General features: G+C 35.5%; 5 protein-coding genes across 6 annotated transcripts in view; 3 read left to right on the forward strand and 2 right to left on the reverse strand.

Annotated features, from left to right (window-relative positions):
* Nucleotides 1-20,109: 20,109 nt before the first annotated feature.
* On the forward strand, nucleotides 20,110-171,153 carry Camta (Calmodulin-binding transcription activator). Of its 2 annotated transcripts, XM_089090148.1 has the most exons (18): nucleotides 20,110-20,241; nucleotides 24,158-24,229; nucleotides 61,301-61,442; nucleotides 65,433-65,479; nucleotides 86,794-87,036; nucleotides 99,216-99,941; nucleotides 103,343-103,469; nucleotides 118,455-118,659; nucleotides 122,573-122,764; nucleotides 126,849-127,000; nucleotides 127,812-127,889; nucleotides 133,214-133,356; nucleotides 136,185-136,360; nucleotides 139,955-140,136; nucleotides 148,400-148,545; nucleotides 151,147-151,346; nucleotides 163,536-163,610; nucleotides 169,226-171,153. In XM_089090148.1, the coding sequence occupies exons 1-18, from the start codon at nucleotides 20,122-20,124 to the stop codon at nucleotides 169,329-169,331; spliced, it is 3,132 nt and encodes a 1,043-aa protein (XP_088946274.1). In that variant the 5' UTR covers nucleotides 20,110-20,121; the 3' UTR covers nucleotides 169,332-171,153. The 2 variants fall into 2 exon arrangements, with proteins under 2 accessions (XP_088946274.1, XP_088946276.1); XM_089090150.1 differs by lacking the exon at nucleotides 127,812-127,889.
* An 8,117-nt stretch (nucleotides 171,154-179,270) lies between these two features.
* LOC148951113 (CDK-activating kinase assembly factor MAT1-like) lies at nucleotides 179,271-207,496 on the forward strand. The gene is made up of 3 exons (XM_089090151.1): nucleotides 179,271-179,307; nucleotides 194,566-194,700; nucleotides 206,578-207,496. Exons 1-3 carry the CDS (start codon nucleotides 179,301-179,303, stop codon nucleotides 207,402-207,404), a joined length of 969 nt encoding a protein of 322 aa, XP_088946277.1. The 5' UTR covers nucleotides 179,271-179,300; the 3' UTR covers nucleotides 207,405-207,496.
* Nucleotides 207,497-217,400: 9,904 nt separating this feature from the next.
* The window catches only part of LOC148951114 (alpha-tocopherol transfer protein-like), a 105,498-nt gene continuing 34,540 nt past the window's right edge, over nucleotides 217,401-288,358 (forward strand). Inside the window, exons 1-2 of the mRNA XM_089090644.1 lie at nucleotides 217,401-217,538; nucleotides 232,803-232,967. Coding sequence (XP_088946770.1) covers nucleotides 232,817-232,967 — 151 coding nt within the window. The 5' untranslated portion in view covers nucleotides 217,401-217,538; nucleotides 232,803-232,816. The remainder of the gene's footprint in view (nucleotides 217,539-232,802; nucleotides 232,968-288,358) is intronic.
* Nucleotides 239,588-253,402, reverse strand: LOC148951115 (uncharacterized). The gene is made up of 3 exons (XM_089090338.1): nucleotides 253,305-253,402; nucleotides 249,556-249,682; nucleotides 239,588-239,893 (listed from the first exon to the last, which is right to left on the reverse strand). Exons 1-3 carry the CDS (start codon nucleotides 253,325-253,327, stop codon nucleotides 239,588-239,590), a joined length of 456 nt encoding a protein of 151 aa, XP_088946464.1. The 5' UTR covers nucleotides 253,328-253,402.
* LOC148951116 (uncharacterized) lies at nucleotides 253,557-262,531 on the reverse strand. The gene is made up of 3 exons (XM_089090340.1): nucleotides 262,508-262,531; nucleotides 260,928-261,056; nucleotides 253,557-253,706 (listed from the first exon to the last, which is right to left on the reverse strand). Exons 1-3 carry the CDS (start codon nucleotides 262,529-262,531, stop codon nucleotides 253,557-253,559), a joined length of 303 nt encoding a protein of 100 aa, XP_088946466.1.

The raw sequence follows: 288,358 nt of genomic DNA on the forward strand, positions 1-288,358 counted from the left end.
TATCCCAAATCATAGGTTTCAGACAACACTCACCTATGAACGGCTAAGAAACCTAGCTCAGAAAAGTCAAAAATAGCAAACTAGTCATCCCAAACTATAGGTTTTAGACAACACACACCTATGAAAGGCTAAGAAATCCAGCTCAGAAAAGTCAAAAGTAGCAATCCACCCATCCCAAATCATAGGTTTCAGACAACACACACCTATGAAAGACTAAGAAATCCCACTCAGAAAAGCCAGAAATAGTAATTTAAATATTCCCAAATCATAGGTTTCAGACATCATTCACCTATGAAAGACTAAGAAACCTTAGCTCAGAAAAGTCAAAAATAGCAAACTACTCATCCCAAACTATTGGTTTCAGACAACATTCACCTACGAAATACTAGAAAACCTTAGCTCAGAAAAGCCTGAAATAGCAAACTACACATCCCATATCATAATGTTCTGACAATACATACCTATGAAAGGCTAAGAAACCTAGCTCAGAAAAATCTAAAATATCAAACTACATATCCCAAATCATACGTTTCAGTCAACATACACCTATGAAAGACTAAGAAATCCAACTCAGAAAAGTCAAAAATAGCAAACTACAAACCCCAAATCATAGGTTTCAGACACCACACACCAACGAAAGACTAAGAAACCCAGCTCATAAAAGTCAAAAATAGCAAACTACTCATCCCAAACAATTGGTTTCAGACAACATTCATCTACGAAATACTATAAAACCTTAGCTCAGAAAAGCCTGAAATAGCAAACTACACATCCCAAATCATAATTTTCAGACAACACAAACCTAAGGAAGTCTAAGAAAACTATCTCAGAAAAGTCAAAAATCGCAAACTACACATCCCAAATCATAGGTTTCAGACATCACACACCGATGAAATACTAAGAAATCCAACTCAAAAAAGACATACATAGTAATTTACATATCCCTAATTATAAGTTTCAGACAGCATTCACCTACGAAATACTACTAAACCTAGCTCAGAAAAGCCTGAAATAGCAAACTATACCTCTCAAATCATAGGTTTCAGCAACCACACACATACGAAAGACTAAGAAATACTGCTAAGAAAAGTCAGAAATATCAAATTACATATTCCAAATCATAGGTTTCAGACAACACTCACCTATGAACGGCTAAGAAACCTAGCTCAGAAAAGTCAAAAATAGCAAACTAGTCATCCCAAAATATAGGTTTCAGACAACACACACCTATGAAATTCTAAGAAATCCAGCTCATAAAAGACAAAACTAGCAATCAACACACCCCAAATCATAGGTTTCAGACAACACACACCTATGAAAGGCTAAGAAATTCAGCACAGAAAAGTCAAAAATAGCAAACTACATATCCCAAATCATTGGTTTCAGACAACACACACCTACAAAAGACTAAGAAACCTAGCTCAGAAAAGTCAAAAATCGAAAACTACTCATCCCAAACTATAGCTTTCAGACAAAAGTCACCTACGAAATACTAGGAAACATTATCTCAGAAAAGTCGGAAATAGCCAACTACTCATCCCAAAAAAGAATTTTCAAACAACACAAACCTATGAAAGGCTAAGAAACCTAGCTAAGAAAAGTCCAAAATAGCAAATTACACATCCCAAATCATAGGTTTCAGACATCACACGCCTATTAAAGACTAAGAAATCCAACTCCGAAAAGCCCGAAATAGTAATTTACATATCCCAAACTATTTGTTTCAGACAGCATTCAAATTAGAAATACTAATAAAACTTATCTCATAAAAGTCTTAAATATCACACTACTCATCCCAAACTCGAAGTTTCAGACAACAAAAACCTATGAGTGACTAAGAATCCTAGCTATGAAAAGTCCAAAAGGCAAATTACACATCCCAAATCATAGGTTTCAGTCAACACACACCTACGAATGGCTAAGAAATCCAGCTCAGAAAAGTCAAAAATAGCATATTAACCATCCCAAATCATAGGTTTTATTCAACACACACCTACGAAAGACTAAGAAATCCAGCTCAGAAAAGTCAAAAAATAGCAACCCACACATCCCAAATCATAGGTTTCAGACACCCCACACCTACGAAAGACTAAGAAACCCGGTTATGAAAAGTCGGAAATAGTAATTTACATATCCCAAATCATAGGTTTCAGACAACACTCACCTATGAACGGCTAAGAAAACTAGCTCAGAAAAATCAAAAATAGCAAATTAGTCATTCCAAACTATAGGTTTCAGACAACAACACCTATGAAAGGCTAAGAAATGCAGCTCAGAAAAGTCAAAAGTAGCAATCCACCCATCCCAAATCATAGGTTTCAGACAACACACACCTATGAAAGACTAAGAAATCCAGCTCAGAAAAGTCAAAAATAGCAAACTACATAACCCAAATCATCGGTTTCAGTCAACACACACCAACGAAAGACTAAGAAACCTAGCTCAGAAAAGTCAAAAATAGCAAACTACATATCCCAAACCATTGGTTGCAGACAACATTCACCTAAGAAATACTAGAAAACCTTAGCTCAGAAAAGCCTGAAATAGCAAACTATTCATCCCAAATAATAATTTTCTGACAACACATACCTATGAAAGGCTAAGAAACCTAGCTCAGAAAAGTCAAAAGTAGCAATCCACCCATCCCAAATCATAGGTTTCAGACACCACACACCTATGAAAGACTAAGAAATCCAACTCAGAAAAGTCAAAAATAGCAAACTACATATCCCAAATCATAAGTTTCAGTCAACACACACCAACGAAAGGCTAAGAAACCTAGCTCATAAAAGCCTGAAATAGCAAACTACTCACCCCAAACTATGGGCTTCAGACAACATTCACCTAGGACATACTAGGAAACCTTAGCTCAGAAAAGTCTTAAGTAGCAAACTACACATCCCAAATCATCGGTTTCAGACAACTCACATCAATGAAAGACGGGGGCTCGGGGAGAGCCTTTGAGGGTCTGTGGGTCCCTTGAGGGCCGAGTGGTCCTTTGGGAGCTTGGGGGACCTTTGAGGACCAGGAGAGGGCCTTTGGGGGTCTGAGGAGGGCGTTTGGGGGATACCATTTCGAAATTTTTACTTTTTAGTTTACTTTTTGCGGCGCATCCTGTGGTACTTTCCTGGCCCCGTGACGCATCCGTGCGGCGCATCCCATCGGCGCTTCCCCCGACCCGCGGCGAATCCCCTTCGGCGCATCCCCTTGCGGCGCTTTCCTGGCCCGCGACGCTTTCTCGGGCCCGGGGACCGTTGGGGACCGGGGGAGGGCCTTTGGGGCACCGGGAGGGCCGTTGAGGGTCTGGGGGGAGCACTTGAGGGCCGATTGGTCCTTTGGACGCCCGGTGGACCTTGGGGGACCGGGTGCGAGCCTCGGGGGTCCGGGGGGCCCTTTGGGAGTCCGGGGGCCCTTTGAGGACCAGGGGAGGGCCTTTGGGGGTCTGAGGAGGGCGTTTGGGGGACTGGGGCTCTTTGGGAGCTTGGGGGGACCTTTGAGTACCGGGGGCTTCCTTCGGGGTTGGGTAGGGGGATTGGAACCCTTTGGATCGGGGTAGGGCGATTGGGGCTCTTTGGGGTTGTGGTAGGGGACCTCACAACACTGTTCAATGGAACTTGTGTATTATAACGACCACACTCAAAAATCATCTTTTAAATCATCTTTTAAATCAACGTCTCTAACGGTTTCGCCGAAATAATTCCATAAGCTGTCTAAAACTGTTTCGCCCAAATAATCCCTAAAAGTAATTTCATCGTGTTCCTTTTGTTTGGCATCTCTGTGCTTTCACATTTCAAATTTCTAGGAAACCCTTTCCTACTTTAATCTCTTCATCTCATAAATGTTCCTAGCTAAACTATTATGGTTTCGTTAGCATATAAATTTATCTCTCCGACTTAAAGCTCCGTGAAGTCGTATTTAAAAATAGAATTTCTATCTCTTTAGACTTCCACATAATTCCAAGATAACAAGTGATGTCATTTATAATTCCTGACACTATAGATTAATGAAGCCCTATTTAAAAATAGAATATTAATTTTTTTCTCTGTCCTACTGAACTTTTATCCCACAGGCGTAAGATTAAATAATACTTAATTTTTCTTAATTCCCCCTTCGTGAAGCCCTATATAAAAATAGTCTATTGATCTTTCTATATGTCATAAATAACGATTATCCCTAATACCTAAGATTAAAGAAGCCTTAATGTTTCATAATTCCCCTTCGTAAATCAATAATTCCCCCATCGATTATGTAAATCACCCCTCCTGTCATTACACGTGGCCAAACAACAACAGATCGATTGACCTTGACACACCCCCATTAGACTCAATCGATAATCCTTGAATAAATTATGTCCCGTCAGCATTAAACTAAATTGTAGATGGCAGCACATGTGTTCGTACCGGGTCAATAGGGGCGTTGTTGTTGTTGACACACTTTGATTACGCAATCAAGTTCTCGGAAATCCACTTCCCCTTCGATTACGCAATCAAGTTCTCGGAAATCCACTTCCCCCTCGAGTCCTAGATCAATAACATTGTTCCCGTTAGAATTCAATGCGCATGTGCAACCTTCGTCCCGGAGCTATTACACATAGAAACATCAAATAAATCGACCTTGGAAAAAGAGGTCATTGACCCCATTACGTAATCATTCTCCCTAATGACTCTATGCCCATATTTGGTGTACTCGTGGGAGTTTTTAAAAAAAGTGTCCGGATCGGGATTCGAAGGGGTATTGTACTCGTGGGAGTAGCACCCCCTCCTCTACTAACATGCCATCTGTATGCAGGTTGTTAAAAGGGCATATCAGCAATATCTTAGGAACAGTTTCGTATATGAAATTAAAAGTTACAACGCTTGTTGTAGTGGATGTTGAACTAACCAAAAGACAATATTTGCATCATAATACTACTGGTTCTACTCCTACAACTACTACTACTGCTACTATTATTATTATTGCTACTACTACTACTGCTACTAAAGCTAAGATTACTGCTATTAACTTTACTCCTACTGCTACTGCTATAACTACTGGTGCTACTAATACTGCTAATAAATCTAAGGGTATAAAGGCGAAATTTTTGGGCAATATTGTAGCTGTATTGAATAAATCGAAATACACTATGATCACGTAGGTTGTCAAGAGGACGTATTAGCAATGCTTCAGGACTGCTTGATGATGTTGAGTTAAAAATTTCATCGTGTATTGAAGGGGATTTTGAAAAAAAGGTGCTATGTGCATACTGCTACTAATGCTACTACTGTTACTAATGCTACTACTGCTACTACTGCTACTACACAAGCTAACGGTACTAAGGTGAAGCTTTCAAGGAATATTTAGGGATGATGAACTAAATCAAAACGAACTATGATCAGGTAGATTGTCAATAGGGTGACAAAGAAATATCACAATAACAGCTTACATTATTAAGTTAAACTTTTCAGGGTAAGTTGTGACAGATTTTGAACTAGCCAGAAGACACTATGTGTATACTTTTGATACTACTTCTACAGTTACTGTGACTAATGACACTAAGGGCATTAAGTTGAAACATTTAGGGGAAGTTTCATTTAAACGAAAAAACTATACCCATTTAAGCATTAAAATGGCATATAAGCAATATCATAGGCAGCGCTGATCTATCATAGCAAGTAATATCATTGATATTTAAAGGAGCCAATTTGGTGGGAAATTCAAAGCTGTAGTCCTTTTTAAGAGTCAAAAGCGATTAGAGGGTAATTAGCCCTCCTCTTTAGCTCATAATTTTCTAAACATTTCCAATCAAACTTTAAGATATCTATTTTGTTCAGCATAGCTGAACGGTCTTGTAACTGTATCTCTTGAGCTATTCCGTTGGTCAACTCCCCACAGCTATGCAATTTGCCCATTATGTTTGAAAACTAAATGTTGCCTTAAGCTTAAATAAAAATGCACTGTGTTAATGCCAATTCCCAATTAGGCATCTCAGCAGTATCCCAAGAACAATTGAGGGTATTATGTTCAAACTTTCGGGGCTACTTCTATTACTACTTCTGCCCTTAAAATTTAACCAAATCAAAATAGTGTAAGTGTATCCAAGCTGTCAAAGAGCGTAGACAGATTTTTTTTGCAAATGGTATCAAGTTTCCTATTTTAATTAAAATTTCAAGTAGAGGAGGTATAAAACTAAATTAAACACTTCTATTCATGTCCAGATTTTAAAAGGGTGTATGTTGTTAAAAATTCCTGAAAAATTTTCTTCAGCATACAAATAGCAGGGCAAACTATAAAGTCTCAAAAAACGAAAAGATTTAAACTGTAATTTCTTTTTCCCTAAAAAGACTATGTCAACATAAAACGAACAGAAATTAAGTAAAAAAAACTTTTTCCGCAAAATGTGTTTTCAAAGAAAAGTAAAGAACTCGATTAAACCAAAAATGAGCAAAAATAAAATCAAATAATCTACCAAGCGTAAAACTACCACAAGTCATGTTCGATAATTAAATGAAACCCAAAACGAACAGAAATTACAATAAATAACAGTCAAACTCATAACGGCCAGAAATTAACATGAGTAGGGCTCAAAACCCCTATGCCTTCCCAAAGCCAGAACATAAATTGCACTTTACTGGAAAAAAATACAAATGAATGTGCATTGTCAGTTTAATATACATATACTGATATTTATTAATCGAAACGTTAGTAATATTTAATTTATTAAAATTATAAAAGTAAAAACATTTGAATTTTTTTCGGTAAAGTGCAAATTATGTTCTGGTCTTGGGAAGGCACAGGGGTTTTGAGCCCTACTCATGTTAAAATCTGCTCGTTTTGAGTTTGACTCAGCTAATTTAGTTTTACCTCCTCTAATTGACCTTAAAATAAAACTTGATACCATTCGCAAAAAAATCAATGTAGCTCTTTACTTTTCCTTGAAAAACTTATTTCGTGAATTTTTTTTTTTTTTTTAATTGATAATAAGAAAGGAGTATCCATGCCGTAAATGGAGCTTGGGTTCATAACCAAGGAAGGTTCAGAATTTCGTTTTGGTGTGATGCAGTTCTAGCGTTTCCAGCAGTTGAGGAGCGGTTGAAGGAAAAGGCATAGACGACTTGTGGATTTGATTTTAGCCCCTGCTTTCGATAGATTTCAGTTAATAGTTTTGAGTCAGAATTGAATAAAATTAAGCGATCATATTCAAATTTGATAATCTTAGTGTTTCTGCTTCATTGTACAGCAGATGCTGGAGATGACACCAATTTAGTTCTGTGCATTTTTTGAGCTATTTGTCAATGACTGTCTTTACAAGTGACTGGGGGGGGGGGGCTAACTTAGAGATATCTTGACTCTCTCATCAGAGAGGAGCTTTGAAGAGCGTCGAGTAGTTCAAGGATCTTGGTAAAGCTGAACCATCGTCAAGATGGTGGAAATGAAGGAGGTATCTCTGTCCGCATAGCAAAGGATTTGAGAGTATTCGCTGTTGGAAAAAGTCAATGCAAGCGACGAGAGCTTTCAACCAAAACGAAACTCGAAAAAAAGTACGTTAAAGTCTGTGTTGTAACTGTTCAAGTCGTATGACTGTACGCTCGTAAGGCTTGACAGATCAACGGATACGAGGCAAGAGCATAGGCCGTGTATGAACCATCCCTGCCTTTGTTATATTCTCCACAATAGGAGTTACATGAGTAACACTTTGTTTCGTCTCTGAGGCACGATGTATCGAGACTTCTTGTCTGTGAGCCAGCCTTCTTTTAGGAAAGACAATCAGAAGGACAGACGAATAAAATTGGACCTTCAAGGAGGGCTTGGAGTTACGAAGAGGATTTCAAAAACTCTTTTCGCTTTAATTGGTGTGTAGAGCATTGTTCTAATTTTCCTCAAGTTTGAATAATTTCTTAGACCACACTGCTTTTCCATTTACAAAAAATTAAGAGAGTCTCAAAAAATTTTCTCTCATATTTTTTTTTTTTTTTTTTTGCTCAAGTTTGAAGCTATTCCTCACGTCATGCCAAGAGTTGTAAACGTAATTTTCTTCAATGGAATCCACGTTTTATTCTGATTTAAAATGTTAAAAACTAGTTAATTTCAAATTACACGTCAATTGTTTATAGCATAAGAAAATTATTATGACTTAAAGAAAGAAAGAGCGTATCTCAAAAAAGAATGCTATCCAAATCAAAATAAAACTCCTCACTTTCAAGCACTTCTTAATGCTTGAAAAACCTGGTTGTTTCAATCCCCAATGTACAAAATACTAAATTTTGCATTTTTCTTAAGAATGGTGATAAAGGTTGTTCAATTTTTTTTCCTATTTGCCCCAATATGCTACTAAGTATTCGTTTGATTGTTTCAATCAAATGAAATCTCCAGTTGATTCTTTTGTTTCATTCGACAGTTCACTTGTTCATTTGCAGCATTACAAATTTGTGTTTGTGCACCAGCAATTATCCAGAAAGTCAGTGGATTTATCTGTGTGTGTGTGTGTGCTCGTTATGTAATACAACTAGATTCAATTATTACTAAACTCAAAATTCGTTATGTAATAACAACTAATTCAACCTCAATAAAAAGAAGGGTGGTTTGAGGAGTTTCGGTTTGGGGGGAGGGAGGCGAAAAAGCTTGTCTTTATAATTTAACCAATTACAAATAAGATGGGGTGTTACTACCCAAAATGTTTGGGGGGGGGGCGAGGGATATTGCCGACTGGTTGGTCATTTTTACCGATTGTTTTTTTTTTATCAATAATTAACATAATATCCGTTTCGAATACGAAACTTGAGAGCACAGTGGTTCCCTTCGAAGACGAAACTTAAGACATGTGGTTCCCTTGCATGGGCGTCCACCTAGAGCTCTTGATCTACTAACCATCTAACCTGTTATAAAACGTAACTGCGACCATTTATGCCTTGCACGTTACTGGTACTAGTTTCTACCGAATGAGGTTTTCGCCCATTTTTCCCAGTCAGGAAAATCAGTGCATTTACTGACTGGTAGGAATTTTGGACGATGTCATGTCAGTATTTTGATGTTCTTCATTTAACCGAATGAAGAATTGTGGCGCCATCTGTAAGTTCAAAGCATGCGTTGATAAAACCGCTGCATTTAACGACCGAGATTCAGATTTTGGTAGATGTCATGTCATTTTTATGTTCTTTATTTAACCGATTTGAAAATACTAGTGCAGTCCGTAAAGTCACTGCACAAGTCGGTACAACCGTTACATTTACTGACCGAGATCGAGATTACAGTACAGGTCATGTCAGTATTTTCATTTACTTTATTTAACCTAATGAAAAATTTTGGCACCGTCTGTAAAGTCACGACACAAGTTGGTAAAAGAGCTGAATTTACCGACCTAGATTGAGATTTCATTAGATGTGATATTAGTATTTCCGTTTTCTTTATTAAACCAAATGGAAAACTGTGGTGCTAACAGCAAAATTACTGGACGAGTCAGTAAAACTGCTGCGTTTACCGACCAAGTTCGAGACTTCTGTAGATGACATTTCAATATTTTTGTGGTCATTATTTAACCGAACAAAAATTTTTGGCGGCGTTGGAAAAATCTTGATGTTTCGCGTCACGATTTTACCGATACAGAGTGGCCAAAAACATTAGGGGGTCCCCCACACCTGACGGCCCTGCAAATAAGTGAGAGGTATGCAATGCTTCTGACCTAAAATTTGAATAAACGTAACTGGCAAAATAAGGTCGAACCCAGTTGGTTTTTTCTTCCATAACTTTTCCATTAATGCTCGTTCTATCCCTGTTGGACAAATTCTTTGATTCTTTGCTCGATAATATGCATAAATCAATGAATTGGACATAAAAGATGGAAATGGGTCTAGAAAAATCAAAATGAATATTTTCAATTACCTTACCACTTTTTTCTTTTTTATGGGCATCGTATTTTCTTTTCGAAGTTTTCATGCCCGAAGAATGAATTCTTGTTTTAAAACCCAGTCATAATCATACTAGTCCTGCAGGGATGTGATAGAGGCTTTCAAGCAAAGCTTGTTGAGCAACTGGCATACACACAACTTAATTGATGGACAAGTACTTTTACATTACCGTGTATATCTTTTTCTTTAGATCCATAATTTTATCAGATTCAGGGTTTAAATCATATTTTCCTTTATAAACTGCTTAATTTCTTCTTGTGCATGCCTGAAACCTCGTTTCACCTTTGATGTGAAAGTTTTTATCTTTCCCTTTAGAAGTTGCCAACATATTAAGCTAGCCTTTAGAAAGTTTCCAGATTTAAAGTGTCATTTACCACGAGGAAGAACCGGCTATCAGGGACATGTTCAATTTTTTGTGGATCTAAGTTACTTTTTAGCGTGTCTGTAATGTTGGCTCTAATTTTGAAAGTGTGTTAATAATAAGAGCAGTGATAATAGTAATAATAATTTATTTTTACTCACTGTTTTACGACAGCTGAGTAATAAAAAGAAAGCAAAAATGATCAAAAGACACAAAAATCATCAAAGACTAAAAAATCTTCAAAAACCACCAAAAAACAGTAAAATACGATAAAATAAATCTATTAACGAAAAAAGGCGGATAAAACAGTGGATCGGACCAATACTCAACGGTACATCAAATAATAATTTAGAACTTAGTACTTAAAATATTTTAATGATATTCATCGCTGAATAGGTAATTAGTATAGAACAATGGAAAGATTGTGATAGGTAAAGCAAAAATTTAAGATACCGGTAGCATATATTCAGTCTTGACTCGTGCTAAATCATTATTGTTAAAAAAAATAGTGCTAATACCAGCATAAAAAAGCACAGAATAGTTACAAAACATGGAGTATAGTGTAGATAAAGCTCGTCTTCTTCAATGACTCGTTTCCAATAAATTTTTAGGATACTCTAGCTTAATGTTTGTTTTAACATCCCTAAGAACCTGAGGTAGGAAAAAGCTAAGGGATCTACCAATAGCGAGACCTAGCCAGCAAAAGGAACCTATTTGTGGAATAAGAAAAAGGTTGCAATCCAAGGGATCAGATCCTACAACACCATTTAACTGCAAATCATCTACATGGTCTAAATTCGAACTGTCAAACAGGTGCTTTAAATCCCTGACAGTACACTGGTAATACAGATAGGAACGATAGAGGGTGAAATTAAACCTCCTTGCCTGACCCTAGTGCATCCACCAATATGCCTAATAAATTCCCCGCTCCCCGACTTCAGCCAAAAAATAAGAATGCGAACAAAAACTTTCAAAACCAAAATCACCGAAGTGGTAACCCCAAGTTGATGCAAAGCGAATCACATTTGGATATGACAAACGGTGTCGAATGCTTTAGAAAATAGAGACTATACCCAGTTTGACTAACCTCTTTCAAAATGTGAACAAGAGCCCGATAAGCATGTTGGCAGCAATGCTTTTCCCTGAACCGAAATTGACTGCTATGATTTTTAAGTAAATCAGGAATTCTTGGGAGCAATATGTACTTAAAAAGCTTGCTGAGAGTACAAGCCATAATAACAGGCATGTAAGGATTGCAAGAATTAGGATATTTCCCTTTTTTCAAAGTAGATGTAACACTACCACATCAAAAAGACTCAAAACAAGGGACTTCGTAATGCCAATTTTAAACCCACTCTTAGAATGACTAGTACTGCTACAATCAATGCGAGTTCATTCCCAAGTACTACTGCTTGTCATGATAGTGCTCCTATCACGACTGTTGTCACTACTGTTACTGTTAGTGGTATAACCACCAGTAATACTCTACCGTGACTAGTCTTATCGCAGTTACTTGTAGGCTACCACAACTACACAAATTTCTACACAATGCGATCTTCTACTGATGCACTCTTACGGATCCCCTCTTTCGTGGCTCGCATATTTTTTAGCGCAATCTTCCGTAAGTACTATTCTTTTGGTCACATATCCTAGTCAATTCTAATTTATGACCAATGAAACGCTCAAAAGATATTAAATTACTTTAAAATGTAAAATTACTAGGCCTATTCCTTTAATTTTTGTCGCATTCCTTTTTAATGTTTGCCTATTCCTCTATTCCGACAAATTTGTCAAAAAAAAGCGTCCCTCCCGAGTAGAATCCTGGTTTTAACCATGTCCTACTACTCTGACTTTTCGTTCGGTCCGAGAATGTGCATAACACAGCGATCTGTTCTCCAAGCCTTTTCAACTGTTTTCTTTTGCTACGCTATGAAAAATATTTTCGATACAGATCTTAAAAATATAAATTTCACCGGAACTGGATTTTATTAGCCACTGATGGAAGGATTGTTTCCTCTTCTGCGTCATATAAGATCTTGAGAGTACCGGCGATATTAAAATAAAAATGTTGTTGCCACCTGTAGGCCTACTCAGTTTAGTTTTATTCATACTGGATAACCACGATTTGCTATGCTTTTGGTTGTTTCAAAGTTATGAAGTTCTTTGGGTAGTATCACATTTTAGTCAGTTTTGCCACACGTAACCACTTAAATAAATAAGCAAAAGAAATAAGTTAGATTCAGTAGTGATTTTCGTCGGTAAAAACATCAAACGCTATTAGATTTCTAAAGACATCTACACATTCTATGGAAAGCTGAATCTTCTTAAGCTGTTAGGGGACATGTTTTAGTTTTTTTTTTCTTTCAATCATGCTTTCTCTTTTTAATTTTGCGTCTGCTAATACCAAAACCTGCATAATTGTGCATGGATATTGGATCCTTTTTAATTTGGTGCCTCTTTTTAATCCTTTTTAATTTAATTTTTTAATCTGGTGTCCGCTACTACCAAAAACTGCATAATTGTAAATGGATATTGAATCCTTTTTAATTTGGTGTCTCTTTTTAATCCTTTTTAATTTAATTTTTTAATTTGGTGCCCGCTACTACCAAAACCTGCATTGTTGTGCATGGGTATTGAATCCTTTTTAATTTGGTGCCTCTCTTTAATCCTTTTTAATTTAATTTTTTAATTTGGTGCACGCTATTAGCAAAAACTGCATAATTATGTATGGATGTCTTTCTCATTACTGGAATCCAGTTTTTTCTTTTATTAATTGTGTAAATTTCCTCTTCAAAACCTTCAACCAATCCAAACAATCAGTTTTTATTTTCCCGGTCTTTGGTATTAGTAAGTAAGTAGGTAAGTAAATTTATTGCCCGGAAATTCAAATGGAACTAAACCGTAGTAGAACTAAGGAAAAAGAAAAGAAAAGTCACACTAGGGAACATCATCAAACATATTAAAACATTATGTACATTAGCAAAACTATTGGCACAGGATGGCTAGCCACGGGTTCGCTCTTGCCTTGGCGTTTTTCAGAAAATTTTCGGCGACATGGTTAACACAGACTGTTGGATCGGATACACCATAATTACGCATGATATAGGAGATACTCGTCCATGGTGTCTCGGAAGGAACTTCGCAAATCGAGAAAACAGAACTCTTACTTTTGGACACTGAGCGGACAACAGGTATTTCCAAAAAGGTGCTATATACAGTACATTTATATATATATATATATATATATATATATATATATATATATATATATATATATGTGTATTATGGCAGAACCGATGTCTGGTACCAATATTTGACCCGTACGCAATCCGAGTTTTCACTTCTACGTGGCGTACAAGCAGCGTCCCGGTGGAGTGAAGGCTTCGACCGATTGGTAAAACAAGGTAAGTAATATTCTCAAATGGTCTCGGAACTGAATTGCCGAGATGGATTTCTTCTTTGCAGTGCTCCGTATTGAAAAACAAGATGGCAGATTTTGACACATTAAACGACAAATCTACCTTATTGTAATCCCTATTCAATACATGCAATTCTTCGATAGTCGATCAGGGGACCTGTTCAGATTAAGCAAGTTGTCAGCATACTTCATGAATGAAACAGCTATCCCTTTTGAAACAGAAGACGTAGGTACTTGGCCTTGCGTCGGAAAAACACTATTGTTTTACAAACTTGGAGACACAACTGAACCTTGCCTGACCCCTTTACGGACCGGTACAACTGCGGATTCGACCGGATTTGAGGGTATTTTGATTAGCGCTTTGAGGGTATTTTGATTGGCGCTTTGAGGCTATTGTACATATAATATAATACTCTGACAATGCACAAATTTAGCCCTTGTTTACACGCTCCTAGAAAGATCTAGGCGTGCACCGACGAGTCAAAAGCCCGGCTTATATCAAAAGAGCCAATAACTAGTGTATAACCCGTTGCCTCAGAATCAGACAAAATAACAGCAAGGGCGAACAGAGCATTAGCGCAACCGAGCCCTACCGTAAAACCAAACTGGTGGTTTGGCATTTGACAACGGTGTCTAACATTTGACAATATAAGCATTTCTAAAAGCTTGCATAAACTAGCGACACAGTAATTGGGCGACAGGAGGACCATATGTTAGCTGGCTTCCCTTTTTTTCAGGATGGGCGTAAGTTGCCCTCTACAGGAAACATCGGGAACAAAACCGACTACGAATATTATCTGGTACAACAATGTTAACATGTCATACAAAAGACGAGTACCATTCACAAGGTGAAGTAAGCACAAACCGTCAACTCACGCGATTTTTTTTCTTTTTGAGCCTAAAGGCATTTGCAGTTACATCCGTAACAGATACGATAAAGTCAGGAAAACTCGAGTTTGATAGCACAGATTCAAGTTGTTCGATATATGGTCTAGCTCTAGCTGTACTGCGGGCACTAAATTCGCTCGTAAAGTAAGCTCGCCAGTCATTTGGATCACTAGGCATGGACTTAGGCGTGTTTGGGCGATATTTAATGCGGTCTTTCCATAAACGACTTGGATCATTAATTACTCTCTCTGTGTAGTCATTTCTCACATTCGTGCGCTGCTGCTTGAATGCTTTCTCAAATTGACGTTTTGTGTACACGGAGACAATTCAACACAACGGATTTAGAACGGCCACTTTCCCTCCACACTGAGAATCAGAACTTAGCATCCTGACATGCTGTCAGTAGCTCTTGGTTCTTTGAGAACCTCAGGATTTCAGCACCTTATACGAATTTTCCTAATGGGAATAACATTATTTTCTGCGGTTAATAGTGCGTGGGTGGTTTCAGCGCAGAAGGCATTAACCTGTATTTTAGTTTCCTGGATATTCCTCATCACGTTGGCTTGTAGTAGACGAAATTGCACGTTGATCTTCTGAAGCATCGTGTCAAGCACTGTCTGATAAAGCGGGAAGTCGGCCTTCGACCAATTTTTTCATTTTATACCACTGAACTACTTTTGGCCTTTGGGATGCACACATTAACACACGCTTCGATTGGGATTTGGTCGGCGGAGTGACCTCCTATTAGCACACTCACTGCCACTCACGTTTGGTGTGCATGCCACATTGTCTGTATTTGAGACTGAACCACTAGTATGTACAAACATGAAATCTTTGTCTTTTGGGAGCACAGGATACCGACTTTCAAGGGCACTTAGGATCAGCTGGGACCGAGGAGACGAGTCGTCGACTAGATTACAGTGGTAATCTCCGATTATAATCCATTCCAGTTTAGACAACATAGCAGTCTTGAGGCACTTTGCAAGAGCTCCTACTGCTTTCGAGAATCGGTTATCTGATTCTTCGTCACTGTAGTTTGTAGGAAGGTAGAAATTGACAATACCAGGTTCCCAACCCTTATAGCCGTAAAGTTTTCAGCTGCATGAAGACTCTCAGAATCAACGGCAGAACTGCATACGATTGCTAGTCCACCAGAGGGCCTCTCGCGTTGACTAGACTTGGCTGGTACAATGATTGTCTGAAAACTTGAGTAGGCCGAGGCTATCATTTTTCAGCAAATGTTCTTGGATGCACAGAATATCGCTACGCTGACATAGTTCTTCAATTACAGGGATTCTGTGAGACAACTCCATTCATATTCCAAGACGCAATCCTAGTATTCTCTTCATTCATCGGAACATTTTTGTTTTCCGATTTGCTTTTTCATCTCAGGGCATTGGAATGACTGACATGTATGTTTTATGTTTTGTCGACTTACATGCTGCACATCCAATTTGTTTCGTGCATGGGGTACTAGCATTCGACGTATGGCCTTGGACACCGCAACGTGGACACGCCGCTGAAACGTGACCAAATTTCTGGCAATTATAGCACTGTTTTGGGAGGTACACAAGTTTTTCAATCGGAAAACATTCAAAATATAATTTTGGATGGCATTTCATAGCCAGATCTAGCTGATAACGGGAGGAAAAGTACAATTTATAGGCTCGACTAGCACCACATTGCTCTTTCCTTTCTCAACCTGAAACGCAGGCTTTCACCGTGTCAGCATCATATGTGATTGGAATTTTTTTGATCACGTCTATAAAAACTGGGGATTTCACCTTAGCTTCTACACTTTGTAATTTCTTGTTGATAGAATAAGTAATGCTGCCTGCCTTGTCCTTCGTTTTAACAACAAACCGCCATTCAGATTGGTTTCTTTTCAGTTCAGCTTCATCGACCAGTAGGTCTTCTCCGCATATGCTCGTAAGAAATTGTTTTCGTTCTTCTGGCGTGTTAGTGGGGGGCGGGTTCTTCAGAACCACGGAATAGGGTAGTGGAGAAAGTCTATTTGGAGCGGGATTAGGTTGGCTTCCGTCACTTGTAGAATTGCCGGGCGGCCATGGGAGTGGAACTTGGTTGTAACGCTCGAGAAAATCCTTGAACTGCCGTCGCATTTAATTCACCGACGATATAGCACATGCGCCTACTTCTGCTCCATTGGTCGGTACTTCTTGGGGATCAAATATAACGAATTTTGGGAGTTTTATCCTTTCTTTAGTGCATCGTGCAAGCAGCTTAATAATATGCACTAAATTATCCTCATCTTGCATGCATTTCGTAAATCGATCATCAGTTTTAGCCTCCTTAGTTAACAGTTCTTTTGCCATTAAAATCGAGTATCTATAAAAAAAAAAAAAAAAAAAAATCCACAGCTCGTTTTAAAAACACTTCCTTCTTTATTCCGACAGCCATTGATCGCGATATATAGTTTGACATGGTATTTAGCATTATAGTCTCTCTCATGCTCGAAACCGGTTTAACCCCAATAAACAAGGGAAGCGTAAGCCCCCGTTCAACCTAATCCCCGCAGTTTAAGGGAGACTTTCCCGCAGGTACAACGGCATTTGCCACAAGTTTACTCAGTGTTTCCACTTCTCCCGATTTTTCGGGAGATCTACCGAATTTCTAATCCATCTCCCGACAAAAACAGAAGATACCGAATCTCCCGAAAATCTCCAGAAAACTTAATCCCCGGAAATAAAAAGTATTCTTTCCCCGTAAAAATAAACGATTTCCGGTAATTCTGTTGACAAACATTCGTGTAACAGGAAGTAACGCATAACATACTAGCTAGCATCTTCATTTATGGAGTTTTCTCTTGTCTAGTGATGCTGAAGACGCTCATTTCAATTAAATTAATACATTACAGGACAGGTTAAAGATAAACAGGCCAGACGCCAGACAGTATTTAGATCTATATAGTATATTCAGTTTTAGTCATAAGAAGAATAATCCAACAGATAGACCAAACATAGGTAAATATTATTTGAAAAGTTATAAAGATTATAAAAAGGCTATAAAGATTATAATAAATTATCTTAAAATAAGATATTATAACATAGGTAATTCATTATTTAAATATTGGGGGGGGGGTACTCTCTTCCTGAAATCCTTGACTATAAAGACCTGATGTTCGTAATTCGTCCAGATTTTCTGCCATCGTCCTGAACTTAGCGGGCTGTCTTGTGGAGCCCGAAAGGGTGAGAAAAGTTGGGGTCGATGATGAAAAATGTCTTAATTAAACAGCTTTAGAGTCTGAATGAAATATAACTGTACTTGGTTTCAAATTAAATACATTTTTAGCTTCTAGCTGCTTCCTTTTGTTATTTTGACAAAATTGATCGACGAATTTTTTTTCCGGAATCGCAGCTGGCTCCTGTAAACCTGCGCTCTGAACTTTTAGAATATGGTACCTTATTTGCAAATCACTCGAACACCTTCAAAAACTTAATACAAAATAAAAGAATTCTTACTGAAAATTTTACCGAATCCTGAGGGCCATCTCCCGATTTTCTCCCGAATCCTGGGAACCATCTCCCGATTTTCTCCCGAAAATCGTCAAGATTTCACAGATTGTTTGAAAAGAAAAGTGGAAACACTGAGTTTACTGCCCCTCTTCTGCTTGTCAATTATGGTTACGTAAAAAACGGCTTGATACACTATAGATAGATAGATAGATAGATATTTATTGCAATAAAAGCCACTTTGGGACATGGCAAAAAAAGGAAAATCACACAAAATAATAGCACATGATTATAACACTCATAGCAAAGTATGGTAGCCTACATAACAATAACAACGCAAAATTACAAAACATTACAAAAACATAATAAAGCACACAATACCATTAAACTAACATAAATAGATAGATGTGTTACATCTATCAAGGGCCATGACTACAAAAATAACAAACAAGAAAACAACTTACACACATACAACAATACTTTCCACACTCACCCCACCCCCTTTACAAAAATCTATCTCTACGTGACATACCCAATTTTATATATTTTGCTATCATTCTTATTGTCCCATTATTTTTTTATCCAGTTACTGAAACCAACCACTCACTTGTCCCCACATTGTCAAAAAACAATTCATTCCTTAAATCCTGTAATTCGGGACAAAGGGCCATGAAGTGAAGCAGATCCTCACCATTTTCTCCGCACATAGGGCATGAGTAAGGACCCTCCTTTACCCTTACCCTCCCTAAATATTTCCTCCTTTCTCCAAGTGCTAGAAAATTAAATATATATCAGAAATTAGGTCAGTAGATCAGTAGACACATATGTAGGTCAATAAAAATATATGGGGATTATACGTCACTAAGCCCTATTGGGAAATATTGTTTTCTTCACTACAGCTTACTAGGGGTATGTTTGGATTTAGGTGAAAGAAGGAAATTTTTGGTATAGTTTTTTTTGCCCTATGTGTGGATGTGTGAATGAGAACTTATTTCATATTGTTTCCGAGTATGAAGAGCTATCTGAGTTACGGAATGAATGTTTTGGACGAGTTTTTGAGAGTGAATGCTGGTTAATTGAGCAGATGGCTGAGAGGAACGCATGTGCTATTAAACAGTTGTGTAAGTTTCTTCGTTTAGGGATTAAACATAGAGAATCATGTTTGAGGGGATAGCTTGTTGCAGGTTTTTAGGATTTGAATTTTATTATGATTGGTGTTTGTTGGTTCAAATGCTGAACCTTGGTGTGTTTCTTTTTTTCATTTTTATTATCTAAAGTTACATTTTGTTCCTGAGCTTTGTTTTTTGACTGTATTCTGTGTTGCAATGGCCCACAGGTATTTTGCAATAAATCTTATCTTATCTTACTGAATTATTAATGTCCATACAATATCCAATTTTGATGTTGATACTTTGAACTCTGAAAACCAACTGGGAGGTACTTGAAGAGTAAGATGTTCCCAACCTATAAAATGAAGGGCTTATCAAATGTAGCGTTGTCTTTTAGCTTTTGGCAGCATACTCGTGTGAAGAATAAGCTGCCTTTTGTGGAGAAAAGGCAGTGTTTTCTTGAAAGTACTTGAAATTCGTAAAACATGAAAAGTCAAAGAAGAACATGTACTGAACCAGCCATTAATAAGCACATAAGGTGATATTGAATGAGTGTATACCTCTTTAGCTGAAAGTTTTACAAATGCCGGGTTAGGAATGGTAAGTTTTATTGAATCAAACTCAAAATTAAACAAGACAACGTGAACAACCTTTGAAATGAACTTCAATCTAGGGTAAATCTTTAAGCTTGTTTGTGTGTTTTTTTGTTGTTTTTTTTTTGTATTGAATACTGAATACTGAAAAATACTAGGTCTGACCATTCCCTGTTAATATAGTTTAAAGTAAATACTATTAACATTTTTAATTATGAGTATTCAAGGGGGTCTTTTTTTAAATTTTGTTGCAAAAATTTCGAGTTTTAGTTTTAATCATATATAACACCTGGAATTCACGTAGTGACGTCGCTTTGTCGTTTTGCTGGACAGAGTATACCTTATTCTGTCAAAATTCAGCTTATCATCACATCTTATCTTTTAGGCCAAAAAGTGGTTCAATGCATCTTTATTCAAGGAAGAAAGTTCGATATAGGAGAGATGGTTACTGTTGGAAAAAGCGGAAGGATGGGAAAACGACTCGGGAAGATCATATGAAACTGAAAGTTCAAGGCACTGAGGTAATTTGGACGTAATCATGTAGAAAACGCGAAAGTTAGAATCAGGGTCACATTCCCATAACCGATTCGTTTTCTACAAAAACTATCAAATCCTTATCTACCTCTTCCAGGTTTCTGTGTGTACTTACTCTAAAATACAAAAGAGCTGATCTTAATTTGGTAGAATGTATTTTATTTTTGCTGCTACACTCTTTGGTAATCCAGCTTGGACCTGTTGGAAAGCCAGACATCCTTGAATAGCGAATCTCAACAAAAGACTTGATCAAAGCTGTAACTTCATGGGAGGTCCTGAAGAGGGAAATAAGTGCTTGATTCACTGCGTTGACCTTTACCGGCCTAGGGCTGTGATGTTTTGCTAATGGTAGTTGTAGCATCTTTAAGCTTTATTGTTGTACTCCACCGGCAGTATGGGGTGAATGCTTTTGAACGGTTTTTTTTCTACTAATTCGGTGGCTTTTCATCTTCTTAATTAGTTTCTTAAATGTATTCTTATTAATTCATTTTAAATTCTCAAATTGAGAATCTTGGCTCCGAGCAAAATTACATGACAAATCCAAAAACTTACGAAGCTGTTACGAAGCTTTTGAATGTGTAAACATAGTCTATAAATAAGTAGAAAAACCGTTAGATTTTAAATTAAATTCAATTAGTCAATGCGCAGATCATTGTTTAAGAAACTGACCTGTTTTTTATTTTGACTACGGTATAGTATGGCGCTGGATAATAATGGTAGTCTAGATTATTTACGCTTTAAATTTATTATTGACGATCAAAAATATACAATACACAGCTGGAGAGTGGATGTTTAGAAGATGGATTTCCACCCCCGTCGTGTATTGGTTTAAAAGGTTCACCCTTGGAAAGACATGACATTTTGGGCTAACTTTTTATGTTTTGATGCTTTAACCTCCTACCCTCCCAAATAAACCCTTTGACGACCTCTTTCAGTTTCCAGTATGTGTATCTATTGTCCCACAACCTGAAGCAGTACTCTGAATATTAACTGATAAAGGCCATCTAACTTATGCCTTCATGTGTCTGAAATAGTTGTCAGAAAGGAAACTCACTATTGTCAGTGATAAAGGTCTTCTAACCTCTCTCACAACCCGAAGCAGTACTCTGAATATTAAGTGATAAAGACCTTCTAACATATGGCTTAATGTTTCTGAAATAGTTGTCAGAAAGAAAGCTATTGTCAGTGATGAAGGTCTTATAACCTCTACCTGTCAGGGATAACGTGTATGGTAACATCTGGTTTTAAACATCCTTTGGAAAATGGTGAGACAACTTTTTATGTCGGCTCCTAAATAAAATAAATTTTTTCAATAAGATAAGTTGATTATTTAATTAACAGTGGAAATAGTAACAACTACTGAAACGTTGAGATTGTCTTTAAGCCTGAATAATTCAACTGATTCAGTCCCTTCAAGATTTGCGGCATTCGTAAATAAGCGTTCACGCAATTGGATCCCTAAATTGCTTACCCACTCACAATGTTACTTCAACGCAGTGCAAACGAACTCCCATAAGACCTAATTAGCATTGACTCTCTAACAAGACCATGTTTGCATGCAAGTTTCTAACGTTTTTTTTTTAGGTTGGATGGCGTTGTCGGCATTTGTGTCTTTAACCTGGACCTTCTCAGTTCGTTGATAGAGAGAGTGGAATGTTTCTTTGCATAGTTTCGTCCAATGTTTTTCTTAATCAATTGTTTTTATGATTTTTAGTTTTGTTTTCAATCAATTTTTTTCTAAAGTTATCAAATAAACATCCTTGTCACCGAGAAAGCCTGCTCGACACAATAAACAACTTGCTGTAAAAAAAAAAAAAAAAAAAAAAACAGATTTATAAAATAATACCATGTGTTGGCTACATAATGGAAAATCTTTCTATCATTTTTATATTTTAAAGAATTATATGTAAGAAAAATTGCTGATGCCATTAAAATTGCGTTTTAAAACAAGGCTGTGTAACGGTTGTATTTCAAAACAGGGAAAAAAAAAGGATAAAAGATACTTCAAATTGCATCCCAAAATTTGCTGATTTTTTGAGGATTTTGAAGATTTTCGAAGTCTCATAGATTTCGCTTACTATTATTGCTTTACATTGTTTTATTTAAGGAAGAACTCATTAAAAAAAAGTACTAATTACAATAATAATGGCTACAGTCTCCTAGAAAGGCTTCTTGGCCTGTTACCAGTCAATTTAATAATCTATTCGGCCCAACCAAATGAAATGGAAGTTAGAGTCAGCCTTAGATATAATTTAAGTTAAAGCAAAAAGCGTTGTCAACTGCCAGATTTTTGATGTGCTCGTAGTTACGGAAAAAAAAAACAAGAGGAAAGAAAGTTAGCTTTACTTTAGGGCTTCTTTTTTCTACTTAATTATATTTTCCCTCTTATTATTTTCCTTTTACCTTTGTTCTCGTGAAAAAGATTTAGGTTAAATATCCATAGGTGTAAAAAAAGGAAAAGGAAGTAGCACTTGAAAAATAGAAAAAGAAAGGTTCAATCTTAGGGCTTCTTATCTGTATTTAATTGTATTTTATTTGATGTTCTATTGTTGTTACTTTTGGTTTGTCAAACGTATTTATTTTCAATTCTTTATCACAGTATTATTCATTCAAATTACATTTAGATATTTTCCTTTTGATGCCTGGAATTTTACATAAAATTTTATCTTTAAGCTTTCGATAGTCTACGTTGTAATACTAGTGCCCTCAATTTAACAAAATTTAAGGTTAAGTTTAAACCCAAGTTAGCAACCATTTAATTTAAAGTCAACAATTCTGTCACAAGTGATTTAAAGTTTTCAGTTAGATTTTCTGTTTTTATTCCCCATTGCAAACTCTGAGATCCATAATTAAGCTTGGGGATACAAAATTGGAAAGTAGGTTCGGTCTTTGAGGGATGTGAACTGATTTGGAACGTTACTCGAATTTACGGAAAGGTTTATCTGAATATAAAATGAAGCCTTTTGTTGTATTTTCAACCTTTTTACTCCATTTAGATTGAAGTATATCCTTTCTTTTTGGACAATTGTTCAACTTTTTACTAAATTGCAAGATTTCAGTTTGCAGGCAGATCTTCGCCTAGAGATTTACATTTTAAAGGAATTGTCATAAAAAAAAAAAAACACAGTCTTTTTCAGTATAGTTCACATTACTATAGTATACCTGCACAAGGCAGGAGACCCTCGAGGGTGCCAATTCATAAAAATGTAGGGGGAGGTAAGGTTTTTTTCAGTTTCAAAATAATTAAAATACAGAAAATCTATTTCAAATGCTAGGAGGGTAATTTCCCTTACCTGCCCTCCACACTTCCCAAGGGGTGACCGTATGAGCCCTCCTCAAAGATTGGTTTAAATTCCCCTCCAAAGAAATTTGGAAATTTGCAACCTAAACTCAGCGCAGGGAATATGCTACAGCAGGTCAGATTTGGGTTGAGAATTGTCAAACTCCTCGGGAGTCGCACTTACAAATACATTTTCAGGCTAGGAAGGTTTTAAATACATCATTTCACGAAACCTGGTAGGTATATAACCTGGTAGGTTAGTATGTATTCCATGATTTGAAAGCATCCCATTCTTCCCCGATAAAGGGGCTGTTTTGCAAAGATTTCCTGTAACTCATTGAATAATTGGGTAGGTTGAGTATAGGGAGATGGTTACTCACAATCCCAACCATGCCCTTAAATCAAATCGTTGTCTTGTTTAAACAAACCTTTTGACGGAAAATTTCTTTTGAACTACTCTGGAGAAATATATTTATGCGTGCTAAAACAGTGTCTTAAAAAACTGTTGGTAGAGGTGAAATGCGTCTCTCTAAAAGACCGAGATGGAGGAATTGTTGCATTCGGATAGTATCATACTTGTTAGCTATTTCGTATTTTTATGGCTATTCTCATTTATTTTTCAGTGCATATATGGATGCTACGTGCACTCGGCTATTTTGCCAACTTTTCATCGGCGGTGCTATTGGCTACTTCAGGTTAGTAACTAATCACCCGATGCGTTTTTTTCTAAAGTAAGTTCAGGAGTTTGCCAATTATGGTTTCTCCATTTACCTGTATACTTAACATTTCGTATTTATTTTTTATGTATATTTAGCTACAGTTATTGTGTATATTTCTATGTGAAAGAATAAGTAAACTTGTTTAAACACTTTAAGGTGTTCTTGAATACTGACTAAATGGCGTTTTTATTTGCCATTTTGTAGATTATCTTTTTGTAGATTAATTCTATAATCCCGAAAGTATTGAATTGTACGAAAAGTGTAGGAAAAGAGTTAAAATCCTGCTAATTTGTAGAATCGGTATCACCTCTAAGGCCTCATCAAACAGTTCGTGGTAACGAGCTGTAAGTAAGGAGCAACCCGGCTCAATAGTAACCGAAACTCTAAAAACCGGAATTTTGATACCCATAGATACATCAATAGAATCAGTTTTTATGCTGATTTCAAATATATAATATATTTCATTGTGTTTAGTTTTAACCATCAAAAGTTACGCGCCTGAGAACATTTACCTTATTTTCGAAAAAAGGGGGAAACACCCCCAAAAAATCCTATAACTTTAATGAAAATCATACCATCGGATTCAGCGTATTAGAAAACCCTACTGCGGAAGTTTCAAGCTCCTATCTGCAAAAATGTGGAATTGTGTATTTTTTGTCAGAAGAAAAATCACGGATGCGTGTTTATTTGTTTTTTTTTTTGTTTTTTGTTTTTTTATATTTCCCCAGGGGTGATCATACCGATCCAGTAGTCCTAGAATATCAAAAGAGGGCTCATTTGAACGGAAATTAAAAGTTCTAGTGCCCTTTTTAAGTGACCAAAAAAATTGGAGGGCAACTTGGCCCCCTCCCACGCTCATTTCTTTCCCAAAGTATCCCAATCAAAATTTTGAGATAGCCATTTTGTTCAGCATAGTCAAAAATCTAATAACTATGTCTTTGAGGATGACTTAACCCCCCACAGTGCCGGAGGGAAGGGCTGGAAGCTATGAACTTTGCCCATTGTTTACATATAGTATTGGTATAAAGACGTTTCAGGAGAGATTTTTTTCTGATGGGGGGGGGGTTGTGGGAGGAGGGGGTTGGAGGGGAGGATCGTTCCATGGAGGATTTTTCCTTGGGGGAAGTGACATTTCTATGAAGGGGGTGCCGGATTTCCAAGAATTATTTAAAAAACGATCAGAAATTAAATAAAAAAACTAGTTTTTTTTCAACTGAAAGTAAGGAGCAACATTTAAACTTAAAACAAACAGAAATTATTACGTATATGAGGGGGTTTGCCCCTAGTCAATGCCTCGCCCTTGTTGCTAAAGTTTTTTTGTAGTTTCATCAGAGCTATTTATTCTAATTAACGGCCTTTGTGATTAAGGGGTCATTCTTAAAGAATTGGAACAAAATTTGAAGTTTAGCGTAAAGAGCGAGGTATTGACTAGTGGGTGAACCCCCTAATATACGTAATAAAACATATACGAATATAGAAGTTCGTTACGTAAGTTAATTCGTAAGTTAAAGTTATGCTAAAATAATTTGGCGAAAGTGGTGAGGTTTCCTAGGCTTGGTGTTTTGAAAACTTCTTCTTTTATACAGTAGATACTATATTATTTTGAAGTTTCATTCTAATATATTCTAAATTTGATTAAATTTTACTTCATTTTAATGTATAATGCGGAAGGACTTAGAGTTTTTCGATTCGTGTTTTGTTTTTTCCTGGAAGTTTTCTTTGAAAGCGAGCATTTTATATTAAATTACTTAATTCTTTTTTATTGGTTATTATTGGTTCCCAGGTGTTTCAGTTCTTAGGCTGTTACGTTATAAAATCGCAAAAAAAGGAAAAAAAGATTACAAGTTATTATAGGAGAAATTTCGTTGGGTTTTTATGCTGATATTAACAACTAAATTGGCTTCCAATTTGGTGGGATGACTGAAAATTGGTAAACAGATTTGCAAAAGGTAAATAATATTGAATAACGTTTAAATATTTTGAAATAGCTGTACAATTTTTTTTTTAACTATGAAGAGTGAGAAAGAATTTGTAGATTGCAAGAATGGAGGTACTTTTCCCATCATATGGGCCTTTACAAGGAACCAGTCACGAAAAACCCGTTTTTGACGGGTTAATTCAAGAGACAGCTATAGAGTAATGCAATTCATAGCGTGGTTTTCATTGCATATACGATATTTAAACTGTTGTTTTATGGGGTTTAGGGGGGGAAGGTACCTAGGTTAGGTTGCGTATTTAATATATGCAATGCTTTCGCACCAATAAAAGAGATTTTCTTTGAAAGGATTCCAATCACCCGAATCTATTTCTGGAAAGTTACAGAAACCTTTAGAAACTTTACAATAAACACATGGAATGAAAGTTAAATAGGAGTGGGAAGTTGACTCATTTATCATTTATTTTTTTGTGACAATTTCTCCCAGCTTATATGATACTAGGGATAGCTGATATGATGAATGCATTTAAACTATGTGAATGATTAAATCTGAAAATGATTCAGAACGAATCGTAATTATTAGAACTAGTGGGGATTAAGACTTAAATTAAACTTTTACATCTAGTATGAACAGCCGATAAACGAAAGGTTAAGATTTGAAATTTCTCCTGCAATTAGGATGATAAAAAAAAATCTCTAAACTCTGAAGCTTGCAACCATCTAAATATAATTCCCATTCACACACTTGTTCGCTATTACAGCATATTTAAAAGTTGCGTCCAGTCTTTTGCCATGGCTAGGGATGGCTTCGAGTCTAGGGAGTTCTAGCAACGTTCGAATTCTGGTTACTAGATATTTAGAAAATGTGTTGAAATAAGAAATCTAACTTGAATCGTGTTAGTAATTTGGTAGCAAAGAAAAAACAAATAATAACTAGCAATAATGTAGCTCGGTTAGCAATTGCAAAGATTCCCGCTTCTCTAATTTCTGCGTTTGCATTCGTCTGTCGCAATACATTTTGGTCAAAACTATTTTCTAGATTTTGCAAAAAAAAACCTTTTAATTCTCAAAAATTAAGAACGGTTTCTTTCTTATATTTTACTTTATAGAAGACGATAAAAATTTATTAAACGTTAAAAATGGAAATAATTCAGCTTAAACACATGGTTTTCCTTAGCATCCAACACCACAGACGCCTCACATCCTTCCTAAACAGTTGAAAATTTGCGTCTATGATCCCAGAGACAGTTGCTCGACATCAAAATTACTTTGAAAAAGAAGAAAGCTGAAACTGCTCGCTTGTTCCTAAACTTGTTATCCTGATTCCTAGGAGCGTGCTTGAAGACTATTACGGAATGTCTGTCTCCTATTTGTGAGAAATAAAGAACAGAAAAACAATTATACTGTAAATTGGTGTACCGTATCCTTGGCGTTAAGTAAAAACTGGCTTCATATATCCTATGCTATCTTGATTTTAATGATAGGGTATAGGTTGATACGCAAGAAGGAGGGTGTTCTCCCCATTACAAATTTCTAAGTAACATTAAAAACGTCTTTAATGCACAAAAGCTGGGATATTTGGATCTGGAGCATTAATTAACAGATATTATACATATGCATATGTGCAAAATTGTGTTAGGTGGGAAAAGGCCGGCAAATTCGTCCAAGGAAGCTCCATTTCCCCTCAGGCGTAGATACGGTATTTGGTTTGACCTTTGCAAAAATTAGTCGCCGTTAGGTCTTTTACTATGAACCTCTGTGAAGTGCTACGAATTTCTTCACGACATAGGGCATTTATGGCGCTGCTATAGAACTGGGATTGCTTTTGGTGCAGGTTAGATAGCTGGTGAAACGTTTACGTTGTAATTTGTTTTCTTTTGGTTGTCCTCTATTTTGGTGGCAGGCATTTACCCCCCCCCCCCGGCGAATAACACCCCCCGGAAAATACCCTCCCTGAAAATACCCCCTCCCCCGGAAAATACCCCCGCGGAAAATACCCCCCGAGGAAAAAGTAAATGTTTTTACTTTTATAACCTTAATAAATCCAATAATATTAACATTGTGATTACTAAATATCAGTATATGTATATTAAACTGACAATGCACATTCATTTGTATTTTTTTAGTAAAATGCAAATTTTGTTCTGGCCTTGGGAAGGCATAGGGGTTTTGAGCCTAACTTATGATAATCTCTGCTCTTTTTTAGTTTGACTCGGTTAATTATTGTAATTTCTGTTAGTTTTGGGTTTCATTTATTTATCGATACTAACTTGTGGTAGTTTCACGCTTGGTAGATTATTTTATTTTAGTTTTGTTCATTTTTGGTTTAATGGAGTTCTTTACTCTTCTTTGAATAACTTATTTTGTGGAATTTTTTTTTAATTAATTTCTGTTCGTTTTATATTGACATAGTCTTTTCAGGGAAAAAGAAAATAATACTTTAAATCTTTTCGTTTTTAAGACTTTATAGTTTGGCCCGCTATTTGTATGACGGAGAAAAATTTTCAGCAATTTTTAACAACATACACCCTTTTAAAAATCTGGACACAAATAGTACTGTTTAATTTAGTTTCATAACTCCTCTAGTTGACCTGTAATGGAAAACTTGATACCATTCGTAAAAAAGTCTGTTTACTTTCTTTGATAGCTTGGATACACTTCCGCTATTTGGATTTGGTTGAATTTTAAGAGCAGAAGTGGCCCCGAACGTTTGAACATAATACCCTCAGTCGTTCTTGGGATACTGCTGAGATGCCTTATGGGAATTAGCATTATCACAGTGCATTTTAATTTAATCTTAAGTCAAAATTTAGTTTTTAAACATATAAAAATTGGATTTGAGGAAGACTAAAATCTATTCTATAAATCATATAAAACAACTTTCTATATAAACCTTATATGTCCCCAGGGCGTAACTTACAACCCTTACACTGAGGGCTCTGATGGGGCTATCATCCTAAATGCCCTAATTTCTAGAATGTTCAACTACGTTGAACACCATGGATATCTCATAATTTTGATTGGATGTGCTTTGGGAAATGGTGGGCGTGAGAGAGGCGTTAGTCGCTATAAAAACACTGTGAACTATTAAAAAAGGCATTAGCCCTTTCAATTTCCAGTTGAATGAGCCCTTTTGAAGTTTCTACGACAACGCTTTCAATAAAAACTTTATATTCCCCCAGGGCATAACTTACAACCCCTGCCCTTAGGGCTGTGGGGGGAGGGCTTGTCATCCTTAAAGATCTAATTTCCAAAACTTTTAAATACATTGAATAAAATGGCTATCTAAAAATTTTTATTGGATGTGTTTTGGGAAAAGGTGGGCGAGAGAGGGGGGTTAGTTGCCCTCAAATCACTTTTGACTATTAAAAATGGTACTAGTCCTTTGAAAAATGGTCAAATCGAATGAGTCCTTTTTCAAGTTTCTACGACACAGATTTTAATAAAAACCTTATATGCCCCCAGGGCATAACTTATAATCCTTGCCCTGAGGGTTGTGGGTGAGTGTCCTCCTAAAAAGTATGTTTTCTATCTGGAAATCAACTACCCTGAACAAAATGGTTATTTCTAAATTTTTATTAAATGTGTTTGGGGGAATAATGGGTGTGGGGGGGGGGGCTAGTTGCCCTCCAATTACTTACGAACATTAAAAAGGGCACTAGCCCTTTGAATTTCCAGTCGAATGAGCTTTTATTGAAGTTTCTACGACAACGCGTTCTATAAAGACCCTATATGCCCCTAGGGCATAACTTAAAGACCATGCCCTGAGGGATCTGCGGGAATGTACTCCTCCAAAACATATTGTCGATCTTGTAGTCTACTACACTGAACAAAATAGCTATCTCACAATGTTTATTTGATGTGTTTGGGAGGATGAAGGGCGTTAGGGGGGGGGGCTAGTTGCACTCCAATCACTTTCAACTATTAAAAAGGGCACTCGACCTTTGAATTTCCATTCGGATGAGCCTGTTTTTAAGTTTCTACGACAACGCCTTCTATAAAAAACCTTATGTGCCCCCAGGGCATAACTTAAAACCTTTGCCCTGAGGGTTGTGGGGGAGTTTCCTCCTCAAAAACATATCTTCTACCTGGAAATTAACTACGCTGAACAAAATGGCTTTCTCAAAATTTTGATGGGATGTGTGTGGAGGAATTATGGGCGTGGGGGAGGGGCTAGTTGCCCTCCAATCACTTTCGACTATTAAAAAGGGTACAAGCGCTTTGAATTTCCAATTGAATGAGCCTGTTTTGAAGTATCTACGACAACGCCTTCTATAAAAACCTTATATGCCCCCAGGGCGTAGCTTAAAACCTTTTCCCTGAAGGTTGCGGGGGAGTGTCCTCCTCAAAAACATATTTTCTATCTAGAAATCAACTACGCTGAACAAAATGGCTATCTCAAAATTTTGATTGCATGTATTTGGAGGAATGACGGGCGGAGGGAGGGAGCTAGTTCCCCTCCAATCACTTTCGACTATTAAAAAGGGCACTAGCCCTTTGAATTTTCAATCGAATGATCCTGTATTGAAGTTTCTACGACAACGTCTTCTGTAAAAACCTTACATGCCCCTAGGGCATAACTTAAAACCCCTGCCCTGAGGGTTGTGGGGGAGTGTCCTCCTCAAAAACATATTTTCTATCGGGAAACCAAGTACGCTGAACAAAATGGCTATCTCAAAATTTTGATTGGATGTGTTTGGGGGAATAACGGGCGTGGAGGTGGCTAGTTGCCCTCTAATCACTTTCGACTATTAGAAAAGGGTACTAGCCCTTTGAATTTTCAATCGAATGAGCCTTTCTTGAAGTTTCTACGACAACGCCTTCTATAAAAACCTTATATACCCCCAGGGCATAACTTAAAACCCTTGCCCCGAGACTTGTAGGGAAGTGTCCTCCTCAAAAACATATTTTGTATCTGGAAATCAACTACGCTGGACAAAATGGATATCTCGAAATTTTGATTGTATGTATTTGGAGGAACGATGGGCGCGGGGGGGGGGGGCTAGTTGCCCTCCAATCACTTTCAACTATTAAAATGGGTACTATCCCTTTGAATTTTCAATCGAATGAGCCTTTTTTGAAGTTTCTACGACAACGCCTTCTATAAAAACCGTATATGCCCCCAGGGCATAACTTAAAACCCTTGCCCCGAGGGTTGCGGGGGAGTGTCCTCCTCAAAAAGATATCTTCCATCTGAAAATCAACTGCGCTGAACAAAACGGCTATCTTAAAATTTTTATTGTATGTATTTGGGAGAACGATGGGCGTGGGGGGGGGCTAGTTGCTCTCCAATCACTTTTGACTGTTAAAATGGGAATCAGGCCTTTGAATCTTCAATCGAATGAGCTTTTTTTGAAGTTTCTACGAAAACGGCTTCTATAAAAACCTTTACTTGCCCCCAGGGCATAACTTACAACCATTGCCCTGAGGGTTGTGGGGGAGTGTCCTCCTCAAAAAGATATTTTCTATCTGGAAATCAACTACGCTGAACAAAATGGCTATTTAAAAATTTTGATTGGGTGTATTTGGGAGAATGATGGGCTTGGGGGGGCTAGTTGCCCTCCAATCATTTTCGACTATTAAAAAGGGACTATCCCTTTGAATTTTGAATCGAATGAGCCTTTTTTGAAGTTTCTACGACAACGCCTTCTATAAAAACCTTATATGCCCCCAGGGCATAACTTAAAACCCTTGCCCCGAGGGTTATGGGGGAGTGTCCTCCACAAAAAGATATTTTCTATCTGGAAATCAACTACGCTGAACAAAATGGCTATCTCAAAATTTTGATTGGATGTATTTGGGAGAATGATGGGCCTGGGGGGGCTAGTTGCCCTCCAATCACTTTCGACTATTCAAAAGGGCGCTAGCCCTTTGAATTTCCAATCGAATGAGCCTTTTTTGAAGTTTTTACGACAAATCCTTCGATACGAAGTGCCCGGGTGGAGAAAAAAAAAACACATTGTGCCCACATCGTTCTTTACTTAGGCAGCGCTAGCGCACTGCCTATGATAGTTGATTGTGGTTACTTCTCTTGTTGCTATTTCAGGTTTACTAAAGAATGTAATTCAATTGACTTCTGAACGGCCATTTTGATCAAAATTTAAAATTCATCAGAAAGCAAAGCGAGGAAAAAATCATTAAAATAATCAAATGAAAACAATATTAGAATTGACGTTATCTTATAAATAATGTTATATGTCACAAAAGAAAGCGTTTTAATATATTCCTCCATATTATTCTCCCTCCTTCATCACATTATCATTAATCACAAAATACAAAAAGAAAGATTGATTTCTTATGCCTTAAACGTTCAACTTGTCTCTGCTATCATAAACTAATTAGAAAAGTTGTTTAACACCGAGGACGCTAAGGAAAGTGAGACGAGTGTTTTTTTTTTCAAACTATGCCGTAGAACCTTTCACACTAGCATAACTTAAGCCGGAGGAAGTCATGTGGAGTAAATTTGTCCGTAAGGTAGGCAGTGACAACTAGATTCGAGCTCTTCATCGAATTTTACGCTGCTTAAGGTTATGTTACATAGCGAATATAGTAGCAATGAAATGGAGTTTCTGCATGATATATCAATACATTTTGAAAATAAACTAATGAGCTTTTCCCATGGAGTGTTTCACGCTTGATTAGAGCTTGAATCTCCATTCCACGTTTTTAGTTTTTGAATAGTTTGCTCATGATCAGTGTGATGATTTTTACGTTACCTCAGTGCGAAAGGACCTGTTTAAGTGTGAAAGGTTGTGCTTAACATAACGTAACCTAACTATTTAGCGTAGAAAATTGTGTACGTATTTTGAAAGCCGCTACCAGTAAATGTAGTAAATGTAAGTAAATGTAGTCAAAAAGAAGATGAAGGTAATGCCTATTATCTAGTGACCAAACTTTCTAGTTCTATGTTTTGTGAAGGTTTTCTTCAATGTAGTTGCTTCTTTTTGTGTAATTTGAGATTTATTGCCGTTCCCTTAGATGAGAATTAAATCCAGAAATTCTGATAAAGGTTAAATTTCTTGACTGATCTTGAGAAATGGAGTGTAATGGAAGTTCAAAGATATATTGTTTTTGTATTTTATCAGCAAAATAAAGTCTATTGTTGGATAAAGAACCTTTATCTGATAAATTGTGCAGACGTCCGTACATTTGACAGCGAACTTTTAAAGCCAGTGAATAGGAAAATTGAGAGGAATTGAAGAATTGTTTTTTTTCTGTTTTTTTGTTTTATAACTGAAGCAGCTGTTGAGGAAAAGTTGCTCTTCTTTCTCTTTTCTAGCATTTCCGATTGCTTTGCTCGAGCAATTGCTCGCTGAGAAATGGTTGATTTGTTTCCGGAAATCCCGATTGCTGAGTATTGCATTTCTTTTTGTTTGTTGTGGCTATCGCACTGGTAACAACAGATAGACAGATATAGTGACTGAACAGGAAACCTGGCACGGTATTCTATATCTACAGTAAATAAGAACTCGAACAACACAAAAAGAAAATTAACCTAGGAAAATATAGCTGGCTCTCGATAACTCGATAATTTGATTCTCTCAATAATTTGATTTTTTGCGGTTCCTTGAAAAAAACTTCATAAATTGAAAAAGAAACACTTCGATAACTTGAATTTGTAACGAGGGCATCTTGCTTGGCCATAACCTATGAAAATATATAAGCTATACTGGATAACATTGATAAAAGTGAGAATGTGAAAATAACAGTTTTGACCTTTATAATTATGATTGATAAGGCGTGGGAAAATGTCAGTTCTACAATTCTACATAACCGCTAAAAGAAGTGGGTTTGCTAAGGAAACAGAATACCCCGCACGGTTATCAGAGTTACGATATTTAACGGGATGCATGATTGTATACCCCTAGACACAGAGTCGTTATTTCTACCAAACTGTGATAATTTTACATGTGAGAATTTCGTTTACATGGATGAAGAAATTGCTGTCCATGATTCTTTAACTGATGCATAATTGTTGACTTTTCAAGATGAGGGGGAGGAGGGTAGAAAAGCTCTCGTCATCATTGAAAATGTGTAAGATGGAAGTCGATCCATCAAAAAAAAAAAAAAAAAAAAAAAAAAAAAAAAAAAAACTACTTTGCGAAATGATTCTTTCGCCCGAATGGTTTTAACATACTCCATATAAATATGTGACTAAGAAGTAAAATAAGAGTTTATATTTATGTAAGCACAAATATATGTTATATATTTTCAATAATGCACTTGTTTATTGGAGATTCTTCTTTGTTCTTTCTTGATTATTTGAACTCTTGTTATTTTTAACATCTCGGTAAATGGAACTTTTCCTCTGGTCCCTTGAGTTTCAAGTTATCGAGTCGGCTGTGCGCAAAAAGGAAACACTGCATATAAAGGAAAAAATAACAACTAAATTATAAGTCCATCGCTTTATAAGCGCATTTATTAATTGAATGGTTCGTATTAATGAGAATACGAACCATTCAATCTTTTTGACCAGTTACAAATTGATTTAAGCAAAGGGATGGTTTAAATTCTTTAGGAGAATTAAGGTCATCCTTATTGCGAAAAACGTTCACTGTCCAGCATATAATTTTTCAGATTACTATATCAGTTTAATAAAACGACAATTTTTTTCTACTGAAAGTAAGGAACAACATTAGAACTTTAAAAGAACAGAAATATTCCTTATATGAGGAAGCTACCCTGTCCTCAATACCCCTCTCTTCATGCCAAAGTTTTTAAGTACTTTTTACAAAGGCTCTGATTCTAATTAAACGGCTTTTGTGATTAAGGAATCGTTCTTAAAGGATTGGGACAAGAGGTTGAAAAAGAGCGGGTTACTTAGAATTGGGTAGCCCCCTCATATATGCAATAATTTTTTGTTCGTTTTAAGTTTAAATGTTGCTCCTAACTTTCAGTAGAAAAAATCGCTTTTTTTTATTTAATTTCTGATTGTTTTTTAAATACTCCCAGGAAATCCACCTCCCTCTCCATGGAAGATTCGTCTTTCCTCACGAAAAGTCATCCATAGAAATAAAAAAAACAGAACAATAAAGAACAAAATCATCAAATAAACAATAAATAAAACAACAAAAACGACATATAGGAAAAGGAAAGACAAGGCAAGAAAAGAAATATCGGACGAGCAGTGCACGAAAGGTAACCCTGGTATGAAAAAAAACTTAATAATATAGGGTACGATTGTGCTCCATCATCAAAGCTCGATCAATAATGCTTAAGATTTCATTTTTCAAAATATAAGATAAGATTTATTTCTGAAAAACAGCTATCACCTGCCCAAATGTGCCGAATTCGCACTTTAGCGTCAATAAAACAAAGAAAAATGAAAACAAACAACAACGAAAAGATTATAAAAAGGTCAATGTAAAATAATTAAAAATGTCAAAAACAATTAAAAATCAAAAATAAAAGATCAATGCCGAATCAGCAAAATGTCAAAACAAAGAAAACTCATAAATTAAAAAGGAAATAAAATAATTTAAACAAAAACAATTCAGTTATGCTACCAAAAAATAGAAAGCTTGAAATTTGCAAATCGAAACATTTAAAATATAAGGTGAAAAGGGAGATAAAGAGGGGGGGGGGAGATTCACTGATTGAATATGTCAACTATGTAAGGGATGAAAGTTTTTCTATATCTTTCATTAGAAACTTTTATTGGGGCAAGAAAGGGGATTTTTGTTGAACCAGAACGTGGGAGGTGGGTTCAAAGGGGTAAATATTGACTAGGGAAAAGGGTAGTTGTCTGAGGGTTACGAAGGGCTTTGTTAGCGAAACGCAAGGGAATTTTCGCTTTCCTTTCCTTAAGGTTAACTAGATTGGCTCTCCGAAGAAGGGAAATGTAAGGCACTTTACCCTCATTAAAGATAATTCTTAGACACCTTTTTTGGACTGCTTCTATTCTGTCCGACAATTCAATGGAGATGCCAGGATGCTAAACAGGACAGGCGTACTTGACGGTTGGGCGTACAAATGAGAGGAAAATCCTCATACAATGTGATTTAGGACGTTTAAATTTTTTTAAGGAGTTTAAGGAAGCAAAATGCAGCATTTGCACGTTTTAAAATATCATTAATATGGCAATCCCATTTTAAGTCGCTTGAGATGGTAATACCCAGTAATTGGATATTGGTGACAGACATTACAGGGGGATTGGGCAGGAGAAAGAACGAGGAGTTTTAAGGAAATTAATAGTTAAAACCCTTGACTTTAAGGGGTCGACTCTCATATCAATAGTAATAGCTAATGTCGATTCCAAGATTCCAAGCTGATATGAATTCCAAGATGCCCATTGGGCTACTTTTTAAATTTTTGAAACGTGTCTCTAAGACAGTCAGATCATCAACAAATTTCCATCTATCCGGGAAATCGACACGGATGTTTATCATTGCAAGAAATAAAATTGGGCCTAAGAGAGTTTCCTAGGACACGCCATTATAGATTGGGAGGAGATCAGAATAGACATTCAGGTATTTGACGACTTGCGTTCCACTAGAAAGGAAAGACGCAATTGTTCTAATAAAGTATGGGTCAACATGAAAGTCATGGCATAGTTTTTCTACCTATGTATTGTGGTTGAATAGATCAAAAGCTTTTTGCAAGTCCACTGTGATAGCATTGAGCCAGGTATTCGGTTTTTACTGGTAACGTGGTAAACTGGTTACGTGGTAACAAACTGTAAGTAAGGAGCGACCCGGCTCAATAGTAACCAAAACTCTAAGAAACGGAATTTTTATACCAGTAGATACATCAAAAGAATCGGATTTTTATGCTGATTTCAAATATTAAAGTTTCATCAAGTGTTAATCTTACCAATCAAAAGTTATGAGCCTGAAAAAACTGCCTTATTTTTGAAAAAAGGGGAAAATCCCCCTAAAAGTGATAGAATCTTAATGAAATCAAATCATCATATTCAGCATATCACAGAACCCTACTGTAGAGTTTACTCGCTCCCACCTGCAAAAATGTGGAATTTTGTATTTTTTGCCCGAAGAAAGATCACGGATACTTGTTTATTTGTTTTTTTTTCCAGGGGTGATCGTATCGATCCAGTGGTCATAACATATCGCGAGAGGGCTCATTCAAACAGAAACTAAAAGTTGTAGTGCCCTTTTTAAGTGACCAAAAAAATTGGAGGGCAACTAGGCCCTCTCCCACGCTCATTTTTTTCCAAAGTCACCCGATCAAAATTTTTAGACAGCCATTTTGTTCAGCATTGGCGAAAACCTGATAAATATGTCTTTGAAGATGACTTAATCTTCCACAGTCCCCGGGGAAAGGGCTCCAAGTTGTGAACTTTGCCCATTGTTTACATGTAGTATTTGTTACTTGGAAGTATGCAGACGTTTTCAGGAGGGATTTCTTCTCGTGGGGAGGAGGGGGGGTCAGGGGAGGGGGCTACGTGGGAGGATATTTCCATGGAGGATATTGTCATGGGTAAAGGGACATTTCTATGACGGTGGCCGCCGGATTTCCCAGCATTATTTAAAAAAAACGTTCTGAAATTAAATAAAAAAAAAAAAAAGTTTTTTTAACTGGAAAGTAAGGAGCGACATTAAAACTTAAAACGAACAGAAATTATTTCGTATATGAAAGGGGCTGTCCCGTCCTCAACGCCTCGCTCTTTACGCTAAAGTTTTTTACTGTTTTAAGAAATAAATTTGTGAGACAGAGTCAATCTTTAGCGTAAAGATTGAGGCGTTGAGGAGGGGACAGCCCCTTTCATATACGGAATAATTTCTGTTCGTTTTCAGTTATAATATCGCTCCTTACTTTCAGTTAATTTTTTTTCTATTATTATTTAATTGTGTTCATAAGGTGAACAAGATAGTAGGTGTTAGATGTAGAGTGTAAATTTCCGAATTATCGTGCAAAGTGCAAGTACTGCACTTTTTAATGTTCTTATTTTTGTCGCCACATCTGAGGTTGAAATAACGGGGAAATTGAGAGAGCACAAGTCATAAGGAGTATCGAAAGAGAGTGGAGGGAGGCTCTGAGCTATGGAGAAAAGAAATTTGTTCAGATCGTTGGCTGTAACCAAGGGCTCTTCTTGGAAATGAAAATCTGTATTATTATGTGTTTTTCCGCAAATTTAATTTATTATATTATGCCATTGTTTTGGCTTCGTAGAAAATAAATCTCTGACTTAACATTTATGATATGAAGAAGCAGATTTACGAATTTCTTTTTTGAAGTGTTTACGCAGTGTTTACCACTCTTAAGTAGATTCATTTTAACTCTAATTAGCTTTTTCAATTGGCTAGTAATGTACGGTTTGTCATTAGAACATGTTTTTTTTCTCTCAGGGAAGGAATCTATGTATTTTGATTTGGTCAGGTTTTGGAAGTAAGAGACTTTAACATCATTGTCATTGTTCCCCTTGAGAGCCAGCTGATCTTCATTTGTAATCCAAGATCCAAATTCAAAGAGGCCATCATTGGAAATTGGGTGATAAGAGAATTCAGTAACAGAAAAAGTATGGTTAAAGCTGGAGAGAGGCCTCATTAATAAACAAAAATGGTAGCTTCCCCCTAACGGGAGCAAAGGGACAGGTAAGCTGTAAAACGCGTACATATTCGTGCAAATCAAATCAAGGGTAGAATTTCCTTTGGTTTTTGGTATTTTTACTATCTGTTTTAAGTCGAGGGAAATACAAAGGAAATTTAACTTTTGATCATTAGCATCACCTACTAGGAAATACCGGCGTTCGGGAACTTGCAGAGGACAAAGTTGGCACTACTATGCAGTTGCTGGTAGAATCGCTGTCGTTGTTCCGCCTTTTGATGTGGAAAATAATACAAGCAGCAAAACACAATCAAATTAAAGGGACATGAGTAGTAATAGTGTTAAAGGTTTCACCAGTGATTGCGTAATTTGTCTTACCTCTTGCCTGAGGCATGAATATACAGTGCAGTCTAACCGGTACATTGACTTACCAAGGACAGTGATATAAAGATTTCACCAGTGATTGCGTAATTTGTCTTATCTCTAGCATGTACAAGAATATATAGTACAGTTTGATGTGCACATTGCAAAAAGCGACCAAACCTATAAAGTGAACAAACACGTTTTCAACCAGATGGGTTTTTGAAGCAAATTCAGCATGGCGTGTTTTGTTTTTTTTTAGTTTTTTTTGGCAATTGACATTTTTGCCGATAACAAGTACCATTCATTGCGATCGTAGCTCTAAAAAAAGGGTTTAGCATTTGCGAATTGGACTCTATGAACGATATTAATTAATGTTTGAATAATAGGAGCGTGAATGATTCTAATTAGTGATTGGATCGTATGAAGATGGAGAAAAAGGCTTAAACTGATGAGCAGTTAAGGTAACCCCGAAGAGCATGCTAACTCATAGCTTATTTATTATAAATTTGGAACAATATCAATCTATGGAAATGGTTAACGATGATAAAATGGTCTTATTATATCAATCTAATTTCTCGGCGTCCAGGAATGGACTGAGTATTTTGATTATGTGTGATTTATTATTTTCATGTGTTAATAAACCCATTGAACTTGTTAATAAACCCATTGAACTTATGAGTTGACCTAGCTTTACTTCTTCGATGTGTTTTGTATAATACGCAAGTGACGTTTGACCAGTGTTGTCAATTTAAAATAGAGTTCAACGTTATAGTATACTAAAAAGTTGATACTAAGAGAGATGTAGATGGCAAGAAAAAAATTTTTAATAACAGATAGCTTTACTTCTTCGATGTGTTCTGTATAATACACAATTGGAGGGGTGAAGGCAGCGGGGTGTCTTAGAGTACTTATAGTGCTTTACTGTGGGTCGATTTGCTTGCGAAAAAACCCGAATGAATGAGTTGAAATAAAGTTTTTAACTAGAAATGGCTGAAAATTGTTTTGGGGGAGATGGGCGATGACAGAGGGTGTCTTAGCGTAGTTATAGTGGGATAGTGGGGGGTGCATTACTAGCGAAAAACCCAAATGAATGAGTTGAAATAACGTTTTTAACTAGAAATCTCGGAACAAATAGTGGGGGGGCGCGAGCGTGCGCGGGCAGCCGGCTGTCATAGAGTAGTTATAGTGTGATAGTTTGGGGGCATATTGCTTACAAAAAACCCGAGTGGATGACTTGAAAATAAAATTTTTTAACAAAAATCTCTGAAAAAATATTTTTGGTGAGATGGGGTGATGTCAGCGGGGTGTCTTAGAGTAGCTATAGTGCTCTACTGTGGGTCGAATTGCTTGCGAAAAACCCGAATGAATGAGTTGAAATAAAATTTTTAACGAAAAATGTCTGAAAGTCACCCGAGTGGATGACTTGAAAATAAAAATTTTTAACAAGAAATCTCTGAAAAAATATTTTTGGGGGGATGGGTTAATGCCAGGGGGTGTCTTGGAGTAGCTACAGTGCTGTGTTTTGGGTCAAATTGCTTGCGAAAAACCCGAATGGATCACTTGAAACAAATTTTTAACTAAAAATGTCTGAAGCGTGTTCTGGGGGGAATGGGGCGATGGTAGAAGGATGTCTTAGAGTTGTTATAGTGCTATACTGTTGCACGAATTGCTTCCGAAAAACCCAAATGAATGACTTGAAATAAAAATTTTTAACAAAAAAAATTGTCTGAAAAATTATTTTGGGGGGATGGGGTGATGGTAGCGCGGCGTCTTAGAGTACTTATAATGCTGTACTGTGGGCCGAATTACTTGCAAAAAAATCCGAATGAATGAGTTGAAATAAAAATTTTAACTAGAAATGGCTGAAAAATGTTTTGGGGGAATGGGGTGATGACAGAAGGGTGTCTTAGCGTAGTTATAGTGTGATAGTGGGGGGCGAATTGCTAGCCTAAAATCTGAGCTAATAAGGGTTTATGACCGTAAACTCTAGTTTTTTGTAAGAAAATTATGGAAAATACAATTGTATGGTTCAAATGTGAAACTTAAGTCTATTTTGGATCGAAAAATAAAACTATTTCCGTAAAATCTGAGCTAATAAGGGTTTTTGACCATAAACTCTAGTTTTTTGCAAGAAAATTATGGAAAATACAATTTGTTGGTTCAAATGTGAAACTTAAGTCCATTTTTGGATCGAAAAATAAAACTATTTCCGTAAAATCTGAGCTAATAAGGGTTTTTGACCGTAAAATCTAGTTTTTTTGTAAGAAAATTATGGAAAATACAATTTTCTGGTTCAAATGTGAACTTAAGTCCATTTTGGATCAAAAAATAAAACTATTTCCGTAAAATCTGAGCTAATAAGGGTTTTTGACCGTAAACTCTAGTTTTTTGTAAGAAAATTATGGAAAATACAATTCGTTGGCTCATAGGTGAAACTTAAGTCCAGTTATGGATCGAAAAATAAACTGTTTCTCTAAAATCTGAGCTAATAAGCGTTTTTGACCGTAAACTCTAGTTTTTTGTAAGAAAATTATGGAAAATACAATTCTCTGGTTCAAATGTGAAACTTAAGTCTATTTTTGCATCGAAAAATAAACTATTTCTGTAAAATCTGAGCTAATAAGGGCTTTTGACCGTAAACTCTAGTTTTTTGAAAGAACATTATGTAAAATACAGTTCTCTGGTCCAATTTTTAAACTTAGCTCCATTTTTCGATCGAAAAATCAAACTATTTCCGTAAAATATGAGCTAATCAGAGTTTTTGACCATAAACTATAGTTTGTTGAAAGAAAATTGTAGGAAATACAATTCTCTAGTTCAAATGTGAAACTTAAGTCCATTTTTGATCGAAAAATAAAACTATTTCCGTAAAATCTGAGCTAATAGGGGTTTTTGACCGTAAATTCTAGTTTTTTGTAAGAAAATTATGGAAAATACAATTCTTTGGCTCATAGGTGAAACTTAAGTCCATTTTTGGATCAAAAAATAAACTATTTCCGTAAAATCTGAGCTAATAAGGGTTTTTGACCGTAAACTCTAGTTTTTTGTTAGAAAATTATGGAAAACACAATTCTCTGATTCAAATGTGAAACTTAAGTCCATTTTTGGATTGAAAAATAAAACTATTTCCGTAAAATATGAGCTAATAAGGGTTTTTGACCGTAAACTCTAGTTTTTTGAAAGAAAATTATGGAAAATACAATTCTCTGGTTCAAATGTGAAAATTAAGTCCATTTTGGATCGAAAAATAAAACTATTTCCGTAAAATCTGAGCTAATAAGGGTTTTTGACCATAAACTCTAGTTTTTTGTAAGAAAATTATGGAAAATACAATTCGTTAGCTCATAGGTGAAACTTAAGTCCAGTTATGGATCGAAAAATAAACTATTTCGGTAAAATCCGAGCTAATAAGGGTTTTTGGCTGTAAACTCTAGTTTTTTTGTAAGGAAATTATGGAAAATACAATTTTCTGGTTCAAATGTGAAACTTAAGTCCATTTTTGGATCGAAAAATTAAACTTTCTCCGTAAAATCTGAGCTAATAAGGGGTTTTTGACCGTAAACTCTAGTTTTTTGTCAGAAAATTATGGAAAATACAATTCGTTCGTTCAAATGTGAAACTTGAGTCCATTTTTGGATCGAAAAATAAATCTATTTCTGTAAATATAAACTAATAAGGATTTTTGCCCTTAAAGTACAGTTTATTGTAAGAATACTATATAAAATACAATTTTCTAGTTAAAATTAGAAAATTAAGTCCATTTTTGGATACTCATAATGATGAGGACTGATGGTTCTAATTCAATATTTTTTTAATAAAAACAAACTATTTTTTTTTAAACTTCGAAATTATTCAACTTTATTTATTTTTTTATTTATTTTTTTTGTACGTATTTTAAAATGATAAAATATGCTTACAGCTCTAACAATTGTACTCTATGATTGCTCCGAGACACGATGTGGTTTTCCCACTGGTATTCTATGTCCGGCTGTTGACACTACCTAGTTTATTGCATGTATTAAATCAATATTTTTTACGCAGTGGAACGATAAACACAAGTCATATCTTAAAAAAAAGTGAAGATGGAGCATTTTAATAAAGTGTGTTCACATGACAATGTTACTGTAGCATTGAATGCCGACAAGGAGAAGTATTTAAACTATGAAACAAGTACAAGTGGTAGCACTATTGGAAATGTATGCATGCATTGTCATGGCAGTAAGGAATTAAATTTCTTTGGAATACCGAAAAAATTCAACTCTTATGTTGGTGGTTATGCGAGATTGAGATCTCCAGAGATGATTGCACTCAAAGAGAATGCCAACATAAAAATAATCGTTGATGATAGAGGACAACTCCTTGCTACTGTTGCAGGTAAAACATTACCTACTGATACATCCAATCGTCAGATTTCAGGTATTAGCATTCAACGGAAGGTCAAAAAAAGAAAGGCTTACTCTTCTACTAATATCATAAGCCATATCTTGTCTACGTGCCGAAACTGTTACCTGTGTAAAAATAATGTGATAATAGACAGTGAAATTGCCAGAAAAATAAAAAGGGCATTGGCAGAAAATATCACTATGGAATATAAAGATGAATCGATGAAAAACAAAGCACCAGCAAACTTTACTGCCATTGATCAAACAGTAAATGAACCAAATAATACCAAAGACGAAAAGCATAATAATAATAATAATAATTTATTATAAGCCAAAAAACAGGCAATACAGAACAGTATTCTTAATTACACTCCACAATAAAAATTACATAAATATCAAGTTTCACTCATTGATGTCAACGCTTCATTTACATAATTACAAAACTGCCTGATTGTCCTTTTTACAGTCGTTTTCAGGATCCCCGGGAACTCCAAGTTAACACCCTCCAAATACATTTCCCCTAAGTGAGAAAGTTGCTGGCACTCTGTGGGAATATGGGCCACATCCTCAATACCTAGGTTACATCTGGGGCAAGAGTAATCCGCATCTGCATCTGAGCATCTGCATATTGAGCCTGTTGATGACACACCAGTAAAAATTGTGTATGACTCAAAATGGAATAATGATTATTCTCCTGATTACGAACTAAGAGAAGACAATAGCTACAATATCAAGACAGAACATGGTGAACTATTTTATGGAATAGATTCAAAATGTCCAAAGTTAATCATTCATATTAATAATGTATCATAATATATTTTTGTATTAATATTCTACATAGGATTATTTCATTAAAAATATATTATGATTACATTGTTATGTGTTCATTATTTTTAGAGTAAGCTAGCATATCAAACGTTTAGAATGTCTATTAAAACATCGGAGATGAAAGAAAAGGAATTTGCATACATCTATTGTCAGACATATGGGGTAACATTGACAAAATCTTTGTATTAGAATGAATAAATTACTTATAATCATCCGTTGTTGATTTTGTCATAATAGCATAATGAATACAGTGTAAGTAAGTAAGTAAGTACAAACTCTTTCATGAATTAACCTCTTGCATTCACAATTTTAATTCAGGAAATTATGAAAAAATTGAACAAATTATTTATTAACATTCATTATCGATTGAAGTCGCTTCCTAGACAGACAATACAGCAATTTCACAAAATCTAAGTATAAGAATGATTAAATTCTATACCAACATCCATTTCTGGGATCCATAGGAAAAAGTTTACAAAATCTAAGTGTTAGAGTGAATAAATTTTATTTATCAACATCTTTTGTCAGATACGTCGGATAAAATTGACAGAATCTAAGTGTCAGAGTGAATAAATTTTTTTATCAGCATCCTTTGTCAGATACATTAAATAAAATTGACAAAATTTAAATTTCAGAATGAATAAATGCTTTAACAACATCCTTTATTGGATATGTCGGATAAAATTGACAAAATCTAAGTATCAGAGTGACTAAATTCTATATCAGCATTCTTTTCTCGAATACATAGGATAAAATATCGGATAAAATTGACAAAATCTAAGTAACAGATTTTATTAAATTCTATATCAACATCCCTTTCTCAGGTATATGGGATAAAATTGACAAAATCTAAGTATCAGATTGATTAAATTCTATATCAACATCCCTTTCTCGGGTACATGGGATAAAATTGACAAAATCTAAGTACCAGAGTGAAATCTTTATTTTTTATCAACATCTTTTATCAGTTACAACAATTATAATTAACAAAATTTAAATATCAGAGTGAATAAATGCTTTTTCAGCATCCTTTTTCGGATATGTTGAATAAAATTGACAAAAATCTAAATATCAAAATGAATAAATGTTTTAACAACATCCTTTGTTGGATATGTTGGATAAAATTGACAGAATCTAAGTATCAGAATTTTAAAATTCTATATCAACATCCATTTTTCGGATACAAGGGGTAAAATTGAGAAAATCTAAGTATCAGAACTTATAAATTCATTATCAACATCTTTTTTCGTATATAGCGGATCAAACTGACAGAATCTAAGTATCAGAGTAATTAAATTCCATATCCATATCCCTTTCTCGGATACAAGGGATAAAATTGACAAAATCTAAGTATCAGAGTGAATAAATGCTTTATCAACATCCTTGAAATGCATTATCAACATAATTTGTCGGCTATATCGGATAAAATTGACAAAATCTAACTATCAGATCGATTAAATTCTGTACCAACATCCCTTTCTCGAATACTTGAGATAAACTTGACAAAATCTAAGTATCAGATTTATTAAATTCTATATCAAAATCCCTTTATCAGATACATGGGATAAAATTGACACAATCTAAGTATTAGAGTGAATAAATGCTTTATCAATATTCCTTAAATGCATTATCAACATCAAATGTCAGATACATCGGATAAAATTGACAAAATCTAAGTACCGGAAAGAATAAATTCGTTTTCAAAGTTTTTATCGGATACATCAGATAACAGTCATAAAATCCAAGTTCTATTCATTTTGACTTCATGCGTCCTTACGTTGAATTTAGGTTAGACCGGTTATAGATGGCACTACACCCGCTCAGACACACACAGCCATAGTGAGAGAGCTATTTAAAAAGTTGAGTTAATTTAAGTTCACTTAGAGCGGCCAGACATGCATTGGAATAAGCAAACACCCACCCAGACACACAGGCAAAAAAGGGTGAGATAGATAAAAACACATACAAATACGTAGATTTAGACACGAAAACCAAGAAAAACATGGAGTGTACCCCACGACGGCGCATCGACTGTGATAGAGACATGCAAAGTCGACATAGCTTTATATCATTTTTTAAGGTTAATTTAGACAAAGTTACGTGCTCGCACATAACCTCGTCTAAATTAACCTTAAAAAATAAAATAAAGCAGTCCTCATCATTATGAGTATCCAAAACTGGACTTAAGTTTTACATTTGAACCAGATAATTGTATTTTACATAATTTTCTTACAAAAAACTAGAGTTTACGGTCAAAAACCCTTATTAGCTTAGATTTTACAGGAATAGTTTTATTTTTCGATCCAAAAATGGACTTAATTTTCTCATTTGAACCAGAGAATTGTATTTTTGATAATTTTCTTAAAAAAACCAAGAGTATATGGACATAAACCTTTATTATCTCATATTTTAAAGAAACACAAAAACTAGAGTTTACGGTCAAAAACCTTTATTAAGTCAGATTTTACCGAAATAGTTTATTTGTCGATCCAAAAATGGACTTAAGTTTCACCTATGAGTGAACGAAATTTATTTTCCATAATTTTCTTACAAAAAACTAGAGTTTACGGTCAATAACCCTTATTAGCACATATTTTACAGAAATAGTTTAATTTTTCGATCCAAAACTGGACTTAAGTTTCACATTAGAACCATTACCATAATTTTCTTACAAAAAACTAGATTTTACGGTCAAAAACCCTTATTAGCTCAGATTTTACGGAAAAAGACAATTTTTCGATCCAAAAATGGACCTAAGTTTCACATTTGAACCAGAGAATTGTATTTTCCATAATTTTCTTACAAAAAACTAGAGTTTACGGTCAAAAACCCTAATTAGCTAAGATTTTACGGAAATAGTTTATTTTCGATTCAAAAATGGACTTAAGTTTCACATTTGAATAAGAGAACTGCATTTTCCATAATTTTCTTACAAAAACCTAGAGTTTACGGTCATAAACTCCGTATTTGCTCAGATTTTAGGCTAGCAATTTGCCCCCCACTATCACACTATAAGTACGCTAAGACACCCTTCTGTCATCACCCCATTCCCCCAAAACACTTTTCAGCCATTTCTAGTTAAAATTTTTATTTCAACTCATTCATTTGGATTTGTTTGCAAGTAATTCGGCCCACAGTACAGCATTATAAGTACTCTAAGACACCCCTCTGCCATCACCCCATCCCCCCAAAAACATTTTTGAGATTTCTTGTTAAAAATTTTTATTTCAAGTCATTCATTTGGGTTTTTCGGAAGCAATTCCTGCAACAGTATAGCACTATCACAACGCTAAGACACCCTTCTGCCATCTCCCCATCCTCCCAAAACACTTCAGACATTTCTTGTTAAAAATTTTATTTCAACTCATTCATTCGGGTTTTTCGCAAACAATTTGACCCACAGTAGAGCACTATAGCTACTCTAAGACACCCCGCTGACATCACCCCATCCCCCAAAAAATATTTTTTCAGAGATTTTTTGTTAAAAATTTTTATTTCAAGTCATCCACTCGGGTTTTTCACTAGCAATTCGCCCCCCACTATCACGCTATAATTACTCTAAGACCTCCTTCTGCCATCGACCCATCTCCCCAAGAACACTTTTCAGACATTTCTCGTTAAAAATTTTATTTCCACTCATTCATTTGGGTTTTTCGCTAGCAGTTCGCCCCCCACTATCACACTATAACTACATTAAGACATCCTTCTTCCATCAACCCATCTCCCCCAAAACACTTTTCAGCCATTTCTCGTTAAAAATTTTATTTTAAAGTCATCCACTCGGGTTTTTTGTAAGCAATACGCCCCCAAACTATCACACTATAACTACTCTATGGCAGCCGGCTGCCATCGCACTATCTCCCCCAAAAAATATTTTTTCAGAGATTTATAGTTAAAAATGCTATTTAAACTCATTCATTTGGGTTTTTCACTAGCAATTTGCCCCCCACTATCACATTATAACTATGCAAAGACACCCCTCTGTCATCGACCCATCTCCCCCAAAACACTTTTCAGCCATTTCTCGTTAAAATTTTTATTTCAACTCATTCATTCGGGTTTTTTTCGCAAGCAATTCGGCCCATAGTACAGCACTATAAGTACTCTAAGACACCCCGCTGTCATCACCCCACCACTTGTGTATTATACAGAGCAAATCGAAGAAGTAAAGCTAGGTCAACTTATAAGACCATTTTATCATCGTTAACCATTTCCATAGATTGATATTGTTCCAAATTTATAATAAATAAGTTATGAGTTAGCATGCTCTTCGGGGTTACCTTAACTGCTAATCAGTTTAAGCCCTTTTCTCTATCTTCTTACGATCCAATCACTAATTAGAATTATTCACGCTCCTATTATAAAACATTAATTAATATCGTTCATAGAATCCAATTCGCAAATGCTAAACCCTTTTTTTTAGAGCTACGATCGCAATGAATGGTACTTGTTATCAGAAAAAAATATCAATTGCCAAAAAAAAGAAAAAAAAATAAAACACGCCATGCAGAATGTGCTTCAAAAACCCATCTGGTTGAAAACGTGTTTGTTCACTTTATAGGTTAGGTCGCTTTTTGCAATGTGCAGGCAAACTGTACTGTATATTCTTGTACATGCTAGAGATAAGACAAATTACGCAATCACTGGTGAAACCTTTATATCACTATCCTTGGTAAGTCAATGAACCGGTTAGACTGCACTGTATATTCATGCCTCAGGCGAGAGGTAAGACAAATTACGCAATCACTGGTGAAACCTTTAACACTATTACTACTGACATGGTAAAACTTCGGGTCTTACACTTACCGAAATGATTTTATGATGATCTGAAAGGTTAGGAGTATGAATTAATTTAGGGAAAAGATAATTACCTACAAATAATAATATTCCATCTCCCTTTTTATCCTGGGGGTGGCTATGAGGACGAAGTTTTATGAATTGGGAATGGTTACTAATTTTCAGTAAGTCAAGGTTCTGTGATTTGGCCCCTGTTACTGCCATTACATTAATTTTGTGCACTTGAGAGAGGGCCTCTAGTTCGATCAATTTGTCGAAATTCAGGCTTTCGTAACGAGGAACTTTGGGAAAGTAAAACGGTTACTAAAGCGAGCAGTTTTTTGTGTGTTAATTTTGGGAGCCAGAAGGGAGTGGGAGGAACGTGGATCTGAGGGAGGAGAGCCATTTTTTTGGGATGATGTTGGTTTGGGAAGCAGGATTAAAAAGGGGATTGGAGCGGACCTGAGAGAAAAGGAGAACAGCGGATAATTTATGGGAATACTATTTACATCGCAGGGAACTACAGTGGAATGGAGATAATCTGTTAAACGGCTGTTACCTTGTGATTGCCATGGTGCGAATGGTCATTCCCGTCTGTCGAATAATCGTTGGTTTGTGGGAGAGAGGGGAGGGTATAAGGCCACATTCTGTCTGTGGGGGGGAAATACGGCTTCTCTATGAGGGGGGATGTAGCAAATGGATGTTGTCTGGAAAAATAGGACAAAGAGGAATGGGTACTGGCGTCTTTAAAAGGCTGGGTATAGTATCGCAACGAGGAAGATATATCTTGTTCAAGGGTTCGGGACGGGAGTTGTTTAAAAGAGGAGAGGGGGTTAGTAATCGGGAAGGGTTTTTTATTTGTTGAGCTGTGTTCAACGAACTTAGATGGGGGATTTGTGCTTGGGTGCGGTGCACTAAAAAAGGACGGCTAAAGAGAGAGAAGTGACTCTTACAATTTTTATCTTTTATAAACTGGTGCAATTTTCTTCCTAGGGATAGATACAAAGAAGGGGGGAACCTTTACATGAGCTTTAGTGCAACCAGAACAGCGACCACTTGAAAAAATCGTAAAAAATATCAACATGCTTAAAATTAAATTCAAGCATACTACATTTGCCTAAAAGGTAGAATTTACATTAATGCAACAGATTGCAATGACTAACTCTACAATTACCACTTAAGAATTGTTTACAAATGTTTGATGAAATATCACTTTCGGTAAGGCTAGGGTTTTTACGTTGATTTTTTTTTCTCGAGGTTGCAAGCAGCTGTTATAGCTATATGTTTATGGGAACACTTTTGGTCAAGTTTGCAATTTCTATGCTTGAAAAACTTGCAATTTTCTTTAGCACTGCTATCATGATTATTTTTTTGTAGAAACTTGCTTGAAGCACGATCGTGTCTAAAACTAAAGTCATCTCCTTTTTTGCATGAATCAGCCCAAATCATATTCTTATATGAGACAAAGGGACTTTCTTATTCATCAGATTATTCACTTCACTTTTTTCAAACAATTTTGGATTTCTGTAATAGGGTTAACGAGGTCAGTCCACTGATTAGTGATGATAGATGATATAATTGTCCAGGGATGAGACAAGGTCAGAGAGATTAGCTAGATCATGAATAATTGATGAATCTTCAGTATTTTAACCTGATAAATCCGGTCACTAACATTATTTTCTGGATTTTTGACCTCTACTTTATTGGTGTAATTATTTTTTGTATTCATCTTCATCTTTTTGAGTAGAAAAAAGGGGGTTTAAGAATATCCATTTGGGGAGGAATATCATTACATTGTATTGTAGACAGGGAGTGAGAAATAATTACGCTAAATTTGTTTTAAAGCCTCTTCTAGCTTGTTTTTTAGGTCCAACAATGCAAACTCTGGTTTGAGGCAGTCGGGTTTCATAGAGGAAATTTTGATTTGACACCCATGATCTCTAACTAGCGCATTCTGATACGTTGATTCATTACTTGGGCAGGGTTGCCACCCGATGAAAAAAAAATCACTAGATTCTTTAAAAACAAATCTCTAGATCAGCTCATAAATCACTAGATTATTGACTAGAAATCACTAGATATCACTTATCAGTGCAATTATAATACTCTTTATCAGTGTAATTAACAATTGGTTTGTTTCTTTATCATGTTCTATATAGGTGCACATATAGTAAAGGGGTAAAATTACCCCCCTAGGTCTGTAAAAATCATTTTATATGTTGTTTCTCAAGCGAAAAATACCCTTGAAAAATGTCTTTTCGCATCTTTATGCAGAGAATAGAATAAAATCCTTGCTTCCTCCATGTATTTCCCCAAAATGGCTCCCTTGACTATTAACCCCATCACTGAAAATTTTTTATCGGTGATGTAATCAAAATAATTACTTTTTCTTTTTATTTTTTTTCCCTTGACGATTCAAAACCCTAATTTTTTCTCAAAAACAACCTAAACCTAAGGTATAGTTTTGGAACCTTTCAACTATACTAAGCGAAATGCCTGTCTTAAACTTTTGATCGAGCAATTTTAGGGAAAAGATGGACGTGAGAGGGGGGCTAGTAGTCCTGTGATCTTTTTGGTCAAATAAAAGGGGCACTAGAAATGTTGGTTTCCGTTAAATCAGCCCTCTCCCGGTGTTCTGGGACTGTTGGTTCTATATAATCATCCCTGGGCAAAAGAATGACACGCATCTTTGATTTTTCTTCTGGCAAAAAAACAAAAACAAATTTAGAGTTTTTGCAGACAGGAGCTTCAAACCTGTACAATAGGGTTATTTGTTACGCGGTTTCTCATGGTGTGTTTTTCTTGTAAATGATATTAGATTCAGGGGTATCTCCTCCCTCTTAAGAATATCAGGCAAATTTTTGCAGGTTCGTAGCTTTTTATAGATAACACTTAGCTTAATGAATCTTGTATATTTGGAATCAGCATAATAATCCGATGATATATCGATTGATATCAAAATTCTGTTTTTTAGAGTTTCGGCTACTATTGAGCTGTGTCCCCCCATTCATATACTTGGTTGCCTCCAATTATTTGATATGTTAGCACATGAGTCCAAAAATTTAAAGAATAGGACGTTATCTGCGCTTATTAGGTGTTACAGTTACAAATAAGAGAATTTAAAGAATTACTGGAGTTTCAATTATATATTAGAAGCAAAAATAAAAACATTAAACAACTCTCGGATTAGATACCCTCCTTTAACTCCCAACCGCGTTCAATCATCAAACTACAATCGATTTAAACTATCTATTTATGTTACAAATTTTATTACAAAAAGCACTGAGTCCTATTTTCTTTTTCAATAATTTCTTTTTCATTCAAAAAATTATATTTAATGTATACCTACCTTCTTATTTTTCCATGACTCCATTTCTGGTCTATCTGTAGATATAGAGGGTGTGTTCATATCCACTCCACTGTCAGAGGTTTTAACAAATGAAAATCTAATTTTGAACTGAAAGATTTGGGAGAGTAGAAAATCATAAATTTGAAGAGCAAATTTGACCTGAGCAATTGTTGTGAAATAGGAATTATAGAACAGTTTTGCAATTTTCAGATTAAATAAGTTCGCGTATCATCTTGCTGATAGCGTTCTGGCGTCTAGCTGTCTAAATCTGATATGGATATATGGTGGGAAATCGGAAGTTTCAAAGGCGGTATATTTGCATGAATGCTAATCTGGAATATATAAGGAACTGTAGTGAATATCTATTTTGAGTTTTATTTTATTAATTACTTCTTGTATGATTCATTCGATTGAATCATGAATCTATGCGCTATAAGGTGAAAAATCACTAGATTTAGAATAAAATCACTAGTTTTAGAACAAAAATCACTATAATCACTATCTAGAAAAAAATCACTAGGCAACATACAAATCACTAGAACTAGTGATAAATCACTATGGATGGCAACCCTGCACTTGGGGAGACGGGAGAAAGGTTCGGTCTGGACTGATACCTCACGTGACCCTTCGTGTAAATTACTAGTAGTGGTACAAAGAATAGTAGAAGGGTCAACAAAAATAGTAGTGTTTCTCTCCGTGTGACTGGAGGCTTCCAGAGGGGGCAATTCATGACGGAGGCATTGGGAAGATGGGATCTTCTTCTGTGACAGGAGGGGCAATGGTAATTCAACATTAAGCTCTTTGAGGATAGTAAGCATCCTAGCTCTTGAATTGGGAGAACCAGGGGTGCGAGGGGAAGGTAGAACAGGTGAATTTGAACGATTTACCTGTAAGATTGAAGTATTCTTTGAGGAACAATCAGGACCCAACCATCTATCAGTCCAATTAGCTGCATCAATTTTTGCACACCCTGCATTAAATGAACAATTGTACCCTCCACATTTAACTGGGTTGGAAAACACTCTTAGTCTGCATTAAGGACAGACTAGTCTTTGTCTAATCATAACCATTTCTTCTATTTTTGATATACTGTTTATGTCCAAATGACTTATTTAAGAATATTTGGATCTTTCGTTATAAACAGCAGTTCGATACGCTGTAGAGCGCCTAAGAACTGAAGGAAGTCATACAAAAGATTCCTGTTGTAGAAGTAATTACTTCGATTTTGCATTTTAAAATGCCATACTGTAACATTTACATCTCCTTTTTGTTTCAGGTCAAATTATTTGTTGCATGTTTAGGTTTTAGCGGTCGATGTAAAAAGTTCCAAGTAGTGTCACTGCTTCATTTTGAAGTATCTTTAGTGGTTTTATATGAGTCTGGAAAGTAATTAGATATATGATTGTACAGTAATTTAAATAAAATGTGACCAAAGAGTGATACATTATTGTTAAAACGAAAAATGGAAAAAATGTGTTTTTCAAGAAATATAGACCCAATATTTTATGTAAATTTTACAGTTAAATTTCAGTATGAATTTGAAATCATAGAAGTATTCCAGAAAACCCAGCCCCCCAATATTTCATGAATAGGCGCCACTGGATCGGTTCGGATCCTTCTCATTAATTACAGAACTCAGGTCAACATCACCAAGCTTGAAATTTTGTAAATTTTCGCGTGGAAAGTTTCACGCCTTGTTGGGTTTTTGCCGTTGAGTCATCGGAATTAACATACATAGTAACTACAAGGTGATTTTTTTTTTGCCAACTTTTCTAGTTGGCACAAAACATACTGTGTAAAAGAAGGCATTTTCAAATTATAAAATGCCATACTGCAACATTTACGTTCACAAAATTATAGACACCTCTACGGTTCCAATAAGCTTTGTCGGGAAATGTTCTATTTAATCGACATTAAAATCGTTCATCAATAAGAATGGACCAGTGTGACTTGCTAGTTTATCCAAGTATTCATTGCTATAGAGGAGAATGGAAAGGAGTCTACTGTTGAACAGCCTAATTTTCAGTTTTAAAGAATACTTTTTCGGCAGCCAAACTCATTTTAGTCGATTAAAAGCTTCAATGGCTTGTACAATCCTAGACTGCGCATTGTCACTAGACTATCCTCATCTTTGAATCTTAATATTTGCAAAGAAATTATGAAGGTATACCTCATTTTTCTTGCTTAATGACAACTATGAACATTTTCTTATAGAGAACTTGACTTACCTATTTATTTAATTTTTTTTTGCAGTTTAGGGCAATATCTCCCGTTTTTTCCCCCGACATTTCCAAGTTTATTATAGCATGGCATATATTTTTGTAATATCAGCACCGTTTTAATATTTTTGTTTTATTCATTTCATTTGTTATTCATAGTTTCATTGAGAAGTCTTCTTTTTCTCCGGGAAATTATACCTGTTCCACTGCTTTTTCAAATTAAGTCCTCTATTCTTATTTTTAATTTACATAATGTGCTCAGAATGTAATGCTGTCTATGTTGCAAAATTAGGATCTGTCCAGTCATGACATAAGATATGCCGGTTCTATTGCCATGGGGTAAGGATGCAAAAGGCAAATCTGGCAAAATGAAATTTAGAATATTAAAAGTAGAAGTATTAATAGTTTACTTATGTTAAATTGAATGCGTTCTTGAATCAGGCTTTCGCCTCCAAGTCAGGTTAATTTCTCTTTCATGATTGCAGTAATAGCTGTAGCTCAGTAAAGCGTGAACCGTAGCCCATAGTAACCTAAAATTTAGAAATGCCCTTTGAAACCCCTCAATAATGGTGGGTTATCAAAATGAAAAGTGCACCGTTGAAATCACTGGTCCAAAACTATCGGCTGGAGGTTTTGAGCAGCCGTCATGTATAACAAGGGTAATCGCTTTTTGTATGGGTAGCAGTAATATGTATACTTTATTCTTTATCTTCCCATCAGGGCTTCTTCTAAGGCAACGTACTTTTAACGCGTATCTGGTATGTCTGACATTGGTGTGCATGTTCTGTTATGTAGTTATCCCAATTATCGCTATCTACCTTTCTTCGGTCTTCTCCATTTGTTTCCATCGTTAGATCCAAGCTTTTTATTACAAGGAAGCCTTTGTGCCATTTTTTGGAGGCAGTTGAGTTTTGGGCCTAACAATAATCGAGAAATGGGTACGTACGTATTATGGCGACCACACCAAAGAAGTGAAGTTAGGTCAATCCTAATGAAAAATACCAAAATGTGATGAAAATATAATACTTTAATAACAAAATTATGGAAAATACAACAGAGAACTATGGAAAGCATGCCGCCCAGAATGCAATATATTAAATACCTACCCTAACCACTTCTATATATTAAATATTTAACTGAAATATACCTGCATAGTACTTTATCTTATTCAGGCTAAGCTGAATATCTCCGAGTGGACACAGAAAACCGGTTTCATTACAGATCAAGAAAAAAGTGTGGTCGCTATAACACGTAAGTACCGAGAAACGTTGTGCAGCGTTTGCTCAACATGTATAAGAGTTGCATCAAGAACACCCAATCAATTCCAAAATTTGTCTAGAAACAACTCCAGATATAACACCTAGATAACAATTTACTGTTTAGTATCTCGTTTTGTGAGTGATGGCTATTTAGTAATTCGTGTATTTCCCTATCACCTACCTGCTATTTGAGCCTTCTGCCATCTCTAACCCTTGTTCAAAATATCAGTTTCAGTTTTAATATCATTTATTTAAAAAAAAATCACAAACCACATTCCCTTCAAATACCAGGGCATGGTATCGAAAGACACAGTACTCCAATCGTCGAATATATATTTGTTTCTGTTGCTTTATGTGGAGAAGCATCAGTATGCCAACTCTTAAATTGAGTTTTGGTGATGATTTGAGCTAAGAAATATATGAAGTCACTGACTTATCAACGGCAAGGTAAATAACTAGTGGCTGATAAGTGTTATATTTCATTAAAAGTATTTCAAAGCAAATTGGTCTAATTAAAAAAAAAAAAAAAAATGGAAAAATTGAATTGAACACATTTAATTAGGTATGATTTGATTGATGTCTAAGAGTTTAGCCCAACGAAACTGAATGTTCTTAATTCTGAATTTGTATAAATGCGGGCCATAGATGTTTGAACGTATCCGATTCCTTTATAATGTTCAAAATGGCTTGGAATAACACGTTTTGTTTTCTTTGAGCTTTGGTGTCCTTAAAAATTACCTGTATTTTGAAGAAAATATTGAACTTTCGCGAAGATCAACCTGCCGTTCTATTGTGTACTTTCTTGAAACACAAAAAAGACTCTGCGCTTAGTGGGAAGGTCTCAAGATACAATACCATCTACATAATGTAGATCCAAAGCTTTCCTTTAAGGTAGAATTAGGCCCGACCAATTTATCTGATAAAGTGATCAAAATTCTCTCGGAGCTAGACTGTCTGCTAAATAAACTATGGTATTTTTTGGTCACCTTGTTGAAAAATCTTTAAAGGTTTGACCGTTGGAAGAGAAATATTCCCAAGTTTTGCGATCATTAATCTTAAAGTATCAACCTTGCTCCGGAAAACGAAATTGTCCAAAGTACAATCCAGATAGTTAAAGATCGGTCTTAATAGCTGCTGGAACAATCTTTCATGAATTTTGAAGGTGGAAATTTGATTAATCTAGTTAATCCAGACACAAGTATTCATCATCAAGATTTTGAGTTTCGGAATCCAGATAGTGACTGGGAAACAACTCTAACGTTCAAGGATGGTACAGGTGTTGTTTACAAATTCACATTTCTGCTGGCTGCCAGAGAAGTTGACGATGATTTGACAATTGGAAAATCGTTCTGACGGAAATTCTTTAAATAAGAGGGTTCAATACCTAACTAGGGTCTGGCCTAGAAGGCTTACAAAATCTAATTTAGCGGTCTTCATCACGATTAATTTTTATATTCTAGCTTTGAAATATCCACCATCATCATAGCTATCTACAAAAAGCGAAAATTTGTCGATATATCTGACGGCCACAATCTAGTTCAGCACTTCTAAACCGGACTTGTTGTTCCAAGAATCTAAAGATATAGTGTGTAATTTTATAACAATGTAAAAATGTATAAATTTTTTAGAGTGTTGTTGATTCAGTTTAGGTTTTAAATTTAATTTTTCTTTTTTGAAGTTTCTTTTTGTTTTTAATTTGTATTTCTTTAATCTTTATTTACTTTTGTGTACTGAGGAATCTCGAGCGGAGGTCTCAACTGAAATATCTGCGTATTTATTTTTCCTTTCTTCTCTGGCTGAAAATGTCCTTGTTTGTTCTTCTTCGCAATTTTGTTTTTAATTTTTGGAAATAATATCTATTTTTTTGGACAAAAACGTATTGTAATACTGGCTTAAAATTGATTTTCTCGCATTAATTGATGTGAGGTTTGTGCTTAAAAAAAAGTGAACGTAAAGAGGTCAGTTTGACTAAGTCTTAAAAAAGTGACTCCAATTCGAAACCAAGATTAATTAAATAGCACCAATTATCTTATGAAAGAAAATGTCCAGCGTTGCTTCATTTGCTAATGTGCTTCGCTGTAGAGCATCCTTATCCTATATAAAATTAAATAAAAAAACAAGTTTTTTTAACTGAAAGTAAGTAGCGCTGTTAAAAACTTGAAAAGAACGGAAACTAGCCCGTGTATGAACGAGACTGTCCCCTCCTCCGTGCCTCGGTCTTTTCTGTAAAGTTTTTCATTGTTTAAAAAAAATAGAGCCGTGAGAAATTCGAAAGTAAGTGCAAAAAGTGAGATTTTTAGGAGGGGACGGCCCCTGTCATATACGGAATAATTTCTGTTCGTTTTAAGTTTTAACGGCGTTCCTTATACTTTCAGTTAAAAAAACTTGTTCTTTTTATTTAATTTTTGAACGTTTTTGAATTAATGCAGGTTTTGATTTTGGCTCACCGTACATGAATAATTAAAACAAAATTTGAATGTTAATTTTACTTTTATTTGGTTAAATGGCTTTCTCGAAACATGTTTAATTTTATTTACGAACGTTTTTATTAGTAATAAATATACGTAACTTACGAATTAAATTACGTAACGAACCTCTATATTCTTATATTTTTAATACGTATATTAGAGGGTTCGCCCCTAGTCAATACCTTGCTCTTTATGCTAAAGTTTGAATTTTGTTCCAATTCTTCAGAAATTACCCCTTAATCACAAATGCCGTTAATTAGAATAAATAGCTCTTATGAAAGTACTTAATAATCTTTGACTTAAAGAGTGAGGTATTGACTAGGGGGTGAACCCAATTATATAAATAATGTTTTCTGTCGTTTTAAGTTTAGATGTTGTTCCTTACTTTCAGTTGAAAAACTTGTTTTTTTATATATAATTTCTGATCTTTTTTTAAACAATGCTGGGAAATCCGGCGCCCCCTCATAGCTATGTCCCTTCCTCCCACATAACCCCCGACCCCCCCCCCCTCCCCCACCCCACTACCAGAAACCCCCCCCCCTGAAAACGTCTGTATACTTCCCAATAACCAATACTATAGGTTAACATTGGGTAAAGTTCATAACTTTTAGCCCTCCCCCCAGGGACTTCGGGGTATTAAGTCATCCTAAAAGACAAAGTTATCATATTTTCGACCATGCTAAACAAGCCGACAGGGCTATCTCAAAATTTTGATCGGGTGACTTTGGGAAAAAAATGAGCGTGGTAAGGGACCTAGTTGCCCTCCATTTTTTGTGTCACTTAAAAAGGGCACTAGAACTTTTAATTTTCATTTGAATGAACCCTCCCGTGATATTATAGGACCACTAGGTCGATACGATCACCCCTGGGAAAAAAATAAAATAAACACGCATCCGTGATCTTTCTTCTGGCAAAAAATGCAAAATTCCACATTTTTGTAGATAGGAGCTTGAAACCTCTACAGTAGGGTTCTCTGATACGCTGAATATGATGGTGTGATTTTCATTAAGGTTCTATAATTTTTAGGGGGTCTTTCCCCCTTTTTTCGAAAATCAGCCAAATTTTCTCATGCAGGACTAAAGTTGATAGGTAGGACTAAAGTTGATGAAACTTATATATTTGAAATCAGCATTAAAATCTGATTCTTTTGATGTATCTATTGGTATCAAAATTCCGTTTTCTACAGTTTCGGTTACCATTGAGCCGGGTCACTCCTTACTTACAGTTTGTTACCACGAACTGTTTGATGCAATATAACCTCTTTGGTTGTATTGTATTTAAATTGACTTGATCAGATTGACTTCTAAATCCATAATTAATTTTTAATGGGAAAGGAAAATGGGAGATTAATCCATATTCTTATGCCAACTCTTAAGACTGTGTTAAGTTTTTAATTAATCACATATTGAAGCTTCAACAAAGTCAAAGATCAGAGGTATTGAGATTAGATTCTGAAATGCTCAAATCTAGTTTGATTGTTTAATTACAGGGGTTTGATAGCCAAAATAAAAATTATACTAGAAAACTCTAAGTATCTAGAAAAAAAATGCATCTAATTACACAAAACACTTGACTACTCGACGTTTTGCAGATTGAACAAAAAGGTTGACGTCAATCAAACCGTTCGAAATCAAGTTTGATTAAAGCCACTTTGGAACACAGAGGAGGCAATTGAAAGGGGACACTTACTGGCTTTGATTCTATTTTATGAGTTATTTTGTTCTCTTATTATTCTTTTTGTTTTTGAGTTTGAATAATGTGGAATCAAATGGGGAGGAAAAAGTCTCCTGGACTTAGATTATGCTTAGGATTTAAGCATCCTAGATGAAAATGTGAGCAAAACGGATGAACTTTCAGAGGTTCTACGAATTCAGGGTGCTAGAAAAGGTTTGAAAATAAATGTTAAGAGGACTATGGCTATGAATAAGTGAAGATGAAAATGACGTTGGGTAACGAAAAGATTGATCAGGCGGGAAGCTTCACTTACCTTGGTAGTATTATTAGTAAAGATGGTGGGAGCATTGAAGATGTTAAAAGTAGAATAGCCATGGCTCAGGGTGTTATTTCACAGTCAAAAAAAAGTTTGGACAAATAGGAAGATAAGTCTGCAAACCAAGGTTAGAATATTAGAAGCTACAGTGATGACAGTGGTCAAATATGGCTCTGAAGCATGGGCGCTCCGAAAAGTGGATGAAGATTTCGTAGATGTTTTCCAGAGAAATTGCCTACGGATTGTTCTGGGTACCCGGCTGACTGACCGTATTTCAAACAGTAGGCTCTACGAAAAATGCGGTTCAATACGGCTTTCTAGGGCTATAATGAAAGAAAGGTTGAGATGGCTAGGGCACGTTGTGTGGATGAAGAATGACAGATTGCCGAAGATTGTCCTTTTCGATCGTCCTCGTTTTGGGTGAGAGGATGTCATAAATAAAGATTTAAAGGAAATGGGAACATCCTGGGAGGGTGTAAAAAGGAGGCTTTGAATAGATTGAAATGGGGGAGGAGCGTGCGTAGCTGTGTTGGCCTCAGGCGGCTTGGTGCTGGGGTTAGTTGTTAGTTGTAGCAGTAGTAGTTTTCGCACATTTCAATATGGACTAAGTAAAACTGGCTTTTAAAAGACTGATTGTGTAATAGGTATTTTTTTTTTCATTTGTCACCTTTTTATTAAGAAACCTCGTCATTATTAAAGTTAAGGATTGATCAGTTACTTTGAAGCCAAAACTTCAGAAAATATAAAACGTTTGAATTTATCAATTTGGTTTATAACGGCTCAATTGTGGCTCAGATTGCTATAAAACTTTTCCATTGGGGAATCCAACCTGCTCTAAAACTGTTTCAATTTAAAAGAAAACGAAGCTTCATGTTATTCAGATTTCTTTGTTTTCTCTTTTGTACTGACGTTGACTTACGTGTTTTTGCAAGAATGTTGCAAATTAGGATTTTTAGCTGATTTTGTTTTCTAGAACCCCGACATCGTCCTTGTCCACTACCTTAACGTTCCATACCCTGATGATAGTAAGCTTGTTGTAGTGTCGAGTGTGGCACTCTGGGGTGAACACAAGGAATGGACGAAAGAAGAACTAATCATGCAGCTGAAACCTATGTGTAAGTGTCATATTTTTTTCCCCCTGCCATCTTGTGAAATTTTTTATTAATATATAGAAAAATAACATGAAAATAAATTGCAAGGTTTAAAACCGAAAAAGATATTGATCGTGTAGTAATTGCAGTAGGCTGCCCTACAGTAACTTGATGGCAAGAATCCAAGGTTCCGGCTTACCTTATATCTTTTGGATACATGATTGTCTAATCATAACGAAATAGCATGTCCCTAGTACATGCCCCTCTTGTGAAACCAAAAATGGGAAACCATTTTTTACTCAGGGTGGGGGGGGGGGGCTCGGGCATACTTTTAAACCCATGACAAGCGATGCTCGAGAACATATGATGTCTTTATTCAGAGAAAACGTGGGTTCTCCGGAGAATCCTAGGGTACAAGAAGTACTAATGAAATGAAACATCTAGGAGGGAATACATCTTAACTGTACGAGTCACTCATTTCTTCGGAAGAGCTTTGACTTTTGTTCATTTGGCATAGCATAAAAATTAAAGGGTAGCAAATATGTATTTTGAATGGGAAGGTGAACTTAAAGCTAACTTCTTAATGATGGCGAAAGCTGCTGAATGTTTGGTCACAGCGCTATAATTTGACTGTTTACGCGATAAAATCAATTAAAAAAGCAAAGTTTTTCTGATGGAAGTAAAAAAACGAAGATGAAACTTCAAAGGAACAAAAATATTGCTTTGTAGTTAATGCAACATACGTCGTTTGTTCAAATAAACTGACTCGTTATATTTTACTAAAATTGTAGAATTGTGAAATACTAGCGTTTTATTGAAAATACAAAATCGACGCACCAAAACGTGATTAGGAGAAGAAAACAAGTATCCTGCAAAAAATAAAAGACTAATTTAGAAGGTTTTCAATAGTCTTTCACCAGCCGTGAAATGAGTAAAATTTAGTATACAATTTTTATTGCCTTAAAACACCAAGTAAGATCTGTTTTCAGTAAAGCGCTAGTTTTCCAGAATTATACAAATTTAGAGAAATGTTACGAGTCGTTTTATTTGAACCAATGTTCCCGATATAAGTTGCACAAACCGCAAAGCAATAATTTAGTTCATTTTAAGTTTTATATTCGCTTCTTACTTCTGTCGGATTTTTTTTTTATTATTATTATTAATATCTGTTCGTTTTTAGGTTTTATAAATATATACATAAAATGCATCTTATCATAAAGACTTTTGTTTCGAGGTTATATAACTAAAGAAGTCACTTGAGGTTTTGTTAAAATAGGGCATTATACATAATACAGTTTTTTTTACTTTGTATCCCTTTTAAACTTTTTCTACAAAAATCTGGAATTTTGTTAAACAAAAAATCCATGGGGTATATTATTCTAGGTACCTTTGGAAAGTTGAAGATAAAAACATCATCTTTTTTTTATGAAATATTATCCTATATGAAATATATCGATATTTTAGAAAAATTAAGGACATCGATCGAGTATCAGATACGTAATTAATATAATTTACAAAAATTTATGCCATCACTTTTTCAATTTTTGGCTGCATGGTTGGGGAAAATTTGAAGCCTCTTATAAGAAAGTATGCTTTTGTTATTGTTGCCTCTTCAACTTCAACATTTTAGGAGAACTAAAATTATTAAAAAATAGTGTAAAAAACAAAACACAAAACAGCAGAAGTGAGCCGATTCAATTGTTCAAACAAGATTCAATTGTTGTAAGCTACAACTTGAAGCCTTAATTCTCTAGCTGAAGAGTGAAGTCCAAAGAAGATATAAAGTTTTCTGATCTTTGAGCTATCGAATCAATTCAAATTTTTACCCTAATTGAGTGTGTGGATTATTTGAACCAGAGAAAAAGAAGAGAAGGCAGTTGCGAGTGCTTAAATTACAAGCATTTTCGAGGGGTTTCAGGTTCTTCTTTGAAATTGTTATAACTATCTTTTCGTTATAACTTTTACTATTGAGATTAATCGTAATAGTATTTACTATTTCTGAATCAACTTCAAACGTCATTTTTCTGATTTTTTATTTTTATTTTCGGTTACTATGGGCTGTGGTTTGCTCTTTAATAGGAGGCTAAAGGTCCTGACAGGAGTAGCACCATGAAGGAGGGACTGTAAACCTCTGGTTATTGGTCTTCGACCATGTAGGTTTACATGGTACCCTTTTCATGCTTCGCAGTATGTCGGCCCCAGAAAACACCAACAAATATTTGTTGTAGTCCAGCTGTCTGTAGTCAATTTAAACGCTGATTACGCTTAGCCAAGTATGCTGAGAATTGGCAATTGAAGACCAGTGGTGGTTCTGGTCTCTCTCTCCCGGGGCAAAATCTTGTTTTGCGCATCCTGTCCTTTTCCCACAAAATGTTTGCCGGGACAAAATCTTGATTAGCGCTCCTAGTTCTATCTCCCACGAAATGTTCAGGCAGAACTTCAACAAAATATGTATTTATTAACAAATGATTTTCAATTTATTAATTAATTAATAATTTGTTTTTAATATTTTTTAATATATTATTTGCGTCATTGATTGTTTTAATTTAATTATTTTAACTATTATTAGTTAATTATTTTCTATTTTCAAATTAGTTTTATTTCATTAATTAATTAATAATTTAGTAAATATTTTCATTTATTAACTGCACCTTCTATTTTATATTAATAATATTGAAATTTCAAAAATTACAAAATGATTATAACCGTAGATAATTTTGGAGGCCACATTGCCTTTCCATGACGATAAATAAAAGTTCAAATAGGGATAAAATCCTTTCAATAGAGTGATAAATTTCACAAAAATACTAGATATTTCGGTCACATATGCAGTGACCGTCATCAGTAGTTATACTAAACTAAAGCACTTAAAGACAATAATTTATGTACAAAATAAAACAAAACTACACATTTAGTTGTTTTAGTTTAGTATAACTACTGATGACGGTCACTGTATATGTGACCGAAATATCTAGTATTTTCGTGAAATTTATCACTGTCTATTAAAAGGATTTTATCCATATTTCAAATTTTATTTATCGATCATAACTGTTAGATTATTTGTTTGAAATTTTGCGCTTTTAGAATTTTTGTGCCTGGGGCAGGTGCCCCTCTGTCTGTCTCCTAAAACCGCCTTTGTTTAAGACGTAACTACAGTTAGACAAGGCGTGCTTGAGTTCGTATGAATACTTTCTGATTTTTCTACAATGCCATAATTTGGGATGCCAAATTAAACTCTGTTTTATTTAAGTAGGATCAGTATTAGCTGATTCAATAAGTAATGCAACTCTTCTCCCTCCTATATTTTTTTTGTTCCCTATCACTAGATTTTGTATAAGACTTATTTGGGTATTTTCATTTAAAAAAAAGTGGAAACAAATAAAATTGCCCAGCCCCTTCCTAAATTTTGGAAAATACATTTTGAAATCATTTTGTTATTACTGAAGTCGTTTTAAAAAATTTAAAGAAAGAGCCAGAAACCAATCATAATTGACGTCAAACCGAAATAAAAAGTTAACCATTGAAATCCCCACTGTTGAAAACCAGGGCAATATCAACAATTTTGTTTGTGGGGAATTGAAAATGCCCTTCTGGTGTTTTTGTTGAAAAATAATTGCCACCGCTCTAGATTTTTAATAATTCATCTGAAGTTCTTCAAGTTCTTAAATCAACAAATACTTATTGACCTCTTGGAATAATAACGACTAGCAACATTAATTGCTTACAAAAATGTCTAGTCCTTTGCTTTAACGGTCAGTCATATAAAAAACAATTATTTTTATTGCCCACTCATAACAGTTTTTATTTGTTTTTGTGTTTTATTCTTTTATTTGTTTTTTCTTTATATCTATCTACTCACACCTCCTTTTTCTAGTGCTTGAAAATATCCCAGGTTATCCCAAGTTATGAACTTTCATGGTTCTTAACTTCAGAAATAATAATATCATTTCCCTCTTTGGCAATCCAGTTGAAACTTGCTACGATTAACTTTTTTCTCTTTCTCTTTGACTTTAGTTTTCAATGAAGAAGAACCAAGTGGAGGCAGCGAACTGGAAGTTTCGGTAAGGCATTTTTTAGACATTTTAATGCTTCTCATTCTTTTATTTCTTCATAAAAAGGAAAGTTTAATTTAGTTGCCCGGAACGGTTGCTAACTGGGGATGGCTTCGTTATAAATCCTACTGGTTTGAAGGTAAGTGGTCTTTTGGAAAGTAAAATAGACGGGTGAATTTTGGAAGGCATATTTGACAGACTTAATTGATAATCTATTACATTTAAGACTTCACCTAATGACAGGACAACAAAACTAAGTACAATAATATACAAACAGCATGAATATATTTACCGTATCCATATTCATCGATTTTTTTTATGTCTTTTCTTATCATAGGAATTGGGATGGAAAATAAATTACTACCAGATTCAGTTGCTAACCATTGATGGTTTTGTAATCAGTTCTGCCGTCTGAAATACTACTGGATTAGAGAACAAACAATTTTATATTAAGAAATTAATATATATATATATATATATATATATATATATATATATATATATATATATATATATATATATATATATATATATATATATATATATATATATATATATATATATATATATATTTTATATATATATATATATATATATATATATATATATATATATATATATATATATACTGAGAATTAAAATAGCGACGAAGACCACACTGCCTTTCCATAAAAAACAACAAAAGTGCGAAGAACAATAGGGAAATCTTTTTGCAAGACAGTGGAGATAATTTGAATGAATATTTCGGCCCTATGTCCAAGGGCCGTCATCAGCAAGACAAAAATATATGAAGTTAAAAAGACTCACAATAACATTCAACCAATAAAACCAAAAATTAAAAATTTCTCGAAGCAGTCCTAGCATCCTTACTTCAGCGAAGTTCAACCAGGACTGATAAAAAGTAAGTTAAAATAAGGCGATTCAATGGGATGAAAGAAAAATAATTTAAAAACACGTTCTTATTGCTAATCCAGCTTTTTTGGCAGCTAACCTCAAAGGTCTTTTTGTGACCGGTTCTGTGTTAATATCTATTGGATTTTTAAAATAATTTGTAAGATCATTTTAATTAAATTTGTGTATAGAGCATTTAGTGTATATTCCCCCAAGTCCCAATATAAGGAAATATTATAATTAATCTTAATTCTGATTTCAATTGATTCTCGGACTACCTGATTTATGCCTAGGTTATTGCTAATAAGGGCAGATTCATCATTAAGTATATTGTGGCTAGGATTTTCAAAAATATGGGCGCCTAATGCAAAATCAGATGAAACAACGGAAATACTAGAATTTAGAGCTTGGACTATATCATCTTTACGCTGTTTTATGCGCTTTTCTAAATTCTGGTGTGTTCTACCTACATAATATTTGCCACAATCACATGGTATTTGATAGACCCCTTTTTGGCGAGTAACTGGGGTTTTATCTTTACCAGAATTTAGAAAATTTATGATTCTAAAATTATTTGTGAATACTACATACAGATTATTTTGTGTGCAAACTTTTTTAAGATTTGTAGTGATTTTTGGGATGTAGGGGAGGTAAATTATGTTTAAGGGCATGTCAGAAATATCACATGATGAACTATCATTAATTTTACGGGAATGTCTCTTCAGTCTACAATTAATTACACTATTTATAAATAAAATAGGATACCCATTTCCAAAAAGTATGTCCTTGATAAAGTTTAATTCTGTTGTTATGTGGGAATCAGAACAAATGTTTAGGGCTCGATCGACGAGGGATATTACGACTGCTCTTTTAACTTGTGGGGGTGGTTTGATTTAAAATGCAAATATCTATTATTTTGTGTTGGTTTTCTATAAATATCTATTTACTATTAAATAAACAAGTTTTAAACAATTGAAATTTTTTGGTTGTATATTAAGTAATAGAAAATAGCATTTTTTTCAAACGATAATAAATGAATAGCAGAATTCTGATTATTCTGCAGACGTCACCAATCTATTAAGGAGGAATGAACAGCTTAAATGATAGATTTGGCTTGAAACCTGTTATTTGCAGGGAATACAGTTTGGATTTAATCAACCGAGCGCTGATGAGACTTTTTTTTAATAATAGAAAAGTCATTTATTGCTCAAACAGTTCGAGGATTAATTGTATAAAATATACATAAATCACAGATACTATTCTCTGCTAATTTCAAAGCTTATGTTCCTTTCGAAACTTGCGGTTTTTCAAATAGCTAACAGCTGTAATTGTGTCATTGATGGATGTGAGGTTGTCAATAACTTTAGATTTTCTCTCGCTTACGCCCGCCGTAGGCATTTTGTCTTCTGTGTGTATCCTAACTCATGTAACAGAGAGTAGAGGTCCTTAATGGACAACACCATCGTATGGCAATTTTGATCCAAAATTATGTCTTAGTGACATTTCTGATTATTTTACTCTTGCTGCTACTTTGATAATATGACTATGAAGAGGACTTATGGGTTTAACTGAATATCCTTTAGATTTTGCAAGGCTGAATTGACTCGTCTTATGTAAAGACTGGTAGAAAGCTCAGGGGCGATTTGGAAGCCGACTCTCATTTTTGTGATTTGTTTGATACTTTTTATGAGTATTGAAGAGGCTGTTGTTGACATTTATTCTTTTTCTACTCTGAATCAAAGATGATGATGTTTCGTCTAAATCTCTGACCCCTGTCCTCTTACGAGTTTGAGGATAAGAAATAAAATCTGGAGGGCTTCTAAGTCTGCTAGCCTCTCAAAGAGTGCTATTTGCCTTCACAGTTCCAATTTCACAGGCATATCTATTATTCTCTGTGTCGAAGAATGATGTCCCAATATCTTTTTAAGTGCTCTACTGACTCAGGTAAAGATATTTGAAAATTTTGGGAGGTGATACATCCGGTCCTTAGTTCCTTCTCTCAGTCTGCTTTAGTTCTTTCTTGTCTGACTGTCAATAGTAAACTTACCGAGGGTGAGGTAGAGGTTCAAGAAGTATTTACTTCGTATAAAAACCGCTTCTGCTACTAGCATTTAATTATATTTGTGGTGTTTTATCATCGAATTTTTCGTACCATTCTTATGATACAAGGAATTTCGCGGACCTAGTACACGAGAGACGATACACTGCTAAGTATATTTTTTGTATTTAGGCATGTGGGTGTTTCGGTTTGGAACAGTCTTCCGGAAAGCACTAGGATGGCTGAGAGTGTATCCTCTTTTAAAAATAAGATACAAAATCTCTTGATGAGTAGGGATGGGAGAGGGGGGGCTGTCTTCTGTCTTCTGTGAGTATTGGTTTGCGGTTCCCACGAGTTTTTTTTTACTTATTTATAAAATTGCATGTCTTCTTCTTCTTTTTTTTTTCAATATATATGTAGTAAGTGAGTAAAATATTGAGTCCTGCCACAAACAAATCTGTATATATTTTCACGTGGTAGGTCTGTTTGATATGTTTTTTTTGTGAATATTGGTCTTACCTCGGATCACCTCAGTTTTTCTAGAACGAGTGACTGGATATATAAACCTCTAGAATTATTAAGGGATTGTATTATTCCTCGTCATGTGGTCCTGATAGTATTCCTTCTAAGGAAATCAAGTTCATACTTCCTCACACTATTCCTCCCTTAACAAAATTTAGTCAACCTTTCTTTTAATCTGGATCTTTTCCCGGAACTGCTAAGGATTCTTCAATGATCATGCTATATGGGTGGGCCTTGAAATGATTCCAGCTATTTATCAGACAGTATATTTGTTGTCTTGGTTTAGCCACATTTTTGAAAAGGCGACGCTCTCTCGTCTTGATAGGTTTTCAGCTTCTAAAGATCTAGCTTCATGATTCTCAATTTGATTCTCCAATAAATCTTTCAACTGAACATGTTTGTTCATTTCTTTTGAACTTTCCTAATTCTGTTCTAGACTGTCTTATGATTTCAGCTTTCATAAAGCTTTACATCTTTACCCCGCAAGACTCTTCTCTGTAAACTTTCTCCTCTTGGCAAAAGAGATAGTGTGTTTTCTTTGTTTAAGTCTGGGTGTTTTTGTTCTTGTTTGACAATGGTGTCCCTTAAGGGTCAATCCTGAGGTCAGTAGTGTTTCTAATTTGTGTTGGTGACTTACTTTTCGCAGTTAGAAATCAAAATCCCTTATGTTGTTGTCGTGTATGCTATCCTACATTTTCCTGTGCCCATAACCAAAGGTTGTCTTCTTTAGATTCTCTTTTTGCTTTTGCTGATATTAGATCCCTTTTAATTTCTGAGAGAAAGGAGATTGAGGCTCAATCAAAGCTAATGGACCTCTTCGAGAAAGCCCTACTTTGGTTTGGTGCTACTTCTCTTGCCTTGAATGTATCTAAAGCTTGTTTTGTAGTATTTGCACGTGAATCTCAGGTTTATTCTCAACAATCTGAAATTTATCTATCCAAAAATTTTATTAATTACCCAAAGAACGGCAATGCTCATTTATTAGGCATAGCTGCTGATGATATTTTATCTTTTCAGCTCCATGTTAATTTGATTAAAACGAAGGTAGAAAGAAACCATGGTATTCTAAGAAAGATCAAATACGTTTGTTCCAGTGCTAATTCTAAGAATCCTTTTTCACAGTTTAATTCGTCGGTTGTTTCTTATTTTCCAGTTTTGGGGATGTGTGCTTTTCGTTCTTTTTTCAAACCACTTCCTAGCAGTTCAATAAAGCCATAAATCTAATCAGGGAAGAATTGGAAGGACTAGGAAACTAACTGGAAGGACTGACTGAATGTATTTTAAACAGTTGGCTGCACGAAATGTGTGGTTCAATCCCATTTTCTGGGGTTATAATGAGAGAAAGGTTGAGATGCCTAGGGCACGTTCTGCGGATGAAGTACGACAGTTTGCGAACGATTTTCCTTTTTGGCCAACCGTCTAGGGCTAAACGGAAAGCAGTTGGAGTGGAACGATGTCGTAAAGAAAGATTTAAGGTTAATGGGAACTTGTGGGGAGGGTGTAAAGAGGGAGGCTTTGAATAGATTGGAATGGAGGCGGAGCGATCGTAGCTATGTTGGCCTCAGGTGGCTTGGAGCTACGGTGAGATATTGTTAGTAGTAGTAGTTGCTTGATCTTGTAGAAACTTTATATCATTTTTATTTCTTTTCCTTTTTCCTCCCTTCCGTGGTGATCTTTGCAGGTTCCCCTTCGATTTCCTTAATCTTTTGTATTTGGTCGGTCAAATTAACCCCTCCGCAGCTAACAGAATATTAAAATTCCGCTTATTCTAACAGTAACTTGTGATTTTAATCCTTTAGTGCATGTCATGTTATATGGAATCCCCTTTCTGACTCAGTGGATTCTGGTTTTGGTTTTGTTGGTACCTTTGTTCAGTTCCAGCGGAGTTGCCGCTTTGCTGATTAGCAGTCATACCAGTCATTTGAGTTCTTTCACGGGTTGGGTTATTCGCAGACACAGTGTTGGTGTTAATTTTACCCGAATTTTTATTTCCTATGTCTTTCCAGTCAGTGGATCCATAGTGGCCCTTTAGAACTTTATAGGACACTCAATACGGTTTGACAAAAATAAAACAAAAAGAAATTGACTTTGGTAAAAGATATTAAATATAAAATATTAAATATTATTTAAATATAATATTAAACCTGTTTTTATCTGACTCTCTAACTTCATGAAATAAATTACAACTTATAAAACATGTAAAGGTCTTTGAATATTCTTACATTTATGGAATTCAGGTTTATGGCCTTTTTTCTCGGTGGTCATTTATCCATTTTTTGTAATTTAATGCCCTGTGATTTTAACTTGTGATTTTAATCCTTTAGTGCATGTCATCCCATTTCTGATTCGGCTCGAGAATGCCGCTTCGTTGGCACCTTCAGAAGACTTGTAAAAACAATTGTTGTTACGTGTAGTTTTTTTGTCTATTATCATTTTAAGTTTTCTCTATTGCTATTATTCATTGTTTGGGCTCTAATGGAGCTTATCTTCTTTTCGCTGGGTGTTCAGAATAAATTCTTATAAATTGCTGAAACCTTCTTTTTCTCTCTCCCCCTCTCTATTATTATCCGTTGTTTATGAGTTAGTGTTTGAATAGTATGAGCGTCCCCCCCTCCTTTACAGGCCACGGAGCCTTTTTGGGGATTAATAACTTTTGTATGTCTGCTTTGTTTTTAACAATCTCTTATCTTATTGGATTTAGTAGCTTCAGATTTATCCATTCACTGAGCCAGAAGTATGATATTCCTTATGTCTTTTCTTAGAGAATTAATTTAAAAAAAAAATTTCCACAAAATAGGTTTTTCAAAGAAAAGTAAAGAACTCCATTAAACCAAAAATGAGCAAAAATAAAATCAAATAATCTGCCAAGCGTGAAACTACCACAAATCAGCACCGACAGAAACCCAAAACGAACAGAAATTACAATAAATCCGAGTAATACTCAAAACAAGCAGAAATTAACATAGGTTAGGCTCAAAACCCTATGCCTTCCCAAGGCCAGAATATAATTTGCACTTTACTGAAAAATGCAAATGAATGTGCATTGTCAGTTTAATATACATATACTGATATTTAGTAATCAAAATGCTAATATTATTTGATTTATTAAAGTTATAAAAATAAAAACATTTATTTTTTTTTCAGTAAAGTGCAAATTATGTTCTGGCCTTGGGAAGGGATAGGGGTTTTGAGCCCTACTTATGTTAATTTCTGCTCGTTTTGAGTTTGAATTGGATTTATTGTAATTTCTGTTCGTTTTGGCTTTCATTTATTTATCGATGCTGATTTGTGGTAGTTTCACGCTTGGTAGATTATTTGATTTTATTTTTGCTCATTTTTGTTTAATGGAGTTCTTAAGTTTTCGTTGAAAAACTTATTTTGAGAAAAAAGTTTTTTATTTAATTTCTGTTTGTTTTATATCGACATAGTCTTTTCAGGGAAAAAGAAAATAACACTTTAAATCTTTTCGTTTTTTAAGACTTCATAGTTTGGCCTGCTATTTGTATACTGGAGAAAAATTTTCAGTAATTTTAACAACATACGCCCATTTAAAAATCTAAAAAATAACTCAATCTCAGATATCGAATGATGGTAAAATCGTTGGATTACTTTTGAATTTCAAACCCGTAAGAATTTTGAAAAATAACATACTAAAAATTTGAAGATGAGAGTAAAACTTTGAGCTTCTAATTTTGGATGGCTAACTTGCTCCATCTTTGAGAATATCTGCTTTTATGTCCTTCTTTTGTAGACTCTACTAAAATAAGACCGTTATCTCGAGAATGATTTTATTCATTTGTCTCTCACTTACAAAACTGTCGGTTTTTTCACCACTTTTCTCGGCTTTTACAGCTCAGCAAAGTACATATGTTATATAATTCGATTAAATTGCGCTTAAGTAAACTAGAGTGATTGATCACACCACTGATCATTTAACTAATTAAATTGCTTTTTTAATGCCCCTGTGACATTAAACGATTTTCTGCCATCTATCTATCCTATTTAGTATTATATTTTTTTTTTTTTTTTTTTCGTTAGTCTAACATATTATATTCTAAGAAAATGTTTTATCAGGGTATTTAATTAAGAGGTTTTTACATTAAATGAGGTTTTAATGGATTTTATCATTGATAAAATCATAATTTTACGCAGGAATGTAAATTGCAGAAGTACATTTTAGCTGTATAAATTTCCTTGAGTTAGTAATATTGTTAGTTTGAATATTGTACGTTCAGTAATGTGTGTACTAGGAAACCCTGTATAAAATATATAGATAGATAGATAGATAGATATTTATTGCAACAAAAGCCTTTTCGGGCCATGGCAAAATAACAAAACAAAAATAAATACAAAAAAACACACAATAAATTACTCACAATTCATCAAAAAAGTTTCTCTATGTGCCATACCCACTCTTGCAAATTTACCCAACCTTCTAGAATCATCAAAATTTCTACTTTTTAAAATTTTTTCAAACCAATCCACCCCTCCAAAATCTGTTGAAAACACTTCCCTCCTCAAATTTCTTAACTCCTGGCATGTACCCATAAAATGGATGAGATCTGCCTCCTCTCCACACATAGGACACTGGTAAGGACCATTTTTAATCCTATAATTCCCAATATATTTCCTCCTTTCTCCAATACCCAAAAAATTACCACGAACCGAAATTACCCATCTAAAATCCTCACTACTCATCCCCGCTTTAAAGTAAACTTCCTCTTTATATATAAGAACATTGTAACCTGAAGTCAAAATTATAAAAAAAGGAAAGGATGATTTGCCATGTGCTTTCTGCTGATAGATTTGATCTAAGTGGGTGTACTAGGAAACTAGATATAAGAGCATAGAATAAACAATTTATTCTATTGTTTATTCTATACAATGTTTATTCTAAACAATTTAAAGTCAAATATTCTTTGACAAACACTTGTAGTTACTTTTCGCAATGCATAGATGTGTATCATCTCACTTATGATGGATTTCAGCTTTAAAATTTGGATATTAAGTTTGCGAATGCTGAAAGTAATGGAAGCTACAGTGATGACAGTGGTCAAATATGGCTCTGAAGCATGGGCAAATCGAAAAGCGGATGAAGATTTCCTAGGCGTTTTCCAGAGAAATTGCCTACGGATTGTTCTAGGTACCCGGATAACTGACCGTATTTCAAACAGTAGGCTGTACGAAAAAAGTGGTTCAATCTCGCTTTCTAGGGCTATAATGAAAGAAAGGTTGAGATGGCTAGGGCACGTTCTGCGGATGAAGGATGACAGATTGCCGAAAATTGTCCTTCTCGGCCAACCGTCTAGGGCTAAAAGAAAAGCAGGTCGTCCTCATCTGGGGTGGGAGGATGTTATAAGGAAAATTTTGAGAGAAATGGGAACTGTCTATGAGAGTTCAAAGTGGGATGATTTGAACATATTCGGCTGGAGGAGGAGCGTGCTTAACTGTGTTAACCTTAGGAGGCTTGGTACATCAATGAGTTTTCAGTAGTATTAGCAGCAGTAATAGTAGAAGAATGCTGAAACGTAAAGAAAACAATGTCTCCCAGGATAATAAGGTCAGTTTTGGGATCTCCCATTTCCAAATGAAAATTATTGAATAAATTCTGACACTAAAATAACTAAAGTAGATTTTTCGGTACCAGGGTAGGACCTCTTTGGATCTAAAGTCGGGTTTGGAGCTTGTTAGTCTCAGCACCCAAGAAACTAAAAGATATCTAATAAAAGGAATTCCGGTAACTAAATTTGGAAAATCAATAAAATAAAGTAGATGAAAATAATGATGTTTCCCAGTAAACAAGGTACCAATGGGATCGTCAATTGTTAAAACCGTTACACTAAGGAAGCATAAATCAATTATAGACCAAAGAAAATAGGGAACATATATATTGCTTCCGTACCCCCCCCCCCTTGTCCGAGAACCACAAACTTGAAATCATGAGTTAAACATTTATATTTGCTAGAAAGTATCCAATTCCGCTCAACCTTATACACTGGGAATAATGCCATATCATCTTTTTCGTCTATTAGTTTTAAAAAGGGTACCAGATTTAGCCAGCTTTTATCCTGAATTAAGATGCCATTGGGTCCCGAAATTAGCATGTTGCTGTCCCGAGCATACATCCAACAGAGCAACGGCCAGGATACCAAAAGTCCAATTTTAGTGTAAACCCACTTTGTGTTAGTGTTATCAATTGCCCCATAGCAAAGGTTTTGCAATGAGCAAAATATATTAGTAATATTGGCAAAAGAGTCCTTAAATCTCCATCGCTTTTTTTTTTTTTTTTTTTTTCATTGAGGTATAAGGATTTACTCAGCTAAACGCATTTAAACTTTGCCCTGTGTCCTTTCTGCTATTGTGTATTTTTGCAGCGAAAACAGTTACTGCGCAAATAATGATGTAATTTGCAAATACCGAGTGAGAGTAATGTGAAAGTTATATTAACGGAATAAAAAAAAGCAGGAAAAATTAACAATAAAAAACATTCTGTCAGAGCTAAAATGGTATTTTAGAAAATAATATGAAATCTTTTTGTCGAATTTCTTGAATTCATGGCGGAAGTTCAAACATTGACACTGTCACCTCTTCATTAACTTTCGTTTTTGCTTAGCCATTCTAGCATTTAACCTTTCTTGTTTTATTGCTGGCACGTATATAGGAATTTACTTCTGCATGCATGCACTGGAGGCAAATATGAGAAAATACCAAAAAGCACAAAGAGTTGATGAACAATACGAGAAGTTATGAGAAAAATAGAAATTTTGATATTTCTGGGAGAAGTGCTATGGACTCACCATCTTGAGTACGTACATACGTACTTAAAACAGTTATCCTATAGTACCTCAAAATCCTGTTTGTCAACGATATTTTGCGAGTACTAATATTTTAAGCCTACACTTTTGATGTAGAATATGGGCCGAGTCTTCTTGATTTTTCTTTTCCCATAGGAATACTTGTGCGCATATGTCGTTGTTATCTCAAGGGAAAGGCGTCACCCTTCTGAATCTTGAGATTTGTGCGTTTTATCTTATAATTTATCATATTTTCCATATAAGTCGCCATTTTTTTGGAATTGTGCTTCGTGTCACACGAGCTTCTACGTATTTGTCTAATTTGCTATCATTTTCCTCATCTGATTTATTATCTCAATCGTTTCAAATGAATAATTGCATAATAGTTACCGCATATCGAGTGTGTTCTTGAACTTAAAAAAGCATTTGATTCTCTAAACCATGATGTTCCTTATAATAAAATGGAAAATGCAGATGTGTGTGAGAAAGGAATATAAATAGTAAAATCCTATCTTTATGATCTTCAGATCGTGGCGGATTTTGGTGGTCATTTATAAAGAATGGTTAACCTGGAAGAATGGTTAGTCTAGATATCCTACAAGGATCTATATTGGGTCTGTTTGAAAATCCACATATTGGGTCTACTCTTAAAGTATTAATGATCTTCCCGATGTAAAGGGTCCTGCAATTCTATTTGCAGATGACATAGCTGTCTCTGTTACCAGGGTTACCACCTGTAGCACGAAAGTGCTATTTTAGCACTATTTTATTATGCGTAGCACTGTAGCACGTAATTAAGGTTGATAAAATAGTGCTAAAATAGCACAAAAGTGTTCTAATTAGCACTATTAAAGTCAATTTTTTTTACAATAGCACCGAAAATCGGCGTAAGCGCAAATTTGGGCAATTGTAGCACTTTGGGAACTGACCGTGGTGGCAACCCTGTCTGTTACAGGAAAAGAATCGCCCACGCTTATTCAATATTTTATTTCAACTGTAAGTTTAGCTAATCGATTATTTGGTTCCTATTACTTAGTACAAAGTTTTACAAAAACTGAGTTTACGGTATTCGATCGTAAAAACGTGGCACTAAACAAATTGACGCCGGGAGCGCCAAGTTTATGAGCATAAGGTGTGTAGGATCAAATCATAACGCTACTTGTTTTTTCTACTCATTTATATATCATTTCGACTATTTGTGTGTAGAATATACACAATCTATTGCATCTATGCATTTTGAAAAACGCATTTTCTATTTTTTTTCTTCTGGTTTAATAAAAGTTTATCTGCCGAAGACGGTCACTGTACATGTGACCGAAATATATAGAGATTTTTTGTTTGCTTTACTGTCAAAAAAAAAGAATTTATCCCTATTGAACTATTATTTGTGTTATTTAGATTGCTATCTATCTCTACGTTTATTGGACGCAAATAAAACCACTACAGACACATCAAAATAAATCAGTGAAAATCCTTGAACATTTTTTACATCGACAAATATATCTTAAAATGTATTGGAGACATAAATTGTATGTTTTAGGCGTATTATTGCAAAACGTAAACATTGCAATATGACATTTTAAAATACGAAACCCATTATTTCCACGAGAGGTCTCTATTGATTCGGCTCTCTGTCATTCTTGAGCATATCGCCTTGTTTTTGTCAATTCCAAAAGATCTTGGTTCTCAATTAGACACCAAGTATGGTTGATCTCAAAGAAACAGTGATTAAAAGACAAAGTTCTGGCTTAGTCACTTAGACATAATCCTTATAATTTAATTATTCTAATGTATAGCAGTTTGCGAAGTAGGAGAAGACGTCTTAGAGAGGGAAGTTAAGAACGAAGCTAGGAACATTTTAACACGCTTTAGGCTTGGTAGAAAAGATAAGTGATTTGTTCAAGAAGCTTCTGAGGGATACATATTACAAGAATAAAAGAAAACTAAAGGAAGTAGAGAAGACATTAAAGTGTGAAGTAAGGAAATATGAAATGGACGGCATGGATAAAGTTGCTGAGGATCTGAAAGATGCAGCCAGACGGCGTACTAGCAGTCTTTCATATTAGCATTGTTAAGAAACTGAGAGGAAGTTGTCAGTCTGGACTTATTCCAGTTAAAGATAAGAACGAGACCTCAATTGTGATAAAGAAATTGGGCAGAACCTTTGAGTATGTGCAAAACTGTGATAAATTTGTAGGTAATGATATCGAAAAGGTTTACAATTTTTTGGACAGTTTGGGAGTGAATGAAGATTTATTTTGCGGAGAGGAGTTGGGGACAGTACTATAAGAAATGAAAATGATAGCGTGGTAAACAAGTTTCTGCAACAGGTTGGTTGTAGAGCTGCAGATGACTAACTGCAGATTATGAATATGCCTTTGAAATATGAGAAGTGCCCAATAATTTTAGTAAAATTTAAAAGAGGTGATACGAGTGAGTGAAATTACTGAGGAAATATCTTAATTTCTGTTGGAACTAAATTACATAGCATGATGATGTTTTTAGACTAAGTAATGCTGTAGATAAAGTTTTAAGAGTAGGACAGTTAAGTGGTTCTAGGAAAGAGAGGGAATGTGTTGATCACATTTTCACTCTTATATTAATAATCAAGAAGCATATGAGTTATTACATACCTTTGGTCCTCAGTTTTTTATATTATGAGCCGGCATTTGATACAGCTAATAGAAAAGCTTTTTTGAAGGCCCTGTCCTTGTGTGATATTAAATAAAAAAAACAAGTTTTTTTAACCGAAAGTAGGGAACGACGTTAAGACTTAAAACGAACAGAAAGTATTCCTTATATGAAAGGGGCTGTCCCCTGCTTATCGCCTCGCTCTTTACGCTAAAGTTTTTTATTGTTTAAAAAAATAGAGTTGTGAGAAAGTCAAACTTTCGCGTAAAGAGCGAGGTATTAAATCATCCTAAAAGACATAATTATCATATTTTCGAGCCGGCTGAACAAAATGGCTATCTCAAAATTTTGATCGGGTGACTTTGGGGAAAAAATGAGCGTGGGAGGGGGCCTAGTGGCCCTCCATTTTTTGGTCACTTAAAAAGGCCACTAGAACTTTTAATGTCCGTTCCAATGAGCCCTCCCACGATATTCTAGGACCACTGGGTCGATGCGATCACCCATGGGGAAAATAAAAACAAAACAACACGCACCCCTGATCTTTCTTCTGGCAAAAAATGCAAAATTCCACATTTTTGTAGATAAGAGCTTGAAACCTCTACAGTAGGGTTCTCTGATACGCTGAATATGATGGTGTGATTTTCATTTAAGTTTTATAGCTCTTAGGGGGTCTTTCCCCCTCTTTTCGAAAATCAGCCAAATTTTTCTCAGGCGCATAACTTTGGATGGGTAGGACTAAACTTGATGAAACTTATATATTTGAAATAAGCATTAAAATCTAATTCTTTTGATGTATCTATTTGTATCAAAATACCGTTTTTTAGACTTTCGGTTACCATTGAGCCGAGTCGCTCCTTACTTACAGTTCGTTACCACGAACTGTTTGATGCCAAATACTTACATTGAACTGATTAATGCTGTGTAAGTGAATAATATTGCTGCGGCTATACAGGAATTGAGGTTACAATACAAATCCTGAAGAGAACAGATAACTGTGGGATTTACTCCGCGTTTAGCTACTTTCAAAAGCATGGCTGCGTAGACAAGATGGCCATGCGTAGACATGGCTGCGTAGACAAGGTGCGTTTAATATCGTTTCTGGCAAGGACAAGGCTTTTTCTAAAAGAATCAGCATCGATCAAAGTGCTAGGTATTACAGCTAGGACATCGGTGCATCCTGATCCTCGATTAAAACCAAACTAATATGGAGGGGTATAACACACGTCTGCGAGTTCCCTTAAAAACAGCTGCTCAAAAAGCTTGCAGGTGGATGTAGTGCCGGGGATCGGATGAAAAGATGGGCATTTGATTCTGCATCTTTTGTTGCGCCCTTCGTTACTGTTTTTCTTGTCAAATCTTCATAGTTTTAATCAAACAGTTCGTTAGTAAGGAGCGACTCGGCTCAATAGTAACCGAAACTCTAAAAACCGGAATTTTGATACCCATAGATACATCAATCGAATCATGCTAATTTCAAATATATAAGTTTCATTTAGTTTAGTTTTACCCATCAAAAGTTACGCGCCTGAGAAAATTTGCCTTATTTTCGAAAAAAAGGGGGATACACCCCCAAAAAGCCATAGAACTTTAATGAAAATCACACCATCGAATTCAGCGTATCAGAAAATTTTACTGCGGAAGTTTCAAGCTCCTATCTTCAAAAATGTGGAATTTTGTATTTTTTGTCAGAAGAAAGATCACGGATGTGTGTTTATTTGTTTTTTTTTGTTTGTTTGTTTGTTTTTTTTTGTTATTTCCACAGGAGTAATTGTATCGATCCAGTAGTCCTAGAATATCATGATAGGTCTCATCCGAACGGAAATTAAGAGTTATAGTGTCTTTTTAAGTGACCAAAAAAATTGGAGGGCAACTTAGCCCCCTCCCACGCTCATTTTTTTCCCGAAGTCACCAAATCAAAATTTTGAGATAGCCATTTTGTTCAGCATAGTCGAAACTCTAATAAATGTGTCTTTGAGGATGAATTAATCCCCCACAGTTCCCGGGGGAAGGGGTGGAAGTTATTGAACTTTGCCCATTGTTTACATATAGTATTGGTTAATGGGAAGTATAAACATGTTTCAGGAGGGATTTTTTTTCTGATGGGAGGGGTGTTGGAGGAGGGGGTTTCGGGGGAGGATACTTCCATGGAGGATGTTTCCTTGGGGGAAGGGATATTTCTATGAAGGGGGCGCCGGAGTTCCCAGCATTATTTAAAAAACGATCAGAAATTAAATGAAAAAAACTATTTTTTTCAACTAGTAAGGAGCAACATTAAAACTTAAAACAAACAGAAATTATTACGTATATGAGGGGGTTCGCCCCCAAGTCAATACCTTGCCCTTTGTGCTAAAGTTTTTCTTAGTAGCTTCAGAAAAGCTATCTATTCTAACTAACCGGCCTTTGTGATTCAGGGGTTTGTGATTCGAAAAAATTCGAACTATAGCGTAAAGAGCAAGGTATCGACTAGGGGGAAAACTCCCTAATATACGTAATAAAACATACGAATATGGAAGTTTGTTACGTAAATTAATTCGTAAGTTACGTCAGAAGAAAATTTCGAGAAAGCCATTTAGCCAAAAAAGTAAAATTAATTTCGTTTTAATTATTCATGTATTGTGAGGCAAAATCAAAGCTGCATTAATTCAAAAACGTTCAGAAATTAAATAAGAAAAACAAGTTTTTTTAAGTGAAAGTAAGGAGCGACAGTAAAACTTAAAACGAACAGAAATTATTCCGTATATAAAAGGGGCTGTCCCCTCCTCAATATCTCGCTCTTTACGCTAAAGTTTTAATCTGTCACACAACTTCATTTTTCAAAACAATTAAAAAACTTTAGCGTAAAGAGCGAGGTATTGAGGAGGGGACAGCCCCTTTCGTATACGGAATAATTTCTGTTCGTTTTAAGTTTTAATGTCGCTCCTTACTTTCAGTTAAAAAAAAACTTGTTTTTCTTATTTAATAAAGCCAAGGATCGACTTATCACTCTGCAGTATTGTTTCTGATTTTATTTCTGTCTCTTTTCTTATCTTTTTGTAAAGCACTTTAAAAGATAATAGTCGCCTCATTTTATACTGTACTAAACTGGCTGCGCAGACATTGTTAAAATGACAAACAATTTCCGGGCTGAGTCTTAAGGTTTATGTTTCCTAGGATGCCTCTAGGTTCCACAGTAAGTCTACTGCTATAACCTGCACTGAGAGGGAAAAAAAAAATCTCAATCGATGTATGTATTGGTTTCAGATCTATCCATTCGCCGAGCCAGGATTTTGGAAATTGCTTTGATTTTTTCTAAGAATTAATTTAAAAAACTGTTTCCCCCTAAACAAGTTTTTCAAAGAAAAAAAAGAGCTCCATTAAACCAAACAAGGAAAAATAAAATCAAATAATTTATCGAAGTGTAAAACTAGTTCAAATAACCAATAATAAATAGATAAAATCTAAAACGAATAGAAATTACTATTAATAACCAAGTCAAACTCAAAACGAACAAAAATTAACTTGAGTAGGGTTGATAACCCCCATGCCTTCTCGTGACCAGAACATAATTTGCACTTAACTGAAAAAAATACATAAAAAATGTTTCCATATTTTCGACTTTAACAAATCAAAAATTATTAAGACTTTAAGGAATAAAAATAAGTATATGTATATCAATTTGACAATCCACTGTCTATTTTTTCAGTTTTTCAGTTTTACTTCTGTTCGTTTTGGGTTTCATTTATTTATTGATGTTGACTTGTTGTCGTTTTACACTTGGAAGATTATTTGATTTTATTTCTGCTTGGTTGGTTTAATGGAGCTCTTTTTTTTCTTTGAAAAACTTGTTTAGTGAGAAAAAGTTTTTTTTAATTAATTTTTGTTCGTTTTTATTGACATAGTCTTTTTCGTGGATTTTTTTTTATTTCTTTTCAGTTTCGTCTATAAGAACTCATAGTTTAGTTTGCTATTTGTATGTATGTCGGTGAAACCTCTTCAACGATTTTTAATCCTACCCCAAATAGTACTGTTTAATTTAGTTTTATAACTCCTTAAGCTGACCTGAAAAATAAAACTTAGTACCATTCCCCCAAAAATATATCTATGCACTTTGACAACCCGGATACATTTACACTCTTTTTATTTGTTTAAATTGTAAGAGCAAATGTAGCAATAGCAGTAGCCCTGAAAGTGTTAACTTTAATACCCCCAGTCATTCTCAAGATATTGGCAACCATAAAAACAGTGCTTTTTGATTTAGTTTTAAAGTATAATGGGCAAGTTGAATTACTGTGGGGGGCTGATCTACCTTGTATCCCTAGAGACATAGTCATAAACTGGTTTACTATGCTGAACAAAGTGGCTGTCTCAAAATTTTTCTTGGATGGGTTTGGAAAAGGAATGGGCTAGGGAGGAGAGCTGCTTGCCCGAGATTCACTTTTGATTCTTAAAAAGGGCACTAGAACTTTTAATTTCCAATCGAATTAGCTCCTTTAAAACTTGAAATGATTTTGCTAGCTATTATAGAGCTGCGCTTTACCCTAAACATTCCCTAAAAGTTTCACCTTAATAACCTTAGCATCATTAGTTACAGTATCATAGTGGTAGTATTAATAGTATGCGCTTAGTGCCTTCTGGCTAGTTCAAAATCTGCCACAATTTACCCTAAAATGCCTAAGTTAATAATGCAAGCCGTTCTTGAGATATTACTTTGTCACATTTTTGAAAAGCTTTAAATGGGTACCTGGAGAAATCTGGGGAAGGTAAACAGAAAGGGTGTGCGAAAGCACAGGTTGGTTTGCCCCCAACCGCCCATTGCACTTCCTGGCTGAAGGGCCAAGAAACGGAGATCAGCACCACCGGTAGGAACTGTAAAGTCCAATGCCGTAATCTTTACCTTTACCTTACATTTTTGAAAATCCACACGCTCATAGTACGTTTTGATATAGTTCAACATCCGCCTAAATATTCCTTTAAAATCCACCTTAATATCCTTAGCTTAAGTAATAGCAACAGACGTAGTAGCATTTGTAGCAGTTGTAGTAGCATTTGTAGCAGTATGCGCATAATACCTTTAGTTTCTTCAACATTCCCTTCAACACACGCTGAAAGTTTCAATTTAATAACATCAACCATTCCTGAATTATTGCTAATATTTTCCTTTGACAACCTGTGAGGGCATAGTGTGTTCCGATTTAGTTCAATACAATTTCTATATTACCCAATTTTTCGCCTTAATACACTTAGCTTTAGTAGCAGCAGTAGTAGTACCAGCAGTAATAGTAGCCTAGCTTTAGTGGCAGTAGTAGCAGTAGAAGTAGTAATAATTATAGCAGTAGTATGAGTAGAAGCAGTAGCAATAGGATGCAAATATAGTATTTTGGCTAGTTCAACATACCCCACAACAAGCACTGTAAGTTAATGGCCCTGTGGATGCCCATATTGTATTTTGATTTGGCTCAAATTTTTCCTCAATATTGTAAATACAGTAGTGTGGGATTAGTAGTTATAGTAGTGGTTGCAGTTTTAGTGGTGGCAATTGTAGTCGTAGTATTAGGGTGCAAGTATTGCCTTTTTGATCAATTGATTATCTCCCTTATCATTTCCTGTAAATTCTAAATTGATATGCTCAGTTATTTTCAAAGTTACGCCTTTTAACAGTCCTTATACACATAACGTGTTTTGATTTAGTTCAACACTCCCCTCAGCATTATTTGAAAGACTCAGCTGATTGCCCTTAGTCTTTTTGGGAAGTAAAGGATTCTACATTTTTCTGCCATTGTAATCTCCAGCTGACACCTAGAAATTGGCCACTATTTCTTTTTCTTCAGATCAATTTGGAAGATGTTATAACTCATGTAACACGTGCCTAATGTCTTTTCCTAAATTACAATCTATTTCCCTTTTTTGTCTCATAAAGAGTGTATTGGATTTAGGATTCGCTAAAAATATGTTTAAAAATTAGTTTTCTTTTCATACTGACCGAATTTATCGACATAAAAAACACTCTAATTCGGTAGATAGCCACCTTTTTAACCAGCTTCAGCAAAGTTTGAATATTAGGGCAGATATAGTTTAAGTATCCCAACAAACATTGCACAAATGTATTGTGTTTTTAATGGTAGTGCCGAGGTGACACTAGTCTATTTGAATCTTCAGAGTCGGTGACTAAAGGTTTGTAAGCTAATTCACCGCCTTCTGTGTGGTTGCAAAAATGAACCCTTGCATTTTTGTAATCGGCTTGCAGTCACTCAAAAACCGCTCTTTTTTTGGCATTGGGTCTAGACTAGAAGCTTAGCATGCCGGTTTTTCTCGCAAGAAGTAGTCGCGTGTGCTGCTCCATGGCTATGACCTATAGATGACATTTGGCCTATAAGTGACACCGGTGGTCCATTTAGTTTAGTATTGTTTTGTGCATTTTTTTCATTAAAAAAAAACTTTTACCTAATTTCAAAAGTATCGTTGAAGTCTTGAGGTAAACTAGAAATTTTAAAAAGTAAGTTTAGCTAAAGATTACTCCACCTCCCTGGTAACTTATCCACCCCTGAATCATCCCCAGGGCAACAGTTCTTTTGCAAAATTGCTTGATCCATTTTATATTTTTCTTTTTTCAAGTCTACATTTTCAGGTAGATCTATTGGAGTTCATATATTATATTATTTCATATTTTTTTGGTTTTCACTTATTCCTAGGTCCACTTTAGTGAGAAAAATATCGTTGAAGCCTCTGAAGGATGATGGTTTTATTTGTTACAGTGGCAGAAATAGGAACCCAAATAGCTTGCCCGCGTCTGAATATTCTAAAGATAGAAAATAAAAATATATTTTACTATGCTAATCGATTTTAATGAAAGTATCGTCTTGTAAATTATATACTAGCCTACTTTACAATCACAATCATAAGTCTTGTTAAAAGTCAAATAACCTTAAAAAGGAGTAGTCTTTGATTTTCTTAATTTAATAAGTATTTTCTTTGTTTTTAAGTTCAAGGTTGAACTGATGGACAAATTAATACACTCTTTTATTTGAATACCGAGATTCCTGGGAAGATGATTGCTTTTATATTATAAGTGTGAAGAAAAAGATTAAATAATAATATTTGTTTTAGCTAGACTGATGTGTTACCGTTGGCTCAGGTATATATATTGGAGTTTATTTTGTGGAGTTAGGTGGAGCTATGAGAAATTCGAAACAAAACGAAACACCAAGAGATTTTTATGAAAGATTTACCAAATTAGGGAAATCATAAAAACAATGGGAATTTTTTAGAGGGTTGTGGGTCTTCCCTGATTACGCGCCTTTAATGCCTCTATCCAATAATATTCAGAAATTTAGAGTGCTATTTCTAAATTGGGAAAATTCTCCAAACACCAACGAACAAGCAAGTTCTTTTAATGCGCATGTGCTACAATAATTAGCCTCCTGTCAAATTCGTAATCTTTGTTACTTTGTAAACTTTTAAAATACTCTCCACTAAGTATAAGCATTTTCCTAAACGTCTTCCATGATAGGAATCTTTTGTAGCTACGTACTATCCCCGTTACTTATTAGTTTCCTTTCGAGTAATATGTATTAATTTTTGCCATATGAAAATCTTCATGGAAAGCTAAACCAGATTTTTATATATATAATTTCTTTTTTTACATAGTAAAATCAGACTTGAATTAATTTAAAGTTAAATTGATTTTTCTTTAGTTTATTATTTTTGGAACAGCCGGGGTTCCTAGCGAGTGCTAGGACACACGCTTTCTGTTTCCACAAGTCTCAAAAGCATGAATCTTCGAAAGACCTCCTCTGTATTCCCCAGGTGAGATCAAAACAGGGTACACTTAAGGCCCATTCACAATGAGATTTTTCTAACACTGAGATCCAACTAACGGTAATTTGAGCCAGTCAAAGTTTTTCATAAAATTTTTTATTTAATCAGAAGATTCAACGAAAAATCTGATTTCCTCAGATTAACGCAAGCTAATTATCAGTATTAGTAAAATCTCATCATCAGTGGGTATTTACCAAGCTATGTGTAATATTTGATTCTCAGCTGCCTCTTCAAACTCCGCGAAATACTCACCAGCCATCTGGCCACAGGTATTAAAAAGAATATATATTGCCCCTTTACTATCGGAAATATAATGACGCCCCATCTTAGGTCTTCGCCTCCTCAGAGTATGACGTCACCCCTATTGTTTTAAACTAGTTGTTGATTGGGAATTATTGACACTATTAATTATATTAAGTAAGGTAGGATTCTCTATATTGAATTTTACTTTTGATTTGTAGCAGGTTTGATTTGATTTGTAGCATTACCCATATTGAACAATAAAATATACCATATGTATTAAAACAAAAAAAACCTAATACACCTGTAAGTCTCGAGCATAGTAGTAGAAAATAGATTAATATTTTATCTGGAAACATGGAGGTCTAAAAAAAGGATATGTTTTACTAATCATTCTTTTTTTCTCTTTACAGACAAGTGAAACGGTTGAGTCCATTGTTAGTCAGCTATTAGAAAAGCAGAGGACAGCCCGTTCTTATTCAGTAAGCAGTTCTGCTTCCCCATGCTCAGCACAAAATAAAGCACGTGACCTGCTCTCTGCAGACACTACTTGGAGTAGCGAAGACAAGAAACAAGTTTTAAGAAAAGCTAGCAGTGGGAACTTTCAGAAAATTGAACAGAGAGCTAGAAATCTTCCTGAAAGTGGGGAAACGCTGGTTAGTGAACTTCTTTAGTTTCAAGTCACTTAAAAATAAATTAGTATATTGTCTCGTTCTTAATTTCAGTTGGAAAAATTTTGCGGTAACGAACTGTGGCTAAAGAGGGACCCTTAATGTTTGTAACCAAGACAGAAATAATGAAAACAAAAAAAAGCGGAATTTCGGAAGTATAAAAATATATTTCCAAATATATAAACATATAAAAATAATTTATAAAAAGAATTTTATAACATATATAAAAAGAATTTTTCTTTTTTTATGGCTAATCAAAATATGCAAAATTCAATCAGTTTTAATTTACCCGTCAAAAGTAAAAATAAAAAAAACATAATTTTAGAACCAAAAGGGAGACACCTTTCCTCCCCCAAGGAAAGTGACCTTAATGAAAATTATCCCAACCAATTCAATTTTCTTTGTGAAGAATATCAGCAGAAGGCTCATTTGAAGAGACATTCAAAGACCTAATGCCCTTTTCAAATAAAAAAAGACATTGTGCCATAGAGAATGTGTGATTAGATATCTTAGATTATATAATTAAAATTACAGCCCGACAATGGTCAAAATTTTACTGGTGAAAATTATGAGATAGATAATTGATTTAGGACTATCAAAAAACTAATACATAGGCTACCAGCATTACCGGTATATAGTCCCACAGAGAAATAGACAATCGGTTTATAGCTATCAAAAATATATATATATACATAGCCACCCAGTTTCAGAAGCCATTATGGTCGACGTTTGTGCCTTTGTTGTGTCTAATAAAAAGTTTTCCAAAAAATTGAAGAGCAATATTAAAACTCGTTTCACTCAGGCGAGCGCTAGAGCATTCAGTCTTCGTGTGCTAACCCGAGCAAAGTGAGGGCCAATTGCGAGGACGAAGGATGGGGTACCAGTCCGAGTGAAGTGAGAGCAATGTGCAGGAATAAAACGCTCGAGCACCGGCTTGAGCGAAGTGAGCACCAAGTCAGCTACGGGGTGGAAAACAAGAGGTGGGAATTTACGCAAAAAGTTGTTCTGGTCCTGCTCCTTCATCACCCCCTTCCTCTGGAGGTAAGGGGGCCATCTGTTTGCATTATGCCTCTATCACCAATTTATCTAAAATGGAATAAGTTTGAAACGGATCCTTTTTCTAAGAACTAAGTCGCCCAATGAGGATAAAGCTGTGTTCTAATTCATGATTTTACAGAGGGTCTTGATGATGTTTTTAAACGTGATTGCGATCCAATGGAAAAACGCAGGATTGCTTGCGTTTATGCAATTATTCAGTTTAAGTATAACCCTGGTACAATCTGCATTGCATATAAGCTGGATGTCAAGGTTTAACGAATGGTAAAATCTCCTTGATTCTGACGATAGCATAAAGATATATTTCTTAGAAATGTGCTGAGTTTATTCTTCGCAATTATCACAGCGTAAAATAGAGTAGACAATGGTCGTTTTTAAATATTTTGTCTTTCCTATGTATGATTTCTGTTTGTGTCAATTCACTTTCTAAGCTTGTTGTTCATTCTATTTTTGGTTCATGGGTCTATTTCTGTTCTATTTCATGGTTCTTGGCGTATTCCGTCCTTCCCAGAAAATTATCTCCCGGTGGAAAATTTCCCCTGCGGAAGACCCCCCCCCTTCCCGTGGAAAATTCCCTCCCGAAAATCCTCCCACGTGGGAAATTCCCTTATATGCAAAATTGAGCAGCCAAAGAGAAAGTGTGGTACATGAAAATACTATTTTTACTGTATTTGGTTTAATTTGTTATATTTTTGCTTTAATGGCATTGTTAAATAATTCAGTAGCAACCAAGAATGTTCCATTGCCTTTGTCCTCTGAATAGCTAAATTGTGTGTTGGAAATCTGGCGTGAATGCAATTCATCCTTCCTGTTTATCCTTTGCAGAAGCTGAAATAACACACACCTTATTCCATTTTAATTTATGAAATATCTAAATTACGCAATAGCAGAACTATCATGTTATTCATTAGTATTAAGTCATTTTTGTTTGTTTGCAATTCAATGCGATTTTTGTGGTTTCTTGAAGCATGCCTTTTTCTTTTGTTGTTCAGTATCATTTGTCATCTTGTTTAATTTTGCACGTGTCATAAATACTAGAAATTAATTCCCCCTTCCTTTTTATTCTTCACAGATTCACACACACTAAACGAACACGTTCCTTTATTCCATTGTCATTTTGCCTTGTCGTCTAACCATAGATTTTCGTTGTGCAAAATTTTCGTTTGCAATTCAATGTGATTTTTTGCTGTTTCTTATTCCATGCCTTTTTCTTTAGCTGTTCGGAGTCGTTTGTCATCTTTTGTAATTGTGCATGCGTCATAAATACAAAAAGGATACGACCACCCATGGGGGTGGTCGTTGACACCAAATAGTGGTTGACATCATTGGTGTCATTGACCCCAAGTTAACTTCATTCCGTTCCAGGGTGGCTAATAAATTCAGGTGTCATATATAAAAAAAGCGGTTAAAATTGCTTGGGGATTCTTTCACTCTACTAACGACAAAGGTTTACCAAGACTCAACCTTAGTTCACCGGAAAGTAGACGTTACATTTAGTTTAAACCAGTTTAACTCAATCTCTATTCGAATCTCAACTTTCATTCAACTCAATCCCCGTGCAATCTCATCTAACTCAACCCCATGTAACTCAACCCGCGTGCAGCTCAACCCCCGTTTAGCTGAACCCTTTTTAACTTAATCTCCATTTAGTTCAACCCCGTTCAACTCAACCTCCATTCAACTCCATTGCAGCAACTGTTAAATTCAACTTTGTTTGGGCCTGTGGATAGAAGATTTTGCTGATTTCAAATATGTCAGACAGAAGGATAAATTATTGTTGTTTTTTTTTTAAATAGGAGGGAGGAGAAATAATTTTGCTTTAAAGCAGAATAAAAACACTTTCGTAAGAATCAACCAAATAATAAAACTCAAGTCAACTTTGATCACTTCCAATAAAGTGGACTGAATTACATTTTCTAGGATTATTTTTGATTTAAGGAGAGTTGAGCTGAATGGTGTTTATTTGAATGAGGGATGGATCAAATAAGGTTGATTTGCATAGGGAGTTGAGATGCACAGGGAGTTGAGATGTACAGGGGTTGAGTTAAACGGGGTTTTGTTAAGCTTTGGTTGACTTGCACGAGGGTTGAGTTAAATGGCTCAGTTGCACGGGTCTCAGTTAAAAGACTGTTCACTTGCACTGGAACCGTTATTTTGAAATATGTACCGTTATTTTGAAATACGGGCTGTAAAGTCCGTTTGAATACGTATCAATTTGTCAGTAAAAACATTGAAGTGTAGGTGTGCATGAAATATACTTGATTATTTATTCGGTGAAGTATATTCTATTTGAGGCAAAGCAAAAGAGAGAACATACGATTTTATTCTTAATGAAATACTACTACTACTGCTACGAACAACTCAATGCAGCGCCAAGCCGTCTGAGGCCAACACAGCTAAGCACGCTCCTCCTGAATCCCAATATAATTATCCATTAATCAGAATCTCGTGCCAATGCTGTGTCGTTTACTAGGCTATAATTTTCTTGAGGGGTGCCACTCCTCAAGTGGGAATAGAGTTGACCTCAAGGTCCCCAGTCTTGCAGGCACGTTGAAAGGGTCGAGGCAGCCCTTTGCAGAGGCTGTTGTCCATAGGTCTGGATCTTACACCCTGCCGCAGTTGTCCTCCTTTAGAGGATCCTCCCGCATTAGTGTTCTGCGTCACCATGCAATTTAACCCATTGCTGCGAGAAGGTTTGTAACCCACAGAGCGTGTCAAAAAAAAAATTCAAATGAATTTACTGAAAACAATTTGCATGGTCAGTTTAATATACATATGCTGATATTTATTCCTTAAAGTCTTAATTAATTTTTGATTCCTTAAAGTTATAAAAGTGAAAACATTTAAGAGAACTTTTTTCAGTAAAGTACAAATTATATTCTGGCTTTTAGAAAGCATAGGGTTTAGAACCCTATTTGAGCATAGTTTCTGCTCCTTTTGAGTCTGACGTAATTTAATTTATGTTTGTTTTGGGTCCCATTTATTTACTTATATTGATTAGTGATAGGTGTATGCTTGGTAAATTATTAGAGTCTATCTGTATTCATTTTTGGTTTAATGGAGTTCTTTACTTTTTTTTGAAATACTTATTTTGTGCAAAAAGTTTTTTTGATTCATTTCTGTTCGTTTTATATTGACATAGTCTTTTTCAGGGAGATATTATTTTTTTTATAAGTTAATCCAAGTGACTTTTGCGTGTCGTCCTCATTCTTGGAAACTTCTTATTTCTCATTTCCTCGTGTCGTTCCTTTCGTGTTGTTGACTTTGGTATCTGATAATCCTTTCCTACCTAACTCTGCCTTTGCATGACTAAATTTTACCACTTGTTTTTCATTGGCCTTGTCTTAAAATCTTATAAGTTTAGAGACCATTAGAAAGTATTGTCATCCGTCACTGTCGTCATGAACAATCTTCAGAATAGCTACGTATTTATAGAACATTTTTTGTAAATATCTTTAATTTTTTTCTCTCCTCTGAATGGTTGCAATATAGGATATATTTAAACGAATAACTATCGTGAAACTGTGAGAATACCTAGAAACAAAATGCCTAGAAGAATGTTCCAATGTTAATACAATCTCTTAAATTTGAGCCAGATATTTATTTTATTTACCGTTAAAAAAGAGAAAAAGGCCAAAGTATCAGCATCCTTTTCCCTCTCCAATTCTCCTTTAAAAAAGGTTTTTGTTTATTTTTCCACAAAGCTTTGATTGTTATTTTGAGAGTGTTTACTGCTGCTGACATTTCGTCGCAGCACTAAGCCACCCGAGGCTAACACAGCCACGTACCGTTCTCCCCAGCCCTTCTGCTCAGAATGTCACTCTTGGATCCCTCTTTTTAAGTTCCCACTTGCGTTAAGTATTATTGCATTGACAACTTCCACCTTATATGAGAACATTCTGCTCTTTATGTAGCCCCAATTGGATTGGCAAAGTTTTAGCAACCCACCATTTGTAAAATGTGACCTTACTGTCTTAGCCTTCTTCTCATTATAGCCCTAGTCATTTCGTCGAACTGTATTTTTTGTGCAGCTTATTTTTACAGTCGTTATTGTTGCTATACAGATCAGTCGCAGAAACGGGTCGAAATTCACATAACAAAAATGTTTATTGTGGATTTATCCTGTGGTAACCACTTGTAGTTTTAGTTTTAATAAAGCAGTAATTCTCATCAACATTTCATTTATTTTGAACTTGATCATTTCAAGTGAAAAACTGTTTTAATATCTTAATAAAACTTCCAAAAACGTCATTTGGTAATATTTGAAGAAATAAATGGCGACACCACTCTTAAGGTTCATCTTCTTTCTGCAAGTTTTTGCTATATTATTTTTTCTGTTGTCCTACGGTTTTAATGTTCAGACATTGGACAAAAAATTTGGCTATCATTCGATAGCTAATATTCAGCTTTATCCAGATGAAAATTTTGAAATTTGCTCTTTATCTTTTTATCTTGAAAAATTTGCTGCAAACACGTCAGAATCACGCAAAATAGGAAACTTCCTATTTTCAAAGCAAGTTTAGATCATTCCCCCGAAGAAAGTCAAAGTATATCATTATTCTGTCTCGATGAAAGGATATAAAGAAACTAATTGGTTCAGTTATATAGGTATTGTGTCCTGCTGGTGCAGGTTACAGGTGTAGTCTTGTCGCAAAATCGTAAGTTTCACAGAGAACATAAACCGCGTAGTGATCTTCAGTTTAGTTTAAGTTTGGCTTCATCTTCATTGTAATGTATGTTTGTTCTAGGGTTAATTTGCTCGTTCATAATAATTTATGTTCTTTGATATCTTATAGAAGCTAATTTATGCTAGTTTTTGTTTTGAAATAGTATAGGCCAGAAGTTTTTTTCAAACGAATAAAGGAATAAATTATTTTTGTACTTTTGAGCAGTTTGGTTTAATTTTTATCGGGATTCTTTCTTGAGCAGAAATGATATACTTAAAAAAAAGAAGTTTTGCTGGTTTTTAAGTTTCAGGGGTTTATGGGCTGGGGAAAAGCCTCTCAGGGTTTAATTTAACTGCAAATAAGGTAGCACAGTATGATTTCAAGTAGATAGGCTGACTGATGCTGAATATTTTACTGCTAAAGTGAATATGTAGCTGTCACGGATTCCACGAGTATCTAATTACATTTATAGGTGTATTGCATGATGTGCTTTATTTTTCACATTGAAACAAATTGTTGTACGGAGGTACAACATGCACAAAAACTGAGATGGAAGTGATAAGGATTGTAAACTCAGGAATTACGACCAGCGTAATTGATTAGATTATGACCTGGTCTTTTCTGGTCTTAACTTTTGATATTCTATCATGATAAAGTGGATCAGTGTCCCATATATTGACTTAAACCACGTTGTCTTTACATTGTCGTGCCGATAATCGAAGGGTGCATCTCTCAATTTCTGAAAATGTAGTATTGTATGCCTAAGAGGGTTTGAACATTAGATGTCTACATCTGTGACTGGGGCAAAAATTCATCTTTTCCAGCTAAGTGGCTACATCTATAATGAAGAAATGTAAGGTATAAAATATAAAGAATGAAATAATAAAATGAAAATGTATAATAATAAAATATCTTCCTATATAAATTGCTTATGTTCGTAGTTCCTGCGTATGGAGGTAACGGGCTTTTGTGGCTTGAGCCTCGAGTTAGTTTTGTAAGGTCTTCAATAATAATGATAATAGTAAACCCTCGTGTCATCATTAATCTTCAGCTGTCAAAAAAATTTAATCACGCTCTACATCTGGTACCTGGATCTGGAACGAGTGTTTCTCTTTGTACTATCAGAGTCAGTAGGTTCCCTATCTTCACAAGAGAGTTTACGCTACGGGTTTTTGTACATTTTTATGCCTGTCGGCTAGCAGGCTCTGGTGCTAGTTAAGTTTAAAATGTAAAACTAAAAAAGCCCTGGAGTTTTTTTTTATTTTATTCCAAAGATTTTAGGCTATTGGAATTGAGCAAACTTTCTGTAGGGCAAAATGGCGCTGGTCCAGGTCGTAATTGATCATGGACTTAGAAACCTAGATTATCGTCAATTTCAAGGGAAGATTACTTGATTCAAATGTTGAAATGTTGAGGGTTGTGTCATGTTTGTTAAATGTTGATGTATTTTGGATATGGATATATCCAAATCATGTCAATTGCCAAACCGTTCCTGATAACTAATGGCAAGCAAAAAGCAACCTTCGTCAATGTTAATCAGAACTTTTGAAACTAAGGAAGTCTGAAAACAACATTGTGCTTTCCAATTGGGATAAAGGCTTGAAAGGGAATTTTGAGAGTGTTTTTAATGCCTTTAACGTTTAATGAGAGGTACCTCAGATCAATCTAGACGGAGGGAAAGAGGAAATTTACCTCTTGACTTTCCATTCATTCACTTGAACAGCAGTTACTTTAAACTAGCCGCCAGGTATGTGCTGTGTGACTGGCTGCTTCTGAGAAAGATTTTGCTTGCAAAAAGATTATATTCACAAAATTAAATCTCCGGTGACAAGGGCGTCTGAAATCTGGTAGCAACTCTGACCTATGGTTCACCGTTACGGGGCAACACAATGGACAATGCATACTTGACGGAATTAAAACCCGCTAAAGGCTCACACGAAGTTTCTGGATTTTTATTAATGTCAAATTTGATCGAGATCCAACAGGCCCCTCTTATTATTGTGGATGGCAAGATTTTTGTCTTTTCTTCACAAAGGGCCGATCGAGTATGAACTCTGATCATAAATCGTAGCTGCTGACCAGGTCTCCAGGGCGATTGCTGTGTACACGACCTTCAAAATTTTATCTTAAGAAAACAAGTGCCTCCTATACATTTGGTGTATCACAGTCATCTAAATTGTTGGAGTATTTTTTTTTCGAGGATGGTATATTTTACTTTGACGCTTCCAAGAAGCTAGGTGTTGGGGATTCTGATTTGGCTGGTGATACCAATACTCCATCATAGTGATTTTGTTTCAAAAACAGGGAAGTGGTACTGCCATCTGTTTTAAAGTCTAAGTTTAACAGGCACAAATGACGATATATATGATCAGCAAGTTGAATAGCCCCTCTTTATGCGTTGTTGTTTAGTTCTTATTTCTCCAGATAGGCGTCCAAGTTTTGAAGCTAGAATTCTTAAGTGTCTTGCGTATTTACTTGAGCAGCACGTTGCTTTACTTTCCGGGTATTGATGGTCATCTTAAAAAGTTTAGTGATTGTTTAGACACTGGCGGTTTGAGATTGGAAATCACTCTGGGAAATAGTGATTAGGTCTGTATTATCGGCTTAAGCTACTTTGTCTATCCCTACTCCTTCTACGAGGGTACCAGACGGGCTGTCCGTGAGTGAAAGGATTGCAATTAACAAGATATTGGAAGAGCTTGCAGAACGCCAATAATGTTCCAAAGCTTTCGTAAAGGTCATCTCCAGTCATAACATAGCTTCTTTACCTTGTGTACATGCCTCTATCAGGAAAGCAAAGTTGAGTGGGTTGCGAAAATGAAGAAGGATGTGCTATAGATCTTCTCTCCAGATGTGGTAAAAGGTCTGTTTCAAATCAATCTAGAAGTGGTAGATACTGTGGTCGAGTTCAAGATGTTTTTCTGCTATCTGACGGGCTGTGAAAATCTGGTCAATTGTGGACCTATTTGGTTGGAAACCCGCTTGGTATTCTGGGATTACTTCTGAGAATATGTCTCATGGCGAGGAGAAATGGCCTACTTCTTCTTAGGCAACTTTGGGGATTTCGGGATATAGATCAACGAGGGGTCTGTACTTGACTTTCGGTAATTCTGGCTGTATTCCATTAAGGTCAGCAGCTTTGTTTGTATTAATGTCTGATTGTTGCTTTTATTTCCGAGTAAAGAGAGGATGGACTTTGGTCTGTAATGATTACGGGGAAACTACATAGGATGGGGAGTCAGGGAGGGTTATTGAGTTCAGGTTATTTTCAATGATCTCTTTTTTATATCAAGAGCGAATTCCATCTCTGGATTGTGTCCGATTGCCTTGTTCGTCAAGGAGGAAGCAACCCTTGAGATCCCTATTTTAGCTAATTCCCTCACTCTTCTGTACATGGATCGTGAGTTGTCTTTCTTGAAAGCCCTTTCGCACTGTTCACATTTTTACTTAATAAAGGCATCTTGAGTACGGTACATGACTTTCTCTATAGCCCGTTTAAGTTGTTTATATCGGTCTCTACTTTCCCTGTCTTGCTTGCTTGTTCTCGAGACTGTGCTTTTCATCGCGCGGGTGAATGATATCGTCGGTAATCCATGGCTTCTGGTCAGCCTTTTTGGCCACCCAGTTCGGACACAGATGCTACTGTCTACTAGGTAGACAATTTCACTCTTCGATCGAGTTAACGAGGATCTTGACGCAAGTCCCCAGATCTTGTTGGATAAGGTGGTAGTGCAGTCTGTTCGGGTCGGTTGGTCACTCAGGAGGTCTAATGGAAATTTGGAGAGATCTATAGACTGCTTTGAAGCTATTTTAAGTCTCGTTCTAAAATTAGACATTGATTATGAAGAGAAAGCATATTATATCATTGATATCAATTAAAACCAAACTGATATTTGACAATGATATTTGAGCAGTTTGATTTTAAAGCGGAATACATTAAGTCTGATTTTGCTTCTATTGTACAGTCTTATTCATCACTACATCCTGTAAAACCTTATTCATTTTCAACTGAAGCACAATCTCCAAATTCACAAGAAAATTCAATTGTAGACTAATTTAATGCCCAAAATCTCAATATCAGATATTAGAAATAAACCTGCTTTGTTAAAAAGAATATCAATGACGCCCTTTGCTGTTCCAGTAGCCGTTACTAAAAAAAACTTGCGAAAGAATCATCGTTCCCCCTTCATATTATTTACAAAAATAACACTGGTGGCCCCTGGCCCACATTGCTTATCAGATAAATGTCCTTTTCTTTTTTTTATAATTTAGTCTTTGAGCTCATTTTTTCCTTTTCCCCTTTTTCCCCGATAATCTTTTCACTTCTTTTATTGACTCAGCAAGCTAATTAAGGTTCAAAGAATTCCCATCCAGACTAGGATTCGTCGGCCAGCTAAACAGCCCTTACTTATCGTTTTGGGTGATTTGAAAACGGTTAATTCATTACTGAAACCAACTGTTCAACGCGTAGCACGCCGGACCTTGGGGTTGATCAGAATGGCAAAAGGCGACACAAGCTCAGAGGCTATACGATATTTTGCCTTATCAATTTAATTCATTTCATTTTATACTTTTGAGAAAATAGCAAGTCTTCCCAATTTTTTTTACGTCTATATGTTTCTTTCATAGTCTAGATCCAGGTTATGAGAGTATAGCCGTAATTCTTGCTTTAAGAAAATTAATTTCATACTTTTAGACGGGTATATTTTATTCAGAGGAAATATCCCAAAGTACGGCTTTTTAGATTAAGCCGGCTTTTGAGCATAGATACAAGTTACCCGTTCGGTTGTACCTGTAGGGTACCCCTCCCCAGCCCAGCTCCAAGTTTGGTAGCCTGAGGTGGCGATTGAGTAATATCGGCTCTGGGAGATTCCATGTGTGAAGTTTCTCCGGGACGGTTTTCTTTAGGCTACAAGAAGATAGCCTACAAGTCTTAATCATTATAGGTTATTTCATATTAGGAGTGGAGTGAAAGCTCCTGCATTACTGTTTGCCCTCTTTGGATTTATGAGCTGAATTTATGAGAGTTTTGTCTGCCAATTTCCATGGCGAAACCTTTATGGCCAATTAAAAGGCCACTAGAACTATTAATTTAGTTTTAATGAGCCCTCTCCCGATCTTCTATCATGAACAAAAGAGTAAGGAAATAGAAAACCGCAGTAGATGATTTGTAGTGATGTCTTCTTAATACGTTCAATTTTGTCACTTTCTTCTTTTGTCAGACTGAAATGCCAAACAGGATATGCATATTCTTATAGTGGGAGGACGAACATACAAAAAATTAATTTAAGTTTATCCTTTAGAACCTGCAATTTCTTTAGAGTTTCAAACATTTGGATAGCAATCCAAATACTGTTTACAATCATGCTGTTTACAATGCTGTTTACAAATGATTACATTCAATTTTGTATTTTCATGCCAATATATCAGAGGAGATGACAACCTTAGCAGGCTAGTGCTATTGCTGAGAAGGCTTGGGTTTTATAGGTGGTTCGAATTCAGGTATGCTTTTCGTAAGGTATGAAAATGTCGTTACTGAGCACCTTTATTATCCACCATATTTAATTATTCCGCTCCAGATATTACCTCAGCTATAGAAAGATCATCTGTATACTTCAATCTTTCGTCTATCCTGATAGCTATTTCATTGATCAAGAAGAGAAAGCATAAAGGACCGATTACAGTTCCTTGCGGTACACCGCAGAAAACCAGGAAAGAAAAAAAAATATTTTGTATTTTACTATCTGTTCCCTGTTGCTAGATAAATTTTAGAATATTAATATGATGTTCAGGAACATTTTTTCTCCGCCATCTTTTCCAGCAAGAAGTCTGCAAAACCTCCCTTCTTTTCAAAAAGAAAAAAAAATCCTTCAAAACACGAAACCGTGAAATAGTAATTATTAATTCGGTGGGAATTTCGACACAAAATTTACTCACCAAGTCGTATCAAAATCAGAATGGAATACAACCATTAAGTAACTATTTAGTCAGTTGGGCAATAAAAAAGAAAAAAAGTACCTACACTGCATAAGAGCCCAGAAAATTCCGCTATTTCTTGTCATTGTTGCGTCACTAGAGCAGAGAGTCAAATAGTTGCCTTGGCCTGTCCAAATGACTGCAATGCCAAAGCCAAGAATGTCAGATGTTAGGTACAGCAGCCATGTCGTCGGTACGAGAAATGAACCCACAAATAACCTAGAATATGAGTTACAGGTTTAGTATATAGTATTATAAAATAGGTTTAGTATATAGTATTTTTTTTTCGATAATTTTTTCCCCTCTTCTTTCCAGGTCATTAAGCCTTACGGGGGAGGCTGTATTGAAGTTGATAATTTTTAGTTATGAGCTTTTAATTATTATTATTGATTTATGTTATGTTTATGTTTCAGTAAATCTTGTCTCACCTGATTTTTTAGTGCTTTGTATTTTTGTTTATCTTAGGTTTCTTCAACAACTGGTTGCAGGACTACTGGACAACGAGCTACGAAACAGGACAATATCAACGCTTCTAGGGCTTTCTCCGAAAACTCTGGCCAATCGACGCAATTTCTTTTTAATCTTTCAAATCTCCATTCGGGGACAGGTCTACTAATATTCAAAGGAAATAATGGATTAAACTCAGAATCAGAGAAAGAAACAGAAAACTTGGACGGCCGTGAATTGAAGGCACAGAGTGAACTTCATTATAAACAACGTGAAACTGTGCCTAGACTGCAATATAATGAAGTAATTAAATCAGAAGTTCAGAATTCATTAAATCAGAATTCAGAAGATTTACACCGGTCCAACGATACTAGTCATTTACAAGCTTGTCACCTTAATATTAACAGACATACCTATGGTTGTGAATATGATACTATGAATTCTCCCTTGAAAACAGAAGAATTTGACGCACTAACGAGCCTCACGGCCGAAGACGTTCAAAGGACGTTAAATTCCTCAGATACTACCTTTTCTCCTTTTACAAATTTTATGGTTAATGATGATATTTTAGTAAACATTGACCCGTTAGATGTTCTTAGTGATTTTGACCTTGATTCGGTCAACTGTGATCTCAAACGAGTGGAAACTAAGTATGATGTACGGAAGCCAAATGATACTCAATGTAGTGATGCCACCAGTAATGTCTATATTACAGACTATTCGCCAGAATGGGCTCCAACGGAGGTATGATTTCTTCCGTTAATTTTTAATACTACATATTTACACATATATGTAATTCAAAAAGATATCCTTACTAATGCACATAAGTTCAAGCCTTTTTTTAGAGCGGGGCTGGTCAGAAAATTATCAATTGAAAGGAGTCTCTAAATTTTAAATTTAGTTTAAAGCCCAAATATCCATGTGTTTGTGTGTAGAAGTCTATGCAGGGTGGGTCTATCGGGTGTTCAGATCAGAATGTTATTAGAAAACAAATTAATAAAAATAAATAATTAGACTAAGAGAAATTTTTAAAGAGAAACTGATAAAAGTTAGTAATGTTTTGAAAACTCTGATACTTATAGTATGTCAAAGAAGAACTCAGTGTTCAGACCTTAAAACTAATAAGTTTATTCCTGAAAATAGGACTGCAATAGAACCCATAATCGATTGATATTTGTAAAGCTAGATCTTGGAAGCTATGTCACCTTTCATGATGTCATGATTATTGCATCTTATGTTATCTAATAGCAAGTGCCAAAACTAGAATATTGCTTCAAAAATCAAAACCTGAGTCATCCCCCTTTAGAAAAAAAAGGGGTGAAACATCATCAAAAAGTCAAGTGATCTTAACGAAAATCACTTCATCAGATTCAATATATTAGAGAACCCAACAATAGAGATTTCAAGCTCCTCTATTCAAAAATATGGAATTTTGCATATTTTTTTTCCCAGACGAAATATCACGGATACGTTTTTTTTTTTTTTTTTTTTTTTTTTTTTTTTTTTTTTTTTTTTTCAGGGTTCGCTGTATCAAACCAGTGATCCTAGAAGGTGGGGAGAAGGCTCATTTGATTAGAAATCAAAAGTTTTATTACCCTTTTCAAGTGACCAAACAGATTGGAGGGTAGCTAGCCCCCCTCCCACGTCCCTTTTCGTTCAAAGAAATCCGATCAAAATTTTTAGATAGCTATTTGATTCAGCATAGTTGAAAGGTCCAATAACTATGGCTTTGGCGATGGCATGACCCCTCATAGTCCTTGGGAAAAGGGCTGCAAGTTGCGCAATTCGCCCATTATTTACATATAGTATTTGCTATAGGGAAATGTACAGACATTTTTGGGGGTTACTTTCAACGGGGAAACTTTTCCGGGGGTAATTTTACCCGGGGGGAGGGAAAGGAATTTCCTAGCGTGATTCGAAAATCGGTAAGAAATTAAATTAAAAAAAAAACAAGTTTTTTTTAACTGGAAGTAAGGACAAAAACGAGCAGAAATTTTTTAGTAAATAAGGGGAACTGCCCCTTCCTCAACCCTCACTCTTTACGCCAAAGTTTGACTTTTTGTCATAGTTCTTTAAGACACGATCTGAAAAGGAAGTATTTTTAAAGAACTTACGACCCTAGCATAAAGAGCGAGGGTTGAGGAAGGGCCAGCCCTATTCATATACAGAATATTTTCTGCTCGTTTTAGCTTTTAATGCTGCTGTTTACTTTCAGTTGATTTTTTTTTTAATTCAATTCATTCAAAGAAATGCAGTGTCAACTAAACTTAACAGGTGAATATATGGGTGAAACAGGTGAATATATGAACTCGGAAGAACTCCAAATAAGAAAGAAAAAGTGGAATTTGTAATATTAATCAAAAAAGATATTAAGACAATCAAATAATAATCATTCACTTGCACAAAGGAGCAACCCCAGATTGTCTCAGGAACTAAATATCTCGATTCTATTCAAGGGAATTGGCAGTGAGAGAAATGAGAAGAGACATGCCAATCTAACTGTAACGTGGGAAAGCAACAGCATTTTCTATTTTTAGCAATAAAAGCCTAACGAGTCTCAGTATTCATAAGCAAATTTGAATGCAAAATATTACCATTACTTTACTATATTTACGAGCTATGAAACACGGAAGTAGCAAAGCATTTTGAACCAGCTCAACTAAACTACTACAAAAAAGCTTTATGACATTCACTAGTTCACACTACGACCCCTTCCTAAAAGGATGGTCCGGGAGTTCTTCCATTAGAATTAAAAAGAAGATACAAGTGATAAGTTGCTTATTGGAACTTCAACGCATTAGGGACGACTGATTCGAAAAACAATCTTGTAGAGAAATGCTTCGGTAGGGTAGGAGAATATTGTGAAACATAAAGTCCCACATATCTTGGAAGAGCTGGATTTACCTAAGTCCTCACGGACCGTACTGATGAATATTCTTAGTTACTGTCGGATATGGCAATAACAATCTGTTGTGTGGTTACTTGACTTACGCCATATCATAGGAACTCCAAATGCCAGATGATTGGTCTTCTTCGCCTTCCTTATCCAAGTCTCTCAGTTGCATGTACATGTCAAACACTTGAACTGTTGTGCCCACGACTTACCACTGTCAACTTTCGAAACAAAGTAGGCCTATAATGCATGCGCTCTCTTCAGAAATGGTTTGAATGACTTCTGATTGGCTTGTTTGGTGAAAAATTATAATTTTGTGCCACAAAATGGTAGAAAATGACACCTTCTCATGGTGCAATCTTTTTGGCCACTTAAAAAGGCCACTGGAACTATTAACTTAGTTCTAATGAGTCCTTACTCGATTTTCTGTGTCCATTATTTCGATACGATCGCCCCTGGGGAAAAAGAGCAGAAAAACATACAAATAAACACGCATCTGTGATCTTTCTTCTGGGAAAAAAAAATGCAAAGGTCCATATTTTTGTAGATAGAAGCTTCAAACCACTAGAGAAAGATATGCTGGAGTCATCATATTAACAAGAATAGGTTGAATAGACCAGATTTTCCAGAAAGACCCAATGCAAATATTAACAGCTTGATTATAGAAACAAACCCTTCAGAATAAAAACTGAGAAAAGGTCAGAAGCTTTTCCACGGGGTAGGAATTGGGGATGCTTACTTCAGGGACAAGTTACCCATTCTAAAGTGCATTTTCACGGGTCGTTATATGTTTCTCCGAGATGGAGGGAGGTTTCGGAGACTTCTTGAAGAAGTAGATGGGGTAACCTTAAAGGGGCTATGCGAAAGTTTCGTCAAAGGCGTTTCTGTGACGCATCCCATTAAAAAAAAATGCACTCAATTAACTGGTTCTTAGTTATCAAGGACTGTAAATTTCTCTTTTGTATTTAAAATCAAGCCCTTGAAGAACTGACCCTTTGTGGATCTTAGCCCCCCCCCCCACCCACGGATGCTGGGGGGAAACCTGTTGACTTGGATACAATTTCTTTTGCTCCGTTTTGAATTACAGTTTTTACGGATATATCAACTAACTGGGCCTCTCCCTCCAAATCCTGGATTCGCAGCTGCTCCTTCCCGGAATGAATTTCGGGGTCCACCACTGTCTCGATAAAAAAAAAAAAAAAGTGCGCCATGTTACACAAGAAAATCTTTTAAAATTGTGTTTTATTTATAGGGTGGGTGCAAAGTATTAGTTGCTGGTCCTTGGCTGAAAACTGATTCTTCGTATGGCATCATGATTGACGGTCAGTCACTGGCAACTACTGTTGTACAACCAGGGGTCCTCAGATGCTATACTATGCGTAAGTACTATTGATTAGATCAAATTAATAGCAGAGTAAAATAACGGCATAGACTAAATTGAAGTAGTTGGAACAAAAATTGGTCTTTCCCAAAGCTGTAGACTGGGTAATTTCTGGTTGCTGACGCTGACTCCTAGAATTCTAGTATTTCCACTAAGACTCCTAGTTTCTTTTAATTTTATTTTTGCTTTCGCTTCTGAAACTGTTGGCTCCAAACTAGGGATCCTGCTTTTAAATAATAGTTTGTTGTTCTCTCTCAATTGGAGTCTCAGTGGTTATAGTTATTAAGTTGTGACTATTGTCTTAAACTAATAAAGCTAACTATAATAGGAAAAATAAAAGTGTCTTCTAGCTTAACCATGTATAAGCTTCAACTGATTGTAACTTCTTGCAAAGGAAAAGGTATAATTTTCTGCGGTTTTCAAGATTCTGATTTTAACAATGTGTATTGTGAGTCAAAACTATAAAGGAGTTGCCACAGGAGATTGTGAGTCGTACTGATTGAATAAATTTCATGGTAACGAGATGAACTCGAACTGCATAGAAGTTTGCAAAATTATGCTACCGAAGTTACGTATATACTGCTTTACGTCAAACTGCTTTTTTTTAAGATTAGGGGTACTCGAGTATTTACCAAGTGGGACATTGATAATTTTTCAGAGCAACGAAGGTTTGAAACGTCAAGTATGCATTTTTTTAAGTGATTAGGGGTACTAGAATATTTACCAAGTGGGTCACTTGAAAGTTTTTCAGAGGGATGGGGGAAATTCTTAAATGACCCACTTGGTAAATACTCTAGTAGCCCTAATCGCTTAAAAAAAAAAAATGCAGTTTTGACGTTTTAAACCTCCATCCCTCTGAAACGGAGACGGCATGGTTAGCAATTAGAGTTTTTCGTTCAGTTATGCATATATATATATATATATATATATATATATATATATATATATATATATATATATATATATATATATATATATATATATATATATATATATATATATATATATATATATATATATATATATATATATATATATATATATATATATATATATATATATATATATATATATATATATATATATATATATATATATATATATAGAAACGTCTAAGACTTAATAAACTATTAATGATAGACATTTACCACCATCCATGATAACAACTGGAAAGTGCTGATTTTTCTCCGAAGAGGGAAAATGCTCACGTTCGCCAGAAAAAACCAGCCCTGATTCACCTCTCTAGGACTGGCGAATCTGGGCCTGGTGAACCTGTAAAGTTATATATTTGGAAAATACTTCATTGATATTTGCTTCATATTTCTTCAGATACACTCGATAAAGAAACGACAATCCCATATACTTTAGCCTGGAAAATTCTGTATGGTTGGATCAAACCATATATCGAGTTTCACACAGTTCAAATACAGATAGCTTCAGACATAGCGTAGTCGAAAAATGAAGCTGATGGACTCGAAACATTTTCCTACAAAGCAGCAAATTCTCCAATTTAGAAAATTTTCCAAACAAATGCAGACAAGGCATTTGTTATTTATCCAAATACTTATGTATTTATGAGATAAATTAAAATCACAAACTTAATTTTCTATGAAAACAGAAGAATCACGTTTTTTGCAGAAAAATCATGGGTCTATGCACGGTTATAACACCAGTTTAACCTGTACTGACATGGAAAGAGGCAAAATCAAACCAAATGACATTACATGTATCCAGGTTATCAAATTAGCATGTCTGCCATATCTTAGCCATATATATCTTAGCCTGGAAAATTCTGTATGGTTGGATCAAACCTTGCTCGGCCCAGAGCAATAGCTTGGTGAGGAAACTAAAAATAAACTTAAATTAAAAATAAAACAGCTGGTCAGAGCTGTTGTAATCAAAGCTATTGTACAGAACAAGAAAACGGCTGCAAAAAAACATGGAATACCGCGGACAACTCTGAGCGGAGCAAACAGAACAACAATATATATATATATATATATATATATATATATATATATATATATATATATATATATATATATATATATATATATATATATATATATATATATATATATATATATATATATATATATATATATATATATATATATAATGAAAAACTGTAATTGCTAACCATGCTAACCATTGCTAACCAACTGAATGAAAAACTGTAATTGCTAACCATGCCGTCTCCGTTTCAAAGGGATGGAGGCTTGAAACGTCAAAACTGCATTTTTTTTTTTTTTTTTATCGATTAGGGGTCCTAGAGGAACGGAGGTTTGAAACGTCAAAACTGCCTTTTTTAGACGATTAAGGGTACTAGAGTATTTGCCAAGTGGTTCATTTGAGAATATTTCAGAGGGATTGAGGTTTGAAACCTCAAAACTGTAATTTTTTTTAAAGGGATTAGGGGTACTAGAGTATTTACCAAGTGGTTCATTTGAGAATTTTTTAGAGGAACGGATGTTTGAAACTTCAAAACTGCATATTCTTTTAAGCGATTGGGGATACTAGAGTATTTACCAAGTGGGTAATTTGGGAATTTTTCAGAGGGATTGAGGTCTGAAACGTCAAAACTGCATTTTTTTTTTTTTTAAGCGATTAGGGGTCCTAGAGAAACGGAGGTTTGAAACGTCAAAACTGCGTTCTTTTAGACGATTAAGGGTGCTAGAGTATTTGCCAAGTGGGTCATTTGAGAATTTTTCATAGGAATGGAGTTTTAAAACGTCAAAACTGCTTCTTTTTTTAGCGATTAGGGGTACTCGAGTATTTACTAAGTGGCTCATTTGATAATTTTTCAGAGCAACGGAGGTTTGAGAAGTCAAAAATGCATTTTTTTTTTTTTTTTTAAGCGATTAGGGGCACTAGAATATTTTCCAAGTGGGTCACTTGAGAGTTTTTTAGAGGGATGGAGGTTTGAAACGTCCAAACTGCATTTTTGGCCTAATTTTTTTTAAATGGGTCCTTTGAAATAATTTCCGTACCATATTACCTTCCTTAGACCCATCTTTTATACTAGAACGTAAAGTCACCTTTTAGAAAATTAATTTAAAAAAAGTTTCAGTAAAAAAAGTTTTTCAAAGAAAAGTAAAGGCCATTTTAAACTTAAGATGAACAGATACAAATAACTATTAAAATTCAAACCCAAAATGACCAGAAATTACTATTAAAGGATAAATGAAACCGAAAACAAATAGAAATTAAATAAACAATCATAGCAAAAAAACATACAGCAAACAATAATATAAATGAATTAATAAATCTTAAAGTAATTTGTGATTAAATTGAATATACAAATCAAGCTCTGAACGAAAATAATTATTTTGCTATTGAAGTATAAATGAAACCCAAAACGAACAGAAATTAAATAAACAATCAATAAACAATCCCGGGGTTGGGGGCGGGGGTTCAACCCCGGAAGCATAGTTATTTGTCCTTTGAACATTTTGAACAAAATGCCAACTTCAAAATTTTGACCGAATGCCCTTTGAAAAAGTGGAGCGTGGGCTAGTTGTCTATTGATCACTTTTGACTCTTATAAAAGAACTAAAAGCTTCAATTCCGATTTAAATGAGCCCCTCCAAAGTTAATACGACCACCCCTTACATTCTAATAGTAGGCAAAAACCTTACATTCTAATAGTAGGCAACTTACATAAGTTACAATCCTTGCCCCGGGGGCTATGGAGGATTTCTCAACCCCTAAGTTATAGTAATTTGAATTTAGGACTATTTTGAACAAAACGGCCATTTCAAAATTTTGATAAGATGCATTTGGGAGAAAACGGCGCACGGGGGGGGGATTATTACTTTTTGATCACTTTCGATTCTGAAAAGTGGCATAATAAATTCGATTTCTGGTTGAATGAACTTCCTTCAAAGTTTATACGACCACACTTCCCATAGAAGCTTTACATGTTAACGATGGGCTGCTAGTATAATGTACAGCCCTTTCCCCCAGGGACGGGGAGGGATTCAAACCGGAACCGTAGCTGTTTGACATTTGGACGATTTTGAACAAAATGGGTAACTCAAAATTTTGACTGAAAGCATTTAGAAAAAATGGCGTGGGGGGGGGGGCGGTTGCTTACTGTCCGATTATTATTGACTTTTAAAAACGGAGCAAGAACTTTCGATTTAAATGGAATGAGCGTTTTCCAAAGTCTATACGATTACCCCTTTGATTTTTATCTGATGGATTTTGGGGGAGGAGGCGTGGGGGGTAGGCTTGCTGCCCTCCGATCACTATTGACTTAAAAAGTAAACTACAGCTTACAATTTCCAATCAAATGAGCCCTCTCTGAAGTTTATATGAGTATCCCTGCCAAAAGAAACATATATGCCCCCAGGGCATAACTTACAACGCCTGTCCCCGGGCCCTGGGGTATGTGTCGACACCGGAGTTTTTGTTATCTGATATTTGAACTATTTTTTTTTTTATTGCTATCTCGAAATTTTTATTGGATGGGTTTGGGGGAAAGGGCGTGGGGGGGGGCTAACTGCCCTTGGATCTCTTGAATTTTTTAAAAGTGAACTAGAACTTTCAATTTCCAATCAAATGAGCCCTCTCTGAAGTTTATACGAGCATCCCGTCCATAAGAGCCATTATGCTCCCATGGCATAACTTACAACGCCTGCCCCCGGTCGCTGGGGGCTTGTGTCAACCTCGGAGTTTTTGTTATCTGACCTTTTCAACTATTTTTAACAAAATATCTATCTCGAAATTTTATACCTGATGCATTTGCGAAAAAAGGGGCGTGGGGAGGGGGCTCGTTGCCCTACAATCTCTTTTGACTCTTAAAAAGTGAACAAGAACTATCACTTTCCAAACAAATTAGCCGTCTGTGAAGTATATACGAGTATCCCTTCCATAAGAACCATAGATGCCCCCAGTGTATAACTAACAACGCCTGCCCCTGGGCCGTGTTGGGTTTTGTCGACACTAGAGTTTTTTGTTATCTAACCTTTTAACTATTTTTAACAAAATGGCTATCTCAAAATTTTGTTTGATGCATTTGGGAAAATAGGCGTGCAGGGGGAAGGCTAGTCGCCCTCCGATCTCTTTTGACTCTTAAAAAGTAAACTAGAACTTCCACTTTCCAAACAAATGAGCCCTCTCTGAAGTGAGCATCCCTTCCGTAAGAACCATATATACCCCCAGGGCATAAATTACAACGCCTGTCCCCGGACTCAGGAGGGTTGTGTCGACACAGGAAATTTTGTTATCTGATCCTTGAACTATTATTAACAAAATGGTTATCTCAAAATTTTTATCTTATGCATTTGGGGGGGGGGGGAAGGGCGCGAGGGGGGAGGGGGCTAGCTGCGCTTTTATCACTTTTGACTCTTATAAAGTGAACAGCTTTCAATTTCCAATCAAATGAGCCCTTTATGAAGTTTATATGACCAACCATATATGCCCCCAGGGCGTAACTTACAACGCCTGCCCCCGGGCCCTGTGGGGCTATGTTGACACTAGGTTTTTTTTTATCTGAACTTTGAACTATTTTTAACAAAAAGTTTATCTCAAAATTTTTATCTCATGCATTTGTGGTAAAATGGCGGAGGGGGGGGGTGGATAGCTGCCCTCCAATCCCTTTTGAATTACAAAAATTGGACTATAAATTTAAATTTCCAATAAAATGACCCCTCTTTGAACATTATACGAGCATCCCTTCCATAAGAACCTTATGTGCTTGAACCTTATGTGCTATAACTTACAAGGCTTGCCCCCGGGCCCTGTGGGGCTGTGTCGACGCCGGAGTTTTTGTTATCTGAACTTTGAACTATTTTTAACAGAATGTCCATCTCAAAATTTTTGTCTGGTGCATTGGGCGAAAAAGGGCGGGGGGGGGGGGGCTAGCCCCTTTCGATCACTTTTGACTTATAAAAAGTGAACTAGAACTTTCAATTTCCAATCAAATGAGCCCTCTTTGAAATTTATACTAGCCTCCCTATCTATAAGAACCTTTTGTGTCCTCAGGGCATAACTTACAACGTCTGCCCCCGGGCTCTGGGTGGGTTGTGTCGACATCGGAGTTTTGTTATCTGACCTTTGAATTATTTTTAACGAAATGGCTATCTCAAAATTTTTATCTGATACAATTTGGGAAAAAAGAGCGTGAGGGCTAATTGCCCTTCGATTTCTTTTGACTCTAAAAAAGTGAACTAGAAATTTCAATTTCCAATCAAATGAGCCCTGTCTGAAGTTGTTACGAACATCCCTTCTATAAGAACCATATTTCCTCCCAGGGTATAACTTACAACGCCTACCCCCGGTCCCTGGGGGCTTGTGTCGACCCCGGAGTTTTTGTTGTATGATTTTTGAACTAATTTTAACAAAATGGCTACCTCAAAGTTTTTATCGGATGTATTTGGGGGAAAAAGGGCGTGGGGCGCTAGTTGTCCTCCGATCACTTTCGACTCTTAAAAAGGGCACTAGAACTCTCGATTTCCGATCGAATTAGTCCCCTTTGAAGTTTATACGACGATCTCATCCATATGAAGTGCCTATAGCGTTGTCTATGATAAATTAATTAATCAAGCATATTTTACTAAATTACCTGTTAAATGTGTATCAAGAGAAGGGAAATGTAATTTCCATCTGAAATGAATAAAATTGGGTGTATAGTTAGAGCTAGTTATATAATAAAAATCCTTCCATGTACCACGATGAATAGGTTGCCTTCCAATTAGCTTAAGCATAATAAATGAATTAGAGAAACATGACATGAAATGTCTCCATTTTCCTGATTTGAAAGTAAACAACCGTCAGTTCCATAGAATATTGAACAATTTTCATATTCTAAGCAGGAGAATGGAAAAATGAAAATAAATTTCTTTGCTTATTGATATTATAGTAAGGAATCTAGCTATGTTAAACGTGGCGAAATTTAAGCAGAGACGAAGGTACAAGGTTTAACACCTAAAGGAAGAGCGTTGTGTAAACGGGACAGCGCAACCTGGGCCTTTTTTGACAATGAAGGGATGGACACACGTAGCTTTTTCAGCGCCAATTTACCTAATCGGTGCCAACTTGCAATGAAAACGGCGTCGATTCGACCTTGAAAAATAATCTAGTTTTCGGTGCCGATTTACAAAAAAGGCGCCGAATTTCATCGTGGTCATAAAAAAAGAAATCCTCAGTTCTTTCCTTTTCTTCGGCTGGAAAATCAAAAGGACTAAATAATAATAATAATAATTAAATATTTAATAATAAAAGAACTGCACAATTTAATAATGAAAGAATTTAAAATCTCATTAAATTTTATTAATGAAATAAAACTTAAAAATATTAAAAAATTTAATAATAAAAAACTAAATTATAAGTAAATTATGGAACACACAGCATGGTGTCTTCGTCACAAGGTTCTGTCCCAGTACTTGAACCGTATGATTTTAGTGACATTTTAACTTCTTAAAAGCTATGGAAGGTCAGTCACGAGCAGAAAATTTTCTATTCAAACGAACAGTTCGTGGTAATGAACTGTAAGTAAGGAGTCGCCCAGCTTAGTAGAAACGAAAACACTAAAAAACGAAGTTTGGATATCAAAAGATACATCAGAAGAATTGGCTTTTTGTGCTGATTCCAAATATATAAGATTAAGTTTACTGTTACGGTCCATTGAGTTTACTATTACCCAGTAAAAGCTATGGACCTGAGCAAATTTGCTTTATTTTTGAAAAAAGGGGGGAACACCCACAAAAAGTAATGAAATCTTAATGAAAATTGCATCTTAATTGTTTTTTCCGGAGGTTGATCATGTCGAACCAATGGTCCTAGAATATCGGAGAAGGCTCATTCTAAACAAAATTAAAAGTTCTAGTTCCCTTTTTAAGTGACCAAAAGATTTGAGGGCACCTAGCTTCCCTCCCGGGCCTCGTTTTTCCCAAAATAATCCGATCAAAATTTTGCGATAGTCATTTTGTTCAGCATAGTTAAAAGGTCTAATAACTATGCCTTTGGGGATAATATGACCCCCCCCCCCTCCCAGTCCCTGGGGGAAGGACTTTAAGTTATGAAACTTGTCCATCTGTACATATAGTATTTGTTACTGGGAAGTATACAGAAATTTTTGGCGGCGGGGGGGGGGGGGGTTCTACCTGGAGAATTTTTAATGGGGAAGGAAGTTTACAGTGCTGAATTTCTGGGGACAGTTTTACACTTGGAAATTTGCCAGAATTCAAATACGAAATTGTTTTTATTCGTCTTATTTTTCTCTTTGCCGACTCAGTTTTACATGTGGAGATGTTCCAGGGAAATTTTTGTGGGGAAATTCTTAGCGAGGATGGAATTGTCCAGAGGGAATTTTCCAGTGAGGGGGATTTTGCGTGGTAGGAACTCTCCATGGCAGATTTTTGTGGGGAGGGAATTTTCCATGGAGGGGAAGCCGGATTTTGCGGTATTATTTGAAAAACGATTAAAAATTTAAATAAAAAAAAGGTTTTTCAACTGAAAATAAGGGGCAAAATTAAACTGAAAACAAACAGAAATAATTCCGTATATACCTCCATATATAGGGTAGGAACTCCCCTCACATACAGAATAGTTCATGTTCGTTTTAAGTTTCAATGTTGCTTCTTGCTTGCAATTGAAAAACTTTTTTTTTATTTGCGTTTTGAGTCTCTGGTAAAACTAAAATCGTGACCATATTTTGAATATATCATTTTGGATATTTTCAAGAACGTATAATTTTGCCCCTTTTCAAGAGGTGGGTTTGACAGTCTTCATAAAATTTTCTCACCAGCAGTTGTAAAAAGATAGTGAAGCATGTGTTTTTGTATGAATCGTGACTGAAAAAACATGATTTTGACAGGAAACGACAAATTCGCGGGGGGGGGGGGAATTTTTCGTATGAGTCTTAACCCAAAAAATATGCTTTTGATTAAGAAAATATGTTTTCGTTCATTATTCCCACTTTCTTAATGCCAACACATCGAACCGTTAATTCATCAGAGCAAATCATCTTCAAGGGTGAAGGGGGTGGGGCAAAGAAAGAAAAATATAATTTTAATACCAAAGTTTCCAGGGGGCTCATTCAGGTCAGTCTTGGGAGGGGTCAGTCTAAAGAGTACATATACAATCATGCACATACAACTGCTTGTCTATGAAGCCAAACTTTTCTTGTGCTTATCATTACAGTCAAGGACCCGCGATTAAGAAAGATTGCTAGAAAATAGTTGCCAGGCTTCAACGAGCTAAAGAAGGTTTGAATATGGAATCTAGGGCAGAAACAAGCGCTGAAAACGAATATCTGGTGGCGCATTCAAAATTCCTTGCACCAATGGGAAAAAGGCCGTATCTGCAGAAATAGAAAAAAAAACAAAGATTGGGTACATTTTTAGTCTGGAGAGCTTTTTTGAGCATTTTTTCTGGTGGAATATTTCTCCATGAGTGCAATTTCAGATCGTCATATGTATAGAGAGGCATTATTATCTCCCCACTCTACTTTTCACGTTTACCTTGCCTTAATTCGCAATTGCAAGTATTAACAATTGACGAGTTCTCCAACTGATCGACTTTAGGTGAAAAAGCTATACTCTGTGCAATAGTAAGTATTTTTGCAAGTTCTCTCCCTTCCCTCACCCTAACTCCCCTGTTGTGACCCAGATCTTTCTACGCTCAGACATCCCCTATGTGTTACACTTATGCGCCTAGCGCAAATTTTACGGGAGCGCTACCTAACAATGTGATCTCATTGCACGAACGTCAATGTCATCTCTGTGTTGATAATCGAAGGTTTTAAAGCCAACAAAAGACTGCCTAACTGTCACAGACAAGAAGTATGTAATACAGACGTCCATACTGGAATACCAACTGAAATAATTTTATGGTCCCAAGAATTTAGTGCTTGTCTATCCTCAATTTCTTTCCAAAAATGCTAAAGGTTGTCAAGTTAAATCAGTGTTATTTAAATATTTATTATTGCATGAAGAAGTTCAAAGAATTAGTTTTAATCTATATTATTTGAGTAAATATTGAAATTTTTGTGGTAAGTGTCGGACAAATCGCAGTTTTTTCAGAGCTTATGACAGTGAAGAGAACCCTGTTTGGGATAGCTTCCAGCACTAACAGTGGACTGAAGTAGCTTAAAAATATTTTGAGCTTTGAACTCGTTTTATATGCTCCTTCGATTTTTGAGTTCAGGATTCTACGTTGGCGCTTCGAAGCCATGTTAAGTCTACCGTGCTAGACTTTCTGAGAGAGGCTACTGGCTTGCGTGAATGGCCTGAAAACCTGAACTTCGACGAGGAACGTTGCTTGTATGAGTTGTTATTTTCTTCATGTCACTGGCTCTCCAAAAGCCACCAGCTAAATATGAAACCGTCGAAATCTATGCCATGTGGCTGCTTAAAGCCGTGTTGAAAGGGATACCTGAAACAGCAAGTAAAATGCATGTCGTGGGTGACACGTATGACGGACTGTTTGGTCACACTGATCCAGATGGTGGCAGCATATCTTTGAAGGACTGCAGTGGGTGTCACCAGTTACGTGGCCGCTGCTCGACAGTCTACTCCTTGTCGACGAGCTCAAAAATTGGAAACTAGACAAAGATTGTTGCAAAGACAAAGAGCAAAGCAAATTTGATGAAAGCAGTTTATGAAACATGGGAAGCAAATGGACTTGACTATATAAGGAGCTTAAGTACTGCCGACACCTTGCGTGTATGGCTATCTGGAGGATTTGAAGACAGGATGAGAGCTGTATTTTTAAGTCATGATGTTGATTCGCTCAGTTTTGAGGAATTTCTGGGTAGCACACATGAGGAAGCGGACACCAGAATGGTTCTGCACGCTGCCTTTTGCTTCCGAAACGGCTTTGAAAGAGTGACTGTTTGTGTTAATGATACTGATGTAGTTGTGATATTAGTGGACTAATTCCCTCATCTCCTTAAAAATTTTTCCTGGGAGAGTGTTTGCCTCAGCTTCTCGTGAAGTTTCCAAATTATTATGTCCCCATTGATCTTTTATTCCAGAGAACGGAGAAGCAAATGTTGAACTCCCTGGCGTTCATTCACTGCATTTGGGGGTTTGACACAACGAGTTACTTTTTCTCCAAAGGTAAACAAACATTCTTAGCGTCCGCCTAGAAAAGCGGTCTGTGCATAGAGATTCAGTGTGAAGTACAGAAGTTGAGAGATGAAACCTTCACAGAAGCCAGTATGTTCTCCTTCCAAGAAGTTGCAAGAAAGCTGATCATCAGCGCTTATGGAAGGGATTCTAATCAGTTTTCCCTCAGTGATTTATGAGTACACTTGCACCCTCTAAGAAGAAGCTGAAAGTGTTGCCTCCTACAGAGGGAGCGTTTGTGTAACATTGTAAGCGTTCTTACTATCAGCTTGCTATCTGGAATGCCTAATTGATTGCAAGACCCTGTCTACCAAGCCCTTTGAGTTATGGATGGCAATATTCTGGACAAGATGTGGTTCCTGTTGTTTCGAGTGCTTCCGTCGGGATATTCACAACTCTTTTGTGAGTGTAGCAAAAAGTACACCAAGAACTGTAAGTGCCTTCCTCGATTTTGTTATGTTTTGTGTGCTTGTGCCGGAAAGTGTGACTATTTCTGCAGCTAATTTTGTATTTTGGACGAACTTCTATCGAGGCTAGGATTCAATATCTGTGCACTTTAATTTATTCCAAATGGCTTCTGTTTTGATGCCATTAACGGAAGGAAGTTGCAAAGGTGTTGTCACCTTCCTGTGCAGCCCCAATTGCTCTGTTCCTCCCCCTTTGAACATAACTCTAATGCAAGTAGAACAAAGCTAGTTTGTGGTGTCACCACTTAGGTACGTTTTAATAATGTGCAGTTAGGAAGATAGATCTGATTGTGATCATCATTTTTTCTTTTCTCTCTCGGTACATTATTCTGTTTCACATTGTAAGTTCAAACCTCTCATCTAGGTAAAAAAACAGAAAATATTCGATTATGCAAATTAGGTGATATCTCCTTTGGCGCACCACATTTTCGTTGGGTCCGCCTATATTCGTTTTCAGCAACCAATTCTGCCTCAGGTAGATTCCCCAAACCATCTTTAGCTCGTTGAAGCCTCTGATGTTAGAATTTTGTTGGTTGGGTCCCTGACTATTAAGTGTTGAATTGAATTTAAATGTCGAATATTTATAGTCCTAAGGCAGTGAAGGATTTACTGTATTTTCCGTTTTTGTTTGCCCGTTGCTTCGTAAATACAAGTGTTAACAACACCTGACCCATTAAAAGTGACAAAATTGTGTCAACGGATCAAAGAATAAAAAAATGAGACTGGATAAGAAGTCGAAGTAGTTAGTGTTTTTTTCCTGGCATAAAATTAAATACTAACTAACAACTGTTCGGCGGCTAATTTTCAGTTAATTTTTTTTTCTTTTTTTTATCTTTCTGTCTGCTACGTTTTGTAAACTCTGTAGAAATGCCTCTGTTCACCTGACATGTACCAATGATCCAGAAATATGCGTCATTTGTAATAAAAAATTTACTACATTTTGTTAAAATGCGTATCTGTGCCACACACTAGCTGATCCGGGAGGCACCCCCCAAGATTTTCTGGCACCGTCATTCCTTGTTTTTTTTTCTGTTTTTCACTCTTTTTTTTAAATAAATTTGTTAATTTGTTCAGTTATTGGTGGCCTTCTCACATTGGCCCCCTTACTCATAGTTTTGCTTATTGGGGCTCTTGCCACATTGTCACCTCCCCCAAGATTTCGCTCTAGATCCGTCTCTGGTGCCACAGCCTACAGTAAGGTAAAACAAACTTTTATTCCTAATCTAAATTTGGTTACACTTTCAGTTTTAACACCAGGCGTTACTGAAAAAAATGTATTAACAGTTTCGTCTTTTGACATTGCGACAATCATATACCTTTCTTTTTTTTTTTACTTCCTTCCTACCATAGATTTTTTTTTTTTTTGGTTTCCGTTAAATAAAATTTTAAAGCTATTTAAATATCATGCCGTCACTGGCTATCAACATAAGTGATTCTCTTTTTTGCTCTGCTGCTTTATAATGTAACCGAATAGCAATAACAATTAATAATTGGCTGTTTACATGATTATAAGCAATATTATCTTTCATTTCATAAATTTTTATATTCTTTTTTGGTTTAGTCATTAAAATAATTGATTAAGCACCGTCATATCAGTTTTTGTTTTCATTGAGTTGAATTAAGAGTGGCTCTTAAATAGTTAGATTCACTAAAGTCATGAATAACTTCTCTGTTACTGAGGTGGTCATTACCTATATGAGCTCTAAGAGTCTTTGTTTTGTTTTATGCTAATGAGCTGGCAAAGACGTACCGTAGCATAAAAACACACATGCTGCTTTTAGTATGTATACATACTGAGATCATACGTAGATCTTTGAATGTATGTTTGTTTTGACGTGAACTCACATTTATACTGAAACTCGTACATGCACATATTCTTACTCACATATTTAACACACAAATTCTTTAAGCTTTTAACATGGGATTCTCAAATAATATCTACTGGTCAATCCAGAGGTTGTCGATCTTTTTTGGGTTACGACTCCCTAAAAACATCTGGTTTTTTCGTGGCTCCCTTCATACATCAAATTTTTTCGAAATTTTTTAACTTCTTGAAAAATTGGAAAACTTATTTTTCTAAAATCTGTTAGTCGTTTAACAGCGAAAAAATTAAAACATGTGCATTTTCCTAAGAATAATATAAAATATAAAATTTCAACTATTTCGTTAATATTATGTTGAGTTAGACAGTCACCATAGTCGTCAGTGGCTGGCCGTTGTGCGAATTCATTCAATAAGAGTTTGACATGTAATTGAAGTGTATTTTATTGGGATTAGTCTAGTTTAGAAATAAATTAAGCCCAAGTTTTAAATGCAGAATCATTATATTGAACATGCAGGGTGGGATACTCCATCGTGAATTTGATAGTAATGGTATTGGTGAGGAATATTTGAATGCCCGTTATAAGTTCCTTCAGGATTTGAATAATGATTATGACCCGAGTGATTTATCGGTTTTCACTTAAATTGCCAGAAGCTGTTGCTTCTGACTAATTCGTTTGAGGTTCAACTACTTCTTATGGTAGATACCCTGATGACATTAATTTAAGCATCTCTTCACAATTTAAGTATCCCAACTTAAGGGAATCCTTCTCTCATCTTTCCCTTGCCCAAAGAATTCTGATCAGGTCTCGATTCCGAAAAAGATACAACTAGGATGCTAGCTGTTACTCACCATTAAATTGTCTCGAGATCTGACAGGCCTTTTCCGTAGATATCCCAATTACAGACATTTTGAGATCCCTTCCCCACAAAGGACTCGCAATGCTTACAGGCATCCAAAAGGCGCAGCTTGCAAACCATGTCTCACTTCCTGTCAAGTTAGATTGAGATGTGACAACTCTTTCTGGTAGGTTTGAATAGGACGACATTCTAGAACTCCCTCCCTCCTTCTCATCTATAGAAAAATTTTCCGTTGAAATTCTTTAAGTTTTAAATCGGGTTTTATTTAAATGTTTATGTGTCCATACAAATTCAGAAGATTGGGTCAGTGTAAGGAATTTCATTTTATGAAAGTTAAGTCAGGATTACCCGATTGACTTTTCCAAAATTTTATTTCAGAAATCTAGAATAAAAATAAAAAAAATTATGTCATGTCTCGAAGGGTTTCTCCGTTGTATCTGAGTCCTACATCATAGGATCCCATAGAAGTTTACAATTGCTGCTAGAATAGTTTCTGTTTTGTTCGTATTTATGCTATTTAATTTGTTAGGAAAAAAGATTGTTTTTTTTTATTTGTAACATTACTTCAAATTTGTAAACTTTAAAGGAACGTTTCTTCTTCGTTTCATAATCTCCACAGAAGAATCAAGAAAAACTTTAGAAAGGAGTTTTTGTCTCTTACCGTTTCCTGGTAGTAGTGTTACTTCACAACTGTTGAAACGTTTTCCTACTTGTTTTTAGTGTATTTATTATGGTTACTGAAATTTTGTTTATCTTTAGCACATCGTTCCGGTACAGTTACTCTTCAAGTAACGTGTGATTCAGAAGTGATCTCAAACACATTAGTATTTGAATTCCGAGAAGTGAGAATTTCACCATCGGTGCCGTCTGAAATGCAGTATCAACCTACAGCCACCCTTCATCATCATCCAGATTTGATGATATCAAGAAGTCCTACTAAAACCCCTGAAGCTACTATAGAGAAGTATAAATTATATCAGTATTTATAATCAATCTTTTAGAGGGAAGGGGTATAGATGCATTGCATGAAAACAACTTTTCGGAGTGGAATATCCCTCGACCGTTAAATAAAAAACATTTATCACAGTCGAAGTAACATACAGTAGCGAAAAGTCCTATACTCTCCATTGAAGATTTTTGAAACACATCTAAAACCACACAAGCCAAACCACTCTTCCTGACCTCGCCTTACCACATCCCGCCTTCGCGCATGCGCATTGACAAATGTTTCCGATGGTAGAACCAAGTAGCAGCTGAAAATATGGCTCTGACGGTCTGGGAACTTCCCAAATTGCGTGCTATGAAATGTGTGTCATTTTTGCAGAAACATTTCGCTACTGGTATATACTTATACTGTGCTATTTATTTATGCGCTATTTAATCATAAATGACCCCCTATAAAGATCTTTCCTAGCTAAAACACCCCAACGTGAATTCGAATTGTTCCAACTTCAAATCCTTGGTCCATCCTTGGAAGGGATTACTGCTCTAATGAAAGAAAGTTCTTTTTTGATAATTTGGTGAATATTATTTTTCGTGCTTTTTCATCTGGAAAGAGAGAGAAAGCATTGCATCCTGTTATGTGCATAGAGGTGTATAACGTAGAAAATTAGAGTTTACCAAAAAATAACGTTTATAAGGATTGGGAGTAGTTGATGTTTCAAATCAAACCCTTTTTTCACCCCACTATAAAGATTCTCATGCTTTGTCGCTTGTTTTGATGAAAAATGGTTATTGTAGGGTCATGTGTCAATTCCTAGGACTAAATTATATTATTTGCTGCGTATTTTTTCGCTGTTTGCTGTTCCCCACCTTCTCAAAATCATACAGGATATGTAAATTGCAACTTTTAATAAATAGGCTTTTAACGTTTAATCAACATAGTTTATGTTCAATTGCTGACTAGATACTTCCTTTAAAAAAAGTTGCTGACAAAATTGTTAAACAAAATAAAGAATTTAAGAAACGTCCCTGACATTAACCATCTTTATGTTTGACCCATGAACCGTCCTCTATGGGAATTCGCCCATCCTCTTAAACTGTTCAGTACCTCAAGTTTTAGTTGCAAATCTGTCATCTAGTCTACGACAGTCATTTGTTATTTACACATGTACATGATGTATCTTATTATACACACATAAAGGTAAGAAAAATGTGTCAAAGCAGCTTTGAGACAAAAGTGAAATAATCAGATACTATTTGCACGGTATAGAAAGTTTTTTTTTCTTGTATTATCGGATTTCCTCTGCTTATCTTAGGACACATATTGTATCGTATTCTATGGGCTTCATCTTTTCTGGACATTTTTTGAGGCGTTCTTCAACAGATCCATGACAAACTGGTAAGCAGATTACCAGTAAGCAGGATTATGCTCTTCTTTTATTAGAAAAACTTACGTTGTTTTGCAGTCTCCAGGCTGTTTGAAAGTTATTGGAAATTCATTATATTCCTTTGCAGCTTGACCGTGTAGAACGGTCATTTTAAACCTAGGTTAAATCTTAAATTCATTTATTCCGAAACTATTTTCCTAAGTTAGTATCTAGTCAGGAGCACTTGGCATAAAGTTTGCCTTTGAGTCTCTCATTTGTTCTCACTTTTCTAAAATAATTGATGACCTCTCAACTAAGGACAAAGGTTCCCGAAAATAGAATATTGGGACTAGAAAAAATTTTGCTTCCGCTCAAATCGTCAAAGCAGCTTCACGACAAAAGTGAAATAATCAGATGCTATTTGCACGGTATAGAAAGTTTTTTTTGCTTATATTATCTGATTTCTTCTGCTTATCTTGGGACACGTATTGTATCGTATTCTATGGGCTTCATATTTTCTGAACATTTTTTGAGGCGATCTTCAACAGATCCATGACAAACTGGTAAGCAGATTACCAGTAAGCAGGATTATGCTCTTCTTTTATTAGAAAAATTTACGTTGTTTTGCAGTTTCCAGGCTGTTTGAAACATTTTGGAAATGCATTATATTCCTTTGCAGCTTGACCGTATAGAAATTGTAAATATCTTTAGGTCAGTAAACCCCAAACCACAGTTAAGGGTCATATATAATTTAAAATAATTGCTAATTCCGTTGGTGAAACCACTTAAAGATTTCCAAAACTAATGCTATATTTTGCGACATTTCCCTTACTTTTCTTGTAATCTGTCACAGTGTTCAGTTTATTTTAAACCTAGGTTAAATCTTAAATTCATTTATTCCGAAACTATTTTCCCAAGTCTAGTCAGGAGCACTTAGCATATAGTTTGCCTTTGAGCCTCCCATTTGTTCTCACTTTTCTAAAATAATTAATGACCTCTCAACTAAGGACAAAGGTTCACGAATATAGAACACTGGGACTAGAAAAAATTTCGCTTCCGCTCAATTCTTTGCTACAGCTTACTAAAAAAAATCATCACCTGCGCAACAAATCAAAGCATGAAGATTCTCCACGCTTTGTTCCAGCTTGTTTTGACTGCTTATTTGCTAACCAAAATTAGTTATCCATTGAGTTTGACACATGATTTCAACTTCACACACTACAGGGATTCGTAACATGAAATCCCTTGTACTAATGCCGTTGCCATTACTTACGCTTGTTGCCTTGAAAATTCAGGATTGCCCTAGAAAGTACGGGAATCCCCCATCTTCTACTGTCGAGTTTAAATCAGAGTGATACTATCATTATCAGTTATCGGCAGAGGTGTTGTCACATTTCTCAGCACCGGGGGAAGTTAGGGTTAGTTGCATAAGCAACCCGTATGGTGCTGAAACACACTCTTGGCTATCTACTCTTGCTTACCTAGCTACTTACATCCTGAGGGGACATCTTTGGGTCCTACCTTTGGGTAGAGAATGAACATGGAGTCGGCATGAGGATGTGTTGTGTGCAGTTCGCATAGAATGATGTACCGTCTTTCAAGGTTTCAATCCGTGTCTTTAGCGGTCTTCTTTGTGGTCGGAGTGATCCATCAGTCCTAAGTTTGGAATTTTGTGAAGATCATCTAGTTACTTCAAATGAATTTTTTTTTTACGTAAATTTTGGGGCTTTCGATGGTTTTTATACTATTGGGGAAAATCTCTCCAGTTACTTTTTGGCTCTGACTAACAAACATACCTTTTGCAGTACTTCATTGTGGTTGTTGTACAAGCAGTATTTCTATTTTTTTTTTTATTCCTGTAAAATTGTTATTCAAAGCTGTTAAATTATCCATCGAATGTTGGTGTTTTCTTTATGTGTTGTTTTTTGTTTAATTTTTTACTTTTTTTTCGATCATCTTTCTCAGGGATTGTTTCATTTCAGTTCATGAAATGTGGCCTAATAGTATACTTTTTTAATTTTTTTACCCATACCCCGAAAAGATCACTTAGTTATTGCACCTATCATGATCAATTAAAAGATCAGTTATTGCACCTATTAGCAATGGTGCATACACTCAAATTTATTTTATGGACCGAAAGGCAAATTTTTAAAACGGAAAAATAGGTGAATTACACAAAAATATAGCAAATTGTCAGAAAATCGTATTGAAATCAGGGAGAGATCTTCAGGAGAGAAAAGTTAATAATAGTGGGGCATATGATACTAAAGCACCTCCAAAAGGATCTTTGTCACCAATAAAACATGAAATTTTGTTATGAACCAACAATCCCACGTCATGCTGCTCACACTTCTCAAGGGTGACCTAGGATTGGTAGTCTTAGACCGAAACACACGAATTTGTAAATGAGAAAATTTTCTTAGCAGTCATCTTTAATAGTTCATTGGTTGTTCTAAAAATATCTTCTTCTTCTTCTAGTATTTCTCTTGTATTTTTTCCTTATGCCGAGTTCTTTCTTCTTTCTTTCTTTAAATATTCCGTATTTCAATTTTTTTTTATCATTTTCAGCAATAGTTTCATATTGGATTGCTCACACTATTCTAGTATGACAAATGATTTGTCGTCCGAGACGGAAGTACAAAGTCACGAGAGTGGAAAGTTCTTTAAGAGGTCGTCTTTTGATTCTGTAAGTCCAGCTAGCAACTCATTGGCTGACAAATGGAAACGTCCTTTCGATAATCGCTTTCCTAAATTGACAAGGTAAGAATTATTGGACAGGAAGTTATAAATGTTAGTTTGAAATGGAAAGAAGAAAAGAAGCTAGAGCATAACTTTTTGGTGTTAATAACAGAAGCTTTCCTATTGCACAACTGAATGGTGATAGCTGAAATGCTTATCAAAAAAATTGTTTTTTTCTTTTCCCGTAGAGGTCACTTTTATATCATTTCCGACAATTTGTTACAGTGAATCTGTCTATTCTGACAAATAAAAAAAAAAAAAAAAAAATTCTGGATAAAGATTTAGAGGGTCGATTCTGATAATTAAGAGAAGATAATAGATTTTTCGGTGAACGTTGATGATCTATTTTCAGCACTGAAAAGACGGGAAGACAAAAACAAAAAGTCGAAAAAACCTTGACCATAAAAAAAAAAGGAAATATACGATTGAGCTAAGAACTGGAAACTGAAAACGGAAGAATTAAGAATACGGGTGAATAAAAACCAAGAAGATGGACATGGAATTTTAAAATTTCATTGTCAGGTCGTCCGCGGTTGGGGTGGGAGGACCTCATAAAGAAATATTCAAGGGAAATGGGAACGTCCTGGGAAGGCACAAAGAGGGGTGCTTTGAATAATTTGGGATGGAGGAGGAGCGCGAGTATCTGTGTTGGCCTCACACGTTTTGGGGCTTCGGTGTGTTGTTAGTAGTACTAGTAGTATCATCTAACTCTGGAAAAGAATAGTCAGCAATTTTACTTGCATCTGATCTTTTGCAAAAATTTAGTGAGCACGAGAGGAGGTTGACAGTAGAAAGCACTGACATCATTTTTTCTTGCCACATTTTAGGCACTACCATAGAAAGATTTACAAAAAAAAAAAAAAAAAAAAAAAACTCGAAGAAATAGACTAAGGATTGGATTTCAAACATTCCATTAGGCCTTGGATTTATGTTACCCTTCAAAGTTATAATGCAGTGAAAAGCCTACAGATCTTACTTGCATCAAGTGAATAAGACATAGTCAGTCTGTTTTTTTTCTAATTTTTCGGTTCTTAATCTTAATTTCTAAGTACGACCGCTTTTATCTTGTTTTTCTATATTGATAATTAGACTTTTCGCCGTTTTCGTCTTCCCTGATCTGCACTGATAAAGTACTATAAATGGCAATTACAATGTCCGCTTGTTTTTTGTTTTATTTGCTTTTGTTGGCTTTATCGCTTTTTCTTGGAAAGCTTTGATTTTTCTTTCATTTCCATCAGCGCCATCTAGTGTTGTAACCGGGAATTTCGCTTGTCAAGAACGATACTGGGAGGCTAACCTTGTCGCTGGAGTTTAAACATTAAGAATTATTGGAAAATTACAAGTATTTATCGTGATTTGGATTATAAAAAAACATTATATGGATCATTATTTCTGTTTTTAAAAATATAAAGATGAATTTTAGACGCATTTGGATAGAAGACATGGATAGGGAGGAATTATCCATTTAAAATTGGCCCGATTGCCCGTCATTCGGAAAGCAATGTTGTAGCCAAGAAGGATCTAAAGAGCTTGCAAAAATCTAGCTAAATGATAGGTTTGCTAGGTAATAGTAACTACCGCGCCATCTACTCTTCTTGTTTATTTCTGTCTACAGTATGAGATAGCAATGTATGCATTTGGCCTTAAAAAAAAACTTAGCTGTAAAACCTGGATTGAGATCGTTGTAGATGAAAATATTCATCTTTTTAATTAATAGTGAAAACAAAATTATGATACTTTATGTCGCTTAATTTAGTCGTTGAACGATTTCTATTAGCTGAACTATTTTGCAATAAGTTTGCGGCAACATTCTCTTCTTGTTTTTATTTTCTTTTCCTTTTTCCTGTTATTTTTGTATCATTCTAAATATAAGTTATAATTTAATTCTCTGTTTTCATTTCTCCTGTATTTAGTTGTTTACTCATTATTTTTTACTATGTTTATCTTTTAAAAGAACAGTGTTAAACCAAAAACGAGGTCTGAGTCCAAAAGAACCTGTTCAATCAAAAATGAGGACGTAGGAAAAAAATAAATAAAAAATTCGACACATGGTAAGCAATGGTGAATTTTTCTCTTGTATGAAAGATATGAAATCTCCTGTACAATAGGAAATATTCACCTGTTTTGTTCATGTACTCATCGTCTGTGAATCCCCTATTCTTATTTTCAGTTTCCATTAAAGACAGAAAACTAATGTGTATATTTGAACTTAAAGCTGCAAATAGAATGATGCCACATCCGAAACAAGATCTCAATCATTGCATTCCCTTCTTCCTCATATAAATACACACCTAATCCTGTCTGATGTTGAGCTACCATATACGTTCTACCATACTCGAACGCATTGTCTTTTAATACTACGGCTACTATTACTATCTACTGGCTGCAACACAAGCCGCCTTAGCAGCTGCGCAAGCCCCTCCTCTATCCGAATTTATTTTAAGCTTCCCTCTTTAGACCCTCCCAATGTTTGTGGTATTTTCGTTTTATATTTTTGCTTAGTTATACAAACGCTTAGGCACGAAGTGAAACTTGCTGTTCAGTAGTTGATGAAAAATAAGCTATTTCGTCGATAAGGCAAATGAAATGACAATATATAATTATATGAATAACGGGTAAAGCTGATTCAATAAAAATTGTACCCTTTGTTTATATATCTGTTTTTTTTCGTATTATTTATTAATATAAAGGCAGTGTTTTCAAAGAGATTACTTATTTCGATAAGACAACTTGCTTGGTAAACAGCAATTCAAGAGGCTCAAAACATTTTCCTTGAGGTTATTTTTCCCTATGAACATTTTAAAGCATAAAGATGAGTTTTATTGAAGGTCCAGATATGCTGGTAACACTATGTGCTGGATTAAACCCTACTGAAAACACTGTTGAAATATTTTCCGAAGGGAATAATTTGACTCTAAACAATTTGAAGCATGAACAAATAGTCCAAATAAATGACTAAAAACCATTAATGCAATAGTCGAAGTGATTTAGATCTTCCGTCTTTTTATTTTTATATTAATTAAAAAAAAATTCCACGAAACAAGATTTTCAAAGAAAAGTAAAGAGCTCCAGTAAACCAAAAATGAACAGAAATAACTTCCGCTCGTTAAACTACCACACATCGCCATCAATAAATAAATGAAACCCGAAACGAACAGAAACTACAATAAACAACCGAGGCAAGCTCATAACGAGCAAAAATCAAACACGAGCAGGGTTGACAACCCCCCCCCCCCATGCCTTCTCAAGACCAGAGCATAATTTGCACTTTATTGAAAACAAAATATATAAAAATGTTTTCACTTTTTTGACTTTAATAAATGAAAAACTATTAAGACTTTAAGGAATAAACATCAGTATATGCATATTAAAATGAAAATCCACGTTTGTTTTTTTTCTATAAAGTGCAAATTATGTAAAAAAAAACTTTTTGCCCACATCGCTCTTTACTTAGGCAGCGTTTTTGCGCTGCCTGATTTATCGAATAAAAATATATTATTATTCAATTGTCTTCTATAAGACTTAAAAATCAATCAAAAACAGAAAAAAAAAATTTCACTTCCTAATATTAGTCCTTAATAAAACTAAAAGATTTGTTGTATAATATTAAATATTCAACAATTTTTATGACATATTCTAGTTGCCTTTTGTCTCTCAACTTCGATTAATTTTTGAATGTACATGTGAAATTATTTTAATCCGCTGAAAACGTTCTCCCTTTAGTTAATGTGAAAGTGACAAATTCCTGAATTAGGATTCATATCTTTTTCGCAGCAAATAAGGTGTAATTGAATAGTACATTCAAAAATGTGAATAGCCAATCTCTTTTAAACAAGGAATGAACAGACTTTTTTTTGTGTCGTGATTCCAGAATGCCGAGATAGCCCTCAATATTCTTACTACAAGCTTGCTGTTATTTGTAAAAAGTTGTATTATATACTAATTAGGTGGCTGTCAATTTAAGCATAGCGCCCTGTCGGCTCTTTGTGCTTTTGTTTCTCTTTTAAACATAAAAAAAAGAATTTAATCACTAATATTTCATATTAATATTACTTGGTTTGTTCATTTTCTGCTCCCATGTAATTTATTGTTTTCTTTCTTTAAGGAATGACCGAAGTTTATCCCTACCAATATCTTCACTGCCCTCTAGTCCATGTGGTAACAGTCTTTCTGTCCCTAGTCCTTCAGTCGGAGTCCGCTCATCTACTCCTAAAGATGCTGATAAGATGCAGCCACAGCCATTGCAGATTTCTCCTTGTAAGAAAGTCTTTTTGAATTCAGATTCTTTTTATTTGTTTTTAGTTACATGTTATACTTTTTCTTTTTTTTAGTTTCTCAATACTTTGGTTCGCTTTGCCTCTTTTAGTCCTAATTTTTACCCATTACTAAATAAGCATATTTGATATAGGCAGAACAATAAGCCACTTTTTTTTGCCGTAGACAATTCCTTTGAGAAAAAAAACCGATAAAAAAGGAAAGGGTAAGGAAAATTGTATCTGGAGATAGTTTGATATATCAAATAGATCATATGACAATATCCTAGATATACTTCTTCAACTCTGATGGTTTATTCTTTAAAAAAATTTCAATTTTTTCTATGAAATGCTATATCCATTCATTAGGTGCGCGGACACTATTTTTCGGATACTGGCTGATTTTAGATCTGTTTTAATAATTTCTTCTCCATGTAGTTTTTGGTAAATTTTGTTTTTATTTCTTTCTTTTGTGATCTTGTAGGAAAAAATACCAAAACTTTTCTAAAATATTCAGCAAATGGTGGGAGGGGAAAGAATCGTAAATATATCGATGTATGGATAAAGGGCATGGCCCTAGGGCTCTCTTTCTTCTCTCTCTCTCTCTCTCTCTCTCTTTCTCTCTCTTTCTCTCTTATTTTAATGAAAGAAAACAAAAGGTACATAATAGCACCCTTTTGACACGCCTTTTATAAAACATTTCTTACTATTTCTTTCAGACACCCTCCTCCCTGAGAAGTAAAAGTCCATCTAATACCTTGAACTTTTACCCTAATTTCTTTGTTTATGACTTTTATTTTTGTTTTGCAATTAAGCCTATTGTGAAGCTGGTGAAAAGGAATTGAATGCTGACCCTCTGGAGCAAGAAGATTCAAGTCGATCGGACTTTTTTGGTAAGATTGTGTTATTGACGGTGTTGGTCGAGCACGGTGTTATAATTTTTGTCCTTAGTTTAGTCTGTTCACATGTGGTCTTTTTGCCTCTAAGCTTTCTAAAAAGGGAAAATACCTTCCTATGACGAAGTCAACTTTATGTAACAATCTAAAAAAAAAACAAGAAAAAAAATGCTTCAGAAACATTTTGATTTGGCAACACTGTACGGATTCGATTGTATATCTTATAAATAATTTAAATTTCTTTTCAGGCTAAAATAGTTGAAAGACTTTAGTATATTCTTTAATAAAATTTATCATACTTAATTTGTTTCAATTAATTCAACATCCTTAATTAACTGTAAGCGAAGGGCAAGAGAAAGATATCGACAAGTGTACTATAGTGTCCCCCGAAGCAGGGATGAGGGATACAATGAAAATTGTATGCAATCAGACGTTTGCGATCCGATTTTTTTTAGCAAGGTCATATTATTGACATTGTTGGACGAGCCCAGCATTATGATTTTGTCCTTAGTTTGATATTTTACTTAAGTTTGATACTTTATTACCAGACTCCAAATGTCGGTAAGACTAGATTGAGACACCTGAGATAATTTATGTTTTGAATGGGTAGAATATTGGAAGATGGTTCCTATCCTCGAAATTTAACGTCTAACTTTAAACAAGTAGCCGCGAATCAATTTAAAATATAATGGTATTACCGACTTTTTACTGACTATATACCGGTATTAGGGTATTATTGACTATGTACTGTATCAGTCAAAAGGGGCTATGAAAGGGTAGCAATGAACATAAGAATAGTGTCCATCGGTCTTGTAGTCATACAATTGAAGAAGACACGCATGGAGATAGCTTGAAACTAGTTACTTTGTGTCTGCAGTATCCTAAGATCTTAGACCTTACTTTTATTGAAACAGAATTCTTTCTTCATTCTTCATGAAGAAAGAATTCTTTCTTCGTTTGAATTTAAAAAAAAGATGTGATGTTGTGGCAGGTATTTGCTTTACTCTGCAGGCATGAATAAATAAATACATATAACTTTATTCTATCGTTTTAGGTTAAAGTAATCGTGGAATGAAGTTGGATGCATCAACTTATTTATACCTGAAGTGTAGAGCAAAATGCTTGTCAAAACTCCGTTCATCATTTTTTTTTTTTTTTTTTTTTTTAATTCAAAAAAAAACATTTAATAGGTTTCGACACACCAGGAATCGATTGAGCAGAACTAATCACCGTTGGTGGAATATCTAGCCAAATATGGTGAAATATTTTATCTGAGATATTCGGTTAATTCTATCTTTTAGGGGGTTGAACAGACGTAGAGTTTTTAGTTCTATTTTTGATGTTTTTAGGGGTGAGAATATAGAGATGGTGAGTTTAAATAGTAAAAAAAAAAAGTTTGAAGTTAGATTTTGAAAGAAAAGGTGATGAAAAGAGGCAGAAAGGAACGTCATTGATTGTGATATGGGCATGTACACATTTTTGGAAAATGAGGAAAAAGAAAAAGAGAATTGAGTTAGAAAAATGTAAAGGAGTAGTTAGGGGGAAAGTAGAGCTTTTGAGAAGGAGGAGAAAATGGTAAGAAAGACTTGATCGGGAGGGGATAGAGAGTTTGGTAAATAGTCCATTTTTTTTTTTTTTTAAGGCAATCAAGTAAATTTTGAATTTTATTTGGAAATTTAAAGTTTATTGGTAATTTTTTAGAATTTTTGAAACCTTATTCCTAAATAAGTATGTTGTTGTTTAAGTATATGTTTTATTGTTTGTTGAGGTTTTTGTAAGGGAAGAATGGTTCAAATTGTATTTATTTATTTTTTTTTATGGAAGCTTGAAGGGGTAATATAAAATTTGGAATGTAGTTGAAGCCACCGCCAAAGGATTCTCCTAAGGAGGGGGAGCATCCTACAAGCGGGACGTGCGTTGTATTTTGTTTTGTTTTTATTTGATTTGTAGTATGCCCCGGAGAGTAACCTTTTGTATTTGATTGCCTTAATTCATTTTTAGTTGGTATAAAAGGGGGATTTTTTTTTCTGTTTTGAAAAGGGAGTCTATAGTTAGGATGATGAAAATGTTATATTGGTTGAATTTAGTTTTTTAAATTTCAGAGATATAAAGGCGGAGAAAATAGAGGAAGAGAATTGTTTTTGGTTGGTTTTAGTTTGGTTGAAGTTTGTAATTTTGTTGAATTTATTTTTTAATAGGAGAAAAATGTAGATGAAGGGTAAAAAGGAAAAAATGGAAAAAGGGAAGGAAAAAAAATGAAAATATAGGATAAAAATACAGAAAATTATAATGAAGGCTAATAATCCTTTTTAAAATTTTGATCATGTTAATTATGTATAGTAGCAGAGTGTGTTTTTATCAATATTGTCTGGATAAAAAAATAAAAAAAATAAATGTCGTTTTTAAATTAGTGTTGGTGACATTAAAGTTTTGAAATTATGTGAAAAAGATTATTATATCACCGAGACGAGAGGAGGTGGGATTTAAAAAAAAAGAAAAAGAAAAAAAACAGACGTAGAGACTCTAAGCAAAATCAAACAAATTTCTCATGAATAAGGGGGCATTCTACACCGTCTTGCGGCCTAAAAAATTTTTCAAAGTGATTCTTATTTGTCTGGTTTTCAACGCAGGACAAAGCTCTTTTCTGGGTTTTTTGTCCGAAAAGAAATGAAAAGAATAAATAAGCTTGCGGTCATACACATACGCTCTTGAAGCTCTATGAGAAATCTTTACCTCTGTCTAGTCCTTTATAGGCGAGATTTAAAAGTAGTGAAGCTATTGAAAGAGACCTTCTTTTAGCTCATAAGAATGTTCTCTTTTAAGGAGGTTATTAAGCCAGATTCTAGTTTTGGTTAACTATACAAATTCTCTACAAGTAAAGTAGCTAGGCATTTCGAATGTTCGTGTAGATGAACAAAAGTGCCGCTAAAAGTAGATAGTAATGGGTAATGGTTACTCATATTCGACTATTGTTGGATTTATGTTTGACTTTTGACCATGTATATAAACGTGTTGTTTTTCTCGTCATTATTGTCATACTCGTACTATAAAAAAGGGATTGCCAGTCCATTTTAACACTTTAGTGATTTAGAAAAATGAAAAAAATGTGCGAAATTGTTGAAGATTTATACCGCTTTTTGTAAACCTTAAAAAGAAACAGGACTTAGAGGAAGTGAGTAAATGTGAAAGCTATTAAATCTTGAATAGCGTTCTTAAAAAGTATACTCAGGTTCTACGCATAGTCTTTGGTCCTCTGAATATTTGGCCCTTTTTGTAGTTCCGGTTCTGCAAGTGAGTAGATGAGTTTAAGACTAACCTTTGTAGTCTGCATATAGTTAATGCTTTATTTTGTGAGATATAGCCAAATTTAGCTTATTCTTTGTAAGGAAAGCTTGACCTGCACCTAGTCGAGATTATTTGTTACTAGTTAGTTTTAGTTTTGCTTAATGTTATTGCTTATTAATCAGTGGTTTTCATTTTGCTTCGCATTTTTAAATACTTGCTTCGCAAAATAATTTGCCCAAAAGGAACACTTGAAGTGGAAAAGAAAGAAAGCGACACAGCGGATCTTCAAACATATAGTGAAACACTTCATGACGAAATCTTCAATATTTGCGAAGTTCAAGACAAGGATTGCCTTTCGTTGCTATCGTTGAAATACACTCTTTCTGGAATTCTCTGCGTTTTCAGTTTTTACTCTTATAAATTTTGTAGCCTTTTAAACTAAGGCACTTTAAGCCAAATCTATGGTTGTAAAGTCAACGTTTCAATGAACTTATATCCCTTCTTTCGTTGCTTGGTAACGTGAATTTAGCCTCTGCAATTCCATATGGAACAGACGAAGATTTGCAACAAACGGTAGGCCACACATTTACGAAAAAATTAGGGGTTGGTCTATCTAAGAAAAAATGTTTATGATTACCTTTCACTTAATCTTAGAAAATAAGGTCATGAGATTCAGAAATATCGAGCCAGTAGCTTATAACATCTATCAAGGTTGAGTTCTGTCGGCAGGGCCACCGATCTTCGGGAATCTTTGTTTTACTTAGCAGCATAGACAATTGGTCGGACGTGTTTCAAAGCTAAAAATATAAAAAATAAAGTAGCAAAGGTAATAGTTGTCTTTTGCGTTTCCTGTCCAACTTTATCTCTTCTTTTCTTTTTTTGTAAGTTTATGTGATATGGTGGCTCAGCGGCTGTGCCGAAATATTTCAACCAAGCCGACGAAAAAACGTTTCCGTTGTAAAAAAAAACGAAACTGTTTTTCACCCTGTCTAATATTTTTAGTTCACCTTTTTGTGTCCTAATGAAAAAAATGAACTGATTTTTATTGTTTCCGCTACGCGAAGAGTGCATGAGCCTTTTCGTGTCAAAAATAAACGTAGCTGTCTAGTTTCATTTATTATTTGGACTTATAAAATACTGGGTGTCCAATATGAACCACCTGCATAATTAACTACAAAGGGACTTCTTAGACTCAAAAATATTTATTGCAATGGTGATAAACATGTAGGACCGATATATACATACTGGGAGGGAGGGGCTTAAGCGTAACTGGGAAGAGTTTTACCCTATAAAGTACGTTGGTGGCGGGATATCCCGTCCGAGAAGAACCTTATATGTTTGGTTTGTTTATATTCAGTAAGCTTAACTGTAGTTTTATGTCGAAAAGTTAAATGTATAATTTTGAAAATCTAAGTGTACAGATTGTTCCTGTTTTTGAGCCAAAACTAAAAGATGGAAAGAAAACTGTTTTATATTGTTCCATGGGCTACTGGTTGGATAGTTTATATCATCTATTAGTTTGTAAATTGACAAGAAAAAAGACGAATGGGAGGGAAAACCAAAATGACTTTGATATCTGTTTGAAAAAATTGAAAAACCTAGCTCTTTTCTTACCAACAAAATAGAATTGAGTTCAGTACAAGTTAGCAAATGATTAGTAATTTCCCAAATCTCTGGTATTATGATTAAATATATGAAGGACGACGAAATTGTCGAAAAAAAAATATAGATGTCAGATTGTCAGTATAGAAAATTTAACTTACTAGTATCTCTCCAAGCTATGATCCCTTACTTTTAAATTATTTCAAATGTGTGTATAATGATTTTTATTGTATTTTTCGCTTTATTTGTTAATTGTTTTTGTTAATGCTGATATATATATCTTGACTTTTAATATTAATATTTATTTTTTTTCATCATTTGTTATTATCACATACTTTTTTATCGCAAATAAAAACAATTCCTATCCAAGACCAATCTAACAGAAATATGAATGGGGGGGACGTGTTTTATTTATTCATTATTTTGTTTTGTAGATAGCAGTCAATGCACTAGTCAGAATCGTCGTGAGAGTGTCAGCTCATGTGATTTTAATCTTGTTCAGCTGACTGGTGAGCAGGACTCCCGAGTATTGACCTTAGCTGAACAAATAATTGCCGCTATTCCCAATAGGATTAAGGTATGTCTTCTCCTCTTTTATGTATATTCTGCTTAGATTATTGACGTAGTTTGTTTTACTATCCAGTTCAAACTATTAGGAAATTAGCTAGTGATGCTGTGATAGGCTTCTTAAAATTAGGTTGATAACTAAATAGACTAGAATTTACAGGACTTAGTCTCATCTTTTCTTACTCAAAAGGATTTGGTGATTGATGTAGATTTGTTTTATAAAAATAAGTTTTATCGGTTTTTGAGAATCTTTTGATGTCAGGAAAGACGAAATCGTGTCTAGGCCAAATAATGAATAACTATCAGCATAAGGTAGTTCAGACCGTTGGTCTGACGGGCGGAGCAAGTGCTCAGGAGCTGAAAATCTAAAAAATTAAAGAAAAGTAAAGTTAGTCGAGTTGACTTCTTAACTGCTCGCGTCTCGCTAAATTAATCATGAACTCATATTGCTGTGTTTATATCCAAAAATGATTTTTTTTTTTTTTTTTTTTTTTTTTTAAATAAACTTCACCATTTTTTGTTACAAGTTTGTGCATTCCACGGCTTCGCAGAAACATTGTATGAGTCGCTTTGTGCCAAAAATAAATGCAGCGCTGTGAACCCACTTATTATTTGAGCCTACTTATGACATGTATAAGTATTTATTTTATAACTGTTATAAAACGAAACGCATAATGAAGGATAAATAAAAGGGAAATAAAGAGAATTAAGGTAAAAGAAAAATTAAGAAGCAAAAGAACAAATTAGAACGTCTGCTCAGTTTCGAAAAACAAACTTCTTAGCAAGGAAAAATCATCCCTTACACATTCTGCTACTTTCATCCCATTAATTTGAAGCTAGAAAAAAAAGTTTTAGGTGATTGTGTGAGTAATATTTCGTTTTGGCCAAAAGTTGTGAAAAGTTCTTTCAAATTATAACTACTGGTTGTCTTCATGCTTTGAGATCTTTTCAAGTTCTTGAATATATAGGCTACTGGCGTTTTTGTAGAAATGAACATCAGTTGCACCGATATGATTTAAATCTGGGAGTAAAATTCTACTAATTTCTGTGCTCTTTCCAGTTATTAGCCTGGAAATTCACACTTTTTCACACGTTCACACGTATAAAATGACTTCAATGATTTCATTGGCTCAATATGCGTACGAAACATTAACTTTTCCTAAATTCAAATATGTTTAATGAAGAACATAATATAGACATCGCCAAAGAGTCACCAATTCTATTTAGTGAAGAATCCACACTATGTCAAAGAATCATTAATCTAAATTCAAGGATAGTGATTTTACTATTGATGCCTAAAATCAGTGAAAACATTTCTAATTTTCAATTGGTTCTTGTCAATGCAGTTATAGCATACATTTGAATAATATTAGGAAGTGGAGATCAAGAGATGATAAAAAAAAGTATCAATAGTAAGAGTAGTTGAATATGTTTAACATTAATGAAAAATCTTTTGTTTTTAATTGGTGCTTATGGACGCATTCATCGCATGCATTTGGTTGTGAATATCAGTTAAGAAGTGAAAATTTACACAAATTCATTTGACACAAAAAAGTATCCATAGTAAAAAGGGAAAAACAGAAAAGAAAGAAGGGAAAAATCTGGTAGGCAAAATATTTTCTCGTTAAAAAATAATTCAAAAGGTAAGAAACGCATTCTATATTGATACTGTAATAAAGGGGGGGGGGGTATATTAGCTCTCATAAATTTATTCCCACTCCCCTCCGTTGATTCTTAAAAATATCTTAATTTTCATTAAAAAAAAATACCTAGATGTTGAAAGATACAATTTTGTTTTCATTAAAGAATATTTTTAATGGGGATATTCTGATCGAAAAAAAAATTGGGAAAATATAAATTTTCTTCTCTAGACTTTAGACCCTTCCCCCTCTCCCCACCTACATTATAATGATTTGACGCCCCTGGCTGCGGTAATTTTACCTGGTATTCGGTTATTTACTTTCCATGTTTTGCTTCTTTTTTTTTGTCTGCTGGCGTGATTTGCTCTTTTGGCATTTTTTAAAAGATCTAATGATGTTCAGATATATAAAGTTACTTGCTCGTACAGAAGAATATCCCATGAGAAAATTGTATATAATAATAATAAAATACTGATATTACGTTATCGGTGAGGGCTCATGAGATGGATCCCACTAACCTTTGTGGGTCTTGTCACTTAGGACTGATAAAATTCAATACAATTGTTTCATTTTGGACTTGTAATATGTATATTTAGAATGTCTGTGCTACAATTATAAACGTTTTGCATTCCTGTATGCTTTTAATAAATCATACTTTCAATAAAGGAAAAAATATAACCAGTTTGATCAAATCCTAAGTAGTTTCAGTTTTTCTTCCAAAAGGAAACATCTTTCTTTGCTTTTGAATTTCCATTTATATTTATGTTTTATTTTTTACCTTTGTTTTGATAGAAAATTACTAAAACTGAGTTGTAACCAATTTTAAATCACTAGTTCCTGCTTTTTTTCTCATACCAACCTTTGACACTGTTAGGATTTTTAAAAACCTAGGTGAATCCTGTTATCAACTGAGCAACGCTATTCAGGCTCTTAAAAAATGGCCTCCTTGGCATGGCAGCGGGGCTCCCAGATTCGGCTGTCATTCTCTATAAATAATTTAGTTGATGCATCTATTCATTAACGTGAGCAAATACATTTTTTCGGCATTTTTGGGAATAAATATTGCAAAACCATTGCTGTTAGAAAATCTCCGTTACATATTGAAATGTTACAATGTTTAAAACTTGTGCTCAGAAGCATGCTCTCATCATTAAAACCACTAAATAAAAGCTAGCCTAAAAATAATTTCCTTGCTTAGATGGAAATGGATGACATGTCTAACGACTCAGGGTATGGCTTATCGGTTGAGAATCCATTGTCAAATTGTAATGAAGGACGGAGTACGCGAAATGAATCAACCATCGAATCAATGAACGACTCAGCACTGTTTGACCCATTGGATTACACCTTTGAATTCAGTGATCACTCTTACAGGTATGTCGTGTTGACGTCAGCTTAAGTATGTTTGAAAGGCGCAGTACTTCAGTAAACCAAGTCCATCTTTTGTTATAAAAGGCTCTTCTATAACAAAATTATTATTCGCTAAATTTTTTTAAAACAACTGCCATACGTTTAAGTTTTGAGGTGCATTTTTTGGCTTCGACGGTGAATTTTTACGGTTTTGATTGTAAACTTTATGTAACTTTGCTTACTTTAATGCTGGATTATCCTTTTTTTTAATCTGTTAAAGTTTTTTTTCTTGTTTAATTTGAAGCATTCTATTTTTTGTTGGGTGTCTTGAAGCACACAGTTATGTCTGTGTCTTATTTTGTTTTTAAAGGAGCGTACTTCGTACTTTGATTAGAGATTGAAACATCTCACGGTAAATTTAATTTCACTTGGATTGCTTCGAGTCAGTGCAACGGTTTCACAGCTTAATAATTTCGGTTAGGTTCTCGTCAAATCTTTACTTGAGGAAAATAACATATGTGCAACTATTTCTTGTAAAGGAAAACAAAATTAAAAAAGAAAAAAAACTAAATATATTATACAAAAAAATATCGGAATATTTATTAAAGTTACAGAAAATTTGGTACTTCTCAATAAAGCATTGGGCCCTTTCCGTTGGATACGTGCCTGATAAGGAAGAATGATTATGACTAGTGTAAATTTTTATATTTGCTTTAGTTCTTAACGAAGAACATATCTTAAAAGCTACCGTAAGCTCCTGTTAGGAAATTAAGAGGAAGGAGGAAGCTTCCTCCGCTTTTCCTTTAGAGGAGGGAGAAAGTATCCCCAAGTCCCAGACTGCCCGAATTATGAAAAGCCCTTTTGACGTTAAAATATGATTGATTAAGCATAAAGTATTGAATTCTGAAGGATAGAGAAAATGTCAAATCAAATAGGTCCCTTAGGAAGATAACTAAAATAAAAGATAGGAGGGGATTCTCCGTGTACGACGCAGACTTAAATCCCTTAAAACCCGTTTGAAAGAGTAAGCAACCCGTCTAAGAAAATACTAGTTGCTTGGAGCTTGTATGCCATTTATTTTGAAGCTTTTAACTAAATTGGTTTAAATTTCTAGTGACCAAGTTAAAGAGAAAATGAAGGGCTATGACACTTATTATAAGAGTCAAAGTTATAAGAGGGCTAATAAGCAATTGAAAGGTTGTCAAAGAAAGCACTAGTTAATGATCATTTGCCTTTAACTTGTGAAATTGAGTCGCATGCTCTACTGGCTTATAACCGTTTTCTTACCATAATAAATGGTTTGATAAGCCAAATTGGAAACAAGTAAATTCTGAAGTTTGTTTGTATGTTCTTTGCTCGTTATTATCAAGCCCGAAAGTGCCTTTTCACCTTTTACAAACCTATAAGGTCGCCGACAGCTAAGATTGATTTAAATTGTTACTATTACCAGATTGTACATTGTTTGAAGTCAGCTGCTTCAGTTTCAGTTCCTGTTGAACGTGTTAGATTTGGCACCAGAAAACCGTTATGGAATGTGTGCCCAGAAGTGAAAAAAGCTAAACAACGCGCGAAGTTTTTGCTTTCCCTTTGGATTCCTTGTGATCGGCCCAAGTCTGGTGAAGTATTTAAAATTAAGCAAAATTCGAAACTTTAGTTTAGATTTTCTTTGCGTCAAGCCCGTCTGAATGGTTTGGATGGCCCCTCGGATCGGAAGTCTTGGTCCAATGTAATTAATAGCAGCAAAGTGTGCCTGCTACCGTTTCGATTATCAAAATTAGTGATTTTGTTGCTCGTTTTACTCGTGTTTTTTCTACATTAATCATGTTTTCTTCCTTATTGCATAATACTGTTACTCAAATTCTTCAGCAAGTCCATATATTGTCAATATCTGGTGGTGATATCTATCGGGCTTTTAAGAGTGTTAAAAAATCAAGTGCTCCTGATATGGATGGTCTGTATTACAATCACTTCACCATTAAGTGTTCATTATTCTTAACACACATTCAGCTCCTATTCAAGATGTGTTTAGCCCAGTCGTTAGTTCCAGATAGTTTTCTTTCGGGAATCGTAACATTAGTTTTGAAAAAGGGAAAGGACGCAGATCAGTGTTCCAGTTATGGACCAATTACAGTGTCCTGCTTCATGACCAAGCTGTTCGAGTATGCCGTATTACCTGAAATTTTGACTAAGTGTTATTTTTCTGATTATCAAGTTGGGTTCAGAGCCAGTTTTGGTTGTTCTCAAGCCCATCATATACTTGGTCAGTTGCTAGTCTCGGCAAAAATGCAAAAAAGGCCACTTTATTTTTGCTCGGTTGATATCTCGGGCGCTTTTGACAACATTGTTCATTCGCAAGGGCTTAACTGCTTAGTTAAAGCAGGAGTTAATTCTTCCGTATTAAAAGTTCTTCAATATTGGTATTCCAATTCGTTGGTTTGGTTAAAATGGATGTCTGATATATCCGAGTCCATCTCAGTAAAGAAGGGAGTCAGGCAAGGTGGTGTGCTGTCTCCATATATTTTTAAAACTGTGCTTGCGGACTATTTTGCGAATTCTGTCTCTTACTGTGTTTTTAGAAAATACTGCTGTTAGTCACATTGCTTATACTGATGATGTTCTGCTAGTTAGTCATACTAGGTCAGGCCTCACAAAGAATCAAAATGTTCTGATTAATGCTTTGAGTAGGATTGGGCTTTCTGTAAATGCTTCAAAATGCGAGTTTCTGTGTTTTAATATCTCTAAACGAGCTCCTCCTTTACATGTGGGTACAATGCTACTCAAGTGTGTCTCAAAGTTGAAATGGCTTGGGATTACTTTTTCTGATACACTTTCGACTACATGCCCGTCTCTGGTTGCTAGTGCTCTGCAGTGTATTCGCTTCTCATATGGTAAAATCTCGCCTAATACAGCCGCCGAGGCTACTTTACCATAGTTTTTGTTCTCCTACAATTCTTTTTCTTTCCGGTTTGCAGCCTCTAATGCGCAAAAAAGACCGTCTTCAGCTAAGGAGAGGCTATTTTGAATATTGTAAAGTCCTGCTATGTTTACCCAAGGTGGTACAGAAATCACAAGATTATTTCTCATTTTGGACTTATCGACCCTCTAGTGCTGCTTGACAACATCACTAAGGACCTGAGGACCAATACTCCAAGGAAGATGTGCGCCAGTGACCCCCTCGTTTATTTTTTTCCCGATTAGTGATTCTATTGGATATTGTTACGTTATTTATGTTGTGTTTTCCTTATTATTTCCTTGTGGATTATATTATTTTCTTTCTTTCTTTTTTTTACTCCGTATTTATTTTATATTGCGGGTTACAAGTAAACTTACTTACTTACTTACTTACTTACTTGTGAACTTGCAGTAATTTTAAAGGAGTTAAATATAAATCTGACACAAAAGTACAGCCAAACATTAATGTTATTTTACTGTAATCTGCCTGATGTTTTGAACTGTTGTTTTATGTTCTTATATATTGATTACATAAACTAATTTTGATTCCTTTTTTTGCTAAAAATAAAAAAAAGGCTTGGAAACAAAGTATAAGCTGTAACAATTTTATAGCTTACATAGTAAATTGCCAACTTTTTGCGTTTCTTGACGTTATGCTTATTTTAGGTACTGTGATCCAGGGACTCCAAACTCCAGCCTATCTCCAGGAAGTTCCAGCTGTTTACAATCTCCGTGCTCATACTCCATGGGTAGTCCATCACCTCCACCAACGACTGCGGATTTCACTGAGTTCTTTCAAGCGTCTAATTCAATCTTTATTAATGATTTTTCAAACCTCACCCTATCAGGTAAAATTTTTTTTAATATTCAATACAAGTGACTTAAACCCTGGTTTACCTGTGACTTAAAAACTGTTGCATGCTGGTGTATAGCTAATCTAAGGTGCCCCTCAAAATTCAGTCATGGAAAAGGGGTTAACATGAAATATGTGGGGTTATCATTACTTTTGTAAAAAAAAACGCAGTAATTACACGAACATGCAATTTAAAAGAGCCTTTCCGCAACTATTGAAGTTTTTTCTAAAAACGGTATAATGTATTAAGATTTTAAAATCACAAAGCTTTACTGTAGCACCTAGGATATTTTTTACAGCAGCCAAGTCCTTTAGAGCGGGAAAGGGCTTTAACTAATTCCCCTCTCCCCCTTTTGTACCCCCCCTTTAGATAATCGTCCGGGTCTAATACAGTGACTGTTGCTTGTAAATATATAATATATTACTCCTTGCAAAACGTCCGTTCATTGCAATGTCAGAAAAGCAAAACTAAAAATGAAACTAAATTATAGAGCATTAACGACTGTTGTAGTAGCTTGAATGTGTGATTCTGTTTTTTTTTTTTTTTTTTTTCAAATGTTGCCCAATGTCTTTGCGAATTTTGCATTTTTCTGACTAAAGTATGCTTTCGCTTCAAATTTTTCCACTTAATATTGTTGAGTGTATTGTATAGTATAGCTTATTGTATAGTATTATTATATTGTATAGTATTATTATATTGTATAATATTGTGTAGTATTGATTTCTTTTTTTTTTATCACGAACATTAAGCATACTCATACGAAGGAAGGAATTATTTTATCAATTGTTTCTGTTTAATCAGTAAGATTGGAGATATCCTGTCTACGTTAGGTTTTAATATATTTGGTACCCCTGTGAATCGTTGCTAATTTGGGCTGTGTGAATTTTTTTTTTTGAGCATTTAGATAAGATAAGATATTTATTTTTTAAAAATCTCTATCACAAGCCCACGAAGGGCCAAATTCAGACTTCGGAGTCGACAATAATAATGGTTGCACTAAAACTGGCAAAAGATGCAAAAAACAACAACAAAAAAGAAAAATCATAATGAACAATCATTTAAATGTCAATAATTACACTGTAAAAAGTCAATTAACAAAAGTTAAAAAATACAAACTGGTCAAACTAAACTTATACAAATCAGAAAAAGAATTAAAAGGGACATAAGAAAAAGGGGGAGGGCAAATAAGCGAATAAATACAAACAATAACAAGACATAAATACATATAAATTAAAAGGGGCAATAAAAAAGTGTCAATAATTCAACTAGGCTACACGAAGTCAATAAAAGAGTCGAAAAAATAAAAAATTTATCAAGAAAGAGGGGGGGGACAAAATAAATAAATAAGCGACAAAAAAAGAGAACGAAATATAATATATATAAGAATTACATGGGGAAAAACAAAAAAAAAGAGAAGGGACAAGCAAATGAGTGCAAGAATATGGGCGGCATCATCAGCTAATAAAAATGAGAAAAAAAGAGAAACTAGTGGGACATTTTATTCATTTTTTTCTGTAATTAATTTTAAAAAAAATTCCGAAAAATAAGTTTTTCAAAGAAAAGTAAAGGCCATTTTAAACTTAAGCTCAGGAGATACAAATACATTTTAAATTTCAAATTCAACACGACCAGAAATTACAATTAAAGAATAAATGAACGCAAAACGAACAGAAATTAAATAAACAATCGTTGCAAAAAACATACAATAAGTAATAATATAAATGAATAAATAGATCTTAAAGCGAGTAATGCTTAGATTGAATATGAAAATCAAGTTTAAAACGAAAACAAATATTCTGCTATTAAAGTATAAATGAAACTTAAAACGAACAGAAATTAAATAAACAATCAATACGAACAAACATACAATATATATTAATGTAAATGAATAAATAATTCTTAAAACGAGTGAAACTGAAATTGAATATGCAAATCAAGTTTGAATCGAATAAAAATAACTACAAACAAAAGTTTGGGTATCGTCTCATTGCAGAAGCCTAAAACCTACTGCGTCATTGGCGCTTTACTGAAAACAATTCTTTGAAATATTTTCACTTTTGTAACTTTAAGAAATAAAAAATTAATTAATATTTTAGGGAATAAATATCAGCATATGTATATTAAATTGACAATGCACATTTTTTTTTCAGTAAACTCATTTGAATTTTTTTTCAGTAAAGTAAAAATTATATTCTTGCTTTTAGAAAGCATAGGGGTTTTGAAACCTGCTCACATTAATTTATTATTGTTTTGAGTTTGACTCTAATATTTATTTTAATTTTGTTCGTTTTGGTTTTCATTTATTTATTGATACTGATTTGGGGTAGTTGTATGCTTGGTAGATTATATGATAGTCCGGACGCCAGGTGTTGAAAATGTGAACCATACCACGACGGAATGGGCTGCTACGAGAATTAGCCTACCCTCTATCCCCTAAATTGACCATGCGAATTAACAAATACCAATGGTACTTGCTTGCAATTAGTGGAACACTCCAAAACTTGACATTTTATTATATTTTGGTGTTTCATGCAAGAAAATGCATGTTCCACAAAGTTTGAGGTGCAGTTTTCTGCTCAAATAGAAATGCCTAGAAGCCATAGAATGTTTTCATAACAAACTAACTCGATTAGTTACAAAAAATGACAGAGTTAAAAAAAAATGGCAAAACTATATGAGTCTTGAACAGTCTTGGAAAGTATAAACAAAATCAAATTGAATATTAAATATATGATCATACTAATTGCTGAACGATCCATCAGTTCAAGATCTTTTTTTTACTGTAATTTTTATTTTTATTTTAAATGCTTTAAGAACTGGAAAAGGATTAATTTGTAATATACGAGTAATTCGTTTTCAGTGAAGCACCAATGACGCAGAAAGCTATAGGTTTTTACAGTTAAAGAAGGGGGCAGTATCCACATTTTGTTTGTAGTAAAACTTTATTTGTCTTGACCAATCTTGAAAAGAACTAAAAAATTAAACTGAATATTTGATGCATAATGATATTAATTGCTAAAAGCTCATCAGTTCAAAATTTTACTGTAATTTTAATACTTATTTTCTATATTAAGTACAAAAGAAAACATTTGTAATATAATTCGTTTTCAGTAAAGCGCCAATGACGCAGTAGGTTTTAGGCTTCCGCAGTGAGACGATACCCAAACTCTTGTTTGTAGTTATTTTTATTCGATTCAAACTTGATTTGCATATTCAATTTCAGTTTCACTCGTTTTAAGATTTATTTATTCCTTTACATTAATATATATTGTATGTTTGTTCGCATTGATTGTTTATTTAATTTCTGTTCGTTTTAAGTTTCATTTATACTTTAATAGCAGAATTTTGTTTTGGTTTTAAGCTTGATTTTCATATTCAATCTAAGCATTACTCGCTTTAAGATCTATTTATTCATTTATATTATTACTTTTTGTATGTTTTTTGCTCTGATTGTTTATTTAATTTAGGTTCGTTTTTTGTTTAATTCATTCTTTTATAATAGTTTCTGGTCGATTTGAGCCTGAATTTAAAAAGGTATTATTATATGCTAAGCTTAAGTTTAAAATGGCCTTTATTTTTTTTTGAAAAACTTATTTTTAGGAAAGTTTTTAATTAATTTTTGTTCGTTTTTGATTGCAAAAAGTTTCAAGTTTTTATGGCATGGGGGGGGGGGCCTACTGTCCGATTATTCTTGACTTTAAAAAAGGGATCTAGAACTTTGAATTTAAATCGAATGAGGCTTTTTTTAAAGTCTATACGATTACATCTTTGATAAAACCTTATATATGAACAATAGACAGCTTGCATAACTTGTGGACAGCGATTGACAACAATGAATGGACTGAAAAAATAGCTCAAGTTTCACTTCCTGAAGCAACGGGATCCAAGCTGTTTGGAATTGACCTTAATAGGAATTTGTGTGCCAAAGCAATTTTGCATATATCACAGAGTATGTATGTTAACCATATAGTTAGAGAATTTTAATAGATTTCCTATGTGTTTTTCCCATAGAAAACCCCTTCCCATAATTTATTAACCCCCCTTTATAAGTTATGCTCCAGGACATAACTTACAACGCCTACCCCTGGGCCCTGGTGGCCTGTGTCGACACCGGAGTTTTTTGTTATCAGAACTTTGAACTATTTTAGCAAAATTTCTATCTCAAAATTTTTATCTGATGCACTGAGGGCGTGGAGGAGGGAGAGGGGCTAGTTGCACTTCAATCTCTTTTGAATCTTAAAAAGTGAACAAGAACTTTCAATTTTCAATAAAATGAGCCCTCTCTAAAATTTATACGAGAATCCTTTCATAAGAAATAATATGAAGGATTCGTAGAATCCTTAAATTACAACCCTTGCCCTGAGGGCTTTGAGGGAGTTGTAATCCTCAAAGACCTAATTTCCAGAACTTAAAACTACGTTTAATAAAATGGATGTCTTAAAATTTTGATTGGATGTGTTTGGGGAAAAAGTGGGCATGAGAGGGGGTTATTTGCCCTCAAATCACTTTCGACTATTACAAAGGGCACTAGCCCTCGGAATTTCCAATCGAATGAGTCTTTTTTGAAGTTTCTACGACACCACCTTCTATAAAAACCTTGTATGCCCTCAGGGCATAACTTAAAACCCTTGCCCTGAGGGTTGTGGGGGATTGTCCTCCTCAAAAACATATTTTCTATCTGGAACTCAACTACGCTGAACAAAATGGCTATCTCAAAATTTTGATTGGATGTGTTTGGGGGAATGATGGGCGTGGGGGGGGGCTGTTGCCCTCCAATCGCTTTCGACTATTAAAAAGGGCACTAGCCCTTTGAATTTCCAATTGAATGTGCCTGTTTTGAAGTTTCTGCGACAACGCCTTCTATAAAAACCTTATATGCCCCCAGGGCATAACTTAAAACTCTTGCCCTGAGGGTTGTGGGGGAGTGTCCTCCACAGAAACATATTTTCTATCTGGAAATAAACTACACTGAACAAAATGGCTATCTCAAAAGTTTGAGTGGATGTGTTTGGGGAAATGATGGGCGTGGGGGGGGGGGCAAGTTGCCCTCCAATCACTTTCGACTATTAAAAAGGGCACTAGCCCTTTAATTTCCAATCGAATGAGCCTGTTTTGAAAATTCTACGACAACGCCTTCTATAAAAACCTTATATTCCCCCAGGGCATAACTTAAAACCCCTTCCCTGGGGGCTGTGGGGGATTGTTCTCATTAAAAACATGTTTTATATCAGAAAAAAAACAACCCTTAACAAAATAGCTATCTCAAAATTTTGTTTGGTTGTGTTTGGGGTATTGTTGGGCGTGGGGGGGGGGGGCGAGTGGGCCTCCAGCCATTTTTAACTATTAAAAAGGGCACTAGCCCTTTGGATTTCAAATCAAATGAGCCTGTTTTTAAGTTTCTACGACAACACCTTCTATAAAAACCTCATATGCCCCCAGGGCATAACTTGTCCTCCTCAAAAACATATTTTCTATCTGGAAATCAACTACGCTGAACAAAATGGCTATCTCAAAATTTTGATTGGATGTGTTTGGGGGAATGATGGGCGTGGGGGGGGGGTGCTAGTTACCCTCCAATCACTTTCGACTATTAAAAAGGGCACTAGCCCTTTGATTTCCAATCGAATTAGCCTGTTTTGAAGTTTCTACGACAACTCCTTCAATAAAAACCTTAAATGCCCCTGGGCATAACTTAAACCCCTTGCCCTGAGGGTTGTGGGGGAGTGTCCTCATCAAAAATATATTTTCTATGTGGAAATCAACTACGCTTAAAAAAATGGCTATCTCAAAATTTTGATTGGATGTGTTTGGGAAATTGTTGGGCGTTGGGGGGGGGCTAGTTGCCCTCCAATCACTTTCGATTATTAAAAAGGGCACTAGCTCTTTAATTTCCAATCGAATGATCCCCCTTTGAAGTTTCTATGACGACCCCTTCCATATGAAGTGCCTCTGGGAAAAAAAAAAATAATAAATAATAAAACATTGGAGCCGCATGGCCTTTACTATAGGCAACGCTACAACGTTGCCTCTGATGAAGGGGACAAAAGTTCTTTCGTATCTGGAAGTAACGCAGCGAATGGGGGACTAAACAGGGATGGGCTCAGAAACAGCTCGAGGCGGCCGTAATCTGGATGGGGAGTGACGTTTGGGGAAAATACTTGCCGTCCGAGGGTTGGTTATTGCATTTTTTGCAAAACAGAGGCACAACGAAACCCTCCTTCGGTCAAGGGTCTCCAGACTAGCTTTTTTCAGGAGCAGAGAGTATGGCTCTTTGCCTTCTTTGAAAATTATTTGCAAAGCTCTTTTTTGAATTGATTCGATTTTTCCGATTGTTCGCGAGAGATACCAGGGTGCCAAACTGATGAAGTATATTCTAGATACGGGCGGACAAACGACGTGTAAATACTTAAGGAGTGGGAAGGGGGACGCTGAATTTATTTAGGAGCTTAAGGAGGGCGATAGACACAATAGCTCTATGGATGATGTCTTTAACATGGATATCCCACTTTAAATTTGAAGAAATTGTGAGGCCAAGTAGTTTAAATGAGGACACAGAAATTGGAGGAGGGATAGGATTAAGAAAAGAGGGCGAGGATTTGAGGAAACAAATGGGCATTATCATGGACTTAGAAGGGTGAGATAAAGGGGTGAGATGGTATGAACATATGACAAAACATATATTAGCACTTCTCATAAGCTATGAATACTGGGTTTAAAGTCTATTTGTTGGAATTAAGCTCAATTATAAATGGTTTCCTCTCGCTAGGATCGCAGCTGTTTTTTCCTCTCTTGCACCCGGTGCAAAATTTTGATTAGGCCTAAATTTAACAAAATTTTCATTCAGTAACAAAATTTTTTCAATTTATTAATTGATTGAAAGTTTATTTTTTAATTATTTTTATTTTTTAAGTTATGTTATTAATTAATTAATGATTTATTGATTGTTTTCATTTATTAACTGCGCCCTCTACTTTATTTTAATAAAAAATTCAAAAGTTATGAAGTGACCAGTTTCAGTATCTAATTAAAAACTTTGGGTCAAATATGGCTCTTGCAATTAAAAAGCTCGTTTATTAAGTCAAAGTTTAACTTGTTAAACTATTGTCCAACAAAAATTTTACTTTTCTACTGACACTATACGAAGCCCAGTAATTGTCATTTAAAACTATATGAGCAAGACGTTACTCCCTGTAACTATCGATATAAACTACAGATTGATTTTAGTATAGCATTATAGCCTGCGTTATAGACTGCATTGTCGATGTAGCGCCTAAAGGACGTATCTGACAATTTCAAACATCTGATTTAATTGCTAAAAAACTTTAACTGAGCTGTTCTGAAACGGAGGACTAGCAGAATAATACAGATCAGGAAGATCGAAGTGTGATTAAATATACATTGCCGTGCTGATTGAATGCAGTTCAGCAGATGATTTTTCCCAGTTCAGCAGACTATTTCCCAAGTTCTAAACGTCATAACCAGAAGGGACCTGTAGGCGTAATAGCGACGGTATTGACAAAGCATACCTCTATCCTTTGCCTTTTAAAACCTGTTGTACCTTTAAAACACAGTTTATAGAATTAGCAGTATGATCATACCCTATCTCACCCATTATAAAAACCCGGACCAGGGTGCGAGTGCTCCAGAGAACGTTTTTGCAGATATAAACATAAGCGGCATTAGATCTTTTCACGGGTAGACAAGTCAGATTTCTCTAGGACATGAAACAAGTGAAAACCCCCTATACGAATAATGCATTTTGTAACAATTTCTCATTGATTGACGGAAACAGACTAACCCGCTAATGTAGAAATAAGTGGGAGGAGCTTTTTGTTCGTACCGAGAATGAAGACTAGAAATGATCTGCGATAAACTTACTGGATAATTCTATAAACTGTGCTTTAAAAGTAGCACACCTATATTGTATTCTCTAACGGTGAAGTCGCTGTGTTTAAATTAATTAGGTTAATCATACAGAAACATAGCCAAGATTGAGACAATGTCATAAGTTGTAACACAGATTGTTGGAATTTTCAAAATTGTTGATCAGCACTCCTACTCCTTTGCATTTGCATCGCTTAGAGGTCTAGTGTCTTTTCAAAGTTAATTTTTGAAAAATTAAATCATCTCCCTCATAAGAAAAATCTTGATAGTCCTTAATTTTTTGAAGTGACAATAACTATAACAATCTACCTATAGAAATAATCTAATTGTTGCAATTCGCCAGTAACAATCTGTGCATTACCTTTTGTTTTAGATCGAGAGCAGAAGGAATTGTATGAAGCAGCCAAGATGATTCAGAAAGCATACCGGTCCTACAAGGGCAGAAAAAAGGCTGAAGAGCAGGATCGTGAAAAACAAGCTGCTAGTCTTATACAGAACTATTATAGGCGTTATAAACAAGTGAGTCAGGTTTTTCCTGCTATGATATTGGATCGTTTTCAAAATATTTCCCCCTTAAGATATCAATATGAACGCTCCACTGTAATCATATATACATATACATATATATATATATATATATATATATATATATATATATATATATATATATATATATATATATATATATATATATATATATATATATATATATTATATATTATATATATATATATATATATATATATATATATATATATATATATATATATATATATATATATATATAAAGATTAAACTGTACCTGGGACAAAATCTGACTGTTCAGCTTAAAGTCAAAAATAAGACTAAATAAATACATTCCGTTTACTGAATTTATAAAATCTAATATTTAGATTTTCTCTTGGAATCTCTCTATTGATGAAAAACATAAGATATTAAAGATAATTACCATACAAAAAGAATAGCTTGAAGTGGACTTTGTCTAATAATTTAAGAAAAAATTAAAGTACCAACCCCAGCACACAACTATAAATATTTTTAAAAAATGTAAAAAATGGAGAACTCGGTTTTTAATGAAAAGACCACCACCTTATGCAGTTGTTTAGATTTTAGTAGCAGCGGTTGCCAAATTAACGAAAGAATCGAAAATGAGCCATTTGTCAAATTAGCAAAAGTAAGCTAAAACATGTGACAACAAACACCCTAAGAAGGTTCAGTTGTGCTTAAGAATCAAAATATTGTTAGTTAATACAACTGTCGGATAATTAGTTTTGCTTATTTATTTCCACGGTTCAGCGTGGCAACACCGAAGAAAATATCATGCTGCCCTGAAAACTTTATATTTTTGAAACATCCATAAGTAAAATCTTAGAAAATTCTAGTTTTCAGGTTTGGGGAAACAAAATAAGAAACAAATAGTACGTTAAGCTTGATCTTGTACCTTCACAACATTATTCCGTCCCTTTTTGAAATTTGATTGAAAAATCATCCACCCCAACAATAAACTCTTTTTACTTGAGGTGATGTTCTATGCATAGCTCTTGAAGTTATGCGCCAATATAACTCTTAGTGTATCGTTTTAGTATATTAAAGAAAGGAGAGAAAAGAAAAAGAAAGAAAGAAAGAAAAACAACTGCCTTTCATTTAATAGGCTTATTGGTTAATTTTTTATTGGTCTTATGTTATTTTTGAATAGCCAGTGGTCTATTTTGCAGAGAAAGTGGAATATGTAAAAAAAAAAGAATCGACTGTAACTTTTTTTTATTTGTATCTACCAAAAATTAAACCTATTCCTTTGCTTTTATAAAAGGTCCTAGCTGAAGAAAGAAAGTAGATCCACTCAAGAGTAATAAATTAAGCGTAAATATACCTTATATGCAAACGTTCTATGTTAAACGTTTGCAAAGGCCTTAGGGTACTAAAGACGAAAATAATGCTATTTTATGCGATAATCGATATTTTACGATTTTGCAAATACTCTTTTTTTCAAAATAAAGTAGTTTTTTTTAGAGATCAGGTGTCTGGAAATAAAGTTAAGCATTCGGTATCAAAGATGCAAATTTATGAATTCCAGCTAGGTAAATGTACGAATTAGCCTATTTTAAAAAGCGATCTGCGCCACTTTAAGCTGTTTACGATTTCTTCATTTAAGAAATAACTATATTTAAAGGATTTTAATGAATCATTTTTTGTGGTTAACACAAGTCTAACCTATTCAACTATAGTTTGATAAATAGATAAGATAAGATTTATTGCAAAAAGTCTGCGGGCCTTAGCAACTCAAAATACAGTCTACAAACAAAGCTCAGGAACAAAATACAACTTTAAATAGTATAGACCAAAAAAAAAAAGAAGAAAAATGACAAAAAGACAAAAATGAAACACACCAAGGTCCAACATTTTAACCGACAAGTACCAGCCATAATAAAATTAAATTCCTAAAAACATAACAAGCTATCCCCTCAAACATTATTCCCTATGTTTAATCCCTAAACGGACAAACTTACACAAATGTTTAATGGTACATGCTATCCTCTCAGCCATGACATGTGATATGATATGTGCTAAATAGGCAAAAATCTTAGATAACTAACTTAGTCCTGAACAGATATCAATGCTTTTTATTCTATATTTAATTATCTCAATCTGAACTCACAATCGAAGTAATGTAAAGAACATAATCTTTGCTGCTTATTTTAATATAAGATTTAATTTAAAATCAAATGTTAAAATTTTTTATGAAATTATAAAGAAAAAGTTTTAAAGAAACAATTTTAACTTTCAGTATACAATTAAAATTATCTTAAAAACATAAGCTTAAAATTAAATATATTTTTTAATAACCACGAAGTACTAACAAAATACCTAAACTTAACTAACAAAATAATAACTACTATTAATAAATGAATAAGATGTCACCATCAAAACAAATTACAAATAAAGCTTAGCCTATAATACACTACAATTTTGAATGTGATCCACACTTGCCTAAGGAATCTTCATAGCAGCCTAATATTGCATAATATTCACTTGTCACTGCACGTAATAGCTATTTTTTTTATAAAATTTTGGACATCCTATATTATTGACACACGTACGTAATATGAACAACTCTTCCAGTACGTTTATGCTAAACAAATGAACAAAGCTGCAGCGGTGATACAAAATCAGTTTCGATCCTATTATGAAACCAAACGCTTTAAGAAGCAGGAAGGAGAACTGTGTCTTCCCCCGCCGTCACATCCCTATTACAGACAGTGCAGAGATGTGTCTATCAATGGAAGGCAGAGTCGGGAAGGAACACCAAGCTCGGGGCTAAAGTAAGTCAATCTATTCTAATGTAATTCCGGACTATCTTTGCCAAACTTTTTTCTGTATTCCTTCTTTGTAAACATAAACTAAGTATAAGTAAAGAGTGACCTTTGTCCATTGAAAGTGGAACTAAACAGTATGTTTTAAAACAATATCCAAGGGCCTACATTCGAGGAAACAGTAAAGAATGATATGGCTTTTATGTATCCTTTTTTTATCATCACAGAATCTATATTTAATGCAAATTCCAAATGTACGTATCGTTTTTTTTTTTACGTTTAAGCAACAGCATTTTTTTACACGCTTTTTACCGTTTAAACTTTTTTTTTACGTTTAACCTTTTTTTTACGCTTATCTAGAGATACGAGAATTTAAGAGAAAAACGGGTTTAATTTAAATCAATCAGTGACAAACATACTAAAAACAAAAACAACAACAAAACATTAATTCATAAAAAAAAATCCGAATAATTTGAATATTTTGTCTTTTGTTCTTTTTCTCCATCTCTTTTGTTGTGCTGTTTTTGTCTTTTAATGTAAATGATTTAACTTATTTTTGTTTTCTATCTTGTTTTGTTTCTTTCTTTTTGTTTTCTGTTGATAAAGGCTCCCGGATGTGGAGTCGAAATATTCGGAGTTTTTCTTATTAATTAATGTTTTATTGTTATTTTTGTTTTAGTACGTTTTTGGTACGTTTGTCACTGCTTTATTTGAATTAAACCCGCCTTTCTCTCTGAAAATTTTTTTAAATTCTCGTAAATGGAAAAGCAGTGTGGTCTAAGAAATTATTTATGTAAAGATACGAATATTTACATTATGAGGGTTGAAACGCCCCACAAAAGTAATATGACCTGGATGAGAATTATACCATACACTACAAAATATATAATAACTCTTGAGTAGATGCTGAAGACCCTAATTTAGCCAAAAGAAAAAAGAAAATTTTGTTACTTCTTTGAGAAGAAAGTAACGTTAAGGATGCATATTTCATTCTTTAAGGGGTGATCGTATTGAAACATGGATTGTCGCAAAATGGCGAAGGGCTCTTTTAAAGAGGAAAGGTGAATTCTATGGCCCTTTTTAAGCAGCAGATGAGATCGCTCACTAACTGAGTATTCAGTCAGTGAATTATTCTGTGCAGCCAAAAGTAACACGTAGGAACATGGTAAGTAGAGAAAAATAGCAAAGGGCTTCTTTGAGCAGAAAAAGCGTATTTATAGCCCTTTTTGAACACCAGAAGAGCAATAGAAGTAGACTAAGATAGTGCTCAATTACTATGTGTCGGTTTTTTTTTATTCTGTGCTGCCGAAAGCCAATATTAACTTGAACCCATCGAATAGATTATCAGTCGAAAATCATGAATGATTCTAAAACCGTCTAAATGTATACCACGGATGTACTCGCAGACCGTGACAACCCTTCACGATGAAGCTTAACTTGGAATTTACTGATCAACATCTATTTTTCAAACGGCTATTGTTTTACCAGAATGATCCCAGAATGATCGTATTTTAATTGGGGTTTCTAGCGTAGTAGCCGTAAGACTGAAAGGGGTAAATTCTAGTTCTTTTTTCTTTTTTCGTTTAGTAGCAAAAGGTAAATACAAAAAAAAAACTTGGAATGACCAGCTAGCTATAGTTGTTGTATTCTAATAAATTTCCTGGGAAGTGCGAAGTTGTCAGGAATTGATTCTGATATATACTACTAAAGCTTTTTCAAAAACACTCTTTATATGAAGCACAGATTTTGATTGGGCTGTACGCTTCACTGGTAGCTGAGTGTTGTTGGAAGGGGTTTTAGTGTCAGTAGTATATGGGTAGCTTAGTATTTACATAATGGAATGGAGGACAGTCGGCTATTAAAGGGGAGGGGGATAAGTTTGTGTTCTTTTGTCAATACATTTCGCAATAAGCTGTTACTTTTAATATCAGGTGAAATAATGGCTAACATTCCCGAATCAGCTTTAAATGACGAGTCTTCCTCTTCGCTAAAAACAAACAAACTTGCCAGTTTTTTTTTTTTTTTTTTTTTTTCAAAACACGGTTACTATGGTTTATTCATTACTATGGGTTGGAGTGCGTTCTTTACTAGGTTACAGCTAATGCTGTAATCATGATAGCCTTACACATACTCATGAGGGTTTTTAGGGGGTAGTAAGTGTTCTATCTCGGTGGAGGCTGAAATTTTGTTTAAAATTTTTATGCTGCTTTGAATCAATGGATTCCCCCCCATTATAAGCCAAATACAAAACAAAACCCTTTTCTGGTCCTCTGCCCAAAACAATAGTCTCCTATCCAGTATACAGCATCAACCAACAAGGCTATTTAAAATCATGAACATTATTCCTCCTTCATTCCCAATAGATGGTTGATATATTATCATCATCTAAATTATATTCTTTCAATTTTTTTTTTTTTTTTTTTTTATTAATGACTTCTCTTTCTTTCTTATTAACTTAACTAATGGAAAAATGGTAAAATCACATAAATCCTTTTGTTGGTTGTCAGTACGATTTTTGAATGTATTCCTTGTGTTAATTCCGGGTGTTTAGAGCTTTAGAGCTTGATTTGAAGTAATTGTTACAAGTGAAGTGAATAATTGGCAAACAAAATTATCAAAATTCTAGATAGTTATAAGACCGAACCTTATCAAGTACCCATTTACAGTTTAAATCATCAAAAATCACTGTCATGATAAATCGGCTTTCACTAGCAAGCCCCCATACGATCATACGTTTCGTTCTTAAGCATATTATTAGGCTATTTTATACTTGTTATAAAATAATTAACAACTGACGAAAAAAAAACTCGTATGAAAGTAAAAGAGTAACGTTTCGAGTAACGTTTTCGAGTAACATTGCGAACGGAAGAATAGCTTTAGCAAAGGTTTTATCCTTGTATGGTATGGTTCCATTGTAACTGAACCACCGTACAACTGAACCACCGTGCAATTGAACCACTGTGCAACTGAACCACCATGCAACTGAACCACCGTCCAACTGAACCACCGTGTGACTGAACCATTGTGCATCTCAACCACCGTGCAATTGAACTACCATGTAACTGAACCACCTTGCAACTGAACCCCCGTGCAACTGAACAACCGTGCAATCGAACCACCCTGCAATTGAACCACCGTGCAACTGAACCCTCGTGCTAGTGAACCTTCATGCAACTGAACCCCCTTTAACTGAACCCCCGCGCAACTCAATCCTCGTGCAACTCAACCCCATTTAACTAAACCCCCGTGTAACTGAACCACTATGTAACTTAACCACCGTGCAACTGAACCACCGTACAACTGAACCACCGTGCAACTCAACCACCGTATTTTCATTGGGTAAAACACAAGTTAGAATCTTTACTTGTTCAACCTTGTTGGAATTGTTTGCTTTTTTAAGTCCTTATATAAATTACTGTCAAGATGATTTATAAAAATTCTCTGTTTTGCTGTCACAAAAACAAAGAAATTCGGACGTCATAAACTCTTAAATCAAGATTTATTTCTCTTTTTTATGTCTGTTAATGGGGGTTCCCTTCACCCTGTCACTTTAAAGGTTAAATAACTATGCCATAATAACTATGGTTCACAACCCTTAACCTCTGGTGCAAGGGCTGGAAGTTATACAAGTTTCTTATTGTTCAGGTATAAGTATGTTATCAAGAAAAGGTGGCATGTTTGATCTTATAAATAAAAAAAAGCATGCAGCATTAAGGTCAAACCTTAGGGAAATGTCAAAAAGAATGCCAAACACAATCAAAAAGCATTTATTCCTTTATTGGTTGTGAAAAGAAAATGCCAGAAACATTTACAATGGCTGATGGTATCAGCCGTCACATTGTTCAGAAAATATTTAAGAACATCTTCAACTAAATCAAGAGGTACTATGTGCATCCAGTTTTAAAATACGCTGTATCTGCAATGTGTCGAGAACAGCTAAGGGTATAAACCTGAGGGTATGAAGTTAAAACTTTCAGGGCAAGGTGCAACCAGTCCCCCCTTCATGTTATTTGAATCTGCAATCTTCTTAAAGACATCTAACTAAAATTTGCCATTTCGATTCACAAAGGTCAAATATATTCCACGTATTTTTATATTACTTAACATCTACAAAGGTTTGACTCATCTGAAAAAAAAGAGAAATAAATCAGCTTTAATGATTTGTGACATCGGATATTCTTTTTCTTTTGCAAAAATAAAACAAAGCTTTTTAATGAATACTTTTGACAGGCGTTTATATCATGAATTTAAGAAACAACCAATTTCAACAAGGTTGAACATGTAAAAATTCTAACTTGTGTTTTACCCAATGATATTGCCTAATATTTTTAGAGAACTGAAAATCTGAGTTCAGTGGTTCAGCTGCACGATGGTTCTGTTACACGAGGGTTCAGTTACACGAGGGTTCATTTGCACGGTGGCTCAGTTGCACGATGGTTCAATTACACGGTGGTTCAGTTGCACAGTGGTTCATTTGCACGGTGGTTCAATTGCACGGTGGTTCAGTTGTACGGTGGTTCAATTGCAAGAGGGTTTAGTTAAATGGGGTTAAGTTGCCCGGTGGTTTAGTTACACGAGGGTTCAGTTGCACGGTGGTTCCGTTACAGGGGTTCAGTTGCACGGTGGTTCCGTTACACGGTGGTTGAGTTACACGCACACCGTATGGTATACCAGTCAAATACATCAAAGTGATTAGTGCTGTGTACGAGAATAGCACTGCTGCGGTTAAGGTAGGAAATTAGCTTAGCAGCTGGTTTTGTATTAGATTAATTTAAAAAACTTTCCGAAAACGAAGTTTTCCGAAGAAAAGTAATGGCCATATTCAACTTAAGATCAGAAAAAATAAACACCTACAATAACTCAAACTCAAAACGGCCAGAAATTGCTACTGGGGGATAAATGAAATCAGACATGAACTGAAATTAAATAAACAATCCTAGTAAAAAAAATACAACAGGTAATAATATAAATTAATAAATTAATCTCTAAAAGATTAAAGCACAATTTGGATATGCAAATCAAGCTTAAAACTAACAAAAATATTTTGCTATTGAGGCATAAATGAAACCCAACACGAACAGAAATTAAATAATCATAGGAAACAACTAAACAATAGTTACTAATATAAATGAGTAAATAATTCTTAAAACGAGTGAAACTTAAATTAAATATGCAAATCCTGCTTGAAACAAACAACAAATTCTAGAAAGAAGAGTTAGGGTTTTGCCTCCTTCTTTCACTGTAAAAGTCTAAAACCTACCGCGTCATTGTCGCTTTACTCAAAACTGTATGTGTTTTGAAAAGTCTTGAAAAGTACAAATAAAATCAAACTCTGTTTGATTTTGTTTGAATGTTTGATATATAATGCTATTAATTGTTGAAAGTTCATCAGTTCCAGATTTTATTTCACTGTAATTTTATTTTCATTTTCAATGAAGCACCAATGACGTAGTAGGCTTTAGAATATTACAGTTAGGGAAGGGAGCAGTATCCAAACTCTTGTTTGAAGTGAAGCTGTATTTGTCTCAAACAGTCTTGGAAAGAACTAGTAAAATTAAACTAAATATTTTTATATATAATGATATTAATTGCTGAAAGCTCATCAGTTCAAAATTTAATTTTACTGTAATTTTGTGTTTATTTTTAATGTTATAATAAGTGCAAACGAAAATATTTTGTGATATTTTCCGTTTTCAGTAAAGCGCCAATGATGCAGTAGGTTTTAGACTTGCAGTGTAAGAAGGAGGCAGAACCCAAACTCTTCTTTGTAGAGATTTTTGTTCGTTTCAAGCTAGATTTGCATATTCAGTTTAAGTTTCACTCGTTTTAAGATTTATTTACTCATTTATATTAGTAACTATTGTTTTGTTTGTTTGCTATGATTGTTTATTTAATTTCTGTTCGTTTTGGGTTTCATTTATGCCTCAATAACAACATTTTTTTGTTCGTTTTAAGCTTGATTCCCCTATTTTATAGTAATTTGAATTTTGGACAAAATGGCTATCTCGAAATTTCTGTCGGACGTATTTGGGGAAAAAGGCGTGGGGGGGGGGGGTATATACCCTCCGATCACCTTTGATGAATCTTATAAAGGTAACTAGAACTTTCATTTTCCAATAAAACGAGCCACTTCTGAAGTTGAATACGACCACCCCTTACATATAACCCTATATCCCCTCGGGGCATAGCTTACAACTCTTGTCCCTGGGTTCTGGGGGGATGTGTCCACCCCGGATTTTTTGTTGTTTGATCTTTAAATTATTTTGAACAAAACAGCTATATCAAAATTTTGATTGGATGCGTTTGGGAAAAAGGGCGTTGGGGGGGGGGGGCTATTTGCCCTCTGACGACCTTTGACTCTAAAGAAGGGCACTGGAAATTCCGATCTACAATCGAATAAACCCCTTCCAAAGTGTATATGGCCATCCTATCCATAAAAACCTTACATACCCTCAGGGCACATTTTACAACACTTGCCCCCAGATTCTGGGGGGGGGCTGTTTTATCCCTAGAGTTTTTGTTATATTATCTTTGGTCTATTCTGAACAAAATGGCTATATAAAAAATTTGATTAGACAGATTAGGGGAAAGAAGATTAGGAGGGAGGGGGGAGGGCTAGTCGCCATCGGATCATTTTTTACTCTTAAAAGATGAATTAGAACTTGCAATTTCTAATCATTTGAACCCCTCCAAAGTTTATACGACCACCTCTTTCATTAAAACCTGATATGCCCCCGCGGCATAAGTTACAACCCTTCCCCTGGTTCGGGGGGGGGGGGGGTGTATGTTGACAACAAAAATTTTTTATCTTATCGTTGGGCTATTGTCTCAAATTTTTCATTTGCTGCATTTGGGGAAGAAAGGGTGTTTCTGTCGGAGGGGGGGATAGATTCCCTCCGTTAACTTTTAACTCATTAAAAGGCAACTAGAACTTTCAATTCCTAATCAAATCAGCCACCTTCGATGTTTATACGAACATGTCTTACATAAGAACCCTCTACGCCTCCGGGGTATAACTTAAAACACTTGCCCCCAGACTTTGGGGGATGTGTCAAGCCCGGAGTTTTTGTTATCTGATGTTTGAACTTTTTTTAAAAATATGCTCATCTTAAAATTTGTACCGAATGGATTTGGCGAAAAAAGGGCTGGGGGAGGGGGGGGGGCTTTGAAATATTTTGACTCTTAAAAAGTGAACTAGGGGGGAGGGCTAGTCGCCATTGGATCACTTTTGACTCTTAAAAGATGAATTAGAACTTGCAATTTCTAATCATTTGAACCCCTCCAAAGTTTATACGACCACCTCTTTCATAAAAACCTGATATGCCCCCGCGGCATAAGTTACAACCCTTCCCCTGGTTCGGGGGGGGGGTTATGTTGACAACAAAATTTTGTTATCTTATCGTTGGACTATTATCTCAAATTTTTCATTTGCTGCATTTGGGGAAAAAAAGGTGTTTGTGTCGGAGGGGGGGGGATAGATGCCCTCCGTTAACTTTTGACTCATAAGAAGGTAACTAAAACTTTCAATTTCCAATCAAATGAGCCATCTTCGAAGTTTATACGACCACCCCTTACATATAGAACCTTATACGCCTCCGGGACATAACTTAAAACACTTGATCCCGGGCTCTGGGGGTTGTGTCGACCCCGGGGCTTTTGTTATCTGATGTTTGAACTATTTTAAAAAAATAGCTATTTCAAAATTTGTAAGAACCATATATGCCCCCAGAGCATAACTTACAACGCCTACCCCCGGGCCCTGGGGCGTTGCTTTGACACCGAAGTTTTTCTTATCTGACCTTTGAACTATTTTTAACAAAATGGCTATCTCAAAAGTTGGATGGGTTTTGGGAAAAAAGGCCGTGGAGTTTATACGAGCATCCCTTTAATAGGAACTATACATGCCCCATGGACATAACTTACAACGCCTGCCCCCGGGCCCTGGGGGGGGGGTGAGTCGACACCAGAGTTTTTGTTATCTGACCTTTGAAATATTTTTTTTTAATACTTATCTCAAAATTTGGATCAAATGGGTTCGGGGAAAAGGGGCGTGGGGGACTAGTTGCCCTCCGACCTCTTTTGACTCTTAAAAAGTGAACTAGAACTTTCAATTTCCATTCAAATGAGCCCTTTCTAAAGTTTATACGAGCATCCCCTCCATAAGAGGCATATATGCCCCCAGGGTATAACTTACAACGCCCCAGGCCCTGGGGGGTTTTGTCGACCCAGTAGTTTTTGTTATATGATCTTTAAACTATTTAACTAAAACTCAATTTCAAATCAAATGAGCTCTCTCTGAAGTCTGTACGAGCATCCTTTCCATAAGAACTATATATGCTCCCAGGGCAAAACTTACAACGCCTACCCTCGGGCCCTAGGAGCCCCCGGGGGTCCCAGTTTTTCTTATCTGACCTTTGGACAATTTTTAACAAAATGGCTATCTCCATTTTTATCGAATGGGTTTGGGGGGAAAAGGCTAGAAGAGGGGGGGGGGTAGTTGCCCTCGGATCTCTTTTGACTCTTGAAAAGTGAACTAGAACTTGCAATATCCAATCAAATGAGCCCTCTCTGAAGTTTATATGAGCACTCCTTTCATAAGAACCATATATGCCCGCAGGGCATAACTTACAAAGCCTGCCCCCGTGCCCTGGGGGGCTGTGTTGACACCTGAGTTTTGTTATCTGACCTTTGAACCATTTTTTACAAAATGGCTATCTCAAAATTTTTATCGGATGCATTTTAAAAGAAATGGCTATCTCAAAATTCTTTTCGGATGGGTTTGAGGAAAATAGGGCGTGGAGGGGGGAGGGCTAGTTGCCCTCCGATCTCTTTTGACTCTTAAAAAGTGAACTAGAACTACAATTTACAATCAAATGAGCCCTTTCTAAAGTTTATACGAGTATTCCTTCCATAAGAACCATATATGCCCCCGGAGCATAACTAACAACGCCCGCCCCTGGGCCCTGGTGGGTTGCGTCGACATAGGAGTTTTTCTTATCTGACCTTTGAACTATTTTTAACAAAGTGTTTATCTAAAAATGTTTGTCGGATGTGTTTGGGGGAAAAGGGTATGGGGGCTAGCTGCCCTCCGATCACTTTTAAGTCTTAAAAAGTGAATTACAACTTTTAATTTTCAATCAAATGAGCCCTCTATGAAGTCCATACGAGCATCCCTTAGAACGCCTGCCCCGGGCCCTGGGGTTGTATCGACACAGGAGTTTTTCTTATCTGACCTTTGAACTATTTTTAACAAAATGGCTATCTCAAATTTTATATCAAATGGGTTTGGGGGGAAAAGGGCTAGAAGGGGGGGGGGGATAGTTGCCCTCGGATCTCTTTTGACTCTTAAAAAGTGAACTAGAAATTTCAATTTCCAATCAAATGAGATCTCTCTGAAGTTTATATGAGCATTCCTTTCATAAGAACCATATTTGTCCCCAGGGCATAACTTACAACACCTGCCCCCAGGCCCTCAGGGTTGTGTTGACACCCGAGTTTTTGTTATCTGACCTTTGAACTATTTTTAACAAATGGCTATCTCAAAGTTTTTATCTGATGCATTTTGGGAAAAAGGCGCGCGTGGGGGCTAGTTGCCCTCAAATCTCTTTTGACTCTCAAAAACTGAACTAGACTGTCAATTTCAAATCAAATTAGCCCTCTGAAGTTTATGCAAGCATCCCCTCCATAAGAACTATATATGCCCCCAGGGACTAAATTACAAAGCCTGTCCCTGGGCCCTGGGGGGTTTTGTTGATCCTAGAGTTTTCGTTTTCGTTATATGATCTTTGAATTATTTTTTTTTTAAATTGGCTGGCTCAAAGTTTTTAGCGGATGGATTTGAGGAAAAAAGGGCGTGGAGGGGGGGGGGGCTAGTTTCCCACTGCTCTGTTTTTACTCTTAAAAAATGAAATTTAACTTCCAATTTCCATTCAAATTAGCCCTCTCTGAAGTTTTTACGAGCATCACCATCCATAACCAAATATGCCCCTAGTGCATAACTTATATCTGCCCCGGGACCTGGAGGGTTATGTTGACCAGAGAATTTTGTTATATGATCTTTGAACTAGTTTTTTTTTTTTTAATGGCTATCTCAAAGTTCTTATAGGATGAGTTTGAGGAAAAAAGGGCGTGGATCGGGGGGGGGGGGTAGTTGCCCTCCGATCTCTTTTGATTCTTAAAAACTATAACTTTCAATTTCCAATAAATTCAGCCCTCTCTGAAGTTTATAGGAGCATCCCTTCCATAAGAACCATATATGCCCCCAGGGTATAATTTACGAAGCCTACCCCCAGGCCCTGGGGGGGCTGTCTCGACACCGGAGTTTTTGTTACATGATCTTTGAGCTATTTTCAACAAAATGGTTACCTCAAAATTTTTATCAGATGCATTGGGGGAAAAGGGCGTGGGGGGGGGCTAGTTGCCCTCCGATCACTTTTTACTCTTAGAAAGGGCACTAGAATTTCCGATTTCCAATCGACTGAGCCCCTTCCAAAGTTTATGCGACGACTGTTTCCATATGAAGTGAGTCTGGGAAAAAAAAACATTAGAGCCGTATGGCCTTTACTATAGGCAACGCTATAGCGTTGCCTCTGATCAGGAGTTAAGCAGGGTTGTATTCTATCCCCCTTTATATGGATCATTCTGATAGAATTTGTCTTAAGGTGTGCAGAACAGGCTATGAGAGACCACGGAATCAAATGGGGAGGACAAACTCTCCTGGACTTAGATCATGCTGATGATCTAATCATCCTAGATGAAAGTGTGAGCAAAATAAATGAACTTTTTAGAGGTTTTGCGAGTTGAGGGTACTGGAATAGGTTTGAAAATTAATTTTAAGAAAACTAAGTCACTAAGAATAGTTGAAGATGAAAAGGTGACGTTGGGTAACGAAAAGATTGGTCAGACGAGCAGCTTCACTTACCTTGGTAGTATTATTACTAAAAACGGTGGACGCAGCGAAGATGTTAAAAGTAGAATAGCCAAGGCTCAGAGTGTTCTCTCACAGTTAAAAGAAAGTTTTGAAGAATAGGAAGATAAGTCTGCAAACCAAGATTAGAATATTGGAAGCTACAGTGATGACAGTGGTCAAATATGGCTCTGAAGCATGGGCGCTCCGAAAAATGGATGAAGATTTGCTAGGTGTTTTCCAGAGAAATTGCCTATGGATTTTTCTGGGTACCATGCTAACTGATCGTATTTCAAAGAGTAGGCTATATGAAAAATGTGGTTTAATCCCGCTTTCTAGGGCTATAATGAAAGAAAGGTTGAGATGGCCTGGGAACGTTCTGTGGATGAAGGATGACAGATTGCCGAAGATTGTCCTTTTTTGCCAACCGTCTAGGGCTAAACGGAAAGCAGGTCGTCCTCGTCTGGGGTGTAAAGATGTCATGAAGAAAGTTTAAAGTAAATAGGAACTTCGTGCGAGGGTGTAAAGAGGGATTTTTGGATAGATTGGAATGAAGGAGGAGAGTGCGAAGCTGTGTTGACCTCGGGTGGCTTGGTGCTGTGGTAAGTTGTTAGTAGTTAGAAGTAGTAATATTCATTTCTTTTTACGACATTCATAAAAGAAAGGGAATCGAATCCTTTAGAAATGCCTACGAATTTCATCTTCCCACGATAAAATAGTGATCTCTATTTCTGAGGGAGGATGAAGGTATGAGTAAGAAATATGAATGTCTGCTCTTGAGTTTAATCTACTTTTTCCCTTTGTGTAACGGATTAATGCAGTTCTCGGGATAAGGGCGCCAAATTATGAAAATAGTTGATGTTAGAGGCCTTTTAAATAAAAAAAGAAGGTGAGCTTCTTCACCAAAGACTGGGTTGTATTTTGTAACAAAATGACATATTTTCCATGTTTGAGGGTCTAATGAAATGGAAGGATGAAACCATTCATTTTAAGTATCGTGAAACGCTGACCGATTTTTACTTATGTAGAAATAGTAGCATAAATGCATAATGTGCTACTTTTAATGCATATATATAGCACTGAAAGTATGTTTTTAGAGATCTGGTAGAGTGCACATGCTGATGGGTACAATGCTGAACATCAATAATCGATTTTCTGTTACTGATGAAACCAAATGTATTTACAATGCACTATTGTGCAAAACCAGTTTTTGGTAATAAGTTATAGTTAATATTTAGTAGCATACTAAACATAGCATAACAACGTACTGAATTAATTTAATTTGTTTTAAGGAGGACATACTCGCAGAGAAGACAACATCAAGCTGCTCGGAAAATTCAACAATTCATGCGGCAGTCAAAAAACAAGTAAGTATTACGAAAACGGACGCATAAAACCAGCCTATTTGAGGCAAAACTGAAGTTTCTAATGATATTGAGCTGTAACTCTTTTTTAATAATACCAAAACGATATCAAATAAAACAAAACAATACCAAAAAGCATCTTAAAACAGATAGCAAATTTTCTTTATTTTATAGTTAAAACAAACAAAAAATGAAGCAAAAGATTATGTCAACTTAAAAAAACGTTAGGTTTAACCTAAAAAAAACGGAGAACTTCAAATAAATTCCAAATATTAACTATAAATAACTAAAAATTAACCAATATTAATTATAAGTAAGTTCAATGTGAGGGTGTTTTGAGCATTTCCAGTTCTGCTGGGTAAGGAAAATTCGAAGTCGAAAAATAAGCAAATACCTACAAATGCAAAAAATGGACAAAGAAAAACTAACCTATTGATATCTTCGAAGCGGAACTCATGTTTCTAATGATCTTATACTAAAGAAAAAACGCTTTAAAAGGAGATTGAAAAGTTAAAACAAAAATATCTTAAAGAAAATTATGACTTTGTTCGGTGAAATGAATAAGCAACACGTGGCTTTTCTTTTACTTTCAATGTATTTACGTCTCGTATTTGCTAATTTCGAGCGTCAAAAGCGAATAGAAAAAATAACGCCATTGAGTGTTACTGAGCAAAATCATGAAGCTAATTATGAAAAAAAAAGAACTTTTATTCACATCTATATTATTTTTTTTTTTTACTTTTAATCTGTCGTGCGCCAAATTATATAAGACCCACCTTTACCAATAGGAAATAATGTGTACATATTTTTTTCTCTCTCTTTTTTTTGAAACTATTCATTTTCTGCAGACCTTCCAACCTCTATCTATTTTAGATTTTTTTTTTCTTTTAATGAGTTTTAAACGAAAGAACCTGCTTACTTTCCAAAATGTTCAGGTTTGGCACACAAGAAACTTATAGCTTTAATTGACTTACTAATCTCAATAAATAATTTTCAGTATAACGTTGTTTTCAGTTTTTTCCAGTTTTTATGGGTAAGTCAGTAGTGCTCATCTGTTTTAATTCCAGTCATACGCATGTTAAGGATTCTGTAATTTGCTTTCTCTTAGTTTCCTGTTTTGTTTTGAATAGCCTATATCGTTTGGAGTAATAATCGCTTATCCTAGGTCCTAGTGAGACTCTGGTAAAAAAAAAAAAAAAAGGAAAGATGAGAAAAACTAAATATAAAATTTAAAAATTTAAATCCGGTATAAATAAAACAAGAATAAAATGAGAATAATTTCAATATTAAAAAAGTATAATCAAATATTAAAATAAAATATAATCAAATATTAAAATTAGTATAATTTATTTTAGACATCTAGAAATGTAAGAAATTTGTGCTCTAATACCTTGTAATCACTTCATCTGTTTCAGAGCTCTCATTTTGATTAATAGTTATGTCAAAGTTTAAGATTTAGATGGTGTTGTAATCCTTTCATTTATTTGATTTATTTCTTTTCATGTCATATTGATCTGAAAGCATAAAATTTAGTGACCTTGTAATCAATTCATTTATTGGCTTTCCTTCATTCCAATTGACGGTGATTGGAAAGCATAATATTTAAATGTAATTTGAACCGTTTCGTTTCTGTCTCAAGTTTTCTGAAACCCGAGTCGTTCTCTGAAATACTTGGATGTCGTATTCATTTCATTTCATTCAACGGCGATTTGAAAGTATAAAATTTAGACGGCTTTGGCATCGTTTCATTCGTTTAACTTTCTTTTTTAATATTCATGTTGCTACTATTCACTGTATAATAAAGTGTTCTTACTGGCAGTTAGGTTTTTTTTTCTATAGGGAGTACGGTAAGCCATTGCAAAAAAGAAAAAAATATCGAATAAGGAATTGACTAATAATGTATAAATCGATGCTAGGCTTATCCCCCCGAAAATTTCCTCCTCGTAGATCCCCCCGGAAAATTTCTCCCATGTGAAAATTTGAGTAGCCAAACAGAAAATACGACAAATCAAAATAATGAAGAAGAAAAAAAGGAATTTTGGAATGTTATACCTTTATCTCAAATATAAGTAGAATGTGTGGTGTAGAATACCCTATAGTATTTATTTTTACATTTAATTTTTTTGTGTGTGTGTTTTTTTTTTGGGGGGGGGGCTGAGTTATCACAGCAGGGTAAAATAAGGGTTAAAGGAAGTTATTTGAAAACACGAAATTCATGGCAACTGTAGAAGAGTTGCTCTGCGATGAAAGTGTACAGAGATAACAGGTTGTAACTTAATATGTACGAGTAATTACTTCTCGCAGACTTCGTCTGGTACTGACCAAAGGTTCTCTAGCCTAAGATTGTTTTTTTTTTGGGGGGGGGGAATCGACTGGCTGGTCATTTTTACCGACTGGTTGATATTGCAATTAACTCATTTAATTTTTTTTTTTTTACCGACTGATCTTCTTTCATTGATTTGACGACATACATTTCCATCGTACCATTGCTCTAGCACCATTATTTTACCTATCAAATTTTTTATCCGACTCGGTGAAAATATTTGGAGAGGTCGTCTCCCCTCCACCATAGATCTAGATGGCTATAGGAAGTTGAAGTTATTTCCATGTATTATTCCATGAAAAATGGCATAATATAATTTAAAAAAGAGTCACGTAAACCTAATGAAAATTTTGTTACTGGCAGTACGTTTTTAAGAAACTTTCAACCTCTCTGACTGCGAGACTGGTTCCTGCCAAACTTTTAACTGCTCATATTTGGACAGTGATATAATTTTTCATGTTTTTATTTTTTCGTCTCCATGGCTAAGGGCAGAATAATTGGTGAACTAAAAAAAAGTTCAATTTATAAAGAGTGTGTAAAGAAAAGGGAGGGAGGTTTTGAACTAGGGAGGAAATGAATTTGTCCGGATCATTGGTTGTATTTAAGGGGCCTTCTTGGAGATGGAAATCAATATTATTCCGTTTTTTCTACAAATTTTTCTAGTTTATTATGCCTTTGCTTTAGTTCAGTGAAAAACAAATTGTTCACTAGTACGACAGCGTCGTTCTTTTAAACTAAATTTACATAATAACAGAGAAAGCCTTTATCAATGGGAAAAAAGTAAATTTAATTTAAATTAAACTTAACATACAGAAAAAACGCACAAAAAAACATGTAAATAAAACCTACATCTTAATAACCTGCCAAATACTGCAACTACTGTAAATAGCCTGAATAATCACACAGAAATCTGTGCTATCTACAGTAAGTCCAGTATTTAGGAAGTTATTAAGATGTGATTTTTATTTGTTGTTTTTTTCTTCTTTTTTTTGTATGTTGCGTTTAATTTAATTTAACTTCATTTTTTTCCGTTGATAAAGGCTCCTGGACGTAAAGTCGAAAAACCTCGGATTCTTATTATTTAAAGATGTTTTTTTTTTGTTCCACTATTTTATTTAAATTAAACCCGTTTTTCTCTCTCAAATATTTTATGTTTGAGCGTACCAAAACTCGTTGCCCCGTTGCTCGAGCTACTACATGGCTATAGTGACATCGAACATGTGCATAGATTGCAAAATTTAATTGAACCTATTTACTAAATGTTTTTTTAAATAAAAGAATGAAGGTCATTGAAACACTTTGATTTACCAAAATATTTATTTTACTTTTCTCTGTTCTTATACAAACTTGGTGTAAAAGAACGCCGCTGTCGTTCTACCGACAATAGAAAAATTTATTTCCCAATGAACAAAACCAAACGCATAATAAACTAGGAAAATTTTGTAGAAGAAAAAAACGGAATAATATTGATTTCCATCTCTAAGAAGGCCCTTAAATACAACAAATTCCTTTCCTCCATATATCAAACCCTCCCTCCCGTTTTATTCCAGTGCCGATTGTATTTGTTCGCCATTGTCTTTGCAGAAGTGGTTTTGCTTGTACTAGCCTATAAGCTGTTTTGTTTTGATAAAAATACTATTTTATGCGTCCAGGATAGCACTGCTCGTTTCTTCTCTCTTAAATTCCGTAAATGGAAAAGCGGTGTGATCTAAGAAATTAGTTTCAAACATAAAGAAACAGTAGAAAATGAATTCAGTTCGTGATTCTCAATTGTTTCAATAAGACTGATTTGAGCAATATTGAAACTGTATACTTGTACATTTCTGATAGAAAGTAATTGCATTTTTTGGAAAATCTTTATCTGACAAATTATCGGCACTTCAAAACCGATTTTGTTTTTGGCATCGTAGCAAAGAAATGTATGACTAATCCTTAGCTTGTCAAACTAATTCTATTTTTTCTTCTTTTTTTCCTGCCTTCAAAAGTTTATCAGATATGGTAAGTTTAAGAAATTTATATTTACCATCATTACTTTTTGCCTTTCTTTTAAAGGTTTTCCCAAAGAAGGTAAAGGAAATGGTGTTTTTTTGTAGCATTTTTTTTAGAATATTTTATTGATTAACAACACTTCTTAACTGCACAGGTCCTTGCTTCAGCTGGAATCCTACCCTGCTTCGCAAATCCCCAAGCAAAATTCCACTGATCGGCCACACGACTCCTTTTGAGGTTCTCTAATGCCTAGGAATGACGATTTTAAAAAGTATCGTCCCTGCAGTAATCTTGTGTAAAAAACCTCGAGTATTTTACGAATTTTCAACCTCGGGTTTCAAATATTTGCCTTTCATTTTAACTGGCTCGAACCCCCCCCCCCCCTCCCTGAAATGTTGGTCTGACCCGTAAAAACGTAACAAAAATGGATATAAACAAATTTTGTAAGCGTTTTTGAGGGTTTTTTGTGTAGAAGCCCCCCCCCTCCCTCGAAATGAAATGCAATATTTGCATTTCATTTTCACTGGCTCGACCCCCCCCCCCGAAATGTTTGTCTGACTCGTAAAAACATAACAAAAATGGATATAAAAAAATTTTGTACGCGTATTTTGAGTATTTTTTATTTAGAACCCCCCCCCCCCGAAATGCTTGTCTGACTCGTAAAAATGTAACAAAAATGGATATAAACATTTTGTAAGCGTTTTTTGAGGTTTTTTTTGTGAAGAACCCCCCCCCCCTGGAAATGAAATGCAGTATTTGCATTTTATTTTCACTGGCTGTAAATTTCCCCGTTTTTTCTGCTTCTCGAGTTTTTTTTATCTTGTCATGTTTAGCCAGTGTGGTTTCGGAAAATTCTTACAATCCCAGGCAAATTTGACTGTCTCAAGCACAGTTCAATTTTTAGTTGGTAAAAACTTACTGCTTAGATTAGAATGGAAATAAGACTTGGTAAAGATATTCAGCTTAGAAGACTGACTGTTTTAATTAGCACAGTATAAAATGTTCCGAAGTACAAAATCAATTATCTTTTCTGACTTTCCAGGAAACAAATTGACTTTTTCCAGGGAAAAATATTTAAGGGATTTTAGAGTATTGACCTTACTGTCATGCCTAAATTTTCTAAGGGCCTCTATGACCATTTTATTCTTTCTTTTTAACGGTTCGGTAAGAACACTATGCAGGATTATCAGAAGTTCAGTAAATTCGGATAGTTGGTTTGATTTAGTGGAAGAGAATTGGGAGGAATGTCTTATGTTTAATATAGTTGTTTAATATAGTTTCTACTTATTTATAATTTTTTTTTCAGATTGCAGAGGGAGAGAGCATTGGCTGCACAGAGCATGAAGCAATCAGAAGGAGCCTATTCCTCACACCTCCTTCCGGGAATGCCTTCTTCTAGTAAGAAACAGTAGTCTGATTTCACTGCACTTGTGCACAACTCTAGTGAAATCAGCTGTGCTATCTTAATTAATTTTGTGAAAAAGTGTAGCTCAAGTTGGAAATACTTCTTTAGATGCATTTTTCATCTTGTGCAGTCTTTTACAAATCACCTGATAATTCAGGGAAATTTTGACACTTTGAATTTGTTATGCAACATTATCATTCTGCTTTAGGAAAAGATTTTTTTTTTTTGCATCATTTTTCATCCTATTTCATTGCAAAATGATGTGCCGTTGAATTCAAATGAACTGTTTGTTTTTAGTTTTTTAGTTAAATGATTTAAATAAAAAAAAATAAGGGGCACTATTATTTTAGTGCCCCAGTTTAAAAGGTTGTTAAATCTTTGAATTCTCGGCTATTAACAATTAAGAGCCTCCCCTCCCCCCAAAAAAAAATCAAATTACACATTTTTCTAATCAGTTCGGAACGGTAAAATTCTAAGGGTATCACCACATACATGTTTACTCTGATCCCACTGCACCTTGACCCTACAGAATGATAGCTTTCTTTTTCAAACTGAAAGTATAAGATTTTGACATCTTTAATTTAAGGTCCTAAAGATTTAGGGCTTGAACTGCCATTACAGTTGCATTGAACATGTTGAAAATTGAACAGTTTCAAGAACAAATTTGTTTATTAATTGCAGCAATCAAGTACAATGTAGATTAGGTCTTTATGGACTCTTAAGGGAAAAGTAATATACTTTTGATAAGAATCTGTCTTTTTAACTAAACAAATCGTGAAGTGACAATCTGGGTGTGTTTGAAAAACAAACAAAGTGAATAGATGCTAGAGTTTGTGTTTGGTTTTTCTGATGCCAAATCCTTTAACTGTAAGCTGGTACTGATTCTACATTCTCCTCTTAATTCTACATATTAATATTCATTCTTAACCTAAATCAGTGAGCGATTTTATTCTTCAAATTATAAATATTGACTCTAGCTCCGAATCCTAGAACCGTAGCACTCTCGATTCTGACTCTCACTCCTGATGTCTTAGCCTTGAGAGAATCGAGATCAAACTCCTAAAATTATAGGAACTATGAAAATTTGGGGGTAAAAATGCGATGCAACCCCTAAAACTGAACGTGCTAAAATCATTATCTTGCTCTTTAATGAGACTCATTAGGAAGCTCGGAATTTCCCACTATCTAATGAAAATTTTTGATCAGTTTGGCCAGAAAATATCATGGGAATAACCGCAAGTCTTTAACTTTGAAAATTCAACTATAGTTTGGCCACGTGATCTCATGTAACCAAATAATAAATGTGAACTCCAGCTCCAAATCTTTGGATTTTACGTTCTCAATTGCCACTATAGATGCCAAATTCACGCCTTTATTATATATGATATTCCACAGCTACTTTGGTATTTTGCCACTACCTACTTGAATCACTTTGATTGGGCAAATGTCAACGAAACAACCCCAGAATGTTAAAACTAAAAGTTTCGACAGTAAATATAGTTTTGAGTTTATTTATTCTTTTATTTTTTTAGTCTACTGTTATGCTGCCGTCCCAGACCCTACGCTTTACTTTAAAGACCATTTTTCAGAAAAGTAACCATTGGATCTTATATATCCGTCTTTAGCTTAATTCAGTAAATGGTTGTCGACATTGAATTTGTTAAATGTTGCATTAAAATGTTCCCTTGTAAAGTTTGATTGGAATTTTGATGTTAAATTTGGTGCAAATGCCTTCATGAAGCATAAGATGTTGAATTTTGTATTTTATAATTTGTTAATTCAATCTTTCCCGTTTAAGTTTTATTGGAATTTGATTTTGTATATATATATATATATATATATATATATATATATATATATATATATATATATATATATATATATATATATATATATATATAAACTCGTCATATTTTTTTGGCTTGAGAAGCGAGATGTGGTGATTCTGTTGTTTTTGCGTCTTTTTTCAGGTTTTTGTAGGGTTTTTTTTTTTTTTTCAAAAAAAGCTAAAAACCTCCTATGATCTTCTAATACTAAATGATTAAATCACAATATTAATATGAAACATCAATTCTACTACCTATTCCTAAATTCGTTGTAAAGGACATAGAAAAAATAAAGAGAATTTAAACAATTTTTTTTCTATCGCTTTCTAAGTTTTTGTACTATAGACTTTCAAGCATTCTAACTTTTTTTGCGGAGATGCTTTCGGTTTCATCCCTTCTCGCCTTTCCCATCTACTTCCTTGACTTGTTTTTTAAAGTTGAATTGATTAGCAATGACAAATATTGCAATTTATACTTATGTTTCTATCTGTTGCTCTTTCAATTGAATACACTAGTTGGATTTCTAATGAAAAACTTGGATCCCAATGAATCACCTTTCCCCAGTATGAATACCCTCGTTTTACCTGCCTTTGTCTCCAGTACAATTTTTTCTTTCATTTTACAACTTGACTTATTTTGTTGTTGTGTCTTGTATTTGTTTTTTTAATTGTTTTTTTTTTTCAGTTTCTAGTTTTGTGCAAATTTGTGAATTCTTGAGGGAAAAAAAAATCAAAATGAAAGCGGTCGTAGCTAGAGTTTTTGTTCGAAGGAGGGAGCTAGACATTTAAGAGGGGTTAGGATATAACTAAGGAAAAAGTTATTTTTAAATTGTAATCAAATAACTGAAGACGATGTAATATTTAAAGAATTTTTGCATTTTGATTGGGGAGGACCGGAGGAGGGTCAAACTGGGAACTAATTCTACCTAATTCTACCAAATATAACTGTATTTCCTAGATCCTTTTTAATTTTTAATTGTCTACTATGTTTAGAGGCTGCATGCTGCTCTAGATGCTGCTATGTTTGCATAGTCTACATGCTGCTATGTTTAGAGGCTGTAAAGTTTTTTTTTTTTTTTTTTTTTTTTTTTTTTTTTTTTTTTTTTTTTTTTTTTTTTTTGTCCAATTACAAAAAATCTAAAAGGCAGTTTTTAAGAAATTAAAGACAACTTCATATATTCTGCAAGTATTCTAAATCAACCTTGGAAATAATGCAAAAAGTATTTATTAACAGTTGTTTTATAGTATCTAACAGTATTTCAGTAGTTTAGACTTCCAGCCGCCTATAGTATTCTGAAGTTATTTGCCGATTTATAGACTACTTAATCTTGAGCTGTCCTTCAAGTTATTGTGATGCATTTTTAACCGTAAACCTGCTTTTTAAATTAATTGTTAACCTTCACAAGCTGCCCTACGTTCTTTTTATATTTTAAAAGTTGCTTGTTTGCCAAAGTTTATATTGATTCTTTGCATTATTTTGTATTTTATTCCCTTTCATAGTACTATGTAGTTTAAGCAAAGTTAGCAATATAAAAAGTTTTCCTTTTAAAATTATGTTTTCATGTTTGTACTGCTGCAATTACAGAATAATAGTACAGAATAATAATAGTACAGAATAAGAGTTGAGAGTTGACCAATTTTTTTGGAAATAATATTGGGTTTCAATATAAGAAAAGGAAAGGTGTTTCAATCCAGGCTCGTATGGGGACGTGTGAGGGCTGAAGGTTTTTGTATTTAGTTATAAAACTAAAGTGTTTTCAATGAAAACTTTCTACGGTTTGACACTACCGCAGACACTACTCGACCAATTTTTATTGAAAATAATATTGTGTTTCATTATAAGAAAAGAAAAAGTGTCTCAATCCAGGCTCCCCAATCTAAAGTGTTTTCATGAAAACTTTCTGCGGTTTGACACTCCTGTCGCCAAAATAAACAGCTTCAAAGAAATTCCCATGTTTTGCTATTTAACTTGGTTTGGTAGCACCTTATATAATTATTGGCCATGTCCAAAAACTTTCTTAAAACTCTGTTTGTAGGAAACCTGTTTATTCTCACATATAAATTCGTTTAAGCAAGCCCTGCTACCTCAGTTTTTAGTGCGTGTTACCAAGCTCTTAATTGCCGGATTGTGGACTCGAGCCCCACTTTTGACGTTTTTTTCCGTCGGTGAAGGTCAAAAATGTTTAGAGTATATTTCTTTTTGATTGACAGTCGGGTTTGTGGAAGAAAACTAATCTGAGACTATTTTACATGTGCAGATGTGTAAAAACTTTGGTGAAAACTTTGGTTTTTCTACTAGTTTTAGTACCAAACTGTAAGCTTACGGAACAGATTTAATTACAAGAACAAAATGACAGTTATATTTGTTAATATTTATTTATCTTAATCTACCGTCATTACATCTCTCTTGAATTATTTAAATTTCTTGATAAAATTTAAAGTTTTCTTAATCTTCAATATCAAGCAAAATATTCCGATTTCGGCGACATATCGGAATTATTCGCTGTTTACTTCCAGCATTTTCTGCAAAATTTTTCTGTTGTTAAAAATAAATAAAGTGAAATTAAATGCTAAAAGTTAATTGAAACCATAATTGATAACAGTTGGTCGACAGAAATATGTCACTTAATAGTCGTCTTTGCATGAATCTAATAAAACGACTAGATTTCTTGTCTTGTCAACGGACTTTTCCAATCGAACGAAGCTTCAAAAACGTTTCCCTGTCAAATTGTTTATTTGACAATGCTGATGAATTTATGCATTGCCATGATAGCTACCAACACTAGAGGTAAATACTTGTAAAGTAAAAATACTGCATTTCAAACAATATTTAACGTAAGGGATGAATGCTACGAAAAAACAAGATGCTTTCCATCTTACAGTTTGACAAAAGCGTGAGTATATCTACACCAATCTAGTTAAGAGAAAGCACTTTTTTCTGAAGCAAAGTATTTAAAATAAATTTATAGTTTATAATATTTAAAGGAATATATAAGAGCTGATGAATGTAAAAAAGTGAAATCAGACGTTTCGGAAACCTTATTGTTGTACTTTATTTTCAGGTCAGGCTAAATGCGCCATTGGAAGCGCTCGCTATTTTGGAAACCTCGTTGCTCTGTATTATTAAATCACTCCCCTATTGATTTCGTCTTCCTTCTACTTTGCGTGTTTTTTTTTGTTTTGTTTTTTTATATTTACAAGCTTTTATAGTTTACAACAACAAAGTCAGTCATTAGGGAAATTATTGCCTTAGGTCTTGGCGAAATGTGCACACATAATAATGACACACTTCACTGACGGAAAACAGCATGATAGGAAAATGTTTAGCTAACAATTTTGTTTGGACGACGGACAATGCGTTAAGGCTGCCCACTACAACACAGAGTGCCACTCGAACAGGATTAATGGTACTAGCCAGAACCACCCAAAAGTACTAATTAAAAAAAATATCACTTTCCGACATTTTTATAACGTGTTGTGCAACACGCACACGCAGTTTTTTTTTCAAACAAAATGAGTCAATTTTTTTATCTTGCTCACGAATGTGCTAGTTTCAGATCTTCTTTGTTGTTGCAAAACGGTCAATTTCCATTGAGGCGTTGCTTGAAAATGGCCAGCCGATTTAGTTTCTAAATTGCATCAATTTAGAAACAAATGTTGCGACCTAACAAAAATAACGGTACCTCCGCTTTGGGTATTATAATATTTACAATAACACAATTCCTCAAAATAATACTTAGCCAATAGAAAGGAGTTGTCTTTAAAACTTTTATTGCGGAAAAGGCTTTTTTGTTTTCTATTCAGAATGCCAGGGTATCTGTGCGGCCGATAAGACCATAAAGCGTCGATTACAGAACTAATCAAGGGCAACGCTATAATGCCGCCTATAATAAAGAGCTATAAAGTTTCAATGTTTTACTTTTGTTTTTATTTTTTTATAAACCTCGGCGGGGGCTCCTTCGATTGGAAATCGGAATTTCTAGTGCCCCCTTAAAGAGTCAAAAGTGACCGCTGGGCAACCAGTCCCCCCCCCCCACATGCCCTTTTTCCCCAAATGCTTCCGATCAAAGTTTTAAGATAGTCATTTTGTTCAAAATAGTTTGAAGGTCAAATAACTATGGTAACAGGTTTGATAACCGCCCAGCCCCCTGTTAAAAGCTCAAACAATTATGCCTATGGGGATGACATACACCCCCACGGCTTTGGTGAGGAATGCTGAAAAAATAAAACACACTGTGTGCGTGCTGATTGTCAGAGGGCCGTATTATTAATATCTAAGGAACGGCTGTGGGTATTAAGTAGAAAGTTTCAGAGGATCTTAGAGAGCTATCGGAGGGTCACTAGCCTTTCTTGCCCTTTTTGGATGCTCCATCCCCTCATCACTGATCAAAATTTGGAAAATTGCTTTTGTTCAAAACAGTCAAAAGGCATTGTAACTATGTGTCCGGGGATACAATGCCCCCCATAGCCTTCAGTATAAGGACTGAATTATTCTTTTTGCCCTTTTTTACATGCAGGATTATAGGTATGTTCGAAAATGCTAAGGGTATTAATGTGAAACTTTGGGGAATATTGAGAGGCATGTTAAGCTAAATCTAAATATAACATGTGTCTCCTGATCATCAAAAAGGTGTATCTACAACATCGCAAAAACAGTTGAGGGTATTAAGTTTAAGCTTTCAGAGATTGTTAAGGAAGATGTTAAAAAGTGGTCAGAGGGCAACCAATCCCCCTCTATTCCCTTTCAGCCACCCTCCTTCCAAAGATACCTCATCAAAATTTTGGAATAGCTATCTTGTTCAAATTAGTCGAAAAGTCAAATAACCATACCTCTGGGCATGGCTTAACCCCTATAACCCCCGGGGCAAGTTTTGCAAGCTATATAAGTTGCCCATTTCTTTTATACAAGGTTGGTCATTGGGGAAAGGTGACTTGTTTGATCCTGAGTCTCCAAAAGGTAAACTTTTAGAAAATGTTGCGGGCGATAACAATAAAATCAAAGCACACTATATGCAGGAGATGACACAACAGAAATATCTAAGGAACAGCTAAGGGTGTTAAGTTGAAACTTTAAGGGCATGTTGAAAAGGGAATGAAGGGCAGCCGCCCCTCCCCCTTTAGCCTTTTTAGATTCTCTCCTTAATGCTGATATAGGTCTAAATTCAACTAAAAATTTTAGTTGAAATAGTCACAATCTCTAATAGCTAAGTCTCTGGGGATGTCATGTCCCTACAATCCTGGGGCAAGACATGCAGAGTTTATCATTAGGAAATTGGAGAATGTGTGATCCTGGATGTGTGCAAAAAGGCTAAGGGTAGGCTGTTTAGGCAAAATTTCTGTAAATGTTCAAGGTTATATTGAGCTAAATCAAATGAAAACATATGTATTCAAGTTATCAAAAAGGCCTATCTGCAATATCTTAGGAACAGGTAAGGGTATTAACTTGAAACTTGCAGGGCCAATTCTGCTACTATAGTGGCTGCAAATAAGACTGGTTGTGACTGCAAATGTGACTACTTTCAACTGTGACAACTTGCCACTCTTGACTGTGACTGCTTGCAGCTACTACTACATCTATTTGTGACTACTTTCAGAGAATTTTTGAGGAGGATGTGGAAATTTAAAACTTTAGTGTTTAAAAAAACATTACTTTGATGTTTTGATGCTTTGATGAAATTTTTATATTGAAGAAAAAAAATCGATGCTGAAATGGGAAATATTGAAAAACTTGAAACTTTGGCAATCAAAACGAACCTAAATTAGTTTAAAAAAAAAAAACGTTCCGAAAAGAGTTTTTCAGAGAAAAGTAAAAAGCCATATCGAACTTAAGATAAGCAGAAATAGATTCCTATAATTATTCAAACTCAAAACGACCATAAATTGCTTTTAAAGAATAAATGAAATCAAAAGCGAACAGAAATAAACAATCATAGTGAACAAACATACAACAGGCACTAATATAAATGACTTAACTAAATCTTAAATCAACTAAATTTAAATTTAACGTTCAAATCAAACGGATTATACTACAAATATTTTCTTTTGTGCTTACGACATTGAAAATAAGCATCATACTGAAAAATTCTTGAACTGCTGGTCTTTCAGCAATTAATATAATTATATATCAAATATACATTTTAATTTTATTAGTTCTTTCCAGGGACTGTTCAAGACACATATAGTTTTCAATAAGACTCAAATGACACAGTAGGCTTTAGATTTTTACAGTTAGGGAAGAGGACAGTAGTCGAACTCTTTTTTCAACGTTTATTTATTCACTTATGTTATTAACTGTTGTATATTCGTTTGCAATGATTTTTTCTTCAATTTCTGTTCGTTTTGGGTTTCATTTATTCTTTAATAGTAATTTCTTGTTGTTTTCAGTTTGAATCACAATAGGAATTTATTTCTGCTGATCTTTAGTTTAATATGGCTCTTCACTTTTCTTTGAAAAACTTCTTTAACGGAAAACTTTTTTAATTGATTTCAAGTAAAAAGAAAATGTATTGATACAGTTCACAGTACTATAAGACCTTACATTTGTTAAATTGATGGTAAGAGAGTCATAGAAAAAGATTTGGGAGTCATAAAACAATACAGTTAGCTCAAACGATTTAGCATTTCATTTTATTGCATCCCTCATCAGCTCAGCAGAAATAGTCCTAGTTTGTGAATCAGGAATTTTTTGTTTCATATGCATAATATCGGAAATTGTTTCTTGACTTAAAGCTCCTGCTGGTGGTCCAGCGTAAAGAGAGACGTGACTCTTCGCCTCCATTCTGAACAGTCCTTCGCAAGCGTGACTGCTTCTTGGATTTCAGTACCGATCATGGAGAGGTACTGGGTAAAGCTGTCACTTCATTTGAGCCGGGGTCATCCAAGGGGTGCTTCCAATCATATTCAGGGGGGTGAAAATTGAAAAGTGTGCTGGCGGGTGCTTCTGCTGGCATACGAACTAAGTGACCAAGCCACCGTTGGGTTCTTAAGGCGAGCTGACGAGAGTTGGAGCCTGATCCGTTAGTGTCAGCAGTCAGGTGTTCGAGACGAAGTCGTTCCACTTGTTCCCTTCGATTCATCTAAAGAAGTTTGTTTGGGCCACACCTATGGCATCACCAACAGAAGCAGCAGCCGGTCAAGTTTCAACACCGTAGAGAAGGTCTTGCGTTACGGTGGTGTTTTAGATCTACATTTTTGTTTTTCAGCTGATGTTGGGCTTTGACCACACGGAACGGCATAATTGAGCCATAATAGACGCGGCTTTGGCGATGCGTGACTTCATTTGAGCCGTTATCCGAGACGGCAGATCCAAGTTAAGTAATTGACAACTTCAATAGTATGCCCTAATACACTGAATGCTAGTGAATTGGTACAATTACCTGCCAGGTCGATGTTCATTATTTTTGTTTTCTGCCAGCTAATATGTAGTCCCACTTTCAGGGCTTCTTCCGACAGTGTATTGAGGGCTGCCTCGATTTCAGCTGCATAAATACATAATAGGCCAATATTATCTGCGAAGTCGCAATCGACTAGGAATCTATCGCCATATTTCACTCCGAATCCGAGCCGATTCGTCATTCGATCAATGACATAATCAATTACCGCACTGAAGAGTTCTGGAGCAACAACAAAGTTTTGCTTTACACCAGTATCTATTTTGAATAGTGGGCTTCGGTGACCAATAACCTGGATATCATTGTTTTGGTAATACAAGTGTTTTTACGTGACGAAAATCGATTCGCTGAAATGTAACACCGCGAGCGACGCGAGAAGCAAATTTTTGTTCCCTTTGACAATACACTTGCAATGGACCACAGACAAAATATATGTAATACAGAACGATGTCCCACTGAAATTAATTTATAGTACCGATCGATTTTGTGCCTGCGCTCGTCTAGTTTTAGTTTTTTAGGTTTCCAGCATTCATGAACGTCATCATTCATAGCCTAAAGGCACCCAGATACCAGACCCGTTTTTTTTTTTTACATTGCAAGATAGGAAACATAGACATCAGTCTGTATCATATACTATTTGCCTGTGCCATGGATTTTTTTTTTCTTCGCTTGCCATGGATTTTTTTTCTGGAGCTGAAGGCAACCTGCATCAGTGGCGACAATGCTTTAGTGCATTAGTGGCAAATAATTGAAATAAATAATGGATGGTTTGTGTTTCTTTATAATTTGTAAATATTTGGAATAGGCTACATGACAGCCTATTCCAATTGCCTATTTCAATGGTCTATACCCATTGAAATTTTGACAAGACAACATTTTACCTTAATTTTCATTTATCAGTTTCTTTGGTCAATATCTACGAAATCATATTATTGAGTTAGGAATAAAGTGAATACACCATTCGATGCCTTTTTTTAGGCTGATTACGAATATAATAAGCATTTCTATCGGAAATGAATTTCAGCCCCCACTATATAGGCTATACCTAACCCTGAATTGGCCTATATAGGGGGGGGGGGGGCTGAAACTCATTTCCGATAGAAATGCTTGTTATATTAGTAATCAGCATAAAAAAAGGCATAAAATAGTGTATTCAATTTATTCCTAACTAAATAGCCTAATATGATTTTGTAGATATTGACCATTTCTTTTTCTCTGGCTTTAGGCCTAGGCTAGCTCTGAAAATTCAATTTCAGTTATTTGAGCAGAATTTTAAGCCATATCAATGTTTTATTTCTAAAATTTAGGAAATGTATTTCCATATCTTTAAAACCATATAAATTGGGATTGAGCAAAGTTGTGAAGCTGGAAACAATTTTATTATACTTCATTTAAGCAGGCCATCTATTTTGCAAGGTTTCACTTCTATAACTCACAGATTTTTAAAGGTCCCCTCATCTCTAACTTGGCAATCAAAGGTTCACATTGATTAATGGATGTTGTGGTTTAAGGAGTTAGAGGTAAATACCCTGACAAGCATAGGCTGCATATAAAAGGCTAGAATTGTTCTGCTATCTAGGTATGAATATACAATGAGTTGGAAACAATTAAGTTGAAATTGCTTATACAGGGAGTTGATTCCTGTTGATAGTAAGTTTGAGCAAATGTAAAAACTTTGTACTGACAAAGATGTGGCCATGCTTGCACAAAGCTATCATTAAACAAGGGGCTTTAGGCCATCTTGCTGTGTGGCTCTAAGCTAGATTAAGGGCTTGGTGTAGAATTGAAATAAAAAACTATATGTCCCTGACCTTGTCTGGTATGACCTATGGTTTCTTTTTTTTCTGAGAGAGGGGGAGGGAGGAGGAGGTATAGCAATCTCAATGCCTTAAACAATAAAATGATATGGCATGTTTTAACATTAAAAAATGAGTATTTTATTGATATTTGGAGTGGTAAGTTTATATGTCTTGAGCTAGAATTGTTAAGAGTTTCAGAAAATAATTCCTAGCACTGGGAAATATGGTATCAGGTGATATAGAATTTACTTAGTCAGATTGGAATGATGGAATACATAGGGTTGGAGTTGGGCTCCAGATGAGAACAGATGTGTCTAAGTTTTACTTAGGTTAGGATGAAACTACAATTCTATCATTAATACCTTTCCATTGGGAATGTATTGATAATTGAATTGTAGTTACTGAGTTTATTACCAAAATCTTCAAGTAAGTGCCACAGCAGTTGATTTTTGGTGGTAGTTTTGATTCAGAAGAATCTTACTTACAGTTACAATAACAAATACACACTATCCCATGTAGTAATATACATAACTTAATTAGGGATTTTAATGCCCAGGCTGGCACAAATGAGAGTAGATGGTATCTTAACTTGGGTAATTTTTTTAGGGAAGGAAAATAGCAATGGTATTGGGCTGCTACAATATCTGTCAGTATAATAATATAGTCAGAACCAATATGCCCACAGAGTTTGGTCATAAAATGGTCCATGAGTTAATGTGGTACTCATATGAGGGTAAGACAGCCAACCTCATAGATTAGTGAGGTTGCAGGATCAACACAAAACACTAGGGTATATGGGTGCCATTATCAATGTTGAAAGTACCATCTAGTTTCATCAAGAGCTTATTTAAAACTGAAATTTAGAAAGGGTAACCAACTTCTGAGTACAGTATCTTTAATGTTGATAAATTCCAGGATTAGAGTTTGAAAGGTACTTTTCCAGAACAGTTGGATATGAAACTGAAGAGTTTAGAATTTTACATTGCAAAGCAATTATAAAAAAGCTTAAGAATAGAGCTTGTGAAGTTGCAGAAGATGCCTTAGGGAGAAAATATGAAAACACAGCTAAGAATGTTAACAATAACAGCTCAAGCTTAGTAGACAAGGAAAGCATGGGTGCCCATAAGCTGAATTCCAGGTGGGGGGGGGCAAACCTCGTCTAATTGGCACTTTTAATGCTATATAATAGAAGTCTCAGAACAAAAATATAAAAATAAGGCAACATCATTCAGCCAGGAGGGGGGGGCGGGTCCCCTGCCCCCCTAATGGGCGCCCATGAAGGAAAGGGGTTTGTGCAAAATATTTCCAAGTGGTAGATCTTACAAGAATCAAGGCTAGATTGACTAGGTGCAGGGCCCAATTGGAATTTTTGGCAGGGTCCCCTTTATATATTAAATTTTTAAGCAAAAATTCAAATCCAGCACATAAAGAAATAAATAAACATATATACATATATATATATATATATATATATATATATATATATATATATATATATATATATATATATATATATATATATATATATATATATATATATATATATATATATATATATATATATATAGTATATATATATATATATATATATATGATATTGCATTTTCATGTAACTCTTTAGCATAGCTGTCTGTGTCTCACAAACATTTCTTCCCAGAGATCTGTAGGGTTAAGTGACTGATTGAATAATTTAAAAAATGTGAGCAAAAATTCAAATCCAGCACATAAAGAAATAAATAAACATATATACATATATATATATATATATATATATATATATATATATATATATATATATATATATATATATATATATATATATATATATATATATATATATATATATATATATATATATATATATATGTATGTATATATATATAAATATACATATGTGTACATATTGCATTTACATTTAACCTATAGCATAGTTGTTGGTGTCTCAAAACAGTTCTTTATTCATATCTTGTGTGTTCCAACTGATATAACACTGTAAATGAATTTACAGGTGTTATTAAACATATACAATGTGGTCTAAAAGGTAGTGTTGGACATATTACTATGGTTAACAATCAAATTCAAGGGTCTCCGATTGGTGTGCTGGTCAACTGAGTTTGTGACAAATTTGTCCAGCTATTTTGAACTGCTACTACTACTAATACTACTCACAACTCACCATATCACCAAATCTTTCTTTATGACATCCTCCCACTACAGACAATGACAACTTATTTACGTATAGCCCTATTTTTACGCTGAAATTTTTACAACTATTTTTGTTCAATCATTGCTTACATTGAATGAAGCTAAAGCAAAACATGAGTTTCAGTTTAGTATTTGTTTAGTGAATTCTTGAAAGAGCAGATTATATCAGCCACAAGTACACACAAAGTCAGAAGGAACTTTCTGATGAATTACTTAAATTCAACTAATCAGTCAGAATACCTGATTCACTAATCGTTATGTTCTCCTTTTAATAGGGAAGAATAGCGGGCTTAACAGTGAAAACAAACAGATTAGATAGGTACCAGCGACGAGAAAAAAATACGTTCAGATTTTATTGCATCTTTTTATGTTTTTACTATGTTCTATGCCTCAATTTTTGTCATAAAATATTGTGATTGTTTTGCTCTTATAAGATAATCTTTATGTCGGTACTTGGAACAGCTTGGGCAAAAATAAAGAAGTGAAGTTATGACAAAACTAAGGACATAGATACAAATATAGAGAAAACATAATAAATTAGACAAACTTTTCTGAACAAGTGTATAAAATTAGGGAGGGGGGGTTTCATCATTTGTGGGATAAATGTCCATTTATCTTTCACAACATATAATTGATAGTAAACACTTATCATTTTTTTATAAATTAAGGCTGTCCAAATACTTTACCCTCACCCCCCTAATTTACAAATATACAGCCCAAATTATAGAAGTCCAATGTCCTCTGTCACCCATCACTTATTTTCCACTGAGCATAAGCTAACTGTCTCTTAAAACTGACAGATAAAACCAGTTTTTTTTTCTTGAGTGTGTACCATTATTTACTTAAGTACATTTTTTTCTTCTCCACTTTAATTTTTAAATCATTCTGACTCTTGCTGTCCTTTGACAGCAAAGTTCTGTATTCTTTGCTGTCATGTTTGAAACTCATGAAACTTGATTTAGTGTGTATGCTAACATTACAATTCTTCACTTTCAACATTGGCAAGTTCTGATTCCTGCTGTTGCTTGTAATTCTCACTGCTGATTATCTTCTAATTGCATATTTCTTTGTTCTCAGGGTTGTATATTTTCTAACATTGTGACCCCACATTTCTCTGTTCTTCATTTTCATCTGTTCTGATCCTGACTGTCACACGTCTAGTAACTGCAAATTTTTTTTTGTTCGTCAATTTCGTTTTTGAGTTGCTGTGACTCTTGCTGCCACTTATCTTTTAACAGCATAGTTATATAATCTTCAATGTCGTTTTTTAATTTTTATAAGTGTTAGTGTTTATAAAATTTTAACTTAATATTTCTTTTATCTGTATGTTTGTTTATAATTGTTTCAGACAATATTTAACTAAATTCTTCCTTAGGTGCTTGGATTGGTATTGTTACTTTTGATAGTCTAGGTTGTTCATTATCACCTGTCATACATTTTTATTTCTCAGTTGGTTCTCTTGATCTTATCTCATTTGATGGTCCAGTTTGTTCATTTTGAGCTCCCAGTTTTGTCCTCTTCTGTTATTTTTTGTCTTCATTTTGAGCAAATGTTAATTTACATTTGTGTCCCCTAGATATTATGAAACCGTTTAAAATGCCTTTTAAAATTCACATCACCAAATATGGTTTTGTATCCCACATACATGTGGATATCTCAAAATTTTTGTTCGGCAAACGGTGCTGAAATGGCTTTGAAATGAATTTTCTTTGTTTATTCACTTTCAGTCAAGATAATTGGTAAACTTTTACGTATCTAAGGAGGTCGGGTTGATATGAAATAGTTATTTTTTATTGGTTTTAGCCTGGAAAATGATCTCTATCCAGAAGCAATACTTACTGGAATTGTTAAGAACATTTCACAATTTCTGAAAATCAATATTTCATTTCGATGGCAGCATGGGGTCCTTTCAAACGCGGGGTCCGATTGGACCCAATTGTTTGAATTGCCCTTTTCCCGGGCCTGTCAAGAATGAGAGAAAAGCAAGGGAAGTAGAGAAGGCATTAATTTGTAAATTAAGGAGGTATTTAATGGAATCCGTCTATAAAATTACTAAGGATCTGGAAGATACAGCCAGGCACCACAATGGTAAAATATCTTATTTGCTTGTTAAGTCACTGAGGGGATGTAGTGAATTTTTGTTTTTGACAATTTGAAAGTTACAGAACTATTATTTGTGTAAGGAGGAGTTAGAAATAGTGCTAAATGATTGACAAAATTTATTGATCAAAGGACTTGTTAGAGTAAAAATTCCTGTTGCAGAATTGCTTAGGAAAAAATGTTAGCAATTAACAACAAGTCCAGATCTCAACTAAATCTGCAGACCATGATTTCAAAACGCTTTTCATCATAACTAAAGTATCTAATAAATGACTCTTGAATAAGAAATGATTCACCAACTAGGTAAATAGTAAGAACATAAACAAGTAAAAGATACCAAGCCTTTATTAGTTATGTTGACCACAGTATAATTGCCAACTATCACCTACAAGCCCCTGCAGGCATGTAGTCATAGGCAGTGCAATAGCGCTGCCTAAGTTAAGAACAATGTTTGCATAATGTACTATTTATTTATCTTTTTTTAGACCAGGGCACTTTGTATAGAAGGAGTTGTCAATTGCCTAATTTCTACAAAGTTTCTAAACTTTGTAGAAATTAAGCAATTGCAGAAATTAATAATATTGCTACTGCTATTCTTGTTACTGCTACTAACACAACACTACTACTGCTCCTACTACTACCACTACTACTATGATAATAGTTCTATTAATGCTAAGGGTATGAATCCAAAATTTGATAGAATATCAAGGGGAAATATGAACTAAATCAAAACAAACTACGCATGTGCAGATTGTCAAAAAGGCATATCTCAAAATGGATTTGGGTATTAAGTTGGAACTTTCAGGGAATGCTTAAAGGGGAAGATGAATTTACCAAAAGGCAATATTTGTATGCTAATACTAATACTGATACTACTGCTAATACCACTACTCCAATTGCTACTTCTTTTGCAACTACTAGTAATTCTAAGAGTATTAAGATGAAATTTCAGGAAGTGCTGAAAGGAAAGTTGAACTAAATTAAAACACATTCTGAGCATAAAGGTTATCAAAAGGGGCATGTCAGCACTATCATAGCAAGGGCTCATTCGATTGGAAATTCAAAGGGCTAATGCCCTTTTTAATAGTCGAAAGTGATTGGAGGGCAACTAACCCCCCTCACACGCCCACCATTTCCCAAAACACATCTAATCAAAATTTTGGGATAGCCATTTTGTTTAGCATAGCTGAAAGATTTGGTAATTAGGTCATTGAGGATGACAAACCCCACAAAGCCCTCAGGCAAGGGTTATAAGTAATGTCTTAAGGGCATATAAGGTTTTTATAGAAAGCGTTGTCGTAAAAACTTCAAAAACGACTGATTCAATTGTAAATTCAAAGAACTAGTGCCCTTTTTGATAGTAGAAAGTGATGGGAGGGCAACTAACCCCCTCTCATTCTCACCATTTCCCCAAACACATCCAATCAAAATTATGAGATAGCCATTTTTTCAACGTAGTTGAGAGTTGAAGAAATTTGGTCTTTAAGGATGACAACCCCCCCACGGGCCTCAGGGTAAGGCTTGTAAATTATGCACAGGGGGCATATAAAGTTTTTACAGGAAGCAGTGTTGTAGAAACTTAAAAAAGGGCTCATTCGATTGGAAATTGAGAATGCTAGTGCTCTTTTTAACAGTCGAAAATGATTGAAGAGCAACAAACCCCCCTCTCACGCCCACCAGAGTTGTTGTTTGAGGGAAGGAGCTAGACATTTAAGAGGGGTTAGTATATAACTAAGGAAAAAGTTATTTTTAAATTGCAATCAAATAACCGAAGACCATGTAATATTTAAAGAATTTTAGCAATTTGATTGAGAAGGAGGGTCAAACCGGGAACTAATTCTACCTTATATAACTGTATTTCCTAGATCCTTTTTAATTTTTAATTGTCTACTATGTTTAGAGGCTGCATGCTGCTCTAGATGCTGCTATGTTTACATAGTACAGAAAGCAGTGTTGTAGAAACTTAAAAAAGGGCTCATTTGATTGGAAATTGAGAGAGCTAGTGCTCTTTTTAATAGTCAAAAATGATTGAAGAGCAACAAACCCCCCTCTCACCCCCCCCCCCCACATCCAATCATAATTTTGAGATAGCTATTTTGTTCAACGTAGTTTAAAGTTCTGGAAATTATGTCTTTGAGGATGACAACCCCCCACAACCCTCAGGGCAGGGGTTGTAAGTTATGCCCTGAGCCCATATAAGGTTTTTACAGAAAGTATTATCATAGAAACTTCAAAAGGGCTCATTTGATTGGAAATTGAAAGGGCTAGTGCCCTTTTGAACGGTCAAAAGTGATTGCAGGGAAACTAACCCCCTCTCACGCCCACCATTTTCCTGAACACATTCAATAAAAATCTTGAGATAGCCATTTTGTTCGACGTAGTTCAAAAGTCCAGAAAGTATGTCTTTGAGCATGACAAACTCCCCACAGCCCCCAGGGCAAAGGTTTTAAGATATGTCCTGGGGGCATATAATGTTTTTATAGAAAGCACTGTTCTAGAAATTTCAAAAAGGTTTAATTCAATTGGGAATTGAGTGGGATAGAGCTCTTATTAATAGTCAAAATTGATTGGAGGGCGAATGTCCCCCCCCCCACGCCCATCATTTCCTCAAACGCTTCCAATCAGCATGTTGATATAACCATTTTGTTGAACGTAGTTGAAGAGTCCAGAAATTATGTTTTTGAGTATAAACCCCCCTTCCCCCACAGCCCTCTGGGCTAAGGTTGTAAGTTATGCCCTGGGGGCATATAAAGTTTTTATAGAATGCGTTGTCGTAGAAACTTCAAAAAGGGCTCATTTAATTGGGAATTGAGATGGCTAATGCCCTTATTAATAGTTTAAAGCCATCGGAGGGCGAATTGAAAGGTCCGGAAAGTATGTCTTTGAGGATGAAAACCCTCCCCCAATAGCCCTCATGACAAGGGTCCTAAGTTATGCCCTTAGGTCATATAATGTTTTTATAGAAAGTTTTGTCGTAGAAGCTTCAAAAAGGGCTCATTCGATTGGAAATTGAGAGGGCTAATGCCTTTTTTATCACCCGAAAGTGATCAGAGGGCAAATGCCCCCCTCCATGCCCATCATTTCCCCAAACACTTACAGTCAAAATTTCGAGATAGCCATTTTGTTCAGCATATCAGAAAGGTCTGGAAATTATGTTTTTGAGGATAATAAATCCTCCCAACCCTCAGGGCAAGGTTTGTAAGTTATGCCCTGGGGACATATAAGATTTTTATAGAAAGCGCGGTCATATAAACTTCGAAGGGGGCTCATTGAATTGGTAATCAGACGCTCTAGTGCTCTTTTTAAGAGTCAAAGTGATCGGAGGGCAGCTAACCCCTCCCCTCCCCCGGCCACACGTCGTATTGTCCTGAATTGCATCTAATAGAAATTTTGAGATAGCCATTCTATTAAAAATATTCTGAATATCATATAACAAGGCTTTTGGGGTTGAAACAAACCCCAGAGATTAGGGGTAAGGATTATAAGTTATGCCCAGGGGTATTTAAGGTTTTTATGGAAGGGATGGTTGTTTAACTTTAGAAGAGGCTCAGTCTTTTTCCCTGAAAAAGACTATGTCAATATAAAAGCAAACATAAATTTATTAAAATAACTTTTTCCACAAAATAAGTTTTTCAAAAAAAAAGTAAAGAACTCCATTAAACCAAAAATGAACAAAAATAGAATCAAATAATCTGCCAAGCATATAACTACCACTAATCAGTATCAGTAAATAAACGAAACCCAAAACAACCAGAAATTAAAATAAATAACAGAGTAAGACTCAAAACGAGCAGAAACTAATATGAGTAGGGTTCTAAGTTCTAAACCCTATGCTTTCTAAAAGCCAGAATATAATTTGTACTTTAATGAAAAAATTCTTTTAAATTTTTTCCATTTTTATAACTTCAAGAAATAAAAAATTAATTAAGATTATGAGGAATAAATATCAGCATATGTATATTAGCTGACAATGCACATTTTTTTTTAGTAAATTCATTTGAATTTTTCCTCTAAAGTACAAATTATATTCTGGCTTTTAGAAAGCATGGGCTTTAGAACCATACTCATATTAATTTCTGCTCATTTTGAGTTTGACTTAACTTTAATTTCTGTTTGTTTTGGGTTTAATTTATTTATTGATAGTGATCTGTGGTAGTTGCATGCTTGGTGTATAATTTGATTCTATTTTTGTTCATTTTTGGTTTAATGGAGTTCTTTACTTTTTTTGAAAAAGTTATTTTGTGGAAAAAGTTTTTTTTTTAATTAATAAAAAAAAGCCAATGGTGGATGACTGAAAGCCCTTGTAAAGTGGGTTATTATCATGGTGGCTCTTATTCAAATCCACCAACTACCTTTTTCGAGAGTTACAACAGAAATAAAACCAAAAATGATTTTTTTTTTTGCAGAAAAGTGCATTTTACTTAATTGCTATCAAGGTCGGCTTATAAAAATCTCGTACATACAAGCATTGGCTCTCAGATGAACCCAAAAACTGCTTCAAATGATGTTCCAGAGCCTTGCTAGAAGGAAAGGAAACAGGACATATCAGGATACACTGACTAAAATATAATTTTCAGGGATTTTTAAGGATAGAGGGGGGGGGGACTGAACGCCTCTGGTTTAGGGTTTTTAACATGGGATTTTAATGATATACATTTTAGGCTATTTGGAATTGTAACACTTTTTAATGGTTTTGAAGATCCTTTTTAAAATTCGTATAAATTCGTTTTGGCCAATGCTCTTTACATTTAAGCCTAAGATGGATAGAAGTTACCACTCCTGAATCTGTGTCTAAGGATGATTTTTTTTTACGATAGAATTTTTTTTTACGATAGAATTTTTTTACGATAGAATTTTTTTAAATCGTGGGTTTTAATTTCTGATAGAACTTTTGGACAGAACCTCTTGCTCAAATGTGATCTCTAAAGGTTGTATTTTAGTCTATACATCCTCTTTCCCCAGAATTATGTAAATAACGTATCAAAGAATTTACAAAAATAGGTCCCATATTAAAAAAAAAAAATTCACTTTGCCTTAGAACTCAGTGAAAATGCTGAATATTGCCTCGCCAAGATTTAAAGTCGAAGAGAAGCAGGGTCAAAGCGAGACTAAAAAAAATTTAGCTTACTTGACTTACTTGACTTAACGCTCTTGCTCAGCAGGGTCGCCAACATAGAGGGAACTGGTTGACAGAGCTGTCAGTCTTCTCCAAGCAGCCCTGTACAGGGCTAAGAATGGGACCTTGTTAGGGTCGATGTTGCGGTTGAAGAGGCGTTGATTTATAACATCAGCCCATCTGGTGCGTGGCCTCCCTCGAGGACGTTTCCAGACAATTGAGGAATTGAAGTCCGAAATGATCCTTGCAAGTGTAGTTGGCGGGAGACGGAATAATTGGCCGTACCATCTTAGAGAACGAGCTTCTATTTGGGTGGAGAGGTTTGCTAACTTGGAGGTCTTCAGGATCTCAGTATTGCGGATCCTGTCATACCATTTGAAGCCTTCAACTCGACGCAGGTGTCTAGTTTGGATGGCATCGGCCTTTCATAGCTTTGTCTGGGCTATCGGCTATATATCTGAAGAGTATAGCATGATGCTTGAGACTGTGGTGTTGTAAATTCGGGCTTTTGTAAGGCGACTAATTTGCGGTTTGTGGAAGACTGCTCTCAGGAACCGTCCGAATACAGTTTGCCTAGGCTGATCTGGCTGGGATTTCGGCGTCACGTGTGCCATTTGATGATATAATTGATCCGAGATCCTTACCACGTCAACAACTTGACCGTTGTTCGCAACAGTTAAGGGTGATGCTGATGCAGTCTTTTCTATTGGAGTGATCTTCGTTTTCTTCCAGTTGATTTGCAGCCCAACTCCAGAGGCAGTGGGGGAGAGTGTCTCGAGTGCAGTCTTAAGTTGGTTGAGATTTTTCGTAAGGATGGCTACATCGTCGGCAAAGTCAACGTCAGGCACACTCCTTCCAGCATAACTTATGCCAAAAGGGTTGGCACGGTGTATTAAGCTGTATATCCAGTTCCTTCCATAGCAAGTAATTTCAGGAGGAGGGTTGCTAGCCCAACTCCCTAGGTGCATTTAGTTCTCCGGTGGCTAGTCGGATATCCAGAGGCACGTGAAGTAAACTCTCCATGCACCACAAATGCATGAGCGCAGACTTCGGACTAGCACCATTGCCTGCAATGGTGCTATAAATGGTTAAATGGTTTAAAATTTAAATGAAGTGTCTCAGTATCCACATAATTCTTATAGTCTTTTAAGTAAGGAAAGAGTGAAAAGACGAAAAAAAAACAAAACACTTTTCTGAACTATTATCTAGACTCTAGATCAACTGAAAGCTTCGTTGATCTAGCTAAAAAATTACGTGGTAGCATAAAGCTCATGAACTGCAATTCTACAAAAAAATCGGGTAATATCCAGAAGGCTCTCCTGTTAAAAGAAGAGAAGAAGGCTATAGCAGCTTATTGGATATTTTTGAGAGTTATTGAACTATGTGAATGAAATTCTCATAAATGCATTTACAGTCTGAATTAAAGCCGGGGAGGTAATTTTAAGCTCTCCTCATCGCCCCGTCACAAAGAATTTACATGGACATAAAAACATTTTTGCTTTGTGAATACAATTTTTAGAAACTAGTCAATAGCCTAGATAATATCTGGGAAGCAGATAATATTCCACGACTGCTGGTTTTTGTTATTTTTGAAACTTCTAAACTATGTTGCATGACGCTTCCAGTAACGAGTTTGTAATCCTAAGTAAGGTCCAGGTATTTTCAAGCTCTTACTTCCACCCAATTAAACGGCCACCCAAGATTTAACTGAATTTAAGATTTAAGCTTTAACTGAAAGTTTATTTTGTTAAAAAAATCTTCTGGAATAGGTTACAGTCCAGATAAGCTATTAGCGTGTAAAGGCGTTTTCAATGCTCTATCTTCTCTTATTTCTTATTTCTAAGGTTTGAAAGAGTTTTCAAATCTTGGCTTACAATCTAGCTCAACTCATGGGAGCTACCTTTCCAAGGTGTACCATAGTACACTTTAAACTGAATTTGAATAAAAGGTTTACAACTAAAACACATCTTAAAATAGTATTTATTTCTGATGGTCTTAAGTTTATTATGGCTCTTTACTTTTCTTTGAAAAACTTCTGTTTCAGAAAGATTTAAAAAGAATTAATTTGATTAAAAAACAAACCTATTTTGATATAACCTTATAGCATTAAAAGTAGAAGGAGTTCAGTTAGGAGGTTTGGGCTGTGGGCCCAACCCTGAAAATTTCATTCACCTTACTCAGTATTTCTTTTGGACTTAGATTACACAGGTGTTAGGACAAGAAAATTAAACTTTATGGATAGTTTTATTTACCTAGGTATTATTATTAGTAAGGGTGATGGATTCAATGGATATCTAAGAAGTAGCCTACACTAACCAAGATGCTGTCTGTTTTTGCAGTTTAAATGAATTTGGAAGAAAGTATTAGAATAAATATTAGGACGCTAAAAGCTATGGTAAAAACAGTTGATAAGCATGGATCTGAAATGTGGGAATATACAAAGGTCGAGGAAGATATGGTAGACATATTTCAGAGGAATTTTTTGTAATCTGTTCAAAAAAGGGTCAGTCCTACGTACTATGGCTGTAATGAACGAAAAACTAAGATAGTTCTCTCAGTTTTGTAATAGATGATAGCCAAGAATTCTGACTGCCAAGAATTCAGTTTTTTTGGTAATTTATATTTATTATTTATTTTATTTATAACCCACATACAATGGAAAAACTAGTGGAGTAATAAGAAAAGAAAGAAAGAAAGAAAAATTCACTACAAAAATGACGAATAAATAACTAAGCAAAAATATCAAACAGCACTAAACAACCGGATGAGGCGATGATGAGGGCCCAGCTTTAGGCACGCATAAGAAGTTATTACATGTTGATAATGGTGCTGAATACACATAATATCAGTAGCACCAAACCGAGGGATTATTTTTCTATTAGGGTAGGAACGTTGCAAATAAAGAAGAAACTTGCAGTACCGGAAATAATAAATGCGGATTAGATTCAGATCGCTTTCTCGAAACAGAGGGTAAAGTCCAGGCACAAAAAGTATAGCATGATCACAAAAAGTGGAGTAAAATTTCGCGAGACCATGCCTTTTATAACGACCCCGATTAGCAACAATCTTAGCATAACCCATTTTTAATTTATCTTTAATATCAGATACAGTTTTTTGCCAGAGAGCTGAAACTGAATCACATACCGAAATCCCAAGCCACCTGAGACTAGAAACACGGGGAATAACAAAAAGACGGTAGTTTAAATCACCCGTAACAAACCTATCATTAAACGACAATTCTTCATATTTGGCAATATTTAGGGATAAACCCATTTTTTGCAAGAGAAGAAGGGACTTTATTAACACTCTGTGCTAACCCAACTTTCGACCGACTAAATAAAGAGCAAGGTGTTCTCAAATTAGGTGGGAAAGGTTCAGAAAATATAATTTTAAAGAAGTAGGTATATTATAGAGGAGAGGAAAAAATGAGGTGGAATTTGGAGGAATTTGTGTTGCTGTGCTGGCCTCACCTGACTTTGTGCTGTAATCGGTTGGCACCAGTATTATTTATAGTAGTTAGTGACTCAACAGGTATCCTAGGTAGCAAATGGTAGATATAATTTGAATTTTATCAAGAAATACCATAATATTAAACAACAGAAAAAAAATGTAAAGTCTGTGATACGGTATAGGATTTTTTTCTTGCCTAACTAGGAAAGTTGTTAAAACATTCATTAATTGATCTTTAGCTCAAATTATGCCAGAGGAACGTGTTTTCTAGCTTCAATCTCTACTGCTTTCTATATGTCTTAATTTTGAATAGAATTTTTCCTTTTTTGGCCTTAAGTCTAAATTTCTGGGTGTGTCGGCTTTGTCCAGGGGGTTCCCAGGATTTGAGCTGAATTTCAAGCCAAACTCGATTTTTTTTAAACCAAGGACATATTTTCCTCGAATTTGTTTTTTCTACAAGCAGGTGAGGATTGGATATATTAGGCTGACAGAACAACTTAAAAAATTTGTATTTATAAATGAATCTTCACTAATTATTATATTATGATTATATAGTGTGTTTTTTCTTGAAATGCTAAAAGGGGGTCATTACTTTTTTTAAGCATTAAGTACAAAAGTCACTAAAATAAAGCCAGTTTCCACGCACCTAAAAATACAACTATATAAATGCATGTGAAAAATATCATCTCAGTAGGTCCTAGCTTAACTTTAGGCTAGGGCCTACCTAATCACCCTAGGGAAGCACTAAAACCAATCTAGCTAACAGGAAAAGTAAGGGCTGCTCTGTGTATCCCAAAAAGTTGACACTTCGCAAGCAAAGTTTTAAGGCCTAAAGTATTAAAAATATTAATATTTGAGACAATAGCTAGTTTTTTTTGGTGATGATCAGGAACTGAGTTTACGATATTTGATAAATAAATTATAAATTGCTTGTTCAAGATGCTGATATAACTTCACAGCAAAACATTTTTTGTTACTCTGGACATAGCAGACAACATAATAGGTCGATATTTTTCTAACCCATTACATCTACCTAACTTGAAGGTAGTAGTAACCAGAATTTGAAAGGTAAGAATTTTAAAGGTAAAGGGTTCAGAATTTGAAGTGGAACTAAGTCGAAACAGATAGTAGCAATGAGATGAAATGAAATAGAAGATAGAATAAATTCAAAGATGAAATTGGTGTAATATAGCCTACATATTCGTCTAGTGGACCAAGTTAAAACCATTTTTGAAAAATACTGATCATTTTAGAAATTAGATTTTCTGATCTAATGTTACATATTGTACAACAATTTTAAGATGTTTTGTGTAGTGCTGCATGTTTCTTGAAATAATTTCATATTCTTTTTTTAGACTTTGCTATTTCGGAGGAAGTTTGCCCAGTATGTAAAACTAACAAATCTGCAAATCCCAATCTTGTTCTTATGGTCAATGTCTGTGTACATCCAATTTGTGAGAACTGTGTCGCAACGCTATTTCGAGTTGGTGGTAAGAAAATTACAGTATTTAAGCAGTTTCGCTGTTCTCAGATAAATTCATGTGTATTTAAGTCAATTATTTAAAAACACATTTGAAAGGACTTCATAAAGTATCCCTGGAAAAGACTAGACGTGAACTTTTTTCTATAGTAAGTTTTTTTTTTGTGCTTATGTTGCATAAAAAAGAGTAGATTCCAGATTCTACAAAATGTCGTGGCCACTCTTTAACCTAAACACTCTTTATAATTAGAATGAGGTTTTGGTATGAAAAAATGGAACCTTATGCTTTTTTTTAAACCCTTATGATTTGCCTTTTTTTCTTATGGGTCTGAAGGGTTTGGATAGCTGCAGCTAAAGTTATGCCAGTTAAATGTAGATTTCAACTAAACCTAGCTCTAGATTCTAGTTAAATCTTGATGGATTCAGCTGTTTCTAAAAAAAAAAAAAAAAAAAAAAAAATGCCAGGGCATTTGTGTTAGTAAGCTCTTACTAGGAAATAACCTTTTTTCATGCGCTAATTTTTTGTATTCTTTGTCGTTTATGCTTTTAAATTTGATTTTTTACCCCCTCTGAATTGTTCTGGAAAATTTGAGCAATTCAGTTTTAATTTCTTGTGGAGGTATGTTTGAACGGTCACACTAGAAGAGATAAGTCATTGATTCAAAATCTGTCTTGTTTTTAATCATTGGATTTTCCATATTCAGCTAGTATATAATTGGTTTAATTTTGATTACTTAGTAGACTAGATGTTAGAAGGTTTGCAATAAAAGAAGGAAGTTCAGGATTCGAATAGTACCTCAAAACTACATTTAATACAATTTTTTCCTTGGCTTTAGTTTGAAGTCGTATTTTAAAACTTTGGCACCAGGAATCTTGACCTCATCTCACCTAGTGAGATAGGCAGGTTGTTGAAGGGGTGTACCTACCTCCTCCCTCTAATCTGGGGTGAAGAAAATAAACTTATTGTTAAAGCTTGCCCAGTAACGAAGGAAAGGTGAACAAAAAACGTAATTGTAAAGGCACACAAGATAGAGATGAACACCCTCGACAAGGATGGTCTAAAGAAAGACCCCCCCCCACGCTTATCAACCATCCTAATGAAAACCCGTCAAAAAAGCTTAAAAACCCGAAACCGTCAAAATACACTTTTTTAAAGAAGAAGAAAAATGAGCCCAATGCACAAATAAAAAGAAAAAAATTATTCAAACAAGGAGAAAATGAATAAAATGAGCACATTCCTCTACAAACAAACTAACCTTTCTTCTCTTCTGAGGCGCAAAGTAACCCTTCTTTTAAAGCCCAAAGTAACCAAAATATTTCAAATGATTACACTAGACAATATAATATTTAGCCTACAGACTTTTACAACTTGAAGTTTTAGTATTTTGCATTGAGTATGATTTCAACATGATTTAGGATTTATGCGACAAATAGGGGATTATCATTTATAAAATAGACATGAAGATAGAAAAAAGTATACTGGTTTTTCAAAAAAAAAACTTGCTAAGAAGGGAAAGTTAGCTGTTGGGGATATCGAATACGGCAAACTTTAAGCAAACGAGTACTTGTTGGACAAGGTCGTATGAGGCAGAGACTTCATCACTTATTCGTGCTAGGCTGAGTAAAATGTGGAACATGAACAGTTTTTCTACTGATTATGCTAGACAACACCATATTCATATCTGACTTAACAACATGGGATGTTAGCATTTTGTGCTGTATCTAACCTGGGGTATACCGCCACATTTTTCACGCCAAAATTTACTCAAAATTTAAAATTAAAAAGTTATAAACCTCTATCACCTCTATTAAGGTGATAGAGGATTAAGGGCCGAAAACAGCCCTTAATACTGCACAAATAGGAATTTTTTGAATTTATCAAAATAGGAACCTCGTAATTATAGGGCTTAGTAATCTTGGTACAAGATGCTTGTTCTGAGCTAACAACAAAAGAGTAGTACCATTAAATTCCTCAGTCTTTCCAGAGATCAATAGGATTGTTCTCCAAACAAACTTATTAGGAAAAAAACACCAGCCTTATACCTGTGGTTCCTACGGTATGCACCTGGTTCAATCTCTGTGGAAGGTGGTATAAAAAAAAATTTGTTTCAGTCAGTTTAACTAATAGGTAGGCTGGTGAAATTCTTTTAACAAAACCTGGTCAGCTGCTAAAGCTATAACCGGTCAATTTCTCTCCTCAATTAGACTTGTGTGAGGTATAGGTCAGACTTTTATCATGTGTATTGGTCAGAAGAGCCTATTCAGTTAAATTTTGTAGAAATGAGCAGCTGGGAGTTCGGTTGCTCTTTTGAAGGTACAAGTGTCATCCGATTGACAATTTAGGTAGTTATACTGTGTAATTCCATTGGCTGCAGTTCTGGAGCATCAAACTTTATAATAAATGTCACCATACTTCTCATTCAAATACTTCTTATTCAAATTCAACGGCCCCTGTGCTTGAGCAATCTTTCTTAATAAATTTTGACAAAAATTCAAGCTTTAGTGTAAAGAGCGAAAGTTGAAGCCGTGGCAGACTTCATATAGGGAATAATTTTAGTTGGTTTGGTAGTTTCAATGTTACTCCTTACTTTCAGTTGAAAAAGACTTGTGTTTTTTCTGACCATTTTTCAAATCATGCTGGGAAATCCCATATATTTTATATATGGGATTCCATATATTTCAATATATGGGATTCAATATATGCTCCGCAAATATTTTAGCATAAAAAAAATAACCTCAGTTTTGAGTCAACGTATTGTACCTTGAAGTCTTACTGCAAATTGGTTTTTTCGTTTTGATTTCCCATTGTCTGCTAAATACACCCGTTGGGTGTTAAAAGGCTCTTATATTTATCTTTTCTTTAAAGACGTGTTTATCTATATAGCTGATTTTATCTTACAAATCTGTAATTTAATGGCAGAGGAATAATAAAAAACCTCTTATCATTAAAGAACCAACCATCCAGTGGCGGATCCAGGATTCTTTTTAAGGGGGGGGGCGCAAATTAGGTTGATCCGATAAACTTGCGTTAAGAGCAAGTTTAATTAACGCAAATTTACGTTAATTAAGTAAATTATACTACTTTAGACTATCTTAGGGGGTGCGCGCCCCCTCGCCCCACTGGATACGCTACTGAAACCATCATTAGAAAGACATATAAGGTTATCAATAAGCATAGAAAGTCTAATGAAATGATAAGTTGTAATTGACTAAAAAGACAAAACTAAAAGTTTTTGGTTTTCTCTTCAAAAAGTTATGCTTTTAATGAATAAAGAACCATCAGTTTTGTATAATTTTGTAATCGACAGTCTTTATCTTTAAGTGTCGTTAAGTTTATTAAAGCTGGTCATAAGTTGTTTTTGGAGCTTTGTTTATAGTGTTTTATTTCACAGGATCATACAATTTACAATTGCTAGGCAGACAATTGGGGAGGGTGGCTGGTTTTGAGCTTACAAGGATCAAGAAAGTGTCAGATTCCTTATCCACATTGATGGGAAGGACCAATTAAATCTCAATTAAATTTTGCAGGATTGAACAGCGTGTTTAAATCCTTATCCATGCGGAAATGAACAATGAGGATTTATGCACGAAATATGGAGCTTGACAATGATCTTTTACGTAAAGGCTTCAATAAATTGGCACAGGAACAGAATAATTTTTTTCATAGATAACCGTTACACCTGTCTGAAATGACAATACTGAACTCGGATTCCTTAGATTGGACAATAAAAGGGAATGGTTCGTCAGAGATAGGAATGGTCCGTCAGGAACAAATCTGGCACCATAGACAAACATAAACAGAAGTGAAAAAATAGCTGGAGCTGAGTGACTACTGCCAGACAATCACAACATAAATGATGAGCGCTATTCTCCTCAAGATCACTGGATTTAGACTTAAGTTTAAGCATACTATCAACAATGCTTTTAGTTGACAGAGGAATAGCATGACATTGCAAAACTTTTGGTGGCAAAATTTTAGAAACTAAACACTAAGAATGATAGTAAACACTATAGAATAGAATAGAATTTATTTGCGCGAAAAGCCCATAGGCCATGGCAAAAAATATAAACAAAGAACCATTACAAAGAAATTGCACATAACCTAGCATAATCCTACAGAAATCTACTTCTATGATTCATCGCGAGACGAAGGAATCGTGCCAAGCTTCTGATGCCCATAAAACACTCATCCGCACACACATTCACCAACCACTCAAAATCATAAGCCCCCCTACCAAACACTTTCAGTCTCCAATGACCCAGCTCCTCACATTCACACATCAAGTGATACACGCTCTCATCTAAACCTCCACTCATAGGACAAAAATAAGGACCAGCCTTTAACTTCTCACTCTCCACAAATATTCCTCTTTGGCCCAGCGGCAATCTATCTGTCTTCATTTCAATTATAACTTTATATCATGTTTTAATCAAACCCATCTTAAAAAATAAAACATCACCCCAAATCTCCGTTGACCAACAATAAAGATCCAGTGAATTTGAAATTGAACGCTGGGCCTGCCATGCCTGTATTTCTTGGTCGTGTAAAATCCTCTCAACTACTCTACTTACTTGATCCCCCATATCCTCGAGCCCTAAGCCATCCCCCCACATATGGCTTAGTCCACACTGATCTAATACACTCTCAATTTGGCACGGCCATCCACTACCTGAGCGGCCCTTCAGCATTTCTAAGTAAGCCGCCTTCATCAATCGCACCCTAGGCATCACTAAAGTTTTTTTCCCAAAGCCTAACCATGTTAACTAGCCTACGACTTCTTAAAGAAAACAAGCCTAAGTCTCCTCTAACTACTAAACTATTTGTGTGCTTACTTAACCCTAGCCACCTCTTATAATATCCTAATTGCACTGTTTCTAGCCTATCTCCCTTCACATACCCCCAAACCTCAGAACCCCTGAAAACCTCTTTAACTACTTGGATCTTTTAATATCCCTCAGCTGGCTTCTTAATACCATATTACAACATGCCTTACCGTTTTCGATCCTACTTTCTATATGGCTACTAAATAAATTTCCTTTCGCCTTAAACTTAACACCTAAATATGACCATTCCTTCTCTAATCTAAGCGTTTTACCCTTAAAACTAAAATTAACATCCTCCTCAAGTCTACCACATTTACGGAATACTAACACTACAGTTTTATCCACATTAAGTTCTAACTTTTTCCTGTCCAAATAATCACCTAAAGTATCAAGTAAAATCTGAAGGTTCCTTTCTGAATCAGCAACCAAAACAATATCATCTGCGAACAACATCATACAAATGGAAACAATATCTAAACTCACCATTGGCGCCTCCTTCTTTTCTATAAACGCCACTACAGAATTTATAAACAGGGCGAATTTAGGAGACAATTTATTTATTTAGGAGACTAAAAATTTATTTAATTTAGGAGACAATGTGCAACCCTGTTTAACACCTTTATATCTTCTAACTACCCTTGAAACTTGCCTACAACTTGCCAAACAGCTACTCTCACAACCGCTCTAGTAAACCTATACGTTTGAACTAAAACTAACACAAATGGGATTGCGAGACCTATATCTAACAAACTTTCCATTAATAGAAACCTACAAACGTTATCAAAAGCTCCTTTAATATCTATAAATGCCGTGTATAACCTTCCTTTTTTAACACTAGTATATTTATTGACTAAGGCCTGCAGAATAAATATATTGTCAATCGTCCCAAAACCTTCTCTAAAACCCGCTTGAACCTTGTCCAAAACCTCCCTATTTTCTATCCAACTTCTTAGTCTAAGGTCTAATACCTTACAAAATAACTTCGGTAAAATATTCCCTTAATGAATTCCTCGATAATTCTTATGATGATACCATTCCCTCTTATTAAGTAATGGCTTTATAATTGACATATTTCACTATTCAGGAGCGTTGCACGAACTTTCCAAAGCTCAAAATGAGCTAATCAAAATTGCAGTAAAATATGATTTTCCCCACATTTAAATTTTCATCGGGATACCATCTGTCCCCGGTGCAGATCCCGCCTTCATAGACTTCAGAGCTTTACCAATCTCTTCGTGCGTAATTGGTGAGATAAGTTTGTAATCCCTCTCTCTGAGAGGGTAGCAGGCCTGTTGGCTTAAACTCTGTGATAAATCCCCCAGTCCGCCATCCTTTGTATTATCCAGTGATTCAAGGTAAGCGGGCCAGGAATCAGCACCCAGTATTTGCTCTGTAGTAGTAGAATTTTTTTTTGTTCCTTTGTTACAAAATATGTCTCAATTTCTAAGTTCCTGACTTTATCTTGTTCCCTCTTCTTACTACGAAGTGTCTGTTTGTATTCCCTCCGCTTCTGTCGATATACCAGGAGAGCAGATTCCTCGTTATTCTTTTTCAGCTTTCTTAGAGCTTCCACCACTTCCATTTTTTTTTCTGCACAATCATCATCAAAAAATCCCTTCTTATTATTTTTTGTTATTCCTCTATTTGCTACATTATAAGTCTCTAAACTCTCAATTATCTGACATAATTGTCCTAGGCCTTTATCTACTTGACCATTGTCTATGATTCTTTGGGTTTCCTCCAAATTCCTCTCCACTACACTCTCCTAGCCATTTAACCACCTTATCTTCCCCTATTTTATCCATCTCGATATTTTTATAATGAAATTAGATCTAATACTAACAGAAATATTCCCGTCATTCCTATTTATAGCCCTATCCACCCATATATCTGCTACAATAGGCTGATGGTCAGATCCCACGGCTCCCAGAACACGAAAATCCCCACATAACTACCTAAGGCTTACATCAACTAAAATATAATCAATAACAGTGGGACTACCAACCCCAAAACATGTAAAATCCCCCTTTCTTTATCTTTTGCCAACCTCCCGTTTAAAATAACTAACTTCTCAATTCCACAAAAATCTAAAAGTTTAGTTCCCCGATTATTTTTCCTCCGTGACCGGTCCTTACTTGTCCTTTTTCCACACATCTTCCAATCTCCTTGCATATTCTCATCATTCATACCATTATCTTCTCCTACAACCTGCAAACGATCAATCCACTTCTCCAAAATCTCGCTTGTGTATGCATTGAAGTCACCTAAAAATATACACTTGTAATCTTTATACAGCTTCTTATACTTAAACGCCTCTGAATACAAAATATCCCACGTATCCTCCTGCGAACTATAACTACTTGATTCTGGAGGGATATACACCGCACAAATCATAAACTTAACACTTCCTATAAAAATCTTAAACCAAATCATTTTAACCTATCACATGTACTAAATATATTTTCTTAGTCAACAGTGTTATACCACCACTAATTCGATTATTCTTACTTCTCTTTCTTGATACATGGAAACTTATAAAAACCTTTTCTGAATGCTGGCACATTTTGCCATGTCTCAACTAAGCTGATAAGTAAGTAACAATGGGTTTATTTAAAAAAAAAATATATACATCATTTATTCCCTGAAGCAATGCTTGTGCGGGAGAAAACCCTCCTAATAAATCAAAAAACCAAGAAACCAAAAAAAAAAAAAAAAACATAATTAGAGCACAACTTACCGGACCCGAAAACCAACGAACCTCCAAACAACATCCAATAAAATTATAATAATTATAATCATATTCAGCTGCAACTAAACCCTCCTCAAAAACAAAACTTAAGTGGCGTGGAATAATCCATTCAAAATATACACATCAAAACAATGGTTCTTTAGCGACTTACGAAAGTCCTGCAAACCCCCGACGTTCCTCAAATCCTCTGGCAAACTCTCCCAAACTAACGGAACAACATGGCGAATTGAAAACCTAGACCTAGACGTGACCATAGCTGGTTTTCGCACCAACTGAGAAGATCGTGCCAAATGATCGTGAGTAGTAGACGCAAGACTAAACATTCCTGAAAAACATGATGGTAACTCCGAAGCTAAATATTTAAACATAAACAGAGCATTATAGAATACACATATTCCTGCTAACGGTAGAATTTTATACTCGCGGTAAAGATGACTCACCGATACAAATAGGTCAATTTGATTACCATAAAGAACTCTAATTGCCATATTCTGTGTTACGCAGAGCGGATGGAGGTGAGTTACGAATGTTTTCGACCAAACCATGCAACAGTAAATGAGATATGGGTGAACCATAGAAAAATACAACATTCTCAGAATTTCACACTGAAAAAGATACCTAAGTTTACGCATAATACCAATATTACGAGACAATCTGCTGTTAACAGATGCAATATGGTCTTTAAAACTAAAGCTTTCATCAATTATAACACCAAGGTATCTAGTACTAGTAGATCTTACAATAGTATGGTGCCCTACTTCTATACTATTAATCCATGGATAATGTCCAGTAATTCTACCATAAATCAAAAAATTCGACTTATTATGATTCAGTTTCAATTTATTTACTCGCATCCACTTTTCAATCGAAGAAATACCTTGTTTCAATATAGTCATCAACTCATTTTCTGTTCTAGCAGCTACAGTGAAATGGGCATCATCAGCAAAACATGGTAGAATTCCTTTAGTACTGTAAGTATCAAGGTCTAAAGAACAAGACACATTACTTGAAGCTCTACAAAGGTCATTAATATAAACCAAAAACAACAAAGGGCCCAAAACGGAACCCTGGGGTACTCCAATCGAAATATATTCAATTTTAGATGTAACTCCATCCATCACGACACACTGAGTCCTTCCAGTAAGAAAACTAACTATCACATTTAAAAAATCACCACGTATACCACTACTATATAGCTTTTGAACTAGTATATCATGATCAACAGAGTCAAATGCTTTAGTAATACCCAAAAATATCGAAGCTATCTTCAGACCCTTGTCTAAAGCATCATTAATAAAAGTTGTTAAAAACAAAACTGCATGCTCTGTAGAATGATGACTCCTAAACCCGAACTGACTAGAACTAAAAAATTGTCTTTTTTCGAAAAAACTTACCATCCTACTATGAATCAACTTTTCAAACACTCTAGAAATAAATGGCAGTAAAGAAATCGGTCTATAATCACTAAAACAATTTTTATCCCCTCCTTTAAATATCGGTATTACATTCGCGCACTTTAGACACTCGGGAAATATTCCAGCTTTTAAAAAATTGTCTACCAGTTCTTAAAAATTACTAGACATAACAGGTAATATTTACCTCAAAGCCTTAAACGAAATAAAATCGCCTCCTGATGCACCAATTTTTCATATTATTTATAACATCAAATAATTAATCAAAAGTTACAGATTTAAGGTACGCAGACACATCACAATATTCAGGTAGGAACTGACGAAAATCTCCATCTTGATCAAATACTGGCACCGATGATGACACACGCTGCCCAATAGTAGCGATAACATCATAATTGTCTAGCCTAAACAAATCATTCATTTTATCATCATTATGACCTTGGATATTCCACTGCAACAACTTAATGCACGTGTACTACTTTACCCATGGGCCAGCTCCCGCTATTGACTATTTTTAGCACTGAAATTACCCTCAAAATGTCCACAAGAGAAACTTCGATCAACGAAACACCGTCCAAGATCGGGGCCCCAGTCTCCTAACTGCATCCCACGACGGCCGCTCGTCCGCCCTCTGACATCATAACCCACACGAATACCAACTCTCCTTTTATCTCCCCCACTATTCTGTCGAATATATGCTGCACTAGGTTGATGATCCTGGTCATTTGGGCTCACCACCATCTCACTGCTTCTTTTCATCGTGGATTTAGGTGTGATAGTAGAATCAGATTCCTGGGAGGATATTGATTCGTTTGTTTCTCTGTCCACTATGCTAACAACACTTCTACTCTCCTCCGAATTCACTGACTCACGGACTATAGCTTCCTCACTCTTTTTTATTTCTTTCACTTTGTCGTTTATCTTATCGTACACAAATAAACGATTTCCAAGAAAAGGTTTTACACCCCTCAACTTAACATTTGACTGACCTTCTTCTTTAGCTTGTATCATAACCGGTATAAGCTTCCCTCGGGCTAGCCGTTCGCTAGCTGAATAATCGGGAGCTACAGTAAGGTCATGTCTTTGAAAATTCTGAAATGATTTCAGGATCGCGAATTTAAGATCTATAGATGAGAATCTAATCACAATAGGTCGGATGTTTTTTTGTGATGGTAAACGAAATGCATCAATAATATCGTGTTCAGTTATACTTATGAGAGCCATGGGATTAAGAGATTTTCAACTTTTCTTCCACACTTTCCAACTTCACCAATATTAATTGGGTTGTCTATAATAGCTCGTTCATAATTTTATTTCAGCTTGCCTACTGAAATTGCAAAGTCCTGCCTTAGAATGTGCCAGTCATATGCTCCAGCACTAGAGTTATCAAGTGGGTTCTGATTTAGACAAATCAATGCTCAGGACGGAGCGTGTATACACAAGTGATGGTATGAAGTGAGCAATCCCTCGTAATTAAATCAGCTGGATTTTTTCACGAAAAGTTAATTGTGCAATATAACACATTACAATAGATAATCCGAAAAACTTGTTCTTTATCGTTCAGAGACTAAACTCAGACTGTTGTTTTCGTTCTGCACAGTTTAGGGAACTAAGCACCATTATAACGAATCAAACGAAGATACTGCTTAATTTCTGCTTTCGCCTTACTTTTTATATCAAACACTTGGCCTCACAAGGAATCCAGATGCGGAGCCAGAGTTTAGTATGATTCTTGACGACTTTAAGACCGGGTCTTCTTTCCAAATCGAGCTTCGAGTTTGACCCAGTTGGGAGGACAACCACACTCTGAGCTTGTTTCATGCATTCAACAAAGCAAAGGTAATAAACACTCAGCTACACTCTGGCTTGTGGCAAAAAAAACACTCGTGTACAGTAGATTAAAAGAATGCAAGAAAACAGAATCTTGATGCAAGAAAACAGCAGCTAGGGTAAAATTATAAAAAGGCCAATTGTCTTTGCTCCACTCACGTTTCATACACCATTTTTTATTAGTAGCAACATAACGATTATTAGATGGACCTGTGGTTAATGTAACAGTAAGAAATAGGTAAAGGTGGTCAAAATCACGTTCGTCTTCGTTGATATGAACGACAGAACAAGGGACATCGGTGAAGCAAATACAATTGTCAATATTGGTCACGGTACCATTTTTATTAATCTAGATGTGATTCAAAGCTTTAGGTGCTATACGGCAACCAGTTGGCAACGAGTCTAAAGCCATGCTGGCACGAGTAGAGGAGCTGACGATATGGGTTTTCCCCCTAATCTAAAGTGTAGAACTTTCATGAGAAAAGCCTTAAACTTTCCAGTGAGCCAACTCGAGTTCTTGGAAACCATAGCTCAACTTAAGCTAGCCAGATTGTTTTTTTCTTTAAGTGAAGTACCACGTGATGCGGGTGGTTCTAAATGTGAAACAGAAGTAATAACTCAATGACTGTAACCAGAACCACAAGGTAAAAGCGCATACTCAGCTTTCATAATGATGTCCTAACCCACTGACCTGTTTTGAGTCTTTTGTTCTGTGCCTTTGTAGCATCCAGCTCTTGTTTAGAGTACTCTGGTGCTAACCCTGGGCCGGCCCATGCCAATAACTGAGAAAAACATAGTATTAGTCGTTGCAAAAGTCGGTTGGCAAACTTAACAAGCAGGGCCCATGCCCCTCTAGAGCACTTTAGCCTAATGACATTTTTAGCATCATGGATCCGTAGCTGGATATCAAGAATCCCTTTAATTAAGTCTTGATTTGCTAGGCCTTTGTTCGCTGGTGCAAAATTGTAAATTACAAAGTTCGTCTTCTCAACTGCGCTTCAAAACTACAAATACTCTTCTGTGGTTCCACAAGATCCTCACGCATACGTAAGTAATGTATTTTTTTTTATAGGTGCTGGAAAGTGTCCGGTTTGCAAGAATGCTGTCAAAACCAAGAACTATCGTGTAAAGCTGTTCAAAAGCTCATACGTTGAAAAAGATGTTGACATAAGGAAGCGTATCAAGAGAGACTTCAACAAACATCGTGAAGATTTTGGATCGCTTAGGGAGTATAATGACTATCTGGAAATGGTAGAAGATATTATTTGTAATTTAGTAAACGGAGTAGACATTATCGAAACCAACAAGAAAATTGAAAACTACAAGAAGGAAAATAAAGATCTAATTACGAAGAATCGAAACCGTCCTAGTGAAGAAGAACTAGAACTTGAAGCTCTCGTCGAGGAAGAAAGAAAGAAAACAACAGATGAGAGTTACGCAAAAGAAGAAATTGAAGAAAAACGAAGGAAAAGGATAGCCGCAGAAGCATTAATTGATGAACTCATAGTTTCTAACATAGATGGGAAAAAAATCTTTGAATCACATGTTGCTGCAGCGCAAAAGAGCAAAGAAGAGGAAGTCAGACCATCGTCTCCCAAAATTACGCGATTCTCCAGTGGTGCAACACTTGGAACGTCTCATAGGGGAATGTTCCTACCGTTGCCTAAACCTAGACAACATCAGTTATTTGTTTTCCAGCCCCCAGTGTTAGATTTGAATGGGCCTTTACCGCCTAGTGCAGAAGACATTAAGAAAAAAGGTTTTTTGAAGCACATTAGAAGTGCCACGACCGCTGAAAGAGCTGGTGGCTATTCTGAAGTCACTTCGTGTATGAGAGCATTGCAAGAAGCTATGTCTGGCTTGTTTTATGTGCCGCGGTCCCGATTAGAGGTTGAATAAATACTCAGAGCATTATTCTTTCCTTTTTTTCGTTTCTAAATTTGCAAGTATTAAACATTTATATGAGCCATTGAAAAGCTTGCATTGAAATCTATACAGAAAAGAAAGCAATAGGAGAGTGATATATAAATGAAGAGTAAGGGAAGGTTTGAAAAATAAGGTTTGCTTCTAGTAGACGTAATTAACTTTGCTTTGAAATATCGCGCAAAAAAGGATATTTCAGAAATAGCTAAAGTCTAATTCACTTTTCAATATTCAATGAATTTCTAGATTATTGTTTCAAATATTTAAAGAAGACTACGAATAAGTAATTTTAAAAGAGTCATCCTTGACCATGAAATATCGCTGGGGACTCGTTTTGACGAGGATGGAAGTTGTAGTCATGTTACCTCCTATCCTCGTGGAAATTTGTTCAACAAAAGATATATTTCTCCATCCAGTTCTACTCTGGTCTCAAAGCAGAGTTGAACTGCAGCTCTTCGTCAAGTTCAACAAGGGACGTGTTAGAGGAGGAAGGATGTAACACTAAACACATGTTTTCGTTGAATTAATCCAGCATGAAAACACAAGTTCATGTAGATTGATGATCTTCATTAAGCTCTCATCTTCATGAAAATGAGCCATAGGATTGCAATCTTACATCTTGACTTGTGGTATTATCTAACCAAGACCACAGTGCCTTTTTTATGACAAGATAAACAAGAGTTCCAAATAGGGACAGGTCCTTTTATTAGACAGTGAAACAATAGGCTCTAGATATTTCGATGACACAGTCGGTCATCATCATCAGTAGAGTTACTAGCGTATCAAAATTAAAACAATCTATATTTATACTAAACAAAATAATCACTTCAGGGTCAAAGCAAGTTACCGGTCCATTGACTTATAAAGTTCACTTGCTGTTCTTAAATTTTGTAATACTGCGTTGAATAAAGATGGTACAATTTTCTTCAAAATTGTAGGTCAAAGCAAGTTACCGGTCCATTGACTTAAAAAGTTCAATCAATGTTCTTGAATTCTTTAATACTTCGCTGAATATTCCTCTAATTAAAAATGAAATGCTGCCGAGTTTATAAGTGCTAGAGCCTTTGTATATATTTTTGTTTCACTGTCCAATAAAAGGACCTGCACCTATTTGGAATTCTTATTTGTTTCATCTTGACTTCTGGCGCCTCTAACATCTTACGGGCACCTCTAGTGCTTCTAGCTAATGTTACTACTACTACTACTACTAACAACTCACCGCAGCACCAGGCCACCTGAGGCCAACACAGCTACGCACGTTCCTCCTCCATCCCAATCTATTCAAAGCATCTCTTTTTAAACCCTCCCAGGAAGCTCCCATTTCCTTTAAATCTTTCTTTATGACATCCTCCCACCCCAGACGAGGACAACCTGCTTTCTGTTTAACCCTAAACGGTTGACCAAAAAGAACAATCTGTCATCCTTCATCCGCAGAACGTGCCCTAGCCATTTCAATCTTTCTTTCATTATAGCCCTAGAGAGCGGTCTTGAACCACTTTTTTTGTACAGCCTATTGTTTGAAATACGGTCAGTCTCTAGCTAATGTTGCTATAAATAAATTCGTCAGCATTGTCATACAGAGAATTTGGCGAGGAAAACTTTTTGCAACTATCGGTTTTTCGTTTGGCTGCATATAGGTTGGTAGAAAATGTCAAATTTGGCATAGTTTATATTTCTGATTTGTTAGCGTTAATCCAGTTTTCTATGGATTTGCACGCATAATATAATTTAAAATAGAGGTTCCGTCCACAAATACAACTTCTGCAAAAAATTATTTCAAATTTTTTTACACTTACCTACGAAAAAAATCCACAACCCTATGGTGAAGAGCCTTATTGATACTATAGGCTCTAACGACTGAACTTGCGGGGCTTGCTTAAATGTACCTAAGTGTAGAAACGAACAAGGTTTTGCTTGATTTTAGGGATGTGAAAACATATCTTTCGATTTGTCTTTCTCTGTTGATGAAAAACCTGAAAATAAAATGGAAGCTTTTTTACTTCCAGGTTAGTGCCAAATCGAATAAAGCTGTCGTTCAAAATCTTAGGTTTTAACTGCCGAAAAGCCTCTACCCTCCCTCCCTCCCTCTCACTCCGAACATGTGCCTGAATAACACAGTCCTCTTCTCAATAAAAATTAGCAGAGGCTCAACTCTTCCTTTGCTTTGGGTACGTAATAAAATACAAAATAATGCAAAGGACCAATATTAACTTTAGCAGACAAGCAATAAGAACGTAGGGCAGCTCCTGAAGGTTTACAATTGATTTTAAACAGATATAACGGTTAAAATTACGACGCAACAGCAACTAAAATGGCGGTTATATATTATAAAACGATGCAATAATCAATATATAATACGTAAATGTGCATGATAGTAAATCCATTATACTTAAACTGTTTTGGATTATTTCCATATTGATTAAGAATGTCTACATCAAATATGAAGAAAGTTTTTCTAATGCAAAAATAACTTTTTTTTAGCTCATATTTGGTTGGACTAAAAATCAACAAACTTTTACGAAAAATAATCTGTGAAAAACAGAAATACCAAAAACGAAAATCGTGAGTAAAGCAAGTATAAATCCGAAATCAGCAGAAATAATACAAATTAATGTAGCCGTAGATAAACAAGAGGAATTGAAATAGCCGTAAGCCGAAACTAAAAGAAGGCAGAGAATGAAAAACAAATCGGAAAGATTTTTGATGTAATACCATCAATGAGCTATTTTTTCCAAGACAACGCTGCCTATCTATGACGAATAAATAAAAGCTCAAATAAGGATAAGTCCTTTTATTAGACAGTGAAAACAGATACAAAAAATCTGAGATTTTTTCAGATTTCTTGTATCTGTTTACACGGTCTAATAAAAGGACTTATCCCCATTTCAACTCTTATTTATTCAAAATTGAAATAGTCACCTTTTCACACAAAATATAAAATTTAGTAAAAAGCTTGCTGGGTCCTAGGGGTGATCCCGTAATGTATTTTTGTTCCAGGGGTATTCTTATCGAACAAATGGTCCTGGAATATCGAAAAAGGGATCATTCAAACATAAAACTTAGTTGCTGTTTTTGCGTCGCAAAAGTGCAAATTCAAGTTTAACCTTTTCTGACATGATAAGTTTCCTTACCTGCAAATACAGAAATTAAATTTCTGGCTGCAAAGTTTAAAATTTTTAGTTTTCTAAGCTTTCTTAGAAATTTTCTAGTTTTCTAAGCTGATGTACAGACTTTTAGATGTATATGTGTAATTTTTTTACATTATAAATTTAATAATATCTGGAACAAACTTATTTTGAGCATTTTTGTGATGGAAGAGTATAACAATAACTCAAATTGTTCTTTATTCCTTATTGATAAAAAAAAAAGTTTGTCTGAGGGAAGTAAAGAGCGAAGTTGAAACTTAAAACGAACAAAATTTATTGCTTCACGGTCTATCTCCCTGATTTTCAGGAGACCATGTGCCCCCCACCCTGTGGCCGCCCATATTTGGTGGTTTTGCAGAAGGAAACGTGTTAATAAAACAGAAGTAGTACCATTATATTCATTATTATGCTTCTTTTCAATATATCTTAATGGCTATTGCCTCAACAATACACTCCTTCACCTCATGGTTCTGCGCAAAATCCTGAATAAACCTGTTACTTGGCTGGCTAAGTGTGTTAAAATCAGTTTGTCGTGGTGGCATCAGAGTGCTAGAGTTGACATTTTCAGTTTCCGTAGCCTTTTACTGTTTGGTAGGATAAAGAGAACAGTTATGCAGTCAGTTACATGCTGTAAACAGTGTGTTTAAGTAGACCAAAACTAGAGTTAGCATTTGATACCACATGTTGCTTGTGCTCATGGAATTTTAATTGTTTGTCAACTATGAACTTATAGGTCCCTTTCATCTGAGCTGTTTTTCTACTACCACTATTAACAACTCGTTGCAGTACCAAGTTGTCTGAAGCCAACACAACTACGCACACTCCTCCATCCCAATATATCCAAAGCATCCCTCTTGACAACCTCCCAAAGTAGTTCCCATTTTCCTTAAATATTTCCTTGCGGCGTCCTCCTACCCCATTTTGGGACGACCCCAAGATTCTAATCTTGGTTTGCAGACTTATCTTCCTATTCTTTCAAACTTTTTGAAGTGTGGAAAAACACCCTAGGCCATGGCTATTCTATTTTTAACATCTTTAATGCACCTACCATCTTTACTAATTATGGTCCCTAGGTAAGTGAAGCTGTCCACTTGATCAATCTTCTCATTACCCAATATCCCCTCTTCACCTTTACTTACTCCTAGTTATAGCAACTTAGTCTTCTTGACATTAATTTTTAAACCAATTCTTGTACTCTGAACTCACAAAACCTCTAGAATTTTATTCATTTTGCTAATATTTTCATCTAGGATGCTTAAATCATCAGCATAATCTAAGTTTAAGCGAATTTTACCTCCCCATCTGATTCCGTGTTCTCTTATTGCCTTTCCCGTTCTCTTTAGGAGGAAGTCTATCAAAATGATGCATATACGTATGGATATAATGCAATCCTGCATAACTCACGATTTAATATGAATCCAGCTGCTAACTGCACTTTCCACCTTAACCATAGCAATGTTATTCTCGTGCATAGCACTAATAATTTTAACGTTTTTATCTGGTATCATAGGTAAAGAGCTAAGTAAAGAGCGATGTTGGCACAATGTATTATTTATATATTTTTTGGTTTCAGACCAGGACACTTCGTATAGAAGGAGTTGTCGTAGAAATTTCGAAAGGGGCTCATTTGATTTTAAATTTAAAGTTCTTAGTGTCCTTTTTAAGAGTCAAAAGTGATTACATGCAATAAAAATTTTGAGACAACGATTTTGTTAAACATAGTTGAAAAATCCGTTAATTATGTCTTTGGGGATGACAACCCCCCCTAAAGCCCGTAGGGAAAGGGCTATAAGTTATGCTAGTTGCCTATAATTAACATTTAAGGTTTTTTAATGGAAGAGGTGGTCGTATAACCTATGGAGAAGGCTCATTTGATTGGAAATTGACATTTTTTGTCTCCTTTTAAGAGGCAAAAGTGCTGGAGGGCAACTAACCCCCTCCCCCCCCCAAAGTTCTCTTCTCCCCAAACGCATCTGATTGAAATTGTGAGATAGCCATTTTGTTAAAGATAGTCCAAGGAACATATTACAATGCCTCCAGCGTTGACGAAATCCCCCAGGACCTAGGGGCAAGGGTTGTAACTTATGCTCCGGGGGCATGTAAGGTTTTTATGGAATAGGTAGTCGTAAATTCTTCGGATGGGGTTCATTTGATTGGAAAAATCAGAAGTTCTAGTGCCCTTTTTAAGAGTCAAAAGTGATTGGAAGGCAACTAGCCCCCTTCCCCGCGCTCATCATTTCCCAAAACGTATCCAATCAAATTTTGAGACCACTGTTTTGTTCAACATTGTTGAAAGGTCCAGTAATTATGTCTTTGTGGATGTCAAATTTCCTACAGCAATCAGGGCGAGGGATTTAAGTTAAACAGAGAGTTCGTTCATTGTTTACATATGGTACATGTTATTGAGAAAGGTAGGTGTGTTCGACCTTTAATTTCCAAAAAGACGAAGGGCATTCAGGTGATCCTTTCAGAGAATGTTGAGGGGAGTGTTGAACTAAATCAATACCCGTTATGTGCATATGGGTTGTCAAAAAGGCGTAATTCAGGAATTACTAAGTATATTAATTTGGAACTTTCAGGAAACGATAAGCGAGATGATTAGTTGACCAAAAAGGCAATATTTGCACGCTACTAATACTACTATAACTACTGCTACTACAACTACTACTGCTACCACAATTATTTCTACTACTACCAATGAAACTACTGCCTCTGTATTGAATACTACCAAGGTTGTAGATATTGAAATAAACATCTGAGGAAACGCTAAAGGAAAAATTGAACTGAATCAAAACACACTATGTGCACACAGATTGCTTATACGGGCATATCAGCAATGTTTTTAGAACAGCTTATCGTATCAAGGGGAAACTACAAGGGGCATCATGAGTGGGATGTTCAACTAACCGAAAGGCAACATGTACCTGCTGCTACCGTTATTAATACTATTGCTGCTACTGTTGCTACTACTACTAATACAACACTATTACTGCTACTACTGTTCATACTGCTACCACTACTACTATGATACTAGTACAATCAAGTCTACGTGGATGAAGGTGAAAATTTGACGGAATATTGAGCTTGAATTTGAAATACAAAAAAAAACACCATGTGTGTGCAGATTATAAAAAGGGCGTATCTCAAGAATGGATTTGGGTATCAAGTTGGAACTTCCAAAGAATTCTTCAAGGGGACCGCCTAAATAGTCCTTGAAAGCTTCACCTTTATGCTCTTAGCGTGTAGTTATCTTTTGTATCTGGGAAGCTATGATTGCCAAACGAGTTAATGTCTTTTCACTTAATTTAAGATCAAGTGTGGAATGAAATCACCCCCATCCACCCGCTGACCACTCTTACGAAAAGATTACTATCATTTATAGATTTTAAAGTGGCAGAAACACTTATGCGTTGAATTTTAACTCAAAAGATGGGCAACCCCTTTAAAAGTGTCTCAATGATTTTCCCATTTTAGCAATATCTAAATCCAACTTAATAACAAAATCAATTCTTGAGATGCGCTCTTTTGACAATGTACATGCACATAGCGTCTTTTGATTTAGTTCAAATTTTCCTTCAATATTATAAATGGAGTAGTGTGGAAGTAGTAGTGGTAGTAGTGATAGTAGTAGTAGTAGAGGTAGTTGTAGCAGTAGTGGTAGCATGTAAATATTCCCTTTTTATTCATGTCCTTTATTATTTAATGAAAGTTCTAAATTAATATACCCAGTCGTTCATGGGTTAGGCCGTTTTTACAATCTGTATACACATAACGTGTTTTGATTTAGTTCAGCATTCCCCTCAAAATTCTCTGAAAGGCTCACCTGAATTCCCTTCATATTTTTTGAAAATAAAGTTCAAACATACACACCTTTCTCAATATGCATACCTTTCTCAATAACATACACTATTTGTATACACTGAACGAATTGCCTAACTTCAGGACTCTGGAGATGGTGACATCCCCAAAGACATGCTTACTGGACCTTTCAACAATACTGAACCAAATAGTTCTTTTAGATTTGTGATCAGATGTGTTTTGGGGAGTAATTGGCTTGTGGGGAAGAGGTTTATTACCATCTATTCACTATTGAATCTTAAGAAAGGAATGCTAGAGCTTCCGACTACCAATCAAATGAACCCCATCTGATCCGAAATCTATGCGACCATTCGTTTGATAAAAACCTTGTGGGCCCGGGGCATAATTTACAACCCTTGCCCCTGGTCTCTGGAGGGTTGTGTTCATCCTGAAGGCATTTGTATATGCTCTTTGGAATGGACTATTTTGAACAAAATGGCTATCTTAGAATTTTGATCAGATACGTTTGGAGAAGAGGGTGTCAGGAAGGGGGGCTACTTACCCTCCCATCACTTTTGAATCTTAAAAGGAAACTAGAACTTTAAATTTCTAATCAAATGAGCCTCTTCTAAAGTTCACACAACCACTCCTTCATAAAAAGCTATATGCCCCCAGGGCACAAATTACAACCCTTTCCCCCAGACTCTGGGGGTTGTGTCATTGGGTTGGATGTCATTGGGGAAAAAGGGGTGTGGGGTTTGGCTAGTTGTCTTCCATTGTTTTTGGTCACTTAAGAAGGGCACTAGAACTTTTGATTTCAGTTCAAATTAGCCTTCTACCAATCTTCTAGGACCACTGGTTCGATACGGTTACCTCTGAAAAAAATAAACACGTACCCGTGATCTCTCTTCTAGCAAAAATTACAAAATTCCTCTTTTTTGTATAGAGGAGATTGAAACCTCTGCGATAGGATTTTCTTATATCCTGAATCTGATGGTGCTATTTTTATTAAGGCTAGGGGTCGTATTTATTCTTTACTATGTTGCAGATACCGCTGCAACCACGATAGCTTGATTTTGTGGGGCTGTTTCTCGCTTTCTCGAAAATCCAACAAATTCTCTCACACCCGTAGCTTCTTTGGTCCACAAATTGTTGAAACCACACATTGTTTGATCCTGAGAGTTTTCGGTTTACAGAAATATAATCAACAAGGTTAGCTGTCCTTGTTAACTTATGGTCCATGCTATGACCAAAAGCCGTATGGGCTGTAACAATCTTATTATTCCTATGAAATTGCGTGAGTTTATGCCCTTTATTGCATGCCTTCCCGGCTCGTTGTGATTCTTGGTGTCGCTTGCCTTTTAACCACATATTTCTTTATGCACCATTTTGTTTACGATGTCTTTTTCTGATTCACAGCAATACTCGATGTTGCATATCTTCTAACCGTAGATTTTGCCGTGTATCATTTCCGTTGATCATTACCTCCCACACTTTCCCCATGCCCTTTGCCTTAGAGGTTCGGATTCATTTGTCATATTGTATAATTTTGCATGTTGTCTTAGATACCAAAAAACGATAAAATCACACCGGAGAAAAATAATGATGTAAGTTGCTCTTTAAATGCATATGAATGTGATATCATTCATAAGAAAAATGTTCCGCCCCCTCTCCTCCAAATTGACACTCTAAACGAATTTTCCCAAAATTGGGACCTATCTAGATCATTTTTTCTGACCAGAAAGTTTTAGTGTACGAATTTTCAGAAAAAAAATTTATCGAGACATTTTCAAGACGAAAACAGCGATACAATTATTAGATGTTACTTCTTGTTCTGATTGTTTTTCTTTTATTCTTTTTGGGTGTTCTTTAAATAAGATGACGAATCAAACAGTTCGTGGTAACGAACTGTAAGTAAGGAGCGACTCGGCTCAATAGTAAGCGAAGCTCTAAAAACCAAAATGTTGATATCAATAGCTATATCAGAAGAATCAGCTTGTTATTGTTATTCCAAATATACAAGATTCATCAAGTTCAGTTTTACCCATCAAAAATTACGAGCCTGAGAAATTCACCTGATTTTTAAAATAGGGGGAATATCCCTTAAAATTCAAGAGATCTTGATGAAAATGACACCATCAGGTTCAGCGTACCCGAAAACCCTATTGTAGAATTTTCAAGCTCCTATATACAAAAATGTGGAATTTTGCTATTTTGTCAGAAGACAGATCACGGATGCTTGTTTATTTGTTTTTATTTCCAAGAGATTATCGTGTTGAAATAACGGTCCTAGAAGATCGGGAGAGGGCGCATTCGAACGAAAATTAAAAGTTCTAGTGGCCTTTTTAAATGACGCAAAGATTGGAGGGCAACTGGCCCCCTTCCCCAACCATTTATTGTGAAAGTATGCTAAGGATAATTTTTAAGGCTGAAGTTTTACGGCTAGGGGGTGATTTTCAGCGAGGATGGAACCGTCTGGAGGGAAGTTGACGGGGGGGGGGGTCGGTGTACTTTACGTTGGATGAAATTATCACGGAGGAGTTTCCTGTGAGGGGGAGGGTATATTTCATGGAGAGTGAGCCAGATTTACCTGTATTATTTGAAAAATGAACTGAAATTAAATAAAAAAGACAAGTTTATTAACTTAAAGTAAGGAGCAACATTGAAACTCAAAACGAACCGAAATTATTCTGTATATGAAGGATTCCCCCCTCCTTGGTCCTACGCTAAAGTTTGACTGTTTGTCCCAATTTTTTAAAAACGGCTGCTGAAACACAGTTTAATTAGTATAGGAAGCTTTTTTTAAAAGTGCTAACAGCTTTAGCGTAAAAAGCAAGGTATTGAGGAGGGGGAAACCCTTTATATACGGAATAATTTCTGTTCGTTTTGAGTTTCAATGTTGCTCCTTACTTTCAGTTAAAAAACTTGTTTTTTTATTTAGTTCGTGTAAGAATCGACTCTACCACTTGTTCGACTAGATATATACGAAAAATCGTTAGCAAACATGAGTTGCTAAACATGAAAGATAAGACAATCGATTTCTCTTATCTGGACCAAAGGCAATCATTTTTGGCACTTGGGCTAAAATTGTTTCTTCTTTGGATATTATATTTGCTGTTTGAACCGTATTTTTTTCAAGTTGCTTTGACGTTTTTTCGTCTACTCGGTAAGTAACCGTTTTTCAGTATTTAAATCTCTGAAAACTTTGGTTAATGTAAAATTTAAAAGTATGAGGTGCAAAAATCAACATTGTCTCCTGGCGCTGAAAGCCTTGGCCGTGTCTCTGTGGTATTTTTTTAATAAAAGATTATGCAGCTTAAAAACACACAAACAAGAAATCCATGCCAAAAAAGTGATTTTCCTTGTTGTTCAAGCCAGGGGACTGTATATCTCCTCTATTTGGTTTCGGCCGATGGTGATTCCAGTGGTGTACTTTTTGTTTCGATATGACGCCATTTTTTGGGTTTTAATAAGGCCGCATCCAGGGCTGCTAGGGGATTTGACCACCCTCCACCAAAAATTTTGTTCGACTCGCAAAAACGTAACAAAAATGCATATGAACAAATTGTTCATGTGTATTGTAAAGTTTTGTTGTACCCCCCCCCCACCCCGAACAAAAATCCTGGATGTGCCCTAAGGTTTCAGACTATTTTTTGACATTTCCATAAATTTGCTTTCAAAACAACATTTTACAGCTAAGAATAATTGAGATGATAGTTACCATTCCTAAGTCAACTACAAATGGTAATTTTGTCTCACTAGTCAGTTTTAATAAAACGATTTTTTTTTTGGTGACTATGAGCCGTGGCTCGTTCTTTCCTAGGTGCTATATATCTAGATCTTGTATCTTCTAGATACAATATGTTTAAAAAACACTCTACCTCAACTTGAAAAAAAACAACAACAACAGAAACCTTAGCTTGGAGTAATCTTGTACGAAGTGAAGCAATATTTACAGTGATTGCTCTCTGAATGTATTAAATATTTTTTTTTACCTGAAAGTAAGGAGTAACCTTAAAACTTAAAACAAATAGAAATCATTACGTATATGAGGGAGGTTACCCCCTTCTCAATACCTCGTTCTTAACGCTAAAGTTCGACTTTTTGCTCCAATTATTTAAGAATGACTCCTGAAACACAAGGGCCGTTTCATTCGAATACTACTACTACTACTACTACTAAAAACTCACCGCAGCACCAAACCACCTGAGGCTAACACAGCTACGCACGCTCCTCCTCCACCCTAATCTATTCAAAGCCTCCCTTTTTACAACCGCCCACGAAGTTCCCATTTCCTTTAAATCTTTCTTTATGGCGTCCTCCCACCCCAGACGGGGACGACCTGCTTTCCGTTTCGCCCTAGAAGGTTGCCCAAAAAGAACAATGTGTGGCAATCTGTCATCCTTTATCCGCACAACGTGCCCTAGCCACCTCAACCTTTCTTTCATTATAGCCCTAGAGAGCGGTGTTGAACCACATTTTTCGTATAGCCTATTGTTTGAAATACGGTCAGTCAGCCGGATACCCAGAACAATCCTTAATCAATTTCTCTGGAAAACATCTAGTAAATCTTCATCCGCTTTTCGGAGCGTCCATGCTTCAGAGCCATATTTGACCACTGTCATCACTGTTGCTTCTAATATTCTTATCTTGATTTGCAGACCTATTCTTGTGTTCTTCCAAACTTTTCTTTTACTGTGTAAAAACACCCTTAGCCTTGGCTATTCTACTTTTAACGTCTTCACTACTCCCACCATCTTTACTAATAGTACTATCAAGATAAGGGAAGCTGCCCACCTGATAAAGGTTTTCATCACCTAATGTCGCCTTTTCATCTTCACTTATTCCTATCCTTAGTGACTTAGTCTTCCTAATACTCGTTGTCAAAACTATATTAGTACCCTTAACTTACAAAACCTCTAAAACATCACTCATTGTGCTCACAATTTCCTCTAGGATGCTTAAATCATCAGCATAATCTAAGTTCAGGAGACTTTTTCTTCCCCATTTGATTCCGTGAGTAGTAATGCATCTATATATTTGAGCAGTGATTGCAGTGCAGTTTAACCGGTACATTGACTTGCCAGGGTCAATCACCTATTACTACGAACGGTACTTGTCCTACCAAACGGGTTTTCTAATGTGACACTCATTTTTTATTGAGGTCAGTCGGTTAGAGAGAGTTGGTGGTTACTCCATATGGTAAGTTGATTAGTTGGTTTTTTAAAAAACTTGGCAAGGTAGCAATTTCAACGTTATTCTATAGAAGCTTTGCATAACGTGTTATGAAGGACAAGTGCAATCTGACTGGTTTCGTTTCACGGGTTCATTAATAGAACGACTAATGTTTTTGAAAAGGGTAATTACTTCTAAGTTCAATAACCAAATTAAACTTCCGATGGTTAAGAAAGCGTAACGGGTAATTAAAGTATGAGGAATGGGATGCTATAATTAGAATGGTTTTAAGTTGAAAATTGTGACGTAAAAATAACTATTTGCGAATTTTTTGCGAAAAGGTATTTGCGTAAAGGTATTGCGTTGGTTAAGAAAGCGTAAGGGGTAATTAAAGTATGAGGAATGGGATGCTATAATTAGAATGGTTTTAAGTTGAAAATTGTGACGTAAAAATAACTGTATTTGCGAATTTTTTGCGAAAAGGTTTTGTGTCATTTTGATCTGTGTGTCTTTCTTTTGGATGTTTGTGTCTCTTAGGGACCGTGTGTGTCTCTTTGGGCTATGTGTGTCTCTTTGGGGCGTTTGAATCGTTTGGTCTGTATGTGTCTGTATGGGCGTGTTTTGTCTCTTTGGGCGGTGTGTGTGTCTCTTTGGGGTTTGTGTGTCTCGTCGGGCTGTGTGTCTCTCTTTAGCATGGGTGTGTGTCTCTTTGGGCTGTGTGTGTCTCTTTAGGCTGTGTGTCTCTTTGGGCAGTTTGAATCTTTTTGGTCTGTGTGTGTCTCTTTTGGCTTTGTGTGTCGTTTTGGGCTTTGTGTGTCTCTGTCGGATGTGTGTGTCTCTTTGGGCCGTGTACATCTCTTTGAGCTGTATGTGTCTCTTGGGCTGTTTGAGTCATTTTGGTCTGTGTGTGTTTCTTTTGGTTGTTTGTGTCTCGTAGACACCATGTGTGTCTCTTTGGGCAACGTGTGTTTCTTTGGGGATGTTTGCATATTTTTGTTATGTATGTGTCTGTATGGGCGTTTTTTTTCTCGTTGGGCTGTGTGTGTGTCTATTTGGGCTTTTTGTGTATATTCGAACTTTTTGTATTTCTATTTATCCTGTGTGTGTCTCTTTGGGCTGTTTGTGTCTCTTTAGGATGTGTGTCTCTTTGGGCAGTTTGAATCTTTTAGGTATGTATGTGTCTCTTTTGGCTATTTGGGTCGTTTGGTTGTGGGGTCCTCTCTGTGTTTTTTGTGAATCTCATTGGGTTATTTACATTTTTTTGTGGTTTTTATGTATGTTTGGACTGTGGGTGTCTCTTTTTAATGTTTGACTCCTTATTCTGTGTGTGTCTCCTTCTACGGTGTTTCCTTTTTGTTTGTTGTCTGAGTCTGTTATGTCTCTAAGAGTCTCTGTGGGCGGTTTGTGTCTTTTAGCTCGGTGTTTGTCTCTTTGGGTTGTGTTTCTCTTTGGGCTGTCTGTGTCTCTTTGAGGTGTTTGTGTATCTTGTGGCTGTGTGTGTGCCTTTGGGCTGCGTGTCTCATTGTGCTTTTTGATTTTTTTTGGTTTGTTAATTGTTCTCTTTGGGCTGTTTGAGTCTTTTTTTTGTGTGTTTGTCTCTTTGGGCTGTTTGTGTCTGTTTGGGCTGTTTGTGTGTCTGTGGTCTTTTTGAGACTCTTGGGGCTGTGTGTTTCTTTGGTGAGTTTGAGTATTTTTGATCTGTTTGTGTCTCTTTGGGCGGTTTGAGTGTTTTTGGGATGTGTTTGTCTCTTTTGGCTGTTTGTGTCTCTTTGGGCTGTTTGTGTTTCTTTGGGCTATGTGTGTCTCTTTGGGCTGTTTGAATCATTTTGGTCTGTGTGTCTTTCTTTTGGCTGTCTGTGTCTCTTAGGGACTGTGTGTATCCCTTTGGGCTTTGTGTGTCTCTTTGGGACGTTTGAATTTTTTGGTCTGTATGTGTCTGTATGGGCGTTTTTTGTCTATTTGGGCTGTGTGTGTGTGTCTCTTTGGGCTTTTTGTGTCTCTTAGGGCTGTGTGTGTCTCTTTAGGCTGTATGTCTCTTTGGGCAGTTTGAATCTTTTTTGTGTGTGTGTGCCTCTTTTGACTGTTTGTGTCGTGTTGGGCTTTGTGTCTCTCTGTTGGTTGTGTGCATCTCTTTGGGCCATGTACCTCTGTTTGTGCTGTATATGTCTCTTTGGGCTATGGGTGTCTCTTTGTGATGTGTGTCTCTTAGGCTGTGTGTGTCTCCTTGGACTGTGTGTCTTTTTTGGGGGCGTCTGAGTCTTTTTGGTCTGTAAGTGTCTCTTTGGGCTGTTTGAGTCTTTTAGGTCGGTGTTTATCTCTTTGGGTTGTGTTTCTCTTTGGGCTGTCTGTGTCTCTTTGAGCTGTTTGTGTCTCTTGTGGCTGTGTGTGTGCCTTTGGGATGCGTGTCTCTTTGTGCTTTTTGAGTTTTTTTGATCTGTGAGTTTGACTTTGTGAAATGTTTGTGTCTTTATGGTCTGTGTTTGTATCTTTGTGCTGTTTTGTTTCTCTGTGTTCTATGTATTTTTATTTTGTCTTTGTGATTCTCTTTTTTCTGATTTTATCTTTTTTCGGGTTTTTTCTTTTGTATCGTTTTTTGTCTCTTTTTTCTGTTTTTTTCTTGTTTTTCTTTGTTTGTCTCTTTTGGCTGTTTGTGTCTCTTTGGGCTGTGTGTGTGTATTTGGGCTATGTGTGTCTCTTTGGGCTGTTTGAGTCAATTCGGTCTGTGTGTCTTTCTTTTGGCTGTTTGTGTCTCTTAGGGGCCGTGTGTATCTCTTTGGGCTATGTGTGTCTCTTCGGTGAGTTTGAATTTTTTGGTCTGTATGTGTTTGTATGGGCGTTTTTTGTCTCTTCTGGCTGTGTGTGTGTATCTTTGGGCTTTGTGTGTCTCTTCGGGCTGTGTGTGTCTCTTTAGCGTGTGTGTGTCTCCGTTGATTGTGTGTGTTTCCTGAGGCTTTGTGCCTCTTTGGGCTGTTTGAATCATTTTGGTCTATGTGTGTTTCTTTTGGCTTTTGTGTCGTTTTGGGGTTTGTGTGTCTCTGTTTAATGTGTAAGTCTCGTATTGGAGGCTTCATCTCTTTGATCTGTATGTTTCTCTTGGGCTGTTTTAGTCATTTTTGTATGTGTGTGTTTCTTTTGGGTGTTTGTGTCTCTTAGAGGGTATGTGTGTCTCTTTGGGCAATGTGGGTCTCTTTGGGGTGTTTGAATCTTTTTGGTATGTATGTGTCTGTATGGGCGTTTTTTGTCTCTTTGGGCTGTGTGTGTGTGTCTATTTGGGGTTTTTGTGTCTCTTCGGAATGTGTGTATTTCTCTTAAGCCTTTTTATGTGTTTTTGGGCTGTGTGTGTCTCTTGATGCTGTGTGTCTCTTTTGACATTTTGAATCTTTATGGTCTGTGTGTGTGTGTCTTTTGGCTGTTTGTGTCGTTTTGGGCTTTGTGTCTCTCTGTAGGATGTGTGCGTCTCTTTGGGCCGTGTACGTCTCTTTGAGCTGTATGTGTCTCTTTGAGCTGTGGGTGTCTCTTTGTGATGTGTGTCCCTTTAGGCTGTGTGTGTCTCGTTGGACTGTGTGTCTTTTTGGGGTGTCTGAGTCTTTTTGGTCTGTATGTGTCTTTTTGGGCTGTTTGAGTCTTTTAGGTCTGTGTTTGTCTCTTTGTGCTGTGTTTTTCTTTATGCTGTCTCTGTCTCTTTGAGCTGTTTGTGTCTCTTGAGGCTGTATGTGTATCTTTTGCATGTGTGTCTCTTTGTAGTGTTTTAGTCAATTTTGTCGGTGTATTTGTCTATTTTCTGTTATTGTTTCTTTGTGTACTTATTGTTTCTATGTTTTCTGTGTGTTTATATTTGGTATGTTAGTTTTTCTTTTGTCTTTGTGAGTCTCTTGGGGCTGTGTGTCTCGTTGGCCTGTTTGAGTCTTTTTGGGCTGTGTGTGTCTCTTTTGGCGGTTTGTGTCTCTTTAGACTGTTTGTGTTTTTTTGGGCTCTGTGTGTCTCTTTGGCATGTTTTTGTCTTTTTGGTCTTTTTTTTTTTATTTTGTGTGTTTATGTGTCTTAGGAGTCTTGTTTGTCTCATTTGGTGTTGTTTGTATATTTGGGCTGTTTGATTCTTTTTGGTCCGTATGTGTCTCTTTGGGCTTTGTGTGTCTCTTCGGGCTGTGTGTGTGTCTCTTTAGCCAGTGTGTGTCTTTGTGCTGTGTGTGTCTCTTTAGGCTGTGTGTCTCTTTGGGCAGTTTGAATCTTTTTGATCTGTTTGTGTCTCTTTGTGCTGTGTGTGTTTTTGTGTGCTCTTTGTGTGTCTTGAGACTGTTTGAGCCATTTTTGTCTTTGACGGTTTCTTTCGTCTGTTTTTGTCTCTTTGGGCTCTGTGTGTCCCTTTTGGGAGTTTAAATCTTTTTGGCCTGTATGTGTCTGTATGGGCGTTTTTTTTGTCTCTTTGGGCTGTGTTTGTTTCTTTGGGCTTTGTGTGTCTCTTCGGGCTGTGTGTGTCTCTTTGGCCTGTGTGTGTCTCTTTGGGCTGTTTGTCTCTTTGGTCAGTTTGAATCTTTTTGGTCTGTGTGTGTCTCTTTTGACTGTTTTTGTTTCGTTTTGGGCTTTGTGTGTATTTGTTGGATGTGTGCGTCTCTTTGGGTCATGTGCGTCTCTTTGAGCTGTATGTGTCTCTTTGGGCTGTGGGTGTCTCTTTGTGATGTGTGTCTCTTTAGGCTGTGTGTGTGTCTCGTTGATCTGTGTTTCTTTTTGGGGTGTTTGATTCTTTTTGGTCTTTAGATGTCTCTTTGGGAGGTGTTTGTCTCCTTGGGCTGTTTTGTGTCGTTTTATGATGTGAGTGTCTCTTTCGACTTTTTGTGTTTATTTGGACTGTGGGTGTCTCTTTGGGCTGTATGTTGATTGATAGAAGTATGTATTAGCGAAGTTATAGTGGAGGGCGAGTTGCTAGAGAAAAATCAAAGTTAATAAGGGTTTTTGACCGTAAACTTTTGTAAGATAATTATGGAAAATACAATTCGTCGGTTCATAGGTGAAACTTAAGTCCAGGTATGGATCGAAAAATAAACTATTTCTGTAGAATCTGAGCTAATAATGGGTTTTTGATCATAAACTCTAGTTTCCTATAAGAAAATTATGGAAAAATACAATTCTCTGGTTCAAATGGTGAAATTCTCCATTCTCTTCCATTCTCTGGTTCAAAATGTAGAAAAACCCGTGTGGGTGAGTTGAAATAAAAATTTTTTAACAGGAAATGACTGAAAAGTGTTTTGGGGGAGAGTGGCGCGCCACTCTAAGTGAACCTAGATCAACCCAACTTTTTGGATATCTCTCTCACTATGACTCTGTTTGTGTGTCGTGTCTGTGCGTGTGTCGTCTCAATGTGTGTGTCATCTTTGTGGGTGTGTCTTCTCTGTTTTTGTGTCTTCTAGTGTGGATGTTGTCTCTCTGTGTGTGTGTGTTGTCTCTATGTGTGTGTCGTCTCTATGTATCTGTGTGTGTGTGTGACGTCTCTTTGTGTGTGTGGTCTCTATGTGTGTTTGTCATTTCTGTGTGTGTGTCTGGGCAATGTGTGTCTCTTTGGGGGGTTTGAATCTTTTTGGTATGTATGTGTCTGTATGGGCGTTTTTGTCTCTTTGAGGGGGTTTTGTGTCTCTTTGGGGGTTTTTTGTATAATCGGAAAGTGTTTATGTATATTTATCCTGTGTGTTTCTATTTTGGTAGTGTATTTCTCTTTATGCTGTATGTCTCTTCGGGCAGTTTGAATCTTTATGGTCTGTGTGTGTGTCTCTTTTGGCTGTTTGTGTCGTTTTGGGCTTTGTGTCTCTCTGTAGGATGTGTGCGTCTCTTTGGGCCGTGTACGTCTCTTTGAGGTGTATGTGTCTCTTTTGAGCTGTGGGTGTCTTTTTGTGATGTGTGTCTCTTTAGTCTGTGTTTGTCTCGTTTGACTGTGCGTCTTTTTGGGGTGTATGAGTCTTTTTAGTCTGTCTGTGTCTCTTTGGGCTGTTTGTGTCTTTTAGGTCTGTGTTTGTCTCTTTGTGGTGTGTTTCTCTGTGTGCTGTCTGTGTCTCTTTGAGCTGTTTGTGTCTCTTGTGGCTGTGTGTGTCTCTTTGGGCTGTGTGTCTCTTTGGGCTGTTTGTGTCTTTTTTATGTGTTTGTGTGTCTCTTTGGGCTGTTTGAGTCTTTTTGGTCTGTGTTTGTCTCTTTGGGCTGTTTGTGTCTCTTTGGGCTGTGTCTATTTATAAGGGGTGTTTGATCATAAACTCTAGTTTCCTATAAGAAAATTACTGAGTGTTGAAAATGATTTCAAGACATTATTTTAGTTTTTTCACACACACAAAATCTTACACACACACAAAAACTTACACGCACACACAAAAAATTACGCTCACACATAAAAACTTACACACACACACACACAAAAAAAAAAAACTTACACACACACACACAAAAACTTACACCAACACAAAAAATAGCACACACTCAAAAAACTACACATACAAAGAAAAACATACACATACACAAAAACTTACAAACACAAAAAAACTTACACACACACAAAAACTTACACACAAAAAAAAAACTTACACACAGACAAAAAAAAAACTTAAACACACATAAAAACTTACACACACACAAAAAAAAAAAATTTACACACACAAAACAAACTTACACACACAAAAAAAACTTACACACACACACACAAATAACCAAAACCCAACCACACACTTCACACCAAAAAAACACGTCTCTGATTGTTGAAAGTGATATCATGACATTATTTTAGTTTTTTTTTTCTTGACCCAAACTATTTTTTTATCATGAGCCGTTTAGAGACCAATTTGATCAACTTGGAGAAAGTTCAAATAGAATCATTACTGATATTGATATTAGTGCGTAAAACTAAAAACCGACGAAAATATTTGGAACTTTTTTTTTTCTTATAGCCTTGAATTTGAAGACATTGTCGCCCTACATTATAGCTTTGCTAATACATTCTTTGGTCAATCAAGCCATTTCCACCAAAACACTTTTCAGTCCTTTTATGTTAAAAATTTTTTTTATTTAAACTCACTCACATGTGTTTTTCTACATTTGAACCAAAGAATGGATCTAAGTATCACATTTGATTGATCAACTTGGAGAAAGTTCAAATGGAATCGTTACTGATATGACATTAGAGCGTAGACTACAAACTTACAAAAATATCCAGAACTTTTTTTTTCTTATAGCCTTGACTTTGAAGACTTTGTCGCCCTCCACTATAACTTCGCTAATACATCCTTCTGCCAATCAAGCCATCTCCCCCAAAACACTTTTAAGTCATTTCCTGTTAAAATTTTTTTATTTCAACTCACCCACACGGGTTTTTCTACATTTTGAACCAGAGAATGGAACTAAGTTTCACATTTGAACGATAGAATTGTATTTTTCCATAATTTTCTTATAGGAAACTAGAGTTTATGATCAAAAATCCCTTATTAGCTCAGATTCTACAGAAATAGTTTATTTTTCGATCCATACCTGGACTTAAGTTTCACCTATGAACCGACGAATTGCATTTTCCATAATTTTCTTACAAAATTTTACGGTCAAAAACCCTTATTAACTTAAATTTTTCTCTAGCAACTCGCCCTACACTTTAACCTCACTAATACATACTTCTACCAATCATTACCCAGCCCAAAGAGACAATCACAATCTAAAGAAAAACAAGAAGTCGAAAGAGATATTCACAGCCCATACAAACACAAAACATCCTAAGGAGACACACATATCCCAAAGAGACATATACAGACCAAACAGACTCAAACACCCCAAAAAGAAACACAGTCCAACGAGACACACACACAGCCTAAAGAGACACACATCACAACGAGACACCCACAGCCCAAAGAGACACATACAGCTCAAAGAGACGCACATGGCCCAAAGAGACGCACACATCCAACAAAGACACACAAAGCCCAAAACGACACAAAAACAGTCAAAAGAGACACACACAGACCAAAAAGATTCTAACTGACCAAAGAGACACACAGCCTAAAGAGACACACACAAGCTAAAGAGACACACAGCCCGAAGAGACACACGAAGCCCAAAGAGACACACAAACAGCCCAAAGAGACAAAAAAAACGCTCATACAGACACATACAGGCCAAAAAGATTCAAACTCCCAAAAGAGACACACATAGCCCAAAGAGACACAAACAGACGAAAGAAACCGTAAAAAAGCAAAATCGTTCAAACAGTCCAAAGAGACACACATAGCCCAAAGAAACACACACAGCCCAAAGAGACACAAACAGATCAAAAAGATTCAAACTGCCCAAAGAGACACACAGCCTAAAGAGACACACAGCCTAAAGAGACACACACAGCCCAAAGACACACACGGGCTAAAGAGACACACACACAGCCTGAAGAGACACACAAAGCCCAAAGAGACACATACAGACCAAAAAGATTCAAACACCCCAAAGAGACACACATAGCTCAAAGAGACACACATGACTCCTAAGAGACACAAACAGCCAAAAGAAACACACACAGACAAAAATGACTCAAACAGCCCAAAGAGACATACATAGCCCAAAGAAACACAAACAGTCCAAAGAGAAACAAACAGCCCAAAGAGACAAACACCGACCAAAAAGACTCAAACAGCCGAAAGAGACACAAACAGATCAAAAAGACTCAAACAGCCCGAAGAGACACACAAAGCCTAAAGAGACACATACAGACCAAAAAGATTCAAACACCCCAAAGAGACACACAAAGCCTAAAGAGACACACATGACACCAAAGAGACACAAACAGTCAAAAGAAACAAACACAGACCAAAATGACTCAAACAGCCCAAAGAGACATACATAGCCCAAAGAAACACAAACAGCCTAAAGAGACACACATCACAAAGAGACACCCACAGCTCAAAGAGACACATACAGCTCAAAGAGACGTACACGGCCCAAAGAGACGCACACATCCTACAGAGAGACACAAAGCCAAAAACGTAAAAAACAGCCTAAAGACACACACACACAGACCATAAAGATTCAAACTGCCCAAAGAGACACACAGCCTAAAGAGACACACACAGCCCAAAGAGACACACACACAGGCTAAAGAGACACACACAGCCCAAAGAGACACACACACACAGCCCAAAGAGACAAAAAACGCCCATACAGACAACTACATACCAAAAAGATTCAAACACCCCAAAGAGACACACAGTGCCCAAAGAGACACACATGGCCTCTAAGAGACACAAACACCCAAAAGAAACACACACAGACAAAAATGACTCAAACAGTCCAAGATACACATACAGCTCAAAGAGATGCACTCGGCCCAAAGAGACGCACACATCCAACAGAGACACACAAAGCCCAAAACAACACAAAAAGCAAAAAGAGACACACACAGACTGAAAAGATTCAAACTGCCCAAAGAGACACACAGCCTAAAGAGACACACACAGCCCAAAGAGACACACACACAGGCTAAAGAGACACGCATCACCCTAAGAGCCACACAAAGCCCAAAGATACAAACACATCGGTTAAAGAGAAAAAACACGCCCATACAGACACATACAGAGAAAAAGATTCAAACGACCAAAAGAGACACACATAGCCCAAAGAGACACACACGGCCCCTAAGAGACACAGACAGCCAAAAGAAAGACACACAGACCGAAATGACTCAAACAGCCCAAAGAGACACACATAGCCCAAAGAAAAACAAACAGCCCAAAGAGACACAAACAGCCCAAAGAGACAAAAACAGCCCAAAAAGTCTCAAACAGCCTAAAGAGACACAAACAGATCAAAAAGACTCAAACAGTCCAACGAGACACACAGCCCAAAGAGTCGCACAAAGCCCAAAGAGACGCACACAGCCCAAAGAAACAAACACAGCCCAAAGATACAAACACAGACCAAAAAGACTCAAACAGCCCAAAGAGACATAAAAACAGACCAAAAAAGACTCAAACAGCCCTAAGAGACACACAGCCCAAAGAGACAAACACCGACCTAAAAGACTCAAATAGCCCAAAGAGACTCTTACAGACCAAAAAGACTCAGACACCCCAAAAAAGACACACAGTCCAACGAGACACACACAGCCTAAAGAGACACACATCACAAAGAGACATCCACAGCCCAAAGAGACACATACAGCTCAAAGAGACGTACACGGCCCAAAGAGATGTACACATCCAGCAGAGAGACACAAAGTCCAAAACGACACAAACTGCCCAAAGAGACACACAGCCTAAAGAGACACACACAGCCAAAAGAGACAAACACAGTCTAAAGAGACATACACACAGTTCGAAGATACACACAAAGCCCAAAGAGACCCAAACACAGCCCAAAGATTAAAAAAACGCCCATACAGACACATACATACCAAAAAGATTCAAACATCCCCAAAGAGACGCACATGGCCTCTAAGAGACACACATGGCCTCTAAGAGACACAAACAGCCAAAAGAAACACACACAGACCAAAATGACTCAAACAGCCCAAGAGACACATACAGCTCAAAGAGATGTACACGGCCCAAAGAGACGCACACATCAACCAGAGACACACAAAGCCCAAAACGACACAAACAGTCAAAAGAGACACACACAGATCAAAAAGAGTCAATCAGCACAAAGAGACACATATCCTAAAGAGACACACACATCCCAAAGAGAAACACACATAGGTTAAAGAGACACACACAGTCCGAAGAGACACACAAAGCCCAAAAAGACACACACACAGCCCAAAGATACAAAACACGCCCATACAGACACATACAGACCAAAAGATTCAAACGCCCCAAAGAGACACACATAGCCCAAAGAGACACACACGGTCCCTAAGAGACACAAACATCCAAAAGAAAGACACACAGATCAAAATGACACAAAACCTTTTCGCAAAAAACTCTCAAATACATTTATTTTTACGTAAAAATTTTCAAATTATCAACATTATAAGGATAGCATCTCAGTCCTTATTCTTTAATTGCCTGCGACGCTTTCTTAACAAACACAATTCAATCATACAAGTATATTTTTACAAAAAATACACGAATAGAGTTATTTTTGAGTAAAAATATTCAACTAAAAAAAATTCTATTTATAGCATCCCATTCCTCATACTTTAATTACCCGTTACGCTTTCTTAACCATCGGAAGTTTAATTTGGTTATTGAACTTAGAAGTAATTACCCTTTTCAAAAACATTAGTCGTTCTATTAATGAACCCGTGAAACGAAACCAGTCAGATTTCACTTGTCCTTCATAACACGTTATGCAAAGCTTCTATAGAATAACGTTGAAATTGCTACCTTGCCAAGTTTTTTAAAAAACCAACTAATCAACTTACCATATGGAGTAACCACCAACTCTCTCTAACCGACTGACCTCAATAAAAAATGAGTATCACATTAGAAAACCCGTTTGGTAGGACAAGTACCGTTCGTAGTAATAGGTGATTGACCCTGGCAAGTCAATGTACCGGTTAAACTGCACTGCAATCACTGCTAAAATATATAGATGCATTACTACTTCCGTGGTCTCCCATTGCCTTTCCTGTGCTCCTTAAAACAAAGTCCATCAAAATAATCCATATAAAGGGGGATAGAACACAACCCTGCTTAACTCCTGATTTAATACAAAACCAGCTGCTAACCTCATTTCCTACCTTAACCGCAGCGGTTTTATTCTCGTACATAGCACTAATGACTTTAATGTTTTTGTCTGGTATACCATACAAGGATAAAACCTTTACTAAAGCTCTTCTATCAACAGAATCGAACGCTTGCTCATAATCTATAAAAGTGAGGACCAAAGGTGTTTGAAAACTCAGGCATTCTCAATCATTAGCCTAAGAGTGAAAATTTGGTCAACACATCCTCTACCTTTTCTAAAACCGCACTGTTCTTCTCTTAAAACTTTGTCCACGGTATCTCTCAGTCTAAGAAGTATCATATTACTTAGTAATTTACTACCTACGGAGACCAGACTAATGCCTCGATAATTACCACACTCACTTTTATCACCTTTCTTATAAAGTGGTTTAATTAAGGTTTCCCTAAAATCGTTGGGTACTTCCTTTTTCCCTATCAGCACCTGGAGCCTTATTATTTTTTAATCCTTTTAGTACTGTTGCTAATTTGTTAATCCCATCCCTATCTCCGCGGGTCTATTTTTTTCTCTGTGCTCTGTGAGAGCTATTGAAATGTTATTTCTTTTTTCATTTTCCTTTATTGTTAAGGAAGAGAAAACTGGTTGCCTCTCTGTCTCCTTTGTATAAAATTTATGTATAACGTTTTTGCTGAATAAAATCAAGTTCAAGAATACAGATTAGAGCTATGATTTGCAAAGACATGGAAGTCCAAATTTAAAACATAGCAAGTAAGTTTTATCAAAAAGCGTTAAATTTTTATCGAATTTAGTATACGAAAGGTTTTGAAATGATAATTAAAAAACAAGGTCACATTCAAAATGTTTACGTCCCAAAAGTACAGTATCACAATATCAACATATCACAAATAACATTCAGTTTCGACCAAAGTTTGTATTCCGGGAGTTTTTGAGCTTGAGGATAACAAGAATAATATTGTAATATAAAAGCCTAGAATTAAAACTCGATATATACACATTACCTAAATTTATTTTAACCATTATTTTTAATTTACACTTTATGTACAAGGATTTTTCAGCTTGTTTATTAGAAAGTGACTATTGGAATGTGGATATCAAAAATATAATGATGGCGACTAGACACCTCATAAACAGTTTTTGATACATCCATAATTGATTTGAAGTTATTTATGAGCTCGCCTATTATTTGTTTTTTTTTTTCAAATGCTCATTGTTCCATAAATGTTGCATTTTCACGAACAGAGGGACTAATTGGATTTTGAAGTCTCTATTCAAAAAATATAAGGAGAGATTTTTATATCAGTGTCCCTAAACATAGGGACACTGATCTAGGCACTGACACTTTTCCATAAAGGAAAATTTTCAGAAGGTTTGAGCAAACCTTGAAATCCAAATTTTTCAAGATTGTCTACTGGAAATCTGTAAGAGATAAAAAATATTTGATTCCAAGTTTTGAAGAGATAACTCCATATTCTATATTAAAAATCACTGATAACAATAAACAAATAGACAAAAACTACAAACAAAGCACAATAATGAATTCAGTAGTGCTATTCGCAGCTATAGTTTGCAGCTATGTTACCAAAACCAACATATCTTTTTTTAGGCAAGCTGTAAAACATGGGCGATACAAGATATGTTTGTAAATTATCACCCGAGCTTCAAAAGTTGGCAAAAGAACATTTGAACGAAAATGAAGAGAGAAGGGCTAACGACATTGCTGCTCTTCGTGAATGGGTGAAAAAGCAGCCACATCTTGTCTGCAAAAACGGTAAACTGTTTTTTGTCCTCCCCAATGTATATTTTAAGCAATTACTCTATTGTCCCTTCTTTTTTGGAGTAAAAGATACTTTTTCAGATGAATTTGCTAGTATTTGAGATTTGCCCAAACACAATAAAATTTCTATCTAAATATAGTAAAAAAATGAATAAACCAAAGACGGTTGTTTTTGCAAAAGTTGAAATATATTTGGTAGTTCAAAAATGAAAATCAACTACTTTTTGCACTTACTCTAATTACATCATATGTAATTTTTATATAGACCTACTTTACACCTCCCAGCTTAAATTATGGAGCCTATAAACATGATTGCCACTCATCTAAGAAACAAATCAATGGCAGGCGCAGCGGTGCCAAGGATCTTCAAAAAATTCCACCCATGACACTTCGTAATGCTTCCGCCGGTCTTTGACACGCACAAACGTGTCTAAGATACGAGTCTCCACTTCCATGATTTTCTGCAATTTGTGATTTTAGATTCCATGCTTTTCAGAATAAAGTTTGTTGCAATTAATTGCCATAACTTATTAAGCAGGCGCAACTATTGTGCTCCGCGTAATGCAGTTTGAACACCAAAACGAATTTCTGACAAAAAAAACTTCCAACCCCATAAGTAGAGATGCCTTATTGACTCGTGTCACGCACCCCTGCTGCCACCTACACACTTTTTTTTACATAATTTATGTCTGTTTGTTGTCAGTGAGAATGAAAAAACAGGAATTTTCTCACTTTTATGGATGTTTTTATGGATGGTTATGTTTGTTGGTCAATTTATTTGATGTTTTTCATGGATGTCAACAACAATTCATGGCTGTTTTTATGGTTTCTGTCAGTGAGAATGAAAAAACAGGAATTTTGTCACATTTATGGATGTCAACAGCAATTTATGTATGTTGGATGGTTATGTGTGTTGGTCAATTTATTTGATGTTTTTCATGGATGTCAACAGCAATTCATGTCTGTTTTATGGTTTTTGTCAGTGAGAATGGAAAAACAGGAACTTTCTCACTTTCATGGATGTCAACAGCAATTTATGTATGTTTTATGGTTTTTGTCAGTGAGAATGGAAAAACAGTATTTTTCCCACTTTGCTGTCAGTCATTAATCAAATTGTTTCCGGACAAAGTTTAGTAATGTCTGACAGGTACTGCTCCAGGAATAGATCCAAGTCATTAATGTCTTTGCCTCGGAAACAATTCTACTGGTCGAACTACAAAAGATATTCACAACCAAACGCCATGGAAACAATTCTCTAAGAAACATCTTAGCGATGATTAGCTTTAGCGCGGGAATCAGGTTTCATAGTAATTTAAAATGTGACAGAGCAAAGATGCCAAAAAAAACAAGAGGCACACTCTGAAATATCGTTTGGGGGTTATTTGGGCAGAAATGTTCTCAGACGTCTTATGGAATTATTTTGGCGAAACAGTAAGCGAAATTTTAAAAGATGATTTTAGAAGAGGATTTTAGAATAAGATTTTAAGGTGAAACTCTGTGGTCATTATAATACACAAGTTGTATTTGAACAGTGTCGTGAGGTCCCCTACCCCAACCCCAAAGGGCTTCGGTACCCCCAACCAAACCCCCAAAGAACCCCCCGGTCCTCATAGGTCCCCCAACCACCCAAAGGACCACCCGACCCTCAAGGGCCCCCCATACCCTCAAAGGCCCTCCCCGGTCCCCGTCTTTCGTTGATGTGCGTTGTCAGAAACCTATGATTTGGGGTGTATGGGTTGCTATTTTATACTTTTCTGAGTTGGATTTCTTAGTCTTTCATAGGTATGTGTTGTCTGAAACCTATGATTTGGGATTGATTGTTTGCTATTTTTGACTTTTCTGAGCTGGATTTCTTAACCTTTCATAGGTATGTGTTGTCAGAAACTTATGGTTTGGGATGTGTAGTTTGATAGTTGGACTTTTCGGAGCTAGAATTCTTAGTGAATCAAAGACATTTGCTGTCTGAGAATTATAGTTTAGGATGAACAGTTTGTTATTTCAGGCTTTTATGAGCTAGATTTTTTACTATTTAGTTGGCGAAAGTAGTCTGAAACTTTTGATTTGAAATCTTTAAATTTTTATTTCGGTCTTTTCTGATCTAAATTTCTTTGTCTTTTGTTGGTACGTGTTGTCTGAAACTTTTGATTTGGGATGGGTGGTTTGCTATTTATGACTTGTTTGAGCTGGCCCCGTCTTTCATTGATATGTGTTGTCTGAAACTTATGATTTGGGATATGTAAATTACTATTTCGAAATTTTCTGAGCTAGATTTCTTAGTCGTCTATTGGTGTGTGTTGTTTGACACCTATGATTCGGGATGGGTGGATTGCACTTTTGGACTTTTCTGAACTGGATTTCTGAGCCGTTCATAGGTGTGTGTTGTCTGAAACTTATGATTTGGGATGGTTAATTGCTACTTCCGGCTTTTGTTAGCAAGGTATCTTAGCCTTTCATAGGTGTGTGTTGTCAGAAAATTATGATTTGGGATGTGTAGTTTGCTATTTGGACTTTTCAGAGCTAGGATTCTTAGTCCCTCATAGGTGTTTGTTGTCTGAGACCTATAGCTTGGGAGGAGTAGTTTGCTATTTCAAGCTTTTATGAGCTAGGTTTCTTAGCCTTTCATAGGTGTGTGTTGACTGAAACTTATGATTTGGGATATGTAAATTACTATTTCGGACTTTTCTGAGTTGGATTTCTTAGTCTTTCATAGGTATTTGTTGTCTGAAACCTATGATTTGGGATGTGTTGGAATATTTCAGTAGCGTTTTTTTATGGTTTACCCTGTCAGAGTTACATTCGTTTGATTTTTCAAACTTCATTTTGCATTTCCTTCGTCGAAATGCAAGAGTTGGAATATTTCAGTAGTGTTTTGTCGTGGTTTACCTTGTCACAGTTACATTCTCTTGATTTTTCAAAGTTCATTTTGAATTTCTTTCATTGAAATGCAAGAGTTGGATTATTTCAGTAGTGTTTTGTAGTGGTTTACCTTGTCAAAGTTACATTCTCTTGATTTTTCAAAGTTCATTTTGAATTTCTTTCGTTGAAATGCAAGAATTGGAATATTTCAGTAGTGTTTTGTGGTGGTGTACCGTGTCACAGTTACATTCTCTTGATTTTTCAAAGTTCCTTTTGAATTTCTTTCATTGAAATGCAAGAGTTGGAATATTTCTGTAGTGTTTTTTCGTGGTTTAACATGTCACAGTTATATTCCCTTGATTTTTCAAAGTTCATTTTGAATTTCTTTCGTTGAAATGCAAGAGTTGGAATATTTCAGTAGTGTCTTGTCGTGGTTAACCATGTCATAGTTACATTCTCTCGATTTTTCAAAGTTCATTTTGAATGTCCTTCGTTGAAATGCAAGAGCTGGAATATTTCAGTAGAGTTTTGTTGTGGTTTACCTTATCACAGTTACATTCTCTTGATTTTTCAAAGTTCCTTTTGCATTTCTTTCATTGAAATTCAAGAGTTGGAATATTTCAGTAGTGTTATGATGTGGTTTACCTTGTCAGAGTTACATTTTCTTGATTTTTCAAAGTTCATTTTGGATTTCTTTCGTTGAAATGCAAGAGCTGGAATATTTCAGTAGTGTTTTGTCATGGTTTACCTTGTCACAGTTACATTTTTTTGATTTTTCAAAGTTCATTTTGAATTTCTTTCATTGAAATGCAAGAGTTGGATTATTTCAGTAGCGTTTTGTTGTGGTTTACCTTGTCACGGTTACATTCTCTTGATTTTTCAAAGTTCATTTTGAATTTCTTTCATTGAAATGCAAAAGTTGGAATATTCCAGTAGCGTTTTGTTGTGGTTTACCTTTTCACACTTACATTCTCTTGATTTTTCAAAGTTCATTTTTAATTTCTTTCGTTGAAATGCAAGAGTTGGAATATTTCAGTAAAGTTTTGTCATATTTTACCTTGTCACAGTTACATTTTCTTGATTTTTCAAAGTTCATTTTGTGTTTCTTTCATTGAAATGCAAGAGTTGGAATATTTCAGTAGTGTTTTGTCGTGGTTTACCTTGTCACAGTTACATTTTCTTGATTTTTCAAAGTTCAGTTTGAATTTCTTTCGTTGAAATGCAAGTTCATTTTGGATTTATCTCGTTGAAATGCAAGAGTTGAATTATTTCAGTAATGTTTTGTCGTGGTTTACCTTGTCACAGTTACATTCGCTTGATTTTTCAAAGTTCATTTTGAATTTCTTTCGTTGAAATGCAAGAGCTGGAATATTTCAGTAGTCTTTTGTTGTTGTTTACCTTGTAACGTTTACATTCTCTTGATTTTTCACAGTTTATTTTTAATTTCTCTCACTAATATTCATAAGTTGAAATGATTCAGTAATGTTTTTTAGTGGTTTACACTGTAATAGTTACATTATCGTTATTTTTTATTTTTAATTTTTAATTTATTTCATTTAAAATAAAGAATTGGAATATTTCATTCGTGTTTTGTCGTGGTTTAACATGTCAAGCTTACAGTTTCTTTATTTTTCAGAGTTCATTTCTGATTTATTTAATTTAAATTCAAGAGTTGGACTATTTCAGTAGCGTTTTGTTGAGGTTTACCTCGTTACGGTAAAATTCTCTTGATTTTTCAAAGTTCATTTTGAATTTCCTTCGTTGAAATGCAAGAGTTGAAATATTTCAGTAGTGTTTTGTCGTGGTTTACATTGTCACAGTTACATTCTCATGATTTATCAATGTTCATTTTGAATTTCTTTCGTTGAAATGCAAGAGTTGGATTATTTCATTAGTGTATTGTCAGAGTTTTCCTTGTCAAAGTTACACTTTCTAAACTTTTCAAAGTTCGTTTTGGATTTCTTTCGTTGAAATGCAAGAGTTGGAATATTTCAGTAGTGTTTTGTTGTGGTTTACCTTGTGACAGTTACATTTCCTTAATTTGTGAAAGTTCATTTTGAATTTCTTTCGTTGAAATGCGAGAGTTGGAATATTTCAGTAGTGTTTTGTCGTGGTTTACCATGTCACAGTTACATTCCCTTGATTTTTCAAAGTTCATTTTGGATTTCTTTCGTTGAAATGCAAGAGTTGGAATATTTCAGTGGATTTCTTTCGTTGAAATGCAAGAGTTGGAATATTTCAATAGTGTTTTGTTGTGGTTCACCTTGTCACAGTTACATTCTTTTGATTTTTAAAAGCTCATTTTGGATTTCTTTCATTGAAATGCAAGTTGGATTATTTCAGTAGTGTTTGTCGTGGTTTACCTTGTCACAGTTACATTCTCTTGATTTTTCAAAGTTCATTTTGAATTTCTTTCATGGGGCTAATCACCCCCAATCTCTTTTGACTCTTAAAAAGTGAACAAGAACTTTCAATTTTCAGTCAAATGAGACCTCTCCAAAGTTTATACGAGCATCCCTTCCATAAGAAATAATGGGAAGTATTCGAAGAATCCTTAAATTACAACTCTTGCCCTGAGGTCTGCGGGGGAGTTGTCATCATCAAAGACCTAATTTCCAGAACTTAAAACTACGTTAATAAAATGGCTGTCTCAAAATTTTGATTGGATGAGTTTGGGGAAAAGGTGGGCGTGAGAGGGGGGCTAGTTGCCCTCCAATAACTTTCAAATATTAAAAAGGGCACTAGCCCTTTGAATTTCCAATCGAATGAGCCTTTTTTGAAGTTTCTACGACACCGCCTTCTATAAAAACCTTATATGCCCCCAGGGCATAAATTAAACATATTAAATTATACATATTTTCTATCTGGAAATCAACTACGCTGAACAAAATGGCTATCTCAAAATTTTGATTGGATGTGTTTGGGGGAATGATGGGCGTGAGGAGGGGGGAGGGGGCTAGTTACATTCCGATCACTTTCGACTATTTAAAAGGGCACTAGCCCTTTAATTTTCGATTGAATGAGCCTGTTTTGAAGTTTCTACGACAACGCCTTCTGTAAAAACCTTATATGCCCCCAGGGCATAATTTAAAACCCTTGCTCTGAGGGTTGGGGGGGGGGGAGTGTCCTCATCAAAAATATATTTTCTATCTGGAAATCAGCTACACTGAACAAAATGGCTATCTTAAAATTTTGATTGGATGTGTTTGGGGGAATGATGGGCGTTAGGGGGGGGGGGGTAGTTGCCCTCCAATCACTTTCGACAATTAAAAAGGGCACTAGAACTCTCGATTTCCAATCGAATGACGTCCCTTTGAAGTTTCTACGACGACCCCTTCCATATGAAGTGCCTCTGGAAAAAAAATAAATAATAAAACATTGGAGCCGTATAGCCTTTACTATAGGCAACGCTACAGCGTATCCTCTGATAAAAATTAATTTCACTCACGAATAAAACTGGTTTTGAGAAGGCTTGGGTGTTATCAGCCCTACTCATGTTAAGTTTTGCTTGTTTTGAGTTTGACTCGGCTATTTATTGTAATTTCTGTTCGTTTGGAGTTTCATTTATTTATTGAAAGTGATTCGCGGCAGTTTTACGCTTAGAAAATTATTTGACTTTATTTTCGTTCATTCTTGGCTTAATGGAGCTCTTTAATTTTCTTTGAAAACTTCTTTTATAGAAAAGTTTTTTAAATTAATTTATAAGTAAAAGTACCAAACAAAACTCCAATGTTATGAGTCGAGCAAAAATATGCCAATTAATTAGCACATTTATACCAAAGAGTAAGTGTTAAATACCAATATGTGTCTCCTGTAGGAGGCGCAAATTTGACTTTCCAATCCCTAGGATTCAGCAGCGTTGAATACACAGATGTTCCTGGGTTTTTGGTCATCAATATTCCGTTTCCCCTTCGCCGTAAAGTGTGATCTTTCAACACCTTGTGAGCATCCTCTGGAGTTAAAAATGTGAATAAAAAAATTCCCAACGTTTTCTCAACGAATTTCCACTTCAGTTTGTCACTGAGACATTCTTCCTCCTCCTGGTAGTAGGTGCAAGCGTCGACCTGAAGAACAAACGTCTATGATTAAAACTGCATGTTAAATTTAAAAACCCCTCCTTGGATGACTATATACAGAAAAAAAAATCAAAAGTCCTGCTTATCTAAAAAAAGAAACTAAGTTCTAGCAAAAAAAAATTTTTACAAAACATAGTTTTTGCACTTAATCATACAGGAAGTAATTTTTTTAAAGGAAAAACTCCCTCTCGCCACCCTTCTAAAGTGGAGATATGGGCCGAAAAAACTGTATACGTGATCGAAATAAAAAGGATTTTGCCGCAGTCTTCCAAATTCATCCCCCTGGCTAGGCCTCGGGGTACAAGAAAAAGATTTTTTGTTTATGCTTCTTTCCAATATGAACAAAAATCAAAGAAGAAATTCCATTCTGTTTTTATGGAGCCACCATAAATGAAAAAAGTTTTATCCTCAATTTGATTGTAATAACAAGGACTACCCTTATTTCAGATGTGTGTACTATCTATTGAATATCCAGTTTAAATCCTCAGAGGCTTAAGTCAACCCAGCTTTATAAAGCAAAGAATGTTCATGACCAGGGAAGGAAAAAACATTAAAACTTCACTGAATTTCCATTACAAAAATAAATAGAATTGGGAGAAACAAAAATCCCAGAGAGAATGTAATACTGACAATAATCCCAGATTGATGTCCACATATAATATAATATATATATATATATATATATATATATATATATATATATATATATATATATATATATATATATATATATATATATATATATATATATATATATATATATATATATATATATATATATATATATATATATATATATATATATATATATATATATATATATATATATATATATATATATATATATATATATATATATATATATATATATATATATATATATATATATATATATATATATATATATATATATATATATATATATATATATATATATATATATATATATATATATATATATATATATATATATATATATATATATATATTCTTTTTAGGTTTGCTGAACAAACTGGTTATATCAAAATGTTGATCAGATGACTTTGAGGGAAAAAGGAGCGTGGTGGGGGGGGGGGAGGAAGCTAGCTGCCGTTAAATTAGTAACTTATAACGGCGAGTAGCATTTCAAAGACATAAAAAAATAGCCAATTTAGTCAGTCTTAGCTGAACTTCATGAGCTTAAAATGCTACATATGCTTATGAGGTTAAATAGATTTGGCCATTGTACAAACTTTTATTACAGATATGAAATCTAGGTCTGCTTTTCACGTTTACTGGAATATAGTCTAAAAGTAATTTATTCTGGGGAGTTATAAATGAATTACAAAACATGGAATAATAAAAACTAAAAGTGAATTATGAAGTCAGTCTTTTTGGTTTAAGAAAAAGAGTAAATAAAGAGTATACTAAACTGCACTAAAAAAAAGGTTAACGGTAAAGTTTTTCCGAGCCTGGCTACTAATTTTACAGGTAAGTAAACAATTTTTTTAGTTCGTAAACTTGCCATTAGAAATAAAATTAGGAAAAAAGGCAAAAATACTCATTTTGCTTAATTTTTGGTTATAACAATTACATTTTCAAAAAATTTGACCTTTAAAGGGTACATCTACCCTCAATGGGTTTCCTTAGGGTCATGTTTCTGGTCCAATATAGGCCATGTTCTTTTTTATTGTCGAAGGATTCCAATTTGAAATTTATCCTTGTTTTCCTTTGTCTTTGTCTCTAGGGCTGATAAATACTCTTTTTACCTTTCTTCATATGTTACTTCTGTCATAACTTGACCCAAAGTGACTTAAATATAATGTTAGTGGTTCTGCCTAAATTAGATTTATATTGAAAAGTCTTATGAATTTTTTCATAAAATTTTTTCGTACAAACATTTTACCTGACTATTTGTCACGAAATCCAGATACGGAAGGAAATTTGGTAACAGCCATCCAGTACGAACTGGAAGTGCTAGAAATACTGTCTAATGAAAATATTTCGAATCATCAACATAAAGACTATTTTCATTTAGTGGTGAAATCCGCTTTATCAAAAGGAACGGAGCCGCCAGAGCAATTTAAACATATTCTAAAGGACTGGACTAATTTTGATCTTGACAAAAGCAAAAATGATTCGATAAAATATTATAGACCATCGTACTAATATAGAAAAAATAACTTTAACTTTATTCAATTAATTCAGAAATCTCTAGATGGAGAAGTTTTACGAAAGAAAACAGGAACGGTTGGCTGTCACTTGGGAGAAATAAAAACTATCGGGAGGTTGAAGAGCAATTTTCATTTTCCAAAAATGTACTCAAAAGTAAAAGCTTTCATACAAAGCTGCCAAGAGTGTACCAAACAAAAGTCGCCACCAAGGACCCCTAGGGCTGAATTAGGTATCTACCCCACCCCTTCAGAGGGTAGGAGAATTAATGTCAATAGATATTTGGGTAACTGGAGGAATTTTACCAGTTTCCAGGAAAGGAAATAGGTGTGTACCAACCATAGTCGATCATGTTAACTCATATTTTTACGCTTTTCCCATTAAAAACAAAAAAACAAAAACCATTGCGAAAGTTTTGATCAATCGTCTATTTCTTGGAACACGGAGTTTTTCCTAGAGTTTTACTTAGCGATAATGGGCCAAGTCTTAGAGCCAAATTATTAGACAAAATTCCAGAATATCTGGATGTAAAATGATAGTTTATCTCGTCGTAATTCGCCGCAGCAAATTGAAAGGATGAACGTAAGCATAGGGAATTAGCTCACATGCTGGGAATACATGCAAGAGAGGAAAATTAAAATTGGGATGAACATTTACCATTTGTAGTCTTTGCAATAAATACAGCTTTTACAAGTTCCTTAAGAAAAACGCTGTTTTTTTGCAACATATAAAAGATCGCAAAATTTTCTTGGATGAAATTAAAAAATGATAGAATATATTATAACCTTGACCTATATGAGCAGGAGATTGTAATCCAAATGAAAAAAAGCTATTGAACAATTTAATGATAATCTGGAAGATGCGAAAACAGAACAAAAAGAAAAATATGACCGAACAAGCAAAAATAAAACAAATTATTGTTTAGGAGACTTGGTTTATGTGTACAAAACTAGCCTGGAAGGAACAAAAAAGTTAAAACCGAAATGGGATGGGCCCTGCAGAATTGTAAAAATTCTACCAAATAACTTAACATATGTTATAAAGCATCAATATAAGGAAAAGCAAGAAGTAGTACACCATAACAGAAAGAAAAAAGAATATTTTTCAAAACCGTGGAAATTAGAGCCTAATCTTTCAGACGATGAAAAAGAATAAAAGATTTCACCAGTGTACATCAGATGATCATATTCGTTTAATTACCTTTTTAATAAGCAAAAAGGTTGGGAGAAGTGAAAGAAGTATGAATCTTAATTTTGACTAAAGGATGTACAAGAAAAACATGAAAAAAGAGTAAATGGTCAATTCTTATCGAATGCTAGCGATGAAAAAAATCACACACGACATAAGGGTGTAAAACATTATAAACCCAGGGTAAAATTTACAGAAAAAGAAGAATTGGTAGGAACCAAGGAATTACCTGATTTTTATACATGAAAATCGCCTACAGTGTTAATGCCAAATCGATGTTTGAAACAAACGTCATATACAAGAAGATAATTAAGAGACCGTGATCCCGATAATTCGTCTACAGAAAGTAATATCACTAAACCTTGACACTTATAAAGAAAACCTTCTTTCAGAGTAATTTCATGGAGAAAAGTGAAGAAACTAGATGGACAGCAACAATTTCCCTTGTCAGTAGCACTAGTAGTTAAATCCCTTATGAAAACGAACAAACATCTGGATAAACAAAGATTGAATATTTACGACGAGGGAAAATAACTGCGATGAGATTTAGAGCCTTGTCAGCCGCACAACAGAGACCACAGAAGAACTTGCAAATATTATAGAGAAGAGAAGCAAAAATTTGGAGTCCAAAATTCGGACCAGGAAACAGAAAAAGGCAGAACGAGAGTAGCCCCCAGGAGATGAATACTGGAATAAAACAACTGTAACGGAAAAAAATAATGAATAAGAACGAAACGAGCAAAAGCCCTCTAAAGAAATATCTATATTTTCTATTTTTAATTGTTTTGTAAACACTATCAAAGTTTTCCTTCAAATATATATATATCCGCCAGTAAATGAAATTAATTACCTGTCACAGTCAGAAAAGAAATTAGCTCCAGTCTGAAGTGACATCCTAGCTTCTTGCAAAAATTTTGTTTCCGGTACGAGATAAGACTATACGAATGGTGTAAATGTCAAGACTTGTCAAAACGAATTAGGCTTCATTCCATAAAGGAAAATAATAAGGTCACGTAACTTTTAAATAGGTGTTGTGAAACTAATTAAATTATACATATTTAGAATCAGCATTAGAAGCCAATTCTTTTGAAATGTAAATTGAAAAAATATATATTTAGGGGGATAATTAAAAACAAAACGAAGAAGGTTGGTCTACTGAGATAAAGTCCTTGGAAGCTAGCAAATTTGGAGTGAGTTCAACCACTGCTGGTCTCTCGTTTTTAAGAAATGCAATGCATCTACTGACCTTTGACTCTCTGAGGTGACACTTTCAGTCGAATTTGAAAAAAATTGTTTTTGAAGAAATTTAAAAATAATTATAATGGGAAAGACAGCAAGAGTTTACATTAAGTTGCGACATGTACAAGCTAGCTGTAATCTTGTTATAAATAGTAGAAGATTTAATAAATTAAACACTTACCAATAAGGACGATATTATATAAATAAGAAGCCGTAAATAAAATGAGTCACAATTTAAAAAGTATAGATAACAGACTTTGTCAAATTGATGCATAAAATAATTTCTCGGGTATAAATAATTTCACATATTAAATAAATTCACGACACACCATTAACAGAAATAACCAGGGCGAGGACATAGCAGGTGAAAGACACCAATGAAAGGACCATTGGAATTTAAAAACGAAAACTGCTAAACGTCTTGTCATTGGGGGGGATCCACCAAGCTAACCCAATATAGATCAGAAATAAAAGTTAAACATCGGAGGAGGTTTGAGCTGAATGTTCGGTAAAGTTCTTGGACACGCTAGCAAAATGGCATGTTCGAACAATTTTGCCTGGGCACTAAACCCATACATCTTGTAGAACAAGGTAATAGTCGAAATATCACAAAAGGGACAAATTGCACTCAGTAACTGTATAAAACTAAGGCGAAGATTTAACTGAAGATAATACCAGACGCGAATAATATAAAAGATTATAGGGAAACCACAGTAGATACTGATAATCCCTACATCTAAACAACATTTGGCACAAAATAGGCATTAATTTTTGGTGAAATACCACAAACAAGGCAGATTTGTCTGTGAGAAAAACCACAAAATTTTGTGGAAATCAGGATATCGTTTAGAAAACAAAAAAAAAATTTTTGAATAGATAAAATTTATTTATACGTGAATACATAAAATTCTAGGGCATGACGCACGAATTCTCAACACTAATAAGCGACAAAGAGGGTTTAAACAAATTCATTAAAACCAGTAGGCGCCACCCCGTAGTGACAGAAAACTTTTCAAAAGAATGTATGTTAACTGTTTTAATACGAATCCTCTCAGAGGTAGGAAAATATCCTAATATCAACTTTTTGCAAAAGTTAAAAAGGGTGGTAAAATCCAACTCAAAAATAACGAAAGAAAACAAAGAATTGTTACAAGTTTTAAAAGAACAAGCAGATTCAAAGTAACTGATAGAGAGGTTTCAAAAAGTGATATAAAATTAATATTCAGGCTTTAAAATCACTCCTGTGTAGTGATATACAGTCTGGACCCGTTAAGGAAAACAGTATACAAACATAACGGAAAAATAGTAACCAATGAATTATCAAAGCAACGAACTTATTTTCCAAATTTTTGTTTAGAACCACTAATATGCTGGAAAGCCCTATAAAACGCAACACAGCATATTGCGGGGAGGAAAAAAACGTTTATAAGAATACGGAGGGACATAGGGTAATATCAATTTCTTCTTTTAGACCATGTGGAAGTTTTACTGGTAGACTGTTTTATCGATATTATTCTTTGGATAAAGTGCTAAGATGACAAAAAAAAAATTAGAGGGCGAGAAAGTACAAGTAGTTGACGATAGAATTATAATGCAAATACACCAGATAAGAATTTTAGAAGATTACTGGCAACTCCTATTTGAAATAGATTTAGAACATTTACAAAAAATGCTAGATACCATAAGATTAAAAAAGGACTCTTATCAAAAGATAATCGAAGCCTTTTTGTTGAAAACTTGTAACCGAGAAGAAAAAGTTTCGCGAAAAATCAGATATGAAAGAATTGCAAATATATCCTATAGCTTCGAGCAATCGGTGCTTGCAAAATTGTATGCAATAAACAGACAAGTAGAAGCGATAATGCATGTGACAAAACACCGTACCAATGTAATTGTTTAATCACTAATAGAAGAACAAAATAAAACGAATATAGCTTTTGAAAATGTACAAAAATATTATTTTGAGAAAATACATGCCAATATCCCGGAGTAAGAAAAGACGAAAATATCTAGCAAAACATATTTTCATATCGAAAAAGACATAAAATCGTTATGGCTAGCACAAAATTAAAAAATATTCAGTTTAAAATGGACTCTAGGGCAAATTTACAATATATTTAGCAGAATAGAGAATTTACTGATTAATGGAAGTAAAGAAGATAAGCCACTATATGGAGAAAATTTAGCCGCAAGTATATTAGAACTAATGACACACCTAAAAATTTTAAGTGACTATACAATAGAAGTTCAGACAGTATTGGGGTTATTAGAGTTAGGACAGATTCCAAAACTTCTGTTGCTTCCAAAGGAGTTAAAAGAGATCTCGCAAAACATATAGTTTTTTGTATTAAAGGAAGGGTACTATGAATTACCTTCAGGGTTAGACCCGATAGACCCCTTAAGCTGGTATGCTAAGCTATTAAAAGCGTCTTATTAGCGGGAAACCTCCGAATTAACGTGAAAATACCCCTGGTTCAGAAAAATAGCGTATTTACAATGTATCAAACTTTTTCCATGGCAACAGGGGGCCTACAGGGAGTAGTAATCACCATGACATCAACTTCAGCGTATGTACTAGTAGAAAACAACCAAGAAAGAATAATTTCTCTAGAAAAAAGTTGGATCATGGACATTTTAGAAAATGGTATTTTTAAGCTAGAACTGACCAAAAAAGGACTAAAAAGGACGAAGAATGGGAAAATTTAAAATTGCTGGGAAAACACAATTCTAGAAAATCGACAAGGCTTTAAAAAAAATGCCTTTGGCAAGTTTCTAATCCTTCAGAAACCACTGAAGGAATTCTAAAAGTATGCGTATCAGAAGTGTTGGTTTCAAATAATGTTACGCTAGATGGAAATTGTGTTTAAGACATAAAGACCAAATTTTCCACTAGCTAAATCGAAAATGTCAGAATCTAATCTATGGAATCAAGATACAAGTTTCATTTTTAAAGGAGAAAATAGACAAAGATCAGAAGAAAACACTAATAAATTAACTCCATTAAAAATTAAAACAATTTTACCACGCAAATTAGAAATTTCTTCCAAAAAAGGTAGTAAACATCTAGTAGAAATTTGGAAAAAGAATTTCAAAGAACCTATTAGTTGGGCACAAATGCTGAAAGATATAAAACAAGAACAAGAAATAGCCATTAGTCAAGCAGAAGTTACACTGACAGTAATAAGGGAAGAAAGCATTCAATTCAATGAATTATTTTTAGTATGGTTTATAATGGGCACAGTATGTGTAAGTTTATTTACACTTATAACAGTTTGGATTATTTATCAAAAGAGTAAAATACAAGGTGTCAGACAGGAAGTAACCGAATTACAAGAATTAACGATAACGCCAAGGCAATTGCAAATGATCCAAGAATATGCAGAATACGCAGGAATTACGCGTTAATTCACAACACGTTCAAAATTTTTGTTTACAGTGTTTATACGAGTATATGATCTATATAAGGAATATTTATTACAGATGAGAATTTGGACAATAATTTGCGTTTTTAAGCTTCTCCAGCTTATTGCGGCCGAATTTAGGGTTGTAAAAGGAGTATCGTTTCGCAGAATGAATACAATCAAACCCATGGAAGGCTACTGGCAAATCGCGATTAGGTTTGATGCATCGGCCTTACATACACTCCAGAACCAAGTAACGATACTTGCAAATAATCTGGAAATGACAAGAAGAGAATTAGAAACAACTTTTAACCCACCTCTTTTCACACCCCCTCAGGTAATAGAAAAAGAAATAAAGTATCATTATTTCAAACTCAGGCAACTTTGTTGTTCAAAGTACTGAACAACCAAATCAATGGGGTTTTAAAAGATATAAAAAAAATGGTAATTACGCTCCAAAAACAAAAACAAAACAAAAACGAACCAAACACTACTTTGGCCAGAAAGAAAAGAAGCTTAATCGGTATTGTAGGTCTAAATCTCAGAATATATATTCGGTACGGTATCTGTGACAACGTGGAAGGAAGCAGAAAAACGAATAGGGAAAGTCGAAGTAACAAATTAAAATCTTCTACACTTGGTAGACAAACAACTAACAATCTTAAAACATCACGACACAAGGATATCAAAAATCGAAGAAAAAGGTAATCAAACGATCAATACGCTTTACATTTTTATAAAGGAGATAACCAATGCAGTATTCATAACTCTAAAACGAATAATAGGAAACCAAAGTGAAATCATAGAAGATATAAATCTTCAGATGGCTCTACAGTTATTATTTAGTGCCATCATGGAAATATCTCAAAAATCTGGGTATATATATGAAAAACTAACCACGTCCTTCCGGGACATTGACACATTCAGCCAGTAAATCGGCTATTGCGCAAATTCCCTCCTAGCTTAATCGTTCCACGATTTGTATCTTTATCTTAAAAAGTTGTATTTTGTAACTCTATTTTTGCATCTGAACATATATTTTACTCAATTAATAATTAACTAAATTAGAAAGCTTTACCACAATCCCACCGCTGCCACCAGTTGTTGTGCCTTTATTCTCCCTTTATAGGGGAGACAAACTCTGGCCCTAAGGTAATTAAACTTTGGTAGCGTGCCTTAGGCTATGACTGAACTAATGAGGCGTACCGACTGGGTATGTTAGAGGGGCTAAAGGTAGATCGTAGAGAAGTTGTCTAAAATACAATTCTTTTATTCCATTTACATGTAATAAGATCCGACAAGATCCCAAGGTATATCTAACGAGAAAATAAACCGGTAAAGGTTCGCCCTGCAAGTCAAAAAGTCTGACTTCAGTCTCAAAAATCTGGGTATATATATGAAAAACTAACCACGTCCTTCCGGTACATTGACGCATTTAGCCAGGAAATTGGTTATTGAGCAAGTTCCCTCCAAGCTAACTCATTCCACGATTTGTATCTTTATCTTAAAAAGTGGTATTTTGAAACTTTGTTTTTGCGTCTTAATATATTTTTACTCAATTAATAATTAACTAAATTAGAAAGCTTTACCACAGTATATCCAAGCACTAACTTGTTACTAAGGAATCAAAGTGGGGGAAAATGCCTAAAATTTTCAAATTGTTTCTATTACCATCAAACAACAGGCACGGCAGACTAGATGTGAGCAGAGGAAACCAAAATTCCAGGGCATCATCTTCAATCTGTCATATTTCCTATTACAGTTGTTTACATATGTCAGGGCTTCTGATACAGCTTTCCTAAAAGAGAGAGAGCTAATCAACTAAGTTCAAAGTAACTTCTTTGGTTAAGAGCAACATGAATTCCTTAAAAGATAGGATCTCTACTATTATTCATCCTGTTAATATTATACAGTATATTTTAAAAATCTATCCTTAAATAATTTGTTTTGGAATAAACTTTCTAATCAATGTTAATATTCACTCTGAGAATGAGTGAACAGTCTATATTGCCAGAAAACTTTCGATGCATTCCGAGATACATCATAAACCTCTGCTCCCGTAAATATTTGTTATCCCACACTGAAAAAAGGGATGTACCCCTCCCCCCAAAATATTCCCAAATGTCCTCTATTAATTTAATAGGCTACACAGTTGATAGACTAAAATGGCATTAAATCATTGAACTTAGTTTAATTTTTATTGAGGTGTGTTAAAGAGGGAGTTGAATGTTGAATGTCAGGTTAGTGGTAGCAGGGTAGATGATGCTGTGGTTGTGTATTGTTTTTTAATCCCCTTCTGACGTTAATGACATTTTTTTCTTTTTTTATGGATTTGTTTGGTTATCCCTTCTCCATACTATGCTGTGGCATTTGGATGGGATGTGTTTCAGTTAAGTTTTTTGTTAATAATTAATATTAAATCAAACAATATTAAATAGATACGTGTATTCGATGAATAAAAGTATTTGAATGAGCATTTATGGAATTACATCAAATTATGGAAATACATCAAAAGAATTGGATTGTTATGTTGTTATAATAGAGAACAAACTCTAGTCCACAGTAACTGAAACTTTAATCGTGACTGCTGCGTTAGCAGCAACCTAGTAAAAGACAAGCACGTAAGTGGGGACTATATACGTTTCATCGGATATATCTGAAACCTAGTGTAGAACAAACCAAAGCACATAGTAACTAAAAGTTAAAATAATAACCAACCATTGCATACATTGGACTTTGCTAGCTATTTGATTCTTTGAGGTTTGTCTCTTACTCTTTCAAAGAAGAAAAAGCCGTTGGTTTTTCCTGTTTGTAATCAGGTTTATATCTAGGCAAGGTCTTAATGGTAAATTTGTGCCCAACGTTATGTGAAAAAGTGGAAAAGTTAAAACTTTCATGCCCTACATATAGCAAAGAAGGAAATCTGGAAACATTACAAAAATTATGTAAACAATAAGATATTTTGTTGCAAAAATTTTAAGTTGTCCTAGCAACAACTTCATGATAGCCTTCAAAACTAGAAAATTTCCGTTAAGTTTTGAAATAAGGATTAATTGATTTTATCTTGAAAGTTTCTAGATATATTAAAATCTATTATTATATTTTTGTTCAGAAAAATGTCAGAATCTAATTCAGAAAAAGAGCGCAGACGGAAAATGGTCAGAGAATGATACTAGCTACAGGCTTAAAAAACACTGGAAACTGAGTCTGAAAACAATTATAGTAAAGAACGAATTAACTATGTCAATCTCTTATATAATTTCAGCTATCTCTGCCACAATGATACAGAAGCAACTTACAGCATCGATATTTATCATGAACTATAAAAGACTTACGTAAAATACCCTGCTTATAGTGAATACCAATCATTTATGTAAAATTTCTTCAAAACTAAAATAAAACAAAACTTATTCAACATTTTCTGATATTTCGTCTAGTATCAATTAAAGTTATAATTTTTGCTAAGACACAATAAATATTTCTGCCTTTTACCTAATAATTGTTGAGATTCTGAACTGAAAACTAAAAAAGAATAAAATTATTTAAACTTTTTTAGGTACGTTAAATGTTTCAACTCAAAAAGTAAAATTGTTGCTAACTAACTATAAATATTTTTGAATTTTATATAATAATTTTAGAGAATTTGAACTAAGATTTCAAATATAATTGATTTATTTATAAATTTACAGCTTAGTTGAAATCGTTGTAATTAGTCTTTCAAATCGTTGTAAATTTATAAATTGACAGCTTAGTAGAAAAGACATTATATCTCTTAGAAACGAGCAATTCACCATTCCCATCTAGCGTTCCAAGTAAAATCATAAAATTAATTGTCTCAAAACTATTTGATATTTTTTGTGAAATCTGGCACACTAAACATTTTCTGGCCTGAAAAAATTCTAGATAGGTCACGACTTTGGGATAGTTCATTTTTATACAGGGATTGATATCATGACGTCATGATATCATGCGAAATTTACAGTAAAAATGGTATGTCATTCCTTACGTGGTTTTTATAACAATGGCTAGTCTTCATAGATCAGGATAACTTAGGAGAAGTATAAAATAATTTTTTCAGTCTATCGTTCTAAAGTAAACTCACAGAGTGAGTTGTTCGCTCATTTGCTTCCCATGACTTAGAACAAAATGATAACGCGATAAAAACAACATCAATTCCTACTTCGACCACCATTTGAGGCGATTGTACACAGATTATAAGAGTAAACTTTGAATTTTCTTGGCGTCAACCCCCGTACACCTGTTTTAAATCACAGTATGTTGTATGTTGTGGATTTTCCCGTGTTAAACAACAAAACAGCTGGAAAATTCTGCAGCCACCTAAATTACTAGTTATCGCAACGACAATTACTCAACAGAACGTAAATTTTATAGCTCGTCGGCCGCAACAAGATGCGCAAAAGTGACAAAGTGACAATTCAGAGGCATTCAGAAAAGAGGCACAGGGACTGCACAGGTCCTAGTCACTACTTTTTTCATATTTTACCTCCAGGAGGGTAAAGTCCTAATATTTCATTAATTTGTTCATTTTGTCCCCAGTGCATCAGCGCCGTACAGTCGACTGAAGGAAGAAAATGAGGCCATCGGTACCTACACTCAGCGAGCCCTGGGCAAACCATTGTCTGCTTCTTCTTTTTATTGGGGAACATAAAACAAAAACTTTAAATCCGCTTGACTTTTATAGTTTTCACGTTACTTTTGAATTTTTGTAGAACTCCAAAGTCTAACCAGTCTATATCACAAAAATTTAAGTTTTTTTTTAGTTTTACTCGGTAACTTAGATTCTTCTCCAGCTCTAATAGAGGCACCCATTTTTTAGACTCATTTTATATCGACATTTTATTAGCTTGTAAAATGGAAATTTGCTTTCAATTGAGCTGAAACACAGGGTCACCCGATTTGCTGGGTAATTGTTAATCTTATTCAATAGGCTATACTATTAGCTGTTACAGGCGAAATGAGAGCTGTTAAATTCAATAGCTATGTAAGATCACTTTCAATTCTACTTACCTGACTGTTAATATTTTATTAAAGACATAGAAATTAGGTAGGCAATAAGAAAATAATAAATCTTTTAGAATTGAGGAGAAAACCAAAATATCTATACATCTGCACATCTTCAAATATCTATAAATCTGACTAGTCAGATTTCCACGGGAAATCTGACTAGTCAGATTTCCCGTGGACGGATAATATAGAAATGAACATAAGTCACTAACACAGTTTTATTTTGCTTAAATTTGTAATAGATGGAATTTTCGATACCCTCAATAAGGAAAAGAAGCCCAGAGAAAGCATCAAAGAATATTGTACATAAAAAAAGTTTTGAATTTAGCGAAGAAGCATAAACTCCGAAACCATAGCCGTGGTTTGAAGTTTACATAAATAACGAGTTTACTTACAACTTTCTTTGCAGGTATGTCATCTGCTTTGTATCCTGACAAATTTTAATGTGTTCAATTCAAATTTGAGGGTATGCTTCATTGAAATGTAACTTTAAAGTTTCTATATCACGTTCTGTGATTTTTTCGAACATTTTTCGAATAACCTCGAGAGTAATATCTTCATCTAGAATTGTACCAGTTTTACGCTGTTTCATCAACATTTCATCAACATGACTTGTGTACATACGGCGATGATTTAGTCGTCTCAAATCACGGCTTAGGTTTGTAACCATAAGGATTTTGGGAAAATACGGTCCAGGTTCTTGTAAACGGAGGACAGCTGAATACCTTCTTAGTACGAATATACCGATGGCCAAAAACAGTAGTGAAGCGGTTATGTGTATTACCACTACCCAAGACCTGCAAAAAGAATACTTCTATTAGTTCTATTCTATTTGCAAGAAAAGAATGACCTGTAAGAAGATTTCTTTAGGAAAACATTATATTACTAGCTGTTCTAGCTAGAATACTGGAACTACCAATTACCTTATATTCTGATAAAGGTACTTATTTTAATTTTTAAGTATATTGCAATATTAATGTTTAAAATGTTACATATTTGCAGTCACTTTTTAATGTAGGTGCTTTGACAATAGATTGGGAGAATAAGTACTAACACTATTGTTTGGGTGTAGGGGAGATGGGGGAAGGTACAACCAGAAAAAAACATATTTTGGCCAAAAACTGGAGCTTTTCATCCATGTTAGGTTTATAAGACGAATCTTGGGAGAATATCCACTTCACTTTTCTGTCTGTACAGGGACCAATTGTTTCCGAAGTTGTGTCTGAATAACAAGCTCTGCTTATACAATTCAAATTTACTCATCCAAAGATACGATTCTTGAGGTCATCTTTTAAAAACTACTTTTTTTGCAGAGTTACTACGATATTTTTTGAATGTGACATGCTGAACAGTATCTTTTTCGCTTTTAGGAATCTGAAAGCTGAATAACAATTCTGATGACAGGCCACCATTGCACAGCTCGATTTAAATCGCTAAATTACGAGTAAAAGACGTAAAATAATAGGTACCAAGAGATTCACTGTTAGGACGAGTAATATATGCACGTTTAAAGCACTGTTCATATAATTATCCAGTATGATCATTCTCTATCTCACCCATTATAAAAACCCGGACCGGGGTGCGAGTGCTCCGGAGAACGTTTTTGCAGATATAAACATAGGCGAAGTCAGATTAGCGGGAATGCAGGTTAGTCTGTTTCCGATTGTTTCCATCAACGTCCATTGAAAAAATCGGAAACAGACTAACCCGCATTCCCGCTAATGCAGAAATAAGTGGGAGGAGCTTTTTGTTCGCACCGAGAACGAAGACCAGAAATGATCTGCGATAAGCTTACTGGTATATTCTGTCTACTGTGGTTTAAAGAAAGAAGAAGAGAAAGAAAGTGACAACAACTATATTTCATAACACGGTAACTAGACCCCGGCACCGCGTCGGCGGATCGACCGAAAGCCACCGACGAGAGGCCCAGTCAAATGCCGTCGAAGCGTCGTAACGCCACCGGTACAACACAGGTGCGCCGTCACCGGCAAAGGCGGCGGCGTTCGGTTGACTTTAAATTATTTTTGCGGCAAATCTTTATTGCGTCAACCGCAAAGCCGGAGCTTTTCCTTCTCATGTTGTTTAGTATTTCGATTTTCCTGATTAGAAATCAAGCAGGCTTGCACTATCCCGGAATTTTCGGCTATTTCCCTGAAAATCTATGCGTCACCTCGAAAAAAAAAATTTGGTTCCCCGAATCCCCGAAAACTACGTAATCACGGTGCCTCCCCTAGCGATTTATAACCAGTGGCTTTCCCTGCCAAATATTACTTTGCATACCTTAATTCTTCACTACTGTCTTGTTCATTAATTTTCTTCTCTTTTGTTACTTTGCATAAAACCAGACAGTTGCAATATGCAATTGCAAATATTGCAATATACACAGATCTTCATATGTTGACAAAAAGTATCGTCTTTATGAAATGAGTTTAAATCATTTCTAATATAGTTCCCCGATCGATATTTCTTACAATATCCTGAATCAAGTAAGTTATTTTCAAGTTGAATAGAATTATAGAATTTATTCGCTATTATACAGCTTCAGCCTTCAGTTGGATTTTGAAATTGATATCCGACAGATTGTTTCTACAGCTGAATTGAAAGTTTGCAGATTTTTCTTTTCTTTTTGAAACATTTTTACCCCCCCCCCCCCCCCAAAAAAAACACCCTTCTATTGAGACAAAATTTAGCTATAGACTAAGCTATAAACAAGGTTGGGGAATTAAAGACTGAGCCGAAAGTTACCCCAAAAATATGATTCATAAATAAATTGTAAATTATTGCCTATAGGGGGGGGGATAAGGGGCTATTATTTTTAAATGATAATACTTAATTTTTTATTGAAAGCAGGGATGCCAAAAAGACAATTATTTTTTTCATTTAAAGTGGAGACGCAAGAAAATGATATCAAATTGCTTGGGAAAACCATTGAAATATTTTGATAGACCCAAGGCCCCCAATTAGGACTTGTTCATTGTCTTGGGTATTTTGCGATTTCTCATAGGCTACTGGCCTAATTTGGCTTTAGTGTGTGCTCCCTTTTAATTAGATTTTTTGGATATTATTGAATGCCACGGCAAATCTATAACTTAGTTTTCCAATAATTTGAGGTATATCTGAATAATTTCGACATTTTTGTTGTTGTATTTGTACCCCTTTACTCATACCCTCAATATTTTTTTCAAGGAACACTAAGCTGTTTAACGTTATTTTGTGTGTTTGTTTGAACCATACAGTGACCTAGTTAATTATTAAGTAAATTATTTTTCTAATGAAAGCTAAGACGGTATCCTATCAAGGTGGTATCCAGAAGGGGGGGGGAGTGAGGTAATACATTTAAATAATAATATCTCGAAATTTTTTTATTGAAAATAGGGATCCCAAAAAGTTAATTTTTATTAATTTAATGCAGAGACGGCATCCTATCAAGGTGGTATCCAGAGGGGGGGGGGGTAGTGAGCTATCATATTTAAAAGATAATACCTCGACTTTTTTTTAAAGCAGGGGTGAAAATAAGTTAGTTTTTTTTTATTTAAAGTAGAGACGGTATCCTATCAAGATGGTATCCAGAGGGGGGGATAGGGATTTATTATAGTTAAGTGATAGTACCTTGATTTTTTTTTTATTGAAAGCAGGGATACCAAAAGTTGAAAAGTTGACAAAAGTTGACAAGATTTTCGTGAGTTATACTTAATGCAGCACTTGCATGGTTTTATCGTCCAAAGGGAAAGGGACATATGCGTCCAACCCGTTTATTTCTTATTGATGGAACGGGTTTACTTTGAAAACATTCGTTCATAAGTACCTGGCAGATTCACACTAAAACGAATTGGTGTGACGAAAGCGATATCGACATCCCCACCTAACGTTGCTCTCGAGTGACAATGGCGCCCTTGGTCCAGTGCCCAAGTTACATTAAAAGGCCAGGTCATAATAAAAGCTTTCAATTTGGGAGGTTCAAGGAGGAGTCTTTGACAGTCTTATGACCTCAGGGTACTAGATATTGCAACGTTCTTACGTATCTACAGTGGTTTAAAAAATTCGGTCACCCCAGAAATGATTACCAAAAATATGCACAAATATAACAAATGTAACATTTGGAATATTATAACACTTTTCTCAAAGCTTTGAAGAAAAGCAAAAAAGGCTAAATACCCCTAACTACGTTTGAAAGCTATTTTAAAAAGAAACTCTTTGGAGATTTCTATGGAAATGACCATAGCAGAAGCTTTGAGCCTGGGTGGGGATCAAAGAGGAGTCTTTGAGTATTTTGACCACATGTGACTTATTGTTGCGACTTTCTTAAATTTGGTAATTTTTGTGAGCATTTGGAAATCAAAGCTTAAACTCAGTAACTGATACTAAGTGTCCTACCATTTTGCTTGGATTAAAAGCGACGATCTAGGAAGAAAATCTCAACATCTTCCTGGAGCTACTTCAGTCTGCATATTATTTCATTTAGATCATAAGAAAAATAGCTGGTACTATTATTTCATAAGAAAATAGCTGGCACTTCATTTTTCTTCATACCGAATAAACCAATAAGTGTTTTTTTCATTGCAATTGAAGTGTTCTCATGTGAAGTGTTCATCATGTATTTTTCAATTTGATAAATTTACTCCTTTTAGATGCAGTTTATAATTTGACTGATATTAGGTATTTATCGGTTTATAATTTGGCATGAATCCCCAAAAGAAAAGATGAATAATATCCAAAATATAAGCCAAAAGCAATAAAAAAGCAGCAGTTCAGCCTTAGCCTACATGACATGTATTCTATAAAGGAGCCAAAAAAAACTTTAAAATGTATTTTTTTTAAGTCGTTATTAAAAACCAGTTTTCAATACAAGAAGGCTTTTTAGAAATCCAAAAGAGCAAAAAAAAAAAAAATCAATATCAAAGTCACCCATTTCAACTGTTTTAAAGGTGAAAAAACAGATATAGGCAAAGGGCATTATCAAAAAATTAAGCTTCTAAGTTCAAATGTATACTCAAAGTTTTTACCCAGATAACTGACGAATCCTGGTATCCATGACGTTTACGGTGTTTCATGTGATGCTTTAACTTTAAATCAGTTCAAAATCGGGACAGGCATGTTGGACAATAGTGACGTGCACTCTGTTTTTTACCCTCTCCCAAAACCGTACTAATATCTGTAATTGGATTAAAATATCCAATTGAATCAGGCTCTGTGGGTAGTGTGTATAGAAACCACACACAATGCTCCACTGATTCAATTGACGGATCCCTCACTGGAAATAATACACGCTTCTTATCGGAACGCTGACCCTCCTCAAATTCTGTTTCATACTGCAATACCGTGACACCAATCTTTAAATGTGAATTAGCCCGCTCAAAAATATCTAGTCCTTCTAATGTCACGGGAAATTGACCATTTAAACAATTAAAATCTAATATGGGAAACTTTGAACCCTCCATCTCATTAACTGCTAATTCGTCCAACTTTTTCTTGGAAGCATTTTTGCGCAGAGGTCTATAGGTGGCAATAAAAAACGCATACTTGAAACACTGTAGCCTCGTATCGAAACATATTCCTTGTATCCCCTGACATCCCTCTAAATCTGAATGATATTTTAAAACTATACCCCTTTCCCTATGTCCACCTCTTAAAATAAAATCTTTTTTAAATCTACAAATATTAACGCTTAAATTCTCAATAATTAAAAACAACCGACCCACTACCCCCCTCATTATAATTATCCCATTTAGTTTGAATGCTATTAACCCAAACTAAAAAACCTCCTCATAATTTGATAAATGCGGGCGAATTGCCAACATCTCTGGGTGCAAGTATTTCGAATACAGCTCGCTCGCATTTTCATTAAAAAAAATATTTTTATCGCTATTGATGCTTTTAAACTGACCCCCACCCCCACACCCCCAACGATTGTTCAAGAAGGGCTCGAATCTTGTTAAAAAGTAAATGGGTAATGTCCAGGGGATGTTTTATTATATCCCCTGACACTAGAGAGTTAAAGGCGTCACCGAATTTGGCACTGTAGACTCTTCTATGGTGCAAGGCAGAGTTGGAAAGAAAAAAATCTGGAAATGGGGTATTATATCATTACTACTACTACTACTACTACTACTACTACTACTAATAGTAGTTGTATTACTAATCACAATGGTGGGGAGTGGCATAGGATCGTCAATAGCACCACCCCCAGTTTGTTCAATTTCATTTGTTTGACGTGGTGTGAAATCGCTTAGGTTACTTAATATATCTTCCAGGGCGTTTGGGTATAGCTGATTAAGCCAGCCTGTATTTTCTGGTGACGGAATTTCTTTATGAGGACCCGGGTTAGATGCATTATTACTACTACTACTACTACTACCACCATCACCTAAATGCTCTCTCATAAATCTATCTGTCCATTCCGGGTCCTCCACCATGTCTATGTCACAATTTTGATCATCTAGGCTGGCCATGTCCCCAAAACAATCATTTAAAAAAACCCTATGCCCCTCCATAACAAGTAGAGTATCATTATCATCCCGAAACTCTAGGGGCGGTCTATTGGCTAGTGTATGTCCACTAAAAATAGATTCTTCAATACTCGATGGTGGTGCTAATTCACCGATATATAAAAAACAGAGTTTATTTTCTATCTTAACTATTCATTATTTATGAACTTAAAAAACTTTATCAATTTTTAATAGTCATTGTCCTATCACCTGAACAATTAAAATAAACGAAGTTATATGAGATATGTCTTTCATAAGGACAACATAAAAGTCATGTCAAATGAAGAAGATTTTTTTTGGAGAGTTGAATAAAATGGTTAAGTCAGGAAAATGAAGCCTTATTCTAGAAGCCATATTCATACAGCTTAAGTTGGAACAAGAGAATGATGTATAAAGCTAATGGTTTTATTCAGATAATATATATAATGTTCAGAATAAGAATGCAAAATAGGGATCTAACTCCGGTGTTTGCCCCTCCTGATCGTAGTTCTCCACAAAACTCACCCATCGTTCAACCGAGGCGGTATGTTCTATAAGGCATACCTCTTCAGCCCCGGTTAATGGCGATGTAGCACACACATGGGATGGTGGTGGTGGTGTAGGTTTTTCCTTTTTCTCAATAATTTGAATTTTCCTCTGTGGGTTGGTGATGGAGTTGGTGATAGAGGTGGTGGAGGTGGTGGTAGCAGTAAACCTTGACTAAATAAATAATTGTAAGAAAAAGAACTTTTTGTCCTTCCATATCAACAATTAAAGTGTCCCCCCATCACCCCCTCTTTTTCTATAAAGATCCCTATGACTTAATACATGCAACTGGCTGATTTTAAATTATTAAGAGTGAAAAGAAGAATTGCTGAATGCTATAACATAAAAATAAAAAAGAGGTATCTAACCCCTAGCTTGGCGCTAATTCATCATTCGTGGTCTATTTTCATATGCGAAATTGCAAATGTCTTATAATTTTGTTTTTTTTCGACCCACTCCTACACACTCTTTTTTTCTACAATAATTAGCCCCTTGAGAAAGTACGATAAAAGTATCAGAAAAGTATGATAAAAGAAAAAATAAAGTTTTTTAACTATTAGCTACGTTTGATATTTATTCAGAATAATAATGGAGGGGTTGCACCCCTCACACCTTTCGTTGAGTTTGCATTAATTTTTATTATTTACTTCATACATTATTTATTCATAATATTAATGTGGGGCACCCCTCCCCCCAAGTCCTCTTTATTACCCACCTGAGTAAATACATACGTGCGAATGTATACATGGACAGCAGATATATAACTAGCGAAAAAACTGATTCGAAATTATTATTATTATTACTCGAGTAAGCAATGCTCCTTCCGTTGAGTTTGCTTAATTAAAATCATTCCTAAATATATTTTATTATCAATTGCATAGAGTCAGGTTTCACTGCATTGCATATTATTTACAAGTCAAACTCGAAAGAGTCCTATTGACCTCAATTTTAGAAGGAATCAATTTAATAAACTATTATATAAGTTTCAAAATACCTATTTGCACTTACGTCAAAAGTCACAGATAGGTCTTGAATGGGCGCGTATTGGATTACACTCTCCCTCATGGCGTTCATAATTTTGCTCGTGTTATCAATCTTCGAACGCTTTTGGCTCGTTGTTGTTGTTGTATCAGTGTCCTGGAATCAAAAAATAACTTCAGTTAAAAAAAATGTTGATATTTGTTCAGAATATTAATGGTGGGCTTGCACCCCTTACACCCCCCCATTTTACAGAGTACGTTTTAGAGCCAAACCACGGGGATGGAACCTATAGCTGTAAACTTCAAAATTATTTTCAAATTAATAAAAAAATAGTGAAAACATGTGAACAGTAAATACGAGTAGCAATTTTTAATCAAGTCTTTAATCTCAGTAATTCATTGGTAATATTTAAAAATTAAAGCAAAGATTGTTGGCAATTACTAGATAGGTAAATTAGATAGAAGAAATTCAATCTATAAGTATGGGGAAAAATTATAACTTAAAACAAACAAGAACTGAATTAAAAAATAAAATTTTTAAAACGAAAGACGTAACCTAACCTAGCCGGTAAATCCCATATGCCTCTTTTTCTATACCCACTCCCCCACATTAAAGTAAGCATATTCATTTTTTGGCTAGTGTGATTCACTACGGGAAATTAGCAATTAAAACCCTTTTCCTCCATCCCCCCCACCACTAATAAATTTATTTAGCTTTAATCATGTCAAAATGCATGTCACCTATTTTAAAATGCTTTTCTTATTATAACAGCTTGCTAGACGATTAACATCCGTAATGTATTTAAGGGAATGAACCTCAATTATCGCACAATGTTAAAACCGTCGATAACCTGATATATCATTAAATGATTATGGAAAAAGGTTCTTCTTCTGTATTGACTGATAAAAGGTTTCGCACCTGCCATTGTATGGGAAAATTTACGGCTTTAGTTAAAAGGATGTAAAAAGTGCATTATTTATGTGTTTAATATGTAGGAGGTGGGGGGATTTTTCTAAATGGTAAATACAAATGCTAAAACAGGAACACTATGCGACCCCCTCCTCCCTAATAAGATCATATATAAGCCTAGATTAAAGACTAAAAGTCTAGTGAATGTCTGATTTTTTCCTCTAGAGTGTCCAGTTTATTTTATACATTTTCAAAAAGTTAATTCTTGTAGTACCCTAACTCTCCAAAATTTCAAGTTTGGTACTTTTTGTTATGTTAAAAAGGGCTTAGGTTGGGGGAAATGGGATAAATCTACTATGTAGCGTACGGTCTGGGTGGGTATTTTGAGGTTTGTACAAGCCTATTTTATAACCATTTAAATAAATAAGTGCGAAGCCCTGTATTCTCAATTGATTGTTACCTTGCGATCTGGATCTTGCGATTTTGGCCAGGATTGAAGCACTTTTAGCATCAGACGGCTGAATAAGCCTAAGATTTTTAAAGCCTTTCTTTTAAACTTAAAAGGCCTGCATATAAATTTGAGCAGGAGAGGGGGGTTCGGACAATGATAAAGAAGGCGGGATGGTAAAATTTTTCCTTAACTTAATGACGAGACAAAATGGATTTCTTTTTATTATAATACAAAAAAATTTACTCACCAGAACTCGCTTAGAACTCTCCATATCACTACCAATGCAAATGATCAAACAATCTATAGATACAATGAAAGAGATATTCAAACTGTACAAAATTCTAATTTGGATCTCTATTTTATAGTCAAAAACCGAATATATTAACACATAACCAAGACGGTCCGGTTTTTTTTTGGTTGGGATAATGAACTTACCTTAAAAGGCGTGCAGGTCGTATACATTATGAAGTAGAAATCTAACTAACACGACTGACGAGTCAGAAACCTGTCTCCCATCACATATACCAGTAGTCATATTATGCAATCACTCATAGAATCATAGGTGACTGCACCCTGGTAAGGTGTGACTGTCCTTGGTAAGTCAATGTACCGGTTAAACTGCACTGTATATTCATGCCTCAGGCGTAGGTTTCCTTGTCCCCTTCATTTCAATAGGACTATCACTACTGATATTAAGTAGAAGAGTTACCAGAAAAAATCGAAACTTGATTAAAAATAAGAGTCTTAGTTGTGGGTTCTGGACTACCTGCCCATTTCAGATATAGAAGCTGCATGAGAATCCATGCAGGAAATACTCTTTAGAAAACTCAATCCCGGTGAAAATTTACCCCGGACAATAGTAGAGAGGGCATAATGACTTCCGTAGGTATATAATTTATGCATGTTTTTATTGTTTTTGTCACTGAGAATAAAAAAACAGGATTTTTCTCACTTTGATGTATTTTCATGGTCAGTTTATTTGTTGTTTCCATGTGTAATGACTCCCGGGCGAAGTTTGTACATGCGAATTAACGGGGCAGAGAGATGTATTGATCCACGAAGGGGAAGTGAATTTCCGAGAAATTGATTTACATAATCGGTGGGGGAATGTATTGATCCAATAACGGGAAACAGGATCAACTGTCTCCTTCTAAGCCAATCAGAGGGCCGGAAATATTAGCAGGAGAGGATTGCAGAGAATATAAGGAAAGGATTTTTGCTATAGTTTTTATTAGTCTGTGAATAGAATTCAAAGGGGCGAGAACAGTTTGACTTTACTCATTTGGAAATATTTGTGCTGATGATGAGTGGAATTTTTACCCTATTAGAAGTTGATAGTGGAGTTGGTAGCAATAATACAAGAGTACCAAACATTGCGGTGGAAATGCCGAGAGGATCACGACTTTATCTGGAATGGGATGAAGTATGTGCAAGATATGTGATATCCTTGAGCAAATTTAAAATGAATGATCAATTATGCTTCGCTGCAAAAGTTGATATAGCGCATGTGAATAGACTTTAATGTGCTTTAAGTGCATTAGTGAAACATATCGAAGACAATAAACAGTATTGCTAATTTTACTCGTGTAGTGTTATTGTTGTAATTATCCAATAAAATTGTTTCAAAATCGAAAATGTTCCCTTTCTTTTTGTTAGAACGTTAAGGTAACTATTAATGGTCAGTCTAGATTCAGCAGTCAGAGTGAAAGGATTTAAAAATGAACAAATTTGAGAAAGAGAAAATTAGATTGAATCTGATGTTTATGGAAAAACATTTGATTTTGGATGATGATTTTGTTGAGTGATCTCTTCAACGCAGGATATTCTCTCGGGGAACACTTGACAATATAATGGGGACTGATTTTCCCCCATTGGACTATTGTATGAAGCTTTGTTGATTTGACTCAAATGCTTATACTCAATTTATTGGTATATTAATTGGAACAAAGCAGAATAATATCGTGGATACACTTTTGAAAACATTGCCATAGATTCAATGTAGATGGCTCCCCCACCATTCGAAAGAGGTGACGTTACAGAGTTACTCCTCTCACCTTACCTTCACCATGAATTTATCGAGCAAGGACGATCAGTTTAATTTTAGCTGTGAGAGAGAGTTGACATCGGAAACCAAAATAAAAATGTTCTATACATGTCCACTGTGCATGTAAACTCTTGGCAGTTGGACTCAATGTGAGAATTGTACAATTATTGATGACTATAATGAAAAGTGCAAATTATGTAATCCTTGTAAATTACATAGAGGCTATGCAGTACAAATTAAAGGATGTAATTCATGTCTTGAAGAGATTTGTGAATCACACTAGGGGAGATCTGTGCTCCAATTGTCACTATAACAAATGTGATCAGTGGGAGAATACTTACCCCGCCATGATTGGAAAGAATCCCAAACGTGATTTTAGTTTATTTCTACGAGATTGGTATCGTCGTGGATTTAAATTATTCTGGGAGGATGAATCTGGTCTACGATTCAACTGTTGGGGTAACCCAGTGATTTTTATTTGGCAGCTACCGAATGTGATTTACCATTTGAAAACACTGTATGTGATATTGCTTCAAATAGTCAGATTGAAACTTGTGAATTTCATAGTATGAATGCAAATAGTATCATTGACTATACAAAGAGATATGACAAGAGTGAAGTTACATTATGCTTTAGAAAATGTGACCCTGACTTTGCAGTCAATCAAGATCAATATATAGTAAATGGAAATGATTTACCGGCATTAGTGGTTCATGACAGTTGCCTATAGATAGATAGATAATTTAATACGAAATATCACAAAACGGATAAATAGTCGCATTTACAAAAAAGTTATGAAAACTATTTGTTGTAATTTTCAGTGAAGTATTGTCGGAATGAATTTTTGTAGCGTTTCGTGGCACTTGGATTGCTTGGTTGTAGTTGGTTTGTGTGGCGGGTCTTTGGTCGGTTATCTTGTCTGATATCAGGTGGGAGAAGGTCGCGGTGTTTGGGGGAAGTCAAGATGGACTGGCCAAAGCTCATGAGGAGCTCGTGTCTTCTTTGTTCAAGTGTTGTGAGTTCTAGCTTCGCCAGACATTCCTCATAGGGCAATTGGCTGTCTCCTAGAATGATGCGCAAGGCTCTCTTTTGAATTGTTTCGAGCTTATTGCTCTGCTCTTTTGTGAGACCAGGATGCCAGACAGGGCAGGCATATTCTAGGATTGGTCGCATGCGGCTCCTATAGTAGGTGACCAGGGCATTTTTGCTGAGTTGAAAGCGACGTAGCTTTGTCAGTGACCTAAGCAGAGGCATAGCCTGGGACAGCAAGTGATTTAAGTGGTCATCCCAAGTCAGTTTATCATTGAAGATAACACCCAGGATCTTCATTTTGTGAACTGCCGGTATGCCGACGTCAGGCAAGGCCGGTACGCTGTGCTTTAAGAAGGAAATTCTCATTATTGCCGACTTGGTCCTGTTGATGCTGAGTTTTCTTTCTAGGTAGTCCCGTTCGAGCTTCACGACCATTTCTTCTAGGTTAAGGATTTCACACAGTCTTTGTAGCAGCATCATTGTTAGGTCGTCTGCGAACTTCGCTCTGTCTCTGTGCCATTTAGCTATCGTGTTGCAAAGCAACAGGAAAAGGGTCGGACCTATTTTTGTTCCTTGAGGAATTCCACATGTAAGGTCTGTAGAGTCTGACAGTTCGCCTTTGTACCTTGTTTTTTGCTTCCGTTTTGAAAGGAAGCTTTCTACTATCTTTCTCAGGAATTCGTGAAAATTGGTCATGGACTGTAGAATCTCCTCGTGGCTAGACGTATCGAACGCTTTCCTGACGTCCCCTTGAAGGAGGTCGACAAATGCCCCGTCAACTTCTAGGTGACTTAGGATAGTCTCGACGATCTGGATAAGGTAGTGACTTGTACTGCACCCTCTTTGGAAGCCATACTGCCGGGAGTCAATTACTTCGCTGAGTTCCTCCAGAAGCCATCTGTTTATGAAAGTTTCGAATACTTTCGAGAGTAGCGGCGTGAGTGAGATTGGTCGGAGGTCTCCAAGTTCTTTGGGGTTTGTGACTTTGGGAACAGGGATTACGACTGCCTCCTTGAGCGGCTCAGGAAACGTCCCTGTTATCAGTGACTGGTTGATGATGGCAGCTATAGGCTCTGATAGGTAAGGAGCGTTTTCATTGAACAAAATTGACGGTGGATCCGCTGGGTGAGTGGCTTTCCGCGCAGGAATCTTTTCTAGGACCCTGCACACTTCAAGAGGCAGAACGACTGGAATCTCAGATATCTTGGCACTGAATGCACTCGTTTCGGCTGAAGGGTTGGATCTGCAGATTTTGGCAAACCACTCATTGAGATCATTTGCAGTGACCTGTTCACCTTTATCATTTTGTATGTGAAAGGTCGTCGGGCGCTGGGGGCTTATTAAGTCTCTAACTGTCTTGTGGAATGAGCGGGAGTCAGAGTTTACTGTTTTAGAGAGCTTTTCCCCATATGCTTTCTCAGTTTTCCTACATTCGTACACCACGGTGTTCCTCATTTTTTTCCAGCGCTCTCTGTTGCCTGAGGCGTGCAGTTTATTACGCTTCCTGATGAGTTTCTTGATCTCTTGTGTGACCCATGGTTTGTCCGTAGAAGAGCGTTTGACACGTTTCTCTGGGAAGCATGAGTGATAAGCGCTGGTTATCTCGGAATTTAAGAGTCCAACCATCTGGTTAACGTCAGATAATCTGTACAGTTGGGACCAGTTTTTATTTACGCACCATTTAGAGAATTCTTCTTTTCCTGGTGTAGTCAGAGGTCGGCAGACGAATGTTTCCTTGGTAGCCGTTGGCTTGGTTCCTTTGGGCTTCCACAGTACAGAGAAATGTGCGCTCCTTCCGAGGCTGGGGCTCGATTCGGGATCGTGGTAGAATTCTCCCACATCTGTGAAGATGAGGTCGATAGTTGATTTTTCCGTAGTAAGGATTTTTACTACCTGCTTCAGATCAAGAGATTGACTGATCCAGCACCTGTCCAGATCATTAAAGTCGCCAAGCAATACTATACCGCTATTAGGATACATGCATCGAATATCGTCGATAGACTTTTGGAGGTGGTTGATTAGGGTTTTGCGGTAAGCGGCTCGCGGTGGAAAATAGAGGACTCCGAAATTTATTGACGAAAACGCTCTTGGCAGTACTTTGGGTTTGATTTTCACCCAGAGCAGCTCATAAGTATCTGTGTGTTCAGCGAATGTCAAAACTTCGTGTTCGATATCTGCATTTATGTAAACACCCACTCCACCGCCATGTGTTATAACGTTGCCATCTTTATCCTTGCGATTTTTTGTGTAAAGGTCATAGCCTGGAATACTAGCAGTCGATGGGGTAGCGGACCAAGTTTCTGTGACACAGCATACCTCAACCCTCTCACATTTCAGTCGAACGCTAAGTTCTGTGATTTTGTTGCAGAGTGACTGGGCGTTAACAAGCATGACTCTTGGGAGGTCAAAAGGGTTGCTTTGCTGAGTTTTAGGAGGTCGAGGTGGTATTCTGGTCTTTTGTTGCTATTGTTGCCCTTGACCTGAGGAGGCTTCCTCATTCCGGTTATGGGCAGAGCTTTCGGCTCTCTTGAGCCTTCTTTTCTCGGCTTGAGACTGGAGCTGGAGTGGGGTGAGATCAGGGCCTATGTAGATTTCGCGGCGGGTGAAGGCGTCATCAGAGGTTCTCAGGTTCCGAGCGTTGTTCAGGATGTTATTTCGTTTCACAAAGGTTGAAGTGTCTTCTCTGAGCTTGACGAGTAGTTTTCTTGGTCTGCCGTTGTCGCTTGGTCTTCCAAGGCGCCTATTCTCAACTATATCCCCCGTGTACAGGGTAGCTCCCAAATCGTTGGTTCGGCAAAGGCCAAGAGCTATCTGTGCGTCTGGAGTTTCAGACTCTGGGACCCCTGATATAACTAGATTGAATCGCTTTGCTTCTCGCAGTTGTTTTTCTTTTTCTGATCGGAGGAGGGTTTCAACGGTAGTGTTTGCGGAAGGCGCTGGGCGGGGTGTATTTTGTCTAGAGTCTGTGGTTCCATGTTGTGCTACACGGGATTACAGTGCTTGATCGCCTGGGAATGGATTTTGATTTCGCTGTTCAGGTATTCTGCAATCCGTTAGGAGTCTGACTTGCAGTTGCAGTTGAGCTACCTTTCGCTTGGAGCAGGACGAACACTCGTATCTGAAGAGGCTTAACTGTGGGTCATGGAGTGTTATCGCCAGGACAATATCGGAGTGGATCCCGCGGCAGGAGGCATGCTCCCACTCATTGCAGAAAAAACAGCAAAAGGATGTACTGGCTTCGGCCGGGGTATGACAATAGTTGCAAGTTTCGCTGTGTGACTCAGTTCCGTTAGGAGTAGCATTTGGGGCAGAGGCCGTAGGAAGGGGTGCATTGAGAGTTCCTCGAACTTGCGTGGGCCTACTTTCCCTGATAATCAGGGGTTCGTCGTTGACTGGAGGCGGGGTTTGGTCCGAAGACGGGGCGTTGCAGTTTTCTCCTCTGGCTTTTGGATTCCCTAGGTTTTGTTGTTTTTGGCTGTTCGGTGTTCCCACTGCTGCTGTTTTGGGTGTGTTGGCAGCTTCCTTGCATCGATTACATTGCCACTTTCCAGACGATTTCATACACCAAAGAGGAAGAAATCTAAAGTGAAGATTTAGAGACATTGTTGTATATACATTTTATTAATAAAGAAATTCACAAACATTTTTTAAGCATTTTACTCTTAGGGCACTGAAATCAATATTATAAAGATCTGAGAGGATATTTTCCACTAGAAAGTCATTCAGACTTGGATTGTCTACATAAATCTTGAAAAACTGCTTGTAAGTATAGCCGCAACATCGGAACACAAAATATAGTAGTGCATGGAAGCCACAGCTTTTAGTCGTCAGATCCTACACTCTCCTCCGATTTTGAATAATAGTTTTCCCACTGCTCTCAATATAGTTGCTGATGTGGGGTGTGTAGAATGTATAGGGTAGACCAAGAGGATCAAAAAATTCAATTATCTTCATCGTTTGAAAGATGCACAGCCAATGACCCCTCATCATAGTCGACGGACTGCTATTAACAATAATTAAGGTATTGTTGACACTTTGAATTTTTCCAAGAAAGTCCGAGGGCAGACAATAGGATTTGTACTGGGACATGTAGGGATCCATATTAAATACATTGATTATTTTACTGGTGTTCATGATGCCAACTGCCAAGTCTAGTAGAACACTACCTTCGGGAGTGATTTCCCAATTGGGTTCATATTGATTTAGTGAGATTAGTGCAATACTCTCAGCCAATAGGTCGGCAAATATACACTCTAAACGCACACTCCCCGTACGTACTATACTCATATCCTGCGTGCCAGTCAAATTCAATACAATGATACCATGTGTTTTAGCAAACATTTCTTCGGTTTTACCATTTTCAAATAGTTGTGAATCATGATCTAGGGTTTGCATGGTCAACTCATACAATGTTCTATAGGATTTATTAAAAGATAGATTGTAGAGTGGGATGCCGTTTACTTTGCACACAAGAGATGAAAGTCCAAACATTTCAAATTTATGTGGGCATCCAGTCCGTGAACCTATTGCACTGGCGCTTTTTACAAAGACCAAAGTAAGCTTTGACGAAATTTCGCCATTGATAAAGGATGAGTCAGTGAAGGTGCGTGACCCCATGGCAATATGACTTTGATTGGGAATTGTATGAGGAACAAGTAGTTTAATATTATTTCAACTGACTCTCTGTTTTTCCACTGCCAAAGCAACAGAACTCATAGCTTGTTGTTTGTGTACATGTAGTATTGCCGAGGTGAGGGAGAGAGTCACATCAGGATTGGCAGCAAGTTCTTTTCTCAATATGAAATCGGATGGTGCAGGCGTCAATTTTATATCCACTTTAACATTGGGTGGTAGCCATTGGGGTATATTAAATATTTTTTATTATATATTTTTCCAACTAGATGTAATTCACTAGTTGTAGCATTTTTAAGCGCAGCTGTACTATCAGTATTAGTAATATATTCATATCCATTGGAGGTGCCTCTCAATTCCTTGTATGACTTGGGTTTCATCAGCATGAATTGCATATAGCTTGTATAGTTTGAGAGATTGTTGCTAGTGCTCACCAGCGTGCCATTGATGTAGACACTGATTTGACGAAATAAATTATGTACTATACAATTTTCATAGGATATTCCATCGGCAAGAATTGGCAATGTATTATCGGATTTCCGGACTTTCATTTGTAAATCTATAAATGTCGAAGACATGTCCATTAAGTAGTCTTTATTGGAATAAATTTGAAAATGGATATTATTGGAGAGGGGTTGTTGAGGATAAAATTGTTCATAGTATCCATGCTTGACACTCACTTCAACATTTTCAGAATTGAATAGATTCAATGAGGCGGTGATTGAAGGTTGCGAATCCTTATGCGGTAGGTAGAACATCTTAAGAAAAGAAATCTAGTTTCGATCTAACAATTCTCTTCCTGGGGCTTCTTCTTCTTCTACTGTTTACAGTACGTGTCGTCTTTTTCCTTATTTTCTTTGACAGGGGTGATGTCTTTCGTTTCTGACCTGAGTAGAGACTGATGAGTGATGCATTGTTTCTCGACCTTTTTAAACCTTTTTGATTTTGTTTTAATCTCTCGCCAAGGGTTCGCGCATTGGACCTAAGATTTCCCGTAGCACTTTTTTTAACATTCTTGCCAGAGCCCCAATCGTATAGTGTAGAGGATGCAAAATCTGTCGCAGCCGGTACAAGATATTTTCTAGCCAGAGGTAGTGAAGAGCGAAACAGCTTAGCAAACCAACTACCAAGACCATAGCCAGACATTGTAGTACGTCCTTTGTAATAGTCCATTCATTGCCATGTTGTCTTGGGTCAAGAGTATTAACATAGCAGTCAATATCAGGACAAATGAATACCACTTTTCTATTAGACATCTTGTTGAACGATGGGACGAAAAGGGCGTGTAATAACAGCCAAGCCTTTTCATATTGCTAGTGGATCACCCAAGTGAGTTGTGAGTATTAAATAAAATAGTGCCAAATAGGATGTGCTTAAGAGAATATACTGAAGATTCTTTATATTATAGTGGTGATCTTGTTCCCGCGGGGTTTTTCGCTCTAGAAACCTAAGGAGGGAGCCATTTGAATTACTGCCCCGGGATCTTTCCACAAATGAAGCATAGAGATACATACATCTGTCCGTGGAGAAGGCAGGCGGGTAGTCTGCAAAAATAAAATTAGTGTTTCTAGCACTTTTACCGTTGATTATATTGACCTTAAAGCAAAGAATATCCTTTAGATTATCATTGAGAATAACCTTTTCATTGGCAATAGGTGAACTAATGTAGATTTTGCCCTCCTTCTTTGAATAGTTGAAATGAAAAGCTCCTTTTTTACGAGCGGAAATTCTTTTATTAAGAACTAATAATATTATTATAGAACGACAAAAATCATTCGTACAGATGAGTTCCTCGTAGGGTAATGCAATATATGAATAATCCATCCAATTGATCCTTTGAATTTGTTCTTGATCAGCTGAGGGTGGTGGCGGCCAATCATAAGGTCTAGTTTTTATTTTATATTTACGATCTTTTCTCAGGATGTGGTAGGTATTTTTGAGAATACAGTCGACAAGAGCCACTTCATACTTTCCATTGTCGTCAAATTTGATGGTGGGGGAAAGTTTCGTCCAAAAATCAATTGTTCTATTCAAGCCATTGTAGAGGATAAGAAATATTGGACATGAAAGTCACATAGAAATCATTGCGCATTTTTAATATCTCCAGCACTGACCCAAGAATCAAAATCAGAATTGTATCCTAGCCAGCGAACAAGCAATTGTCTCTGGCCCCTACGAGTACGACTCTTAATATCTTTTCAATTTGATAAATTTCACTAGTGTTTCTAACTTTTCGCAGTTCATATTCATAAAAACCGCCGAGAAGCACATCATCTTTGGTGTCTCGCAGTTGACATTTCGTGGGTTCAGTGTCTATGATTTTTGACACTTTAAAATGTTCAGTGGTCCATAAATAATTCCTCTTTTCCATAAAATTGGTGGTTCTGTTAAGTCAAACAGTATCACCAACATGGAATTTCTTCTTCTTCACATTTTTTTCTTTTTCACTGGAATATTGCTTTAGAAAAGCATCAAATGTATTTTCAATACAATGAACATCCCGAGGGCTTGAGTTGGACAAGAAACGATGAGCTCGATGGTTATATATCTGCATGATTTATCTAAATCATGAATAAAAGCAGGTGTATTTTTCAGCGTACAATACATTGAAATTAATAGACGAATCGTTCTTATCAATCGTTCAGCCAATGCAGCCTTTATCGGGTTGTGACTATGATAAACTGTTGTATTATATTTCAATAGAACCTTTTGTACATGGGGATTAACAAATTCGCTACCACGATCCGATTGAATTTTTTTATAACAATGCTGTTCAAGAATACTTTATTAAGCCTAATCAGCTTCCATACCTCTCCTTGACAGCAATGGAATGGCACATACATAGCGACTAAAAACACTCATTTCCAATAAAATATATTTGTAGGGGTGTATTGTGATATCACTTAATTGTGTGTAGAGTTAAAAGATCAATTTGCATTATATGCAGAGGGAAAAAGGTTTTAGTTTGTCGATATGGTTTGCCACGAAGCCTGCGATTCCGATGCAGTGTGGAACTCGGTCCATTCTATAGATGCTCTTTTGCTTTTTTTTAATGTGCTGCCGCCGTCTATGTCAGAAGCAATTTTAGAAAGTGTTTTGGGGGAAGTTAGACTTCCCGCTTTACCAATATTTTCATAGACATGTTTCAGAACTTCAACCATTTTGAACGCAAACACGTAGTGTAATGTCCACTCCCCTTTTGCACACTGGAGGGTGAATCAATCCGTCTTTGCTTTTGACTAGCAGCCAAAGGTGTTATAAAATCATTGCTGCTCGCTGCTAGTATTTTCCAATATTGAATCTTCTTCTTTTTTAAATGGTGTTGGTGTTGGCGTTGTTGGAGGACTATATTCTCTTAGTTTCTTTAGAATTTGATTATTGCCAATAAGACTTTTGGGGAAGTTCGAAGCATTTAGAAAGGCGTATAGATTATTGTCAAATGATAAAAGTCCTTTACGATTCGTAAGCATATCGGAAATTAAATCAACTAGATTATAACTTTTTCCCTGAATTATAATTCGTTTCCCTGCGCTGTCGACTTGAACTTGATGATCATCACCAGCAGTTTCCAACATGAGATAAGATAATACTCTTTTACTCTGTTCTCGATAGGTCACTGGCAATAGGTTTCCAAATGTTGTCACTATAGAATTCAATTCCTTCTCCTTTGATTGCACTGCTGCTGCAGAATCTTTAAGATATGTTTCCTGTTTAGAGGGATCTGTGACGGCAACGGTGGCAGGTCTCTCACGATAAGGTCAATGTTTGTCCACACGTCGCAATGCATCTTGAAGTAAAAGCAGTTTTTTGTCATCGGCAATATTCTCATCATTAATGAATTTGCTTAGATTGTCTTCAAAATGATCGACGGGCGAGAGGACAAGTTCAAATGGTGTCAATTTATAGTGTTTTTCCATTCTCTAGTGAAAATTGTTTAAAAGTCCTGCCATTATAGGCAGTAAAAGTGTAAAAAAGCTAACGCCCGCTTGAAGTAGACGTTTTCTTTTAAAAATTTTTCCCTTGTTTTTGCAAGCCAAGGCGCGTACAGTGGAACGATGTTGCTTTGTCTGTTTTGTAACACCTTCTGGCAATTGTACATTACCCTCAGTTAAATTTAAACAAAGTTCAGATATTAGATTAAAGAAATCATTGTCAACACCATGTTTGAGTATAGCCTACCTGAGTGGAGGTTTTGAAGTGCCTAAAACGGAAAATAAATGCCGTTGTTCGTATAGTTTCTTCAGTGTCATAATGGCAACTAATAGCTTTTTCTACTGTTCACTGGAAGATATACGGTAATTTTATTGTCGAAAATGTCGTTGACTACACGTAGATCCTCTGGTGTGCTCTGATTAAGATCTAGCAAAATGTAGCCGTAGGGCTTATTTGTCGCCTGAGTGTACGCTGACAGCAGAAATTTAGGGGCACCTGGGTATATTTGCTTGCTGAGAGCTATTAGCAAGCTAGAATCACGAACAACTCGATATATAATATAGGTAGTCCAATTTAAAGCAAGGTTTCTCATACATTTGCCGTGATGAAACAGATTTTGTAGAACTAGGGTTATGGAAATCTGTTCATGATGAGAGCGAACGGTGAACAGCTGTTTATTTCCTGTGAGAACTGTTCAATGGATTCAGCCAAATCATCAATAATCAGCCACGAGTTTGGTTCAATACTATTGAAAACATCAAGTCCTCATATGAATTGTATTGGTAAGGTTGTGGCAATAGCTTTTATTTGATCATAGGACTCCTGCCAAATACTATAGCAATAATAAATTTTCTTTGGTTTTTCCAAAAACATTTTATTACAATTTTGAATTATTTTAGCTAATAGTATCGTTTTCCCCGACATTGATGGACCACACATAAACGATCTGAAGGGTGTTTTAAATTGATGCATACTGCTGCTGCTGTTGTTGACAACAGTCAGACTACAACTAACTGTAAACCATAATTATCCAATGAATAAGTAGTAATAATTTCCCCATAGATCTATCTAGTACGTTAACAAGAACAACAAAAACAATATTTCATTCATTTATTTGAATTGAAAACTCTCTTTGTTCAACAAGAACAACATAAAAAAACACTTTTTGTCCATCAACAATAACACTATTTTTACAACACTAACACTTATTATCATAAAAAAAACACACTTTTTGTCCATTAACAATAACACTATTTGTACAACACTAACACTTATTGTCATAAGAAAAAACACTTTTTGTCCAGCATCACTATTTGTACAAACACACACACTATTTGCACAACAGCACTTGAAAAAAAAACAAAAAAAAACATGAACATGAAAATGAACATTAACTTTAAAAAATAGCACAGTTGAACATTATGAATTTAAACGGACCCCTCCACCCTCCTGGGAGCCGCAGGACTAAAAGCTGGCCACGGGTAGTACCCCCCCCCGGAAGCCGCGGGGCCGAAAGTCGGCCACGGGCGGGACCCCCCACCCCCGGGGGCGCTGTGAAAAAAAACTGTATACAATAGTCACCGTCACTGCTGCTGCTGCTGCTACAGGTTAGGTAGGGTTAGTTCAACTTTATGGGATCTGGGAAAAAATGTATGAAAAGTTAGTGTGTAGGTTAGAGCATTTAATTTATGAAAGGGTTTGGTTGGGTTAGAGTCAAACTCAGATTAATTTATCCAGACCAAGTTGATTGCGATAGTCTATGCATTCAACCCGGTCCGAAATACGGTAGTGGCCGTGGGGTAGTACACTTAAACCATTCTCGAGCACAAAGACTTTGTCAGATATACATGACATTGCATTCTTTTCCACTCTTACAGTATAATTTCTATACTGTAGAGAGCAAATTGCAAGCACTTGTGCTCTCGGCACTAGGCTACTTTATACACAGTCTCTGTACACGCTCATGTTGAAATTGCTCTTTACAAAATGTGTAGGCACCCCTTTCCACGCCTGCTTTACATCCCTATTATGTGTTTCTACACAATAAACTATAGGACCCGGGAACACCCCCCTGGATATCAAATCACTCCCCGTCTCTAATTTTAACATTAGTAGTTGGTTGGGGGCTTGACGTTTCACCAAATCGGGGTAGAGGGACGGATTCCAGTTGGTGAAATCCATCCGCGAGCTGATGTGTTCTCCATTTTCTAAATCCCCCAATAAATCCTCGGTTTTTACCTTTAATCGCAGATATTGTTTATGCCAATATTAAACTTGAACCGCCCCCTCCGGGGGCCTTTGCCCCTTGAAAAATTTTAAAAAACACGACAGCAGGAGCTTTTTGGAAATTTCAAGTACTGAACTATCTCCTGCTATATTCTTGTTCAGTACTACATTTCTCTTTTTTCTTCTTAGAAGGACCGTTCCAGCCTCTTTGCTTGTGAACGTTGTAAACTTGGGGTCAGAAGTAATTCGTGCACACTCTTGAGGGTCAGTCACGACGTCGCAGTGAGATCTGTTCCGTACGCTTTCACATATTTTGCCAAACGCTGAATTTAGAATGAATTTGTATATTTTCTTCTCTACTTTGGTATTTGCCCGAGAGCGTTTATCAACAGAAGTGTCGATAAACGTCTTTAAGTATGGTTTCTGACTGAACTGCAGGACCCTATGTATTTTGGTGATCTTGAAACCATTGTTCACCATCCATTGCAAAAGCACATGATGAACAACGATATTCTCCTTAGGGTTCGGATCTGCAATCAGTTTTTGCTTAGAGGGTGTCCAGTGCATCCCCATATCCTCAACCAATGATCGATTGTTGGGGCTCAGCGAGTCCCTGGTCACTGGTCCACTGATACAGGGAAAAAAAAATCTCTGACTGAATCATGAAGCGCCAATGGAATGTGCCCGTCAATTTCAAAGAACCATCCTTGTGGCCCATTGTCCTCGACGGTGTTAATTTCGGGGAACTCACAAGAATTCTCTAGCCATTTATAGTTCCCACACGGCAAAGAGCAGTGAGACATTGCTTAGGGGTACGATGAGTTCATGTCTGAGAATACTGCATTTGGCTTTACACAAGTGTTGTTTTTTCTGCTTGTATCAGTTGTCAATACACGATTCCCTTGAAGAAAAATCCAACTCACAATGATATATATACAAAAAGGTTTTTATATATAACTGGTATTAATCCTATATCCTCCCTACTAAGCTTATAAATCAAGTACATCACCAAATGTGGTGTGGAAAAATAATAGCCTATATCTAGTCCAAACTATGAATAGATTTGGTCTGTGTTCTTACAGACAATATCTAACCGAGTTAAAACGTCACTGGCCAATTACAGTCTACAATAATACCACCCATTTTTACAATTCCTCCTAGACCACACCTTTTTTACAAACTCACATTCCTTAGTAGTACATTCACTTTTGGTGAGTGAATTATAGAAATCTTCAATTGGAGGTAGTTTCTTCACGCTTAAGCGAACGCCAGAACAGAAATAGTCGTATGTGTATAAACCTTCACAGGTCAATAGGTCATACATTTCACTATCTGGAAAGCGCTGTTTAAGCAAAGGAAAACTATCAAAATTGTCACTTTTCTGCAATTGAATCAATTGACTCAATGCCTTGGAAAAAAACTAAAAGAATCTAAAAACCTGATTTTATTCCAGCACGTATGACCATTATTCACTACCTGCCATTTCAACTCGAGAAGCACCAACTTCTCGGCCGATTTGGGAATGATGTTATAGGTAAATGAATTATATACCCATGGACTATCTACTCCCCCTCCCTCCCTGTGCATGCGTGCCAGTGCCGGTAAAATAAACTTTAAATCATAATTTGAATTGTGGATAAAAACTGGAATAAAATTCTGCTTGCTAACGTTTAAGTTAAACGATTGATTCGCTACCCCTTTAAAATTACTACCTCCCGGGGATGGTTCCTGCCCACCGTCAGCGTGGTCTCTGACTTTCCCCTTCCCCCTCTGTTCTCTGTCCCCTTATCCCCCTCTTCAAACTTTCTCTTACAAACCCAACCTATTTTTTGATTTTTAATTGCGAGACGATCCTCTGCAGACAGATTTTTCATACGAGAAATAGCGCCATTAGCAGTGCCAATTAATTTAGTCAGTACCTTGACCATACACTCTCCCTCATCCAACGTTTCAACTATTTCTAACAACTGCATAGTGTTAGAACTGTCTCTTTGCGCATGGGTGTAGGATAATGCAATAGCTTGATGTTCTTTGATACAGTTTGAAAATTGAAGATCGTTCACTTCCACCAGCTTCGCTTCACAATCCAACGAGATTTTATTGCTCTGGAGGAGGGTGTTTTGAAAATTTTTAAAGCGTAAAATGGCCCTATCCCCTGAAACCGTTTCCACTGACTGGTAGCAATGCCATATACAATGCTTCATATGATTTTGCAACTTCAATTCTGTCCAAAATCGTGAAAGGCACATCGGACAGTAGAAACGTGTCCCCCTAGTCTTACCCTTTCCCAAAACTCTACTAATGTCTATAATTGGGTTAAAATGGCCAATTGAATTGGTTAGTTCACTATGTGGTCTGTACAACAACCAAACCCGGTGTTTCACTAATGCAATCAACGAATCTCTTACTGGGAACCCCACCCTATTCTTTTTAGAGCGAACCCCATCTTCAATTGCAGTTTCATACTGAACCACAGTAATGCCGATATTTAAAAGGGCATTGGCCCTTTCAAAAATATCAATAGATCTTAGCGTTACTGGGTATTTCCCCTCTAAACAAGAAAAATCTACAATGGGAAAATTGGACCCCTCCTTCCTATGAACAGCTCAATCGTCTAAATTCGTCTTTGAAGCGTCACGTGCTAGAGGCTCGAATGCTGATATGAGGAAAGCGTACTTGAAACATTCTTGACCTGTTTCGAAACAGATTCGCTGGACGCCTTTACATCCTTCTAGATCGTGATTATATTTTAAAACTATTGACCTTTCCCCGCCTGCCCCCCTCTTAAAATAAAATCTTTTTTAAATTTACAGATATTAACGCTTAAATTTTGAACATAAAAACTACAGACCCGCTCCCATTTTCGTTATAATTCTCGAGATGCGTAAAAATATGGCCTATCCACTCTGAAAAAACATCCTCAAATTTCTCTAAATTTGGATAGACCAGTCGCATCTCGGTGTGTACATAATGGTGATAAACCTCACTTTTTCCCTCATTTAAATAAAACAACTTTATTACAATAGAAACCTTAATTGAATCCCTACCCCCTCCCCACAACTGAATTTGGTTCTCTAGCAGTGCACGAATTCTATCTACATATTCATCAACAATTTCTACAGGGTCAAACACAAAATTACCACCCAAAAGCGAATTAAATGGGTCTCCAAAAGTTGCAGTGTAGACAACTATTGTATTTAAAATTTTTTTTGAGAGTTGAAACTCAGGGAATGATGTCAATTGGATACTACCCCCTCCTCCTCCCCCTCCTATTTTATATTATTATCACCACCCCCTCTCCCACATTGTTCAATAATAGGACTATGGGAAGCCACTTCAGTTGTTTGAAGTGGAAGTATGTAATCAGTGGGGGGAGGGTTCCCTGTTAATTCCTGGGTAAAATTCTCTAAAAGCTGTAATGTTTTTGGACTTAGCGGAGGTAAGTCCCCCTGCTCAACTACGCTATAATCAACATTAAAAAAATCAGCTAAATACTCATCAATGTTATTTGGAATATCGTTAATGATACCTTTCTGTGACATTTCATTATTGTAGAGCTCCACAGGTGCGTCTTCTCCTTCTCCAACTGACGAGCAGCTGGGAGATGGCGAATATGAAACCAGAACAACCTATAAAAGAAAATAGCTTATATTCAAAGTGTCTAAATCACCCCTATTTTTGAAAAATTGGATTATTATTAAAAACGCGCTTAGCAGTAGCATTTAGTTCCCTACTCTGTATATATTCTGAAAGTTCCAACTTAATAAAATCTAAAGGATGACATAGAAGGTTTTGATTTTGTTCAAACAACTCCTCAAAAAAGAATTCATATTAATACTCTATATCTGCTTTGGAAAAAAACCAGGGTCTTTACTTGATAGCCTAACTCTTTCCGATAGAGAATGGTTTTTAAATAAAAGCAGTTTATAACGTAAAGATTACGATAATTGACCTGATTTAAAAGGGGGGACAATGTCTTTTAGTATCTCTGACACGCTTTTACTGTGATGAAATGAATCGATTGTTGGAAGGCCCCTTAAAACTATAATATTCTAGCGAAAAATAGCATTTTGAGATAAAAAGCCTAACCTAACAGTAAACTAGAAATTAGCTAAAAATATTATTATGAGGTTGAAAAGGTAGCGAAGATGTCTGCAGTAGGCAGAGAAAATAGGAAAGATTAAAAAAAGAGCGGTTTCTTTGACAAGCAAAAAAAAATATATTTAGATATCTCTGAGGGAGGGGGAGCAGAGAAATTTAAAACAAGGGGGTGTGTGATTATAGAGAAAAATAACATTTTTAATATCTCTGACACACACTTTTACAGTGATGAAAAATGGGTTTGTTTAGATATTTCTATAACCAGGTAAAAAATGCTTACATTTTTATATTTCTGCTGCAGTTGTGTGCCTGAAGGCCCTGGTATAGCCTGCTGGAGGGCCACCTCCTGACCTTGTGTAGGTGGCATAGCTCTTGAAGGCCCAGGCAACGCATGATGGAGGGTGGACGGGCCGGCGGCGTTACATTCTTGTGCAGATTGGGCTGCGGCTTGTGCAGTAGGGCCAGTGACGGTATGAATTTGTGAAGTCGAGCCAGCGATGTCATGGGCTTGCATAGATGAGACAGCAGGGTTCTCTATCCTTATGGCCCGTTCTCTTTTTGGCTTTTGCCCAGACTGCATAGGGGCTGGCACTGATGGGACTGCCTTACCCTCCCTTGCTCTCTTAGATGGAGAGGGTGCACATTCTTCATAAATGTCCTTAAAAAGAAGACAAAATTTAGTATTGAAATAATTTTTCCCTTTTTTTCACAGAAGAAAAATTAGTACCCCCCAACCCCCTAGCAATAATTTTGTCTAGAAAGTATTTATCACGAAGAAGTCCCCTCCCGCCATTTTCAGTAAAGCAAAAAGTAAAATTTTACGAGAAATATACTATGCTTGGAAATCAAATGCTATTCAATTCACACATAATAAAGTTATGTACCTTTTTCATAGAAATCCCGGCCCCTTACTTTTCACGTAAAGAAACACTTTGTTTTCACTTTATAATGAAGGTGTTAGAATTGAGGTATTGCCCCTCCCCCACCCCCTTTTCATATAATGTCCTAAAAAAATATTGTTAGGCCATAATTTTGGAAGTAACTCCTTTCTCTACTTCCTTACAGGTTGCGAACCCACATGCTTAATTATCGCAATCTCTTTTTGCTTGAAACTGTTTTAATTCGATGTGAAAAAGTATCCTTTTTATCTGTGAAACCTTTTGGTTAAGTCGCTAACGTAAAGTATTAACAAGCAGGAAGTGCAATTGTGGGGTGTCAGATAATTATCACCTGTTTAATTCATTGCGGATATGTTTAAGTCAAGTTAGCGGCGGCTTAAATGGAAAACGGTATATTAATAGCTAAGGGTTGACAGAAGTTGACTGTCACTTTTAGATAGGCTTACAGAAAGAATAAATTTATCAAAAACAGAATTATTTCTATTGGAAGAATTAAAGTCGTAAACTGAGAGGTGGTGTGGAGGGGGGGGTTAGGTTTACAAGGTAAAAAAGAAAATATTTTACACTTTCTAGCGAGTATAAACATCATATAGTGCAGTTTGTATTGTTTGGGTGGGGGGGTTACCTGAATTTGAATTTACTGGAGGGGCTACTATGTAAAATAATTTTATTTGAAAATAAACTATGAAAATTTACTAAACAGAAATCACATTGTAAATCACTGTAGCCAAGGCTTCTAGCTCATCAATATATTCCAATGTTATATCCAAAGCGTCTTGGAACTTTCCGAATGTTTAATCACAACGCATGTCCGTTATATATGAAATCTCAAGGGTGAATTGCGATGTAATGGGAAACCATATGTAACCGACTCTCTGATTGGCTTAGAATGAGATGTAACCGACTCTCTGATTGGCTTAGAAGGAGACGCGTGATCCTGTTTCCCGTTATCGGATCAAAACATTCTCCCCAGCGATTATGTAAATCAATTTTTCTGAAATTCACTTGTCCTAGTTGAGTCCTGGATCAATACATTCCCCCTAGCGATTATGTAAATCAAGTTCTCGGAAATTCACTTTCCCCTCGAGTCCTAGATCAATACATTCCCCCTAGCGATTATGTAAATCACCCCCCAGTGTCATTACACCTGGACGAACAACAAATAAATCGACCTTGACACCTCCCCTCCATGGATCGATAATCCTTGAATAAATTATGTTCGTTCAGTGTTATACTCAATTATAGATGGCAGCACACGGTCCCGTCACGAGTCAATAAGGTGGATTGATAATTCTTGAATAAATTATGTTCGTTCAGTGTTAGACTCAATTGTAGATGGCAGTGTAATGGGATAGATTCTCAAAAAATATACATCAAAATTCCCCAATTAAAGTTACCCCAGTAAAATAACATCATCCAAGAATGCAAACTCGAAAATTCTAGTAACCTACAGATCAAACAAAGATCAAGCGTTCAATTTAAAATACAGAAATAAGCATAGTTAATTAAACAAAATTCTTTCCCACAGAAAATGTAATAAGTAAATCCGACCCCCCGTCTCCAAAGTATTCAATAAATATTAGCTTGACCAAATCTTGTACCACAGGTGATAACACCTGTGTTCGAATAATAAGCGCTCGAAAATACCAAACTGTCAAGAGAGTAAGATTTACAATACAAAAAAGTAGTCGCTCGAGATGTAAAATATATTTGCTTAAGCTAATCGCATTGTTCTGAAGTCTAAATTTAACACCTGATTATCTTCGTGAAATTAAATATTATTATCACTTACAAAATTAAAAAGAAAAAAAAGATACGACCTCTGAAATTTAAGCGACCCCCTGCTGGGAAAATGTTACAATATAAAACTTCGATCGTTCGAAAAATCCCAAAGTGATAGCTTAAAAATCATAAATTAAGCGACACCTGTTAGCAAAATATTGCAGTGTAGAATTTTTAGTTGCTAGAAAAATTCCAGAGTGACATATTAAAACTCATAAACTGTAATTAAACCCGAGTAGCTCATTGGCGCAAGCCAGTCCAATAGTAATGTAGGACAATAGTGCAGCCAATAAGGTCTGAAAAAATATACTTTTAGCAACGCCTAAACGTAACCTCGGGCATAGTTGCAGAGGATAGATAGTGAGAACTTAACAATTTTGGGCCAGTCCTTTTTCAGTCTATTTTCAGTTTATTGTGAATCTTTTACAGTCTTTTTTGAGTCTTAGTTTGAGTTTTACACCTGTCTTCTAGCTATTTTTTTTGATCATGATTGTGTTGTAACAAACTTTTGAAGTGTACTAACTTTGAGACATTTCGTCTCAGTACAATTTGTATTGGAAACCTGTGTTGTTAATTTGTTGATACAACCACGAGCTCTGCAATAACTATGTAAGTGACAATAAACGCACTATTATTTTATTTTATTCTCTTGTGTTGATATTTCTCAAGCTTGTTAGTCCTTGTGGCTCCACTCGCTCCTAAGAGAAACTGAAACTCATCAATCTGATTTCGAGTCAGTATGGCCATCAATATAAGCTCCCTACCTGTACTCCTACATTAAGCTCCCCACTCTAGAAGTTCAGCCTCCACTCAGGTAAGCCACTCGCGGACCGCTAACCAAGAGTTTAACTAAATTTCCCATTGGGTAAATTAATCGGAAATTCCCCAAAAAGATATAAGAACTAGTCGTTTCGAAAACCCTCCCATTAGAATTCGCATTGATTAACAAAACCCAACTGACGAACCTTACCAAAGGAAAACCCCCCCATTAGAATTGGCGCGGCCTGTTTAAAGGAGCAAAAACACAAGGACAACATTGAAAACAAAAAAGGGAAAATCGTTGAGAAATATTACCCACAAGAAAATTTTTTTTCTCTCTTTGCATGCACTGAAGTGTAATATTGTTTACCTATTTTCAAGTGCAAAATTTTTTTTTAGGCCTAAATCCTCTGGAAATAGTAGCAAAAAAGAGTACACGTAATTAAAAAATATAAATTTTAAATAATATCAAACAATTAAAAACCAGTACCGAATTCTAACCCAAAAAAAAAAAAAAACCAATATGTCGTTAGATCAAAACGCACAATTATTGAAGCAAAAACTTATCGCCAAAACAGTGGAAATATCAAAATCACTACCCCCATATAATAGAGACTCAGATGTGGATGAATTTATTATACAATTAAATCAATTTGTATAGGTAACTCAAACAGACTTGAAATCATTAGTAAGAATGTTGCTAATGAGACTTCAGGGTCAAGCACTAACTTTTCTAAAACAAATTGAAAATACGATAGGGGAAGATAACAATCTTCCTATAGACTCAATAGAAACATTACTAAAAGCGTTCCGAGAAAGATTCGTTGAAACCAGTTCAACAACACAAACCAGTACGGTTTGTTTCGACGAAACACAAAATGTTAGAGAATACCTGCACAAAGTAATGGTATCCATTGAAGCCAAGTACGGAAAAGAGTTTGGTCCCTTATACGATAAAATCGTACTAAATGCTTTCATGCAAGGATTAAGCCCCAAACTTTACCGAATGTTGATATAAAAAAATATCCAAACTTTAGACCTAGCAGTCCAGGAAGTGGAGAGACTGATAGAAATAGACTCAATTGTGGCGAACCACAATAAGTCAAGAATAAATAATGTAGAAAATTCAACTCCGGGACGAGCACGAGCAATTTCCCAAAATTTCTTTCCAAGAGACAACTCACCCAAACCAAACCAATAGATATCCCCAACCCATACGAGACAAAGAATGGTACGTTTTGGACCCACGAATACAACACACGACGTACAGAACCCCCCAATTATATGCTATGCATGTAATAAACCAGGACATATCGCCAGGGAATGCCGTACTAGAAATAACTTTACACCAGTAACCCCCAATTTTGATAACCGTTTGTTCGGGAGAACAAACTCAAACGCCAATGGGGCAGGAAACTATAGAAATAATCCCACACGCCTACCCTTATACCGCAACTCGTACCAACAAGGATTCGTGTGTACAAATCCAACGAATCCTTCCCAATATACGAATCCCCAAACCTATATAAATCCTTCCCCCAACCGACAAAGTAATTATCGGTTCCCAAACCCAAATATGCGACAAAACATGTACCAATTTAATTCACGAACGGTGTATCCAACTAGATTCAACAGAAACACAACCGATTACAGAGGAAATTTTTTTCCGACGGGAAACGAAAGAAATTTTTCGTCAATACAAAATGAACGAAAGCCGCGAGCCGTCGGCACGAGAAACTTTAACCCACGCAATAATACGTGGAAAACAAGACAGTCAAATGTCAATCAAATGGGAATTTCACATGCTAGTGAAGTGGAGGGTGAACTTCCCACCGAACCCCAATGTCAAACCCCAACTTATCAAATAAGCTCACAGGGAAACGAATTAGGCCCCCAAGAAAATTAACCGGGACCCTGGAGGCCAGTATTTTTTATAGGTCCCATCCAGTAATTGTACCTTCTTTTAGTGATAATAATGAGATGCTACCTATATTGAATAATTTTAGTGTCGCGAGTATTAATTTCAAAGCGTTAATAGATTCGGGTGCATCGGTTAACATAATAAATGCGAATATATTTAATAGACTCCCAGTATATATTAAGCGACAGAAAAATTTCAATATTCCCAATTTAACAAGTGTCACGGGGCATAGGCTGGAAGCTATAGGCTCCATATGCCTAGATGTGATAAAAGATAATAGGATCTTTCCTACAAACTTCATAATCTGCAAAAATTTCCCATATGAAGCGATAATTGGTGATAATTTTTTAAAATCTAATATGTTGTTATTAGATATAGAAAAGAACCGACTCGTGTATCCACACGACCCAATTCTCCAACGCGTGGAGAGAGGGGAAGCAACAGTGAATAGAATCAAAACCTTTGTACCCCACATCACGTCATTTCCTCCCATTTCTCGTCTCGTGGGAAATCAAATGAGCAAACGGATCGAAAATCAAAATCAATGGACCAGACGAGAAAGAAAATCAAACAGCAAATGGCTCGAGTCAGTAAAAGTAAAAATAGGAGAAATGCAGGAGTATAGACCAAAAGAGATAAAGAAAATAGCCGAATTGTGGAATGAAACAATAAACCCAAACACTGTTGTAAGGGGAAAAGACTTGGAGTCACCCTTACAATCAACCTCAAAAGCGGAAGACCTGACGCAAGCAAGCGCCAATCTAAATTTAATAGAAAATAACACGGAAAAGAAATATTATGGGTTCGCAGTACGTAAAACAAAAATCCCCCCAAATACTATGCAAAGAGTACAAATCTCTCAAATGGTCACCCCTGTAAATGACAATTCTGAGATCTGGTTTGCATCCCCGTGCAAAGAAATTTCAGAAAATCTGTTTTGTGAAGAACAGATCATTTCATATGAAAAAGGCGAAGGTTTTATTTGGTTAACTAACACGCATGAAAACGATATGATTACATTGAAAAAAGGAACATGTCTCGTAGAAATACAGGTTATTTCTGAGCATGAGCTAAACAAATGGAAAAACTCCAAGGAAAGCTTAGTTAATAACATTGGAACTAACAATCCAAAGAATAGGTACCCCCTAACAAAACCCCAATTTTTTGAAAAATTTGAATTAGATCATATCCAAGATACGCAATTAAAGGAAAATTTATGCGAACTACTTTGGAACTTTAGAGATATTTTTTCTACAGGTGAGGAAGACGTCGGGTTGATACCATTTTATCAACACTCTATCCAAACCACAGGGTTACCTGTAGCTAAACAGCCCTATCGCATCCCCCATCCCTACAAAGTCTGGTTAAAAAATAAAATCAGCGATTTAGAAAGAAATAACATAATAAGGCCGAGTATAAGCCCGTATTCAGCCCCCGTTATACTAGTACAAAAAAAGAACAATGATCTTAGACTCTTAGTAGATTATAGAGCATTAAATAAGCAGGTAGTTAGAGACAAATTTCCCCTGCCCCGAATTGATGAAATCCTAGATTCCATTTCAACCAAAAATAAAGTTTTTACATCTCTTGACCTCACGCAGGGTTATCACCAAGTTAAGGTAGCAGATGATGACGTCTATAAAACGGCCTTTTCAACGACGGAATGTGGATCTTATGAATATTTGAGAGTACCCTTTGGACTCAAAACCAGTTCAAGTGCATTATGTAGACCTCTGTTACACTTATTGCGAGGTATAGAAAATATTATCCATTTTGTGGATGATGTTATTTGTATGGGAGAAACACCAGAAGACCATCTAAAAACATTAACCAAAGTTTTTGAAAAATTCAGAGAGGGTAATCTGAAATGTAGACCTGAAAAAGTAAATTTGTTTCAATCCGAAATAAAATTCTTAGGAATGATTGTGGCCCAAGGTCAAATATCACCGGACCTTGAGAAGATAAAATGTGTAGAGAATCTTAAACCACCAAAAACTATGAAACAATTAAGAGGCATTATTGGTTTAACCAGCTACTTTAGAAAATTTATACGTAATTACGCCCAGATCGCAAAACCCCTAACAGATTTAACTAAAGGGAATTCCCAAAATGTTACCTGGTCCCAGGAAGCTCAAACTTCCTTGGACACTCTCAAGAAAGCTCTTACTTCTGAACCAATATTAGCGTTACCAGACTTTGAAAAAAGTACATTCGTGGTTACCACCGATGCTTCAGCTCTAGGTATCGGTGCAATTCTTTCCCAAATAATCCTCGTGGAAAACAACCCCGATCCCCAACAGGACCCCCCTCAAAATATAGAGACATTCATATGCTATTAAAGCAGAACTCTAACACAAGGCGAAAGTAGTTTTTCAGCAACGCAGTTGGAATTACTATCTATAATTTACCACGTAGACAAATTTAGACATTATTTAGTAGGTCGAAAATTTAAGTTGCGCTCGGACCATAAAAGCTTACAGTACCTAAGCACATTCAAGAATCCAACTGGAATTTTAGCGCGATGGATAATGAAAATCCAGGATCTGGATTACGAATTTGAACACGTGACCGGTAAACAGAATGCCCCTTGTGATTACCTAAGTAGATACCCTGAGAATAACTCCTCAGACAATGAAACTAAACAGATAAATACCATTAAGCACATTAAACAAAAACATAAAAATACTAAAACAACAGTCCTTATATAAGACAAAGGGCCACAATTAAGTCCCTTATCCCTAGACAATATTAATAGAAACCAAGTGAAGG

This window comes from Artemia sp. Qi Xiang Cuo, chromosome 6 (genome assembly GCF_049724085.1).
Source record: "Artemia sp. Qi Xiang Cuo chromosome 6, ASM4972408v1, whole genome shotgun sequence".
Lineage (NCBI taxonomy): Eukaryota > Metazoa > Arthropoda > Branchiopoda > Anostraca > Artemiidae > Artemia > Artemia sp. Qi Xiang Cuo.

Bases quoted from the DNA above. Each gene is read 5' to 3' on its own strand.
- Camta (XM_089090148.1), top strand. From the start codon at position 20,122: ATGCATCTTTATTCAAGGAAGAAAGTTCGATATAGGAGAGATGGTTAC. The intron at 127,890-133,213 runs GTAAGATTGTGT...TTTGTTTTGTAG, and splicing joins AAGTCGATCGGACTTTTTTG to ATAGCAGTCAATGCACTAGT. The intron at 140,137-148,399 runs GTAAAATTTTTT...CTTTTGTTTTAG, and splicing joins TTCAAACCTCACCCTATCAG to ATCGAGAGCAGAAGGAATTG.
- LOC148951113 (XM_089090151.1), top strand. The intron at 194,701-206,577 runs GTAAGAAAATTA...TTTTTTTTATAG, and splicing joins AACGCTATTTCGAGTTGGTG to GTGCTGGAAAGTGTCCGGTT.
- LOC148951115 (XM_089090338.1), bottom strand. From the start codon at position 253,327: ATGACATACCTGCAAAGAAAGTT. The intron at 249,683-253,304 runs GTAAGTAAACTC...TCTCTCTTTTAG, and splicing joins ACATACCTGCAAAGAAAGTT to GAAAGCTGTATCAGAAGCCC. The intron at 239,894-249,555 runs GTAATAGAAACA...TTTGTTCTTCAG, and splicing joins GCCGTGCCTGTTGTTTGATG to GTCGACGCTTGCACCTACTA.
- LOC148951116 (XM_089090340.1), bottom strand. From the start codon at position 262,531: ATGGAGAGTTCTAAGCGAGTTCTG. The intron at 261,057-262,507 runs GTGAGTAAATTT...TTTTGATTCCAG, and splicing joins AGAGTTCTAAGCGAGTTCTG to GACACTGATACAACAACAAC. The intron at 253,707-260,927 runs GTAAGTGCAAAT...TTCTTTTTGCAG, and splicing joins ACCTATCTGTGACTTTTGAC to GTCTTGGGTAGTGGTAATAC.